The sequence below is a fragment of the Anguilla rostrata genome, chromosome 18 (genome assembly GCF_018555375.3).
Source record: "Anguilla rostrata isolate EN2019 chromosome 18, ASM1855537v3, whole genome shotgun sequence".
Taxonomy (NCBI): domain Eukaryota; kingdom Metazoa; phylum Chordata; class Actinopteri; order Anguilliformes; family Anguillidae; genus Anguilla; species Anguilla rostrata.
In genome coordinates, this window is record NC_057950.1 from 7,558,489 (window position 1) to 7,843,093 (window position 284,605).

The 284,605-nt window shown below is 43.1% G+C and overlaps 19 protein-coding genes and 1 long non-coding RNA gene across 35 annotated transcripts in view; 9 read left to right on the forward strand and 11 right to left on the reverse strand.

The window, feature by feature from the left end:
• The first annotated feature begins 30,428 nt into the window (after positions 1-30,428).
• On the forward strand, positions 30,429-42,458 carry cuedc2 (CUE domain containing 2). Of its 3 annotated transcripts, none has more exons than XM_064318365.1 (10): positions 30,429-30,715; positions 34,008-34,085; positions 34,204-34,292; positions 34,469-34,612; positions 34,842-34,903; positions 35,315-35,430; positions 35,930-36,100; positions 36,876-36,940; positions 37,261-37,321; positions 37,555-42,458. In XM_064318365.1, the coding sequence occupies exons 3-10, from the start codon at positions 34,219-34,221 to the stop codon at positions 37,699-37,701; spliced, it is 840 nt and encodes a 279-aa protein (XP_064174435.1). In that variant the 5' UTR covers positions 30,429-30,715; positions 34,008-34,085; positions 34,204-34,218; the 3' UTR covers positions 37,702-42,458. The 3 variants fall into 3 exon arrangements, 2 of the variants coding, with proteins under 2 accessions (XP_064174435.1, XP_064174436.1); XR_010327195.1 differs by lacking the exon at positions 30,429-30,715 and having other exon boundaries at positions 31,556-34,085; positions 37,555-40,389; positions 40,452-42,458; XM_064318366.1 differs by lacking the exon at positions 34,008-34,085.
• Positions 42,459-43,176: 718 nt separating this feature from the next.
• hif1an (hypoxia inducible factor 1 subunit alpha inhibitor) lies at positions 43,177-55,244 on the reverse strand. Its single transcript, XM_064318362.1, has 8 exons — positions 54,838-55,244; positions 51,483-51,733; positions 49,631-49,779; positions 49,012-49,157; positions 48,321-48,427; positions 47,447-47,510; positions 46,785-46,895; positions 43,177-46,343 (listed from the first exon to the last, which is right to left on the reverse strand). The coding sequence occupies exons 1-8, from the start codon at positions 55,015-55,017 to the stop codon at positions 46,287-46,289; spliced, it is 1,065 nt and encodes a 354-aa protein (XP_064174432.1). The 5' UTR covers positions 55,018-55,244; the 3' UTR covers positions 43,177-46,286.
• Positions 55,245-62,105: 6,861 nt separating this feature from the next.
• LOC135245342 (uncharacterized) lies at positions 62,106-67,128 on the forward strand. The gene is made up of 4 exons (XR_010327196.1): positions 62,106-62,561; positions 64,338-65,337; positions 66,496-66,884; positions 67,024-67,128. It is a non-coding gene; the product is annotated as an uncharacterized LOC135245342 (long non-coding RNA).
• wnt8b (wingless-type MMTV integration site family, member 8b) lies at positions 67,109-84,828 on the reverse strand. 8 transcript variants are annotated; one of them, XM_064318359.1, is made up of 8 exons: positions 84,570-84,827; positions 81,739-81,852; positions 81,558-81,627; positions 77,234-77,267; positions 75,077-75,215; positions 73,702-73,827; positions 71,620-71,762; positions 67,109-69,496 (listed from the first exon to the last, which is right to left on the reverse strand). In XM_064318359.1, the coding sequence occupies exons 4-8, from the start codon at positions 77,246-77,248 to the stop codon at positions 68,951-68,953; spliced, it is 969 nt and encodes a 322-aa protein (XP_064174429.1). In that variant the 5' UTR covers positions 77,249-77,267; positions 81,558-81,627; positions 81,739-81,852; positions 84,570-84,827; the 3' UTR covers positions 67,109-68,950. The 8 variants fall into 8 exon arrangements, with proteins under 8 accessions (XP_064174429.1, XP_064174431.1, XP_064174428.1 ...); XM_064318361.1 differs by lacking the exon at positions 81,558-81,627 and having other exon boundaries at positions 81,739-81,781; XM_064318358.1 differs by lacking the exon at positions 81,558-81,627 and having other exon boundaries at positions 84,570-84,824.
• Positions 84,829-86,832: 2,004 nt separating this feature from the next.
• scdb (stearoyl-CoA desaturase b) lies at positions 86,833-94,993 on the reverse strand. The gene is made up of 6 exons (XM_064318363.1): positions 94,835-94,993; positions 94,361-94,606; positions 91,603-91,733; positions 90,917-91,122; positions 89,821-90,053; positions 86,833-88,807 (listed from the first exon to the last, which is right to left on the reverse strand). The coding sequence occupies exons 2-6, from the start codon at positions 94,602-94,604 to the stop codon at positions 88,608-88,610; spliced, it is 1,014 nt and encodes a 337-aa protein (XP_064174433.1). The 5' UTR covers positions 94,605-94,606; positions 94,835-94,993; the 3' UTR covers positions 86,833-88,607.
• trmt2b (tRNA methyltransferase 2 homolog B) lies at positions 94,835-97,730 on the reverse strand. Its single transcript, XM_064318323.1, has one exon. The coding sequence runs from the start codon at positions 97,577-97,579 to the stop codon at positions 96,107-96,109; it is 1,473 nt and encodes a 490-aa protein (XP_064174393.1). The 5' UTR covers positions 97,580-97,730; the 3' UTR covers positions 94,835-96,106.
• A 58-nt stretch (positions 97,731-97,788) lies between these two features.
• Positions 97,789-103,642, forward strand: dnajb12a (DnaJ heat shock protein family (Hsp40) member B12a). Its single transcript, XM_064318344.1, has 9 exons — positions 97,789-97,974; positions 99,686-99,881; positions 100,321-100,466; positions 100,581-100,763; positions 101,168-101,247; positions 101,492-101,601; positions 101,770-101,942; positions 102,319-102,463; positions 102,943-103,642. Exons 1-8 carry the CDS (start codon positions 97,842-97,844, stop codon positions 102,438-102,440), a joined length of 1,143 nt encoding a protein of 380 aa, XP_064174414.1. The 5' UTR covers positions 97,789-97,841; the 3' UTR covers positions 102,441-102,463; positions 102,943-103,642.
• Positions 103,643-104,372: 730 nt separating this feature from the next.
• On the reverse strand, positions 104,373-107,558 carry tysnd1 (trypsin like peroxisomal matrix peptidase 1). Its single transcript, XM_064318320.1, has 4 exons — positions 106,047-107,558; positions 105,567-105,697; positions 104,950-105,135; positions 104,373-104,761 (listed from the first exon to the last, which is right to left on the reverse strand). Exons 1-4 carry the CDS (start codon positions 107,162-107,164, stop codon positions 104,544-104,546), a joined length of 1,653 nt encoding a protein of 550 aa, XP_064174390.1. The 5' UTR covers positions 107,165-107,558; the 3' UTR covers positions 104,373-104,543.
• Positions 107,559-108,435: 877 nt separating this feature from the next.
• On the reverse strand, positions 108,436-118,294 carry sar1ab (secretion associated, Ras related GTPase 1Ab). Of its 2 annotated transcripts, none has more exons than XM_064318369.1 (7): positions 117,180-118,294; positions 115,782-115,851; positions 115,044-115,163; positions 114,144-114,209; positions 111,815-111,918; positions 111,293-111,424; positions 108,436-110,679 (listed from the first exon to the last, which is right to left on the reverse strand). In XM_064318369.1, exons 2-7 carry the CDS (start codon positions 115,837-115,839, stop codon positions 110,563-110,565), a joined length of 597 nt encoding a protein of 198 aa, XP_064174439.1. In that variant the 5' UTR covers positions 115,840-115,851; positions 117,180-118,294; the 3' UTR covers positions 108,436-110,562. The 2 variants fall into 2 exon arrangements, with proteins under 2 accessions (XP_064174439.1, XP_064174440.1); XM_064318370.1 differs by lacking the exon at positions 117,180-118,294 and adding an exon at positions 116,296-117,164 and having other exon boundaries at positions 115,782-115,847.
• A 150-nt stretch (positions 118,295-118,444) lies between these two features.
• On the reverse strand, positions 118,445-125,838 carry ppa1b (inorganic pyrophosphatase 1b). The gene is made up of 11 exons (XM_064318364.1): positions 125,647-125,838; positions 124,501-124,565; positions 123,838-123,891; positions 123,216-123,335; positions 122,285-122,371; positions 121,516-121,642; positions 121,288-121,415; positions 120,063-120,148; positions 119,715-119,790; positions 119,409-119,448; positions 118,445-118,755 (listed from the first exon to the last, which is right to left on the reverse strand). Exons 1-11 carry the CDS (start codon positions 125,705-125,707, stop codon positions 118,724-118,726), a joined length of 876 nt encoding a protein of 291 aa, XP_064174434.1. The 5' UTR covers positions 125,708-125,838; the 3' UTR covers positions 118,445-118,723.
• A 1,022-nt stretch (positions 125,839-126,860) lies between these two features.
• On the forward strand, positions 126,861-135,119 carry eif4ebp2 (eukaryotic translation initiation factor 4E binding protein 2). The gene is made up of 3 exons (XM_064318375.1): positions 126,861-127,181; positions 128,757-128,933; positions 131,147-135,119. Exons 1-3 carry the CDS (start codon positions 127,049-127,051, stop codon positions 131,176-131,178), a joined length of 342 nt encoding a protein of 113 aa, XP_064174445.1. The 5' UTR covers positions 126,861-127,048; the 3' UTR covers positions 131,179-135,119.
• Positions 135,120-136,745: 1,626 nt separating this feature from the next.
• On the forward strand, positions 136,746-145,246 carry csgalnact2 (chondroitin sulfate N-acetylgalactosaminyltransferase 2). Its single transcript, XM_064318322.1, has 8 exons — positions 136,746-137,449; positions 138,785-139,888; positions 140,732-140,948; positions 141,246-141,347; positions 142,343-142,521; positions 143,075-143,169; positions 143,284-143,365; positions 143,584-145,246. Exons 2-8 carry the CDS (start codon positions 139,243-139,245, stop codon positions 143,874-143,876), a joined length of 1,614 nt encoding a protein of 537 aa, XP_064174392.1. The 5' UTR covers positions 136,746-137,449; positions 138,785-139,242; the 3' UTR covers positions 143,877-145,246.
• Positions 144,526-161,168, reverse strand: sec23ip (SEC23 interacting protein). Its single transcript, XM_064318317.1, has 18 exons — positions 160,948-161,168; positions 158,090-158,661; positions 156,908-157,085; positions 156,235-156,428; positions 155,275-155,364; positions 154,926-155,046; positions 154,317-154,406; positions 153,215-153,356; positions 152,406-152,614; positions 151,650-151,750; positions 150,833-151,003; positions 150,144-150,239; positions 149,744-149,926; positions 149,056-149,211; positions 148,806-148,908; positions 148,094-148,276; positions 147,372-147,537; positions 144,526-147,100 (listed from the first exon to the last, which is right to left on the reverse strand). Exons 1-18 carry the CDS (start codon positions 161,072-161,074, stop codon positions 147,022-147,024), a joined length of 2,961 nt encoding a protein of 986 aa, XP_064174387.1. The 5' UTR covers positions 161,075-161,168; the 3' UTR covers positions 144,526-147,021.
• A 2,896-nt stretch (positions 161,169-164,064) lies between these two features.
• On the forward strand, positions 164,065-175,115 carry LOC135245319 (hyaluronan-binding protein 2-like). The gene is made up of 13 exons (XM_064318318.1): positions 164,065-164,176; positions 165,971-166,106; positions 167,254-167,340; positions 167,694-167,801; positions 168,564-168,680; positions 169,522-169,632; positions 169,850-170,021; positions 170,604-170,701; positions 171,389-171,869; positions 172,621-172,763; positions 172,889-173,023; positions 174,149-174,294; positions 174,886-175,115. Exons 1-13 carry the CDS (start codon positions 164,120-164,122, stop codon positions 175,045-175,047), a joined length of 1,953 nt encoding a protein of 650 aa, XP_064174388.1. The 5' UTR covers positions 164,065-164,119; the 3' UTR covers positions 175,048-175,115.
• A 458-nt stretch (positions 175,116-175,573) lies between these two features.
• mcmbp (minichromosome maintenance complex binding protein) lies at positions 175,574-186,936 on the reverse strand. The gene is made up of 16 exons (XM_064318319.1): positions 186,718-186,936; positions 184,785-184,870; positions 184,253-184,393; positions 184,096-184,137; positions 183,345-183,428; positions 182,751-182,880; positions 182,146-182,291; positions 181,863-181,957; positions 181,410-181,579; positions 180,975-181,098; positions 179,883-180,000; positions 179,304-179,469; positions 178,747-178,880; positions 178,302-178,466; positions 177,682-177,770; positions 175,574-177,387 (listed from the first exon to the last, which is right to left on the reverse strand). The coding sequence occupies exons 1-16, from the start codon at positions 186,773-186,775 to the stop codon at positions 177,261-177,263; spliced, it is 1,875 nt and encodes a 624-aa protein (XP_064174389.1). The 5' UTR covers positions 186,776-186,936; the 3' UTR covers positions 175,574-177,260.
• Positions 186,937-188,919: 1,983 nt separating this feature from the next.
• Positions 188,920-202,431, forward strand: LOC135244651 (phosphatidylinositide phosphatase SAC2-like). Its single transcript, XM_064317115.1, has 6 exons — positions 188,920-189,317; positions 193,573-193,653; positions 198,158-198,294; positions 200,203-200,331; positions 200,676-200,843; positions 201,172-202,431. Exons 1-6 carry the CDS (start codon positions 189,221-189,223, stop codon positions 201,367-201,369), a joined length of 810 nt encoding a protein of 269 aa, XP_064173185.1. The 5' UTR covers positions 188,920-189,220; the 3' UTR covers positions 201,370-202,431.
• Positions 202,432-208,017: 5,586 nt separating this feature from the next.
• Positions 208,018-216,716, forward strand: LOC135244650 (phosphatidylinositide phosphatase SAC2-like). The gene is made up of 9 exons (XM_064317114.1): positions 208,018-208,203; positions 208,549-208,677; positions 210,035-210,152; positions 210,440-210,659; positions 211,051-211,122; positions 211,424-211,497; positions 211,590-211,718; positions 212,099-212,186; positions 212,301-216,716. Exons 1-9 carry the CDS (start codon positions 208,138-208,140, stop codon positions 213,670-213,672), a joined length of 2,268 nt encoding a protein of 755 aa, XP_064173184.1. The 5' UTR covers positions 208,018-208,137; the 3' UTR covers positions 213,673-216,716.
• A 1,411-nt stretch (positions 216,717-218,127) lies between these two features.
• LOC135245218 (low affinity immunoglobulin epsilon Fc receptor-like) lies at positions 218,128-222,822 on the reverse strand. The gene is made up of 6 exons (XM_064318136.1): positions 222,633-222,822; positions 222,140-222,241; positions 220,442-221,184; positions 220,121-220,297; positions 219,416-219,519; positions 218,128-218,897 (listed from the first exon to the last, which is right to left on the reverse strand). Exons 1-6 carry the CDS (start codon positions 222,751-222,753, stop codon positions 218,759-218,761), a joined length of 1,386 nt encoding a protein of 461 aa, XP_064174206.1. The 5' UTR covers positions 222,754-222,822; the 3' UTR covers positions 218,128-218,758.
• Positions 222,823-225,103: 2,281 nt separating this feature from the next.
• Positions 225,104-230,991, reverse strand: LOC135245028 (C-type lectin domain family 4 member G-like). Of its 2 annotated transcripts, none has more exons than XM_064317785.1 (6): positions 230,685-230,991; positions 230,118-230,219; positions 228,388-228,765; positions 227,702-227,853; positions 227,010-227,137; positions 225,104-226,461 (listed from the first exon to the last, which is right to left on the reverse strand). In XM_064317785.1, exons 1-6 carry the CDS (start codon positions 230,803-230,805, stop codon positions 226,323-226,325), a joined length of 1,020 nt encoding a protein of 339 aa, XP_064173855.1. In that variant the 5' UTR covers positions 230,806-230,991; the 3' UTR covers positions 225,104-226,322. The 2 variants fall into 2 exon arrangements, with proteins under 2 accessions (XP_064173855.1, XP_064173856.1); XM_064317786.1 differs by having other exon boundaries at positions 225,107-226,461; positions 227,010-227,113; positions 230,685-230,986.
• Positions 230,992-231,378: 387 nt separating this feature from the next.
• Positions 231,379-284,605, forward strand: part of LOC135245297 (girdin-like) — an 89,610-nt gene continuing 36,383 nt past the window's right edge. For 2 of the 5 annotated variants that reach the window (XM_064318270.1, XM_064318271.1), the window contains exons 1-7: positions 239,951-240,862; positions 240,967-241,067; positions 250,870-250,978; positions 271,181-271,250; positions 279,868-279,926; positions 281,240-281,323; positions 281,965-282,105. In XM_064318270.1, the coding sequence (XP_064174340.1) occupies positions 240,800-240,862; positions 240,967-241,067; positions 250,870-250,978; positions 271,181-271,250; positions 279,868-279,926; positions 281,240-281,323; positions 281,965-282,105 (627 nt within the window). In that variant the 5' untranslated portion in view covers positions 239,951-240,799. Of the gene's footprint in view, positions 232,014-239,950; positions 240,863-240,966; positions 241,068-250,869; positions 250,979-271,180; positions 271,251-279,867; positions 279,927-281,239; positions 281,324-281,964; positions 282,106-284,605 lie in introns of those variants that run through there. The other 3 variants (XM_064318274.1, XM_064318272.1, XM_064318273.1) reach the window with 2 other exon arrangements.

Here is a 284,605-nt window from a genome sequence, read left to right on the forward strand (position 1 = left end):
GCTGGTTCAGCTGAATCTAACTTATCTCAGCGGTGGAAATTCAGAAGAGTTCAATTCTATTAAACTTTTTGTATAGTGCTTGTTACAGAGACACTGTCACAAGGACCCTGCTTGGCAGTGGAAATACAAAAGAAAATGGGGCTAAAGAAACAGGTCTTACCCCTCAAAAAGTGAGCACTTGAGGTACAAAAAAAAAAACTCCAAAGTTGGAATAAAAACATTCAAACAGTGGCGGAAAAAACTCTCGGGAGGAACCCAGCTATGGGGGGGGGCATCCTCTGCCTCCTGAGGTGCACCTGTTTGAGCTTGCTGTCCTTGTGAGAGATGAGTCTAATTTCCCCCATGGAAACATAAGCACTGCTGCTCTGGACATCCTCAAAATGTGACATGTTTCATACCGTGAGTGTCCATGTCGAGGTAAACAGTTCCCTTAACTGTGATTAGGGTTTGCCAGTTTCCTGTCCTACATCTGTGATCACAACCAGATATTCCGCCTTCCAAATTGTGATTCTATGGTTGGTGCCACCCACTCCTTTCAGTTGTGATTCTATGGTTGGTGCCAGCTGCTCCGACTTCCAGTTCTGATTCTATGGTTGCTGCTAGCTGCTCCACCTTCCAGAACTCATTCTATGGTTGCTGCTCTAACACTTCAATCTGAATCGCCCTGCTTGGGTTCACCAATTTAGCCATTTATAATTGGAAGTCTGGATGTTGACATGGAAGGTATTTTGTAATGACCAAGCAGATTTTTTATTTTTTTTTAAAGTTCAGAGATTAAAAGATCTTCCACTGCTCTCTATAGACTGAATAATCTGCATATAACAAACTGAATTATTCATGATGGTATAATCCGTACAAAATTAAAATGACAAATTTTAAAACAATGGCACAATTAGACATTGGTGTGAAACGTTGAGCCTCCCTCCAGAGCTCTGAAAGCAGACACGGACAGCTCCGCTGGCAGAACTATTGAGTAGATCACTGTGCTTGGCAACATGACAGTTAGGAGGTTCTAACATGTCTCACACAAACACACACGCGCACACTTTTTGTTGTCTTTTTGGTAAGTATTGCAAAGGTCACAATGTGACCTGGAAACCTTTTCTTTCCTTTCTTATGAGATTAGTAACCTTTTTATTACATTACACGACTTATACAACTTTTCACATAGCATTTACATTACATCCATTTATACAGCTGGGTATACACTGAAGCAATGCAGGTTAAGTACTTTGCTCAAGGGTACAACAGCAGTGTCCTACCTGGTAATCAACCCTGCATCCTTTAGGTTACAACACCAACTCCTTACCCTTCATACTACACTGCCACCTCATATTTATACAGGGTATGCATGCTTTGCAGCAACCTGTGAATGCCCCTGCAAGTCTTCATATTTCTTTGGATTGTGGGAGGAAACCGGAATACCCAGAGGAAACCCGCACAAGCATGTGGAGAACATGCAAACTCCACACGGAAAGAACCCGTCCAGGATACGAATCCAGGACCTTCTTGCTGTGAGGTGACAGTGCTATCCACTGCACCACCGTGTCACTGATTTAGAAGGTGGAGGAAGAAGTTATGGTGAAGGTGCGAAGAACTCTGACTGAACACATTAAGGAATGACTTGGCCTAGTTTTGGATTCAAAATCCAGTTGGAGTGTGTGCTGCATGATGTTTTTTTTCTCAACAGTTTGACTTTCATGTACACAGTAAAATGGCCAGTGTTAATTAAATTCCACAGTGGGATCAAATGTTATCTGTAAAGAGTTGAATTAATGCTGGACATTTCAGAGTGTACTAAATGTGCATGGTGGGAAGTTTGTTACGGTGGTTTTGAAGAACAACAAAAGCGGGATGAATTTGTGTGGAAGTCATCTTCTTGGACATGTGCTGCATTGCTGAGATAAACACCTGTTAGTGTAGATACCACCGCCATTAAATATCCAGCTTTTAAGTGAGTCTGCTTTTCAGTGAAATACCGTCTTTCTGCTGGACGTTTATTTGGTTCAAGAGCTCCCTATCTGGTTTGGAAGTAGGTTTTCTGGCCCACTCTGCCTTTTGGTTTCTCATTGGAAAATGGAAGCAGTACCCTTTTAAACTGCCCAATGTTTATGTGTTTATCTTTTGTCCATTTAAACAAGTAAAAAATAAGATGGCACACTCTTGAAAAAGACATTTTTTTCCCCAAAAGGATCTTTTGTCATTGAGAATTCTGAAACAGTGCTTTCTCACAAAAACTTTTTTAAAACTTATTTTCATGCCTCTACTTCTCATGTGAGTAATTATAGCAATATATCACCACAACATCCAGAAGTATTCCACTGGTATTAGATTTCTTAGGCTATCACTGCACCACCCAAGCATCCACAAGCATAACTAGGGTGCTTCATCACAAACACCACACAGATTGCGTATGAAATATAAAAAATAAAGCCATATTCGCTAAATTCCCAGTACAATAATATCTACAAAAGCACGATACACAGCAGCTCATATTGTTCACGTGGTTTGCCCAGAAAGGCGGGAAGACGTGGCAGCAGCCGCCGCAACCAGCTAATTTAGATTCCTGCTGGAATGTAAATTAGCGGCTGATAGAATTGGAACAGATGATAAACGAGCTGGAACCCTTATACGAATGCACGGAAGAAAGAGAATAACAGGCATTCTGAAAGCAAGAAAGCACCCACACCTTATTTGGTGACACGAGATGCGCTCGTATTCCAGGAAAAGTTATCTCAGTGAAACACTGCAGGCGTGCTCCCCTTTTAAGCGCACAGTCATTTATTATGAGCATTACTGACAAAATCCCACAATGACACACAGTTTGCCTTATTCTCGCCCTGTCTGTCGCCCTCCAACTCATTCTCTCCTATTGGCATGGCAACCCCACCTGGGATGAATATACTGAAATGAAAAATAATGACCTGGCAACTGCATGCCCCCTCCATCAAAACATGGAAGATGAATGCACCGGAAAGAGAAAAATCACTACTCTTAAGCCTTTTGGAGTAAAATAAGAAATGTAATATGTATGGAATCACAGAGAGAGAGAGAGAGAAAGAGAGAGAGAGAGAGAGAGAAAGAGAGAGAGAGAGAGAGAGAGATGGTGTTTGCATTTATATTTAGCAGGTCTAGGCTACAGTATATAAGTACCTTCAGACAGTAAATGCCTTTCACGTTCTACATACATTTAATAGGATAATTTTAAAATACTTTTCTCTGTAAAACTCCTGTTGCAAGATCCTGCCATTATACAATGTTGACAATCATTTCAGTTAAATATTTTCACACAGTTCAGAAGATTGCATAATGCTAAATTGGTAAAAGTGCCCCCCACCCCCCCCATCAAAAAATTTAAATAATCCAGACATACTGTGTAAAAAAAGATTTGCACCTATTAGTTTAGCATCATTGACTTTCTGGAATCATTGCTGATCTTCATTAGGAATCACGCACTGATATTACAAAAGCAAATATATATAAATATTTCTTGCGTCGTTTTATATTTCTACTTTCTAGCAGTTTTATATAACACAAACTGACAAAAAATATAGATTCCTATGAAATTACACCACAGCTTGCAAAATGCTATGAATAGGAGTAAATTATAATTAAATACAAATTCATCTTATTCAAGTCTGAATTAATCTTATTCAAGTTGCATTCACTTGTGCATACTTACAGCATGAGTATTTTGTGCCAAGAGCCAATTACTCTCTCAGAAACTATTTTTGGGGGAAAGAATATCCTGCTGCAGATGGTAGAGAGTTTTATTATTTTGTCCTCGTGAGATCAAAAACAGCCCGTGGTTGTAGTTTCTCACAAAGAGCATTGCTATTGTGGAACAGCTTATCTCAGCTCGTGCAGGAATATCACACGATTAAATGGCAGGTTTAAAACACCTTTCAGAGTCGATCTTTACTGTTTCTGATTCCCCCATTTAATCTTAATGTTTTTTGTTCTGCTGCCCAACTTTTTGCTTTTGTATATTTTGACATAGTGTCTCTCAGTAGACTGACAGCTTCTATAAAGCAATTTTGCTACAAAGCATTTTTAAATAAGAGGTTGTTTCTTTGTTAACAAAGAGACACATCGAAGATCCCTCTGAGGGGGCAGTACGGTGGCTCATAAGTGCTGGTTTTCAACGCGTTAACAAGCCTCGCGGTGCGTTGTCAAATTATTCGCCGACTGGACTGTGGCCCTGTGGGGTGGCACATAATTGGCCACAGCCACATCCAGAGAGGCAAGGCTTTAATTGGGAGGGATGTTCCTGTCACCAGTGGTAGATGGGGAGGGGTGTCCGTGCCCGATACCTGGCCATCTGTGTATGAAAATCCTGAGGCTACGACCACACAGCTCAGCTGGTGGACAGCGATAAGAAACAGCTGCTGGTGGCGCACGTTTTGGAGGAGAATTTCTGCCAGTCTGCTATCTGCCAGATTAATAGAGGATGCCACAACAATGGGTAGAGTTTACAAGTGCAACTGGCCACTCCAAAGTATTTAGAAAAAGTGCACTGGACCAAAAAAACTACAAAAAAAAAAAAAAGAAAAACCCCAGAATGAATGTACAACAAAATTCTGTGTTAATTAATTTTCCCAGATAATTTTAAATCTCTCAGATGAAGTAACGATGCAGATCTCGCAATGAATGCAGCTGTGCTGTGCACAGATTGCACTTTGTAAAAGGCGAGTGACAATTAAGAATTCTGGAAATGTATCAGCATGTGATACAGTGGCAGCCAGAGCCAGTTGGAGTCCGATATCTCTTTCCATGTGACGCCATAAGACGAGCTTTTCAGCTCGAGACTTGAACAATGGAAACAAACAGAAGCTGCAGCTGTGTTCATCAAAAGGTCTTTTTTTGGAGGGGGTGGGGGTGGGGGGGGTGCTCTAGAATCTTCTCACAGATAGCTTTCAGGTGGCAGCCATACATTGCATTAAATCAGCATCCTTCTAGGGGGGGCGAATACAACACAGGAAAGAACACTTCACTGCGTCACTTCACTGCGTCACCCCCCCCCCCCTTAAACAGCCAACAGCTCCAATCAGAGCTCAGTGCTTCAATATGTTAAGGAGGAGCGCTGTAGTATTATGTATGGGACAAAGGCGTTCGGAGACGGTCCATAAATACATCAATGACATCCTGCTCTGGCAATTTTCTAGCGTGTGGATGGGCCCCGCCGTCTGCTATGAAATCTGGCAGCCCTGCAGGGTGATGAGGAACTGTCGCCATCATGCCCTGGGAAGGCGGAGATGACACTGTTTCGATGCACAGCAGTAACCCACCAATGATCCATCTGCAAGCCGCACATGTCTCTGAGAGCCTTATTCGCAGAGGTGGAAAGTACAGGGGTCAGAAAGTAAAAGTCCTGCCATGTGTCTCTTCCACCCATCAACTCGGCCAGCCGGTTTCACTAATTAGTTCTACCTCCTGGCTGAAGAATAATTAGTAAATCCAGGTGATTGGAGCAAAATACTGGGGAGGACTTTTATTTTCTGAACCTGGAACCTGGACCTCTGCTTATTCGCTAAACTGTGGTGTCATGAGACAGCGATTGGGACAACCGGCGTTGGGTCAGTGGAGGTATGCAATAGAATGGACAAAAAAGGATAAACTTTAAAAAAAAAAAAGGAATGATGAGAAGAGTTTTGGGTTGACTGCAACAGACGCTATTGTGAGGTCATGCTGCCTTTTTTTTAAAAGACATGCAGTGCAGCCTCCTGAACAAAGTAGCTATAGCTATAGGTTATTAATTCGAACAACCTTTGTCCTTGACTTTTGCTTGTAATTGCAAGGGTTCAATTTTTCAAAAGTTTTTGTTTTGTGAGTCCATTTTAGTGCTTGCTGAGTTCGCCGAACTGTGATTGTGAAGAAAACCAACACTTCCATTTAATTGCAAGAGGACAGTCCAGCACAAATGTTGATTGAGGCCGATAACTGTATCTGAGGGACTTTATCAGGACACTGTGATTTATGGGCTCCAAATTCCTCCCTCACTCCCATTGGAGTGTCACAGATCAGGAGAGAAGGGCAGGAATGTAATTTGATTCGCCTCTTCCAAAAAAATGTCACTTCAGTTTGTGGGGCCTTGGGGTTTAATGGAGGCTGCAGCGAATCGCAGGAAGCTGACAACAGGGGGGTCACTGGGTACAAATAGACGGGCGCGTCGCTACGACCCAGTTCATGTTCCTCTCTCCGCGGTCCAGATTGGATCTTTCAAGTTTGGGCCTCCGCGTGGCTGATACATGCTGACAGCGCAGGAAAAAAAGAGCAAAAGTATTTCTTTTTCTTTTTTCTTTTCTTTTCTTTCTTTGCAGATGGATGTGAAGGAACAGCTTGGGGTTTATTCGGTTTGGCTGTAGGAAATTAGAATGCAGTTCTAATTCACAATAATTCTCCCTTTTGACCTTTTGGCAAAGACATACAATAAATATATTTGTAGTAAGTATATGTAAATGTTAGTAGTGTTAGCAGGCTATTGGAGTTTCAAAATGAACTATGGGAGAGGAATTGAGACCATCTTCCCTCAGTTGAGACCATCTTCCCTCAGCCGAATAGGTTCCCCACAAGTATTACATTTCCCTGATGTCCCTCCTCCAATTTCTATCTCTCCTCCCCTCTCAATCCATCCTAGGCTTCTCATTTCTCATCCCATCTCACAGCATCTCTCCTGCCTGCATCCTTTCATCCCTCCTCTCTTCTCCATCTCTCCTTGTGCACTTCTGTTCATATTTCTCCAGAGGTTTAAACCAGAGCTCATGTGCTGGGGGATTAAATCTTTTGCCCCATACTGATTATACGCAGCATAGTATAGCTGCCCACGGCTAAGGCAAGATGGTCTCCGTTAAATGAGCCCTACAGTCAGATTAGAAAATCAGCATTTTAATTGACTGTTATAACACCTGAAGCATGTTGAGGTGCAAAATCCCTAATATTAACCAGGTGTCTTTGCCATTATGCTGTTAGTGGCAGGAAAAGTTTAACTCCAGAAAATGCACAGCCTGTGCAATGTGAATATGTCAAAAGGGCTATAAAGGACTTCTTTTTATTAATAATTATCAGGCCTATGCATGCATAACAGTTTTTAGTGGGATGTCATTAACTACTGGGTGGCAGTGTAGTATAATGGGTAAGGAGCTGGTCTTGTAACCTAAAGGTCACAGGTTTGACAGGTAGGACATTGCTGTTGTAACCTTGAGCAAGGTGCTTAACCTCAGTATATATCCAGCTGTATAAATGGATGCAGTGTGAATGTAAATGTAAAAAGTGTAAGTCGCTCTGGATAAGATAAGTGTCTGCTAAATGCCTGTATTGCAATGTACTGCAGTACACACAAAATGGCGTTTGGAGTTAGATGGTGCAAGCCTTTCCAATCAGGTGGTTCCTTCCAGTGAAAATCCCAGCCTATATTTCCATGCATTCATACATCCAGAGGTCGAGAATCCAGGTTCAAAAAGAAAGTCCTCCACAGTACTTTGTTCCAATCACCTTGGATTTGCTAATCAGTGCAATTCTTCAGCCAGGAGGTAAAACTAATTTGTGAAATCAGCTGGGTGAGTTCATGAGTGGAAGAAACGCATGGCAGGACTTCTACTTTCCGATCCCTGGACCTTCCCCACTTCTGCATACATCCTCACCTCCCTCCCTCCTTCTCTTTCTCTCTCCCTCCGCCCAGTCGTTCCCACTTTCCCCCCACTCCTCCGGTACTAAAGGGAATTTGACGTTTCCTGCCCTGTGTACCCCACCAAAAATGAGCACATTTGACACAAGCCCCATATTTACAGGAAATTCAATTTCATGTAGGCCTATTGAATTTCCTGTGCCACTTATGCTGTTTACACTGTCATAATTATCTAACATCAATCTGATTTGTCAGTTATGAAATAAAATGTTTTTTTTCTTTACCCAGAGGATTAAAAAAAAACAACTCATATTAAATCTGATATTTTCAAATGTCAGCTAACCGCATTTGTGTGTAATATTTGATTCAGATTCAGTGCCAATCCTCTGGAGGTGACCAGTAAGTGAAAGTGTAAATTGGATTTTATTATTTTATTTTTTTTCAATTCAATTCAAGTGCTTTGTTCTACATTATACAGTACATCATACTTTCTCTGTATGTCACAACAAGTGTTTAGTTTAGTTTGTCTGAACACAGAGGGCCACATACAAAGTCAGGTGCGAGAGTGTAGATAGTTGGACTTAAACAGATCATATTTGGTTAGATGGCGCAGTCTAAAGGACGGCCAACTCTTGAGCCAGAGTCTCCGCTCTGGTCCCCCTCTCTGCTGTATACATGTCTGAACGAACCCCCAAAATATCGAAAGAGGACAAACTGGCCCAGCTGTCCTTTAAAAAAACATGAGCCAGATATGCGACAGTCTAAACATGTCATACAGACAAGCATTCATCAGCGCAGAGATTGCTGTTCAAATACTATGATAAAATAGTTTTGTTAAATATTTGAAATGTTCAGATTTAGAGCCCCAGTCAGAGTGACTCAGGACATTATTCAGACCAATATTTTCCAGAAACAAAAACAAACCCTCCTCCTGCTAAAGCTCCCCAGATTATAGCTGTGATTGTAGTGAGCTCTTATTATTGGCCTAGTATTGTTTGCGTATGTTATTTCAAGCTCTTTATCACATTCTTTTCTATTTACACTGTTCTACGTTCTGTGGCAGTATACCCCACGAGACTCTGTGACAAAGCTGGCTAATGCTGCAGGCCTAGATACTCAAATTTGGCCCTTGAGTCCAGTAATACTGCTGGTTCTCTTTTCCCACCAAGTAGTTAAGTGATTGATGAATGTCCCTGATTGGCCAAGGATTCTGCACACCTGCTGCCCCAGGTCTAAATCAGACCCTCATTAAAAGGGAAGAATGAAAACCAGCATAACAACCGTCCTTCGGGCCAGATCTGAGTGTTCCTAGCCTCAAGGGTTTGCTTCCGAAAATGACTATAAATTCTGGCTACAATCTGTAGAAGAAATTAAATTCAACAGATCTTATACAGGGATTGGAAACAATACACTAAAATATAACTTGATACAGCCCTGCGATAGATTGCTGGCCTGTCCAGGGGTTTCTGCCTTCGCCATGCCACTGGGATAGATGTAAGGAATGGCTGCTTATTGCGTTTATCAAGCGCTTACAATGATGCTCTCATTGCAGAGCATTAGGTTAGGGTCTGCTCAGCCTTACCCAGGGTTGAACCAACTCGACTGCCAGACATCGGTCTTACTCTGAGCATGCCCCTCTATAGGCCAGCACCCATGACCCTGCCTAGGATAAGCGGGTATAGATAATGGATGGATGGTTGGATATCTTGATACAAAATAGTTATCAAATAAATGTAAATATGAACTGCAATCAAAATAGTGGGGAATTAGTTTTCTTTGCAGGTGGAATAAAGTGATAATGCTATACAGAAATGTACCACATGCAAAATACACTGTGTTACAATGTATTTATATACAAAATACATGCGTACAAATACATGATTCGAATACATCTTCGAAAAACTGTCCAGGTGACCATCCCTAGCAGGGTGACCTCAAAGGGAAAATTCACCATGCTTAGCTCAGCCTGTATGTTGTTACTTATGTCTGTAGTGGTAGTAAAGAAATAAAAGGTAGTTACATTCGTTTTTAACATGGTATAAACTGTTGTGCCCGACTAAAATTATTGGGTTCCTCTTTATGAAACTAATCATCTTCACTCCTTATTTTTGGCGTCTGAAGTCTTTATCATTCCTGTTCACAAATTGTGTTCTATGTAATGAGCTGTCAGTCTCCAGCTGAGATGTGAAGAGTCCCTTCCATGCTTTAATACTAAGCCCTTCACAACAGAAGCACTTCCACAAAAATATATTTATCTTGAAAGTGAATGCATGTAGCCCTCTCCATGTTTCTGTTCTTTTCAAAGCAATAATATCTATTGGAGGTGGTGAAATTATCAATGGGAATTCTAATACAGCGAAGAATCAAAGATCGGTTTTTCCAAGCACAATAGAATTTCAAGAAAGGTATGATTTACAGGTCTCAAAAATGAATTTTGTTAGGACAACGATCTGTTTCTGTGCAAGTGGGAGTTTGTATACACATATGTTGACAGGGGGGTGCTCACATAAAGCAATGGGGCAGGAAGACCAGGAACACCGGGGAAGGAGACCACTATCTAATTGCAATTTTACACGCAGACCTTCTATCCTGGGAGGTGAAATTAACTCCTGCCCAGGAATCTTGCCCATTATACAAACACGGTTGTATCCTATCCTTAATATTTACAGATCCAGGCACCGAAACTATCCATTATTGCAGAGCAATAGTACCATATAAAGCATAGATAGTCTCACTAACTAGATGGTGGTAATCCAAATATCCTGGAGCATGATCCTATTGTTTTTGTTATGGGATATCACTAGAATCCACGCGGTCTGGACATTGAAACTAACCAAGGTCCCGCATTCCGTTAGCGAATCTGACAATTATCCCTGCGCAGCCTAACTTAGGTCTGTACAACTGGTTAATGAAACTATCACTGTGACCAGAGAATAACTCGGTTATGAGACCAGTGCGTGGACTGGGCCACACAGAAGCACACATCCCAGTTGGTGTTTGCACCAGCCTCACACTCTTGGAAAAAACTGCCGCGGTTTATGTCACCTGGTATTTGAGGAACCAGAGATTTGTTGTCCGGGACTTGGAAGGGTTTCATTCACAGGTGTCAAACTCCAGTCCTGGAGGCCCACAGTATTCTGGTGTTTGAGGTGTTCCTGGTTTATTTGAAGTCATTCAGCCATTGGCTAAAGAATCCACGCACCTTTTTTTCCTCAAGGCATTAATTGGCAGGTGATTGAAAGGAAACCAGAAAAACACGCAGACACTGTGGCCCCCCTAGGGATTCAGTTCCGTGTCCCCCGTTTAATGGGCTCAGAAATGCGATCACTGTATTGCCATTGGGGAATTTCACCTTGCATAAGTAACACCATACGGATTGAACTAAACGCAATGAATCTTTCCTTTAACTCAGCATTACTACACACAGCAGACACTAAGTGGTTAAGGTCAGAATGCCTCAATCAACTTATTATTCAGTGCATTTTACAATTTTAATCAGTGTTAATTTAGCTAAAGTCCTCAGTATAAATTATAAATTTCCCATCCATCTTTTCACTGGCAAACATATGTCCCAGGTCGTTACATATTTTATTTATTACTTGCTAAGCATCGTTTGACAGTGCTTTAATGCTTCTGGCAGTTTCCATTCGTCCCACAGATCAGATTTAGTATGTTCGGTCATGGGTGAACCTCAGAGCTAAGCTTGTGAATTGAATATAAGAACACAACCCTACAAATCCAGACTGGGGACCTCATTTATAAAAAGATTTTATGATGAAATTGCATCTTAAATAGTGGTTGACACGGTGATTCATAAAATTGCAATTTGATGTGGATATGATTCTCTGTGTAAAATTCACACTAGACGTGAGTTAATTACTTGCTGGTTATGTGGAGGTACTGCACGTTTAAGGGCTGTGTGCAAATACCCAAAGTGAGCTTTGTTCATGCTTTAAGAATAACATTCAGTTGACAATTACTTTTAGGCATGACGAGTGCTAGAGATGTTGAAATTGCTGTCACTGATCATGTTCACAAGAACGGGGGTAATCGTAAAGCATGTTCATGGGAGTTCAAAATGAACTTCAACACCCACGAGAACACGTCTGGCCTATACGTCTCCCAAACTGCAGCCTATGCCAACTGCACCCTTCCCCGCCAACACCCCGCCCCCCGTGCCCCCCCCCCCCCCCCCATCTGCTCCATCTGTTTGAGTCTGGAAACTGCAGCAACGGAATATCAAAGCAGTTGGGCTCCGTGGGGAACGAGTGTGCAGGTGACGTGTAACTCGGGAAACCGGAGGGCAATTAGAATCGGTGCCAGAGGAGCCGCGAATTTCAAAGACGGCAAATAAGTTGTCATCCTACCCATATTCATTAGTCTGCATCTGACAATTCACATTCATATGATCGCCTATCATATATATATCTATATATATATACACACACACACACACACACACACACGCGCGCATGCACTACATTTCCAAAAGTATGTGGACATCTTAACATCACACCCATATGTACTCGTTGAACGTCTCCTTCCAGAACCATGGGCATTAATACGGAGCTGGGACTAAGAACTGGAACTAAGGGGCCTAGTCCAAAATGTGAAAAACAGCCCCAGACCATTATTACTCCTCCACCAAACTTTACAGTTGGCAATGTTCGGGCCAGTACACTACGCATTCCGCCAAACCTAGATTTGCCCGTCACACTGGCAGACAGTGAAGCGTGATTCATCACACATGTGCAGTAAATAGCATGAAAAAAATAACACTGTAACAATCAGCTTTGGTTTCATCTTTTTATCTCAGTTTGACTCCATCATTCCCATACATTTGGAGGAATAAATAAATAAATAAATACATACATACATACATACATACATACATGTACATATGCATATGCACACACACACACACTCTCTCTCACACACACACACACACACACACACACTATTTGGGTTAAGGGCCTTGCTGAAGGGCACAACAGTACAACAGCAATGCTTTACATCTAATTCACACCTACAACCTTTGAGTTACGAAAGCAGTCACAGAACCATTATGCTCCACTGCTGCAGCCGGCGCTGGCTGATTGCATTAAAGCACAGTGGGCCGAGCTCACGTTGCGTGAGAGCGAATCTGCTGCATTTTTTCTGTTTGGCTTAATTGCGTTCTCTGGCTTTTTCCTGGTAATGAGGTCCTTTGCTTTCATCTTCGGGAGGCGCAAATCTCCAGAAATACTTCCAACTGCAGCGCGCAGAGGTGTTACTAGACTAATTTTTATAAAGCCACGGGTCATGAATAATGCAAAATTGTGCTTTTCATCATTAAAATTGAAAACAAGCCTCAATCTAAGGCTGCCAAAACAGTCGCTGTTTAAATTTGTTTGAGCTATTGTTTCTTATTAAATTGGTTTGAACTGGTTTTTTTAAAGATCTGCTTTCAGTTTGCTCTTTTTAAAAGGACGCACAATTGAAGTCAACCTTCCCATTTGTTTCTGTGTGATCACTGAGGGATTAACTCTTTTTTTGGGGGGGTCCTCAATAATGACAGAGATGTGGTGAGCAATTCATTCTTTGCTAGTTATTTCCCTTGTTTGCCACACAGACACAAACCACACGGGAGAGGAATGTGACAGAAACACAGGGCTGAACAGGCCAAATGATGGAACTGTACCTTCTCCCAGAGAGCTAATTGGTGCCCCTGCTGGAAAAGACAGGTAATGCACTGGTTGAGGCCCATGGGGCATCGGTCAATTGATCTCCACACCAGCCTCCTTAAGCAGACACAGAAGCAATTACCATTCTGGCAATTTTACCTAGATTTAATGGCTGAATAGTGCCATCAAAAACATTGCAATCATAAAATGACCCCACTTATGCATCAGGGGTGGCTGTTTATATGAACAATGCAATATTCGTTTTCTTTTCAAAGGGGAAAAAAAGTGCTTCACCCCTCCGTTCATAACGGGGAAAAAAAAAACGTCCTGAAAAACCATTTCAGGCCGGAGGCAAAAATCTGCAGTTTTACTGTAATGAAAATTGCAGCAGAAAATAGCTGTATTTTTAAGGCCAGACCACATGCTGAAAGCAGCCAATCGAATCCATTGTGAAACTTGACTAGTGACATCACTCGGAGCAGGTGGTCGTGACAATGCAGAGACTCAGGAAGCAATTTCAGTTTTTTTTTTTAAATACAAAAAGAAATAAAATGTTGCCATAATTGGCTGTTGAATAAAACAATAAAAATTAGTCCAAGGAAGACATGACATAAGTATGGAAACGAGTCTGAATCATGGCAGACCTGTTTCTTGGTTGCTGTCGCATAAATATAGACCATATGAATGAGATGTGCAAATGAATTGAGAGATTTAAATTGAGTAGATTTTCTGTTATGTTTCATGAGCCATTGACCCATATAATAATAATGAAATTTGTGGGCTCTTGCGAGTTAATCTACTTGATATGCATACATTATACTAGAAATATAACAGGAGTGCAAATGTGTTATATAAAAAAACTGAACGTAACAGACCTACTTGTTCAGTGACTTTATAATTATTATGTACTTCATGATGTGACACTACACGTAAACATAAGAATTGTGGAATTAATGCAAACTAAAACATGGACTACTGTACGATGTGTAACACGAAAGGAGAAACAGCAGTTCTCTTCATCTGGAAAATTTTATAATGTATTTTTAATATTTAATATCTGCAATGCAATACAGTACATGTAAGTGCTTTCAAGTGTTAAAATGAACCTTCATTGTCTCAAGTGTCATTTTTATGCTCGGTTTCACGTGGTCATATTCTCAGTTTCAGTGCAAAAAAAAACGAGCTATTCAAAGTGCATGCATTTTTTGAGACACAAGGGATAATACTGTATTAAGATGAACAAACACTTGTTATTTTACTGATGGTTTAATATTTCATTACAGCTCCACACAGTAATGTGCAATTACTAAGCAGAATTTAGAGTCATAAACATGACAGATTAATGCCTTAAGTATTGGTCACGGTTATTATTATTGGCTGTCAAACATCGGTGTGTCTGCGTGTAAATCTTACAGCTGCTGTGATGAGCTTGGGTTCATTATGAGAGCTTTATGGGATTCTGGGATCAACAACAACAACAACAACAACAACTTAATTTGTAGAGCGCTTTTCTTACATGGTACATAGATATACCTTATAAGTATACCTTAAAAAAAAAGAAATAAAACAGGATAATAAAGTTTGAGTGGGAGACCCTGATGAATACACAAATGAATCAATTTCTTGCACAAGTTCTAGCATGACAATAATGCCTCAAGCTCTTCGGATCAACTAGCAATCAGTACCATGCACTGAATGATTGGTCTAGCCTGGGTGGCCAACAGACATGACACACTCCAAGCTGTGCCAGGTTAATTTCCTTGTCAAGGACTGGTGAGAAATAATGCATTTTTCCTTACGTATGACAGTCACTACAGTAGCTTAAGAGATTTACTTGTTGAGTAGTTAATACTAATACCTTCCAAGCATAAATGACCAATAAGGTACTCTCACCCAAAACTACCAAATAGATATTAGTTTACATAGTGGATTGAGAAGCAAAAGTACCACATCATAGAGTGTCAACCTGGATTTTGGAGGAATGGAAGTTTCTATGAGATCGACCTTTTAAGATATTCATTCTGTCGTATCATCTTAAATGCAACAACTTTCTCAAAAAAATAACTTGCTGAGCTATTTGAAAATAAATATCGGGCAAACAATTTCCAACCCCAATGTCAACAGATTCATAAGGATGATTGAAAACTTGTGTTAACCATTCACCAATATATTGCATATACTGTATTACTCGTCACAAGTGAAGTACCAATGATGTGCAGATTCACTGGATGTGTAGCCAGTGATGTAGAGCTATTCCCTGAGTGATGTGTTGGAGAGCATATCCATTATTAAATGTGACAGGATTGTCCATGGGTTGTTAATGTCAATTGGGATGAGGCACTGGCCTTTAATCATAATGGTCATATTGTGCATTTGTGTTTTCTCAAATTATTCATGACAGAAATTATTAAATGTGCTGGAATGTGACCTCTGACTGCATTTCCTTTGGGGGGGGGGGGTTCACTTGTGGGTTTTTCTGCACCACATTTTCAAAGACTGTTGCTATGGTTTCAAACATGGGCAGCTTAAAATTTCAAATTGTAACAGACGCACACAGGAATGGAACGCACATCAAAACTGTGTGCAGTAAGTGGCATAGCTAAAAATGGCAACTGAAATTTGCGGTATAAATAAATGATCAACAAACAAAATGTAACCACCTCTCTTGTATTAAAAAAATATTCTTTTGTCTCGTATCGATAAATTACATGTTTACATGTACCCTTTGTGAATTTAGAAGACAGTGAAAATGAGTACATAGTATAAATGAGTACATAGATGCACATACAGTAAATATCTCAGATGCACGTAAGCCCTATGAAGCTAGAAGGGTGTAAAAGGCACTAAAGTTGCTCAGTTGAGGACGTGGCCCTTGGCTAATTGCTTGATTGCTGATGCAGGTGAGCACACAGTAACAGGAAGTGAGTAATTATTGATTTAAAGGTTTTTCAGCCTCTCATTTCCGCCTCGCCTGTTGCCAGAGGACCTTGGGAGCACAGTACACCCCGGGGAGTCCAATCTTGGGTTACAGATTTTTGTTCTAGCCCAGCACTACAACACTGCATTTAACTATTTAACTAATCATGCTCTTCAATAAAGACCTTGATAAGTAAGAATCGGGTGTCGTACTGCGGGGCAAACACAAAAACCTGCACCCACACCGGCCCTTTTCGGAGAAGCTTGAACACCCCTGAAGTACACTCACAGAAGAAAGGGTTCAAAACAGCTCCTCTGTGTCTCCAAAAGAGCAATAATATTAATTCCTGGTCCCGGAGAGCCGTAGGGTCTACTGGTTTATGTTTTCAATCAGCAATTAATTGGTCATTTAAAGCAGTCGACTATACAGCTCACCTCACCTGGTTTCTTTGGTCTAAGTGGTTGTTGTACTAAAGGTGAAAACAAAAACAAACCAGCAGACCCCAGCGACTACGGGTGGCCACTCCTGCCATAGAGGAACCCTGTCTTGTTCAAGGGTTCTTTGTCAGGCAAAATAACTGAATCTCTGAGCTCTCACTTTTCATGCCTAACAAACGTGGTTCCATAGAGAACTAAAAAGGGTTCCCCTATGTATGGAGACAAGCCAAAGAACCCTTTTTTTTGGGGGAATCAGTGGAACTGTTTGCACGCTGAGGTACAGAAGAGGGCTGTGAGAGTTTCGACTTGCGCTCGCACAGACCCGACACAGAGAGCGGTAGTGTCATATTGTTTTGTTCTTCCCGGGGTGGTCTTTGCTTATCTTCCGGCCAAAGCCTGTGGTGTCATCACACGCCCACACTCATAGTCCCATAGCTGTGTCCAAACAGCACAGTGCTGGACATGCACCACAGTCAGGAAAACAATGGCCACAGGAAGGATAAACAAATCACATTACCCTGTCAGACAAAAATTATACTCTACATTTAATAGTGTTGCTTTCGCACGTGCGCACACATACACACACATAAACTTATATGTATTTTATTTGCTTTTTTCTGGGATTCTGGAATTAATGTGTTTTCAAGAAGTTTTTTTATTTAATTTCCTGTTAAAACCCCCTTTTTTGCCTTGATTATAGTCCATGTAAACTGAAATAGATTTGAATTTCAATTTAATTGTAGCCATTGTAGGCTGATTGGTTGCCTTAATTTTGGCACCTGTCAATAGAGCAAGGCCTGTACATCTCTCACTTTCTTTTGGTTTTTCGAACATTAATGCAAACTCGACCTCTCCACACCCTTCAATTTATGCAGTGTAAAATTACATTTCACAACATCAGCAACACATGGGATATTGTCTGGCTCACTCAAACATAGTGTTAGGCAGTCATTGCGGCAAAAGTAGCAACAATATCTTTACATTTGAATTTATGTTTCATTATAAAGTCCATTTAGTGGTTATTCATAATGATTTTCCTTTCATTGCTTATTTTAAAATAATTTTTAAAATACTTGAATTTTATTATTTAAGAATATTTAAATGCATTTGCCTGAACCAATTGCCAGCTTCCAATATCTATTAACCACAAATGAGATACCACAAAATTACCAATCACCATCCAGTTTCTATCAAACCCAAATGAGACACCTGCAAAATTACCAATCAGCATCCAGTACCTAACAAACCCAAATGAGAGATACCAGTAAATGACCAATCAGCATCCAGCTTCCAGGAAACTAGGTTCCTGTTAAAGCAGCTAGTTATTTGGCTTATTAGCTTGTTGCTGTTTCGTGTCATCTACTTCCCTAGCTTGCCATTTATCTTGCGTGCAAATGTATCTAGGCAACCAGTCAGCAATCAATTTTCACTTCACACTAGCAAGCTAGTAGGACTGCTAACTATCCAGCTATCAAATAAAGTGCACTTAACTTTTTCTTGTTTTTTTGGCTGGTCTGCAACAGCGGGGCCAGCCCTAAAAAGCAAATGTCTGTGACTGACTGAGTGAGTGACGAAGTTACACCATTGGTCGGCCGAGTTATGAAGTCACGTCATTGGTCGGCCGGATCACGTGTGCTAGGTCTAGCCATATACTAGGCTTTAACCTGGTCTTGTTACTGCAGGAACAACAATGTTCTTTCACTGGAATCATTTGCAAACGAATAAGCCAGTTTGCAGGTCAACAGAAAAGAAGTACAAAGCCAGTATAGGTTATAACCCTGGCACCTCATGAATGTTCGTAGACTAGTGAGCTTTAGGACAGCACTCCGTTGGCAAAATACTTTTGACAACAGTACTGTATTCACAAATTGCCGAAATGCCAAAATAAGCTAAGCAAGGAAGGTAGCATTCAAGAGATTTTAGACAAACTTAAAAAGTACAATGGTTTGAGGCATAACTGCTTGAATATTAAATTTGGAAATTGAGGTTATAAGGGCAGAGTGAACTGAAGCCCAATCTATGAGGCAGGAGTAATATGGTAGTGTTATGATGGTGATGATGTCACCTTAGCTTGTCATCATGGCATGAAGTCATCAAAGATGGCTCTTAAAGCTTAGGCCTGGGTAACAGCTCAATCCTTTATTTGGATTGAATGTTGAGATGGATCAACCTTTTATTTTGCAAGTATAATACACCTGGCATTAAGCAGCCTAAAAAATAGTTATTATGCTGTCAAATGATCATTTAAAGCTCAGTTATTAATCCTTAACCAAAGTTTAAATATGCAAACCACACTTGAAACCTGCTGGAAAATTACAGCTGATGACGGTGCTTGTAACTGCTTACTGTAGCCGAAATGCATGGTATGCGTGACTTAATTACTCAGATTGTGGTGGGATTCATGAATTTACCTACTGGCACTAGGCCTAAGCCCACACTTACCGTGTTCATGGACTGAAATCCTTTGCATCGATGCTTTGATTAATGAATAAAAATGAGAAAGACTTCGGGAGTTTATTACGTTGACAAGAGGAAATGGGGGAAGAGAAAATCTGAGTTCCACTGCAAAGCCAATGCTCAGTAAAGGTAATATATTACAAGTGACGAAAGGCGATAAATCAAGCCTATAAAGCCCTTGGTCATAACATTTTTCAAAATGAGTTTGCGTAGCTTAAATCTCATCCTTGCCGTGATTTATACACTTCACCTGCATTTCGAGAATTCAAAATATCTTGGAGGATGATGCAGATACAGTTTTAACCCTTTCAAGAGCAGGTGTTTTTTTATTTCAAAATTCAAAGTCAGTGTTTTAGAACTCTATTGCTTTCAGTTACCAGTAGTGTTTGTCACATCAGCACAAGAATTTTCACTTTAGAACATTCTAATCAATACTTATGATCTTACACCTTAAAGGGTTAATCCCTCAGTTGAACAGTAACCCACACTACCGTGCATTTGCAATCGCCATCAATAAAGTAGTTAAGACTTTCATATGCAAAGCTCTCTTTTTAATCCTTTTACATGTCCTCAAAATGCGGCTTCCCCTGTGGATTACATAAATTACTTGGCAGTCATAACTCAGAAATACATTTGTGGTGACTTAAGATTTTCCAAACATTTGGAGGAGTAAGGTTCATAGAAAGAAAAATACACAATTCTTATTTATTTTGATATTTCATATTTTTTGCAACAGTGCCTGTGACCAGTGGCAGCACTCCGTAGGACGGAGTGTGGCACAGTGGGTAAGGAACTGCGCTTGTAACCGAAAGGTCGCAGGTTCGATTCCCGGGTAAGGACACTGCCGTTGTACCCTTGAGCAAGGTACTTAACCTGCATTGCTTCAGTATATATCCAGCTGTATAAATGGATACAATGTAAAGTGCTATGTAAAAAAGTTGTGTAAGTCGCTCTGGATAAGAGCGTCTGCTAAATGCCTGTAATGTAATACGAGTGATCTGTGACATTACGCCAAGGTTTTTTCAAAGACTACAGAAATAAAATTCCTATGACATTCATATGTTGCGGTTCAAGTTTTGTTTCCTGTTATTTTCACAAATGGTGGAACAAACTTCGAACAGAATCATTGGCCGTTCCAGGCCCATCCACACCCACTAACACTCGTCCCATTTGTATTAGTTCACGTTATGGTGCAGTAAGTTTCCTTCTTCAGACTTCTTATGAATGTAATCTGCATGTATGCAGGATTAGCATTTTAGTTATTTCTTAGCATAGTTCATTTGCATTAGTGCTTTAGTGATGTTGCACACTGTACATGCTGTCAGGTCAGGCACAATAGCTCATAATTTAGGTGAATGCACCAATGTTCTGCTACACTGCATGTTGTTTTAGCTAAATTAATGTAATGTGTTCTGCAACAGTATTATAATATTGCCCCGGTCATCTGGTCCCTGTAAACATATATGGCCTGATGAAATATTTGACCAAAACACATGCCTAGGCACAAAATGCCTAGCACTCAACAAGAGGTGTCTTACTCTATTAAATTAAGGTTTCCTCTCCTTTTTCAATGGGAAAAGAGTCCTGAGGACTAAAACCCTTAATATTAAAGCCCTCCCTCCTCAGGCAACACTACGATCAATTATTTCCCTCCCCAGGCAGTGCCACAGCCAATTATCCCCCTCCATTGGCAATACCACAGCCAATCATCTCTCTCGACAGGCAACACCACATCCAATCTTCTCCCTCCCCAGGCAACACCACATCCAATCATCTCCCTGCCTGACGAGCACCACAGCCAATCATGCATCAGCTTCAGTTGCTACTGACGGGGGTTAAGATTCAAAACAAGACCTTGTGCCATCTCCCTGTGGCTAAACTCCATCAACTAGCTGCAGCCCTATTGTATGCTTCCTGAATCAACAGAATGAATGAAAAAGCAATGTGAAATGCAACAAATAATGAAGTGTTAATGACTGAATTATGTAATTGAGCAATTCAATTTTCAATGAGAACTCATTATTTTTTGCATTAAAAAAATTGTTCAGTGTTGCAAAAGCTCACAATATTTATTTTTTATAGCGGATAGAATACTGGTAACAATATCACACTCATGCTTGGACAGGTTGTTCTATCAAAGTGACAACACTTGATAGAACAACCCATGACAATTCACTGAAAAATCATCAATTTAAAACCTTTTCTTTCTTTCTTTTATATTACATTGCATAATTATCAGTAAAAGAAAATGCACTGCCTCTCACTTGAGCTTTCAAAACTAAGGGAAATTTCAGCAAGCTAGAACAAGTGATGAACAAAGAAAAATAGTGTACTGATTAGTATCCTGTATTATCATGGAACCCAGTGTTCTGACAAATACAGATTTACAGATCTACAGAATGTCATGGCACACCACTCTCAAACGGGAGCGACGTACTGATTTTGATATGACTCGTCAATCAGCTAAACTGTTCTTTAGGGGGTTTTAATTAAGCGATATGGATTTTATTGACATTTATTTTGGTTTTTGTGAATGGGATTTTTTTTGGTTTTTTTAATTAATCTGAAGGATTTTTCACAAGGCACACATGACCTTGCCTGACGGCACATTGGTTGGGAAACGCTGCTTGACTACTCAATTACTACACCATAAACTCCAACCAGAACCCTCTGTTCAGTGTCCTCTGGCCAGCTAACAATCTCATCAGCTCCTGCTCCCAGCAGCCTCTCCTCACAACCCTGGCTCTCCCTCCCCTCTCTTCTAATAATAATATCTTAATTTACATAGCACCATTCAGGCATTAAAATGCAGCTCAAGGTGTTTCCATTCGATGGTGGAATGGCCTCCCCCAAGCAGTCTGGAAGACAGATTTATGAATCAATACATAAAAACCCATCTTTTCAGACTAAACCGCAGTGTTCTTACTTTTTTCAAACTCCCCCCCTCTTTATCTCACTTGTGACATGCACCTTGATGGTCACACTTACAGAACATAACTGACTTTACCCGAGTCTAGCTCGAGTGGTGTTTTGCAATTATTCTGTATCGGGCTTTCCTTTATACCATCCTTCATAACGGTACGAGTTCCTGGGGTCAAATTCAAAAGGCCATGTGATGACACTCAGAGAAAGTGTTTACTTGTATTTACCAGGCATTTAAAAATCACAAAAATGAAGGCCATTTTCAGATGACCCTTTCCAAATGCATTTTGTTTTCCAAGCAGTTTTCCATTATCAACGTGATAATGGAAAACTACAGACAAACAATACCCGAACTAGCGAACTGCTGTTGTAATGCTGCACTTCAGTTTTGCAGAGTACATGGACTGACAGACTAACCTTTGCAGCTTATTTTGGCTGGGAGCCACTCACCCCCCCCCCTTTTTTTTGGAGGTGATTTCTGGTGTAGATGAAATGGCATGGGGCTTTTTCATTCCTGTCACTGGACATAATTATGGTTTCTGTGGGAAACAGGAGCCTGCTGCACTGGGGGAATCTGAGGGGGGGGTGGGGACATGCTGCGGGGGACTGTGGAATAGGCAGTGCAGGGAGTTGTGTGTCTCCAGGGAGCCAGCATTTAGGGACACTAAATTTAGATGCCTTTTAAGATGTTTTTTTTTTTTGTGAGGTCCTTCATCTTGGCCTGGCTCCAGTTGTACACAAGATGAGCTTCAGGGCAGAGAGATGATGGCTGGGGGGGGGGCAAGGGGGAGAGAGAGAGAGGTGGGAGAAAAAGAGGGAGCAGAGAGAGAGAGAGAGAGCAAGGGAGTGAGAGAACGAGGGAGCGAGAAGAGAGCGAGAGAGCAAGAGGCTGGGGCGGCCACGCCAGCAGATGATGCAGTAGTGCAGGACGCATAACTTTCTGTATCTCTGACTAATCAAATACAGATTTAATGGGAAAAATCTACTTATGCAAAAAAGTATAGCCTATCTGACTTTCACAATCATAATCCATCCTGTCTCTCAGCGTTGAGCGTGATGGGGTCATTAGCTTTCTGGCTCCATGGATTGGTTATGTGAACTGCATGAGAGCAAGCACAATACTCCTGCACATGCTCAGTTGGAAAAGTATGTTGAGTTGGGGGCACAAGCTATTGTGCACCATAAACAAAATAACTACTGTTATTCAGGAGATTTTTTCTAGCAACTGGCGATTAAATATATAATTAAAAGACCAGTCATTTTCTGGAAAAAAATATTGAACTCACAGCCTCAGAGCATAGTGAGCTAGGTAGCCAACGCAGTTATATTACAATAATTAATCGTGGATTATTTGTTGTCAGTGAGTTTTAGCACTTTGAAAAAACTTCATATTAAAAGTCTGGGAGCACACAGCCCCAATGATTACAATCTTAACCATTCAAGCATGAGTGGTTCCAGATGAAGCTATGGCTCTTCACACCCCAATTAGTGCACAACTGACAAAAAGTAACATGTTCTTTTCTTCTGTTTTATCATTTTATATAGTCTTCCTGCTCACTACTTGAATAGTAGACTATATGTAAATAAAACATAAAATTACACATATTCCCATATACAAAAACACACTCACACACACGCACACAGTCTCTGAATCCAGGCCATGCAGTCTCGTATTTGTTATTGAGGACAGTGGAAAGATGTGCAGCTTTCAATAGCATTCGAGGATGTCCTTAACACTTGAGCCTTTAGAAGTAAAATAATTGGCCCTGGAAACTCTTACTGTATAAGCCATTGGAAGAAAAATAATTGACCCTGGAAAGTAATAATGAGGTGTCCACCCCCATTACAGAAAATAAAGAAAAGAGACTTTAATTATACTCACTTTTATCATCCTTTTATACAAAAAGTGTTTATAAGTAGCAGAAAAACTTAGAAACATATTCAAGGTTTGACATTTAACACCTGCCAGGTGCATATAGAATTCAGCCTGTAACTCTTACCTGCCACTAATTAAGTCAATCTGAGGTGATACAACTTGATACTATAACTCCCATGAGCATCAGGTGCACACTGAGCTCTTCCCATTGGCCCATCCGGTATGCTCTCTTGTGTCTTGCCTCCTCAGTCGAGCTGGAAGTATCGTTGATAAGAGGGGGAACTCGGTCGAAGTCGAACCACTGCCCAACGTGGCGCTGTGTACAAACTGTGTATACTTATTGCGGCTTTAGTTATTTTCTCACCACAAATGGTATTTTGTAGTTGCAAATTAAAGTGAAAGTAAAAATAAATAAACATAAGTGCATCTGCAGAGCTTCAATGTTGACATTATTAAATGAATATAAGCACATTATATTCATACAACAGTCAGTACCAACCAAAATTCTCTCTCTATCTCTATCTCTATCTCTATCTCTATCTCTATCTATATTCCAAGATATGTTTAGATAACGGGTTTTGGGCTGAAATATCAAACACATTCTTTTCTCGTTTGAAATATATACAGGCGATTGTGGGCTACTGGAAGGGGTGGCAATATAGCATGAATGGACGTCAAAAGCATTTAGTTATATTAACCCCATTCAGAGAGGATAATTCACCCCAAATTGATATTATTATTGATATTATTTCACTAAAACTTTTCTAAGTTGGGGTGGTCTAGATATCATACTTGCCATTATCTAAAATACAGGACCGAACTGTCTCTCTCCCCTGTTAGCCCCAGCAGTAATCTCAGTCAGTATAGATCCTGTATTTCTGTGCAAAGGTTCATAAATCAATGAGACAATGCCACGATAGCAATCGAGGTTTAAGTCCCCCTGTTCTGAGTTTGCATTTGCCCGGCAATATCTGTGGATATAAAATGCTGAACGGTCATAAATCAATATGGAAATGCAGTCTCCGAACAGGAACTGAAATCTCCGGCTGAGTGACCGCCAATCTGTTGCAATTACCATCACAGTGATAGCCCCGCACTCAGAGAGATTGGCGTCTGAGATTATTTTAAGATAAATGGAGGAACTCGCTACGTCCAGAGCATTAGCTCCAAAATGTAGAAGCCAGAGATTCAAGTCTTGTATCTTGTCAAGCTTCTGTGATTAATCTTAATCACTGATTGGCTAAAGAGTCCGCACTCGTTGGAAGGAAATCACAAAAACCTACAGACACTGTGGCCCACCACAACTTGGCCTTGGACTCGGTCACTTTCATCAGCCGCAAGACAAATAACTTGGCACATGGGACCCAAATTCTGGTCAAGGGCATTGTTCATTGCATAGTGCAAACATTCATTTAATTTTTTCATTGATGCATTGGATATCCTTTTTCATTTGGTAATTTAGCTGCAGACCATGTCTTCTGAGTTCCCCTCAGAAATCAACACTGTGGAGCACTATCCATCAGTTTTATTTTTTTATTCTGTCTTTGAAGGCCTTTTTGTGTCAAATAGCTCTATGGGGCATCAAAGGCATATGTCAGCAAATAAAACCATGTGGCATAAAATCATCATGGTTCATGGTCTATGCTTCATTAATATGATGTATTATCTCTGAGAAATTCCTCCTTTCTGCTTTGCTGAAGCTTGTATTCTATGATGACATTTTTTTTGTCAAGTGGATTTTTGTAGAGGCTTAAATATAGTAATGTGGAGCATTTTAAGTTTATTTTGAAGATAAATAAAATGTGCGCACCCCTAATACATCCAGTCTTAACAGCCACATCAGATTGGTTCGCGATGGTGTTCATGCGTGTAGGAGCCTTTGGCTGACTGAGACGGAGATTAGGATAGTGCCTCAGATAACAATCACGACCGAGCGCGCGGCTCATCTGGCACAGTGCACACGGGACCGCGCTTAATCTCAACCAGGCATTTCAAAACTTGCCGAGGCTCAATGGAGACTTTTCGAGGCTGGCGATTTCAGAAGGGACTGTATTAATGAACAAAGACTTTACAAGTATGTCCAAAATAGCCACGTATTACACACCACGTTTACGTTTTCTGTGCAGGATTACTTGTATGTCTACCGTTGCAACGCTCCAGTAACTAACGTTACTTGTGTTTCACGGTTTAATGTTTTGTTGTGTACAGATAAATAAAGTGTACTTCTTTTCATTGACATTAATTAGGAACGTCAGGGTCATGCACTATTTTCATGACAAAAATTTCCATCACTTTTCCAGCGAATAACCTTATCAGCCGATTGTTCGCAGATGAGGGCAAATCAATGATGAGGCTAATTAGATTCGATGGCAATATTTAGTTGTCCTAATAGTTATGTTTGCAATGGGATCCTTTGGCATATCCATTACTGCAATTACCTCCAAGTGAATGAATTAGACTGGATGTATTTGATTAAATTATATTTTGTCCTTTCCTGACAGAGGATTTTAGGAATCAAATTGATTGTATTAAGGATTATAGTGCTTGTCACTAGCGATCATAATGTATATATGCATTCTATTTGTATTGCACTTGGAATGTAATTTTAAGTTCTATATCTTTCTGTAATTGCCTGAACAGTATGTGTTACAGTATGAGTAGCATATATCCTCCTGTGCATTTTTTTCCCCTTTTGTTTTGTAAATTAATTTGGTATAATTTTGTATGCAATTGCTGGCGTCATATAAAACAAAATGAAAAGGGTACAGTGAATTGAACTTGTTATTTGGAAAATGTTGACCTTCGCAAAATTTATTTTTGAGAAAGCTTATTTTATTGCATTTCTTTGCTTCAGCTGTTAAATTGTTCCAGGATTACATTAGCCTGATGCTTAGAATGCAGGTGTGGTCATACAGAAATATGAGTCACTCAAACAGGATATTGACATCACAGAAAGACCATGGTTACTATGCAGAATTACATACTGTACACTCTGTATAAATGGTCCTGCAAATGTCACCGTGTGTGTCTGCATGTGTGTGTGTGTATGGTGTGTACAATAACATCCAGTGAAACCTCCATACTGTACAAGGAGGATTTAATTCAGTTTTTTCCTTACCATTCTGGCATCCACAGATATGTTCACAGTTGTAATATTTTAAAATAGATCTATTCCACTCAAATACAAACCTCCTAGTTGGTTATTTATGAGGGCAGCTTAAAGGACTGGTTCATTGTCTGAGCATTGTCTTTATACTATTTCACTGCTGCTTTGGAGTTACATGGAGAGTATTAGAGTTTTGGTATTTTACTGGTTTAGCTTCATGGTAAAAAACTAATTTTAAAACTCCTGTACAAGTGAATCAAATGGAGCCTGGAAAAACAGGCCTGATCTGATCAATCAAGCAGAGGGTGCGATTAGGAAAACAAGGACCCCTGTGACAGGCTGGGGGAAATAGAGCCAGCTGCCACCTTAGCAGGGAGGCTGCCCGTGAATGTCACACTCTGAACTGGTCCATATTTGTCTGCCTTACCCCCTGCCCAAACCGGATATGGACTAAATTGTTAAAGGAGGCCAGAGCTCATACACCCACCGCTCACATATGGAACTGGAATCATTTTGAATTGCCAAAAAATTTGTTGTTTCGTTGTTTTTTTATTCAGAAATTAGTTTGGTTTTTTTTCAAACAGATTTCTGAAATTAAGCTGATCAGATACTCTTTGCTTCTGCTTCTATTGTTTAGTATGGAATTTGATTCACTGTTTAATGCAACTAATTTTAAAGGCAAATTATGGCCGTGTCCACTGAGACTGTCGCACTGTTCCATGACTTCAGCCAAGTTCAGTAGATCTAAAGGAAGCAAATTGGTCCACTGCTTTTATTGGGGTTTCCCACAGAGAAAAAGCTTCAGAAGAAGCTTCGGATTAGGGGCCTCTGGAACTGTTGATTTTGGTCTGAAATAACAATTTGTTATTTTCCCAGGTTCACGGTTTAAGACTGACAGATAAACTAAGCTAAGCTAAGATGTTAAGATAAGATAAGATGATAAGATAAGACTTAATTGTCTGTTTTCGTGAAAATTTGTCTCGCATCACAAGCTCCAGCAATCTTCATAAATATAGCTATAGAATAATGTATGCACCAATAGAAACCAGCTGAAGAAACATTGTCCAACTGATCTTGTCATAGAGATAGATCAAACATTGCATAGCTAAATGGTAAATGGAATGGTAAATGGTAAATGGACTGCATTTATATAGCGCTTTTATCCAAAGCGCTTTACAATTGATGCCTCTCACTCACCAGAGCAGTTCGGAGTTAGGTGTCTTGCTCAGGGACACTTCGACACACCCAGGCAGATCGAACATGAAAGCCCTCGACTGCTAGAAACATTTCTACGTCTGAGCTATGTCGCCCCAGCTACAGTATTCCTGCTAATGTAAAGCAACTGGGATTCTGAGAACAGCAAGTGCACATTAGCAAAGAAAACTATGTGTGAGTTTGCTTTAAGGATATGTTTCCTTTTATCTAACAATTTGGGAAAAGGTGACTACTTTGCATACATTTAAACAATCTGAGCAGAATTGTACTGATATAAAAAATAGCACCCAGTATGTTCTGTATAAATTCCTCAAGTTTAAGCACAGTAAAAACATCCCTGAATATTGTACTGGCTCACTTTCTTGTTCTAAAGTAAAAACAATACTTTCCTGGGTACGGTACTTTAGACAGGACATCCATACTGTATGTAATGTGTATCCTGTGATATATTTCCTGTTTAAGTATATAAAAAATGTTCTTAGATGTCTATAATCTTTTTAAAAATTTTATATATAACCTATTCGTATTTTCATGCTTTACGTAAGTTGATTGCACTTTAAGAAAGAAGTTATTTTTCTGCAAGTGAACAGTTTTTTGTGCTGAAGAAAACATTTATGAAATGTCATTATGTATTATATAAGTCAAATGGGTAAATATCCACCCGTGAACTTACGAAGCACAGTGATTTTCTTGAGAATGTTGCCACCTAGAGTCAATGTCGTATAACAGACTATTGTAGACACACACTATCTTTCTCTGAGGCTTACACAGGTGCACACATGCAGGGGTGCAGCATACATTAGAAGTCACTACTTTGCAAGTATCAAGTAAATGCACTCAGGACTGTACAATGGTCAATCCTGATGTAGTAGTGTTGGCTAACATGGAGGTTTTGGTTGTTGCTCTAGGAAAGGTTTCCAGGTTCTCCCAACTCTTCCTCAAAATGATCAAAAGCAACACAATATAATTGAGACCACAGTATGAAGGCTGTAAGGGAACACGAAGCGGACACAAATATTGAGGGAGCAACTTAAAATCTTAAAGGAATGATAAAATATCTTTGGTGAACAAAGCTGTAATCACAAATTAACGACTTGCCCTGAGGATAAGTCCCCCGTTAAATATTTCTGCCCTTTGCAGCTTCTTATCAGAAGCCCCTGAAGCTTGCCCAATTCTGACATCATCTTGCCAAGCCAAAATGTGCCATCTCTTGCAAATGCCTTTCCAAGATGACATTATAATTCTGTTTTATAGCTGTCTGGGAGAACTTTACCATTATAAATGTGTCATTATCCAGTTTGAGCTACAGGCGGCCTGATCACGCACTAATATACAGGGGCTTCAACAGCCTCGGGAAAAACCTCACAAAAGCAGTTTTTCATAAAGCCCGGAGCGCCAGTGTCATGCACAAGAGACCACTAATGGAAATGGAATATTCTGAAAATATTAAAATACACTATTCTAGACATTCCAACATTTCACAGTATTTAGGCAAAGATGCAAATTATTCGCTCTGCAATATTTTTTAATACACTGCTGCGAATATACAATCATGGTTAGATTTTCCAGAAGGCACACATATGTACGATTAATTCAGAACCAATTTTCTATGCACTCAAAACACAAGAGACACAGGTTTGAAAATGCAAATTACTCCAATTGTCACACTAGAGCTGTGGAATATTTCCGATGGGACATGGACAGTGGGAATTGGTACAGCTTTGTGAAAACAGCATTTTGAACACAGCAGATCTGTTAATTGACATGTTTTACACAGACTAAGAGGGTAACTCATTCTGTTGATGAGTGAACCAAGATTCCTTTATTGTAAAACGGAAAATAAACAGAGTGGACAGACCCCCTTCCTTTCATATTTTCGCTTAAATACGACGGGTAGAAAGCAGAGAGGATAACAGATAGAAAAGGAATCACAACTCAGATGGTGCCATGCTAACCCCAGGCGACAGACTGCATCACACATTTCACCAATCAAAATTGTATTCCCACGATTCATACAGAGAAAATTCATACTGAAGATCTTGCTCAAGAAAGTACCGTGAAATATTTTCAAGGACTCGACGTCAGAGGACGCCAACTCCCCTTATGGTTCATCTCCCCACAGTTCGTCATGACAACCCCATATCCTGGGTACTCCTTGCTATAATGTACATACGTCTACAGTACTACATACTACATACAAACCGTTCTCGTGAGCAGTGCTTAGAAATCTTCCGCTGCGAACAAAGCCAAATAAATTTGTCATGATGATGAACGTCTTTTAGGACAAACCAATGAAGTGCTCACTGAGTCAAACTGATAGACAGTAGAAATCACATTTTCGTTTGGGGAAGTGACGCCACACGTTTCAAACCTGGATGACGGCGGGCTGTTCTGTGCTTTGCTCGCCATGTTACCGATAGTTAGATTCGCTTAAAGTAAGCAGTTTATCATTAGCTGTTCAGATTGAACTCAAATTCTATTTTGCGGACGAACAACAGGTAAGGTAACGGCAAGCTATCACTTAGCTAGTTGAAGACTTTAGCAGTTAGCATGCTAGTTTGCTAGCACAGCTTAACTTCTGCAGAGTAACGTTTTGTACACGAGTAGAAAGGTTAGTCTAGGTAACTATAACTAGTTACCATCACAAGAGACTGCAAAGCATAACTGTGCTTACTTAGTACCGTTTTAACGCCAATGAACCAATCTAATGGTCTTGGTTGCTTTCTTGCATGACTTTATACATCTGCGTCTGTCTATCTGAACAACATTGTGTGATATTTTGGTGTTGCGCGACCACATTAGCTTGCTAGCTAGACAGTACATTCCATTGAAGTTAGTGTTATTTAAAATTTGAGAAATTAGAAATGTAAGTACTTCGGTCGCTTCCTTTGCATTCTTTACGTAGGTAATCAAGTTAGTCGGCTGCTTTTGGGTGTTGTTAGCTAGGCTAGCTCATTAAGCAGCAACTAAGCGGAGTGCTTTGATCCAGAGTCACTGAATAGAGTCTACCACGAGTTGTAGGATGTAGTGGTGTGTCGGTCGTGAATGATTCGTTCTTTTTGAACTCTTTTTTTTTTTTGGTGAACCAATCGTACTGACTCATCTCCATGTAAAGATTCGTTCATTTGGATCAGCTCTCAGTAAATTGCGAACTTACCATTCGCTGAAGCAGCAGATGTTCCTGTTGAATTATTTTCACCATTGGACTGTGTACTAGCAATTATCCAACGAGTATTGATCCGCTGGATCAGAAGCGATAGTCCCTAAACTGAAAGCAGCGGCAGTATTGAAGACGTGTAGGGACCGGATCCGCAATGAACTAGTTACGCTGTTGCTGGATCCCCACCGCTTTCCCTCACCTGAACGTCTTCGTAATTGCAACGACAAGCACTTACCTGAAAGCGATTTGCTTACAACTTAACCGAGCTCTTTGACTGCATGTTATAATGTAGTCTAAATAAAACGTGAATTAAAGAGTATATTTTCAGTTGGCATTACCCAACGCATTCTGTATCAATAAAGCTACATATTCATTAGAAATTGTCCCACACTGCTAAATAGTGTGTTTTAATAGTGCTTTTAATAAAATAGCATATGTTATATTCTTGTAATCAGTCCTTTGTTGGTTGCAAACGAAAAACAACAGTCAAGAAATAAGAATAAGGAATTAAGAATAATAAGATAAGGTGAAATAAGAACTTTAATAAAGAATGAGAATAATTAAAATAAAAATGTATGTAGAATTTCATAGCCAAGGTTGTGTGTATTAAAAAAAGATTAATCTATCTCTAGTTATATTTTCAGAATTAAGCCAAACACAAAAGCCATTAGTTATTTCCCTGCTCTCCGCTATGTTTGGCAAAAGTGATTATTTATTTTTTTAACACAGCAGCACCAAACCGAAGCATCACGTAGGAGGCACACTGCAGTCTGTGAAAATAAATTGAACGACTCAATGACTCCAAAGTACGATTCATTTAGATCAGCTGACTCAAACATACTGATTCATTTTAATGAATCAGACCTCCCAATACTACTGAATAGGGCCTGCCAAGAGTTGTAGGATGGTTTCCTCTAGTCCCTGCTGCCGATGCGAGAGGGAGTGCTTGGCCTACGCCTGGAATCCTGCGCTGTCATATTGAAGTGTGCTGAAAGTGGCTGAGAACAGCTGTGGCTTATGCAGCTGGCTGCCCACATAATCCGGGCTGCCAGGCTGATTTCTGGAACACCAATCCGGCCAAAGTGGCCCAAGTTTGACTCTGCCAGACAAACCAAAAGCCACTGTGCTGCACAGCCGATATAAAAGCCATTGTCCACAGCACCCTTTGTTCTGGGAAAAAAGGCCAAACTGCCAACTGGATTTTATTTACAAATCAATCGCAAATGAAATAAATCATGGCGATTTTAGCCCAAGGATGTCGATCTAACAAATACTGCTGTTGCAACACACTGTTTTTAAAACAGTGGAACCCTTTGCATTGGATGCAATATCCCAGATGTAGTGTTGCAAATTCATACTTTGCAGTCTTGTTGAATTTAGGTATTTGGGCAGACGCTGTCATCCAGAACGACTTGTGTCAGTGCATGCAAAAATGGTGACAGGAGGAAGAGATGATGCCCGTCTATTAGGGTCAAAGCCAGTAGTAGTCATTAATACATAACATAAGCAACATGAACAGCCATAATGGTTCCACAGTAGGTTTGGCACTTTGTTTCATAGAGGCCTATAAAATTCTCTGCGTGTAGTAACACAATTTCTAAGAATAATTTTCTGCACACAACAGATATTCCAGTCTATTAATACCAAATGCTTATTTTTCATTTGTGCCACAATAAATGGGCTAATAAAAGCATTTTTTAATTTGAAACCCATGCATTTTACTCAGCCAACCCAGCATCTCGCCAGCCTCAGCCTTAGGTAAATAACATCCCATTAAATAAGTGTCAGTTGTGCAACAAAGCAGGCAAGAAAATAAATTCTTAAACCATCCGCAGTTTGCATTGTATGATGGCCTGAAAATACCTGATACACATTCAAAACATCTCAAATTGATAATCGCAACAATAAAAAATAAAATGAAAATAAAAATACTTTTGTGTTCAGCACTTTCATATATCCACAATGTAGAATTAAAAAAGAATAAAGGCCATACAGTTTTGTTCAGGGCACGTTTGTAGTTGCTTATTGCATGATGGAAAAACTGATTCTCAACTGGTGCTTGGGGCACTTTCTCCATGTCATTAGTATTAATGGCACTTCCAAACTAGGTGGCGACAGCATTTACTGGGACATTTGTGTGGTTGCCAACCCCCGTCTATGTGAAGAGGTCTTTGTTTTCAGTCAGCGCTGGGAGCAGGCGAGGCGATGCTGGGATGGTACCACAGTTCTGTGGGTGGTACGCTGGTATGCAGCCGCCTTTAGGGTTTCTTGTTGCACATCAGCCGTTACGGAGTTCGACTGCAATTTCCATCGGATTCTGCGCAGGCGTACACGGCGCCTGCAAGATTGTGAATTGCGAGCTCTGATAATTTTAGTAAGGCAGTCTTAATGGCTACCGGTCCACTAGCTTGCTAAATAGACATTCAGCCTTGGCCAGCAAACACATTTCTCTCTTTTTAGCCAAAGGGAGAATATTACATCAATTTATTGAAAGGCTGACCAGCTATAAAAATAGAGACATTCTCAGTTTACATTGAACTGCACAGAAGACGCACGTTTGGCTAATTAGCTAGCAAGTTAGCGAAGCTAAATATTTATATTACTAAATGGTGTTTCATTCATCATGCAAGCCTCTGACTCCGGACAAAGGGGGAAAAGCGAGTGATCTACAATTTGGTGGCTAATTGCATCGTTCAGGGAAATTCTAGGTAAAATACCGCTTTTGTTTACTACTCGCATTTGTTCACTGAAGCCTGCAATCACACACTGCCGATAATACTTAAGAGAGATGCGGAATGTGTTCACTTTTATGTGGTCTCTCTCCAGTTGCACCAGGTCACAATGGATCTTCATAAAATAATTCAGGACGCATTGTACGAGTTCATCCAGTCATATATTCCCAACGCAGACCTCAGGTAAGCTTAATTTCCCTACTATCTTCGACATACTGTAGAGGTACGAACACGGTCCAGTGCGTAAACATGGTAAACACTGAATGACAAAATAGTCCTGCTTTTTTAACGCGTGTAATTTTTGTTAGTACCGGGGAAATTACACCTTTCTCAAGTCCGTGTGTTTTGCTCGTGAGCAGCACGCTTGATGACGTGATCCTTTCCTATATAACGGGTGTACTGGAGGACTTGGGCTCCCAGGACAGCGTGGAGGAGAACTTTGACGTGGAGGTGTTTGTGGAAATGCTGGAGGCCTACATCCCCGGATTCGCTGAAATAGACAGGTGGGATATGCCGTCACGGTGTAACCAGGCCCAAGTTTGGGCATAAAAGTTACTCGCTTCCATGTTAAGTTGAGTTTTCATTCGCTGGCTAGACTGAATATTTAGTTACACTGGTATTTGAAACAAGTAGTTAATTTATTCTCTAGCTGTGTACAACGTTCTTTCATGTGGCGTTTGGTGTAATTTAAAGGCAGTTAATTTAATTGCATTTTTTATTTATTTATTGCAGTGTCAAAGTATGTGAGATGATGTTTAACCTGTCTTCAAAACTGGCAATGGCTCGGAATACAGGTAATATGCAGTTATGACTAATAAATGTAGCTTATTCACAAAGCTGTGAGTTTGTGTTTGGCACCTGAAATATTGATTTTCCATAGCAAAAAAGTTGATGCTAATGCAATCAAGATTCCGCTTGAGATCAGGATACTTTTAAAAGGCACTATATATAAATGTATCTGTATATGTAAACACACACTGCTAAAATGCAGTAACCAACATTAAGCTTATATATTAATTTAATAAGCGTTTTATGAGGAGTTTTTCTTGCTAACGTATTTTGTCACTTGATGTTTTGAAACTTTGCCAAGGGTTTTGTATTGCAGAAACAAAACAATGGTGTTACACCTGAATTCATTTGGACAGAGAAATGATGTAATATTGGTAGTTCGACTTCTGTAATTGTGTGTGTGTGTATGATTAAAGAAAGCGGTCAGCCAAAGGTGGGGTCGGAGTCTTCACTGAAAGATGGTACTGCCTCAGCATCCTTCTCTGTGCAACAGCAGGACTTCACAGCACCACCAGAGGGCGCCACAGCCAAGGTACTGCCATCAGTCAGAATTAGCACTGACATTGAGCATGCTGGTTACTTGATAGTTTAAGATGGAGGGCATTTAGAGCTGTGGTGCAAAAAGTAAACAAGAAGGCAGTGACCATGCGAGTTCACTGCGCTGACAGGAGAGAGAGGTTTAATGATAGAATGATGAGAACAGGCCATTCAGCCCAACGATGCTCGCCATTTTCCTGACTAAATTGTACCTAGTGCCCTGATTACCTACAGACTAGATTGTGTCTAACACCGTATCAAGCCTAGTCTTGAAAATCCCCAGAGTTTCTGCCTGTACTCTGTGACTACAGCAGGTTATTCCACGCATTGTCCACTCTCTGTGTGTAAAGGTTATGTGAAGGTTCTTCTCCCCATACCAACCCACATGATGAACGTTTGGGGTCAGTGGTTCACTGATCAGTGTGTGGGAGCTCGCTCGGCCTGTGTTTGATTTCATGAAGCCTTGTGTGCCCCTGCTAACCCTTTGCTTTCAGGAGGGTGACGGAGAAGGTACCGGCCAGGTGCAGCACCTCCTGGAGATGTTCCCAAAATGCAGTGTGACCGAGGCCAGGAGCGCCCTGAGCATCGCCAAGGGCGACATGGAGGAGGCAGTCCGGCTCATCATCGAAGGAGACCTGCAGCTCAGCCAAGCCCCGCCCCTTAACGTGTGTAACCAGTCGCAGCCAATCAAATCCTGAGATCTCAGAACTAATAGCATGTTTGCTCTTGGTGCACCTGAAAATCTCCTGGTGATTTTTTTTTTCAAACAAAATAATTTTACACAGCTAACAGAATTTTACACCAGTGGTAGCCAGTCTTGATCCTGGAGATCTACCGTCCTGTTGGTTTTCAATCCAACCCTAACCAACCACAAGAGCTAGAAATCTCATTGAGCTGCTAATTAGTGTAATCAGATGTGCCAGATCAGCATTGTAAATGTAAACCTGCAGGATGGTAGATATCCGGGAACAGGGTTGGTTACCACTGTTTTACACTCTAATAATATTTACATTGAGTACATATTGAGTTGTTATATAGGAGATGCAGTAATGAGTCATAACTGTTTTCCAGATCTGTAGAGCTTGCACTGCTGGATGTGTGTGTTCAGCTGTTGGAAATGTTTACTGGACGAGGGATGAGAGACCTGTCACTCTGTGTACATCGTGCCTGATTAACACCGGGAGCGGTGCGGACGCTGTGCGTCGTCTGATTGGTTTCGCTGCCCGTGCCGGTGGATCAGGGCTTTAATACCAGCAGCTCCACGCCAGACCAGGACTGGTATAAAAGCTCTGATCCACATGCCTGGGTGCCGGAAGGAAGCGGACGACCCCGGAGCACTCTGTGCGGTCCTGACGGGAATCCGGCGCTGTACAGGCTCGTTATCGCTTCTTCCTTGCTTGCGTGCGGCTGAAGATTTGACGGATGTTTTGAATTTTCCAGGTGAACCACGGAAAGACCATTTCTTCGGTAGCTGACGAAAAGTTGAAAGCGAGCATTCTTGAGAAGTGAGTCACGGTTCAACGGCAGGCTTGGTCTGTAATCCTTGCGGTCAGTGGCGGTGTCAGGCCTGAAAAATCAACACCACACTCCTTTGAAATCCCATTTTTAAATTTTAGAAAATTAACGTTTTGACAGGTATCTGAAAGTTTTATTGAAGAAAATTTTTTTTTGCAGTTATCTTGAACTATCCACCATCTCACAAACAGATCCCTCATCAGAAACCCATATTCTATTCAAAGGGTGCAGTTTGGATTGAAAGCTGGTCCTTGGGCTGCATTCGTTTTCTGTGATATTGAAATACATTGCATTTTGACGATTCTTTCAGATACATGTTGGTGGACAGTGAGGAAGACAAGAAGATCCACAGACCGGTTACTCCTAAAGACGTGAGGGCTTTTTTTAACTTGAATAATCCGGTTTAGATGGAGCTGAAATGAAACAGTCTTTAATACCTCTGTTGTATGTTGGGGCATTTCTGTTGTCACAGTGTGATATTAGCTTTGTGCGCGAGGAAGCCATCATGATAACATAAGAGCTGCTGAGTATGATAGCGCAATTAGGCTGTGGAGGAGGAGGAGTGTTTCCAGATGTTTCCGACACTCTCGTTTGCATACAACAGGCGCCCAAGAAGCTTGTGCGTTACCACGGTAACCAGGTGGTGACCACGAAAGGGGAGAGGTACCACCAGGTGAAGAAGGAGGAGGCCGAGGACATGAAGAAGACTTACATCAGCCTGAAACCCGCCCGCAAGTACCGCTTCCACTGATGATGTCATCTGCTTCTGAGGGAGCAGAGCACTACGTTTTATGTACTTTTTTAAAACTTTTTTTTTTTTTTATTCCCCCACCGGTTGTTTTTTCATTTTTCATTTTTGTTTTAGCTTTTCCTGGACAAGACAAATCAGTTGTTTGGTTTGTACCACTTTTTTTAAATGTATGCTTTTCGCAGGTCCCTTTTCAGTGGATATTTTTTGAAGACGTTTAAATATGGCGGTGACTGATTGACTGGTCAGGTGAGTGGTATGGAGGTAGAAACGCCTGCGTCGTGTGGAGTTTCCCTGACTGATTAAGTTTCATATTCTCACCGAAGCAAAAAGGGAACATTTAGCAGAAATGAGTCACACTTTCCTCTGGCGAAGAACCAGGAACACAGGAGAACCTCCAAGATGGGAATGGCACAGGGAATGCTCACAACATGCAAGTGATGACAAATAGCACCCACATTAATCTTCTATTGATTGTGGATTACTCAAAGTACAGTGGACTTTTTTTTTTTAAAGGTTAATTTCATTTTGTAGGATGTACCCTAGTTTAAATGAACCAATAATCAAAGCAGTGGTAATCATAATTGGACTCTTTTAGAATGTTTTATTTTTATTTATTTTATTTTTTAATATGCCAAATGAAACCTCATTTTCAGGTACCTACTTTTGACCTCTTTTGTGAACGGTATAATTTTGTTCCCCTCTTTATTTCAAACACTGCGGACTTTCCCTCACACTGTTTTTTTTAGCAGTATTGCTTTCCCCTTAGTGCCCATGCTGTTTCTGAGGTATGCCGTACATTATATTATTACAGGCTTGCTGCTAGTAGTTGCAACACTACCAGGGTTATAATATCAAATAATCATGCAGGTAATGGTAACATGGTGTAAAAAGCACATTTAATTCAGTTTCATAATTGTTAAGGTTTTTAAAGTTTTATTTACAGTCTGATGACACTGCTTTATTCTACCCACAGGGATACAGTGGGTCAAGTGAAGCTTTAGCAGTACAGTATAATGCATAGCTTCAGCTCACACCCAATTATAAATACAAGTATTCAGTCATTTAAATCAACAGATGTTTAATATATTTATAAGAAATCGGATGTCATCGTATCCACTGAATCCATGGAACATTTTTCATTTTGAGGTGTGGCTAGGTTTCAGTCTACATTTTCAACTTTGACTAGCAATTAAAATCAAGATTTTTTTTTCCATGAACAAGTTGAAAATTCAGCAATCACTAAAATAAACTTGTAATAAACTAATGTTTGCATTTATACCATGCAAGTCAAAGTTAAGGAAAAATGTTGAGAGCATACAAGCCTGCAAGTCGTGCAGGTAAGCTCTGACAATATAAGTTCTTTACGTAGTACAATTTGTTGTGGAATCTGTAAAGATGTTAACCAGATAAAAATCTCCAGTCTGTTGGGGGCGATATTTGTGTTTTCTTGTATTCCAAATATTTTGTTTATTATACTTTGAAATCTTTGGTCTCAATTGTCTGTTGTTCTTATGTAATTTAACTAGGTTTGCCGTGCACAGTAAAATGCCCAGTGTCAAACTCTTTAACAGTGTACATTTGAGTCCAACAGGGGCATTATGTAAGAGCTGATTTATCACCGGACATTTGACCGTGTGTTGTAACATTAGATGTGTACTGAAGTGTAGAGGGTTGGTTAGAATGACAGTGTTGTGACATGATGTAGGCAAGTTTACATGTCTGTAATTTGTCTTGCGTTAATTTTGGCGATGAACCACACTGAACTAGCAAATTGCACTGCAGGGAGTGTTACATTTTTGGATAATACGTAAAACTGAGGTTCTAACAAGCCCAGATTTAGCAGACCCACATTGCTCTTTGCCATTAATGGAGTGACTGAGTACAACAGCGCAAAATCACGGGCCTGTCGCCGTAGGATTTTTCTGCCGTCCCGAAAATAGATTGGATTCGCAGTTCCTCTATAATTAACTCGTCACCTGTGGTGACCATTTATAGCTCAGTTTGGAAACACTTTCAGGAAAAATCTGTGCTTTCTCAGATGAAGGCAGTGTGTCCAGACTAAAAATACTTTTGACTAGCCTTTTAAAAATGTAAAATGTGCACATTGTATTAAGAATTAGTTCTCTCTCCAGGAGTTGTATTACATTCTGAGCTATGACTTGTCCCTGATGTTAATATAAGCTTAACGTTCGTTGAAAATGGTGGAATACTAATGAATGCTTTGTAGTTTGGCTGAGTTTGGGCCTCTCTGTTTTATTTCCAAGTTTTGATGGTAAAGTCCGAGTCTCAAGCTTCCTCAGTCTGGCCCTTTAAACTTCAGCAGATCCCTGCTTCTCCTGTGCTGGTGGATGATGTACGTGGGGGCAAAATGGCCTGGTCTGATGCTCAGCCTAAGAGTGGGCTGCTGCAGATCGCTGCTTCACTCCACCGTAGGTGGCTTGTGATCAAAAACGGTTGAAAGTGTCACACGAGGTGTGTCATTACTGCAATTGTGCATCTCTGTGGATGATCACTTGTACACTTGTCATTATCATATATTTTTTGCTTACAAACTTAGCAATCACATAAGGCTGAGATTTCCATCTAGGCTAATGCAGAGGTCAAAGGAAGCTTGTGATAAACTGAAGGTAGGCGTTATAATGAATGACACTGGGCTTCATAATGGCTGGTTATATAAACTGAACATAGGCGTTATAATGGGTCACACTGGGCTTCGTAAAGGCTGGTTATAGGCTATAAACTGAACATAGGCGTTATAATGGATGACACAGCTTCATAAGGTTCGGATCCATAAGGAGCCCAAATGTTTCTGCCATAGTGGATTGTGTCCAGTGATATATTTTGTTTATGTTCCCTTCCCCCAAATGTATGAGTGTCTTAGAAACTGCACTGATGTAGAAAAATGTCTATTTTGTGTACTAATGTGGTTTTTGTAGCTTTTCTTTAATCTTTTTTAAATTTGATTTATTGTTTGACTCATATTTTGGATGTTAGTTTGGGTACTGTTTTAATGTAAAACTTCAAACTGTTCAGGCTCAAAGATAGTTGTTGGTTTAGAGACTATTTCACTTCAAAAATACATGTTCTCTATTTTTATACACAGAGATATAGATTTGAAAGGCTTTGCTATTAAGTCTACCAGTGATATTCATCCATTTGTAAAGAAGCGTCTTTACATTACTGAAAATATATACCAAAAAATGTAATTTACTTGTTTACATGGTATGTCTCATCTCATTTGTATTTTCTATTTTTTGCCTTTTGTTTTGTCTTTCAATAAGCAGGACAATTTGTTTTGTATGAAAGCTAATGGTTTTCAATACACTGGATCTGTGTTGTGCATTTTTCTAATTTATTGCTCGATAGGTTTTTCTTCTTTACATGGTCTTTTTTACAGTTCAGGTGGATTTTAATTTTCACTGACAAATTCTTTAGATTTTACACAATCGATTTTGTGGTTTGATTACTGGATGGCTAATTTACTAAGTCACATCTTTTAAGATGTATGGTTTTCTGTCGCATGAAAGCACATAATGCAGATTTGTTTCCCTGTTTCTAAGTGGTGTTTGATCTTAATGACTGAAGTAATGCTGATTTACCCAACAAGTATACACATACATGTGAGTAACTGCCTGTACACAAATGATAAAACATCTGTAAATTCAGTCCTTGACAAACCTTATTTTAACATTTAAGCTTTTGTGTGCCACAGTTTGTGAAATTAGTGTCACTTGTTTTATTCCTTCTGTGTGTGTGTGCGCGTGCGTGCGTGTGACTATTACAAAGCAGTACTGTTGTGAATTCCAGATTTAACAGCTGCAATACACACACATTGCTTGCGTTCAGCAATGAGATTATGTAACGTATGCATTTTATCTTTGGTTAGAATCACCTAATATAGTCAAGAGTAGGGATGGAAAAATGGAGCTTTAGAATTTGGGCAGCAGTGTGTGCATGTGAGCTAGATGGTAGCTACATTTCTTACAGAAAATGTAGCTCAGACCTTTTTTTTTTTTTTTTTTTTTACTTCACTACAGTGGAGATTCAACTGGTGAGGAAGTGGTAGCATGTTAGCTTTTCTTGATTGCACTTCTATGAGGCTGCATGATGAAACCTGTAGCTAGCATGTGCTAATAGCATCTGCCCATAGAAATAGATTTAACATCATAACTTCTGTAATCGAACATTCACAGTGGAACCTGTATGATTATAGCCAGCGGAAAATCTCACACCCTTGATAAATGGCTAATAGAAAGTTTGATAAATTGATTTTCTTGAAGTTGCAATGAAAATAGGGTCACATTAGAATGGTTTGGTTTTATTTGGTGCTGCCTACACAAGGTATAATCATGGGTCAGGGTTTATATAATTGGAGCCTGAAGTGTAAATCTTCATAAATCCATTAAAACATTGACCATTCATTTGGGACCTTTAAATTTATAAGGCAGGATTTGACCTGCCTCTCAGTCAGAGTTCTAACTTGACTCGACTGCCAAAAATGAGCACATGAAGTCCTATGAGATAAGACTTGCAGAACAGACTCCAAGAAGTGTGAATAATAGCATGCTTATTAATGGCTGTCTGATTTTGGTGCACTCCAGGTCCTACTCTGTTAGTTTTACAGTCACAAAAATAGTCTAGTTTATATGTAAATTAGGACATTTTCTGTCCACAGGACATTTAAGGTTAACCTGATACTGTAATCACAATATTTATATTGTTTTGCAAAAATAAAAATTTTGGTTATCCAAAAAAAATGAAGTGGGTATTTTTTCATTTTACTAATTTCACAGGATGAAAGTGTTACTGATTGCCTTTGTGCTAAACCTCATTTTGAGGGGTACTGTTTTTTTCCCCAATAGCTTGTATTCTCTACATCACACAAGGAAGTTCTTCCAAATCCAATTAGATTGGTTATTGGTCAAGACTATGGTCATAGTCCCATTTCATTTTTTTTGTTGCAGTGTCAAAGCTTACAAAAATAATTTTTTTTAAAACATTTGGAGCATGGCTAGCTAATTTAAGCCATATGAGAGAAACGTCTGTGAATCTTAGCTTAAGTGGGCTGTTGTGTACATTACATGAGTTGAATATTCAGCTCTTGTACTATAACAGCTAACTTGTGACAGTGCAGAACTAGGTGCCTCTGATAAACTAAACTGCACTTATGAATGATGACTGTCTTAACTATTTGAAATATGATTGATGTCAACTCCCTTTGCTCAATTCACATCTGGGTGGAACAATCATGCAAGGACTGGAACTTCAAGAAAATGCGTTTATAGATTTAAAACATTTTATTTTCTCATCTATCTGCACACAATACTTTTTTTTCCCAGAGGACACTGAGAATTTCACGATCAGTGCTCAACACAGCAGGATAATTCATCAAAGCGCCCCACAGAGCTGACGTGGTTCTAACTTCTCAAAGGCCTGACACAGGGCCGTACAGATTAACACAAATTCTATTTGTAGAAAAAAAAAAAAAAAAAACACGGACACTGACATGTGCATTACAAAAAGTTTTTTTTTTTTTTTCCATACACACATAGGCTGCGGTAATGGGTCAAACTGCCATACGCAAAAAGAACAAGACTATGTTTTACAGTTTTTGATGATTTTATGGGTTGCCGCAGAACACACAAACGCTGGTATTAGCCCAAAATGGCGTGAAATGAAAGAACATTATGTCTTGAGCCTGAACAAGCCTTGGGTCAACTAAAACATTAACTGGCCAGACAGGACTTCAGCCCCATTCCTGCTTTAAACATTTTTTTTTTACAATTAAAATAACCGTTTAAATGTTTTACATTTCCCTCCTCATTCTCCCCAGGTGCAGCCGTAGATCCTTCCCATCACATCAACCTCCTCTGTAAACTGGGGACACCACAGACCAGCACAGGAGTGAGACAACACAGGAAATGGATGCTCCAACGTTAATTTAAAGGATTACATGAACTCCAGAATAACATTAAGCAACTTTGTTCAAAACAAATAAAATAGCCAAAATAACCGCCGAAAGATTTAACTCGTAACCCAATGAGCCAGGGAACACGGCGAAGGAGGAACATGTTTCACGAGGTCACGCCTACTCGGTGGGTGTACTATATTTGGCACTTATGGCACTAATGAACATGACATCTGCTGCAGTCAGAACCGGGCTCTCCAATACGGAGCTTCACAACCCGGCCACTAGGGGGGCGTAGACGCTCCCTTTCTGATTCTCTGGACTGAGCCAGACATGCCTGGTTTCCATTAGTGGCGATCAGAGCCGGTTCACCTAAACCTGGGTATTGTGCCCTGACTGTGGTCAACAGGAGCTAACTGAAGGACACTAAGACATGCACTTATTTCTTTACGTTACAACTGTTTTTTTTGTTTGTTTGTTTTTTTTTACAGAACTACACACCAACTATACACCACTTCATTGTATCATTTATTCATTTATCAGACATGCTGAGCATTATGCCAGAACCATTTTATATACGCAGAACATTATGACACGGTCCTTACACAACATGAATGTATCCTCAGTGTGGGAGAAAATGCATACACAGACCATTATGGTACTGCGGTTTAAACATTGCTTGGGGAAAAAAATTAAATCATAATGCCATGACAAACTTCATCAGTATTTGAAGGGAAATATACAAATTTCAGCATAAATTATATCCAGTAAAATGAAACGAGGCATGGACATGCCTGCAATTTCTTTAGCTCATCGCATCTCCACCACCGCATGTATGCATTTAAGCAGTCTTATGTGCAAAAATAACCTCAAACAAAAAAAGTGTTTTTCGTATGATGACCAACAGTGTGAGAACCTCTAAAAATCCTCTTGCTTATTTGCACGTTCTCCACACCTGGCTATACTATGACACCAAGCACACACACCTTCTGCATCAGAACACCGTCAATTAGCCACTAAGGTGTCACATAACGAGTCGAATCGCAGGTTTTACGAGGGAAATGAGTCGGTGTGTGAAAAACGAGCGTCACTTTCAATTTACCGCGTCAGTAACGGATTTGAATCCCCAAACGGCCTTCCGCGAGAGGCTGACTTAATCACTGGTCTTGAACCACCGCCAATAGTTTCAGCTTTCAGAGAAAAACCTTTACGGACATTTAACTGCATTCACCAACGTAAAGGCAAAGAATTACCTACACACAAAATGTTTATCTTCATTTTAATATTTTCTCTTAAATTAAAACTTAAAAAAGGGGGTGAAGCTAGTCAATTAATGTCATTTTTAAAAATTCACGCTGATTTGTACCATGCTTATAAAAATTACACTTCAATAAAAAAAGCCAACATAACATGATGAACATAAGCCTCATTAATGAATATAAAATTAGAAAAATACCAATAAACATACACATTTATATATAATCTAGAACTGTTCAGCAGTCATTTCATTGGATCCAAGAACTTCAGGCCTGTGAGAGTGTTTTGCAGATTGACCCTGCAAACCGTGAAGATACCAAACAGTAAATCTGATACTGTTAAACCTTTCGTTAGTCCCTCTGCCATAACACTCACATCTCTTCAGATACACTATGATAAAATGAAAGAAAATGCACGTGTTTGACTTATCTTATGACAGAAAGACTCACATGCACTTCCAAGGCAGAGGTTACCGGGGAACAATAGACAGGAGAGTGGTTATTATCTGGCGTGAAATTCTACCATGCGCCGACGCCACTGAAGCAAAACAAAACCTATGAACGGAAACGCCGATCTGCAGACCCTGAAACGCATCCAGACACACCTGCAGGTTTTACAGGCACATCAGAGAGGACTGTCCGGCAGTGAAACTGCGCTTCTGAAGACTACCAGAAGGGCATGCTACTGAAATGTCAAACGAAACAGCAAACAGGCTAATGCAATTTACCAGGGGAGCAATGTGGGGGGAGCCTGGTGTCCTCCGCAGTCTGGAGTCTGATTAAGAGGCTTTGGAGGGGTAACAGTGCTTCCTGTCCGGTCACTACGCTCCTCACAAACACACCTTCTCACTGGACATAACCTGCGCTGCTACTCGACTAACCCTCTGTCCAACTGGGCGATATCCCCTGAACACTTTTCCTCCAGGTGTACCGTACCTCCTGAACACAAGCCAGCAGGTGTAGTCTCCTGGACGCTTTTCCTCCAGGTGTATGGTACCTCCTGAACATTATTCCTCTAAATAGCAGTACCTCCTGAACGCTGTTCCTCCTGGTGCGCAGTCTGTCCGTAGAAGCACCATTACAGTTAAGTGGACGTGTCCTTCAACAGGTTGGATGGTCACCGTGACGACAGCTTGCAGAAAAGCAGAACCGGTTTGAAAACTGACAAAGGTCTCCGAGACATCCAAACTCTGTCATGCAACAGAAGTGCAACGGTCCATAAGCGCACATGCACACGGACACTCGCATACAGACACACACACACACACACACACACAATATATATGCTGGCTCTCTTGCTCAGTCAATCCCTGACTCACACACTCATGCAGGTGCGCACGCATGTTTTCACACACACACACACACACACACACACACCAGCCCCTCAGTGCCATAGGGATAGGGGGGTCCTCCACAGGGCACTAACTGAAATCTTGGTCATATCGGCCTTTGATCATCATGTTCAACAAAGGGCCGACCTAGGAAACAGGGCAGAGAAGCGCACGATCAGAGCACTGCCTACAGAACACAGACAGCACTGCGCACATAGGACTTTCCTCAGCCTTGAAGAACAGCAGAGAATTCTCACTCCAGCTGGAACACGACACGGAACAGCAGAGAATTCTCTGTCTAGCCGGAACATGACACACAACTGCAGAGAATTCTCTCCAGCCAGAACATGACACGGAACAGCAGAGAATTCTCTCCATTCATACTAACTGCAAATATCCTCATTTAAATTTGAGCATCATAGCTATTTTTACACTGCATCCGTTGTTAGCTGGCTAACTTGCATACGGTTGAAGGCAAGTTTGGGGGGGGGGGGGGAGGGTGTGTTTTAAGCAAGTTTTAAAAGACAGGCCAATGATAAAATCTTGCGGGTTGTTTTGTAAAAATTCCATAAAAGTGCTGGCCTTCACCTCGCGCGGCTCCCCCAGTGCCTCTCCCAGCATCTTCTCAATGTTCCTCATGATGGCCACCTTCTGGTGCGCCTTCAGGGGGTACTCAATCCTCCTTGGGGTAGGAGCTCCCTAAAAAAGCCAGGGCTGGAGAATGAACACCCTACCGTCCCCAGCCACAGACACATTCACAATTCACATCACTAATATTTAATACTAATATTACCTCAGGTGACAGTAACAATACAAAAACGAATACTTATGCAACAGTGATGAGGCTATAATTTGCTCTGTTCACCATAGAAACTATGCCATTTTAATGTAGCTTGAAATGTATGGGTACTACTTTTATGAAAAATTTGAACCCACTATTTTTAAGATGCTGGATGTTATGGTACCGCAAATGTATATTCTTGTGGCCAAATTGTGCTACTGTAGGCATCTAGCAGGCCAGTAGAACACAGTCCTACAGGGCATGGTCTTTAGACCTATGTTAATGACAAGTGCTTTTTGCTTGCAGTTGCTACCTTTCCAAGATTCCCATACATAGGCCATATAAGTGTTGTTTAATGAATATGTTAATATCAAATATATACATTTCATTGAAATTGAAACAGCACAAGAAAGGAATGTTGGATTAAAATGATCAAAAACAGAAATACTTGACAAAAACATGAACACACCTTGTACCAGAAATTAACTGTGATTGTCACTCCTCCATTTAACAAGGACTCAATGTGATGCCACCTGTTAAAAATTGGAAACAGGAGCTCGAGTTAGAATTGGGGAGGAACAATAATATCGGGGCTGTTTTAATATTGGTTGATAATAGTTTAATATTAATTATTTTGTAATGGACAGATGTAAAGATTATGGCAGACATGACAGGACAATATGAGCACAGCACCAGAGAGGTCCAATAAAATCATATTAAAAACTCCAGAAAGTAACCTATCCCCTTAAGTAGAGATACACTAATCTGTGTCATTTCTATACTGTATTTATATAACAACCAAGACTCCATGGATAGGAAAATGAAAGGAAAAACAACAACAACAAAAAAACATTCAGTATCCCTCTACTGAATATCAGACTGAAGTATGATATTTTTTTTTATTATATTTGTTCTTTTTTCTTGGTGATTTGGAATGACCAATCAATGCTCACCCTGCAATAAAACAACCTCCATTGTTGATTTAGGACAGCGCAAATAAGCATGTGGCCTCCTATGAAATGCATTTCATCACCACCACCATTTTTTTCACGTTGCAATCGACAAAACCATTTTAGCATACACAAAACCAATACCATGACCAATGATTGACAATGGTATTTGTTTTGCGCCAATTATTGGCTGTGTCATTAGTTTTGCATGCGCTAAAGATCAGTAGCCTGTTCAGGGTTTGAGACCGGACTGTGGAGACCCCAGGAGTACTCTCCCCTTCCTTACATTTTCATTAGGATGCATCACTCTGGATGGAATCTAAGCTAAAGGCATGTTGGCTCACAGACCGGGGTTCTCCACGTCCCCATAAAAGCATCCAAAGCATCTCTTACCAGTACATTGGGATGTACAACACGTCTCCTGGCCCCACCACAGTCTCATACCCAACAACATTTTTGAAATTAGGAAACTTTTCATAGTTGGGATTCTCAAAATCAACCTACAATGAAAAAAAAAGAAAAACCTAAAGTTAAATGAGTCCGACTCCACATTACTTTTACTATTTACATAACTACATTTATTAAATCATGTACATTGTGCATGATTTATTTTCATAGCAGACACAGTTCATTTTTATATCAACCAACTAGATTTAATGGAGCAATTCAATTATATCAAAACGCAGGCTGCCCATCACCTGTTGCCAGAAGAAACCAACACTGCCTGATTTTTATACACAAAGCTCAGCAGCAGAAATGGCCTCAATCTCTGGTGGAAAGTAACGGTTTTCATTATTCCATGCATAGTCAAATCTATTGCTCATGATGTACCTTTCCCTGGTATTTTTTGGTATTATGCATCCTTTATTTTGCACATTCTACCTGCTGATTTCAGCGTGTTACCTGGCTCTGTCTAGCAGCTGATTTCCATGTGTTACCCGGCTCTGTCTAGCAGCTTGTTTCAGGGTGAGCTACCTGGCTTTGTCTAGCTGCTGATTTCAGTGCGAGTCAGCCACCCCTGTCTAGCTGCTGATTTCAGTGTGAGTTACCCGACTCTGTCTAGCAGCTTGTTTCAGTGAGTTACCTGGCTCTGCCTGTCACAGGGGTGGTGAACAGGATAAGGATAGAGACACTCGAACTGATCCGGGGGGAAGAGGATGCATCTCTTATAGCCTTTAATCTGAGCGAAGAAGTTCTGCTGCTCATCGTAGTGCGCTGGGGTCACGTTTCCTGCACAGGGGAACACAACGTCAGCTAAAGTCACACTTCTGTCTCTACAAAGCCGCGCGTGAATGACAACTAAAGACATTTCAATTCTGCTTCTAATATGATGGAGTCCCTCGCCTTAGTTCCAATTGATGAGTACGTGGGGAGGGAGGGGTACAATGGAGGAAAAGATCAAATTTGTTTTTCCATTTAATTTCCTGTATCTTATCTACACCACGTCTTTCTCCTAGGTTATGTATGCCAAACGCTCACTAAAAACCTGTTATACACACACACACACACACACACAACAAAGCACCATTTCAGCTTGGGGGTGCTGAAATTTAGCCTCCTTGAGACAGAAGCCACTTGGGCACTTAAATTTAATTAAAACACTTGGAACACTGAACATAAACTTCTGACTTATTCGTACAGGTGTGCTGATCCAATCGGAGACAAACGTCTACGAGTGCTGTCTGATTTGAGATTTGCTGTACCTTCCATGCCTATGAGCAGCAGGTTGGACGTTAGCTGCCCCCAATTTCTCTTCGCTTGCTGTTTGTTGATCCAATTCCAGTTGAAACCCAGGAAATCCATCACAATTTTTCTGCCCACCGTGTCGTTCAGCGTTTGCTGCAAGTACACCCTGAAATAATTCAAACATACATACATGCACACCTGCCAAAAAGGTTCCGACTTCATTTCTGACTACTGAAATGCACCACAATCTAAAATTCAACACAGTATGCCATGGTCATGCAAATAGTCTTTTAAAAAATATATAAATAATTAAAATAAAAACTGTTGTCCACTGGTACTCATGTAATCCAGCCTGAACCCTCAAACGCATGAGAGGACTTGTTTATGGTTCAGGTGTCGGCCATCTTACCGACAGCGCGACACGTCTCACCCGCCACGGCGCATTCTGCGCTGTTATCCCTGCTCTATCCGTCACTCTCTGTGCTTTCACCCAGTCTGACAAAAGAGTTAAAGACGGGCTGTCCATCCACATTCGCCCCCACAATCAGTTCTGATCATTTTGACAAATTAAAACAATTTTAGTGGAAATCTGTCAGGGATCGGAAATGTGTGGAGGTATGCGTTTGGTATGAGTAGCGTGTGGGGGACGCGTTTGGTTGGTAGCGTACAGGCGATGCATCTAGTCTGCAGTTTGTGTAGGATGGATTTTGGTTGGTGCTGTGTGTAGGATGGATTTTGGCTGGTGCTGTGTGTAGGATGGATTTTGGTTGGTGCAGTGTGTAGGATGGATTTTGGCTGGTGCTGTGTGTAGGATGGATTTTGGTTGGTGCGGTGTGTAGGATGGATTTTGGTTGGTGCAGTGTGTAGGATGGATTTTGGTTGGTGCTGTATGTAGGATGGATTTTGGTTGGTGCTGTGTGTATGGTGATTTGGGCTGGTGTTGTGTGTAGGATAATTTCGGTAGGTGCTGTGTGTAGGATTTGTGTTGTTGGAAACTAGTCTGATTGCTTGTGGGTGTTTGTGCTGAGGCAGACCACATGAAGGTCAGAGTGGAAATTTTTTTCTGTGGCTAAAGCCGTTCCCGCCGCGTCTTCATGCCTGCTAACAATTTCACTTCCTGAATTAGGTTTCTTATACCAAAACCAGCGATAGGACATGCCTCCAAATCAACAACTAACAGTGTCACATTATCTGGGGCTTCTCAGCCACCCTGTCAAATCAGGAACACACACACACACAATCATGGCCACATTTACATTTAACCTGAAGCACAATCCCATTTCAAATACATGTTTTGACACACTGCTTCTGAGATTCAGTCCAAGCTACTTCCAACTCCTAGCTTTGTCATACAAAACAGTTTTTACTTTAACTGTATATTTGACTTCTCATCCATCAGAGTATTCAAAAGTATAGTCAACAGAGACTGCCCTCCTGGCTGTGACGGAGACACCTGACATTGCAAGAGCCTCATTCCTCTACTCTGTCCTGACCCGCTTAGGAGTCCCACAGGGATCTGTACTGGGGCCTCTGCTGTTCTCTATTTACAACAAATCTCTTGGTTCAGTCATTAATTCACACGGCTTCTCTTATAACTGTTATGCTGATGATACACAACTCTTCTTCTCTTTCCCTCCCTCTGCCATACAGGTTAATGAGAGAATATCTGTCTGCCTGGCTGAAATCTCAACATGGATGGCCAGGCATCACCTGAAGCTCAACTTCAACAAGACCGAGCTGCTGTTCATCCCTTATAAGACCTCCCTACTAAGAGAGCTCTCAATCACTGTCAATGGCACCACAGTTAATACGACAGTATTTTGTACAACACACTGTATTCATAACACCAGGTGAAAAAACATACATCACCTCTCTTCTCCCCCTGACTCTTCAGTATTCTTCATTTTGTCCACAAATTCTGAAAATTTCATTTCCAAACGGCGTGACTTGGGAACAAAGTGCTCGCAGTTCGCCATTTTCTTTTCATCATAGTAGAGGAACCTATGGTTTTGAGCGATGTAGACAGAGAAATCTCCACTGCCGATGTGCTCCTGCAGGTAGTTTATATCCCATTTGAGTGCCGGATACACCAGGTTGGTGTCAGTTAGAACAACTGGTTCCTGAAAGCAGAATTACAAAGAGCCATTCAGAAACTTCATCACTTGAGTCTGTTGGTATCATACATTACTAAACATGTAGCACAGAAAACACTTCACTGCGATTACTTTGACACTGATTGGCTCGTAAATGTTAAAGGTTTAATGCCCTTGTTACTCAAATCACAGTCCTCGAGGGCTGAGAACTGCTGGTTTTCCACCCTCCCTTTACCTGGGAGTCGGGTGTGAAGACAGTCTGGCCACTCAGTAGCACTAATTGTTCAGTTAATTGCCTGGGAGAAAAGAAAACCAGGGCCACGTTTTTATTTGAGGGCGAGATTTGACATCTTGTGTGCATGATCCATTATGTTAACTCATTCACCCTGGGTGCCCTACAATCAACATTACCGAAGCAAGCCAACATTGCTTCAGCCCTCAACAATGTAAGGTAAGGACACCAGTTTCAGGCAAAAACAATTCCTCTAACAGGATTTTACCTTGTATTTTGATGCCTATATGTTGCAGTGACACAGCCATGTAAAAGGCAGTGAACAGACGCCAAAAACCATTGGATTTGAAAGTGTTCTTGTTATATTTTTTAATTAATGAGTGATCCCCAGAATAAACTTAAATTCCCAAATTCATGTATGCTTATTTGGAGTATGTTTAATTTGATTTTAAACATTCAGCGACAGCGAAAAAATACTAAGTCACAACGGCACACACCTGTTTTCACAGTCTCAGTGCGCGAGCCATAAATAACGAAATATTCTGGCAAGCAGTTGCAGCGACAACGGTTTTTGGAAGCAAGTTCTGCGACTGCTACGTGACTGAGGGAACGTAGCCTCCTTGAACACGTGGTGTGCATAGCGCTGCACTGCGATATCGCTATAGCTGTGCTTTATACAAAGAGAGCCGCAAGCAAATGATTAACATTGCAAAACAGAAGCTAAGCCCGGAACGGGGGATTTTTTTCGCAGTGTATACACATGTATGATGGCTCGTCAGACGGGGATAAGGCGGTTCATAGGTTCTGTCTAACCTAGCTGTGACCTCTTCAGCTATGTAGCTAGCCATCCACTAATGTTCGTGTTGAACTGTGGTTATGCAGGTGCAGTCTTTGTTTTTGTGTGGTTGTAGCGAACACGCGACAATGTTATATTGCAAAGATCAATGTACGAGCTACATCAGGAAAATTTGTCCTCAGTAAAAAATACTGAAGCGACGCAGCGCACGCGATTTAAAAAACCGAATCACTATAGTGAATATCATTATTTAAGAATTGGAAGTGGAAAAACCTGCAAACACTAGCCCTATACACAAATTAAATAATTCAAACGCTTCCGATTATATCACGACTCTTGTTCTCCTTAACTTAAGCAGATTCATTTATTACATATTTGGGGAAGTACGTGCATATGTTTGGGATCCTTGGGCAATTAGGCTACTAATGGCGAGAAGCAGAACTGGTGGCCATTTACCATGACCACTCTTGCATTACCAAATGTATGTTGGATATCTGTAATCGCATCTCGTAGATGCAGACATCTCAAACCATGTTCTTAGGGACAGTGTGCATGTTGACATTGCTCATTTGAGTCTCACCTGACATCAAAGTCTAGCTTAATTAATTCCAAATATTGTTCAACAATTAAGGCCACGTTTAAGTTACAAATCTATACACCACTAATGATGCCGCTTTTACACTATTTCGTGCTGTATCTTAGGTTAACATCTTACGTTAGCTAGCCAGCAATACAGTTGCTGTTTTACTGCGCAAACAGCCATATTCAAGGAAAGTCGCTTTATTACAGTGTCAGTTTTAGAATGAAGCCGTCACCATTTATTTAAAAAGTTAAATTAATTCCAAGACAATGCGAAATTGAACATTAACGATGTGAATTCAACACTCTGAATCGTGCAAAATAGCTCAGTCAGATCTCTCGTAGGTCTTCGATTCAACCACTCCCGTAAAACAGTGGGTGTTTGCATTGCTCTTTTGTCCAATGTCATCAGTAAAACTACATTTTGCCGTGACCAAATTTAAGGTCGACCAAGACAAGTAAAAGCTATTTTATATTACTTTCCATGTATATCAATCAGTATTTTCCGCTGGTACAAGGCAGTCGTAGAAACAGTATAGTCGTACATATGCCTACAGCATACGTCTAAAGTGTTAAGATTGCATTAGGTAATATCTCAAATGTAAATCACAGATTTGCTGATAAGGTCCTGTTACTCGTATCAGCCATACATTACACATATACCAGTATGACCAGTATATAAACTGTTATAAGCATTGCGCAAGGATACACAAAATGCGACTCGCCTAGTTTCTTGGGAACCAAATACAGTTCAATTATTAACGCTGAGGTACCATCCAAAATGTATACACCACCGATCAATTGAGTGATTTTATGCTTTCCCTTTTATACCACCTTAGCTAACATAACGTTGACGTTATACAAGACTGCCTAATTATTTATAGCTCCTGTATTATAACCTCAGAAAAGGGGCACGAACCTTTCTACAAGTCAACTTGTTCTCCAAGTTAAATCTATTGCCGTTTGTTTCAGTAATATTCCATTCTAAACCAACATGGAAATGATTATGAACTGTAAATTCAACACCCATTAAACTGATCCCAGTAATAAAGTTAGTGCTACTAGCAAGCTCTGCTTTGACAAGCAATTTCTTCGAGAATCGCAAAGTTCTGACCTTGTAGGATGCATCTTTTCTTACAGTATATGGCGTTAACTAATTTTAGTTTCATGGTAGGCGAGTTAGCCGACTTAACTAGCTGTGAGTCCTAGTTGCTTTCCAAGTTAGATAGCCAAGTTAGACTAGACTAGCTAGACTATACTACCATTCTGTGACCTGCACCGGCAAATTAGTTACATCAATATAGATACCTGACGTTAACTGTCCAGATGCTAGATAAAGATATGGCAAAAAATAACTAACTAGCTCTCTTAGCCTATCCAAATATAAATCGGAACCGGCCTTCTGTTTTAACTAGGATAGACTACGAACCAAAGATCTTGAACCCAGTTAACCAACCATTCATTGATAGCCGTCAGTTAGCAGCAGATTTCGAATGTAAACAAAACTATTGGCAAGCGAATTACCTCATTGTCTATTAGGATCTCAGCTCTGGGGTCGGTGTGAGACATTCGCGGTATAGACCGGGTCTGGAAAGTATATTTTCTGAACTGGGAATCGTTCCATCCAGAGCTATGGACCTCGGCGAAGGTGCTACCACCCTCGGCACTCGCTGGATCGGCTTCCGCTACCGTCGCTGCTGCCATGCCTGTGTGCCGAGGCTCCCCCTCAGAAAAAAATCAAACGTGTCTTCGTTCACAATTGGACACCTCTAATGCAGATGCCCTATATATGCAACAGTGTCATTTAAAACAACGCTAAGGAGTGCTGCAAAAACGTGTATCCACCACTGCTTCACCAGCGAACCCAACAGTAAACAAATTAATGTCAGGCTCTCCAAGCCAAACGACGCAGTTACATATGTTGGTAAGAGGAAACGTTTTCGGTGTCCCGCTTGCAATAAGAAAGAACAGAGACACCCAGTGCCGGGAGGAATCAACTGCAATGTTAACGTGTCGTTGGTAGTTGTACAGGGTGTCCGTTCTCTCGGTTTCGCTCATAGAGCAGTTCAGTGGTTTCGCCTGTATTTTTTACAGTCTCTGGTTTCGCCTCTCCGTGACTAATGTCCTGAGTGCATGCAAGTCACTCCGTAAACATGGCAGTGGTCACAGGTTGCATGTGTCGTAGGAAACAGTTCCAACCGAAAGTAATATTAAACGTTTTTTCAAAAATCAGATAACATACACACGTATGGCAACTAAAAACTGCTGTACAAGCTGCTTTGGAGTTAAGTGAAGTGTATTTTATTGCTTTAGACCAATCTGGTGTGACTATACCAGGTTGTGAGAAACTTATGCAAGTATTTAAAATATTCTTCACACATACAAAACAGTTTGGGTCCCCTTAAACTGAAAGGATATTGGAAAACAAACCCCGGAGAGCAAACTCTCTCCTTTAAACTCCTGCTGTGTTGGTTGCAGTTCTCTCAAAATTCTAAGACAGTGTTTTATAACGCCATGCTTTCAATTACCAGCAGTGATTGTTACATTGACATTAGAACATATTGTTAAGAACATTCAAATCACATATTTGTGGTCTTACACTTTAAAGGGTTAATGGCCGGCTGTGTGTGTGTGCGCGTGTGTGTGCGTGCGTGCGAGAGAGAGACAGACAGAGAGAGAGAGAGAGAGAGAGAGCGCTCCCTCTACAGGTAATACTCAAATTACAGCAACTGTCAACCGGGTGAGCAAATGAGCAGAGTCATTCTGCTTCAGCACGAAGGTTTCCAGCAGTTCCAGCAGATACCACTCACAGGAGAGTCACCATTCGTTATGACTTCTGGCACACCATTCAGACTGTAGAGTTGTATACTGCCATTTGGGATCTAGAGCACCCAAGAAGTGTTTCACAAGTTTCACAGTGTTTTTTTAAGACACACTGAAAGGATCTTAACCTACTGCCAGGAAATGGTAAATGGACTGCGTTTATATAGCACATTTTCCAGCCACAACTGCACAAAGCGCTTTACAATGAATGCTTTTTCATTCAAACAGCTGGTGATCAAGACAGCCATGCAAGGTCGTTTGGTGAAGTTGGGGGTTAGGTGTCTTTCTCAAGGACACTTTGACACATCCCGAGGACCAAGGACCAAACAGACAACTCTCCAGTTGTCAGACAATCATCCTGCCTCCTGAGCTAGTGTTGCCCCCTAAATAATAAAATTAAGTGTTGCATAAACTACTATGTGCCACCAAGCGAGTCCTAAAGAAACTCTTCTGGAAGACAAGACACCATCACTCCACGCTGCCTGGGCTTCCCTGTTTGACCTGATAGTTCATGTGTACATAACCCTGCGTTGTTCATCATTTAATATTCACACCAGAAAGCAAGTTAGAAAACATGTTAACTGTGAGCAAGGAAGCATGTTTTTAATGTTAACACTAAACATTAAAAACTATGAGTTTAACCCAGAGAATGTTAATGATTGAGGGCTAAACTGCTTGTGGGAGATTTAAGTCATAGAATTTTTGAAAATTTAATCTTGGCAATTTATCTTATCCAGGGTGACTTCAACCACTTTGATTTTGTCATAGTATCCATTCATACAGCCAGATTTATACCAAAGCAGTATAGACTGAATGATAGGGCCCTACCCAGGAACTGAACCTGCAGCCCCAGAGACCAAGCCCAGTTTCTTGACCATTGCAATACACTTAAATTAACATTGTAATGATTGTATGTTGATGTTATGGGCATGTAGGGCTCACTTCCAACATCTCATTCCCCTAGCACTTCTGGATAAGTCATTTGTTCTAGGTTCCCTGTGAATACCTTCAAAAAAGCTGCTAACTGTTTGTTGTTATTAGTGTCATTTAAATTAGTATTCATGGGGGAAGATGTAGCGGTAATTTCACAAATGGCCACTGGGGGGCAGAACAGTAGCGCATATGAGAGGAATGAACACAATAAATACAAGCTTGCCTGCACATGAGAATTTTAGGAGTTTTTATTTGGATTGGGCCAGCCACTTGCATCCAGGGCATAGTAGATCTCACCATGATCCTGCGGCTAAACTTCATAAAAACCAAATGACCCCGTTCATTATTATCAGGAATTAAAGGTGTCATTTACTAAAAATTAATTACATGACATTTTAAGCACTACAATGAAACCATGAAATAAATATGCTACTTAAGTCTTGTTAGCATTCTCTATTCTATTTTAAACAAATCTGATCAATCACTCAGCACACTAAAATTTTGACAGATTCTCTTTCTGGAGCATGCAATTCCATATATATTTATACGGGAAATACTGTATATAATTACATTGCATTAATTTTTGTTAAAAAGAAATATTTAAATATTTCAGCATTACAAACAATCACTTTCATTGCAGTTGTAGTGTTAGGACATTTAAAACAGACCCAAGGAAGACTGCACCTCTAAGTACTGAGGGTGACACAGTTCTTGCCTGTATGGGAGGATTCCCAGATGGAGAATTGTGTGTGTTAGCCTGACATGCAATGTGTGCTTCACATTCCAGCAAGTTTGACCACAAAAGCTGTACCTCATGTGATAAATCTTGTAACATCTTTGAAAGGAGACAACAGTGTAAAGACCACATTATATACCGTAAAGACCACACTGTGTACAGTAAAGAACACATTATGTACCGTAAAGACCACCCACGCTGTGTACAGAAATGACTATCATGCACAGTAAAGGCCACACTGTGTAAGGAACTGACCATATTATGCACAGTAAAGGCCACTGTGTACAGTAAAGAACACATTATGTAAAGACCACACTGTGAACGGTAAAAACCACCCACATTGTGTACAGTAAAGGCCACACTGTGTGCAGAACTGAGCATATTATACACAGTAAAGGCCAAACTGTGGAACAGTGGCGACTCCTTGATTCTGAGTACCATTTGTGTGAGGCTTCTAGTCCAGCATGGCTGAAAGCCTATTTATCTCGCCTCTGTTGTCTTCCTGGTTTTCCTTGTTAAAAATAATGGTAACACTGATGAGTTGTAATGAAGGGAGGCATATGTATTAAATATGGTCTGCCTTGTTAGGCAAATACTATCTGGAGTTAGGTTTCTGAAGATCATTATCATCATTATTATTATTAATATACAAAACAAAGTAATAAAGAGTTCAAATGTGATCATTTTTTTCTCCAAACCAAATAGAAGACAGTGGAATGGTCAGTAAATTTGACTGAGATATAAATTTCCTGAGAAGCTGTGCATGCTGTCCAGGGATGTTCTCTGCTCTTTGCGGTCCACAGGTACAATCTGAGGGCCAGTGGCCCCTGCCAACAGTCCTATCTGTGGTTTGTGTCATGCCAGCTGTCTGATAAGCTGCTAGACAACACAGAATTTCCCAACCATGTTCCTGCGGGCTGGGGAGAGACCGGTCCAAAGTGTAATTCTACTGGAATCAGCTGTTCGATCAGCCTTATCAGACCCCCGTGTATCTGAGACTCATAATCCTAAAGTTCCCTAAGCACATGCATTTTCGCTTTACATTTCTTCAAACTGAAAAGTTAGTTAATGGATGACTGACAGGTGTTAACTGTTGCTCAGGTGCTTTGGATGGATTGTTCACGCATAAAAAGTGTGTCTAGTTCCTAGTTTTAGCCTTTGCTTTCAGGTGCAGAGATTAGGAGGAAAAAGGTGTACGTCATCATGAAGACAGCCAGATCATCATGGAGAGGGAGGATGAACTATGACCAAAAAAGAACTAATCTGTAAGTTGAGAGGACAGAAGAATTCATTAAGAATGGTTGCACAGACACTGGGTATATCAAGTACCGCAGTTTGGAAAGTCTTAAAAAAAAGAAAGAGACCACAGGTGGACTATAAACACTGTACAAGTCGGCAATAGGAAGACAACTGCAGTTAATGACAGATGAATCCTAAGATCTGTGGAAAAAAACCCATAAAATAACAGTCAGTGACATCACCAGTACTCGTCTTTATTGATGATGCAATGGTGGATGTCAGCAGTACGATGAATTTGTAAGTGCACAGATAAATTTGTCGGGCTTTGCACAAAGAAATTCCTCCAAACTCATTGTCTGGTGCTTTAAACTACGACAAGACAATAACCCCCCCCCCCCCCCCTCGCAAACACACTGCCTACGCAACCAAAGTATTTGTCTATCGGGAAAAAATTGAATGCCTCAATCAATCACTTGACGTAACTCCAATCGAGCATGCATTTCACTTGCTGAAGAGGAGACTGAAGACAGAAACCCCCTGGCCGCAGTGAAGACCTGGAAAGGCATTTCCAGAGAAGATGCCAAACGATTGGTTTGGCATTGGGTCGTAGACTTGATGAACTTGATTGAATTTAAGGGCTATACGACCAAACATTAGACTTCATTGCTTTGATTTACTACATTCATGTTCATCTGGTAACTTATTTGGGGTATTACTGAAATAGCAAATTGCACTCTACTGTTCCCATACGTCTAAAGGGCATAACATAAATCTGGACATTCACCTATCATGTGGCATCGAGGCGGGGGAATTCGGGCTCACGTACTGGAATTTTCCGGTTCCAGTTCTGTTTGTGTCCTTCAGCAGGGCAATAGAGTTGGTATGACTAAATAATGTGGCAACTGTAACCCATGTAATGTTGCCGCAACTGATGAAACTGATGAAATCTCTGGAGCGCGTTAGCTTGTGTGCTTAGCGTATGTTTTTGGCACAAGGTGGCTGAGGATGTGCCAATATGGGACAGGTTGACACTGATGCACCCTCCTGGTCTGTGATGTCACTCTTCACGCCCCCCTATTGGCTTTGTGCGGATGCCAGTGTTTCCCTGCCAGCTGGGCCAAACTCAGCGAGTGGGGTGAGAGATGAGGTTATTTTGAGTCACAGCGATCGAAGTGATTACGAGTGGGGGCTTTCAGATTCTGCCAGGCTAACGGGGTGACATTGAGAAACAGAAATGGAGTGATTTTCTGAAGAGTGGGGAAATGTGAGTCAAACGACTGCACATAGCAGAAAAATAAGTGACGTCAAAGAAGTACACATTTATAGCAAACGCACAAAGCTGTGTGTTTCACAGGACGCAAACAGGCACTTTTCCACAGCAATGCTATGCCATTTTTCTGGTAACTGGTAATGTCGTTATCGCAAGTGAATGCGGCTTGATCATATACGTTTTGACTGATGTATGAAATCTTTTAAACACCCAAGCTTTTTTTTATTTTCCAAGTGAGTGTCAACATTTTCTGAATTTAATGTGATTCTGTTTCTTAGTGGATTTGGATAAGGCATAGACTGCAACTAAGCTGATCAACAATTGGTGGGCATAAGAATGGAAACGCAGCTCTGTTCCAACAGTGAAGGGTTCGAGTAGTTCTGTAATGGTGTGATGCCCATTTTCCTGGCATGATTTTGGTGTACTCATACCATTAGAAGGCAAGTGTCAATGACAGCTGTTAATTAAAATAACTGAATGATATCATATGTCATATTAAAATATTTATTTCCAGCAGACGGGTGCTTTTCCAAATCATTAAACTGCTGAAACAGTTCTGTATTCCTTTTATTTATTTATTTTTTGTTCATGACCTGTGGCTAAGGTGACCATATATTGGATTTTTCTTTAAAAAGCACAGGACTTGTGAACATAAAACTAGGTCATTTGTTTGCTTATATGTGTCCAAATCCTATGTGGACATTTGTAGGAATTTGGAAATTCTCCTGAGATGGATATTTCCAGTCTCAAAAAAAAAATGCAGAAATGATCAGTCTACCTGTAGCTGACACCATATATAAATCATTTTGCAATGAAAAAGAAAAGAAAAGAAAAAAAAGTTGTAAGATTTTGGGTGGGGTTTAGAAAGAGTGGAGAGGGCTGCAGCTCTTTCCTGTGGCTGTCAGGTGTACCTCAGTTATGAACAGTATTTTACAGTAGGCCCAAAATAAGGCCCACAATGATCAAATCCCTGTACAACAGCACTTAACTACTGTGAGAAAACATATCTTAACCACAGCATTGCTCTCATATTTGTCCTTAGCTCATTTTTTCCCCCAGTTGATCGCAACAATTTCATTTTTCAAATGTGGTATGCAGTTTGACAAGGCACCATGGAGATCTGATCAGGATCAAGTACCAAGACGAATCTAAGGTCTCCATAACTGCAACCTCCGGTGACATTTTCAAATAATCAACAAATACTAGCCTAGCATGCTATGCCTTGCAATATATACTGTAACCAGTTGTCATCAGCAACTATTTAGCTGGCTAGTAGCAGCCAAGGGGTGGGTGGAAACCAGGCTAAGTGTCAAAAAAGATAGAGATCTTGTGTTGTGTCCTCTTTATTTGAAAGGACTTGTTTTATGTAACCAGTTCTGCCAGGTTCATTTGTGGTTGCCAATTATGTGACGGCAACTTTTGTCCCCAACTCAGCTGATCAGGAAGGACTCCAAGTTCCAACCACAGAAAAAATAAAAGGAAGAACACATTTTTAAATAGTAGTTAGTTGTAATAAATGCCTCTTCAATATATAAAAGAAATGCCGCTACCAAGAAGGAAACAAATCTTGCAGTGTCACCCTTTCCCTTTTACATATAGTATGTATAGTTAATGTCTTCTCTATTGAAAAAAAAAAAAAATAAGACAGTTTGGAGCTTAATTTACATAAACAAAGTAAAGCCTACAGGGCTAGGCAATTGTTTAGGCAAACAGCATGAACCAGATAGCTCTGCTAGCCACCCTACTGCGGACGACCCAGCAAAAAGGTATTTCATTAAATAGAACACCCTTAAATTAGTCAAATTTTTCCAGTGTTCTGACTGCTAATCTGCCATTGACCTGACAAACAAAGAATAAAGATTCTTGCAAATAAAACCCCTAAAGACTAGCAGAATATCACACAAACTTGTCTGCTAATGAGAGAACTGTGAGAGAACTGTGAGAGACAGCAGAATCAGAAATGGAAACAGTACAGGTGAATTCCCTCCCCTTTTACCTTTTATTGCCAACAGGAAGGGCGTGGCCAGAGCCTGACTGGACCAATGGATAATGCAGATCAGCTGCTCCCAGTGACTAATTAACAGCCAGTCTCCAAGACACTGATCAACAGCTGATCCACATCAGCAAGCCCTACAATCAACCAAGTCAAAGTCAAAGGAATCTCGAACTGAGTGACCACGAAATCGAGAAGAAATATCGAAACAAGCCAAAACTAAATAACATCCACTGAAGGAAACTAGGATACAGGTGATTACTACTACAACAATGTGTGCAGAATCTACCAGATATCTGTGCAAATACACACCATCTCCTGTGCTAGCGCTAAGCAACATCAGCCAGCCTGGCTTTTGTGCTGTGCTGCTCCTAAAGAGTGACTGTTATATTTGTCTACATTGTACCAAACTGACAAAATGAACTCTTATATTTCTGAAAACCTTAATAATGCACTCACAATAAGGGTGTAACCCTTGAATTCTCAATGCAATTATTAATCTTAATGTTTGACGCTAATATACTGTTTAACAGTTTAACATGTTTTTTGCTATTTAAAATACAGTTTTTGTATTAAATTAAATGTAAGCTGTTAGTTCATCAAAGGAACAGCTAAAGGTCTTTTGATAAAATCTTCATAATTTTATGAAAAGATTTTTTGTGCCGTGTCCATTTATTAAATATGCCAGAGGATTACACCCGAGCTAAACTGAATAACCCTGAAAAAGTGCAGATCTTTTCCAAATTTGCTGCTGTCTTCTGGTTTCTTTGCCAGAGCTCAGAAATATTTGGGAAGTAAACAAGACTGAATTTAACCTTTTAAAAAAACAACAAAAAAAAAACAAACAGATTTTTGGCTGCTTTCCGAGGTCAGTCTTCACCAGATGAATGCAAACCAAAGGTTAAAGTTAAACTGCATAGATTTTTAAAAAGATAACCACATACTCAATACTAATACTATTTTGGGATGATAATTTGAAGACTTCTATTCAAATTCAAATACTATTGAAAAACTCCTCTGTACAATAAATCAATTTCTGTTGAATATGTAATAGAATTGTAGAAACAATTGTAACTTGGGGGTTAGAAGTCCATTTATAGAACAATAATTAATAATACCCTTAATTTGTAGAGCACTATTAAAGTTACAAGTTAAGGTTTCTTTGCAATAGCAAAACAATCATATAAAATGTCATATCAAACAAAATATTTTAAAAGGAAGACAGAACAACAATTACAGACAAGTGAAGGAATTTGTGTAAAAATTGTTTGAAAAAAATAAGCGAACCTCAAATTTAATTCAAGTTATTGTAAGTTGTGTGAAAATGATTTGAGTCTGGAGGCAGTATATTTTACTTACGGTATATGCTCACCACACGTTTCTTCTGCGATAGTTGCATTCGCAGAAAAGGGTGGATATTTTGGGGTTGTGATAAAAGCGGTTTGCTCTGTCCTGGTGTTCTCTCTCAGGCCGTGACCCTAGGCCCTCTTTGTGTTGTGTGTTCTTAATTCCTAAGCCATAAATCCAATTAGTCGGGGATTCACAGGACAATTACATGTCATTTAAAGATTTCCCATGGCCTGCATCATCACTTCGGAGCAATTTTAATTAACCGGTGTCTTTATCCGACTAAAAAACGAATGTAGATTTATAGATGAAAGGTGTGAAGTACTGTTTTACAGTCATGGGCCTGGTTATTATTTGTGGAGTGGAGAGCTCACTTGATTTGTGTAAAACAATAGCGCATGCTACAAACAATAGAAATGTCTTTTACTGCTTCCTAATATTAAGTGTTAAAGCGTGTTGGCGACAGGTTCAAATTTGCATTAAGAGAGGAAGTTTGCCTAAACAGAGATGCTGATATGACAGAGGTCATAGGCAGAGATGGTGATTGGGCAGGAGTCATGAGCAGAGAGGCTGATTGGACAGGAGTCATGGGCAGAGATGCTGATTGGGCAGGAGTCCCATGCAGGGTGAAAGGGTGATCAGACTCTTTTCCGACTGCAGGCTAATCTCCTCCTCTTCCTCAGAGAGGTGGCAGTTATCTCCACAGCACCTCTGACCCAGTGCAAACTTCACATGGCAAATCCAGAGAGGAGGAGACAGAAGTCCAGACAAAAGGTCAGAGGTTGAGTTCGTTTCCCGAGAGAAGAATCCGGATCAGGGCTACACCTCCCACAATCAAAACCCCATGAGCTACGCAAGACCTGCCTCTTCAATGTTAAAATGTCCCTCAACAGTTTGCTATGTTTTGCAATGATTCACCTTTAATTCTGCATTCCAGTGGCATTTTATTTTGGTTCACCTGCAATGCTATGTTCTGTATAAACATCTTGCTACATCTCGGTACAGTTTGCACTTCATGCTGTGGACGTACTGTGGATGTGAGTTCAGTACAGACTGTGGGTGTAATACAGACTAGAGGCCACAGAGACCTTGCACATCTGCATTTACTTCAGGGTACTGCAAGTGTTAAGAATCATTTAGTCTTTTACAGTTTGACACGGTGAAATGTGTACTAATTCTCTGTAAACCAGTGCTAGTCATTGCATTGCACTTTATTCAAACATTTTTTGTTTGTTCGTTCGTCTTTTTTTTGTTTGCTTTTTTTTTGTTTTGCTATACAATGTTTGACAGGCCTCAAAGTGCCTGAACTATGTACCTGTGTGACAACAAGAGAACAAACACTGCACGTTAATCACAGCCTCTGGCAGAGTTGCTAGCACAGCTCTCGAATCAAAGAGCATTTGGAATGTTGTTAAGCCGATCTCCGTCTTTCTTTGGTGATGAGCAGCAAGGTGGTCCAGCGCAGGAGAAGACACGAAATCCAGCAGGCCCTGCTAGCGTACAGCTAATTTATCATCAGCATCCTGCTAATTCTGTTTGAGTATACAAGGACTCACGTACTGTTTTGTGTTGCAGGGGTATGGGTGAGGTACCTTCTCCTGAGTCACTATACCAAGTACGGTTACCCATGACAATCCTATTTAACAGAAGAGAAATGTATCATAAAATGCGGCCTTTGCTCGGGTAAGTGATGGTAGTCATATTCAACATAAAATAATAGAAATTCATCGATTGTCATGCATTCAGGTTATGCTTAAGGTTAAGGTTATGATCTGGCAAGAACACAAAAGATGGTTGGTTTAAGTACATAACGTTATTATTAGTACTGGTTTTTCCACCAAAGATTCTGCTGTCACTTATTTCCAAATGCAGTGCCCTGCCCAATTGTATTCCTGTAATGCAGCCAGTGATTAGGTCCCAGGGTTTGCCCCAATCCAATAGTTATTCTTTGGGGGGGACGGGGACGGGGGGTGTATCAGTTCTGGTAACTGTATTCGGGGGCTTTTTGATTTTGATGGCAGTTTTTCTAAATAAGATGTCAATAAGGTATTTACATGTCACTTTACCGGGTTGGGGGGATGGGGGGATGGGGGGGGGGAACTGGGGGGTAGGAGGTGGAATGTTCTGGCTCTTTCTTTCTCATGCCGTCACATTTGGAGGGCCTGGTCTCTTTTTTTTTTTTTGTTCCCCCAAGTGCTGCCCGTGGGGTTGGCACTTTTTGCAGGTGGGGTGGTTGCTGGAAAGCATTTGTTTATAAAACCCACTTGTTTGGGCACAATACTTGAACTAACTTCTATTCAGGGAACAGTGTGAATCCGTGCAAAGCTTTTTCCCAAAGTCCTTTTGAAGCGGGCGGCCCATTGAGGCGGGGGAGAGGGGATTAGCTCTCTCTGCTGCCCGCGTTTCCGAGGGGCCTGATTAGCTCGCCGCTCATTGTTAAATCGAGCAAAGAAGGCGCTGGAGGACTGAAAGGAGCCTAATAGGTGGGCCAGGAAGAAAGCAGCCACAGGAATCCCTGCACCGGCAACACCGAGTTTCCCAACAAACCCCTTTTTTTCTGTTCCTGCCTCTCCCAAGAAGGCGGTGTGAAAAAGGAGATTAGCATACACAATTAGAGGAGGGAGGGCTGGAGGTCCGCCTCTCGCTAACCCCCCCCGGCAAAGTTAATTAAACCAGTATTAAACAGTAAAGAGAGCTCCGATCGGCAAGGCGTCGAGATTGCTTTGAGGATTACTACGGGAGTGGAGAATGGAGGCATTTGTCGAGGCGAAATTGAGAAAGGCACAAGGACAGGAAGACTGTGATTAAAGCTTTTCTGCTCTTGTTGTTATTTTGCCCCAGGGTTATCTGATACTGAAGTGAACAATGCAGAGGAAAGCGGAGTTGAGTGAGCCACAGCGCAGCAACTGCCGATCAGCCTCAGCTCTGTCTCAGGTCCAGCCTGACTGAAGCAATCGCCAATCAACCTCAGCTCTGTCTCAGGTCCAGCCTGACTGAAACAATCGCCAATCAGCCTCAGCTCTGTCTCAGGTTCAGCCTGACTGACGCGGCTCCAGATCAGCCTCAGCTGTGTCAGGCAGGCCAATCGCCCTCAGCTGTTTCTCAGGTCCAGTCTGACCGAAGGGACCACCAATCAGCCTCAGCTCTGTCTCAGGTCCAGCCGTAAATTCAACCACGGGACTAGTCAAAGTCATAGCTTTTGTCTCGTCTTATGATTCATTTCAAATGAGGTATTTAGTTATTTACAAACATTTTATTTACCTCTAAACATGTAGTTTTCTGTAAATAACCAAAGCAGTTACAATTCAAAGGTAGCCTCCTATGCATTAATGAACATTTTCTGTCCCCTGGTTTTGTTTCCTTTCTCAGGATCAATCCTTCTCTATGCTGAAATAAGAAAAAAAAGATGAAGAAAGCAGACTGCTCAATTAAGATTTTGGAAGAATGGAAAGCGTGGCTTTTAAGTATAACTTTACTCATAAAAGCTTGATACCAAGAAACTCAAGAGACACACAAACCAAGAAAGAAAAAAAACACCATAAAAAGCAAATTAACCAGGAATAACTGCAATAAATTAACAATTTACAAAGTGCTCAATATATGTACAATTAAATAAACCAGTGGGGCATGGCCAAGAATGTGGTTTTTGTGCATAAATTTGTGGAAAAATCTGGTTTCAGCCTGTACTGTATATACTGTATATAGCAGTAAACCAGAAATGATCAGAGTAAAGAAAGTAAATACAAAAAAAGTCTACACCATAGCTCCTGAAAGGCATTTTACCAAATGAGAGCGCAAGCCATTTTATCGAAATAAGAGTGTGAACCATTTCTATGGGGGGAAACGAGGGGGGAAATATTTGAAATATGGGGGACATTTTGTGGGAAATGCATGTGTGTTTTGAGGGGTGCTACCAGGGTGTAATGTGCACCCACACACTTTAGAGGCTAATGTTCTTTTCGAGGCTGATGTATATTGTTGCATTTTACTGTTTAATTGTGTAGAAAATCAATAGGAATGTATGCCCAGTCCTTTCCTTCCAAATACAGCTCTATGTCGGACCCAGTGTACTCCAATTCCCACATTTGTATTAAGTTCTAATCCTCCCACACTTTTTTGACTTGTCCAATTAAAAAACGTAAAGGCACAAATCACAAATTCCAAATTCCATAGCCGATGGTAACTTTACTACAGTACTGATAGGAATAATGAAGTACAATAATGGGGGGTGCTGGGGGGGAGAGGGGGGTACTGTTATGACACTGTTTTTCTCCTTATAGAGTTTGTATTTTTGAATAGCCTGCACTGACTCGTTAAATCAAATATGCCTTCAACATTTTTGCGCCAAATTAGTTTTAAATGCATCTCAAAGCAAATTAAGTCACTTCACAAATACATCTGAAAAAACAAAACAATTTACAAAAATATATTTATGCATATAGTATGAATCCTATACAGTTCTAATGCGTGTATTATACTCTCCTTATGTTCTATTATGTAGGTTCAATAAAACCCCATTGTCCTTATTTACATTTGCCACCCCATCCAGTAGTGCGTGTGTCCTTGGCTCCCAGTAGCTGTACTTCCTCCATATGTGGAGTATGTGGGTAGGTAACCATTAGAGGTGATTGGGGGATGAGGGTGGGGTACCTTTGAGTGGATGCTTCGGAAATGGAATATACCGCAACATATTTGCACATATGTGGACTTTTTGGAAAATATAAAGATAAATAAATTTCCCAGCAATGTATTTTTTGTTAACATATTGCAATATCTGAAAGTAGCCATAATTTGTAAATTTGCCCATTTGTGAGTGAACTCATTGCAATATCTTAATATATTTAGTTTCAATATATGGCAGTGCATGCCATTTCCATAAATGGGGGGTGGAGAAGGGTGTATGATGGTTAGGGGTTATGGTGTGGATGAGGGTGGGGTGGAATGGCCATTAAGGGTGTGGTTGTTAGGGCCGAGGCTAATAGGGGTGTAGTTGTTACAAGAGTGGCTGTCAGGGGTGTGGCTCTTAGGGGTGTGGCTGTTATGGGAGGGGTTGTTATAGGTGTGGCTGTTAGGGATGTGGCTGTGGGGGGTGTGGCTGTTAGAGGTGTGGTTGTTATGAGTGTGATTGTTAGGGGTGTGGTTCTCAGGGGTGTGGCTGATAGGGGTGTGGTTGTTATTGGTGTGGCAGTTAGGTATGTGGCAGTTAGGGGTGTGGCTGTTAGGGGCGTGGCCAATAGGAATGAAGATGACAGCCTCTGCGCGCAGCAGCAGCAGTCGCCCCCCCCCCACCACCGCCTCAGTGTTTCCGCCGGAGACGGAGGCTCTTCCTGCGTCCGGCGCGGCCCTTCTTCACGCAGTAGTACTTGGTGACGGTCTTGCGGCACTGGTCGCACTTGACGGCGCAGCACCAGTGGAACTTGCAGTTGCAGCTGGACACCGTGTCGGCCCTGCGCTCCTCCACGGCCAGGCCGCAGTCCCCGCACAGCCGCTTGCAGCTGCGCTTCTCCCAGCGGCTCAGGCTCTTCCCGCGCCGCACGCACTCCCGGCCCTCCGTGCCCGCCAGCCCCAGCGTCTTGTTCTCCAGGCAGTAGTTGGGCGAGTCCTCCAGGTGCACCAGCTCCTTGCGGGAGATGGAGCTGAAGGTGTCGGCGATGGCGCCGCGGCTGGCCGCGCTGTTGCCCGCCCCCCGCAGCAGGTCCACCTTCAGCGCCCGGTGGTACTTCTCCTTCAGGTAGTTGCCCACCTCGCGGAACTCGGGCAGCTGCAGCCAGCACGTCTGCGTGGTGCAGCTGCCCGACACGCCATGGCACTTGCATGTCCGCTGCATTGTCCCCTTCACCGCCTGCGTGGGAGGAAGGGAGAGATCGCACTGCATCATCCAACTTTCACTGCAATAGAGATCACACTGCATCATCTGACTTTCACTGGAATAGAGAAATCACACTGCATCATCCAACTTTCACTGGAATAGAGAAATCACACTGCATCATCTGACTTTCACTGGAATAGAGAAATCACACTGGATCATCCGACTTTCACTGGAATAGAGAAATCACACTGCATCATCCAACTTTCACTGGAATAGAGAAATCACACTGCATCATCTGACTTTCATTGGAATAGAGAAATCATACTGCATCATCCGACTTTCACTGGAATAGAGAAATCACACTGCATCATCTGACTTTCACTGGAATAGAGAAATCACACTGGATCATCCGACTTTCACTGGAACAGAGATTGCACTGCATCACCCGCCTTTCACTGGAACAGAGATCGCACTGCATTGTCCCACTTTCACTGGAACAGAGATTGCACTGCATATTCCAACTTTCACTGGAACAGAGATTGCACTGCATATTCCAACTTTCACTGGAACAGAGATCGCACTGCATCATCCAACTTTCACTGGAACAGAGATCGCACTGCATATTCCAGCTTTCACTGGAACAGAGATTGCACTGCATATTCCAGCTTTCACTGGAACAGAGATTGCACTGCATATTCCAACTTTCACTGGAACAGAGATCGCACTGCATCATCCAACTTTCACTGGAACAGAGATCACACACTGCATCATCCAACTTTCACTGGAACAGAGGCTAGATGGCATTATCCTCTTTTCTGGCACACAGAGATCCCACTGCATTGCCTCCTTAATTGGGACAGAGAGAACTAGAGAGCATGCCCACAATGGAACTCTTTCATTTCCCCATTATTAAAAACTGTCCCAAGCCTAACCAAAAACACACACACACAAATCATGCATGGTTAAAGAAATCATGCAAGCTACTAGTTTCTTTATTTGTGCTGTTCTTAATCATCTGATAATAAGTTTTTCACTTGTGTGGATCACTCTTTTCAATGGTCCGTTCGTGAAAGAGCTGCATATATGTTCCATCGTTCCTCTCCATAAAAAGATTGAATGCGCTGAAAGGAGGAAGGACAGAATTGGGGTTCAGTCTTAGGTCTGTCTTGGCATTTACGCACACCCCCACCCCCACCCCCCATTTCCTGAGTTCATCCAAAACAAACAGCTGTCATTTGAAAGGGGACATTTCTTTTTTTTGTGGAAGCAGCTTTCTGTGAAGGTGAGGTAGCTTGACAGTTTCACGTGGAGATGAATTGTTCCACCGAGAGGAAAGGGAGTATTTGTTTAGCGTCGCCCATAGTCGACGTATTTTCTTCTGTAGGGCCAAACAGAAAGTCTTTTGAGGAGGAAGTTAAAAAGGGGGTTCTGCTGCAGTATTTTCCTTCTGTCACAATGGTACTCCAGGTGGGACGGGAAGCTTGGTAGCCCAAACAAAGAACACTTCAGCCATATGGTCACCAACCCCACCGGTTTCTCAAGTGCAACAAAGACCAACATAAATGTAAGATCCTTATTGCAAGAATAAAACTAAACACTTTTTAAAAACCCACATAATGCCAAACCTTTCCAATGTATGGCTCCCTAGGTCTACCAATTAAGCTTGCACCACTGGGCCCAAGAGTCTTGAGTTGAGATCGTGTCATAAAAGACATTCAGGAGCAGTAAATAGGCTCTTCTGGTACAGCGAACACACTGTTATGTGAACGAGTGGCACCTTCCTTATCAGGCTCTGAATGGGCCACTTGGGTGGTACCCTGCTTTACAGAGTCGGGGTGGGGGGGGGGGGGTGAACAATGATAAAAAAGGCACTTCGCTTTCACCGTGCTGTGCTGTTGGTGGCCCGCTCGCTGGAGATCGGTAATATCAGGGCCCACCTTGAACCAGTCTTTCCCCGGAGATGGGACCTTTTGTCCGTGAATGCTCAGAAAGACCTGAATGCCTGTTGACCACAGTGCAAAAATTCCAGGGAACACAGACCTGGACACCTGTAACACAGAGATCTGAACACCTGTAACACGCAGACCTGAACATCCATGGAGCACAGCCCCTGGTTGTGACCTATTACATCCCAAGAGACAGGTATCCCAGCATACCTTGCGTCCAGCTTCGTTGTTGTGCAGGTTCATGGCCGCCCGAGCATCCTGCCCCGTCTCTAAGGCATCGACGAACTGCTTGGAAATGGCCTCCCCGAAGCCAACGTTATCGCTGCACCCTCCCCAGAGCCAGCCCTGGCCCCCTGCAGGACAGGAGAGGCATTACACTCCTGCACCCCATCTCTCAGATCCACACAACACTGTAACACGTATAAAACTACATCACATAAATTAAACAGCACTGTAACACATATAAAACTGCATATATAATTGTGCTCTTAATCAAAAACACGATGCAGAAAATCTGCTGTGATGTCTGTTTATTTCATTCTTGGGGGGGTATCATACATACTGGAGAAAAAGATTTTACACAGTTCTGAGTGCCATAATTCTTTAAACAGGATTCTTTTTTTAGTGTCTCAGCTGGTCTTGGCGAAATTGAGGTCCTGTAATATTTTATTAAAATTCTCCTGGATCATGCTCCAGATCACATATCATTCTTCATAGTCTATATATAGAATATATTCTTTATTATTTCTTTATAGTTTTGATTAAATTCTAAAAAGAACTGTGGAATTGACTGATGATCATGAAATAATTTCATTAGCAAACTCCTCAGATGCAGATAATGCATATACTGTATTTTGTAATAGCATTTTATAAGACTCCCAACTGCAATGCACTTGGTTCAGAATTATATTTTAAAGAGTGGTTATTTTATTATTGAACCATCAGGGAACATGTTTTTAGATTCTTTAATTAGGAGAGTGCGGCCAACTTCTCACCTCTCTATCAAATCAAGCAAGAGGCCTCATTCTAACAGCTCTGCAATGCAGATAACACTACAATCTAAATATCTATCACCCAAACTCACGCTGTAACACCATCCGATAACCCCGAGATCCCATCCCGTGTCACACCCATAACACAAAGTAACATCGGCCCAGCCGTAACCCTGCCTGAGGAAATGGCACCATATTATTACATTTTTAACAGTGCAATAAAAGTGCCCTATTGGGAAACACTGTGCAATATCACACATCACAACAACAGCCAGATAACAGCGCAATAACACCCCATCAAAACAGAGCTATATAATATTGCAATATCGGCCCATCAAAACGCAGTCAGATAAGACTGTTCTATATCACAACATGCCAGCAGAACTGCAACATTGCATAATCTAGTTTTATTTCATATCTGTTTATCAAACTGTTGTTTGAGAAGTACCATAGGCTGATATCATACTGTTTTTGTCTTAAAGGGCACCTGTACTGAATTCCTAAAAAAATTCTTATGGGAAGAGCACGTTGGGCATACTGAACATTTATAAAAACAGATTTGATTAAATATTTTATCTGAGTTCTGCTCGCCACAGTCACTACCCTTCAACTAGACTAGACTTCAACTACGCTTGTTAAACAGTTACAGTGAGACTGACTAGTTTTTCAGAGAAATAGCCCTTTTTAACTTTTAATCCGTGACTCACAATTAAATGTAAATGTTTTCTTTTCCATCACAATCACAATCAGATCAGAGGTTTCCACATTAAACTCGACAAACTGTGCTTGTACAGAAAAAAGCAAACACATTTTAATTGTAAATCACAGAGAAAGGTTGTTTGAATCAAATGCCAGTGACCCTTTCAGTAAGAATAACTGCAAACAAAATGTATGCATAATGTATATCAATGTATAAATGCTGTAACCCTACTCACTACAATACTACTTACAGTGTTACAGGATATTTAAATTTCTAATACCGGGACCAAAATTAGAAATTTAGTACCTTTCTTGGGCCCATCAAATACTCATACTAGCATAGCCTAGTAGACTACAGACTCATTCCGGGACCCATCTCATACACTCCCACAACCCATTGTGGGTCCCAACCCATAGTCTAAGAAACAATACTGGATACTACAGAGTCTCACATAGACACCTATCTAATGGCAGAATTTCAGAATTCAACGTCTGATATATTGCACAGAAACAGGTTGGGGTTTTGCATTAGGGTTCAGGTTATGTTACGTGTGCGTGAGAGTTAAGGTTGGGGGTTACAGCCGTGACTGGCGCTTCTCACCCAGCTGTCCATTCCGCGTGTCGTCGCACCCGCAGTTGTCGAAGTCTCCCAGGCTGCAGTTCCGGGTCAGGGTGTACATGACTCCCGCCGAGCTGATGGCGTGCACGAACGCCGTCTCCCTATTGGCTGCGGAGAAGGTCGACCGTGTGAGGTAATAGCAGCCGCGTGTCTCCGTACTCAGCAGAGGGTGAGACGCCATGTTGGCTCATACGCACGCAAATGCAGCCAGTGCTCTTCATTTTTCTGATACATTTCAGGGGTTTTTACACTGTGGTGATGCATTAGTATGTGCATTAGTGAAGGCATTATAATGCAATATAATGAATATTCTGTATATGAATGCATTATGATGTATTACAAAACTTATCTTCTGTATGAAGTATTCAGATTGGTAGAAGGAAAATATCCACATCTACGGAGCCATTTCCTTTGATGGATATAAGGTGTACATCACTTATATATAAGGTTATATCCCAGTACGCATTGGGTAAGAGGCAGGAATACACTCTGGACAGGTCGCCAATCAATCACCACTCACACACACACCATTTGCTCACCATTTGCTCACACACTCAAACCTATGGGCAGTTTAGACTCTCCAGTTAGCCTAAACTCTATGAAGACTAGGCTTTTGGAATGTTTTTGGCTGGACCGCAACAGCAGGGCCAGCCCTACAAACGCCAATGTCTGTGACTGAAAGACGGAGTGACTGAGTGATGAAGTTACACCATTGGTCGGCCGAGTTATGAAGTTACACCACTGGTCGGCCAGACCACGTGTGTTAGGTCCAGCCATCCACTAGGTTTTAACCTGGTCTTGTTTTTTTCTAGAACTCCACTGCTTTCAATTACCTGGAGTTATTGTTACATCAGCATTAGAATGTCCAGTTAAGAACATTCTAATCACGCATTTGTGATCTCACACCTTAATGGGTTGTTAAAGGGTTAAACTATAACTGTGACAGAACAAGAATTAGAATTATGTGGCATAATGTGGCTGCATAAAGACATGGAGCAAGCAGGCACACTTACACATGTACAGTCCTCTTTATATACATAAGTACAGTAAAGTATGCTCTCCTTTTAGTCTACATTAGATTGCCGATTGTTAAATCAACTCACATTTTATGTGAGGATGGCTGTCTTAGTTTAAATTGATTGGCTCATTGATTGGTGCAGGTAGAAGCTGTGTAGCATTTGGGAGAGAGACCAGCTCACTGATTGGTGCAAGTAGGAGCTGTGTTTCATTTGGGGAGAGACCTGGCTCACTGATTGGTGAATGTAGAAGCTGTGTTGCATTTGGGGGAGAGACCTGGCTTATTGATTGGTGAATGTAGGCGCAGTGTAGCATTTTGGGGGGCGAGGCCGGCTCGTACCACTGCGGAGGCCACTGTGGGTGGAAAGCTGGAGCGCTCTTTCCGGACAGTTCCAGCGCTCCCAGGCAAACTGGTGCTTGCATTCCTCAATGCCGCTCTGAGCTCCCGCAGCGACGCTACTGGAGTAGATCAGATAGGCCTGCCAATCAAAGGGAAGAATACGCCCGTCCCTGTCAGCAAAGCGTGCAAAGAAAGCATCCATCTATCTATCTATCTATCTATTTGTCCATCCGTCGATCAATCAATCTATATATCTATCTATCGGTCTATCTATCTATCTATCTGTCCGTCCATCTGTCGATCGATCAATCTATATATATATCTATCTATCTATCGATCGGTCTATCTATCTGTCTATCTGTCCGTCCGTCCATCCGTCAGTCTATTTTGAAGGGGCACAAAGATTCCATGTCACAATGAGTAGAGAGTGATGTAGCAATGTTTGCACTATTAGATAATGCCAGAATGACCCTCAAACGGATCAACTGGAGATGTCTGAAATCGTGTGGACTTTCGTTTGGGGTGTTGTGTGTGTGTGTGTGTGTGTGTGTGTGTGTGTGTGTGCATATGTGTGCGTGTGTCTGGGGAGGAATTGCAAATGGTGAGGTGAAGACTCTGGACACTTAGAATGGAATATGAGAGATGAGTGAAATAGTTTTATGGGTTTTGTTCTTTTGTATCTTCTGAGTGAAATTTCCTGTATTTTAGTCTTTAGATTCTGTAGTATAAGTATGTTTTAAAGGACTACTCTATGAAGTATAGTAAAAAATAAATAATATATCTATCTATGCATATATCTACCTATATATCTATCCATCTATCATTACTGAACAGTTGGATAATCATACAAACACTGAAGACAGGGTTTTTCCCCTTCTATGTTCTCCAGTCTGTGTATACAAAATCATCAGGTTTTGCATTCATCCTTTATTTTTTATTTATATCTGTTGCTTTGATTGGCTGGTTCATGGCTAGCATACAACCTGCGTTATTTTTATTCCATAATGTGTGTCTTCTCATGTAATCTGTGTCCTCTGATCTAGTATCTTTCTTTCAAATGCAATTACTTAAAGCATTTTCCAAGCTTTCATTCATATAAGTGTCTCTGCTTTTAAATGCCATGCTCTGTGCAAATGAACCTGAATTAAAATGTAATACAGTCGCGATTACATCAATTATATATACACATGATCTTTTCATAGAACCTTCACTTACTTACGCACACCTGGCAAACAAAAGATCATTTTTGTAGCTTTACGATATTGTTTGTCTTTTCAAGCAGCACCATTAAATGAATTATTGCCATCTGAACTGTTCGATTGTTGTGCAATTCTCATTCATTATACAGCACTCCAATTATACAACGATTCCAATTAAACAGGAGCCGTAGTACATACTGAGATACATTCAGAACTGGCAATAGAATGCTTTCATTGATAAATGTTGGTACACATCATTTACCGACATGAACCACGAGCGTGCACTGAGAACAAAAAACCCAGCCCCAACAAAAGCTCACACAGGAAATCTTATTCAAGATCGCCAGTCAAAACTTTATTCTCAATCGGAACTTTTTTTTTTTTTTTGTCCTCTACCGTCTGTTATGTTTAGCGTCACCTATTGCACTCTGGTTTGGTTTTAACGCAGTTCCCCTTCGGGAGGTGAGACCCTCGGATCACCAGTGATACAAACTAATATGTCTCAAGTGCCTCGGAGAGGTTGAACCGCAGCCTCCCTCGCAGTCGTCTGGCTCGCTAATGATGACCACCCACGGGAGCGCAGCTTCTCACTCAGCGCTCCCACACGCACAATTATGGCCAGACATCCAGCTTTCAAAGTGTAAAATGTCGATGCCGTGTCCAACGGACGACAATCCCCCTTGCCTGAATGTCAAGTAAGGGTAAGTTACTTTACATTGTGCGGACCCGATGGAAATGCAGACGATAATTAGGCCACTTGTAACCGTCTCGTCCTCAGCTTTGAAAGGACCGGTCTGCGTAATCCTGACAGATTTGTGGGCAAAGCCAGCGGATGTCTCTCCGATGTGAAAGGAACAACACTGACCTCTGAAATGTGACGGAACATGTTCGCAACGTCGCCTTCCCGGCACAAGAAGATCAGGGCAGAAAAAAAAAGATCAAAAGGAAGTTGTCTTACCTTTGGGCCGGTCATCAGGAAATTATTCACTGACCTGGAAGACGGAGCAGACCATTAGCTCAGCGAAGCAATATGTGCTTCATTCCGTATCCAAAATGAAAGTTTTAAAAACACATTAATAGTGATAGTAAATGTTTTTTTTGTTCTTGAGTCAAAGACCACCCCACACCTTCATATGCTTTACCCCTTGAACCAGTACCTAAAGCTACCATGGAAAGGTTTATGGTAGCGCCATCAATGTGTGTGTGTGTGTGTGTAAAAAGTGCTCATAATTCCTTTCAAAATGTTATAACCATCACCAATAATAAACATCACTCCAACCAATTCATAATAAAGACTATGTTTTCCTTTGAAATACAAGAGATACCAAAATACTGCTTGCAAAATCTACCAGACCGCACTGGTAAGGTGGCGTGGTTGATGGAACTTATAATAATGTGATGAAAATTAAACTTATTAAGTTCGCATATTTCATCATTACAACTGGTTTTGAAATGCAAGTGCAAATACAAATATTTAACAATTTATAGAAAAACATTGATGAGCGTCGAGAGCGCACTATTATGCAACATTTAAGGCGATCTGTCAGATGAAGATGATTTATTTATTTATTATTTTGGGAATAGCTTATTTCAATATTTGAAAATTTAAAAAAACGAAGGTGCCTATTTGTGCACCATATAATTTCTGACGTTTCAACACTTTCCCTGCAAAATTTTAGTTTTTCAAGTTTTAAATCAAATTGTATTTCGTGCAAACATGATAAACAGTAAGAACATGTCAAAATTTATAATTGATGTATATTTAGATAAACATGACTATGAACATTACTGAACATGTATTTAGCTTCAAGACCAATTGCATTGACTGACTCAAAATACAAAGGCCTACATTTCCACTGATTCATTTTATAGTCAATCTAACCGATTTTTATCGTCATTTTTTGCCAATATATTTACACATTCATGATTTTCTATTTCTCCAGTCTCTGGTGTAGCTTGTAAATCCAATTCCTCCCTTTCAAAGATCCAAAAAGTTAAAGCTGTTGAACTTACCAACTGCAACAAGACTTCATGTGGGTCACCAATATTAGAATGTAATAGCAGACCTCCAAATGCATAAACATCCTGGATAAAGACGACCAGATCTGTTGGCTGAAAAGTTGAGGGTCTCTTGCACAAGGCTATATACCTACATGCAGATTTCGGGTGTGTGAAGGCTTCATGTGGGAGACGAGGGGGGGTTCTGAAATGGAGCCGCTCTCATCCCAACAAGAGATTATCTGCTTAATTAAAGATTTTCCCCCTTCTTGCACTTCCAGCCAATCAGGAGTATTGTACCAAGGGGAGATTGAAATGATCAAAAGGGCACCCCGTGTTCCGCGAGGACAAATAGCGGGGAAGAGCTCTCTGCGTGTCAACCCTAGAAGGAAATTCATATGAAACCGAAATAGGGGCGCAGATCTCCCCCAAGACCCGCTTTAAAAGTTCATTTACACAACGACTTGAAAGGGATTTATACAGTAGGAAAAGATAATGGTGTCAGATTATGGCGTTTTATCAGATGGAACTAGCCTCAGATGTTATAGCAACCAAGGGGATCAGTATCCTTAGTCTGTCTAAGTATATAACAAATTAGATTTAATCATCAATCTTCAATTGATAAGAAAAACAAGCAACACAATGTTGCGGAAACAGTCCACCTCAGTAGGCTATTTTTGTATTTGGCAACCTTGTCGACCAAATCATTTAAGTCTTAAAAATTGCAACTCACTGAACGTCTTTGGTTATTTAAACTCAGTAAAACATTGTCAGTCTGTGTTTCCAAAATAGGAAGAACAAAAACTACAAGTTAATTGATTCTAACCTTACTTTCTTGTTGCAGTATGGAGCAATTACTTCATCATTTGTTCCTTAATCTTACACTGAAGTCTATTTTGATGGTGGCCAAACTAATAAAAACAAAACCAAACACATAATTGAGAAGCGTTGAAATTTTACATCAGTCGGAAACCTAAAAAACGAATTAAACGATTTGTGTTTCCTTTCATTCACAAGGGAATGACAATAGGCCTATAGCGCAGCATATGGATATTACGCCAAACAGTGTTAATCATAATCTCAAGCTATTATTTACTGCATCTTAAATAAGGAAACATATACATTTAAATATTGTATCCAATAGATTTTGGCATAGACCAACAGCACAGTGATGTACTGATTTGTTCATAAATAAACCCGCATTTATTTTGTTTTTCTAATCAGTCAGTTCCGACAAGTGGCCAAATCCAATTAGTTAAACAGCAATATGACAATAGAAGAAGAAGAAATAAAAACAACAGCATTATTATTATTATTATTATTATTATTATTATGTGTTGAAATTTAAACCCCAGTACAGGCGTAAAAGCACAAACAATTGCTTTTTGATTCGATTGCCAGTAAAACGGTTAAATCTTCACAAGTAGCAACCAGAAACGCGGACGTCTCAACAGACAGCTGGAATGATGAGCGACCTGAAAGACATTTAATTCTATAAAGATTTAATATAATATTTATTTGATAAAAGCATTTATGACGGAGTCATGTAATAGGTTTAAACGTCGCTTTAAATAAAGGAAAACATAACAGTCGCGTCTGGGTGTTTGCATGTTTAATCCTGATAAGAGATAGCTAACGCAGCTTGAAGTGCTACTTTCTTTTCCCCCTAGACCCCTGTCTGACCTTTTAAGACGTTGCAGGCCCCCTTTTATTTGACGTCTTCGCATCTTCTTTTGTGCAAATTAGGATTAACACAAAGTTCTTTGGTAAGGTATCTTATTTTGAAGTTACTGAATCCAGAGAATTCACAAAAAGGAGTGCCTCTTAAATGCTGTTGCTACTAACTGGGATAACAAATTGATGACGATGATGCTTATTATTATTATTATTATTATTATTATTATTATTGCCGTTGTTGATGATAATTTAAAGTGTCGTTTTGATTGATCTGGACTAAGATGAGGTAACATTCATTATTCTATTTTTATATGTTTATAATGATATACTTATTAATTATATTTTTAACATTTAAATACACTACTGCTATTTAAGGGCAGTCAGAGCTTATTTTAAAAACTGGGTCGTTGAACAATTATAGCTATTTCAATTCTTTTTAGGTAGCCTATCACATACTGTGTAAGTTATCCCGCGTCTGAACGCCTCTAAATTATACCGCGTCTGCCCGGCGGCTCACACACACACACACACACACAATGCTGGAAAGAAACATTGTAACATACCAAACCAATTTCCATTTAAAATGCAAAACAGGTGCAAAATTATTATTTATTTATTTTTTGTTATTTTTGTTTATTTGCTTAGCAGGATTAGGCTACTTAAGTGGGACGTATATATCTTACGTAATGCTAAAAAAATAAATAAATAAAGTAATAGGGCAGAACTTTGAAAATTGCAGCTTTAAAAAAAATGTATAAGACTATGTGCATTTGTTGGCATGCTTTGTGAGTCATAAAACAAAAACTTAAAGGTTAAATACAAAAAATAGTGAAGATATGACCCAGTACACACAAAAATGTCCAGTGTTAATTCAGCTCTAACAGAGTTAATTCAGCTCTTAACAGGCACCATTGGGTTCCACATTCCAGAGTGGGACCAAAAGTTATCTGTTAAGAGTTGAATGAGATGTAAGTTGCTGTGATGTTCATAGTCTTCAAACTATTATAAAGAATTTGAATATGATACTGCCTACAATAGAACGTCATATAATTGGTGCTGTTTCTGTGTATACGTGTAGCTTGCCTCCGCAAGACAACCCCGCAACATCGTTAATTTGTACAGCGTTTTACGTAATGTGTATTGTAATTTAGACGACTTCCTTTTCTATTTCTAAATGACTGCAAACACACAGTATAAATAAATAAATAAATAAATGGGATTCACTAAGCATTTGTAATAAGCCCAAATCGTAATTTGCTGCCATTCTCCCCTAAAAGAGACACAATGCGTCTTGGCAGTTAATACATATGTAATTCTCAATTTGCATATGTATTTCCGGATTGTCCGTTCAAAAAACAGGGAGGTGATAGTGTAAATGAGGCTAGCAGACTATTCTGACCCCACTCAAAAAGGTTTGCTTTAATCAGTTGTGACTAACCAATAAGAACGTGCACACACACACACACACACACCAAAAAATAATCTTACACAAAGCCTCCTTTGGCTTTAGAGGAAATCAAATTATTGGAAGTCTGTCCAATTATTTTGCAAAGTGAGAGGTGAGAGGGAGGTGGAGGGGTAATTAAATTGAGTGAAATCTTATCTACTTTAAGTTTTTTAAAACCACAGGTAGCCTGATACAATGAGCCTGCAGTGCACAAAAAATAGGCACTAAAGCTGCAAGAAATACTGCAAAGAAGAAGCAGTTAGGCTTAGAAGGGCGGGGCCAAGTAAACATATTTTGGCGAAAAGGTTCGAAATTTAAATAGAAATAGCAAAAAAGCTTACGATTTCCAGGTGCAGTGTTCAGTACTCCCTTAGAAGGGTCCAGCTGATGGGCAGTAATGTTGACAGGTGAAGGCCAGGAAGATGAAGAGGCAGAAGACAAATATCATGAGTTGTCTAGGAAAAGAAACCACAGGACATGTGTAACTACAGGACACCTACAGAAAGAACTCAATGCAACTAGAGAGAAATCAGTTTCCCCGACTACACCGAAATGGCGACTACAATCTGCTGGTCTAAAAGAATGTGAATACAGCCTATTTACCATTATTTCAAGTATGCTGTTAATTTGGGGCAGCATGCAAATGTCAATTTTCATACTATGGGGTACATGGGCCTGGACGGGATGAGGGCGGGTCCAGTCCATGTTGACAGAACATTAAATTGACCCCTTCCTCATTTTTATCGACACCTTAAACTAAAGGGTTGTGGTCTGGCCTCCACATAATTTTGCTACTGTCCCACCTTCCATTACTGTCCTAAACCTGTGAAATCTCATTGGTTTGTAGAAAGAGGCAGAGAAAATAAATATTTGAAAATGCAAATGAGTGAAATAAGTAGTTATTGTATCACCAGCGGGACACCTGAACGAAAACCCACACAGACACAGAGGAGAACATGCACACAGGTAGGCCCCGGCAGGAAAATGAACCCAGGACCTTCTTGCTGTGAGGCGACAGTGCTTCCTCACTGCACCACTGTGCCACTGCGCATTTTCAATCCATACCATCTGGCAACTGAGACTGGATAACAAACCTTCAACTCAGACTCCGAACCCAAGGACTGCACACAGACTAACACTGCAGGTGGACCCAAGACCATACATAAGGTCTACCACCATCCAGTACGCCACTTACAACCAGGCCAGTGCCTATTGCTAAAGCAAAACTGTAATTCCAGTATTGAAACCAGATTGTGCAACATTGGTTGGCAGCCCTATAGGGCAACACCCACCTGAGGAAAGAAGGGAAATTCAATTCAATTTAATTTGCATAGCGCTTTTTACAGAGAACTTTCACAAGGACGCTTTACACAGTAGCAAGGCAAGAAACAGAGCAAAAAGAGCAAACGGAGAAAACACCAGGCCTGACTGCAATACTACGCAAAAGACACCACTTCCAGTAACACCTGTTAACCAATAACATGGCTGTTTCCCCTGCTTCAGAGTGCAGCATGTAATAATTTAGTTAAAACAAGCTCTTTTACACACCCAAGAACTGGCAAAAGACACCAAATTAAGAGCCATATCACGTGTAGTTCTAAGAACGTCATTATTTTCTCTTTCGCCCATGTTCAGTTGGATACGTAGGACAGACATCCAGACCATTAAAAACCAGACTGTCAGAACATAAGAGCTACTCTAGAAGAAAGAATCTCAATTCACCCGTGGCCAAACATTTTATAATATTAATCCCAATATTAAAACTCTTAAATATATAGGCACAGAATCAGTCCACCTTGGAAGAAGAAGAGGGGGCGGGGCATTAATAACAAGATCCTTAAATGGGAAGCTCTATTGTAATATAATTATCCTAATTATGTCTGCAATATATTGAAATCAGTATGTTTATAAACTTTTTTCCTGCCTCTGCATATTATAGTGCAGGGCAGATCATGAAATGTAATTAAGTGTTCATGCACAATTGAATGATTGATGTATCTGTCATGTGACATCATGTGTTTTGGGAGGTGAACACCTCAAACAGCACCTGTCTTTTGTTAATTGTCTTGAATGGCATTGAAGACGGCATCGAAAATAAGGATCAAATAATTTGTAATCTCTTGCTTGATTGATTGAAGGGTGGAGCTCAGTGAATTTTTACGTTTAAGATCTAGCCAAACAGTAGCAGTCTGCCAGGACCCACAAATCATTTTGTCAAATGTCTCACATGAATCTATCACTCATAGACAGAAAGACATTGCTTGGATATCTGCCCACAGGTGTCTACCCACTCAGGTCTTTCGGTTTACATAAAGACGCCACCTAGCTCTGACTGAGTGCTGTCCCCACGGATGCAGTGACTCAGAACATAACCGCCATGCTGCAGGCTCTGTAGGCTAGACGTCTGGCTTCTGTACCACTGACCCGAAAAGGTATCAAGTCCTCTGTGACGTGAGCATCCTATAGTCCCAGTATAGACCTCAGCTTCAGAACCAGTGGAGGATAATCAATACCCTCAAGCAGGTCCAGTAAGAGGCGAGGAACATCAAGGTCTACCAAAACTCATCAGTGGACCTGATCACTCTCAGGAGAAGGATTCAAAACCTCCTCCAGGATGGCGTTACGGTGGACCAACACAAAAACAAAAGACTGACAACCCCCCTGAGAAGGGCACTGTTTCATTCACACATCTTTTCCCTAGCACATGTTCAGCTTTCAATGCAAAACTTTTTTGCCTTTTTAAATATATTTGTTTTTGTTCCTTTCCTTGAGAGTGTTTTCGGTGTATATTATAATCAAATGTTATGGGCCCTTATCATATTTTTGCGTTTCCTGGCTTCTATGCTGTTGAGAAACTATGATACATAGGATGTGGGGGTTTTCAGTTTGACGCTATGGGACTTAGGTGGAGGAATGCTTTTTGTGTTTGGCGGTTTTATTAGTTAGTTTTGATGACTCTTAGATTTTAAAGAAATGCCTAATTACAGCATGTTGAAGGTTATTTGCAATTTGTTTTCCATATGTTTTGGTTTCTTTATAATCTTTGACTTTCAGAGGAATGTGTTTTACGGTTTGATACTTGCAAACAATAAAGACAATTTTCAGCTTTCATGACAGCGCATCAGATAAATCATTCAGAAAAAGTTTTCAGTTTCTATTGTAGTTTACTTACACTGCATTAACTTTCCGTATATCCAATACATGCATCTCGATAAAGTTGTCGTCCGTATAAGCGTGATTACGATCCAAAAAGGCTCCATTCATATGTAAAACGTAGTTGTTCTGTAGTTTCGAGTCAATCCGATTACAATTTCCTTTACAACGTCCCTTAGAAAATGATGGACATGTCAAGCCGCCAATCCGAGTTTTTATCGGTTTATATTTGTTATCCGAGCAGCGATTGGTTTTTGGTCACGTCAGTCAAATAGTAGAACGAATTAGACACGCCTTTAACCTTTCAAACAAGCCCTTGTTGGTATTTATTCCTTCAGGGGCTGTCCCGTATCAGTCCGCCCAGCAGCGTGCCCAAACAGGGTATTTAACATGGCATTAAAATGTGTAGGAACGGACTGTGAGCTCGGTTTGAAAACAGTTTAGCATGGTCTTATAAAATATATTGTATTTTATAAACTGAATATGTTGGATATGCAACTGAAAGAAAAATGTATTTATTTATTGAGAACTGGACAAAAGCGAATATTCCTTGGAAACCCATGTAGAATGTGAGGCTTTAGATATCTGCAGTTTTTTTAGCGGAATCATGTTGAAGATGACTGTGTCAGCCCTCAACTGATGTGAGTTTTTGAAATAAACAGGAGAGTTACTAGATTATAAGGAAATTTTTTTTATTTTATTTTTTTTACATTTTAATGTGTATTATGTGTGTACCATCTACCAGTTGTCTGCTCTGTGTTGTCACAAAATTATAAGACTTAGAGTAGTGCAAGACAGGCAAAAATAGCTTGGGTGCCTTGGGAGATAGGGTTAGCTCATAAAAAGAGTAAATATATCTGCTGAAGTAGCTAGTAAATCAAGGCAGTGTTAGCTAGTTGTACCATTTTACCCACTGTGATTTTTTACTTTAGGGATTATGTGTTGTATTTAATATTAACCTTTTATGTTTAAGTTAATGGTGTTTAGTAGAGTAGAGCCTCATCCAAGGGCATGGTCAGACACGTTTCCACCTTGATTGCACTTCTGTGGAAATCCTTTGAACGCGAGTAAAAATACCCATAAAAATAACCGTCCCTTTTTTTCCCTGACGCCCCATGAACTTGAGCATCTGCACATTTAAAGTAAAGTGCTTTGGATAAGAGTGCTATATAAATGCAGTCCATTTACCATTTACCATTAAAGCACAGAGTGTTCAGAGAGCTCATGCGCTGTCCTGGGATGACAGCAGCTTTGAGTTCAGAACGAAAACCATGTCCTTGCTTTCTGAGGGCGGGCGGTTTCGGAACTGGACCCTAAAATGTTGGGAATTATTCTCTTTCTCGTTTTTGGGACGGGAACCCATGATGGTTGTATTTATTCTCTTTCTCTTCTACCCACTGGCTTTTGTGGGAAAAGATACTGGCACAAATTTAATACCAACAAGCGAATCACGCCTGATAAAGAGGTCATAACAGTGACTTCCCAATCAGGCTCCTCTTTGGCAATAGGCACTGGCTTGGTTGTTATTGGTGTACTGGATGGTGGTAGACCTTATTTATGGTCTTGGGGTGCACCTGTAGTGTTAGTTCTAGGAGTGTGCAGTCCTTGGGGTTTCGGAGTCTGTGTTGCTATCCAGTGCTTTAGCATGTTAGAACAGACCAACACTTTATTATTGTGCTGTGTGACATGGTTGGTGGCGGTGCTGGGCTGATGAAGGGTCTAGCCTGTGCTGTACAAGTCTATCCCCATCTAAGCCCTGTTTTATCCAAATCCTTCTCAGAGTATTTACCATTATTTACCTTAAACTCTGCAGCTGAATTTAAAAGTCCAAGTTCACGAATGACTCGTAAAACAAAAGAAAAGTCTCCAGCGAGTATGTGAGGCCATTCCATTTAAAAAAAAATCTATTTTGTGCCTCCATCCCGTTTGGCACCTGCCCCAGGGTGTTATTCAAACTCTCATTCACATGACATTACAATCGTCCCGTGAACGCCCTTTCCCAGCACAACTTTCAGAAGTGGAGAACATCGGCGTTAGTCATATGACATGGATGAGATTCCCTAAGCAGTTTGCCTTCCGGGAATGGGAGAAGCCGTTATTTAAATGACGTTGTCTCACATTGCCACTCGTCTCGTGATGTTGCTGGAACACAAGTCCTGGCAAATCTGACTCCACCTCAAAAATTCATGCATTCCAAAAAAAAAAAAAAAACTACCAATTTGCAAGACTGCAGACTGCATATATAGTAATCCCCCCACCCCAACACAAAGGAAAACAGAAAATAAGGGTATAATTTCTTTTATTTGATTATGAAAAGAAATTGATTACCACAGTATAACACAACAGTATACTTTCGATCTTGTAGAAAATGTGTGTACATTTACAGTACATACAGGTCATAACATTCCTTGCCAAAGTGTTTCATTTTTAAGGCATTCTGAATTCAAGGTTAACACAGGGGGGGAAATTGCACTGCAAAACAATAGGGCAAGGCCTTTTTTATTTACTTTTATTTTTTTTAGTTCAGTTTAGTTCAAAACACTGTTTAAATGTTACTAAGAAACTACAGTACACACATGTTACAAAATACAAATAATTTGTCCCTGAAGAACACAGGCTAGCAACAGTTCTTTTTGGATTATTGATTATCGTGAGGGAAGCAAGTCTGTCACAAAGCCATTTTTGGAGTTTAGTAAGTGCTTTAGTTTGCTCATAATTGTAGCAAAGAACTCAGTCACCGATAGCAACACTCCCATCAGGTTTAAGACAAATGGCCAAGCCTTTCCCTCTGAACCCGACACATCTGAAAGACTCGCCAGTTATCCAAAATTAAAACACTGAAGACTGCAGTCTGAGAAAGGGACTGCTTGTTTCTCCCCTCGGAAAACCTGATAAACATGGATTTTTTTTGTCCAGTTAACAGAAGTCCATTCCCTTGGTAGAAGAACGATCAGGAAAAGGACTGAAGTCATAAGGCACGGGGAACATGTGGTTTCCTGACTCGGTTGGGCTCCGATTACCGAAATACAATAAGGCGAACCAGCCATTGGCCATTTTGCAACTTCTGAAAAGTTTGGCCAACAGAAGAAATGAAGAGGAAGCACTCTTTTGTCAGGTTCCATTTCAGCCATCTTCCCGACCAATGCACTTGCAACACAACCCCACTGAGCATCTAGCAAAGGTCTTCAGGGCAGAGGAGGCTTGTGAACCAAGAGTTACTGTAACTGTGCTGAGTGCCGCATTCTCCCAATCCACCTTTGTGGACAGGAGCTCGGCCACAAACAGACAGAGCCAAAACCGAACCGCTTGAAAATGAAAGACCACAGGACTTGCGTGTGCAAACAGCAGCACAAGCAACCCGAGCACCTCCAAAAAAGTAAGACCGTGAAATGATTATGCTGTCTGCATAATTACTATAAATACAACTTCATTTTGGCCAACAAGTCAGCACTGGCAGTTGGACAGCTTATCCTGGTGGGATGTGAGCACCCATCTGGAGGAAGATATCCTTCAATTTGAAGAAGAGCCTGCCCCCAGAAGCATTCAACAGCTTAGTCAAAGTACACAAACTGTTTAACATGTTCTAATACGTATGACCAAATAACTGACAATCCTAACCTGTGGCTTCTGCATGTAGAAACAGGTTTGCTAAAAAATTAAATTTGAAATTAGCTGTACCCAAGTTATGAAGTATGGATCATGAATTACTCCATAGATTACAATTTGTCTAGAGAAATGTGTGAAATATCATGGATTTTGACCAGTCCTCTGGCCAGGGTAGAGCCCAGACACGGTCCACAACCAGCCACTCTACATGGACCCAACCCCTGGGCTGACCATCCAAGGAACCGGTCGCCCGAGTACCTCTGGCTAACAGACGTCTTCCCCGTCAAAACACACGCAAGCGCTACCGATTCAGAAATTAATTGTGAGAACATCGTTTGAAGGGCCAGGTTCATTAAAGCCAATATTAATCTGAACTACCTGGGGAAATGGCTGAACTGGTGAGATGTCAAAGCCGTACTGTGGTTGCCGTGGCGGGCCGAGCGGCTTTCGGCTAGCCACTGCGGGGGCTGCCGTCGCCCGTGCGCTGGATGCGGGCGTGAACGACCTCGCGGGACGCCTTCTTGCGGTCCGAGGCCAGGCCCAGGAAGCACATGAGGTCGATGAAACAGGTGGTCAGGTTCACCTTGTAGCCAAACTCGCTGGTGGAGTAGTCAAAGGGGAATGTGTGGTGGTAGTTATGAAACCCTTCCCCTGAAACAAAAAAGCAAACAGCGTTATCAAAAGATACATACCGTTTCCCAGAACATACCATTTGCCAGAGAACATATACTAATATTCCCATCCATGCAGGTTACTCTTCTGAAACTAAAGACGCCTAGACACACTGGAATTAAAGAGTCATTGCACACTCCTTGATACCATCAAATGTTCTGATGATTGGCAGCTGCACCTGTCAATCGTCCATCTCCTTCAGTCTCCGAATTGACTCTAGTTTATCATTTACGTAAGACATCATGCACGTCCAGCTTATTTAGCAAACCATCATGCCACTAGCAAGTTCTTCTGAATCTACATAAATTGCTGCATAAATGAATGCATTATTATCAGTATGAAAATGTAACCAACACAACTGGATTTTCAGCCAAACTACTTTTGAGGTGCTGACCCCTGAATGCAATCAGTGTGATACCAAAAGGCTAACTAAATAAAAACCCAAATATGTATAGATTTAAATGCTTGTTTGCGGTCATCACAAATCCATTCAAAGTCCGAACATTAAAGGTTGAATTAATAATAACATTGAAATAATGAAAGCATATTGCAATCCTTTGGCACTGAAAAGGTTAACCCATAAGGTTAATCCAAATTTATGCAAACAATGCTGAGACGAGCAATGAGTCTGGTGCTTTACAATTTTTTTTTTTTTTAAAGTACAGGCAACAGGGGCGGAAACTAACTTTTTCATCCACTGGCCACTGTGGCTGATGTATCCCAAAATTCACCAGCTAATTTCACTGTTTTACCAGACTAGATATTTAGAATATAACAGGACTTCCAAGCGATGGGGGGGGTTACCTGCCAAAGTAGCTGGTAGAGCAGACAAACTCACCAGCCGCAGATAAAATTTACCACCATTTTGCTAATGGCTGGTGTTATTTTCCCACCCTGACGGGCAGTGGTGCATCTATTGCAGCCAAAGGCCAGTGGCAGGGGGACAGTGTCACACCTACAGCACTGAATGGAGTGCAGGGTCAGCGTCTTACCTATGGCACTGAACGAGACAAACTTGTTCTCTCGGGGGTTGATGGTCTTGTCGTAGGGCCTGTTCCCCCACATGTGGGCGGCGCTGTTGACCAGCCAGGTGGAGTTGAGGACGACGGTGTATCTAAGGAGTCCCGGCACGAAGTACGCCACCCACAGGGACTCCCCCCACATGTACCAGGGCACCAGCATGGGCACTCCGAAACAGATCAGCAGCACCGACATCTTGTAATGCCTGCCAAAAACAATAAAAAAACAGAAGTCAGTTACATTTAATAATAATAATAATAAGAATCAGTGGGAAAACAGGCCTAGAGTTGGTTTTGATGTTTTAATCTCCAGCCACTTTTGACAGCGAAGTGCTGGAAATGGGCATCTTCTGCGGCCCAAACACAAATGGCTTATGTCCAGCAGATGTAAGGGGAATTGGAAGCTGCTAAAAACTACAAAATAAAGCGTGTTTTGCTGTGGGAAGCTGTCTAACAAGAATTTGGTCAGTAGAGAGTATGAAAACAAATTGGTTTTTTGGCTGTTTAACCTCTATAGCTTGAATACAAAATTTCCAAATTTGACACTGTATATTAAATATAAGGGGAATCCTGCACACCGTCTTAAAAAATGATTTTATTAGTGATACAAGCTTTTGGTCATCTTGACCTTCATCAGGCATCTAACAAACAATGAGAGAGAATTTGTATAAACATGCATCAGCGGGTCACCCGGGCAAATTTGCCACAGTACCATCAGCAGTAAAATGCAACAAGTTTATCCAAGCCCATGGGGGGCCTGGGAGGAACACTTGTACAATATTTTAGAAATAATGCAAGTTTTGCAAGTCGATCTGAATAAGAAGTGTCTGCAAAGTGCCCAAAACAGGGCAGCCTAACCCTGTTCCTGGAGATCTACTGTCCTGAGGGTCTTCACGCCAACCCTGACAAAGTACACCTCATTCAACAGCTAGAGATCTCGTTCAGCCGTTAGTAGAAGCAGGTGTGCTGAATCAGGGCTGAAATGAAAACATGCAGGACAAGCAGATCTCCAGGACCAGGGTGGAGCGGCCCCTGCTCAAAAGAATAACGCGTACTGTGACACGCTTACTTTCTCTGGAACATGACCACTTTATCAGCCCTCAGATCGGCCAGCTCCAGTTTCTTCCCCTTCTCAATCACGTCCGGATGCTTCCGCACCAGCAGCCAGCCGATGTGGGCGAAGAAGAACCCCCGCACGGCATTATGGGGGTCAGCGTCAGTCTCTGAGTATTTGTGATGGACTCTGTGATCCCGAGCCCACTCGTACACATCGTTCTGCACAGATGCAAGCAGGTCATGTTAGGAAATTTTTGTTTAATATAAACAAAGAACTCTAACGCAGTAGGGGCAGACACAGTCAAACAGGGCTGCAGTGTCTGCTAGATTTGGGAGCAGTTATACTCATGATTAAGTCACAAACTTGTTGAAAACAAAGCCCAAAAACCTTATTTCTGTGGTCTAAATTGTTTAAAGGAAACCACCTTATTAAATTACACCAGGGACCACTCATGAATTATTACATATTCCTGTAGACATGATTTTCAAAACTTATATTTTGACATCTCCTTAGGGGTACAACAGTTACATCCTTTCATTCTGATCTCAGCTCCATAAGAAATTCTACTATGTCTACTATTCTATATGTAGCCAACTGTCTAGCTGTAGTGCATTCATTACCAGCTAGCTAACTACCAAAAAAATAAACAGCCACTGTTGATTGAGTAAGACCTGGTGAATACGGCCCGGTGTGTTTACCTGAAAAGCCATGGAATTGGCGAAGGCGAGGAAGACTCTCAGGGGCAGGGAGGCCTTGTACGAGCGGTGGCTCCACAGCCGATGGGCGCCTGCCGTCACTCCTAGCGCGCTAATCAAGAAGCACACCGCCGCTAGGGGGGAAAAAGAGGCGGGAAAACATTCAGTGACTGCACACCATGACGACCGCCGAGTTTAATGCACTTAAGAAGAAGCACAACACAGCTGGGGTCGAGGTGGAAAAACGTTCAGCGACTGCACACCACAGCGCTAACAACTGAGACTGGCCTGTTGGAATCAACAGCGGGAGTGGGTTTCCATTTCTTGAGCTATTCCCAAACGAATAAATAAATAAATAAATCACTGAATGCCTTTCTATGTGCCATCAGACAAGGCTCCAGAGAATGTGAGAATTCAAGGCCTTGGATTGTGCCCGAATGTTGAGTAAGAAGGACACTCTGTTGCGAACCCAACCAGCTCACAATAGAATGACTATGGAGACTGTGATTGTCCATTGTTCTCCAAATAGAATATTCTGCAGTTTCACAGTTATTAGTCCAGCCTTTCTTCGGTCTCTCTCCTGTAATCTCAATATAATTTGAGCAGTAATATGCTGTAAATAACCATAGAACCACAATTCAGGTTTATGCATTTAGCGGATGGCCTTCTCCAGGCTGACTTACATAAAAGGTTCAGGCAAGAAAGAGTCAGTGCCAACACATTAGGTTCACGACTGATAGTGGCTGTTAATATACAACTTAGAAGTGCAATATACATAAGCCTACATCATACAAGTCAAGCACCATAGAAGGTGTGGGAGGAAGTTGTAAATGAAGAGCTTCAAGTAGCAAATTGGTTTGAGGATAATAGCCTAGCTTGCAACACAGCATAGGTGGGGCTAGTAAAATCTACATCAGACAAGAGTATTACAAGGAGGCACATCAAAAACGCAACTGAAATTTCCTTTGGAGGCAGACACTTGCTATGGGGTCTTAATCTATAGATTTTAATTTGACGATGCAATTTCCTTGGACAGTTCCTGTCCATCACATTCCTGGTCTGTCATATTCCCACCCACTGTCAAGTGACTGACACCATGTGCACATCTACATGTAGGTATTCGATGAATATCTACATTTATGTTTAAAGGGAAGAATGCTAAACTCTGACCGGTACAATTTCTGATGCAAGTTCGTCACATCATGACTTAATTTTGCAGAGCTATTACATCATCAACTGTCTAGCACTAACATAAGTGACTATAGGCTGTAGCAGGAGTTTTTAAAACTTCATTCTGGGGGGACCCACTGTGTACGCTGGCTTACATTCCTCACATAATTAGGTAGTAATGAGTGGAGAATTGCTTTTAAAGTAGATGTCTCCTGAAAGATCACCCTGTTAAGGCCATTACAGAAATAGCTCAGTATGCCCTGAATAATAAATATTCCATATTCTCATGGGTTTTCTTTCAGATAAACTCATTTTTCCATTTTCTGCAATGTGCTGTATAACAGAAGATTGCCTCATATAGAGGATACGTTCTTCATTTGATTCAGCACTTATAGTTAACGGGTGAAGTCATGACTGCTGAAAATGGGTTCACCTAGTCATCCAAAAGTACACTCTTTGAAAAATGAATGGTTCAATGACAGGGCAAATGTCAATGAGCCAAATTTACATGGAACAGATGAATGTGTAAAGGTATGCCAGACAATGAACGTTTTCAACAACCTTACTGGATCGAGACATGGGTTGTGACTAAAGCCAGCTACACAGAGGTTCCCCGGGACCGAATTTGAAAACCACTGAACTACATAGCATGCCTCACTACTAGTCAACATGCTCACTGTCTCCAGGGTATCAAGCACCTCACAGCGCCTGCCTCATAGTCAGCTGCCTTCGTGAAGTAATCCAACAGCGCCACACATGCAAATGACAACCAGCATTCCTTTGTTCCTTGACACACGGGACACCAAAAGCGAATGCTAGTCAGTTAACAGTCAAACGTGTCAAGCTGTAGAACTAAGCGGAGCCGGTTCAGCTAACGGTATAGCGTAACAATGAATTTGGCTAACTGAGTCAAAATAAATAATATGAGGGCTGACACTGGATTGCACCTGGGTAGCATTATATAACCAGATAGGTAACGTTACTCTTCGACCTGTCAGTGCCCGGTCATTCAGATTTTCAGTCACCTATGCTAGGCAGACCTTTATTTTGCTCGGACAGACCATCGATTCTCAGACTCGAAAAAGAGGGGTTTTTTAACTTACATTTACCAAGGACATATTATTGGCTTACTATACAGTTAGTTAAATTTGTGCCGTGTTATTTTAAGTGTTTGAATAAAAGGTTTGCTTTCGTGAGAAGCATGCAGTAGGCTAAATGACATGCGGTTTTGCATTGGAGTCAAACTTAAGTTTCGTAAACAAATCGCCAAATTGAATAATCAAACTAATTGCACTTCAAATTAGACCGTGTAGGCCTACAAATAAATTATGCTTTCTTAAAACGTGTTAATTGTAGCTACCGAAAGAAGTTCGGAGGATAAGAATTGCCATGTAACCTACACGGCCTCCATTTGAAGCCAGATGTGGGCGGGAACCCAATTCACCGTCCATGAGACGTCGCCTGGTGACTTGCCTTGTGTGCTTAATTAAATGAAGGGACTGTCATAGCCATTCTGTTCAAATAATGTAATAAACCACACATACCGGCAATTGCCGTTTTAAAGAATGAACAATAAACGGGTTATACTCACACCACGCCAAGGTCAATACTGAGGCGGAGGGTAGAAGTGTGAATCCATACAGAGCTCCTATATGCAGAAAACCCATTAATATAACGTTTCTCCATACTATCTGCATTGGCGGTTTAGGACCTTCTCTTTCTTTGTAAGTATCATCAAAAACGTCTTCCACAGATGATCGTACTCCTGTCGCCTCTCCATTACTTCGTTCGGCAGGATTCGGGCACGTTGTCGCCGTCACCATGGTCTCGGTCATTTCTTAAATAAACACACGCAAGAAAATACCAGACATTTTATTAGCCACTTTCAATTAAAAAGTTCTGTCCTACCAGTAATTCTGGTCCATACATTCGTGTCTATTTTCTGCAGCTCTTAAAAGGGGTGTGTCCCCATTTCCTTTATTACAGTTAGAACAGAAAAGCGCCAAATAACACATACGCAGTTAGCATATTTGAGTATTTGCAGTCCAAATTGTTTTCCACTTACCAAACGAGATGCAAGAGTTCGGTGCCTTTATAATGAAAAACAAAAGTGGATATAGCGAAGGAACACGCGTCTTCACAATGAAAGCTGTGTTACTCCTGATGATAGCCTACCTTCTGATTTAGTTTGGGAGAGGACGTTATAAAGACTGCAATTGGTCGAAAAGAACTTGCTACCACCTTACTCTGAAAGCCTCATTGGTCGCCTGCTATCTGCTGTTCACGTTTTACAGTCATGTCTATTCCAACCAGCTGCATGAATTCACAGCCAACTGCACAGTGTAATCACAGTCACCACACAGACTGAGGATTACGTAACGCGTATGTCTGAAGAAGATGGAAGTTACATGACTCGTTTTCTTTTTTTCCAAATTTCCCAGTCACTCGGAGTCATTGTTCAACAGTAACCCATACAGATACAGAGCAGGATGTTTGTACATCCTAGCATAACGCCAGAGAAAACAAAATAGGCCGATTCTTAATTGCGTTGCCCCATCCAATAGCCCCATCGCTAATAAACGCAGTTTGTTGGTCCACCACTGACAAATTCTGCGTATGTATGCTAAATAAATTTCATGAAAGTTAGTCTCCATGTTGGTAGCAAATTAATTCAAACCATGGACAGAGGAACGTACCACCAGCACCAATGTCTCCAAATGGGACGGGTGCATGGGGATTCTGGAGACAAAATTCTGAAGTTCCATTGTTTTCAATATATTGACAGTTTACCTCTGATTGCGTGGTTGGTATGTTTTTTTCTTTCTTTATTTTATTACAGGCAGATATTCTGGTAGTGGTGCTGGGAGGTTCTAATAAAAAAAATGAAAACTAACGGACTGTATATGTGTAAAATAACATGTTATCGTGCTAATGGTCACAATAATCACATGCAGTAATTAGGAAGTTTAAATTGTTTGTTTTTGAAATTATTTTTTCATTTTTACTTATCTTTTGATTCGGTAACCTAGCCTGATTTTCATCAGATTTATTTTGACATCTCTTAAATGTAGGGTGAACATTTGTGGCTTTAATTTCAAACTAATAATAATTCTGTTATAAATTGACTTCTGGGGACAAAGACAAATTTACGAACAAGCCTTGCGTACTTGCGCCATCTAGTGAGTGTTTTGGGGGTTGCAATGTTTTATTTTTTCATATTTTTTCACGCATCAAAACTGAACGGTAGAACATTAATTCATGTCAAATCAAGTCTTCAGTCGTTTCTATTTATTTCACTCACAATTTCCTTAGATATTTGACTGTTCTACAGGCTCTGCTACCTCTGGAACAGCAGCAGGAGTTCACAGTGCAGGGTGTGGGGAAACATGTCCACCGGCAGTGCAGCCATCATGGTGAATGGCTCCCCTGTCAGCTTCTTCTGTGGGTCAGCGGGGCAGCAGAGCTCCAGAAAGTTCCTCGTGGCCTCTCCCTCTGGCTTGCAGGACACGTAAACCAGTCTGCGGATGGATGGAAGGTTCCGGAGTGCCCGAACCGTCCGGTAGTGCAGGCCAGCCCGGGAGGGGTTCGCCACGACGACCAGGCCCTGGTTGGAGCTGAGAGAGGGCAGTAACCGTGGGAGAACCTCTTCGGCCTTCCCCGAAAGGAAGTGGCAGTTCCACGCTTGGTTGAGTGCGGCATTGTACCTGGCATCCTCCACGGCCTGCTCCACGATCTCCACGCCGATCACCCTGTCCACTGCGCTCGCCATGGAGATACCAATAACCCCCGCCCCGCAGCACACGTCCAGCAGCGTGGCCCCACCCAGCCCCGCATCACGCACGTCACTCAGCTCTCCGATGGCCCTGCACACTTCCCCCAGAGCACTCAGCTCTCTGACGCTGTTGTACAGCACCTCTGCGCCCGCCGTGTTCACCTGGAAGAAAGCGTCGGGAGAAATGCGGAACCGGAGCCCCAGCAGGTCCTCGTAGATGTGCGAGGCCCCATACAGGAGCTGGAAAGGGGCCTGCTGGTGGCTGCAGCGGGTCATGGGGCACGCCTGGAAGTACAGAGAGTCCAGCTGGCAGACAGCTCCAGGGCCCTGGGTGAAATACTCCAGCAAAGCTGCCTTGTGGAGCTGAACCTTGTCTGGGGCCATCGTCTGAGGGTGGAAGAATACTACGGCCATGGTGTGGCCAGCGGAATTAGTCCTGACCATAATCTCTCGCCAGTGGCCTCCCGTGTGGAAGAGGAGGCAAGGGTCCAGAGGGGACAGACGGAGGAACTCCTCGTAGCGTCGCGCCACCAGCTTGTGTTTCTCCGGTATGTTCTTCAAGTGGTCTGCCCTGACACAGACGATGTTGCGTGCCTTCCCAGTACCCACGTAGAACCCCACCGTCTTGGGGTCGCCCCCCGGCCCGGCGTTAACAGAGAAGGTGGACTTGTTACGGTATCCGTCCGTGACTGGTGACGGTCGTATGGGCAACACAGGGGGGCAGCGATACGCCCCAGCCTCAGATAGATGGCGTACAATGTCCTCCTGTCGCTCCTGTTTGAGCTGCAGCTGCTGTTCGTAGCTTAATCGCCACAGAGGAGTCACTGCATCCGCCACCCGCTCTTCCCAGGACACAGACTCACCTATTTGAGGCAACACATGCTTCCTTCTCTTCTTTTTCTCAGCTAATGCTCCTATCGAGCGTTTGGGGTCCTTGGAAGTTATCACATCCTTTACTGAACTGCTCAAATGAGCTTGTCCTGGAGTGTAGGCTGCTCTAAAATGCTGTTTGCACCGAAATACCGTTCTTAACTGCATAATAAACGTTATGAAACAAACCGTGTTACAGAAGTCTTCAGTTTCTGCGGACAGGCATGAAAGACTGACAGTTCGTTACAATCTGTCTGTTGTCTGCACGCAACGTGCCAGAAGTAATCCTTTTCCTTGTTTCCTGTTGCACTACCTGCCTGAACCGCTGGCCACATGACGTGTGACGTGTATTAAACGTTCCTGTCTGACGCCTATTATTCTGACGCCATCGGAGTGCGCCCTCCAGTAATTTAGCAGTTCCGCTGTAGCAATGGAATCGAACAGAGACGAAGCGGAGCGTTGCTTTGAGATCGCGGTCACAGCACTAAGAAATAATCAGACAGACAAAGCTCAGAGGTTTCTAGAAAAGGCTTACAAACTATTTCCCACTGAGAAGACAAAAGGTAAGTTCAAACACATACAACACGCCGAAAACGTCGCCGTGGTTCAGACCCAGCTTGGTGGACTTAGGGCCGAGGGAGGCCCTTTGGAAACTGGGACAGGAAAATACGCAAGCGCGATTGGCAACTGGAGCGTCTTGGTAGTGGTAGTCTTTGTGTATGCATTTATTTCACTGCTCATGTGATTATTTGAGGTGGTCGGCAGTATATGAATGTAGTAATATTATTTTTTTACGTAGCTAAATCGCTAGTATCCCTTTAGAACACGAATGGCATTTTGGGTTGCTAGCGGTAACTGGCTCGCTAGCTAAAGTTACTAGGGGTAATTTTGATAGTTCCTTCCATACCTGTGCAATACATTCGTGTCAGTTGTCATTTAGAGTTGCGGTGAACGTCGGACCATTTCCGCGTACTGTTTGTTACATTTTGATATTCATTTACATACTTGGTAAATTATTAGCATTTTGTGAAATTCATTTAAACGGTCGTCTGACAAACTACAGTTCCCGTTAACACTCGATGTCACTGCAACATCCGAAGTCTGATTAACTTGGCTAACACTTCAGCAGACTCGTTAGCCAACTACAACACTAAATGTGGTATTTTACAAAATGCTGCATGACTGAGTTAACAATTGCTAACATTAAGTTATAGTGTCATGCACTAATTCGAATAAGGTTTTTGTTGTACTAAGTAGACACGGCAGTTCTTTTTCAGGAAGTGTCTTTCGCGATTCAGCGTGGGTATGTCTACGTTTTTTGAAGTCGCATATTTGAAAGGTTAGGACAATTCACACGGGAGCGATGTACATACTTATTCAAGGACAGTCAGTACTAGTTACTCGTACTTTTGTTGCCAGTATTAGTATTTAAAATATAAAGATCGTATACTAGGGGACTATAAATCTCCACACAATTGTATTTCTAAATGTTCAAGGATTTTCGATGGAGCAATCGAGAAATCATTCTATATATTCAACAGGTTGATAGACACCCAAGGTTGTAAATACAATTGGGATTGCAGACCAGTATAATCTTTGAAGTTTATGTTCTGAACATGCCTTCTACGATAGGACTAAAACACCCAATAACAAAGCTTGTAAGGGGAAAATATGATTTTATAATGACACACATGATGGTGACAAAAGTGCAATCATAATTCATACTACTCCATAGTAATGTTTTTATGACTACATAGCCACTAAGTTTAGCCAAGTCGGTCATAACAATAGACCTTCAGGACTTCAAAATGTGAAGACAAAGGGCAACATATCTAATTTGCCGCTGGTTCGTACTGCTGCTGTACCAGGTTGGGGAAATACTGTATTTATGCAGGAAGCCAACTGGAAAAAGGAAAAAAGTTTTACAGGAAAAAGTTGCATGAATTATGTGTCTGTGTGTCTTTTGCAAATAAACATGTTTTCCAAGAAATTAATTTGTTTTCAAAATACAGAATACTTTTTATTTGTCCATTTTCGGACCTAGTGTTTTATAGATTATTTTGATACATTTACATCTAGGGTATTCACCCAAACTAAGAACCTGACACTTACCCACCATGTTTCTGCCTAACCACCTAGTCCAGACTCGATGCAGTGCTGGATACTCTCTAGTCTGTAGGGTAGGAAAATTACAAGCCTAGATGGACAGACTGGGCTGTTCTCCTTATTGTATGAGCTCATGTTCTCATTACTTGCTGGTGGTCGTTTCTCCAGCGCTGCTCGAGTCCATTGCACAGAATGGGCAGGCCTTCGGCCAGAGTGACTCGTCAGGAGCCAGCGACCCGTCTGGAGCCAGCGAAGGCTCGGGTGTGCGACATCGTAAACCAGCAGAGGACGAAAACACGACACGGGAGAAGGCTGCCGACTCGGCAAAATCCTACACGTCAGATCAGCTGGATGCAGTCAAGAGGTGTTGCCATTTTAGTGTTCCATAAAGTCCCTTAAATGAACACAAAGAACTGTAAAATGATACTGCTTTTCTCCCCTACCTCCCTCCCTCCCCCCCGTCCCCCGTCCCCCAGGGGATGCTTTTGTTGACTGCCCAAGCCCCAACCCCCCACCCCACCCCACCCCACCCCGCCCCCCCCGGCTGTCAGCACCAATGCAGACAGGACTCCTTTCTAGATCGTGGGGTGCATGGCTTCACTAGCGCTTCTGCACAATGCACCACTCGGAAGGCAACAATATGACTATTTTCACACACAAATGATGTTCCCTAGCTCAGCACTGGGCTTCTGTCTCAGATACTGTCTCAGATTCAACTTGGAAATGCTTGGTACCGAACGTTTCCTTGGGCAGGCGTGACTCCTCTGTCGTTTGTTCCGTGTCTCCTCCTTTTCTCACCTCAGGATAAAACAGTGCAAAGACTACTATGAGATTCTGGGAGTGAGCAGGGACGCGTCTGAAGAGGACCTTAAGAAAGCGTACCGGAAACTGGCCCTGAAGTTCCATCCCGATAAAAACCAGGCTCCCGGTGCCACAGAGGCCTTTAAAGGTAAGCCGGCGTCCACTCCACGGACCCACTTCTGCCTTCCTTGGTGTATCTTTTCTTTGGGTGTTGTAATAAGCCACTACGGTTCTGCTCCGTGTGTCTGATGTCTTGCTGCAGCCATCGGAAACGCGTACGCGGTCCTCAGCAACGCCGACAAGCGGAGGCAGTACGACCAGTTCGGGGAGGAGAGGGCGCACCCGTCCCGGCACGGCCACTCGCACGACTACAACCGGGGCTTCGAGGCGGACATCTCCCCCGAAGACCTGTTCAACATGTTCTTCGGAGGCGGGTTCCCGTCCAGTGAGTTTGTCTCTCTATCTCTCCATCTCTGTCTCGCTCGCTCGTGTTACCGCCCGCATCCACGTGCCAAACTGCCTCTCCTCACGGAAATGCACATGTTTTCCTTTGTGCCCTGAATCTATTTTTCCAAGCAGGGCCATTTCCATTATAGGCGGGATCCATGCTAATTAGTGTGGGTATTGGCGCTGTATTCTTAGCCACCTTTTTATGTGTTTTGGTAATATGGGTTGTCTGCAGTTGTTTAATTTGCAGCTGAAGATGTGTCCCCTTAATGCCCCGTGCAGTGCATAAGCAGTAGTGATTTACTGGGACAGCATGAGGCTAGTCTTTTCCAGCTGGTACGCCGGTGCCAGAACTCAGTGCCGTTCCAGCGTGATGATAAACCCCCATTCTCACCCCTGCAGGTAACGTCCACGTGTACAGTAACGGCAGAATGCGCTACACTTACAACCAGAGACCAGAGCGAAGAGAACAGCAAGGGGACGTAAGTCACGCTCCATGCTGCTTTTTCAGCTTCGTGCAAAAAAACGTTTTCAGCGAGCTCTGTTGCAGTTGAGAGGCTGGGAAGTTGCAGAGTCTCCTGAAAAAAGTTAACCCAGCCACCTGAGACAACCGTGGTGCATCTGCATTTTCTCTGCATTGGTTTTTTTTTTCAGTGATGTATGTGTGTTTGCAGAGGTTGCGCAGTAGTTTGCGCTGTGGTGTAAGTTTCTGCGATGTCTGCGCAGGGCGGTCTGGCGCTCTTCGTACAGCTGATGCCCATCCTCATCCTCATCGTGGTGTCGGCGCTCAGTCAGATGATGGTGTCCAGCCCTCCCTACAGCCTCAGCGTCAGGCCGTGAGTACCCCCGCCCAATCCTCACCCTCCCTGCCCTGCCCAAACCAAGTCGTCCACAAATTTAGTGTCTTCCCCCGTTCCCCCCCCCTTTCTGAAATTCAGAACCGGACATAATCCATTAGTCAGTGCACTAATGGTGTGTGTGTGTGTGTCTGTGTGTGTGTGCAGATCTGCCGGTCACGTTCACAAGAGACTGACGGGTACTCTGAAGGTGGCGTACTACGTGGGCGAGCGCTTTGCAGAGGAGTACAGCGGAAACGAGCTGAAGAACGTGGAGCGGAGCGTGGAGGACGACTACATCTCCAACCTCAGAAACAACTGCTGGAAGGAGAAACAGCAGAGTAAGGCTCAGTTACACGAATACTCAAATACTGACCACTCCCAACTATAACCCAAATCAACCCCCAGACCTCTCAACTGAATCACCGTAAGACTGACTTGACCACAAACCTCGAGCCTGTGTGCTCTGCGATGGACTGGCAACCTGTCTAGGGTGTATTTTATGCCCTCTCGCCCAATGCATGCTGGGATAGGCTCCAGCTCTCCCGGACCCTGACCAGGAATAAGCGAGTTAGATAATGGATAACTGAAGCCACAAATGACTAGAGGAATTTGTCTGGCAGGTCCTTATTTTTATACAGTTTTGGCACGTTGGGTCTCTCTCCAATAGGCGAGAATGTTTTGCTTGTTTTAAAATGGTGCAACCCTGTCTTGCAGAGGAGGGCTTGCTGTATAGAGCTCGGTATTTCGGAGACAGCGAATTGTACCAGAGGGCACAGAAGATGGGAACACCCAGCTGCTCCAGGCTGTCCGAAGTCCAGGTTCTGCTGCACGGCTAAAGAGGACGTCACTACAGAGAGAGGTGAGCCAATCAGGAGTGAGATCACAGCCTCTCACTCCCAGGGCCTCTCGGGCTGAGGAGAAAAATCAGCGCTTGTCTTGTAATAGAGGCATATGTCGTTACCCATGTCCTCTGTTAACAGAGAATTTGACATGTGCGTACGATTCCCGCAGCATTTAAACTTTTTACTTGGAAGACAGCGTACGCAACCATTTCTCTGCCTACCAACTGTCTATCATGTCTGTGAAATGCTTGATGGGAAATGTATTCCAGTTAACAGAAGACAAGTTAAGCAGAGCAGGATAGAGTTGCAGAAGCATTCAATTTAAAGGCTTTTGAAAACGAATCCAGCTATATTCGGTCGCTTTTACTGCCGCAATGAACGCAATTAATGACACGTATTTAATGAAATGGGGTAAATTATTGCTTTAACAATATAATTCTGACTGTTGGGGTTTTTTTTTTTTTTTTTTTGGAGTAACTTCCTTTTCTTTCTACAGGTTGGTTGAAGGTTATGAAAATGCTGTATAATAATAGAGAATTCTACACGGGTCCTTGTCCCAGCCTTCGTTACCACTGGAGCGCGACGTGAAACGACGGATCGGGGACGCGTCCGAGCGACGCATGCCACGCCATGTCTTACGAGCGCGGCGGAGCGCCGGAGAGCCCGAACGCTCGCCCGAGGCCCGGGCGAAGAGCGAGCCCTTTCCGCGCGCTCCCGTTCCCGTTCCCGCTCCAAAACGACGGACAAGCCCGGCGCTCACCTGCCAGCGTCTTCAGACGCAAGAAACTAAACCCGAAACTTTAAGGATTCTGGGAAAAAAACGGAAAAAAACAAAAAAATTATTTGGATATAATTTATTTTTTCTTTTTGTTATTGAATGATCACTGATGCCGCAGAGGTGAAGATTTCCCTGTGCTCCTAACTTAATTCCCATCTGTCTAAAGCTATGAAATGTGGACGCCTTCCACCCACATACCTGAGCCAGTTAAAAGTGGGTGCTTTTTATAGTTTATATATGTATATATGTTGTACTTTTAATGCCACAGGGATTTAGATTAAATTATGAAGCTTCCTTTTATCAGTGAATAAATTATACCGGGTGGATTTGCTTGTTGTACTCTTGAACAATCAGTCTTCACAAGATATTTGATATGAGTGCTATAAATGAATATAAAATAAAATATTTGAAAACTAAATGTATCTGCCAGAATATTAAAATGTTATAGATCCCAATACATCTTTCAAAAATCTTAACTGTATAGAATATTCTGTTTTTACTGTAAATTTGTTTTTTTCAGGAAGAGTAAATATTGTTCATCTGTTCCATTCATTGTGTTGCCTGCAGCATTTTTTGCTGCACGTGATTTTGAAAAGAAAGGAGTGAACAGTCGTTTCATGCCAATGAATCCACGTGCCAACTTTACTGATAGAGCTAGCAGAGCCAGGTCAAGCCCACCGCACACACTTTACAAATGTCTTGTTCCAATCGACCACAATCATCTCCTGTCTGAAGGATGTTCCATTAATAACACACCTATAGGCCCGTAAGGCAGGGGCTCGTTGGTTTTGGAGGGGCAGGATAGGAACAGCAAGTACTTTGGATCAGGGGCTGCCAGACTCGGCCCTTGGGCCCCCCCCCTCCTTGTGTATGCTGGTTTTGGGTGACCTGGTCGAGTTTAAACGAGCGGTGTCGTTGTGAACGGCTAATTGGCTAATACAGCCAGGGTAACTGATGGAAACAAACACCTGCATACAAGCTGGACCTCCAGGAATGGAACTGCCCGCCCTGCTTTAGGCCAAGTTCATGACCAGCTTTGATGGGTCGAACGGCCTTTTCTCGTCGCCATGTTTGCTTGTGTTGCATGTATACATACATACCAGTCTTCTATACCTTCACAAAGCAAATACACATACTGTACAACTGTGAATAGACAGCAGTTTACAATTATATTTTATAATTTATAAAATTTTTATTTTTTAAACAGGAAAGGTTAATTAATGTAGATTTTTTTTTTCTCCATTGGCATTTTTGGCAAACAAAGTTTGAGCTCCCATACTGCCAGAGAAGGAGGTAGAAACACAGACATAGCCAGATGATCACAGTTTGCTCTTTAGGGGGTCCAGAGGCGGGGCCTGCAGTCGCCACGCCCTCCTCACCTGCTCGTCCGCGGAGTCGAGCTGCCGAAACACAGCGGGGTCCCCTGTGCGGCTGAACTGCTGAAGCAGGGGGTCCAGCAAACTGGCCGGGATGCTGAAATTCAGGTGTGGGTATGTTACCCCAGCAACCATGTCCCGCGTGTTACTGGCAACGAGTCCTGCACAACCGGAGAGCAAACAGCTTACACTCAGAGCCAGCTGATGAATTCCACAGCTTATATTCACAGGAACGTGCAAAAACTGGTCATATTACAAGAATCGAGGAAAAAAACATTAGAGGGAAACTATGTAGAGTAGGTGATCGTATATCGGCATGTTGAACAGCTGGTGCCAGAAGAAACGCTACCTAGCAGCTCTCCCGTTTGTGCTCGGATCACAGCGCCCCCACTGGATCCTGCTTGTACTGCACAAGTGGTCTGCAGCATAACAGGCTGTGAATGGAAGGCGACTGCTCTGGAGAGAATTCCGGAAGTTACCGTTGGCCCACAGCTCTGTCCAAATGCTCCATAGCCAATAACATATACATCTTCACCTGCACACATACAGAAATGAAATAACAGATACAGGAAGAGCCAAATAAAGCAAGCAGCCATTGAAAATCTGTTTTCTTTAAACTGAGTTCTTCCTTTTGTTCTTGTAAGGAGTTAGTTAATGTTGAACATGCCCCAAGTGAAAATATGACATACCACAATGTGACAAACTAGTCTATATTTGTTTTTAGAGGGGTGGAAGTTTGTTCTAGAATTCTGACATTTTGCTGGTATTCTGGTAAAGCAGGACTGAATAAATTGATCAGTAAGATGGCTATAGCTGTCTCATGCATAAATCAAACCGCATGTTTCACATTTTTTATGGCCTAGATGTTGTCATTAAGCCTTCTTTGATTCAGCCCACATTATATACATCAAAACCTATAGCAAATCTGAAAGTATGCCATTCTACAGTTTTATGTATCAAACCCACCTGGTGTGAACGTGGAGGCTAAAGTTGGGACTTCAACATCCGGGAGCTGTTCCTTCAGGAGCACCACTGCTACATCATATGGTGACGTCACCTTAGTGGAATACAGTACTTCACCCATCACTGCTAGAAACCTGAGGATATGTAATGAAATAACTATGAAGGACCATGAAATAAAAATGACATTAAATAAGGGTCATGGAATGAAAAGTGTTGCCACGAAATTAAAAAAAGAGATACTCGGAAAGGCCCTGTTCGGAAAAGCACTTTTGTGAAATAAAGGTAGTCATTTGAAAAAAGAATGAAACCTTTAAGCTGCCCAAGCCACTCAGAAGTACAAGTCAAAGAAATCCCTTGTCAAACAAAACATGACTGTACAGTATATTCATTCTGTTTAATGGCTACATTTATATTAACATGTGATACACAATTAATGTGAATAATGTTCCTTTTTAAAATAAACCATCAGATTTGCTCACTTACCGAGATTTGGTCTTGAACCTCACCGTCAGTCTGGACTGTCCATGCAAAACATGCCTACAAGTCAACATCAGCCGTGAGCTCATCAATATTCCTGAACCCCAGAACTGCCCGGTGTCCACTAAGGCCACTGATGGGTGCCGCTTCATGCTCTGGTCTGCATCTGCCACACTATCGATCGAGGCTCCTGGTAACCAAGCACAGACCTCCTTTGTTGGGTCTTGGAGAGTCACAGACTTGAGTATGTTCCTCAGAATCAATTGCAGGGAACACACTAAAGTCAATCCAATCCACTCGTTGGACTTCCAACATAAGGGAGACACGATCAAGCCAACAAGGTAGGCAAGGTCCCCGCTTTTAACAAAGAGACCTCCACCCTCAGTTCCAGGTAGACAGCGCGCGTCAGTGAGGATGAGCGCGTGGTCTTCTCCTGCCAGATTGCTGACTATACCTTTGCTTAGTGTACTCATGAAGAGGTCGGGACAGAACGTGCCGAAAGGAGAGCCGCAGGCAAAAACTACGCACCCCTTTTCCAGAGATTGACCGTGAACCCACGGCACAGTCCGTCCCTGCTCGGACTTAGCCAAACCTGGAACCCTAAGCACGGCGAACCAGCTTAAAAACTGTATATTTTGAGCAGGTTCGGCGTCCTCCTCGCCACTGTAAAAACTCCACTTATCGACATCCTTGAATACTTTCCGAAATGTTGATCGAAACTCCAGGCAGTTGACCATCATGATTAATTGTGACTCAAAATGCGTCACATTACGCATGGGCATGGCTTCAAAAGAAACAGGATCTACGCTACAGCCACTTGTTGTGAGCCGTTGTTGCCCTGAACATTGTACGTAAATGCTGAGCTGATCACTGATGCTGTGTGGTAGCAAGAACTGGTAGTCCGATGAAACCGATTCCTTGTCAATAAGAAAGTGAGAAAACAGAAGACCGCTGCAGAGAACAATCCCAGTATGATCGTTCACAATAACACCGCTGGAACTTAATCGCCTGTTTGCTGGACGCCCGGGAGTTTGCCCGGACCTGAAAGGTTGAGCTATATTCGCGCGTTCTTTGGAGTTCTCAAAAACTGTGACAACACAGCACGCTTCCTCAGCAGACTTCATTTCTGGCACGATTAGACAAAGTTAATATTGACGCGGAGTAGCTGGTTAGCGAACTTACTTTAAAATATATGTAACTCGTTCGAAAGCAAATGTCGGAAACGCAACAATCGCCGTTTGTTAGTTGCTAAATTGTTAACTTTACAGTACAGAGTCCAGAACTTAACTTAACTTTGCAGAAGCCTTCAGTCAAATGTTGTCAATGTTACATAAACACGTAAACTCAAGCCATTCATTAACAAAACAAAATCGCAACGGATAGGAACGGCATAACCAGTTCTGAAAGTACATCTGCTCTTAAATAAAATAAACGGAATAATGTACGAGGTTTCCTTCCACACCTGCACATCGTTTCTGATAGTAGCCTACTTCCTCTACGAATACATCACGCCGTCCCATTGGTTCAGCCATGGAGGGTCGAGGGTGACAAACATTACAGTTCATTGGACAAAGCAAGCTCCTATCTCAACGATTGGGTGCTGAAAATGTACTTGGTGGAAACTCATCAGTACAAGGTTATTTTTTTGGAGGTCTTGTAGGGTTAACGTTAGTGAGACACTCATTGGATCAGCAAGTAATCAAACAATGTATCACAGACCCATTCAGGACTGGACGCAAAATAACATTTTGAGGAAATCACATTAGGTTTGAGAGTTTCACAATATGAGATTGTCTTGATAGCTTTCATATTTCTCATTCACTCATTCCACTAACGGGGGACCAGAACAGACGGGACGTGATCTGGAAGAGCCAGATGCCCAGAGGAAGTAGAACGGAGAGGTATGGTAGGTGTGTAGGGTCTCGTGATCTTTTGAAGATATAATGGAGCTGTCCTTTTAGCTACCAATAAGATCTTAATTTAATCTTAAATGTATTAAATGTGGGAAATGAAAAGACCACAGACTTCAAACTTTAATAAAGGACAGTAGGGAAGAATGCGCAACAAGGATGCCAATAGTCTGTGCGGAAAAAAGAAGACTCATGAATCAAGATTCACATGAATACAAACGCAAGAACTGAATGCACAAATGTCTGTGTTTAAGATGAATGTAAACAAATTATGTCTGTGATTACAAAATGTTGGCAGAAATATCATATGATGATATTGATTATGATTGAAATTACTTTCGGCACTGGTTAATTAGTTTTGACATAAGATTCTTTCATAATATTCCACATTGATGAACATGCACTGATAAAATAAAACAAGATGTAGCGCTCATTCGTTTAATGCAGGCAGCTTCACTGTGATAACAAAGGAATAAAGACACTAATAAAGTTTGTACAGATTTATTTTTCCCACAACACTCTCATATGATACAAGCACACATTGTACACAGGTGACAGAAATGTGGTTTTATGAAGCTGACACGCAAGGGCTGTGCTCTTTAGAATTCCCACACTGAACATGACCATTGTAACACAATAACTGCATACAAAAACATTCAATATGAGCCATAGCAACAAAAGGGCAAAGCTATATATCTGTGTCAGAGTGGGATGTTCTGGAATATACACAGCAGTACCTTTAAAATGTAATATTTGTAATCATAAATATGAATTCCTTCAAGTTCCATACATAAGCTGCAATAAATATCTGGTCTGTCCATTTTACATTATCTACAGACATGCATGCAGTTTTACCGCTGCATGATAGTTGTTTTAAATAAAGATTTCTGAAATCCATGCCGCTACATGAGTATTCTCATACCCTAGCTGTTGCACACAGCGGATAGTCAAAAAATACTCCTTGCATTATTATAAGACTGGCACGGCTTAATAATTTAACTGAGAACTCAGGCTGTTTACAGTGTAGACTTCAGTATCTACAATTTCATGTACAGTACGTATACAATATTGCTCCACCCCATACCCACAAATCCTTACAAATATAAAATGTTTCGTTACTCCCTTTAGCATTCTATTATTTTTTGGAAATGCATTCCACAGCTAAAAGCAAACATGTTGTAAATACACAACTGTAGTTTAAATAAAATAAATAGCGAATAGTGACTAGTGTTGGCCACAAAGCATCAGTAGTGTAAAATTCACCTCATTCTCGCTGACAGAGGAAACAAATACTAGCTTAACAGTATTTCAAACAAAAACAAAATCTAATTGTAATAAAAAAGAAGGTGAAGACCTTTTCAAGTTGAGGGTCAGTGCTTTTCATACACTGCCCACAAGCACAGGGCAAGAGTGTTACGTTTGCCTACATTGGCCTACTGAGAAACCCAAACCATATTTTCAGCTGTTACTGTGGCGTTATCATAAATGAGTCAGCATACCCAGAGACCTTCTCTACTACTACTCTCCACTCTTCTCCTTACTTGCTCTTTATTGCTGTGATTTATTTTTTATTTTTTAATTATTTTTAATTATTTCACGTCAGTGCATGATTACTTGTCATTGGATAAGCAATATATCCATCATTTAACACTTTGGTGTAATGAAATGCACCACAAAATCAAAAATGACACATTATTGGAGAAGGTTTGGAAAAAATGTAGAAAAAAAGATCCAAATGTGCATCTTTGACCAGCTATGTAACAGGCAATTCTAGTGCAGGGAAAGAAAAGCTTCTGATTATATTTTGCTTTGATGTTTTATGCTGTCCTTTCAAAACAAATCTTAAAGGTTGCAATACTGTTAAATCTTCGACTGATATGACACGTCCCATTGTTATGCAAGTTTTTTTTGTAATTTAATAAAATATATGAACTTCAATGCAAAGTAAAATATCAATCCTCTACATTCCTTGCTATGGATATCATTAACCAAACGGCAGGCATTAGCAAAAAATGTTAATGACTGACATTAAAACACTTAGCTTACACTAGCCAAATGTGCTGCGATTGCTTTTTCAGCGACTTCAAACTGCAGATAACCTGGTGTTTATTGGCACATTTATATCCAAAAAGGCAAATTGGTCAGACATAAATCTTGGGGATTGCTATGTAAGGTTAACAGTGTGACCTATTATATGTGTTTTATATCTTAAAGACACCTGGGATTATTTTCAAAATAGCTGTGGCTACTTTATTGTTACACTTTTTTCCAGATGGCTCACTGATGTTGAAGTCTCTCAGTCTGCTTATTTATAAATTTTTTTCCCCCACAAGTTTTTTCGGTATAAAACAAGTTAAATCACACCAACGTTGGGGCACCTATGAAAACTGCAGGGAGTATTTTTCGGAACTCGAACCAAAACATTTATGGCCGCGACAATCAATCACTTCACTCGAAGCCAGATAAATACACTTCACAGCTTTTTCGATGAGGAGTTAGTCCTTTTCGCTTTCAAGTACAAGCTCTGTAGGAAAAAAGGAGCCGTCTGAGTTCTTGCCATACAGCGTCCAGTGATTATTGTTATTATTATTATTATTATTATTTTGCTTCTGTCAGTCGATGTACTGCGAGAGCCACCGGAAGCCCTCCCCGTAGCCCTGCCTCTTCAGAACACTGCACATGAACACCTCCATGGGCCGCAAATTCACATCCTTCAGCGACACGTTCCCCTGGGGGGGGGGCACACAGGGTCAATGTCTGGAGGAAATACACCTGTATACCGAGGTATCGTCGACAGGTATCGTCTGATTCATCCACAGGGAAACCACACCAGCCCACGTGAGTGTCAAAACTAACTCCAATCGACATGCACAGTTTGTAAAATATATAAAGCTTCCTTTCAAATATTTTGATGGCTTATTGCCAAATAAAATTTTAAAAAAAAGATGTAATCAGACAATGTTGGCACTGTAAGAACTGAAATTAATTAACATTTTAAATTTATCTGAAATGTATTTGTGCAACAGAAGAGCAGCCCCATTATGGCTGTGATACAACAGGGAACTAAACGTGTACGTACAGGTCTATATCACATTCTGTATTAGTCGTTCATATTTACATTTAGTCCCATTATGTGAAAACACTTGTCATGCACCATAGATATCCTTTGAAAGTGATAGTAACATATTTTTCTTGGTGTATTTTTTAAATTCAAGATTTAACTTATAAAATTTCTTTACTCTCTTACATCTAGTGGCAGGGTTCACATTTTTATGTTGGTTTTTGGCTGATATAAAGACTCGCAATTCTGGCAATAGACATTTTGACGTAATAAGAACTCACCTTTCCAGTGGTGTGTCCATGCAGGCCAAACATGACTCTCAGTCCGTCCTCGCTGACGGCTTCAGGTCGGTCGATTTTATTCCCCAGGATGAGGATGGGCACAGTGGAGATCGTCTCATCTGTCAGCAATGCCTTTTCAGAGGCCACAATTTACATTAATACCAACACACGAACGCCGTGCATCTACATTTACAAACAAATAAATAAATGCTGATGGCAGAATATGAACCCATTGTAAAAGTCTCTACAAACCTGGAAATATAAACAACTGGTTTAATTATTTGGTGTGATTAAAATTTTTGGTTTAAACAAAATCATATTCTGCCACTTCACTTATTGCATGAAACTTCAGTAAGTGAAACTGATTTCATTTGAACTTCAATTCAGCTTCTATGTGAACTTGTTAAAAAAGGAAACTCGCCTGTGTTTTTGTAGCTTGAGCTAAGCGGTTATTTGTAAAAAAAAAAAACAAAACAAAATTGTGGTAAGAAATGGTAATGTTGAAAGCCAAGCAGAGCTTACATCAAGTTCAACTTTAGATTCAGCAAGACGTTCATGATCTGCACAGTCCACCAGAAAAACGATTCCGTTTATAGCGGGAAGGTAATTCTTCCAAACCCTTCTTGCTGTAACAGAAAACAGCACAGTGTTGGTCCTTAATGGCGGTACTTAACGGTCAGCACCAGGTTGGGTTCTGTTCTTCCGGCCTGGTCACCGCGAGTAACCTACTGTCGGCACCGGTACCTTCTCCCCTCCACAGAAAAATCCCACATGAACTCAGCTCATAGCAACACGTACGCTGAAAAGTACAGACTACTTTAACAGCCTAAACAGAATGCTATATAGCCTTTGGGTTGAACAGCAGAAAACCGAAGTAAATCCAAATCAAATGCTCAGATTCTGAGTCATATACCACACATCATTTACAACACAAGTCTTCGTGGGTTTTATGGAAAACGATGCCTGCCATTTAAAATTAGGCTAAATGAATAAGAGGTTCATATCTATATATTTTAATTCATATCTATATCTATATGTATATGTATATTGAGTAAATATTCCCGCGGCTGGTTTGTGATTTTCCTTTATTTACCAGCGACACTGACTGGATCTCAAAGACATTCAATCAAGGCTTACGCAAACTTAAAAAGAAATGACATTGACTAAGATCATGCAGTCATTCTGAGTGATCAGTATACTACTTATCATTTTAACAGAAACGGATTCAATCAAATTTTGATATATCTATCAACCTGGTTTATGATGTAGCTACTGATAGAGGATTATAATATTCCTCGTACGCGCTGGTTTGTGATTTTCCTTTATTTACCAGCGACACTGACTGGATCTCAAAGACATTCAATCGAGGCTTACGCAAACTTGAAAAGAAATGACATTGACTAAGATCATGCAGTCATTCTGAGTAAATGAATCACTTATTTTAAACTATTTGGATTTCCTTGATTTATCGAACCATGATGTCAGCACGGAAGAGAGTCATCAGCCAGGTTCTGTGCACGGCTTTGCTTTCTCTCAGCAATGAGTCCTTCTCAAGTGAAATTCAACCCAAAGTACCGGAAAGGCTGTGTAAACTATATATAACACACGCAAACTAAATATAACTAACTGCCCTGTGCAAAAGACTGCAGCGATCAGCAAACACATACTGTGTGCATGGGGGATCAGATAATATACATCAACTGCACTTTAAGGGCAAAGAGCCACTTAAGGACTTTTAAGTTCATCCCAATTCAATCAAATGCATTATGCGCATAAGGACTTATTCCCCATAATGACTGAAAATCCAAGCCACAGGAAATGGTGTGGCTTTGAACCTGCATGTTCTCTCTGGAGAGTGAACTTGCCCTTTGCAATGAATCTGTTTGTCTGTCTCCATCTTTACAATCACCACCGTTTAATACAATTATTACACTATAACAGAACACATGTATAAAAGTAAATATTTTACTTGAGAAATGTCAGCAGGGTTGATTTATGTAATATTTAGTAGATAAAGCGATTAGCTATTGAAGGTTTTCCCACTTGTCTAAACTATGCAGCATATTTATAAATACATTTAAAAAGTAATGTAATAAACAGTATAGCAACAAGTCAAGTCAAAATAGGATTTTCAGGAGTAAAAGCTATTTGAAATGGTACCAAAATACTTTCACATATAATTAAGACGTTGGGTTTTGAGTATTCAACACAACAAACTGCATTATTTCGGGTATTTGGTGGCAAGATGTGTTCTGACGGGTTTCATGGTGATTAAGGAGATCAGCATAGCTGATGTCATACCATGCAACCATGCAAAGCAGCCATGGAACCTTCACTTCTGATATCATCTGAGTTCCTCATTTACTTTAACACTGTTTTCTTAACAATACTGCAATGTTAGGCCCATGAGTTTTTCCTGACTTCTTTTCTAACCTGAAGTTCCATTCTCCAACACCAAGAGGGCAATACAGTACTGTCTAAAGCCACTTTATCAGCATTAAATACACTTTGGTACCTTAATAACCAAAGTGAACATTTAATAACTAGAGAAATTTCTCTAAACGTTTTGTACATAAAATCCCTGGATGATATACCTATTTCCTGGGTTTGTAATGAAACTGATTCTTTAAAACGCTGGTCTCCTTTTACATCCATTTGTCATCCAGTTTTCTGGGAGTTTAACTCGAACACCTATTAAGGGCAAAGGAATCATTTTCCATTGTTATTTCCTTATTGACCCAAGAGGATTTTTTCTGTTTTTGTCCGGAAAATGTACACTGTGAAGTGATGTGTGACAAACTGACTGAAAATAACCCTAAAGAAAAATACTTTTTTGATGATTGATCTTTACCTTGCGCATGACCACCAAGGTCAAAAGTAGTGAATGTCATTCCAGCGATTGTCAACTCTTCAGACGCTGCAAAGTTAAAATACAGAGATGGTTTGGAAATGTTCACGCATATGTCAACGCAATCTTACATCCTACAGTCAATATGACGGACACTGTACGTGGCACTGTATTAAAACAGTCTGGTCCATATCTATGACACAGAGCACATATCAGATTCTTCACTAATAAAACAGTACAACAAAGGAAAAATAAATATGGTCAATAGAGCCCCAGCGTCTTAACTAAGTTTATTAGAAATGTCTAAAGTTTTATATCTCTTAAAAACGCACGTTGTTATATTTTCAGCACTGTATAATTTGCGTTCCTTTGGTCACTTTTACCTATATAAACGTCTTTTGTTTTTATAGGAGAACTGGACAGTCTGCCCTATTTGCAAATTTTTTGCTTTATTCATACAGATAGAAAGCACAGAGGGGAACAGACTGAAGGAAATAACAGGGCAGGGATCACGTGGCTTGTGAATATCAATGCTTATATTTGCCCATCCCTTTGGCTTTTTAATTCACTGCATTAAACGCCCTGTATAAATAAAGTTGTTCTTGTTGCACAACAGTCCCTTGTGTTCCAATACCTGTCACCAGACTACGTGTCAGTTGCTACATAGCAAAATATTTGTTTTATTAAAATGGCCTCAATTCTTTCCACATCTCCATCACAATGACATATATTTTACTATCCCATTTCCATTTTGTGACACTATATGCACCATGTTAAAGCTTTGCATAACCCGTATGAACCAGCAGCACAGCACACTGCACCCAATCTTTCCACTTCATACACCACAGAAAAACGGTTCTTAAACCATTGCTACTTTTTGCATGTGAATATAATATTTCTTACTTGGATGTAATGTTGGGACATGTTGTCCAAGTCTATCATCTTTAAGCATGTGCAGTAGTGTTGTTTTTCCAGCATTATCCAACCCCAGGAACACAAGCTTCCCTGATTTTCTGTATAAACCTGGAAAGAGAAGTGGGATCTTAAAAAAGGCAACACAACCTTGGGACAGATTTCTGTACAAAATCCACTGCACTTACTGGGCTGAGCACATATGACACTAGTTATTACACACTTCAGTGCTACATCAAATGGGGTAATAGGGCAATCATTCTTACACTTTTATAGTACAGGTATAACAGTTCACTACACAGCTCACAACTGAATAGTATAACGTTTAATAAAGATTTAATAGATAATAGATTTAACTCCAGCAGGTTAACAGCCAGGGTGACCAGCTGTATGTGGAGTTATGAATATCTTTTGATGCCGAATTCATTGTGCCAACTCAACAAACCTGGGCCCAGCCATCTCACATTTTGCCAGAAGTTTGCAAATGACATCCATTATAAATGTATAAGCTCAACATAAAGTAAGAAAGGGAGTTTGAATAGAAAAATCACCTTGCGCTTAGGCAAGATGCTGCAATCATGTGAGACTTTCAATATAAAAATCAGGGAAAACCCTCACCAATTTCTGCCAAAGCAAAACTATCCATTTTGATTGAGTTGGAACAGAATGACCCAGTAGCATTAAAATCAAACTACTATGCATGACATGCGTAATAACATCATACTTTACCTAAAAACTGAAGCACGCTGCTAAATCCTCTGTAGATCCAGTCAAATATAAATGACATTTCTGTTGCTACCTGAAACAAATGATATTTTCATAGACTTTTTAATAAAGCCGAGTAACAAATCCAAGGACACAAGCTAAATGCAAATAGCTTATAAAGAATAATCAAACAGTTCGTTTGCATTTCACATTCGTTGGTTGGTGCTTTCATATCAGCGAAATGGTGTGTGTAGAATGATGGACTGTTGCTACGTATTACCTATTCAGCGAAAGCACTTTACTTTTTCTGTCAGGACACGTGTATGTTCACCAAGTTAGAGCACGCAAATTATTGCAATACAACCAATACAAGAAAATAGCGGGGAAATACAAGACTTAATAAGCGTTCATGAAATTATCTGAGTCCTCCCAAGACACTTGTCAGACGAGCGGCAGACGCATAGCGCAATTTAGGCTTAATGCAACTACTTTTCTCCGCATTTTGCTCAAGCCAACAATAACTGCGCTCACAGCCGACCTACCGAAATGGATGCTCGGCTTAGAATCTGACCCAGGTTGACTTGTGCTTCTTCCAGACCGCATGTTTTAATGAAGTGATCCACATTCTTTGCGTAGCCAGAAGCGCAGGAAAAACTTAAAAGTAACCTCAAAATTAAGGTAACATTTTCACAAATGTTGGCTCTGTTCGCATAGATGATTTATCCGAATGATTTCTCTATCGTTACCTAACGTTAAGGCTAACCCGCGTAGAAATTTTGGCAATGTCTATTTTAAGTTGGAGCTGACAGCTAAGAGATGACACGCGATACTATGCAAGCCACACTTCTGCCTGTCGCTTACAGCGTGGAGTAGCATGACAGTGACCCGAAAGGCATGCGAGTATTCATTCTCAGGTTTACTATGTTAGCTGGCAAGCTATACTTAGCCATCGCGTCCTGTTAGCTTGGTTAGCACAGAGACCGCCCTGATCTAATGGAATGTCTTCTTTAAATTAATCTCGCTAGCTAGTAAATGGTAGGTTCCTAGTTCTGACTAACGTTACCAACTGAACAAGTACTGTGAGTTATCTAAGACTACCAAGTATGCTAGCTAACGTTAGTAAAGAAGGTAACGTTAGCGTTGCTGTCTCATTATTTTCGTTTGGGGAACAGATTAACGGCTGTATAAAGCAGCATACATAGCCAGCTAGCACATAAAGTAAATGCGGAGAAGACTAACGTTTGCTAGCTAACTAGCTGTGTAAATAAGACGAGCCGTATGCAACCATCTGACAGACTGTCTATCGTACTCGATTCGTTCCCTAACGCTATATTACGATTCAGGCCTGTCAGTAGAACTAATACCAGTCTTTGAAAAATGCCATGGCAATTTCTAACATGTAAACAGACTGCATGTTCTTACCTCGGCGTGTCAGTATTTCTCCCAATGGTCGAAAGTCAGATGTTTTGTTCAAGACCTGACGCGAGCGTGAAGCTAACCCACAGATAGAGTTCTGTGAGCTAACCACAACAAGCCACGAAAGGGAACGACTTCCGCCAAGAAGTTCCGCCAAGGGCGGGAACTTCAAAATAAAAGTACGAATTCATTTTCTTCAAGCCTGGTTTCTTTCTTTTTTGAATAATAGAACCATACCCACCCATATACATTATCATATAATCACAATATATCACAATATAATTGCACTAACAAACTTGGATCAATGACTCATCAGTTTTGCAATACATGTCATATACAGTGGTAAGCTCCATAAGTACACACATCTTGCTCCCCATTCAACTTTACCAAGTGTGTGGATTCACATGCACTGAATATACTTAAATTTATTGAGTTAGCAGCTCTTCACACACACACAAAAGAAGTGTTGCTGGTATTTAACTGAAGGAAAGATTCTCCAAAGGCCTTATAATGCACTGAAATAGAATCATACGCCCTGATTTGAATAAATATGGTTCAGTAATAAGACAAATCAGAATAAGAGTGCATAAATAGTTTTTTATTTGGAATTTTCCACCATGCTGGTCACTGAAAGCAGTTTTTCTTTGTGGCTTCTAAGGGTCAGCTTCACACTTGTGCGTACAGCAGCAGTACATGCCATAAGCATTACTGTAGTGATAAACACCGAGCACACATGTGAACCTTAAGATAAATATAATCATATTTATATATAAATATATTTGTAAATATATTTATTGAAAAATTAATATTCAATAAATATATTGAACACTGAACTAATAGCCATGAAAAATCACAAGTGTAAGGTGTTTTTGGAATGCAAGTTATTTTCAGAGGGGCTGACCATGAATCCCTCAGTCCACTCCAACAACTACTTTACCCTTGTTAAACTAGTACAATTTGCCTACAGAGTGCAGCAAAAGGTTTATTCTGTCAGGGTTTTTTTTCTCTAGTACACATGACCCTAAGTACCTTTTTACTTACAGAAGCACATTGGAACAGCTGGAGTCAAAAGTGCTCATGTGCGACTGTGCTTGTCTGTGTGTAACTGTGCTGGTGTGTGTGTGCGTCTCGACTGCGCTTTTGAAAGTCCCTGTGTTCTTGAATGTATATGACTGTGCTGCTGTGCTCAAGTGCACGTCTCCCACTGCTTTGTAATTCACTGTAAAAAGTTTGGGGAATCATGGACAAATCTGAATTGATGCGACTCAAACTCTCATAAACAGAAATTATTTTATTAAAGCAGCCATTTAAGACCACTGCCTACTTGTAGCTCAGCTGCCTATTACACAAGTTCAATGGCACATACATTTAAATTAATTTGCCAAGCAATGATTCCTACCTATCATTTTGTTCTAGTTTTTGTTCTGGTTTTTTTTCGCAGACACACCCCATAGTGATTTCTGAGTTCTATTGTTTTCCGGGGGTTTCAAGTACGTGTTCTAAACAGGTGCCTCAAATCCTGGTCCACCTTGGAGGTACTCTTCTCAAGATTAGTTCTTCCCACAATAGAACCATTTGTCAACTGCAAATAGAAATGACAAGAATAAAAAAAAAATCAGCCTTTTTGGAGCAGGTATTATCACTAAAAACACCATCCAAATCACAACAAACATAAAAATGTCAAATCTTTCTGCCATTTAAAGAAAATTTTCTTTCTTATTCATACAGGCAAATCCCACTGAGATAGAAATCTGTTTTTCTAAGGAGCCCTGACCAAACAACAATACCCTAAAATTTTCAATACCAAAAAAAAGGTTGAATGCCATTCAACTTCGCAATCATTCAAATACTTAAAAGCTCACAGTCAGGAGCTCACAGATTACAGCGATTTTATGTTTAAAGGGATAGTTTGCCATTTTTGACATCTAGCCCCATTCATGACTCACCCATGAGGATGCTGATCGAAAGGGAACATTTCCACATCAGTCCAGCCAGTTTGCTGGCCATAATTCTCGGTAGAAGCTGCTGAGTTTAGAGGAGTGATACTTGGCCGTACAATAATTTTATTTCAACATAATGAAACGGCTCAAAATTGCAATTATAGATTGCTGTGGGATTCTGTTCGCTGAAGGTACACAATAGAGTTGAAAATAGGGCTAGATGTTCAAACTATCCTTTTAAAACTCTGGGTTTGCCAGCTAAATGACTGTGTCAAGTAAAATGTTTGTTACACACCTGTGCAAGGAATGGGCTCTTCATTTCCACAAGGACATGTCTACAAATATGAGAAAAGGAATTTACGAATTGTACGTTATTAGTTATTCCTGCAAGAACAAGGCAAGAGAGGGGCACAAGATATCCACCCCAAGCACTAATCACAAATCAGGGGTTCAGTGCAAACAATAGCTTAGAAAAAAAAAGAAACCACGAGTCACGGCACTTTGTATTGAAGCAGGTAAGTACATGCCACAGATTAGCCATTCATTAAACCTGTTCTTCAACAACATGTAAACAAGTTCAAAATAAGAGCGGAGTACTCACTGCCTCAACAACTGCCTTGGCATCCCCTTCCGAGCAGAAGTGCGGACTGTCTCCCCCCGAGATGCAGGTGTTTTTGCTGAAAAAATAAAAATAAGCTGCCCTCAGTCGCGAAAGCCTCTCCCCCCATCAACGTTCAACTCCATCCCACTCTAATTTACAACACACACACACACACACACACACACACACACACACACACACCACCCACACCACACATCCACACACACCACACAATCACCACACCTCACCCACCCACACCACCATTTACCCACCACACAAACACTCCAGGCTAAATTTCTTAAACAGTTTGTAAATGTAAATTAAGTCGGTTGGTCCACACTCCCTCACCAGTTCAGCCCTCCAGCATTGGTCTGTTTGGATACGAGGGCTTTCCAAAAGCCATGGGTGGTCTTGATGGTTTCAATGGCAAAGTCCTGCAAGGGGGAGGGAAAGAAAACAAACATGCAGCTCCTCTGATGAACTAGGCCAGCAGATCCAGAGTCTGAGGAAACCAAAGACTCAATCCCAAATGAACAAAGATTAAACTATTAATGTGAGTCAATCCTTTCAATTAATTGAAGTTCCAGTTTACTTTCAATGGGCAGACTGAAAATAAACGGATTTCAGTTTATTGCTCAGTGCAACAGTGACCAAATATACCAGTACATTATTATTTCTAAGTTAGAAAACTCAAGTATTCTGGTCACGATATAGCCCATGTAAGCACTTTCTTCCAAAAAAACCAATGCATTTGTAGGGCTGTCAACGTTAATGTGTTAACTCAAGCATTTCATTTTAATTGCAATTTTAATTACAATGGTTAGAGATAGGATGGTAAATGGGAAATGTGGTCATAGGTCTGCATTTTCAATCTGCAGTTATGTGGACTGACATAGTCAAAATAAAAATGTGATTTATTGCATTTTTAAAAGTTTGGGTTAATCATTAAAGATTAATTGCACAAGTTAACTTCGACAACCCTAAGTTTAAGGCAAAGAAACAAAACAATTTGAGTGATTCACACCCAGTTATTTTTTTAAGACTTCATGCATATGGATGAATTACCAGGACATGGCCAATAGCACTGACCAAAGGAAATAAACTGAATATTCAGCTAACAACGTATACAGGAATAAGACAGAGTTATTGGGATGGCAGGTATGCCATCCCGCCAAGTTACGCCTTGGCGGGGGCATGTTCCTTTTACGACGCTTGTAAATGGCACAGTTGGAATATGGCTCTAACCAGAATAAGGATCGTTATGTAAACGTGGTGAGTGATAATGAGCTTGAGCTGATAAGGATAATGGACTGATTGATAATGCCTGTTCACAATTCCTTAGCTCTGAGGTTCATATCTCTGAGGTTCTGCAGTATTTCCAGCAACTCCGACACTTTTTGGGAAGTAAAACATTAACTGAATCTTTTTCAAAACTATTTAAAATTTCAAGTATTGCATTCCAATTATAGGTCTATGTTCCATTATTCTGACAATTTTGTTAAAAAAAGGTCTAACACTGCATGGCTTTGACTGGGAAAAAAAGCATAAACTAATATTTCGGTGAATTTAATACCTTGTCTTTGAACTCTCCGTTGAAGGCAAATTGGTTTTCAGGTTTTCCGTCCGGTACTTTGTACCTTCTAAACCAGTCAACTGTGGCTTCCAGGTAACCTGGCTTCAGCCTTCTGACGTCCCCAATATCTGAGATGGAAACGAAGAAGAATCGCACAAGAGGATGTTAGACTTCACCTCCATTCGACACCACCCGCGTCACATAATTTCAGCCAAAATGGAGTCGTACTGTTATACTCCTTCGCCTCAGGATCTTCGATGTTGATAGCGATGACTTTCCAGTCGGTTTCACCCTCGTCGATCATGGCCAGAACTCCCAGTACCTTTACCTTAATGACTTCTCCACGTGAACACACCTCCAGGTTACAAGCACAAAACAAAACAAAACCAAAAAAAAAAAAAAAAAACCCAAGTTGTTCAATTATACCTCTACTTCATATGACAAAAAGTCATTTTTCAGCGAACAATTACAAAAGCCCCATGTCATTACACCAGTTACTATGGAAACTATGGTAACAGCAGCCAGGTTGAGAAGGATTTGTTTCGCAAGGTTAGGCATCAATTACATTTCGGTTCAGTCACTTCAGGAAATGAAGTGAATGGTATTCAAAATGAACTGAGGAATAACCATAATATTCTGCAGAGATTTTTTTACAATTGATTAAATGAATTTAACTTCATTTCCTACATTGACTGAATTTGCAAAAAAAGGACTGACCAAAACCCGGTCATTTAATGGCATAAAAATGTAAGTGGGTCACCAAAAAAGATTTTTGGGATGAATGTGTAACAGAACAAACAGGAAAATCACAGCACTAACATGCATTTCAAATATTTAAATGAGGTCTACAGTAAGTGTCCACACTTATTTTTATTATTCCAGCTAACAGTGTTCTGAGCAGTTCTTAACAGGTAGATACAAAATGTTATAATCAGGAGTGCCACAGAGCACCTTGCGGTTTACCATTACATAGCAGGGTAAATGCGTGATGCGATACCTTTGTGCCGATCTCACACACGTCAATGGGATCGTTGTCGCCGCAGCAACCAGTGTCTCCATCTTTGTGCCCGGGGTCCTCCCAGGTCTGTGGGAGGAAAAACAGCCATTAAAACCACAGCCTTTCCTAAATCACAGAGTGAATGCTTCAAGGGCACTCTGTCAAAAAGGCCAGAACGTTACATCGCAGTTAGTCCCATAAGCAGGGACACCAGTTCACCTTGGGCATATGAGCCAAAATCATTTCCACTTGCATTACCATCTAAATCCCTGTGAGGGCACTGTAGGCCTTGGACTGTCACAATCACCTGACTATTTATACTATTAGTGATCAGTTGTGATCCTCATAAAAGGAATTATTCCACGTAAAACATCAGCTGAGGGGAAGACATGTGACATGGCTTTAATGTCAAAAAGAATAATAGGTTTCTGAGCAACCAGGTGCAACAGTAGCCCCCTGAAAGATGTTCACCTTCCTGTGGACATGGTTTACACTATGCACCCCTAAAGAATGACAGAGGACAGTTAAACAACTGACCATGCTCAAATTCAATCACAAAGTTTAAACGTGGGATTAGTGTTTCATTTGAGTCCACCCGTTTTAGCCCTATTTTTATAAGCGTACCACTTCTGCAAGATATTTAATTCGTCTTTAAAAAAACGATTACCGCCCAACACGATAAACATTTCTGCAGCCCACCTGCAATTCTATGCTGAAAACATCAGTTAATCTGATTGGTCAGTTAATGGTGCTTGCTGAAACCTTCAGTGTTCTCCAAATACTATTGGCTGCCACTTATCCACCAGATCTCAGCATTTCTTTGAAAATGACCAAAAAAATGACCCCATGGTTTACTGTTAAAGCACATACGACTGCAGTTTAACATTAAAACTGCTTCAAAAGAAATTCAACATAAAAACGGATGACTAACCTGAGGAATTGCTCCATAGTTCCAGATGTAACCTTTGTGTGGAAAAACATTGGCTACGTAGCGCAATTTGCCCTTTTTCACATCTTGCTTCAGTGGGTTTAGGGGGTCTTTTGTGGCAATCTGTAAAAATAAAGATCAAAAAATTCAAATAATATACACCTTTCTTCTCTGAAAGGACCAGGTCTAAGAGGAGAATTGACACAGAAAATGCATTGGCCAAACACCTGGCCGAAGAAAATTTACAAACAATAAAATCCTGTGCTCTACTAAAAAAACTTGGCAGTAGTATTTTAAAATATAAAATGGAGACATAAGATTGTATCAACAGAATTTAAAATGACAAATTACAAAATTAATATTCAGAATAAATAAAAGGTTCAGATTACTATTATTAGATCTAATTTTGCTTCTCTACTGCATGTATTGTTTTCTAATCATATCAGCTGAAATCTTATTGGCCAATATTGGTAAGGCAAACATAAGATATGGTTGCTGATACTAGTAAGTCCCAGATTTTATTGTGTGTCTATGGCTGGCATATTATTTATTATATAAATCTACATGAGCATTTCCCTGAGATTTTGGGATTTCATATGGATAACTTTACACAAATATATCATACCTCCATCTTTGCATTTGTCCATCTTGGTACTTCAACAACCATATGGAAGATATTCTGAGGGTAAAAAAATAATCATAAACCATATTTCATGCAAATGAATCAATGTACAGCATGCAGTAAAACATAACAAACTATTCAAATAGCTCTGTACAAATAAACTACTGCTTTTACATTGGAATTAGCTTTGTTAACTCTAAAATGAACGTATTCTTCAGAATGTAAAAAAAGGTTTTAAATCAGGAAATATGGACCCAATTTTCTGTCACATTTTGATATTATCTGCACAACTGGTTTTAACTTACACGTAGAAAGCTACTAAACTGATAAGTTAAATGTTCTCTCACAGATTTCTGCATCCATTGTCAAATGACAACTGGGCAAAGGGGCATCCAATTGCTATAAAGCCCACTTATTGGACTAATGAGATAAATGCATCCATTAACACAAATTAAAAACCATCAGACAGATGAATACATCATGGCTTTGCAGTAACACAATGAGGTGCTTGGGCCCAGGTAATGGCTGCTTGCTAGTGTATTTAAGATTACAGTTCAGCCATTTATACGTAAAAAGAAACGTACAAATAAATTAAGAAATGATTCCTACATACACCAATGATTCCTGTTCAAATGCTGCTTTGTGTCACACAGTTGGAAATTTTACCTGTGCTTCATCTGCATACATCGGTATATCATGGAATGGAGAAATGTATTTTCCTTCAGCATTTTCTGCATAATTAGAGAATAAAATTTATTTGCAGTACGTCAGTCAATCCAACCCGCAACACAAACAAAACCAAAAGTCATTCCACCCTGATTGAATCCGTGCCAGCCTTCTATTGTTTCCATTTGCAATCATGCATTCTCTCACGCACATTTCTCATATCTAGTGCACACTTTAATTATAGGTACTTTCCAACCGACCACACCTCTACTGAACCCAGGATTGATTTATTCCTGAGTTTAAATTAAAATAGATACGAGTTTCAACAACGATTCGTTAGTTGTAAGAAGCCAGTTGACAGTTCAGTACTTTTTGCCTGAATTATTCGTGTTGACGTGTACCCAGACCTGCTATGTAATGCCTTTGGCCTCATTGCTGCTGGCCAGATTGCGTCATTTAGTTTGTCTTGGGTTTCTATTATAAAACTAGTAGCGCGGATTATGGAGATTGGTCAGCCATAGTATCCTAAAACAAGGGAGGTTATTCGTAAATAGATTCAAGTTGCAAACTCAATTTTGTTGTTTACTTTAATGTAGTTTATGCTTGGCATAGCTACATTCTGAGATATGACTGGACAAGTCCGTAAATTCTGATAATCTTTTACACTGGCTATCTTGTTCTCCTTGGCATGTTGTAGCGTAATTACATTGAGATTAGTTAGCTAATAACCTATAGTTCAACCACCCCGAGTAAATTACTCTTTCAACCTAGCCAGCAAGCTATCTGGTTGGATTTGTCAATATTATTTTGCGAATGTAACTTGCTGATGTCTGGCTAGCTTACAGACGTGCTCGTTTATTAATTCAAAGCTAGCCATACGTTTAGCCTAATCGAGTAAACTGGCTGTCGCTGCAAACAAGCCTTAAAACTCTGCGTTTGATATGTGCGAGGATGTGTATCTAATCCAGCTACAAGATTAGGTCCGGAGCGAAGGTTAGCTAGTTAACAACACACGTGGAAGGAAGCGGCCCGAATGAATCGCCTTCGGAAAGAAATGTATCCAACGTCAGCCTGCTCAGTGATAACTATATCGTTAACTCACAACCGCGGTTGTGCAGAAAATAAATAAATAAATACTGGACTTACTGAAAAATACTCTGTAATTCGACGTGTTGGGGTTTCCTCTCTCTTCAGTTGTGAAACTCATTTTTATTGTGGTAATTTGTGCAATGCCTCAAAGAACAGTGCAACCGGATTTTAAGCGCTATGTGTCAATGAAGTACCGTAAAATTCGCACTAAGTACGCGCAATTCTCCACCACTTAAAGAAGGCGTGTCTTCTTTTCTTCTTTTACTTTTTGATTATGAGACTCCGCCAGGCTGGTGCGTTGCTGCCACCTACATGAGAATGGAAATAATGCTCTGAGTGTATAGCACAGGAACTATGGCGTGTATTGAAGAACTGGGGATGGTGAGAGATAAATCCACATAAGCTCTGTGGAAAAACCTCAGAAAATGTAAGAGACTGAATAAAACTGGCTCCAGTGTGTGTGTGTGTGTGTGTGTGTGTGTGTGTGTGTGTGTGTGGTGCTGTAGCATATGCTGTATTGTCTGCAGGAGGAAGTTAGAATATGGCCCGGTAAACCAATCAGCCCTTGACCCCCTTCAGAGATAGTTAGAAACTGCACTTCAGCCCTGGTCCAATGGTGCCCCAACCAGAGAGCGTCCACCAGCTTGTTCTGCACTTCTCGGACCAGCATACCAGGTGGTTCCAGAACAGCAAAATGATGCCACAACATAGAGGCAGTCAGGTTGTTTAGGACCAGAAGCCTTCTTCTGTAGGATAACTGGGGCAAGACCCAAGTCCACCAAGACAATCTGGCACTCATCTTCACAACTCCCTCACAGTTTTTTCTTTTGTAAATCTGTATTCCCAAGAAAAGCACCCAGACACTTTATACATGCCATATACCTCTTTAGTGCTCCTGGTATTTTTGGTAATCCTCTACCCTCCCACTGTCCTGATGCATATCCCTCACCCTTTAACCAATTCACTTTTGCTAAAGATGCTTGTTCAGAGAGGGTGGGGTGCATGTTAATTAGAACTGTATGTTGCAGTAGTTAGAGTACAGATCTAACAGTCATATTTATAACTGCTTTTATATGTATTTTAATTTCGGGGTCACTGGCTCTAATCAAAACTCACACTTCCCATAACAAACTTGAAACCCCCGCATTGCTAGGTGGCAGTAATGCGCAGTCGGACGTTAAACAGCAGTGGATATATGACAGAAGAAAGAGCTCTGAACGGGAACGACCATAGACATATATACGGGCACGACGTTTCACACGTGATGTCATTTCCTTTGTGGTTGTGTTGTGCGTCCTGTCTGGTGGAGGGAGGGGACCGTGCGGACGGCTGGGAGGACAAGCGGAGTGAGAAGAAAGCGTAGGGGGGCAGAAATAAGAAAGAGGGAAAAGGCTCGGGTTTCCATCTTTCCTCGGGATATACATTAGGTTGAATTTGATTGATAACTGCATCGAGAGAAATGTCGACCAGTCGTCAGTTCAGTGAAAGCCGGGCCATCCCGACCAGGACGGTGCTGATCAACGACACAACGCAGCTACCTCACGATTACTGTACCACACCTGGAGGCACTTTATTCTCAACTACTCCCGGAGGTAACAACGTCCTGAAGCAATTGGTCACATACGTTGTTTAATTTGTGTGTGGCAGCAACTTAGGTTGGGGCCTGTGCTAAACGCCACAAATAAAGTGTTCAAAACAAAAGCCATTCTTTGCACCGCCCCCGTGCATGTACGTAGTCGATTGTCATAGGTTCTGCTGCAGTGCAGTTTATTGAAATGACGTGATGGCTTCATCGCTACACTGTAACAATACAATTTCAAGTTCACAACGAATAACATTTAGTGATACCTCTAAATAGTCCTGCTTATGATCGTCATCGTATGAACGTGTGTAAAAAAGCATATTTTGATTGTGGCCCTCTTCTCGGTTGCAAGATGAACGTTGTTGGCTTGTTTTAAGCTATGGAAAACACTAAGGGTGTGCTTAACCGGAATTTAAACCCCAGGTTTATATCACACCACCACTGAGCTACAGACAACTGGAACAAATATTTATATTTGCAGAGCTGTGGAACAGCACTTCCAGTTTTATTGCAGTTCCATGGTGTGGTGATTAAACTCTCGATAACCACCACGCTCTGAAAATAATATTGGTATTTTGCAATGTTGGCAGCGTGGCATTGCATGGCCATCGTTGGAAGACTTTATACTGAAAATAAAATGGGTTTTGTTGATTTCCATATTGTTCAAGAGTGAATACTTAGCCACATCCTTTTAAACCAATCCGTTTCCTAGCTAGTTATTCTGATGCACCGAGCGTTTCAAAATTTCATACGAGAATAAAAACAATATCGCAGCCATAATAAACAAAGATATTTTATTGTATACCCGTGAAAATAATATAAATTGTGGATTTATAGTTTTGTAGTCGTAGTTGCAAGGTTTTTCGAGCTGCCATGACGAGTTAGAAAGTTCATTTGAACTAGGGAGTGAATTATGACCCAAAATTCTATGAAAAATAGAATCTACGGACATGTATATTTCCGGGTAGGATGTATGTTCCAAATAAGGTAATTTCATGACTCAGTATTCCATTTTTAAGTGTGCACTATCCACAAGTCTTTAGCCGGTCGCTGTTTTGATTCTTTGCCGTAAAATTAGGCCTGTTGACGTTGTGGCGTTAACTAGTGCGATTAATTTTTAATGATTAACGCGTTCAACTTAAAAAACAACCAAAAAAAGGCAATTAATAAATCTCAACTAATCGGCAGGGACGTTTCTGTCTAGTGTTTGCATGTTTTCCCCGTGTCCGCGTTCCTCTGGGTACTCTGGTTTCCTCCCACAGGCAAGGGGGACACGCCCCTCAATTTTAGGAAAACATCAGATGGTCCCTCCCCCAATGTTATCATGTTTTATTGAGTGGTACTCTCAGTGTCCCACGCAAGAAATATCCTAAAGAAAATGTCCTGTTTGCCCCCCCCCCCCTCCTCAAAAAAAGGGAGATCTGCATAAGATCTACATCCTTGTTCTTGTTGTTAAAAATCTGTCTGCGTCACACTCATGGGACCATTGCATTAAAGCTCACAGGAATACTGTTTCGCACACATGGGGGCCCATTGCATTAAAACTCGCAGGGATAAGTGCTGAAAAGGTGCGTTTCCCTCGCAGGCACCCGCATTATCTACGACCGCAAGTTCCTGCTGGACCGGCGCAACTCCCCCATCGCCCAGACTCCCCCCGCCCACCTGCCCGTCATCCCCGGGGTGACCAGCCAAAACATCATCATGGAAAACAGGAAGAACGAAGCCAACAAAATGAATAACCACGATGGCAAGCACGGTGGGGGTAAGTCCCTGAGCCCCTACCACGGCACGGACTCCCAACCGGGTTCCCGCTCTCTTTGGTAATGGGGGGAGAAACCCGTATTAATGGTTGTCATTACTTGATGTCAGCGTTTAGTGGTGAGTGCACCTTTCGGATTAGCACGTCTGTCTCCTTATTATTTCTGTCGCTGATGCCTCAGGTAGTCTCTCTGCTTATCCTGTCCAGTGCGTTTGGCCGTTGCAGGGCGAATGGGAGCGGTGACCTAGGAGTTGGGACAGATTTGCTTAAATTTCTTCTTCCAGGACGCGCTGTGGTATTTGGCACAAAGTACCAGGTTCAAGGTTAAGGTTAAGGTTTAACTTCATGGTCTCCCAAGGGAGAAAATAGTCTTGGATCAGAGAGGTCCTGCTGCATAAAAAGAAAAAGAATACATCTCAATGCTCATGCGCTTTTAAGTCCTGCACCTACTCCACAGAATGCAGGGGTTTAAAGGCTGCTCACTGCAGGTACTGCTCTGCTGTCAGTTACCTCCTGAACCTCCTCCTGTGCACCTGACCTCCTACCGAATTTCAGATTATGACTTCATAGGAATTTTAACAGCTTTAGATGGTCCCAAAGCATTCTTAAGGGTAGTTAATGCCTTAAGGGTAGTTAATGGGTAGAATGCTTTAATTGACTCATTATCATCAGTCATTGTAGATGGTAAATTGTGCAGGGCATGCCGAGTAGGATATCCAGAAAGGTCCAGCTTTGACTTAGGAAAAGGAGATCACACAAGTTGTTCTGAGAGTGCGACAGACTCTACCACATTCAGATTTTTGGAGTTCAGTGATGTTTCCCTTTTATTGGCGCTATAGCTGCCATATAGCTCGTAGCAGGACACTGTTGACCTGAATCAGTCTCATAACCTTTGGAACGTGCATGTCCAAACATTCTAATCTCTGTCAGCTGACAGCTTTCAGCTCTGTCAGTTTTTACTACCTGCATATTAACGGTATCAGGAAGTGAGGAACGGCCTGTTACGTATGTTAGATTAGATAATACTTTATAGAAAGCAGCTGGAAATACCGGTATACGACAGCAGGCAGTATGACAAACAAACAAGGAAATTTTATTTTCAGTAAGGCTGTTATTGCTTTACAGGCCTTTTTAAATGTCAGACTGTTTCGAACCACACCCAGCCTTATATATTGTGTTTTGAAAGGGGCAGTGTGTGGTTGTTGTGCGTTAAAGGGACAGTGTACAGTATTAAAGGGACAGTGTGCGGTGGTTGTATGTTGAAAGGACAGTGTGCGGTAGTTGTATATTAAAGGGACAGTGTGTGGCAGGTTGGGCGGTGCCAGGGTCATTTCCTGATGCCCTCTTTGTGACACTGGCTTTGCAGCCGAACCCTGTTCCTGTGTGAGAGTTGCGTAGGGGTGTGTGGTTCTTCTCTATCAGTGCCTTAGTGGCCCTTGGAGACATCCAGGGTCTGAAAATTCAGTATTTCCTAAATAATCTGGAAATATAACATGCCTGATTTAGCCAGTTTATTGCCCGTAGAGCTGAGAGAAAGGCACACTTCTTTCCGTTCATGCACTGTAACATGTAAACAGGCCCTGTTAGTGCTGTCAGAGTGTGGGCTGAATTTGTACTCTTGCACCCCCCCTGGTGGCCTGGCAGTGAAACTTTCTCTCTGTGGATGCCACGGTTAAAAACCCTCGGAAAGGAACACCGATTGAGCACAGAAACACAGTTTTCCCCACAGGGCTCACCAGAGCAGTCTGCAGCACAGGCAGCAAGCCAGCAGTGCAGCTAACTCTGCAGTATCTGTGTGGTGTAAGGGTTAGGGAACTGGGCCTGTGATGCAGATGCTGCAGGTTCAAATCTGAGCTGGGGCAGTACGTTTGTACCCTTGAGCAGGTTATTGTTTTCCAGCTGTATAAATGGATTGTGTGTAAAAAAAAAATGTGAGCTGTGTTAGTCATTCTGGAAAAAAGTGCTAAATGTTAGTGACTGGTTGATAATGACTGGTTAAAGCTTATTGAAAGTTAATAGAGTTTAGAGAACAGAAAGCACAGATTACATAGAAACCATAATGAAATTGGGAAGCCATTGTTGCTTATGGCTTTGACCATTCAGTAATTTAACAGTGCCTGTTCACACTGACAGTGGTGGCGTTCTGCGTTGGGCCAAAGAGCAGGAGTCAGCGAGTTGCTTTTAAAAACATATTATTTTTGCTTGTTTCTTTCAAGGTGAGGACGCACAGTTCGAGATGGACATCTAGTGCAGAAGACGGACGACGGAGGTGTCTGATTGGCCTGGTACCTGAGTGACAGCGGCTTGGCTTATAGAATTCAGTAGCTCCTGCAGGCTCCTCCTCCTCCTCTCGCTCTGTCTGTAGCAGCTGGGTTTATAGGTAACCACCCAATTAAAGGGACATGCTCAAGTAGGCCCACCACAGTGCTGAAAACCTCTGACTAAAACCTGGCCATAACATCTCATTTGATTTCCTCTGTCAGTTACTGTATCCCCCCCAATGACAAATTTTGCCTAATTGCGACAGAATCATTTGGGAAAATTATGGCAGTTGAAAGTAAAAAATTATTAGTAATTGGGATTGAAGCAAGAGTTAAAGAGATTATTAGAGTATTTCTGATTGTCAGGTAGTGCTTATTGTAAAATCTTGGCCCGAAAGCTGAACTGCTGTTGAACAAAACTGATATCCCCTCCTTGCAAGCCCAAGGAGTTTGTGATTTGGAAGCTAGTTCATTCTTCATTTTGTCGGTTGTGACTGAAACCTGTCGCTTGTTTGGCTGTTTTTGAATCTCAGTGTTGTGTTTAGCACACATGCTTTTACTTGAATTGTCTAGTTCGCTTGTCCAAGTTTAAGCTTTCTGGTAGCACAGATAATCCGATTGACTTTTGCGGTTTAAGAATAAGATTAACCATGAAACTCTTGGGAAATTTGTTTTTTTCTGCTTATTAGACCACAAGGTGTTAGGCTGTGTTAGTGGGGGTAAACCCTGTTTCATGAACCTACTTTTATTTTGGCAATGGAACAAGGAATGCCATTGTAATTCCAAGCCTATGAGTTCTCAGTCACAAACTAGATGCAGTGTTTTGTTTGTTTTTGAAAAGTAAAAGATCACACTTACTTTAGTGCACTTTGTTGTTCTGTTGGCCTGTTGTCTTGGTGGCATTACTGGTGGCAGTTTGCTATGGAGAGACCCAGTTTTTTTTTACAAGCACCAGTAATGGTTTCCAAGCACGACATGGGAATAGCCAGCTGCAAAAAGAAAATGCATCTGTGTAAAAAGCCCAAACTAAAGTTTAGAGTTATGGACCAATGTCACTGTTCATTACAGATTAAACATTTCATGTCCAGCAATCATTCTGACATTTAGGAAAGTGTAATTTACAGACATATTACATGGACTAATACTGAAATACTTTCCCTTAAATATTTTAAATATGAATAATAACCATTTTCCCCACTCCAATATTTGCCAGTTAAAGAGGTTTTACATGTTGTTGAGAGATGCGTGACAACACCTCACACAGGGAGAACTGATCGCTATGATGTGTTATTTGTGTTTTGAAGAACATGGTTGGGCGCTAAAGAATGTGATGAACTGTTTGACTTGACTTGCAAATGAAAGAAATAAGCCTAAGACCTGGTCTGAAAATGCACTTCCAGGGACACGTAGAGCAACTAACGGTTTTGTGAACCATTATTATTGTTGATTTACACGCTGAGTCGCTGCTGCTTTTCCACGATTTTTAAAAAATTAATTAGTGGGTAGGGAAGCACTGAAACGTCAGGTTGCTCATTCATATTGGGATTTGACTTGTTTTAGAAGAATACGACATACGACGACAAATAATGTCAATGTCGACCAATATTCATTTAAAATAAGGCCATTACAAATTGAAAAAAGAAAACAATTGGCTTAATATCCAGCCTGATTACCAGTTATTTTTGTTTAAAAGAAAAATTATTGAAAACTTGAATTTTTTTTCCATATCTCTTTCTATGCATTTTATTGTTTTTGTATTTTGACTTTCAGCATTTATTTTCTCAAGCATTGAGACCAAAAGACATTAACAAAAAGAACATTTAAAAATTCATGAAAATACTGGCAGCATGTATGAGCAGAAAATTTGTGAAACTCTGAACACTTGCATGAAAGCTTGTGTCTTATATTTGGCACCCAAGATCCCACTATGTAAAAATGTGTCTCTGACATATGTTGTCAATTTTCATATTTTGAATATATAATTTAATCATAATCTACTTTATTTCATGGACAAAAACCTAAATAAGTTTTATTTGCATTTATGTACCAAAGTTGTAAGTGAAAAGAAATTACCCCACATTTTAACAATTTAAGAAGTACTTCTGTTTAAATGCTTTTCTCGATAAATGCATAAGAAAAATCAACATAATCATTTAATGTAAGTCTTCCAATCATGAGCCAGTTTGAGCTTGTAATGTATGAGTTCAGAGCTTTTTATTGAGTAACCTTGTCTCCAGAGATGTATGGCCTTCATCAGAGACAATAACATGCTAAGAACTGCCCCAAATAACTTAGTTACACTTTTGATTTGATTAATGACTAATCTTCTTTTTGAAAAATACTTGGGTCCTAACCTTCTGCTCTTTTTCCTTTGAGGTAAATAAGTCCTACTTATAGCATTGATAGTGGCTAGCCACAATGGTCACATGGGTACAAGTAACAGTTGAAGTTTAAAACGCATTTTTACAAAACCACCATACTTCTGCAGAGAAGTTGTGGCAATAGTTCTGAACAACTTTTTTTTTTTTTTTTTACTTTATGCTTCTGCGTACCCAGTAATCTGTTGTGCTAAAAATAGACAATGTGAAAAAAACACTGAAGACCTTTAAAGTTCTCCTGGCTGTAAGTAGCATGTACAGATGGCATCTTCATAAAAATGTGTCTTACTCTTGAGGTAGTGCTGTGCTCCCCCGTCCCCCCCCCCCTCTTCATTAGTGACAGTTAGAAACACGTTAACGTACAATTTAGGGGCACATTCAACCATATTTAGGAGCAATATTGAAGCATGTTCTGGAATGACGACTGCGCATTCTAGATCTGGAACATCTCATTAAAAACACATTTTTTGGCAAGGATACCCCCTCAGATAGAGTCTAGAGCGTTTAAGTACAGATGCCCTACATCAGGGGAGTCCAGTCTTACCTGAAATGAGCCAGTGTGGGCGCAGGTTTTTGTTTTAACCCAGCACTAACACCCCCGATTCTACTCATCAAGGTCTTTATTGAAGACCACGATTAGTTGAATCAGGTGTCTTGGTGTTGGGCTAAAAGAAAAACCTGCACCCACACCGGCCCTTTTGGGATAAGACTGGACGCCCCTGTTGTACATGCTACCGAACATGAGCGTCAGAGAAAGATGGAAAAGAAAGGGTCTCAGAGCTTTTCCCCCTGAAATTCCCCCATGTGAAAGCTTCATTAGGCCTTACTTTAGTTCACCCTCTTCACAAGCCGGTCAGTGCCCATGCCTTCTTCTCAACGGCCACAACTGGCACACATGCAGTTTCTCACCACCGTTAACCACAATAGCAAGTCCTTCATCTTCTTCAGTTGTTTTTTCTTTTGTTGGGTCTGAGATTGACCTTGGACCTTAGAGTGTTAATCATAAGAGTGAATTGTTATATTGGAAAGAAAATTCATTGTAATTATTTTCTGCTACTGAAACCAGTTCTCAGTTTGAAAATGTATGGTTGTAATCATTTGTTAGTACTTGGGTGCAACTGCTCATTTGATTGGTAACTGCTATTATAAAGGTTGTCTGCCACAGTTACCCACTTCTTTTTTTTCCTGTTATCACTTGAGGTTAACGAGCACCTTATTGATAAAGCTACAGTATGTATTTGATGCCGAAATTTCCTCTCTGACATATTATCCCTTTCAAATGGAATCGTTTTAGGATTTTTATATTTTCCTAAGCACACTTCCACTGTTGCTATGGAAACCTGCCAGCCTGTTTGGCCAGACCTTTTCTTCACGCTGGGTTAATGAAATTATTGGAAACATAACTCCCATCTGATTTAATTTTTAATTTTTATTTTGTTCTGATAAAAGCCTTGTAACTGAACGGTGTATGCCAAGAGAATGCCGACGCCAGCGCACTGTTACAACAAGATCAGTGAAATTCCTTAATAAAAAAAAGGATGTTACAACTATTTGCTTGCAAGTGGTCTATCTGATTTCATTTCCCTCTTTTTTTAAAGCACAAAGTCTGTTCGGGTTATGAGCGTATCTTCATTGAGGTTGTGACCCACTCTGCCCTCCCCTCCTCCTTTTCCCCCTCGCCCAGGGAAATCACCAAGTGGGACCGCTAAGCAGATGAACAGTAAGGAGAGAGGAGAGGGCAGGAGATTCATAGTACTGCCTTCCACTCACTCACCCTGCCCAGTTTGCCTCTGGTGTTTCTTTCTGAGAAGAGGCATGGTGCATTATAGCTGCTTAATTTAAGTTCAAATAATTTCAGCATAATTTAGCATAAGATTTAAGTACAATTGGACGCATGTCAAAATTTTAATAAACTTAAATATAGAGGAACTGCATAATATTTAAATAGCATTAATTTTAATGGAACAAGTTTAATATTTATGCCACTATCCTCCTTTTTCCACTGTCACACGCCGGAGTGACGCTCCTGGGAGTGAGATGTGGAAGTTCCTGTAGCTTTTCACTCTAACCCTAACAAAGCAGACCTCATTCAACAGCTAGAGATCTTGTTGATCTGCTACTCAGTAGAGTCAGGTGTGCCAAATTAGGATTGGAATTAAAATCCACAAGGATGGGAGATCTCCAGGAACAGGGTTGATTACCAATGCGTTATGCAGTATATCAAGGATAGGAAACCCTGGGCCTGAAGTGCCAGAGAGATTTTGTTTTCAACTCCATCCAAACTTATAACTGCATAATTGCATTATCAGACTTAATGAACGCAAATGACTTCATGCTGGAGGTATTCCGCTGTTACCATTCAGGCTCTGCTGTTCTGATAGGGCTCTGCTGTAGGTAGTTTATCAAACTTGTGTGATGAAGCTTAGATGGAATGAATGCCAGAAACACCACTGGCACTCCAGGAACAGGGTTGACTACCCCTGCAAAATATGCATGGACAGGTAGGTATGTACCAGAACAGGACTGCCCAACCCTGTTCCTGGAGATCCACCATCCTGTAAGTTTTCATTTCAACCCTAATTTGGTACACCTGACTCTACTGAGTAGCAGCTCAAGATCTCTAGCTGTTGAATGAGGTGAGGTTTGTTTGGGTTGGAGTGAAAACCAACAGGACTGTAGTAGATCTCCAGGAGGAACAGGGTTGGACAGCCCTGTCCTACAATTAGATCCTTTTTTTGGCTGCATACCCCTGCTTAAGAGCAGCTGGAGCCGTCCTCTGGAGAAGACCACATCAGGCCTCTCATGGGTTCTCAGAATTGAAGGCGGAGGCAGGGTGTGGTTGGAGTGTGGTTGCATTGCATTGCATTCAATTTCATTCATTTTGCAGAAGCTAATCCAGAAACACTGAAAATGAAAGAATGTAAGTAAATCCACCAGAGTCATGTTAGCAACTGTGCCAGATCTGGCTAACAACATTCAAAGGTCAGTGAGTGCAAGTGTAAATCAATAAAGCACTAAATTAAGTTAACATGCTATTCTAGAATCATAATAAAAATCATAGATTTATACAGCTAACGTCCATATAAAACCATAAAGCAGGGTTCTCAATCTAAAATCCTGGCGGGCCGCTGTGTCTGCCGGTTTTTATGTGATCTTGCACTTAAACACTTTATTTGAGATAATGATTGGCTAAAGAGTCTGCACATCTTGTATCCACGGCCTAAATTGGCTGCCAAGTTAAAGGAAATGATAAAAAACTGCGGAGACTGTGGCCCCTCCAGGACTGGAGTTTGAGACCACTGCTTTAAAGCATGCTGTAATTACATGAGGATTGGGGATAGACAGCCAAGATGCAGACTGAAAACCTGGGTATTCAGTCTTGCATCAGAAAATGATAGTGATTCTGCTGTTCTGACCTTCTTAGGAAGTTCATTCCACCATACCGTGGGATCAGTAGTGATCACATGCTTATGGTTAGGGTGTATGCAGAGTGTGGACAGATTGATTAGAGGGCATAGTGTAGATTTAAAGTGAGTACAACGCATGCGGGTGCATATGAGCCAAATATTGACAAGAACATTTCTAATTGCATGTATTTGGAAATGTTAAGTATTAAGAATATCCCCCGAATGTGAAAATAGTGGCTGTTGAAATTTGAACCTGACAACGCTGCTCCACCAGATAAAAACCTCTGTGGCTCCATGCTGCATTAGAATCGCTAAGTGGCGCTATTCACCTTTTTCAAGTTTCGTTTACATCCGCAAGTGAATCCGCCGAAGAAGAACGGTCCGTTATAATTCGGCCCAAGCGTCCAGCGGTTTCCGTATGTGGTATTTACACAGAATGAGGAACTCGAAGAGATGTCATCATCTTCATTCTGGTAAGCGTTCGTAAGAATGTATTTAAAAAATGAATGCATATGCATTGTTTATTTTTAAAAGATCATATGCTATTGCATTCAGTGCGTAAAAGTTTTCATTTTGAGTCAAGCAATGTAACAATTTAACAAGGCTGATAGCGTTTTGTTGGAATTGCCCTATTGGTTTAGCTCCGTTGTTGGCTAGCTGGCTACCCACACTTTTGTTTGAAAAGTTACAGATGCTCTCCGGTACAAATATTTTAACAGGTTAATTTACTAGCTCGCTAACTAAATTGCTTTTAAGTTGGTTGGCTATCTACTTCAACTCAGCATGTGCAAGTGACGGAGGCTAGCTTGTTTCTGGCATTTGGCTGGAATAAACCGTTTTCTTATTGTGCTAGTGGTGGGCAGATTGCTAGGCTATCTGGTTTGCTCAATCAGTGGATAACCAATAGCGTAGAGCCAGCGACAACGTGGAACATTCCAGCCATTAAAGTCTTGATATAATAGCCAAGAGCTCCTGACTTTCCCTAAACACAAGGCATCATCGTGAGATGCTCAGACACCTAGGCTAACAGCTGGCGTATTTGCTTGTAGCATGAATATTGCACTGCGCAGTTCTTTTAGAACGAATATTTCCAGGGGGTCGTGAGATGAGATCGAGTAATCTGAGTTGGTTTAGTTGACCGGAATTATCCCGTACAACCCACTACCCAATTGATGACGGATCGGCTTCCAAAGATGAACTTCTATCAGTGAGAAGTGTCATTAAGGTCTGTGGCTGACCAAACGCTTGCAGTAACAAAACATCGAGAATGGATCAATGTTGGTAAATTTGAAAGCAACACCAGAACACATCCGGATTTCTTTTTTTTTAATTATTGTAATCTAACATTTTATTGTTACTTGCATTACTGCAGAGTCAACCCTGTTTTTTTGTAGTAGGAAACTCTGACTATCATGGATATCTTGCTGGCTAGCTGGTCCTTATTTATTGGTATATTTTACATACTTTATGATAATGAAGTAATGTCCCGTGTTTCACCCACATTTTTACTGTAGCTTTGTTTAATTTATGTTAAGTGGCCATTGACTGTCATTATTTTCAGTACATAGACTTCTGTGCTGCAACCAATTTGGAAGAAAATATCTGTCCCCTACATTCACGTCTTTTAGTTAGACAGCTATGTAGTGTGTCAGCACAGCACTATATAGGTTTGTTTGTTTTGAAAACCTAAAATACAATTCGAAAATCAATCATCTTCATGAGACACAGTAAGTTGATCACCAATACAAATGTGGCATCTGTTGGTTTAGATTACGATTCTCAGGATTTAAATGTGCTTATTTTTTCAGGTTGAATTATCACATAATGGACAGCAATGACGTCAGAGCATTAGTCTAAATGCTGCCGAGGGATAGCTACAGAACCAAGCAATTCAGCAAGGAATCTCCCAAGGAATTTAACATATTTGCCGTGAAGCAGTCACTTTTACTTCTTTAATTAAAGGGACATTTCAGAAAAGACTGATATTGATCAATGAATGAAATTCAAAGAGTGTGATTCCAAAAAAAACAGTCTTGTTTGAAATTTTGTGGACATGTTAATTTATAAAGTTGGTTTTTGCACGGATTTCACATGACCCAACTGACTGGATAACCTTGGCACAATCTCTCTTCCTACCTGCGTGTGATTTCATGTGGGTGATGCTTGGTGCGCGAGGTCTCTTTGCTTTGGACCTTCACTGAGCGATGCAGGGTGGCGCGTGCTGATTGGGCGCCAGGGCTGGGGTGGGCTCGGTCGCCTGGTCGCGATGGCCAGACGGGGGTGGCCGCTCCAGGGCCGGCTGCGCTGGCTCTTCCTGGGGACCTTCCTGCTGCTGGTCTTCCTGCTTTTCGCCTACCTGCTGGAGTGCACCCCTCCGGCTGACTCGGGCCTGGCCCTCACGGGGCTGGGGAGCGAGCCGTACGGCAAGGACTACTACCAGGCCGTCCTGCAGGAGCAGGAGGAGCGACACCTGAACCGAGCCGCCAGCCTGAAGCGGCAGATCGCCCAGCTCAAGCAGGAGCTCCAGGACATGAGCGAGAAGCTGAAGGCCCTGCAGGAGAAGCGGGACCTGGAGGCCCGCCCGGACGGCCGGGACCCCGACCCCGGCGACCTGCTGGAGTACCTGCACGCGCAGATCGACAAGGCCGAGGTGAACGCCGGGGCGCGGCTGCCCAGCGAGTATGCCCTGGTGCCCTTCGAGAGCTTCACCAGCACCAAGGTGTACCAGCTGGAGATGGGCCTGACCCGGCACCCGGAGGAGAAGCCCGTGCGGAAGGACCGCCGGGACGAGCTGACCGAGGCCGTCGAGGCCGGGCTGGACGTCATCAACAACCCCGCCGAGGGCGAGGGCCAGGACGAGGACGGCATGACCGTGCAGAAGCCCGTCTACACAGAGGGAGACTTCATCGAAGGTAGGAGCGGGACTAGCTTTCCGCGATGTGCACCACACTGCTACATTACTGGGTACTGTCATATTCTGCCATTTTGTTTTACTGCGATATTTTACTTATTTCTTTTTTTTCATGGAGCTAAATTCTTGGTGCCTGTGTGTGTGTATATTCAGTCTCAATCCTACCAGTGAGCTAATTGATTTGTGCATATATATTCAGCCTCAGTCTTAATATTGAGCTAATTGATTGGTGCATGTTCAGTCACAGCCTTAATATTGAGCTAATCGATTGGTGCATATTTAGTTTCTGCCCTAACGTTGTGCACATCGATTGGTTCCCAAGTGAATTTCTACTGCTGGAGGCAGCAGCTAGAATGGAAAGGGCTCTATTCTATAGCTGTTGTTAAAAGTTTTTGAGACAATTGGTTGTTTTTAATATTAAAATAAAAATGAGAGAAATATTGTAAGACGTAATGTTTTGACCTAATATTGATAACTAAGAGTGTAACTGTTTAAAGTATGCTGGACATTTCAATACAGTTATTGGAAAATACATGATGAACTAAAGGGTTAATTTTTGATGTAGTACAAAAGGCAAATGCTATTTCACGTTACTGTATTTGTATGCAAGTACGGCAGTATAAATATGGGCTATGAAAACTGGGCTGGACTCCCAGACTCCCAGACCCAGACATTGCTACATTACCAGCAACTCAAACCAGTGGCAGAACGGCTCAGTTTGAACCATTACACCAATCGAATTAGTGTGTGAGCACACGTACTCAAAAGAGTCTTTAAACTATTTGCAAGTCGACATTGTGCTTTTTGCCATACTTCTGGCTCACGTGAGGCGCGTCGTCCCCAGGACTTTACAGGACAGAGCGGGACAAAGGCACTCTGTACGAGCTGTTTTTCGGGAAGGAGGGCTCCACGGACTTCCAGCGCGTCACCCTTTTCCGGCCCTTCGGCCCGCTGATGAAAGTGGCCAGCACCTCGGTGGACACGGCCGCCACCATCATTAACATCATCGTGCCCCTCTCCGGAAGAACAGAGACCTTCCAGCAGTTTCTCGTCAACTTTAGGTGAGAGACTTCAGTTGGCCTTTCCTGCTGTATTTATCTCTGTAGTAGAATACTGCGTATACTGTTTAATAGGATAAGTAAAATGTAAAAACAATGGGCGGAATTGCTTCTATTTTATAAATCTAATTTTATTAGCATATTTCTGGTAGTGCTATTTACTTGAAAAGTTTACAGTGGTTGCCTTTATGTGGTATATACACTTTGCCATGGAGTGTGTGTACATGTGCAAGTGTGTGCCCAACTGTGAGTGCGTACTGTGTAAATGAACTGAATTCTAGTTTTTTTTTTGGCTTTCAGGGATGTGTGCATAGACCAGGACAGACTGGTGCATCTCACTGTGGTCTACTTTGGCAAGGAAGGCTTGGCAGAGGTTAAGTCTTCACTGGAGAAAATGTTCATGTCAGTATTTTACTCTGATGTTTCTCTGAACATTATTTAGAAAATCACTTGCTTAGTATACTTGTGGTCACATAGTACTGTATTGTACTATTGTTCTGATTTTGGATTTATTAGCAATCAGCAGTTCATCCAAAAAAGCTTTTATTTTATGTTTCTTTATTGTTGAGATGGCAACAGGAAGTGAAGTTTGTCTTTCTCTAAAAAATCTATAGTATTTGTTTATATCCACATTTGGTTTCAACAAAATGGACAGCAATTCTTATTAATTTATTTTTGTTAGCCCATTCATGCTTAACAACAATTGGCAAAGCTTGCTTAATGATAGCCTGGTCTGGCTCATTCATTCATTCATTTTTTAAATTTATTTTGCTTGCAAGTGGGCATGAGTGGCAACTGAAGATATTTGTGGCAGGATTACAAGACTGAACCTAGTCATCATTGCCCCCATGTCTATGCTGGTTTGTCTTGTGTCAACATGAAGGCTACACTGGCTATTTTTAAAAGTGTCAATGAGGGAAACTGGCCTGCATGTTAAGTGTCTGATTCACAACTGAGAGCAGTTGTATGGACCTCTAAACCATGTAAATCTTCCCATCATGCCTCTGTTCTGCTTTCAGCCATATCAGTCCCTAGTGATTTAAACATCCATTCTGATTCACATCGCTGATCATTTGGCACAGCTTTCTCTCCCTGTCTGTTTTGGTCTTTACAGGCTGTAGTACACATGAACATGACCCATGTATGACCACTTAAGAGGTTTATTATTTATGCATATTTAAGTTTTTGCTCTTGGTTAAAAGCTTTTTCTTTTTTTTTTTTTACCTTTCCAAACTTAATTTTTCCATGTACATATGTGTAACTAGTAAATATATGAATGTAAATATTTCATATTTGATGCCTTTTTCAGGATAAAAACTTCTACTCGGTCTATGTAACCAGCTGAACATACTTGTGCTTTTTAAGTGAGAACTTTTTTTGTGTGTAAAACTTCCCAGTAAGGAGAGTTTCTCCAACTACACCCTGATCCCGGTGAATGAGGAGTTTTCCCGGGGGAGGGGCCTGGATATCGGGGCGCATGCCTGGAAGAAGGGGGACGTGCTCATGTTCTTCTGCGACGTTGACATCTACTTCACACCCGAGTTCCTCAACACCTGCCGCCTGAACACGGCTCCCAGTAGGTATCCGGTGCTACGGATAAGCCCAGTGTGACTCTGTCACAGAACACCTGGGTGATCTTGAGCGATCCAAACGCTGCTTCACTTCACCCTGCAGTAAAGCAGTTAAGCTGCGCAGTCACTGCACAGTCTGAGCCATAATGTTTCATGCGCTGCTGACCCATGGGGGGGTTACCTGTCCTTGCCCAGGGTGGATCGGTTTTTACCTGGGGGTCCTTGTAACGAGTTTAACCAGAGGTCAGAGATAAGAGTCAGCAGGTGAATGTCCGCTACAGAATGTCAGTCACCCCCTGGAGATGCAATGATTCGTTCCCCTGGCCTGGGACCACTGGTCTTCAGCACAACAGGCCAATCGTATCTCAGTTTGAGCCAGCTGACCAATGAAAGTTGTTAATGTTTTGTGGTGGTTAGATTTCATCGGGGCAAAATAAAATGAGGTCATGGTAGTTTTGAATGTGAATTGTGAAATGTTAATCATAGTTCGGGTTTTTGCAGTTTGAAATGAACTTCAGCGGCCTTTGCAAGTAATGTTCCTTTTCTTTTTTAATACAGATAAGAGGGTGTTTTACCCTGTAGTGTTTAGTCTGTATAATCCGGCCATCGTTTATGGAAACTTGGAACTCGCTCCTCCCATTGAGCAACAACTGGTGAGTTCAAGTATAATTATTTAACATCATGTAATTTATAGTTGAGTATTAATACATATTATATTCTGCCTATAAACGACATTGGAAAATGAAATGGTTTGTTCTGATTTGTAGATTCACAAAAAAGATGCTGGTTTCTGGAGAGATTTTGGCTTTGGAATGACATGCCAATATCGCTCTGACTTTCTCAACATTGGTAAGTTTTGCCCAAATTTTTTTTGAGATATTGTGTTGAATAAATCTGTGAACCAGGTACAGAGAACGATGAAAAGAACAGACAGGTACACTACAGAGTAAATCTGTGGGGGATTTACTGAGCAAGGGATTGTGGGAAGCACCATGCGAGTCCCACAAGGATCAGTGTTGGGACCTCTGTTTTATCTTAATATGTATTCCCCCCTCCCCCCTTGGCAGGAGGCTTTGACCTGGAAGTGAAAGGCTGGGGTGTGGAGGACGTTCACCTGTACAGGAAGTACCTCCGGAGCGACCTGATCGTGACCCGCACGCCCGTGTCGGGCCTGTTCCACCTGTGGCACGAGAAGCAGTGCGCGGACGAGCTGACGCCGGAGCAGTACCGCATGTGCATCCAGTCCAAGGCCATGAACGAGGCCTCGCACTCGCACCTGGGCATGCTCGTGTTCCGCCACGAGATCGAGAGCCACCTCCGCAAGCAGGCCTACAAGACCAAGAGCAAGGCTGAGGACTGAAGACTGAAGGCTGAAGCCTGAAGCCTGGAAATGTACAGATTAAACCCCCGAGGACTCTAACCCTTCATAGAGCAGCATATAAAGCATGGATTCAGTCATACTCATGTAGACCTGGGCAGTTTTTAAATGCGACCTGCTCAAACATTGGGAAACGTGGAGTTCCAAAGGCGAGGACTTTCTTTGGGTCTATATGTGGTGCGAAGCTTGGAGCTTTGCGCTCGCAGTTAAAGGCACGTAAACATTGATGGCGCAAATAATAATCGGTGGCTTAAACCTGCAAGCTGGTGTCGACTGCAGCAGCCAGGAGTTTGAATGACGTGTGCAGGACTTCCCAGTGAAGAACAGTTGTTCCTTTGTACCGATGTATACTATTGGATTTGCACTATATTTCGTAAGACTGTGCTGTGTTTCTATCTGTTACCATGGACTAAGCCACGCCTACCTTCCTAATTATGTGTGCGCGCTCTGGCATTCCGCGTAGTTTTGAGCACCATAAATGCTGCCACCTACATGTTATAATGAGATCCCAGTGACTTGTGAAGATCAAAGTTCCTCCCTTAGCAATCATTGGTGCCTCTTGAGCTGAGACTAGATTGAGCCGTCAGTATTTTCTTTCTTTTTTTTAAATATAAAAAATGTATGTAAAAAAAAAAAAAAAAAATGCACACACTTTATCAATAACAGAACAAGGACTAGCGAATGTCTTTTAAAATCTGTCGAAAAGGTTTTATCCGGAAAAGACCAATCGCCAACAAATTGTTCTTTTGAGATATGAATTTACTTGACTAATACTGGCTAATATTTAGTTGTTCTATGTTCAGTGGAATTGTTTCTTGAATGTAGATTCCTAAAAGAGAGCTTTGTATTCGAGTCCATTCAGGGTTCTGCACGGTATCATTCATTGTGACAGTCTCAATGCTGTATGTTTTTTTTTTTTTAACGGACTAAGTATTATGTAAACGGTGTTCCCACAGCACAGGTTACAGTGATGTGGGTAGTTTGTTGCAGTGCTGTCTTACCGTGTCGGTCGCTTCGAAAAAATGCTCAAGAAAATGGACTCTGAAGAAGAAACATTTCAAATGGGCGTCTGTGCCGGAAGCCAAACCGACGTGACCGCTCTCTTCTGTGAACTGCCTCATTAGAGAAAGCCTCCTTCTGCCTTTTGAACCTTTTTGAGGGTGTTTGTCTCAGTTCTTTATTGCTCGTGAAGGGTATTTCTGTCCCAAGTGCTGCGTTTTGTTTCCTGTGCCAATTTCATGTTTATTTTTTGGATTAGATTAGCTTCAGACCATAAACTCCCAAGAAGGTAAGCTGGACTTGCTGTTACAGAAAAACCTTTTGCTGCCATTAAAGTACAGAGGGGGTTTCCATTTTTCTTCTCCAAGCAAGTCATTAATTTTGGTCCCAACTAGTCCCAACTTTGCCATGTCTAAATCTTACAGAAGTATTAGATAGGTAGCCACCTGTCTTTGTAGTTCACAACCAACATTAGCTTGATGTCATGTTCTCCTGGGTACTGTTGCAGTTGCACACAGTCTCCCTCTCATTATTATAGCTACAGCACTGCTTTCCCCCTGTTCAGAGCCACATTAATGCAGTTAGTTTACAGATGTGGTAGCAATAGCCTCAGGGAAAGCTTATTCAGGTGTTTCAGATGAGAGACGGAAGTACTGTCTGAGTTGCAGCATGACTCAGTTTTATGTCTGAGCACAAGCCATCGAGGGTAAACTCACATGCATTCGTTATTGCTTGAGCAAACTGAGCTGAAGGTTCCTGGTCAGGAGGTCCAAACTGACTGGCTTGATCGGCAGTTGTTTTGTGAACAAGTGCGTGTGCTTCCAGGGAGATCCTGTGTCAGCCAAAGACAGGGAGGCAGGACACTGCAGGGGAGGGAGGGGGGAGGAGGAGGGACAGTCCCAAAGACTGACGTCCGGCCGACTCCAGCTCTTGCAGAACCTGAATTTGGCCTGTGGCTCAGAGTTTGGGCACTGATGAGCTCCAGGGCAACCCGGTAGCCACACCCTCCACCCTGCATCAGGGGGACTCCTAGTGCACAAATACTCAAATACAGACCTTCTGATCAGAAACATAAAGGAGGTGTAGACACAGCCCCCCGATGTAAAAACAGCAGGAATTTGACCCCGAATTCAAGCTGAAATGGCCAGATTAAATGTAGAGGGCAAAGGTAGGAGTATGCTATAGGCCACCAACACTGGATGGCAAAATAATAAAATATGAACATAAGAATATGATGTGGTCCCCTGGAAACAGCAGATAATGATTAGCCTTTATTTTTAAAAAGTCACCAAAATGCTACATTGATCCAGGAGTAACAGGACAGGAGCACTTCACTGCATTTCTCTGTAAACAAAACAATGCACAGACACCAGCCAAGGCAGTCACTGCGTTTTAAAGAGTCCTGTAGCAGCTGTGAGGCTCACTTTCTTACCCATTTCATATCATGGTCCCTTTCTCAATCTCAACAGTCCCTTTGTGTGAACAAAGTGGCATTCCATGACCAAAAATGTTCATTCTGACCAGGAAATTACATTTTAAAATATGAAACCACATGTTACCAATCGCAATCCATACCTGCATGGATCAAACACAAATTTCATAGATCACTTCACTCCAAACTGGATAAGCAATCAGCCATAGAACACGTATGTTATTAAAGTCTTTATTGCATGACTCCATGGCCAGCCAAGCAAACTATATCCTACGAGTAGGATAACTCAATAACACATCCAAAGGCAATGATTGGTCACTAGTAATGCAGAAATAAAAGCAATAATAATGATTTTGATACAAATTGGTGGATTGACTACAAGCGATATTCCAAACCCTCAATCTGTTGTTTTATTTTACATGATCAAAATAACATTTCTACAGCAACTCACCTGAAATGTTAATTTTTTTTCTTTTTGGGGGGGGGGGGGAGGACAAAATACAGATGGATATATCTTAATACATTAGATTTAGGAAAACTGGAATACAAAATAAAAAATACAAAAAAGAAGGTATTGGGTTAATCAACCTACCTCCACAGTATACTAAATGTGAATGACTCTACAGAGCTCAAACTGGGTAGGCTGAGCTGAAGTCACAGCAACTGTAAATCGATAGTACAAGCATCGAGTGTGCGTCAATGGGTTTGTTCAGGATATATTTCCATGGTTTTGTAGATTTCCTTCAGAATCAAAAGTGCTGTGTCTTCAGACTCCCTAGGGGAGGAAAAGCAAACATGGCTACCGTCACTTAAACAATCCAGTGCACTGATTTTAATGTGGATTTTATGACATTATGAATTTGCTGGTTACTTGGTTGATGCATTTAGGTATTTTCCCTTCATCTTAGCCAATAAGGATTTCGGGAATTATGCTACTTTTCATGTCCACTATATTAGTTTTTTTTATATTCGCAGCGTATCCGGAGGTGATCAGTGCTGTCGGCTGCGGGACAGACACCGTGGCGGTTTTGGCGGTTTGCTCTCACCAGTAGCAGAGGTGGCTCTGGAGGGCGAACAGGTACTCGTTGAAGCTCTCGATGGGCTTCTCCTGCAGGACGTAGTCGATGCGCCTTCCGCCGTTCAGCATGCCGATCTTCACCAGCGGGTCCTCCTCCTTGGAGGAGTCCGGGCTTTCCACCAGCTTGTCTACGGCTGCAGAAAGAGAGAGAGAAAAAAAATCACCTTCCAGAACCTTCCACACCGGCATCGGAACCAAATCACCTTCCAGAACCTTCTATACTGGAAATAAATACGTAATCCTCTGGCTGCATTTTAAAAAACTCAATTTATATAAAATCAGTATTTTATAGTTTGCAATCCACAGTTATTTTGAGCAATGTGGACTGTAAAATTAACACTCCTTAAAAACTGTTTGAAATGAGTCTGACGTTGAGCTTACTACTCATCCCACCCCATACCAGCATCACCTATGACAACTTAAAAACTACACTGGTGACCAGTTCTCCGTTATTTTACTTTCCCGATGGTGGGATTAGAATGGTTAGACCTGATATTTTGGACAAACAGTATTTAGGCTCTACCTTCAAACATTTAGAAAGACACCTGGGACACTTAAACACAATTAAAAGTCACATCGGATGGCAGGATAAAATACAGGTGTTTTTGAAAATGTGTCAGAAAATATTGAAATGGAACTGACTTCCGTTTAAATTACACTTAAATGTCCACGGTGGTGCCAAGAACTCACCGACTTCCTGCTTCTCCTCCTCCTCCTTGATCTGATTGGCCACCTTCTCGAGCTCCGCCTGCAGCTGCGGGGAGGAGGTGTGGGCGCGGGCGAAGTCGTTGAGCGTCTGCCAGGCTGTTTTGAGAGAGCTGAGGAAGCCCTGCTTCAGGTCCGAGCCCATCCGGGTCAGGCTCTCCTTCAGCTCTGTCACAACAGGAAGCGTGGACAACCGGTTAGCCACAGCACGTCTGACAACGTGTGCACTAATTAATAAAGCTTCCACTGATCAGCAACATTCCAGTAATTACCAATGCTTACACTAATTAACAATGCTTCCACTAATTACCAACCTTCTAGTCATTACCAATGCTTACACAAATTATCAATGCTTCCACTAATTAATTACACTTTCACTCATTAACAATGTTTCCACTAATTAACAGAACTTCCATCAATTAACAACACTTTCACTCATTGAAAACACATCCACTCATTCACAACGCTTCCACTAATTAACAATCCTTACACTCATAAGCAAAGCTTCTATTAATCAAACTGCCAAACTGAGGCTCTGTTATATCAATGCACTGCATTCCTGCTAAAACGTTAATGATGTTCTTTAATGATGAACTGTAACATTCATGTCATTTTTTAACATTTAAACTGCCCCCATGCCCTGTAAAAAGGTCCTGGCAGAAGAGGTTAGTGTAAAAGGAGAGAGAGGCGGGATTACCCAGGTGCAACCTCTTCCTGCCTTTGTGATGGGGGATGAGCACAGGCTTCAGCTCCAGGTCAGGAACAATCAAGGGCTCGATTCTGTAGGCCACCGGGTCCAACTGAAAAAACCACACCAAAAATATTCACCTCACTGTCTCTCTCCCCAAGGATCTTTCAGTAACAGCAACTTATACTTAGTGATGGTTCACTTTCAGGGTTTTTTAGAATATAATTTCAGGGAATTATATGTGGAAGGAGAGACCGACCGGGTGGTAGATGTTGAAGAAACCCCTGCAGGTGGGCAGCTGGTAGGTCTCCTCGATTCTCTCCAATCCTCGAACGGTCAGGAACATGCCAATGGGGGAGCCCAGAGCAAAGAAGTTGACCGGATGGAAGTCCAGAGTGTGGTAGACCACAGAGACCTGGTAAAATCATTGAAAACATTTAAGCGTTAAAGGGACGTGCACCAATCAACGACCCGGTCCTATGCAAACTTCAAAAACATACCTGTCCTGTGGCAACATTAAAAACGTACCTGTCCTGTGCCAACATTAAAAACATACCTGTCCTGTGCCAACATTAAAAACATACCTGTCCTGTGCCAACATTAAAAACGTACCTGTCCTGTGCCAACATTAAAAACGTACCTGTCCTGTGCCAACATTAAAAACGTACCTGTCCTGTGCCAACATTAAAAACGTACCTGTCCTGTGCCAACATTAAAACGTACCTGTCCTGTGCCAACATTAAAAACGTACCTGTCCTGTGCCAACATTAAAAACGTACCTGTCCTGTGCCAACATTAAAAACGTACCTGTCCTGTGCCAACATTAAAAACATACCTGTCCTGTGCCAACATTAAAAACATACCTGTCCTGTGCCAACATTAAAAACGTACCTGTCCTGTGCCAACATTAAAAACGTACCTGTCCTGTGCCAACATTAAAAACATACCTGTCCTGTGCCAACTTCAAAGTAGTTGTAGTCGACATGCACGGAAGAGACCGCTCCACTGACTGAGAGGATCTTTGGAGTGGGCTCTGATTGGCTGGAAGAGGGTGGTGGGGTTGGCTCTGATTGGGGGAGAGGGGCCTGTGGAGCAGGAGGAGCAACAAGTGCTCTCTGTGCTGCCTTCTCCTGAGTGTTAAAAAAATGTCATTAAAAATGTGTTAACTGGACTCAACACATGAATACAGTGAGCAAACACACACACACAAATGCACGCACACACACGCAGACACACAGTGATACATACTATATGCACACATACCTTAGCATACACTACACACGCATGCACAGTGTAGACACACACATGCAGGCACAACCTCTCACATACAGCCACATTAGAACTAACCTGTTTGCTGGCCCGTTCCTTCACAAATTTGGCAATCTTTTTCCTTGGCCCGAGTGGGATGCCCATCTCTTTCAGATCATCCACTGTGCACATGAGCTTTAAAAACAAAGAGAGGAGCCGTGAAGAGATGAGACACAAGCAGAGAACACTGCAGGGATTGGTTGTTCGATGGAGAGAGCACTGCAGGGATTGGCTGTTTGATGGAGACAGAACTACAGGGATTGGATGGAGACACGTATCTAAGGGATTTGGAGGGTGACTTTCAAAGCATTTAGCTCAAATCTGAGATCCTGTCCAGTGAGAAATAGGGTTCCCTGGCCATAATATGATCTAGCACAATTAAAGAATCATTAAAAAATTATCTGAAATGGGGTGGTAGGTAATCAGAGCACTCAGTACAATTTAGTCAGGAAAATGGCAAGCATTGTTGGAAAGCTGTGCTCATCATTATGTTATTATGTTATATACAATTACAAATGCCACATTTGTAATCTCACTTGATATGCTGCTTCCATTTATCATAATAATAGCCAAAAAGATGCAAGTATTGGTTACTCTGGACAGGGTCTTTAATGTTCTACTATAACCCATCTAACCACATTTGTTTATAACCCATCCATAACCCATTAATAACCCACGTGCTCCCCACCTACACCCCATCAGCAGATAAAACGCTGCACAGCCCTTACCAGAGACTCCATGTCGATCTGCTCTTTCTCCAAAGTGCTGAGGTAGTCGGTGAGGCTGAGGTGCTCCAGAACGGCGTTCAGGTTTGGAAACTCCTCCTCTTCCTCCCCAGCAGCTTCCTCCACCACCGGCTGGCCCGCTGTGCCGTTTGTCTGCGAGACTGAGCTCGCAGCCTACAAACAGGAGGCAATATGTCACTAAAAGCGGTCATCACTAAAACACTGCCTCTAGAAACACAGCACAGGACAGCTGCAGTGGTTAAAATGGAGGTTAGAACTTTGGCTGTGTGTGTACGTGTGTGCGATGGGGAGATGCATTTTTCTGTGTATGTGAGAGTGTACTGTGTGTACCAAGTTTTATGATTTCATAAGCAAGATTACTAGAATTATCAAATAAATATCAAAAGTATCTTCACTAGAGCACTAAAAGTAAGTCACGATCTGCAAATGTACAAATATTTTTTTAAATAATTTAATACGTAATTAAATAGCTTCACACTGCGTGTAATATATCTCCACAGTAGCATGCAAATGAAAAACAGCTTGAACTATGGATAACATAACGTATAACATAACATATAACATAACGTGGTGACGAGCACAGGCCATTCAGCCCAACAGTACTCGCCATTTTCAAGGTGTTGATTGATGACCATGATTGGTTAATAAGTTCAATCAGCGGTCGTAGTGCTGGCCAAAACAAAAACCTGCACCGTTTTCAGATGAGACTGGACACCCCTGCTCTATGCATTATATATATCATGAGGACAGGCTAATTGTGGGTCCATCTGGAAAAGCAACAGCACACATTGCAGAATACCTGTTTCTCCTCCACAGGCTTCTTCTCATTAGAGGGTACAGGGACATGTGATGGGAAGGCAGTCTTCTGATTGGACAGCAGATCAAACAGGATGAGAGAGCCTACATGGCAAACAGGAGAACATTTCACACTCCGTGTCAATCAAACACTATCGTGTTCCTGAATGACAGGGTGAGTAGAGTTAATGACAGGGTGAGTACAGTGAGAGTAGATTTAATGACAGGGTGAGTACAGTGAGAGTAGAGTGAATGACAGGGTGAGTACAGTGAGAGTAGAGTGACTGACAGGTTGAGTAGAGTTAATGACAGGGTGAGATACAGTGAATAACAAGGTGAGTAGAATGAATGACAGGGTGAGCAGAGTGAATGGCAGGGTGAGTACATTGAATTACAGGGTGAGAGACAGTGAATGACAGGGTGAGTACAGTGAATGACAGGGTGAGATACAGTGAATGGCAGTGTGAGCAGAGTGAATGACAGGGTGAGTACAGTGTGAGTAGAGTGAATGACAGGGTGAGATACAGTAAATGACAGGGTGAGAAGAGTGAATTACAGGGTGAGATACCGTGTGAGTAGAGTGAATGACAGTGTGAGTACAGTAAATGACAGGGTGAGTAGAGTGAATGACAGTGTGAGTACAGTAAATGACAGGGTGAGTAGAGTGAATGACAGTGTGAGTAGAGTGAATGACAGGGAGAGTACAGTGAATGACAGAGTGAGTACAGTGCAGATACAGCAGAACAGCAGAGCAGCAGACCTAAGCTGTGGCCTGCCACAGAGATTCCCCCGGTGAAGTCCGGGTTCCTCTCCATGAACAGGGCGTGCAGGCGGTTGATCTCCAGGGCCACTTTGTCCATGATGGTCTGGCAGTAGGTGGGGCTGTTGTAGAAGAGCACGTCCAGGAGCGTCTCGTTGGTGAAGTGGCGCAGGCGGCCCGTACTGGGCAGGGTTATCTTCTTAATCCGCCTGAATTGGCCGGAAAAAATAACCCTCCGTCACACAAGTCAGGACTGTACTGTTCGCCCCTTAGTGAGTTATCCAGGTGAGCCCTGTCCAGTCCAGTGAATCCCCCCCCCACCCCCCATCCCCCACCCCCAAAATGGACCCACTGAGTGGATTTGTGCTCTGTTTGGCTTTGAGCATTAGACAGTAAGTTACTGATGGTTGCCCTACATGAACCATCAGGGACAGACCCAGGTCTGGGAGGGGCTGACTAGGGGAAATACAGTGTGGTAATAAATATGTGTTGAATTAAAATTTATTGTCAGTGAGGGCATGCTTGGAGGGGGGTTGCCCTATGGGACTCCATAGATAGGGGGAATTGGAATGGCTACTTCAGAGCTCCTGTTGGGTGCCTCTGAGGTGCTTTCCCTAGGTATACATTGGTGAATAAACACCACTGTTTGCACTTGCTCTCCCGTTCCACTTGTTGAATCTGCTGGAGTTTGACCTGGGGCCTCCATCAGCACTTTAGTCCAGGTTAAGCACAGTGAGAGTTTCTTACGGTACAAAACATTAAAAACTGCGCTGGAGGAGACGTGTGTTAGAGGAGGCAGGTGTGTTCACCTGTCCACTCCGGTGGCGTCGCCATGGAGAGCCGTGTGCCACTGAACAGGCAGAAACTCCACACGGCTGACCAGCTGCTCCTCCTGCGCTTTGTGGAAATGACTCTGCAGCAGCTTCAGAGAAACACTCCTGAAGTCATCCACTATAAACACACATCATCTGCTATAAATACACATGATCCACTATAAACACACATGATGCACTATAAACACACACATCATCCACTATAAACACACACATCATCCACTAAAAAACACACACATCATCCACTATAAATACACATGATCCACTATAAACACACATGATCCCCTATAAACACACACATGATCCACTATAAACACACATATGATCCATTATAAACACACACAATCCACTATAAACACACATGATCTACTATAAACACACACATCATCCACTATAAACACACACAATCCACGATAAACACACATTATCCACTGTAAACACACATAATCCACTATAAACACACACATCATCCACTATAAACACACACAATCCACGATAAACACACATTATCCACTGTAAACACACATAATCCACTATAAACACACACATCATCCACTATAAACACACACAATCCACGATAAACACACATTATCCACTGTAAACACACATAATCCACTATTAAACATACACATCACCCGCTATGAAACACACACACAATCAACTATAAACACACATCATTCGCTATAGACACACATAATCCAGCTAGTTAGTTTGCAATATGAATATAGTACAGATGTCTCTACATTGGTTTTCCAATAGCCCAATTTATCCTAATAAAATTAAACCAGTTGTCGACTTTTTTTTTTTTGCCAGGAAAACGTTTTAATGGAATGAAAAATTCTCTATGGCTCTGGAACCAAAACATATATTATTTAGGCTATATCCTAGCCTAAGCTACACATGCAACACCCAGGGACATTCTACATTAAAACTGCAATCAGAAAGCTAGCTACAGTATCTAACTAGCTAATTATAGCTAGTTATATCTAAAACTGTTATAACTATTATAGCCAGCTAATTATAACTGTGCGGTCATGGGGATGGGGGGATGGAAGATACTGAGCGCAGACACACTTACCGCACTCCACCATCGTCCTGAACCTGAGATCACAGACCGGGCCGATGCCGTGCACCATAAACACCAGGTGATCCGCCTGAGGGAGCTCACCTGGAGAAAAGCACAGCTTCAGGGGTTCAGTATCGCTATCAGCATCTGCCTCAGTCTCATACACACGAGGGACAGGTGAGTGATGCTTCTGACCAGTACATTAGAGTTTGAGCTTCACACGGATGCACTGCGTACACTGCAAGTAAACTGTGGCAAAGTACATTCTATGCTGATAGTGTACTCTTAAAACAGTGTGAGCTCACTTAAGACCTATTAGAGCTGAATAAACCGTGAAGATTACACTGTGCATAGATGAAATTTCAGAATTTTAGATTTCAGAAGCGAAACTGCCTGAAGTTTGTTGATGTCGTCCACCTGCTCATTATTTTAAAGAAGGTAGACTACTGGTTTAGACACCGTTTAGGCACCATACCGCTTCAAAAGTATTGTTTTAGCAAAATCTAAACAATAACCATCCCTACTTCCAAAGCATTTATCCCCCAGAAGCACCTTCACAAGTGTATAATCACGCCACCGATTTCCGTTGTAAAAATGAACCGGGTGAAGGTAAGACCGTACCGTCGGGAATTTCATCGTGGTCGTCGTCGATCCCCCTCTTGACGACGCGGGGCCTGGTCTGGCCGTCCTGCGTGGTGCCCCATTCGTCCGGCACAGCGGAGGGCTGGAACTGCACGATCACCTGCACAGGTAAAGGGACGGATCAGGGCTCGTCAGGGCGAATACGCTTCCCTAACATTCCATGATTGAATGCTCAATATCAGAACTCATCATTCCGAATACGTTCCCCACACGTCCCATGTTTAAATGTTAAATATCAGAGATCATCACGGTGAATATGTTCCCCTAACATTGCAACATTTAAATGGTGAACTCTACAGAAGAAGGGCCTCATCACAGTTCATTTTACCTTGGGATTGTGCATTACAATCGTTTCCCCCGTAGGAAACTCCAGTCGTCGGTGCCACTGATTTGTGAACACGGCTTTCTTATATTCACCCTGAGGAAGAGAGCCACAAAACACTCAGAGACCTGAAGTGCACAACTGCGAAACGAAAAGTTGCGTATTATAACAGGTGCGTTATGGCAGGTGCGTTTGTACACTATGACGTGTATTATAACAGGTGTGTTATGACAGGTGCGTTTGTGCGCTATGACGTGTATTATAACAGGTGCGTTATGACAGGTGCGTTTGTGCGCTATGACGTGTATTATAACAGGTGTGTTATGACAGGTGCGTTTGTGCACTATGACGTGTATTATAACGGGTGCGTTATGACAGGTGCGTTTGTGCGCTATGACGTGTATTATAACAGGTGCGTTATGACAGGTGCGTTTGTGCGCTATGACGTGTATTATAACAGGTGCGTTATGACAGGTGCGTTTGTGCGCTATGACGTGTATTATAACAGGTGCGTTATGACAGGTGCGTTTGTGCGCTATGACGTGTATTATAACAGGTGTGTTATGACAGGTGCGTTTGTGCGCTATGACGTGTATTATAACAGGTGTGTTATGACAGGTGCGTTTGTGCGCTATGACGTGTATTATAACGGGTGCGTTAGTGCGCTATGACGTGTATTATAACGGGTGTGTTATGACAGGTGCGTTTGTGTGTTATGCCAGGTGTATTATAACAGGTGCGTTAGTGTGTTATGCCAGGTGTATTATAACAGGTGCGTTAGTGTGTTATGCCAGGTGTATTATAACAGGTGCGTTAGTGTGTTATGCCAGGTGTATTATAACAGGGTGCGTTAGTGTGCTTTGACAGGTGTGTTATGCCAGGTGTATTGTAACAGGTGCGTTAGTGTGCTTTGACAGGTGTGTTATGCCAGGTGCATTACGACAGGCGCGCTGTGAGCACACAGACCTCCAGCTTGTCGCTGAACTCCTCCGAGTAGGGGATGAAGCGGCTGTCGGTGTCTCCCTTGTAGAACCAGGTGCAGCGGCGCACCTCGGAGGGCTCCTCCTCCCAGAAGACGGCGCTGCGCAGGCGGTCGTACAGCTGCACGTCGTAGCGCCCCCCGTCTGTGCGCACCACCACGCTCTCCGGATCCGGCTGGACTGGGGGGGGGGGGGCAAAACGGCACAGCATTCAACTACAAATACGCACACACGACCAATGCAACCACGCTCTCCGGATCCGGCTGCACTGGGGGAGCAGCACAGCACATCATTCAACTACAAATACGCATGCGCGCGCACACGCACACACACACGTACATATACGCGCCTGAGCACACACATACAACTACACGCACGCGCGTGCACACATATACACACACGCACACACACACGTACATATATGCGCCTGCGCACACACATACAACTACACGCACGCGCGTGCACACATATACACACGCGCACACACACACACATATGCACACACACACACACACACACACTATTGCCGCACTCTGACACTCCTCATAAAGCCCATTCCAGTTCACCCGTCTCAGTAACACAATACACATTACAGTCATTCATTGAGACAATCATTCACAGCACAGGAAACTAATGGACTAATTCTGCTTTGTGCTCACCCGAGTTAAACGTCTCCTCCAGCTGAACGGAGTCCAGGACGCTGAACGGCAGCCAGATGTTCTTGGACTCCACGTGTCTGCAGAAAAACCAGTGAGGCTGGACTGGCTCATACACGGCATAGGTATAAGGAATGGTGGGCGGGGCTGGGACCAGGGGACCTGCAATGCTGGGAGGACCCTGAACCCGAGTGGGCGGGGTCAAGAGACAAATGAGTTTTTTGGAACATGGTTATTACAATAAGATGAACAAAAAAATGTATTCCATCAATGAGGAATCACACTTGACTGAAACTTAATAAAACACAAGGACAGTACATTAGTATTAGCAATATTTTATATAACCCTGATGCAAGTTATTTAGAGATTGACAGGGTACAGGGATGATCTACAGACCTTTAAGGGGGAATGAGGAAATCCTGAGAACACTTTAGTCAGCCTGGACATTACCAGCACTGTGATTACACAGAAATCACAAATAATAACTATGTTATGGATAATTTCAATAGCCTCAATAGACTACTCCCCTCAGGCCAAAACCTCCCTCTGCAGCTCAAATTCATGCAGGGAAGTTATTTGATTGGCCCAGCTGATCCTGTCTGTTCACAGCGATTGGGCCCTGTGCCAATTATACCTCTTTTGCTACTACTATAAGACCAAATTAAACTGTGTTGTCTGTACTATGAGACAGAATTACACCACCTTGCCTGTATGATGACAAAATTAAACCACTCTACTTACACTACATGACAAAGTTAAGCCATTTTACCTGTATAACACAAAAATCAAAGGTATACAAACAGCTTCCACTAATAAAAAATAACATTAGCTTACATGTGGATGATATTATTTATAAAACCTGTACTTATTTTTGCCACTGACCTGTACTCTCTAGTAACTCTTCCAGTTTATAGGCTATATATCTGTTTATCACAATGGAACCAAATCCAGAATTCTACCCCTCATTACATTCAAGTGGGATCTCAGCTGTTTCTAGAAAAGTACAGAACAGGAAAATCCACCGTGGTGTGGCACCAGAGTAGGTCTACTGTCTGGCACTAGACCAGGTCTACTGTGTGGAACTAGAGCGGGCCCCTGTTCATTGGCTCTTGACTTGTGTGCTGTGATGTCACAGCTTTAATCTTCAGCAGTGCGGGTGCTGTGAGCAGGAAGGAGCTCCCGTACCTGTGTGAGAGGGGGCATCCCGGGCTGTGAGAAGGCGGGTGCAGCACTGGGGGGGGCCTGGGGGGGGAAAGCCGCATGCTGCTGCGGGACATGGTGCTGCTGCAGTTCGGGGGGGGCCAGGTAGGGGTTCGCCCGGCTGCTCACGGGGGTGTGGCGGTAAGGGTTGTACCCCTGCGGCGGGGCCTGAGCCGACGCGGCACTCAGGGGAGGAGTGCAGCCTGGTGGCGCGCTCTGAAAAACCGCAGTGCCAAACTGGGACACAGGGGGGCACTGTTGCGCATTCAGGAACTGAGAGGCCGGGGGGCTCTGCTGTGCGTTGAGAAACTGGGAGACCGGGGCGCTCTGGGGGACAGAGGCGAGGGGGGCGGCGTTTGGCACGGAAGGGGCGCACGCCGGCACCGTGACCGCAGGTCCGAACGGAGACACGGGAGGGGCGGGCCGAGTCCCGATGGAAGCAAATGGGTCGTTGCTATTGGTCGGGCTGGAGAAGTAGTTCAGGGTAGACGGCTGTGGCGCAACTCCGGAACTCTGGCCGAGAAAACTGTCTTCTTCTCCAACATCTGCGGAATCATCTAAGGAAGAAGGAAATATGACACATTAATATAAAAAAATTTATAAATCATGGCTTCAAGCAGCTGTCATGGGTGACCGATTTAAAACTGCAACCTTTTTAGCACTTTTATTTACATTTTAGGACTTTATGACCCCTATTTTTTGGAAGTTTGAATATTAAATGAGTCTCTGGAAATTTGACACGGTGGCAGCGTATGGGTACATGAGTCCAAATCAGGTCCAAATGCAGATGGACGATGGACAAAAAACGTTTAAAATGGTTTTTCTTTCAGTTTCAATTTCTAGTAAATGGCTATGAAATGCATTAAGTGCATGGAGACAGAATGAGGGTGAGCTCCCTTGTTTTTCTATAGATAAACCCCTAATGTCTATTGCAGGTTACTGGACATATTAAGTACCCCAGGAAATGGAGGATGGGTACTGACCAAGCTCTTTTTTTAAAGCCAGCATTTAGCAGAAGTTGTTACTCATGTTAATGGTGGTAATAATCTAAATCAGTGGGTCTCATACTAAGCCCTGGGGTGAACCATGTACATGTTGTTTTTTGTTCCAACCACAACCACAATCCCAGAACGTTAATGAGCATAAACAGGTGTCCCCCAGGACCAAGTTGGGGAACTATTGATCTAAACAACACATCGCTTGATTCGTTTTCACAAGTTATAAAACGTACAATTTTAAAACTCAATTGTGCTGGGAAAAACAAGTCTTCTAACTTGGCACTGTAAGATAGCTCCCACCCTAGTGTTTCACCAAAATCTTGCAGACATCAGAAACAATGACTTTGCAATGAACTAGGGAGAATGAGGCTAGGGAAACACACAAATGGCTTTTAAGGTAAACACCATATTATCCTGCAAATGCTCGATTGATAGAAGACAAATACCTGCACAAGCATTAACAATTTAAATCAAATCTGTGAAATAATAACAAGTCTCTGTCTGTCCTGTCAAGCAGATCATTAAACGCATCACATCTACAGTCAGTTTTTTTTTTTTTTTTTTTAAACCGTCTGATTTTTGGGTGAATTTCTCCCTGAAACGGTTAATTGGTATCACCCTTAGGGAGGACATCCTGAATAAACAGGACATGAGAAATGTTCCACACGATAAAAATGTGTTTGTTTTTGGGCTGTACGTCACATGCCCCGGACAAGAGCACACACTGGCCTAAACTCTCCCGAATCAATGGTGGAAATCACTGCAATGAGCACGGACACGTATAAGACTAGGGAGAACAATGGGGAAACAAGCAGTTAAAGTAAATAAGTTAATATGTCTATTCTACCAGCTACTGGGGCCCCTTAGGGTTCTGAGGTTCACTGTGTAGAGTGGGTAATACTACCCCAAACCCCAAACTGGGGGGATACCTGCCATTTAAATTAAGTGCATTTGTATTTGCTGCTGTAGTTTTCATGCAGTTTTAGCCTTTTAGTTTGTGAAGTAAACGTTGCACCTACACAGCTCATGATCAACATTACACACAAAAACAAACATAAAGTTACTTCAGTGACGTATGCAACACATAAACCCAAAAGACAGTTTATTGTTCGGCTGCATAACTCGAAATCGACTTCACTTATATCAACTCCATATTTTCTGAAACCATCTATCATACCATTTAGCCTATTAGAAGTTATAAATGTATACATTCCAAGGAAGGAGGTAAGCTAGTGTACTATCATACAAATACTGGAAAATTAAGTAAAAACGTTTCTGTACAAAGTTGCATATTACAATACACTATGAGTAGTAAATATTGTATAGTTAGCCAGATATTACTTTATACAGCTATGTCTACGTATTTCTTATGCATCCGTGTGCATAAACTAATATTTACATAACATGGTTAAAGCGTACATGTAATTATATATAAAAACACATACTATTATCAAATTATGCACCGTGTTGTATATTACTACATCATACATAGCTGACAATTGTCCATTAACTTTTTTGTATCTAAACTAGTCTACCACCTCATTCATAAAGGCCTCATAACCCAGTTCGGCCTTATCAGAAGTCTGCGTAAACAGTGGGAAATCCGCTAACGTCAGCTACGATAACGACAACGACACGACAGCGGATGGACGGTGGTTACTAGCTGCTTTCGGTTATGGGCTAGTTTTATTTACACACAGTAAAGCTGGTAAAATGTTACAAAATATGTCCTATTACGTAGAAGCGACGAGAATCGAGGGTGGAAATGATGAGGTGGCTCTACTACATAATCCAGCTACCATAAGCGAGTTCTACTTCCCATTCACTTCACGTTAACAAACTTACCTCCTGATAATACCGCAGGACCACAAGCTTGACTGACAGGAATGAAAGGTAAATTGAAATTTAACTGTGGTGCCGTAGAGAAAAGTAAATTTGTACTCGAACTCGAATTATTTTTTTTCTCTGCCATTTTCAAATAAAATACAACCGGTGTCGTGAGCTAGCTCAGCGGCTAAGCTCCACAGAGATCTGTAGAAAGCTCGATTAGCCCAAAGAAGAATCCCACTTCCGGCAGAGTTTCCCCAACCAAATTTCAGAATAAAAGTCCGATGCAAATCTATTCAAAACATGCTTTTCTGGATAATTCTACGTAACTGCTGTGAAAATGGAATAGAGTTATACGAGTGTGGAAATAGAGATGTCTAGAAAGATTCAGCCAGACCCACTGGGAAGCAGAGGGAGGCAGGCAGACCCATAATTGCTGACAGATTCAAAAACCATCCCATGGACAAACTAATTTTGTTTGGGAGACATTCAATAGTATCCACTTAATACAGCATTTTGTTTGAAACACAAAAAGAGTAGAATGTATGACGGTTAACGTTAGCTAGAGTCATATTTGTTGGTAGGCAGTTATCTTATGAGGTACTACAATTTACCCCTGAGCAAGGTACAAGTGTTGAGCATGCAGGGATCATTCCTGGGACAAAAGTAGGTATAAACACCATTCTCATTCCACTTTCCATAGTATTATTCTAATGCACAACACTGAACAAAGTTCTATTATATGTTTGAAATCACAATTATTTACATCTTAAACTCAGCAAAAATCAATTTGCAATATTTATGTGTTGTTACAGGGATGGATGTGCAGATATATTTCCTGACCCCAATAAATATTTTTGTCAAGTTCACCAATTAGCTTACAGCATGACATAGTACCCTGTGTATCTGATTAATAACGAGTTGCCTTTGTCTGTATGGAAGGACCAGAGAAACTCACTGAAGTGATGCTGGCTGAGGATCATCCTTCTCTCCAAACAGCTCCTGATCCATTTAGACCAGGATCATTGACTGAGATCAAGTCATTAGGCTTTCAGGCATTATATAGTGTGTAAATGCTGTTGTATCAGTGGTGCTGGTTTTCAGTCAGTTTTATCTATTTTTATTTGAAGCCTTCAGTACTTTTAAAAATAGCTCATCCATTTTTTCCAGGCCAATAATAATAATAATATTAATATTAATGATAATAATACTAATGTTGCAGACAAATACACAAATTAGTTATAAATGGCCTGGAAACCATTAAAAAACCTAACAATGTATGTCCACTAGGTGGTATGATACTACTTTGTCTCTCATTTACAGTATGTTCTTGCAGATGTTTCAGACCTGCAGGGTATTTCTCGAAGCAGGATCACTGAGTTAATCAGATAACTGCACTGAGTAAAACCCAGAACCCTCCTAAATCTGCACCGAAGTAAAAAGAGATGTTTCAGGTTTTACTCAGTGAAGTTATCCACATAACTCAGTAATCCTTCTTCATGAAATGCCCCCCTAGATACAGACTAAGAAAGAGTCTGTAAGTGTGTTCCTAACATTCTTAAAAGTGACCTTTGGTTGTGAACAGGAAACATACAAGTAACTGGGCTGGGCCAGTGTGAAGGAAGGGGCTATACTGATCAAGTTTCCCCTCCTTTGTGGCTACAAGCATGGGACGACTAGCTATTATTCTCCACAGCTCCAAGATCAGTGCCAAGACTGTGTCCACATGGCTGTCTGCCAAATGAACCCAAAAATTTTTCCACAAATCACCCTGCCACCTGAATTTAAAAACAAAATAGCATCTCTTCTCTACAAGTTTTCATCTTTATTATTATTATTATTATCATTATTATTGTTATTGTTATTGTTATTTTTTTTATTTTTTTTTTTTGGAGAGATTAGCATGTGGTACTGGCAGAATTCCAGCGAGGATTGCAGTGTGGGTTCTGCTCATAATATTTGTTGCTAAATCAAATATTTTTGTCCTACAGAACCTAAAACCTAACCCCCATGTCTTTGCTCCAACATGGACCATGACCATTGGATCCACCCCCTCTCTTGGCAGGACCTCATATGCTCTTGGAGATCTACTACCTGGAACCTAGAGCACATTTCACATGGTGCTACTCACTGGATATAAATCATAGCATATTTCACCTGGTGTTACTTTGAATATGAATTATTGCACATTTGTTTTATTTATTCATATTTATTTATTTCATAGCCCTTACTGTTCTTGCTGGTTTGTCAGTTATAGGTGGCCCATTTAACTGTGTATTATATCTGTCTTCAGCAGCTTTGTATGTATTTTTATTTATGAAATTAATCAAGTCAAATCACATCATTGTCAATCAGTTCTTTAGAGTTAACTATTAAATCATCACTATGTTTGTGTTCCCTGACTGAAAAAACCCACAGCAACACCAAGCTTAAATAGTGCAAATCTAAGGTAAAATATTCGGCCAAAGTCTGTTAAAAGCAAACGTTTCGTTTTGTGGTAAATATTTCACAGAATAAAAACCTGGCAAGAGAGGAATGGTGGGGTGGACCATTAGATAGAACTGATCATTTAGTTTATTCAACATCTTGGTTTTATCTTTTTCTTTAGTTTCTTTTTTTTTTTTTTTTCACACTAATTTGTACATAATTGATGTGGTTATTTTTGAGGTTAAAATAGCTTTCTATGCCTCTATCTTTGTATTCGAATTAAGTATTATTTGTCGCATTTAAAAGAACGGTGTTTTACTGGAAGAATTTGTAAACCAATAAAAGATACAGCTTGTGGTAGACATGGCCAATGGACTTAAAGCTTGGATACAGAGTCTTGCTGTTTTTTTTTTCTATCCTACATATAAGGCATATTTGCAAAATATATATTTAATAAATTAACTGTTAAAACAAACTGGTATTGGTATTTCTCCAATGGCTGAGTTGATATGAGAGTACCCTGTAAAGGTGTCTGTAAAGGTGGTCGCTCAGCTGACAGATATAAAGTTTGTGGAACTATGGTGAGGGACCCACAAATGACACATACAGCCCAGCAGCAGGTGGACCTGGTGCCTAGCCTCTGACCTCTGTTCTCACGGTCAATGACTCTGGCAGCTTCCCACGTACACAGTTCTCACTACCCCTGTAAGGAAGGTAGGAGTCAGATTCAGTTGCCCCAGGACTCTCGGACAGGACAGACAAAATGGACGCCAAACTGGTTTGCCTTTTGGTCCTCTCCGCTCTGCTTGTACCTGCTCAGGTATAGTATTACAGATGGTACCATATCAGCCTTAATTGAATGTGATTCTTCTCAAATAAAAGAAGCAAACCGCTGCCAAGCAGTAATAAGCGATGAGTGTTAACTTGATTGGAAATTGAGACTTCTACCGAAGGTCAATTATTGATCATTTTAATTTTGTAAAAATAAGTATTATCAATTAAATAATATTCATGGAGCTGTTCTGGTTATTGTAGTTTCATAATTCAGCATTTATCATTGGGACTAAATGTATTTCAGAGTACACAATATCATTTTATGGGTGCTTCTGGTTCTTTTGTAGGATTGAAAATATGATTTTTTTGGTGCATGCAATAACACAGGTACTCTACTATAAGACTACGTTCATGAACATTACATTTCCCCGTGAATTTTAAGCAGAACTGAACCGTTAAACTCATTTAGCTAGCACATTGTATATTCATTGGCGTACATGAACTTCTTTCTAGAGCTGCATGTGAAGTTTGTCATTTTAAATTTACACATGCCACAAATGTTTCTTCAAAGCAACATATTCTAAAGCAAATGGCCACAATTTTCAGTCTGTAGCTGTTAAATGTGAAAGTGAATTGTGAACTGGTGCAAGTTTGTATTTTTATACATAGAATCTATGCCTGTTGGATATACACATGTAGCATATTTTTAGGTGTTAGGTTTGCTAGTATTTATGTATTTATTTTCCAGAAGACTTACGAAAGGCAAAACGATTTTAAGTTCAAATTGCTGACCAGACCATGCCCTCTAGGTGCAATCATTAATACATAATGATCGCACTAGCATTTATCGTACGAAAGTGATATGTTATTATACTGGTTTTAATTGATTAGTGAATGATGACTATGATGTGATTTGAATGGGCATCACACAGAGAAACAGAACTGTGACAGGATTTGACCGGTTTTGACTGGTGATAGTGTTGTATGTAAAAGCATTATGTTCATACATGTGTGGTCCTTCAGACTTGCTATTCTGCAAAGGCTAATCCAGCGGACAAGGTCTGCTGTTAATCCCATTTAATCTACCCTCTTTTCGGCAGTAATAACTGTGGGGACCTGCCAGAAGGCATAATAAGCTTTGGTGCATGGAACCATCTTACAACAACGGGCAGAGGTGGAAAATCCAGCTTCAGAAAGTAAACGTCCTCCAGAGTATTTTGTTCCAATCTCCTGGATTTGCTAATTAGCACAATTATTCAGCCAGGAGGTAGAACTAATTAGTGAAATCAGCTGGGTGAGTTCTTGGGTGGAAGACACACAAGGCAGGACTTGTACTTTCTGACCCCTGGACTAGGTGGAAGAAGATTTTCACTAATTAGTTTTACCTCCTGGCTGAAGAATTGTGCAAATTAGTAAATTCAGGTGATTGTAACAAAATACTGGGGAGATTTTTTACTTTCTGAGCTTGGATTTTCCAACTCTGCTAATACTTCCGTGGGTCATGTGGACTTACAGGTGCTGGTAAAATGGAAAATGATTGCAACAAAGTGAATAAACGACCACACAGATTTGCAATAATGTTTGTATCTCCTTTCATTTAATTTAAATGATAAATGTGATCAATAATTAACTAGTTAGCCAGATAACTCAAAGTACTAACATATTTGAGGCACACTGGAAATAAGCTGTTTCAAATTCCAAATTCCTTGAGGTTAGAGCTACAGTTCAAAAAACAGTTTCATGACCAACTAGCTAGCAAAGAACACCCTAAAATTTCTAAGAGATTTTGAGAACTCAAAATTGTTTTGCTCTTGTGTTTCTGCATGATTACTTTCTTCAGCTTGACAAACATGGGCACGGCCAAGGGCACGGAAATGGGAAAAAACATGGGCACGAGCGTGAGCGTGGGCAGGGGCATGGGCATGGGCATGGGCATGGACCTGGAGAAAAGCATAAAGAGATTGAAAAACGAAAACGTGAGTACCCCATGTATAGTTAAATAAAAAAGTATTGGGATGGTGACACAATTTTTGTTGTTTCAGCTTTGTACTCCAGAACATTGGATTTAAAATGTTTTAAAATGAATATGAGGTGAAAGTGATTTAATTTGGGAGCATTTCCATCCATATCCATTGATCTGTGGAGGAATTACAGCCCTTTTTATGCAGTCCCCCCATTTGTAATGGAGCAAAAGTAATTAGACAATTGGTTGATCAGCTGATTCTTGGCCAGCTGTGTGTCTTTGCATCATTAGTTCATGCACAAGAAAACAAAAACAACAAAACCTGTCGCTGTCCCAATACTTTTTTTTTTTTTTTACCCAATACCAGAACTTTTATTCCATATTATTTGTCATATGGCAAAAACCAGAGGTAAAAATTGAGTTAATCCATCCATCCCTTTTTTATACCCACTTATTCCTGGTCTGGGTTGCAGGAGGAGCTTGAGCCTATCCCAGCATGCATTGGGCGAGAGGCAGGAATACACCCTAGACAGTTTGTCAGTTCATCACAGGGCACAATCACCATTCACTCACACACTCATACCCAGGGGCACTTTAGACTCTCTCATTAGCCTGCATGTATTTGGATTGTGAGAGGAACTTGGGGTACCCAGAAGACAGCATGTACATGCAGAACATGCAAACTCTACACAGAAAGCCCCGGGCCAGTATTCGAACCAAGCACCTTCTTGCTGTGAGGCAACAGTGTTACCTGCTGCACCACCCTAATCAAGTTAAACTGTCCTAAAAATCCTGTGCTGCTAACTGTCAGAACAAAACAAACTGCATGTGACCCATGGTCCATTTTCAAATCTGGACCAATGCCCCTGCCCACTGTATCTGATAGACAACCAGGGCGATCCACAGTTGGCTCTAGCATTGCTCAGGGGAGGGAGGGCCAGGATGACAGTGACTCATTGCACACCAGCGCCCCCCACTGGCAGGGACTGGTGGGGCCCTCTGAGTGACTTCCACTGTCATCATGTCACCCAAAACTCAGCCCTCCGGGGCCCCCCAATGCTCGGGACGCCAGACAGTTTCTTCTCTGTCTTCAGGCATGTGCAGAAAGTTTAATAATCTTCTCTCAACATCCGTTTTCTTTTATTTCATTTCTAAATCAGCTGTGGTGGATTATGATTATGAGGCAACAGATCCCCCAAGTGAGGAAGATACTATCGATTGGCTGATCGACCTACAGTATTTACCAGGTAAGATAAATTGTCTCATTATCTACCCAGATTAGCTTTTTACTAAAATACGTTATAATTAAAATGGCAATAAATATGTGTGTGTGTGTGTGTGTGTGGTGTGTATTTATGATAAACACACCACACCATAGAAGAAGACTCAATTTGCTCATTTCACAGAAAAGCACATTGTAGTGTCCTGATTGTGATTAATTAGTAGGATACACATGGTGGGACACTGTAGCGTAAACAGTTGTGCTGTGCGGTAAAATACATTGAAGTTCATCGTAAAGAACCCCCCCCACCCCCACCCACACCAGTCGACGTGCCTGACCTCTCTCCTCTTGCTCTCTCTGGTTCTAATTCTTCCCAAGACAAGTGCGACCCAAACCCCTGCCTCAACAACGGCGTGTGTGAGGCGAAGAACGGCAAGTTTAAATGTGACTGTCCCAAACCCTTCAAGGGAAAGAAGTGTCAGAGAGGTAAGCTTTGGATGGATGTGATGGAGTAAAAATTAAATTAAATTAAATTAAATATATATCTCCATAATGTTTGAGAAAAAGTTTTTTTTTTCTTTCTTTTCTTGATTTGGCTCTGTAATCCACTATTTTAGATCTGTAATTAAACAAGTAGCATGTGGTTAAAGTGCTCAGCCTTTTATTAAAGGATATTTTTATACATTTTGATTTCACCATGTATAAATTACTGCACTTTTTATACATAGTCCATTTCAGGTCACCATGACATTTGGGACAAATGGAGTCACAGGTGTTTCTGATTAATCAGGTGTGTTTGATTGCTTCCTTACTGCAGGTATAAGAGAGCTTTCGGTATCTAGCCTTGATTCTAGGCTTTCGATTGCTGTTATTGGCGTTTGTCAACATGAGGACCAGAGCTGTACCAATGACAGTCAAAGAAGCCATTACAAGGCTGAGAAATGCGGAAAAAAAAAAAAAAAAGTAGAGAGCCGAAGCCAAGAATAAAATATGGCTTTGTCCCAAATGTTATGGAACTCACTATATATATCAACAAAATAATGGGACAGGTAAAATCATTTTTAAAAAGGCATGACCCAGTGTTGTGCCCTGCGACAAATTGGCGGCCTGTCCAGGGTGCCTTTCGCCCAATGCACGCTGGGATAGGCTCCAGCACCCCCCCGCGACCCTGCTCAGGATAAGCGGGTATAGATAACGGATGGATGGACGGATGGATGGATGGATGGATGACCCGGTTTGTTTTTTCAGCGGAGAGGATTTGTAAGAAAAACAGATGTGGACACGGACTGTGCGTCCTGACTTCAAAGCCTCCGTACTACGAATGCAAGTGCAGGGATCCGTTCCAGCTGCCGAACTGCAGAACAGGTGAGGACAGGTGCATTAACTGTCTTAACTACTGCTTGTATTTTTTCCATAGATTGCGTTGTTGCCGTTCTCGTTGTGTTAGTGTTAATCAGTTTAACCTTCAGGGTCCAAGTTGAACTATGCGGTTGTTCCCTGCACTTGGACCGGTACTTCTCTCTAGGGGTTTCGTCATACTTGTTCCTGGTTATGGTTATACACTTTGTTGTACGTCGCTCTGGATAAGAGCGTCTGCCAAATGCCTGTAATGTGATGTAATGTAATGACTGCGTGCGTCCCCGCTTCAGTCAGCACAGAGGCCCATTCTACCTGCGCCACCCCCCCATGTCCCACTCCTCCTGCTAAACCCTCCAGCCAGGGGTGCACTGTCCACCACACTGCTCCTACCCCAGTGCCTTAGGGCGGGGACACCCAAACATGCCCCGCAAGGCCAGTAGTGCTGCCGGTTTTCTTTTCTACCCGATAGATATTTGATCCATTAAGGCCACAGATTGGCCAGAGATTGAACTCACCTGGTGACCCAAGATTAAATAAGTCCTTTTTTAATGGGGACTCTGAATTTCCCGTAGGTATGAGTGTGGGAGAGAATGGTGTGTGTGTGTGCCCTGCGATATATTGGCGACCTGTCCAGGATGTATTCCTGTCTCTTGCTCGATGCATGCTGGGATAGGTTCCAACCCCCCTGTTGATGTGTTACGTTTTAAACATCATTAAAATGTGTTTTCTTCCAAACTGCGCTGGAATATTATGTGTTTTTAACACTGCAAGCGCTATGTGCATTGTGTTTTTTACACTGTCTGTGTTGTGTGTTTTTTTTAACACGTTGTGTGTTTTGTTAATGTAGTGTCGGTGTGCAAGCCCAGCCCCTGTAAAAACGGGGGGTCATGCATCCCAGACGAGAATAAATTTAAGTGTGCCTGTCCAGACACCTTCAGCGGAAAGTTCTGTCATGTTGGTAAATATTTTATATTTTTTATTTTATTGTATAAAACCCTTTAACCTATGAAGGTGTAAGACCACAAATACTTTAATAGAATGTTCTTAACTGAATATTCTGGTGCAACAATCATACTGCTAATTGAATGCAATTGAGTTCTAGTACACCGACATAGTTCCATCAGAACCTGGGCTCTCACGAGACTCTGACGACGCCCACATATCTGTCTCCCCAGGGCCGGATGACTGTTACAAGGACAATGGGGAGTCCTATCGAGGCATGGTGAGTGAGACTGATGACGGAGATGACTGTCTGTTCTGGAACTCCCATTTCCTCCTGGACAAAGGCACTGACCCGTTCACCATGTACGAGAATGAGGACGGGCTCGGACCCCACAACTACTGCAGGTCTGGTTTACGCCGTCATGCCTGCACACATACGTACGTGCATACACACACGCACACACACACACACACACACACACACACACACACACACACACACACACAGACACACACACATACACACACGCACACACACACACACAGACACACACACACACACACACACACACACACACAGACACACACGCACGCACACACACACAGAGACACACACACACGCACACACACACACACACACACACACACACACACACACACACACGCACACACACACACACAGACACACACAGACACACACACACGCACACACACACACACGCACACGCACACACTTTTACACACAAATAACAGAATCACACTCACACACATCATGCACAAATATGTGCACATATTCAAATACACACACTGACACAGACACAGAAACACACACACATGCACAAACACAGAAACACACGCATGTGCACACACAAACACAGAAACACACACACAAACACACACATACCCACACAAACACACGCACAAACACACAAAGACACACACACACACACACACACACACACACCCTGTCCTCTGAATTCTCTGTAGAAATCCTGATGGGGACACAAAGCCCTGGTGCTTCATCAGACAAGGGAAAAGGCTGAAATGGGACTACTGCAACGTGACGAAGTGTCCCACAACCCCAGGTACAAATGGGAATCCCTTCCCACCAATACAGCTGAATAATACAGCACATCCAGCCCGACTCTCAGTTCTCCTGCACACAGCCGTTTGCAGTGGTTCCCCACCCTGCTCCTGGAGGTCTACTGTGCTCTGGGGTTTCGATCCAACCCCGAGCGAAATCTCGTCGAGCTGCTAATTAGTAGAATCAGACGTGGCAAATTAGGGTTGAAATGAAAGCCTACAGGAAGGTACATCTCCAGGATAAGGTTGGGAAGCACTGGCCTATTGGGTGACTGTAAGGAAACGGCACTCCTTCGGTCCTCACTAAGGAACAGCATACTCCCTATTCACACACAGTCTCCCCACTCACTAAGTAACAGCACACACTCCCCCTGATAAGGAGTAGAATTTCAACCAAAATCCATCTTAGGCGGGAGGCAGCATGTTGGTCCGTAGGGTGGCTGGCTCTCAACCCATACTGAAATTTTAACAACTGCAATCTCACTTTAAGATAACGACGTGAATCACGCAGTTTGTTCCAACTTGAGACGTTTGACATGACAATGCCAACCTTGCCACTTTCACTCTGAAGCCATGCCAATGCATGCTGGGATATACAAATATACATGTTTCATACATCATTTAGAGTTCAAAAATACTGTTTTGAAACAAGCACAGCTGATAAAATCCATCACCTGCCATGTTTACAGTTGGCCCAGACGGGTCCGGAGAGGGACCACCCCCTCCTGTACCTGGAGAGGTCGTGACCCCACCTGGACCTGTAGAGGTCGTGACCCCACCTGGACCTGTGGAGGTAGTGACCCCACCTGGACCTGTGGAGGTAATGACCCCTCCTGGGCCTGCAGAGAAAGTAACCGCTCCCGCAGTAGTTGAGGTGAAGCCACCAACCGAACCCGAAAAGCCTCCAGCTCCACCCACAAAGCCCGTCGAAGGCACTACAGGGACTAATCAGACCACCGGGGACCGTGGGAGAGAATTCGCCACCTGCGGGAAGCCCCAGCCCAGCCGGGTTCTGCAGCGGGTGTACGGGGGTATGAAGGCCATCCCTGGGGCCCACCCGTGGCAGGTGTCCGTTCAGGTCCGACCCATAGGTTCCCTATGGAGCCATCAGCACATCTGTGGGGGGGTGCTCATCAAACCTTGCTGGGTGCTAACTGCTGGTCACTGCATGTGAGTATACTACTGTACCTATCCACAGCATGTGAGTATACTACTGTACCTATCCACAGCATGTGAGTATACTACTGTACCTATCCACTGCATGAGTATACTACTGTACCTATCCACTGCATGTGAGTATACTACTGTACCTATCCACAGCATGTGAGTATACTACTGTACCTATCCACAGCATGTGAGTATACTACTGTACCTATCCACTGCATGTGAGTATACTACTGTACCTATCCACAGCATGTGAGTATACTACTGTACCTATCCACAGCATGTGAGTATACTACTGTACCTATCCACTGCATGTGAGTATACTACTGTACCTATCCACAGCATGTGAGTATACTACTGTACCTATCCACTGCATGAGTATAATGTACTACTGTACCCATCCACTGTATGAGTATACAGTACTACTGTGTATTCAAAGTCGTCTCTCCTCATCATGTTTTTTGGATTTTTCAGTGAACCAGGATTGCCCAATCCTGTTCCTGGAGATCTACTGTCCCATAGGTTTTCACTCCAAACCTAACAAAGTGCACCTCATTCAACAGCTATAGATCTTGTTGAGCTGAAAATTAGTAGAATCTGGTGTGCCAAGTTAGGGTTGAAATGAAAACCGACAAGACCGTAGATCTGCAGAAACAGGGCTGGCCAGGCCTGGAATAAGGCTTTTCCAATGACGCCTGTGGCAGCACGCTTACCTTGAAGCTTTGGTTCAGTGGGGAAATGTGTTCGTACCAAACAGAGACCAACAGAAATCCATGCAAGTAGTCCTGGGCGGGGTGAACTTAGCGAAGGTCGAGCCCTCAGATCAGACCGTGGAAGTGGAGAAGGTTATCGTTCATGAACATTACCGTGAAACTCCGGCCGCGGTTTACAATGACATTGGTAAGTCAGGCTTAAAAAAAAAAAAAAAAAAAAAAGAAATACTAATTTTGACTGAATATATCTATGGTACCACGGGGTTTTTTGGACTGTCGTTTTTCACGGCTGTGGTTTTCCCCTCCCTGAAGCTTTGCTGAAGCTGAAAGGGGCCGAAGGTCACTGTGCCAAAGAAACACAGTTTGTGAAGACGGTCTGCCTGCCCAATTCGACGTTTCCGGACGGGACCGAGTGCACCATATCTGGATGGGGAGCCACCGAAACATGTATGGTGAAACCCCTCCCTCTCGCACCACAGAAACATGCCAGGTCACAGTGGAAACATTCTCTTTTGCACATGTCCCTCTCCATATAAACTCATTTAAACCTTACTCTGTTTAAATAAAAGCATGTATATAAAATATTTTTTTTTTAAACTAAATACTTCAGCTTACGAACAGGTGAGCCGTCTCAGCTGTTCAATCACAAAAGTTTCTTTTGGCAACTGAAACTACAACTTAAGTAGTGAGAAAGCATTTTGAAATGCTAAGACCAATCCTCTGCCAGTGAAACATGCCAAGACCATGGTTTTGTCAGGATTACTTATCGTTGTGGCTGTTAAATTTGGGAACCATCTCCTACTCCGTAGCCTACTTTTGGCAAATTTAGATTATAAAATAGCTGATAGCCAACTATGCAGTTTAACAGCTGAAAGCACGCATTGCAAAGCTGGTGCTGCCTCATTTTTGATCCATATGAAACAATAAGGCCATAAAAGGATATGCAATTACATGGAAAAGTATTGGGACAGTGACACAATTTTATTTTCTTTTTTGCCCTGTACTCCTCTTTCCCCTAAAATGGGGTAATACATATTAAAAAGGGCTGTAATTCCAATACGGATCACCCAATATGGATTCAAATACCCTCTAATTAAAGCAGAGTCAGCACTTTAACCACATATTCATGGTTTTATTTCAAATCCTATGCACTGAAGTACACATCCAAAAAAATAAAAAAATAAATAAATCGTGTCATTATCCCAATACATTTAGCTGTATATTGTAATGCCAATGCAACAATTGGTATTTCAATTGTTGATGAGATCGGATAGACAGACTACACCCATTCTAACAGCAACTGTTCAGCACTGAATATTACAATTGCTAGCATGGCTTTGATAACTTGTCAGGTAACCGCACAGGTCAGACAGGAAAAATGGACTTGGCTAAAAAAACACAATATATTGAAGAACCGTAGCTACCCACTACTAAAAAAAGGGAATTTAGCAGAGATTGATTTTATATCCGTTCTTCTTGTCTAGCTTTCGAGTCGAGCCAGTAGGCAGGAATTCTGTGTGTAACCTCACATCCCTTAGCAGCGATCCTGTAACGCTTTGTCTCTTCGTGAAGCCAACTACGGCTCAAACCAGCTGCTGGACGCGAAGGTGCAGCTCATCCCCCAGCAGCGCTGCGTGTCTCCAGAGGTTTACGGCCCCGTGGTGGACAGCGCCATGTTCTGCGCGGGCTACCTGCAGGGCGGAGTCGACTCCTGCCAGGTAAGGCGGGGGCGGGGCGGGGGAGGCGTGGTGCCCCCATCGGGTGGGAAAGGGGAAAATTTGGTAATGCCGAGTGTTCTGCAGACCAGTCGTTTACTCGACACCAGGGACAGTCGTCCACTCAAGTCTAGTGCTCCAGAACACCAATGCATAATTTATTTAACCTGTACAGCTTTCTACGTGCATTAAAGATACCTCTGGGTCGCCCCATTACCCAAATTGCAGTCCCTGAGGTCAAAGAACTGCTAGTTTTCCGCCCTCTCTTTACCTGGAAGTCAGCTGTGAATACAGTCTGGCCAATCAACTGAACAGTAGTAACTGTTCAGTTAATCTCCTGGGGGAGAAAAAAAACCAGGGGCGGAATGTTCGATTTGAGTGTCCATGCCCTAGGTACTTTCAGAGTCAGAAACAGCAGATTTATACCCCTGGCCCAAGAGAACCACAGGGTCTTGCTGGCTTGCATAACCATTTAATTAGCCGATTTTATTAATCAATGACGTTGCTGAGAAACAACAATCCCGCTGGGCTCTCCAGGAGTCACAGACAGACAGACAGACAGCAGATATGTTAACCCGGGCTCTCCTCTGTAAGGGGGACTCCGGGGGCCCGCTGGTGTGCGTGAAAGACCAGGTCCACTACGTCTACGGCCTGGTGAGCTGGGGCGACAGCTGCGCCAGGCAGAACAAGCCCGGAGTCTACACCCGCCTCACCCACTTCAGCGGCTGGATCAACTCCCAAATCGACAAGGCGTAGCCAGCCGATCGGCCCTCCTCCGCGGGAGAGCGCCGCTCCCTGTGCCAGTAAATAAATGAGAAAGACCACTCGAGATTCCCCTTCTCTTATTTTTGCCAAAGGAGTCCTCACCACAAGAAGATCGAAAACTGATGCTAGTACAGCAGTCTACTGACCACAGGAAGCTAGACACTGATCCCGGTAAAGCAGTCTACTGCCCACAGTAAGCTAAACACTGATCCTGGTAAAGCAGTCTACTGACCACAGTAAGCTAAACACTGATCGATCCTGATACAGCAGTCTACTGCCCACAGTAAGCTAAACACTGATCGATCCTGATACAGCAGTCTACTGCCCACAATAAGCTAAATACTGATCCTGGTAAAGCAGTCCACTGACCACACTAAGCTAAACACGGATCCTAGTACAACAATATTTCTTTCAAAACAGACCTGTACAAAAATGTCATTTTCAATCGCTTTACTATAAAATGGAAATTTAGAGCACACCCGAGGGCAAGAAATGAATTTCCCACAGAAACATAAGCTTCTTTGAAAAGACATTTTAATGGCTTAAGAGACAAGGATGTGAAACAATTTTAGTAACGACAGCTCACAGCATCACATACAATCCCCCTTGAATCCCACACACTGACAGAATGACCAGTTATGCTTCAGATCCACCTCAGAATCCACACAACCATCCACACAGGGAGCTCTACAGCCACAGAACACTCATCCCCAGGCCTGATACTGTTCCCCAGAGTGAAGTCAAAATAGATACATTTTATACCTTTACCAGAACAGTTTCTTACTTTATTATTATTATTATTAACAGGTTACACACTTTGTATCTTTAAATATTAATTTCTGTTAATAACCAATAATACAGCAACCATAGGCTGCCATAGACCTTTTACCATAGATCCTTTTCAGTGTGTGTGAGATAATTAACATACACTATACAATGACCGGGCAGTACCTGACAGCTGTCAGAAAAAAACAATATAATAAACATGAGAAAATTAGCCCAATATCCCTCCTATGCTCAAAAAAAATTCACCATTAGAAGAATCAGCAAAAAGAATGAAAGTACAGAGAAGGAAGGAAGGACACATGAAAAAAAAAAAGATAACTTTTGGCAAGCCATTAATATGCTCCATCAGTGAGCGTACAGTGAAAGGTGAAGCTGCTCAACTCAATCTGCTTAAAGAATGAAAACATCTATCAGTGTGTCAGACAACGATATAAAATGTGTTTTATTGTAAAAGTACAATACTGTTTTTTTAGTTTTTTTTTTTTTTTTTTCATTTACACCGTTCTTTCAGACACTTGTTCCCTTGCAAACTGATTTTAGATGGACACAGATCTATAGAGAACGGGGAGCATTGAATTAATGGAAAGTGAGACTCATCTTAACGCTCCCCATTTTGCATCAGCAATAACAACAAAGAAAACTATAATAAGTGCTTGGTGAGGTGTAATCTTGAATTCTACTTCCAAGTTCATACTCTGTTTGGTTCACCGGCCAGTCGGTAATTTGGATCTCCAAGGTCCTATCGTAGTGAACATATCACTACTGGGGCATTCACTCACTTCTTCAGAATACTATACGACAGCATTCACCCACTGGCCCATTACTATTCCCCAGAAATCTACAGGAGTACTCCCCCACAGGCTTGTGACTATTCCCCAGAGTACATCAGTACACACCCACAGGTCGGTGTCTATTCCCCAGAGTACAAGAGGAGTATTCACCCACAGGTCTGTGACTATTCCCCAGAACAGAAGAGGAGGCAAATCTCACACTGACATCAGCAGGTTACCTGAGGGCAACAGGTGAGTAGCTGGGGGAAGATGAAGGAACCCAGGCCAACTGAAGCCCCCCCCCTTCCCCCCCGCGTGTGTTCCACCGCTGTGGCCTCCAGATCACAGTTCCCCTGAAGGCACAGTGCAGACCCAAACCCGCCATGCCGCCGCCATCAGCACCATCCCCAGGAGATTTCGGAGTCGGGTGTACAATGAGAGAAAACTAAACAGGGAACCACGTTCTGGGGAAGTTGTAAAAAGTACACGGACGAGAAAAACAAAAAACAAAAAAAAAAAAACTCCCACAGTCGCGCATTATAAAAAGTACAAATACGTTCGATATGCAAGTCCACAGCACCGCAGCCGGGCCTAAGGCTTGTTCCCGGGCCTAAGATCCGTTGCCGGGTCTAAGGTCTGTTGCCAAGCCTAAGGCTCGTTGCCGTTGAGGCACCTCTGCTGCTCCGTGCGGCTGGTCCGCAGCATCTCCAGGTGCTTGGCCTTCATCCACTGCTCCTGGGACAGCGTGGTCTGGCCCATACTGAGGCACAGCAACCTGCAACACAACATCCTGCTCAATCACACGGTAATACAGTCCTGCACTAACAACCAGTCATACAGAGTAACCATCATGAATGAATGAATGAATGTAGTTTAGTATAGAGTGCGGAAGTCGCAAAACAGTCAGAAAATGCTACACCTGTGTACAATTTTAAGCAGGCAATAGACAATGATATTGCACAGTAACTAAATAATTAATAGATCTAAGGAGATCAGATGAACAGGGCTGAATAGATTTACTGAACAGACACAGTAAACAAAAAGAGATAAAAAGATTTCTGAAACGCACCGAGCCACAACCAGCATCCTGTGGAGATCTTCAGCAGACATGCTCTGGGGGTCGTCCTTCCGCATTTCAACAAAATCCTGCTCTACTGCCTACAAGACATTTATTAACAGGATTACTCATCTTCAACCTATGAGACATTTAACAGGATCTCTAGTGATCTTCTGCTGCCTGAGACATTTAACAGGATCTCTAGTGATCTTCTGCTGCCTGAGACATTTATTAACAGGATCTCTAGTGAATTTCTGCTGTCTGAGACATTTATTAATAGGGTCACTTGTCTTCTACTGCCTCAGACATTTATTAACGGGATTTCTTGTGATCTTCTGCTGCTGATGAGACACAGATTAACAGGATTCTACTCTTCCTTTGGACTTGCCTATCTAGACATTTATTAACAGGATTCTTGTGACTTCTGCTGCACTGTAGACACTTCTTGACTGCCTATAAGACATTTATTAACAGGATCTCTAGTGAACTTCTACTGCCTGAGACATTTATTGACAGGATCTCTCGTGATCTTCTGCTGCCCACAGAACATTTACTACTACTACTCTACAGGTCTACTGTGAAGCTGTCACGTAGAACGGAGCTCAACAGTCAGTAAGTGGGAGGGGTCTGACCTTTGTGATTTCGTCGGAGATGCTGTAGTCCAAGGTGCGGAGCAGGCTGACGTAGGTGCGGAACTTGTTCAGCGTGGCGGGGCCGACCGCCGCGTGCAGCGCGTTCAGGTACTCCTCCAGGTTGGGCGGAGCCAGCTTGGGCTGCAGGTGCACCTGGCAGTCAGACTGCAAGGAGAAGGCCAGGTAAGAACAGAGAGGTCATAAACGCAGTTACCCGTGTCTAAATGATAAACCCAATTACACACCATTACCAATGTCTAAATTACACACACTGACCCACATCTTAATTGTTAACGCAATTTTCCGCATTCTGAAAATTAATGGAATGGGGCATGATGGGAAAGGTAAATCTCCCAGTATTTCAGTTTGGCAGATATACCCAGCCACAGCTGGTATTTCTCTCTGGCTCCCCCGTTAGCATGTTGCTAAAAAGTTTGGTCTTTACCGGCAGGAGCGACTTTCCCTCCGACGCGATCAGCACGTTGATGTTGCTGGGGAACTCCATGTGGTGGAAGCTGAAGTCGTAGTCCACCTTCTGCCAGGTGATCAGGTTCCCCAGCGCCGTGATGTTCCGCACACCTTCGGCGAGAGACAAAGGGAAAAGAATGGCTCCAGAGTCTACTTGTGCACAGCTAAACATAAGCTATGTTAAGTTATACACTTTATTGAACCCCATGGGGTAAATTAGTCCCCTGCTTTTAACCCATCCTAGTCACGTAGGAGCAGCAGGCAGCACCCGGAGACCAACTCTGAGGCCAGCAACTTGCTCAAGGGCAATGGCAGGAGTATACCTAACCTAGGGAGAACCTGCAAACGGCCGGACTCGAACCCAGAACATCCTTCTCACGAGGCAACAGTGCTAACCACTGCGCCACTGTGCTTCCCCATGCTCTTGCACTCCAGAATATCAAGCAGCATATGCAGGAAGCCGTTGCATAGTGCAGGCCTGCGCACTGTCGCAGCCTCAAGTACGGAACAGGAAGGGGCTGGCCCAAAACTCACCCGCCGAATCCAGCTGCCCCTGCTCCAGCGCGGTCTCGTCCAGGAACAGCGAGGTGTTCTGGGCCAGCTGGAGCATGCCGCTCACCAGCCGGTTGGCCGAGTAGTCCTTCCGCGGCACCAAGCGCATGCTGTTCATGTTCTGAAGGCTCATGCCGATGCGAAAAGACTGCCAGGAGAGGAGGAGCCGATCAACACAGAGCATCTCTTGTGCACAAGTCTGAAATTTGCATTTGGGCTGTGGCCATTGTACACCCTACAGGACACACAGTACTACAGGAGAGCCAGCGACTATTTTACACATTGCAGTCCAAACAGTACTACAGGAGAGCCAGTGACTATTTTACATACTGCAGTCCACACAGTACTACAGGGGAGCCAGTGACTATTTTACATACTGCAGTCCACACAGTACTACAGGAGAGTCAGTGACTAGAGTTTCACTGCTGCCAGTTGTTGACCTGTAGGCACATGGGTTAGCTACTCTACGGGTGCCTCTGCGTTCTCCTCAGGAGAAGAAGGGGAAGCTCTGACTGGCAGACGGACAGACGGACGGACGGACAGACAGACGGACGGACTCACGGCGGTGACCAGCTGCTGAAGCGCGCGGTAGAGGAGCGCGGTGAAGGCGCTGTTCTGCGGGCAGCCGCTCAGGTTCAGGGTGAATTTCCCCAGCGGCAGGACGTCTCGCCGCGCGTACCTGTAAGAGACACCAGGGGGCGTCGGTCACGTGCGCGCCACCGCTAAAACTGAGCTGCCCGTCATTACCGACCTACTGCTCAAGATACAGAGGGCTGCAAGAAGCCCTGCTCAAAGTGTTAGGGGGGACCTTTTGCAAATATCTGTCACTAAGTGTTAAATTACTGAGAGATTACTTGGGTCTAACTGCTGAAAAACTCTACAGGCCTTCTTTCTTAGAGTAGCAATTTGGAGATAATCCAGGTTTAACAGTGCATCCTTCCCTAAATACAGGGGGGTGATCTAGTGGGTGTTTGGTAAGCAGTTTCTCCTCTTTTCAATAGTCTGAATAAGCCACAATGTGTCTGAGAAACAACGAGACTGATTCAAATGACACCAGTATTTCTTATTCAAATTCAAAACTGGGGCGCAAGACTCTGCAAAGAATTTCATGCCCAAAAGAAGAAAAACAAAAAACGCATACATTTCCCTCTCATTAAATAAACAAGTCAGGCAGGTATCACATGGAACCTATTTTCCATAATTTTATGGAAAATAATCAAGTCACGCATTCCATTTGTTCAGGGTTATCTTGAATTAGAACATCTAGCATCAGGCTTCTGTGGAAGTGAGTATAGCAGGTGGAACAGCAGGCTCTGAGGAGGGATGGGCTGGCCAAAGCTTCTCTACCAGGGGTACGTGTGCTCACGAGTGCCACAGGACACTACATCCATGGAACATGCATTTGCTTATTCATTTAAAGCAGCTGAGACCTTTCTATTCAAAATTTGCACATGATTATGTAGCCGGGGTACAAACAGACCAAGGGAATTGAAAGTAGATTTCTGTAAGACGCAAGCTAATCTGTTAAATGTTCTTCATCATCACGTTACAGTGACTGCTATCACAGCAGGGAGACCGGGGGGGTGGGGGGGGGGGATAGGATAGGGGCACAGCGTGCGAGGGCGGACCCGCGGGGTTACGAGTGAAACTCACACGCTGGAGATGAGATGAAGAATGAGATACTCGGCTGCCAGCATGTCTCCTAGCAACACGTGCGTCAGGTACTCCAAAAGCTCCGCCCTCACGGCCGCTAGCTCTCCCAGGAAACCAGCTGTGACTGACAGCACATTACAGCCAGTAAAAATCACACTCCGCATTGCACTGCTAATGCGTCTGTAGCCGACATGCAAGTTTAGCTTAAAAAGGACTGACCCATTAAATTCAGTGGCTTTCAAGAGTGTTTGACAAAATGGTGGCATCTGATTACTAAAATTAGATCTCTTTAAAATCATTTAAGAAAAACTTTCCATCCATATATGTGGAATACATGGTTTTTTATTATTGGTGCTGATCTTTGGAAATTACTGTATTATTACCCTCGTCTAGAGAGCGTACTAGGACAGAAAAGAGACATCCTACAGGTCTTACATGTGCAGGTCTGACTGTGGACAGCAGGGGGCAGCAGAGGGTTGTTGTGCTGCAGTGGGTGGGCGTGGATCATATGGAGGCGGGGCACAAGTGATGCTGGAGGGTAGTGGACCCGCCTCTCCTCTGCAGTCTCCACACTCTCCATAGGGTCCATCACGAGCCCTGCGTCCCTACAAACCACCAAACCCAACACCGTGAGCACAGCGCATCCAAAAACATACCAGCACCACCAGCACAGCTTCCATGAACACACACCCAACACTGAGACAGAACGTGTCTGCACACACATGCACCATGAGCACAATGTCCGTCAACAAATATAAATATAGTAGCTAGTTGGAACAGTTGGAAACATTACATGTTCATAAGTTACAGTATGATCTTCCACAGGTCAGTGGGCCTCTAGTGGAAGCGAGTACTGCTTTATAAAAGGGTCTTAGGAAAAGAGCTTACTTCTCCTCGTTCACACTCAGCAGGGGGTCCACAGACAGAATGCCGTATATTTCCAGCATGTCGTTGACTTTAAACCGATCCCAATCTTCATAGACCTGACAAACACAGAGTACAGAGCATCACTTGCCAGGCACAGAGCACATTACTGTGGTCCATGCCCATAAGGCTTCATCAAAATCATGAAACCCAGTCTGTGAACCACGTCGTCATGACTTCGAGGCATTAACACACAGACTGTGAACCATGCGCATAATGCACTATTAATATCTGTGAGGAGGCGGACCTTGACTAAGCAGGCTGGACCCGCCTCCCCTGGGAGGGGGAAGTTGAGGTCTAAGTGGGGGGGGCAATGCTGGCTCCGCCCAGTGTGCGCGTTTGTGTCCGTCTCCAGCCGCTTGGAGTCTCCGCTGCTGGTCTCTCCCAGAGAGCCTGAGCAGGGAACAGCAGAGAGAGAAAGGTACAGATATACTGTAACCACAGATTATAGCCATATACTTTTACCAGATTATAGCCATATACTTTCACCTTTAACCACAGATTATAGCAAAATACTTTTACCTTTAACCACAGATTATAGCAATATACTTTTACCTTTAACCACACATTACACTTTTTTTATCTTTTAACAAGCTGGTGATATACCTTCACATACTAACTACAGATTAAAGTACTCCTACTGCCTAAACAACAGTTTAATATATAAACAGACAGACTGGGATAAACAAAGATTGTGAGAAATAGAAAAATTAGGATGGTACAGGGATTTTGGTTTAAGTACAGATAAATGCTGAGATTTGGATAAGTACATAAGAGTTTGGGGTGCGTACAGAGATGGGGATGAGCAGAGAGAAAAGCTATAGCTAGCTACGCTAGGTCCTCCCGCAGTACCTGCCGCCTGCTCTTTCTGCTTGTGGGGCTGGCTGTCCATGTCCTGGTCGTCCTCGTGGCTGCGCTTGTGGCGGTTCGGCGTGTAGGACGTGGACGGCAGCACGCTCGCGTGGCTGCAGCTGGCGTAGCCGTTTGCAAAGGTTAACGAAAACAACGATGCGCGTGCATAACGCACAAGGTAATTCTCACTGGCTGATGCCATGAAATGAAACGTGCAATCTTTTGTTGCCATGGCGCCTTATCTGCGATAGGCTAATGCATTCATCTTCCTGATTATAATGGACCAATTGCATGAAGGGACATGTTATTGCCTACAATTTCATTGGACCCCTCAATGACTAAGGGGGCACGGCTTCAGCTGCTTACCCTGTGCTTCACTCTGTGGAGAAAACTGCTGGTGAACACACGGGGGGGGGGGACAGGCGCAAGGAGGACACACCTCTTTCATCCTGTTATTCCTCTTAAACTTTCTTAAATGCCCCTGGTCATTAGTTTAATCTGTCTTGTCTTGTTTTCATTATACAGAACACTGTTGTTGTGCTACAGCCGTGTTAGTGGTGTGTGTGTGTTTAACGTTGTCCTTGAAAAGGATATCTCTTTCACCCATGGGGATTCTCCGGGGACAGGCACACAGTAAAAGGTCTGTCTTTCCAACATCGCCGTGTTTCCAACTTCAACCTGCCAAAGACAGGGAGGGAGAAGTAAATTAGCCTGGCACCTTCCCATGAGTCCTTAAAGTGTTATAAAATTGCATTTAGTCCATTTGATTAAATTTAGGCTGGATATAGTCTGAATTTAATAGTGCACTTCTGAGGAATTTAAATAATACTTTCTTGGAAACACCTCCATTAGCAAGTGAGAATGATCTAAATTCCTAGGAAGTACACAATCACACTTAAGTATTTCAGTTTTAGCTTCTTAGAATTACCATATTTTTTATTATCAGAGGCAATGGCCCAATTACAGATATCCATCAGGAAAATACCTAGTACTTACTCAACTGTAAAAGGATGCAGGTGAATGGCTAACTTGATGCAAGGAAGAAGTTTGCAAGCCAATTCACAGAAACAGATTATTTGTGTTTTTAAGGCTCAGGGAGATGGCAGCTGTAGGACAGCAGGGGGCGATAGAGACTAAATATAAACGTTTTTTTAATTGGAGGTTTTTGTAGACAACAGCTATTCGTGAGAGAGCAGCACTATAATAGGGAACTATAGCGCATGAGAGCATGGAAACTTCTAGAACCCAGTGATCCAAAGCAACGCACCAAACTGAGACGCTGTGCATAAGAAAAAAAGGGAGCTTGAAACAGAGGAGCTCAAACAGAGGTGAAATTCAAACTTACCCCACTTTCTACAATATCCTTGTACTTTCCAAATTTCAACATCTGCAACGACAGGACACAAAATGAACAGGCCAATTATTTCCTGATTTGAGGGTCAAAAAGACTTCTGAGCACTTGAATCGATAAATAAGGTAATAAATAAGGAAGAGGCACTGACTTTTGATTTGGAGGCGGGGTCAAGGCGTTCATATGTCCCCATGTAGAATTCTGGATCAAACATGTCCTGCACCAGACAGCGGAACTTCACCAGGCTGTTCGCCTTCAGGTAGTGCAGGGGGACCTCATTTAAAGAGGGAACCTGCAAGAGACGCCCGAAATCAGCGACAAAACGGTTGGGGTGGACAACGCGGTGATTTTTTACTCACCTTTTCGAGTCAAAATTATGGAAAATCAGCCACCAAACTTTTCTGAAATGCTACGATTAAATGATTATTCAAATTCCGTAACGCAATTTACAACCTAGTTATAGGAGAGATAATTGAGGACAAAATCAGAGCTCAAAGGGGATCTGGTAATAATCATAGGATCAGAGGTGACTGTGTAGCAGTCTGTACCAACACAAACAGCAATGGTGTAGTTGCAACGGAGTTATGTTCTTACATGTGCTTGTACCTGTGTGAATATTGAGCAACACTACAAGTACACACACACGCAGACACACACACACTCAGATCAGATAAACAGCTTACCCAGTTACCAGCATCACTTTCTTTCAGCTTCTCTTTGAAATACTCCAACACCTTTCCTTCCCAGTCCGGACTGCCACTGCTCTGGGCTGTGGGTCAAAGCAAATCGGCCACTAGAACAATCCTTCAATAATCCCACCCCTGATCAGCCTTCACATCCGAGCGCTGCATCCAGCTCGCACGCACAGAAGGGAATATACGAAAGGACACAGGCTATATATAAAACCCACGCATAATCAATTCTTTGAATTAACTGTCATGCTTTCCAGTTTGCCAAGCAAAAACACATTTTGTTCTGTCCACCACAAGGTTGCAAAGAACAGCTGCAAGCATAAACTGCTTCTTCAAGGCAACAACCAATGAGGTCTAGTTATTTGCATTAAAGACAAACATAATCCCCTCATGAGGATGAATGAACAGAGAAACAGAAATCTACCAAATCTGCAAGGCTGTCAAACATTTTCCACCTGGGAGCATTGTTCTTACCAAAAATCACTATTCAACCCCCCAAGATTACTCCAAAGGGGGATATTCGTAGTCCTGGAACTTAGATAATATTTAGGCTATACCAACAGGTTTTGCAGACACATTTGTTACATTATGTTGAGCCTACATTTCATTTAAAGATTAAGCAGACATTCTTATCCAGAGATTACATTTTCAAATGCAATCCATTTATACATTTCAGTTTAATTAACTTGCTCAAGGCCAAAATGAAAATGGCATCACCTGAACTGAGAACAAAAACCAGCCCAGCTCCCTAACCATACAACACTGCTACCCTTATTTATATGGGAAACTGTTCATACGCAACAAACAACGATTTTAAATGGCCTTCTGCATTAAACGCTTCATTGTTAAAGGTTTATGACCATTTGCACGGCAATTACTCGATGAGAGTTCCAAGCAACCTGTAATCTAAACCTGTAAGGTTCAGATTGTCCTGTTGCACTTCCATTTTACATCACAGAGTGGCGATATTGCATCAACAACAACTTTTTTGTTCGTTTTTGCTCGCACATTTCATTTCTGCAACTGCCATGACAACTTTGTTGCCCGTGAAATTGGCTGCAATTAATCTTCTGCTTTTCTGTGTCTCCCACCAAACATTTGCCTGCTGATTTCTTTTTTACTCAAGTAATGCAAATAGTTCTAGGAATGCAAGCCTGGGTGTACCGTGCTCTATGAGTAAATGAGCGGTGTGCTCTCTCTATCTGTCGCCTTCCCAAGTTAAAAATGGGATCCCCGTCCCCTCGATTCTCAAAATTGCTAGCATGCAAGAAAACACACGCAGTAATAATTTCGGTGGTTACCAGAAGCCGAGTTTCCACAGAACAGTTGGGCAAATTTATCGACAAGCTAGAGAATTAGCAAACTGGCAGGTTAACAAGCATGAAAAAGAACATAACAGAAAAGGCCAAATGTTAAGTACGATGACTGACAGCGTGGTTCAAGCCCACTAACGGTACCAAGTTGACATTCTAAGATCTCAGTTTTGGTGACCACCGGGGTAATCGACGTTGCATCTTCAACACGTGGTAGATCCGTGTGAATTGGCTAACATCGGCTCTTCAGTTACTTTTATGTTAACCCGTATATATTCGGGCTAACATAAGGTTCCGTTTACAGATTGTTATCTATATGTTGTAGAAAGAGATGTCGGACAAGTTGCAAGGCAATATATTATTTTGTATTGGATCCAATGCCATTTTAGCTTAAACAGAATAGTGAAACTAATTAATGCTATTTCAAGTGTTCAGTCTTTTGTCAAGCACAATTATACAACACCGAGCATGCTGATTGTTGCTAAATAATCTTGACAAGACTTTCAGATGGAACCCCACAATTATAAATTCTCGAATTATGTGGCTAACTCGCTCGCTATCATCTCGTCGCCTATTTAACTCTAGACTAAAACAAGAAGCTTTAAACTTACAAAATATATCTTCCACGATGCCCATCGGGTTAGTTATCCATTCCTGAAGAGAAGGCATTATTTGTTTCTTTACTTCAACAATACTTTATTGTTCAACTTATTCAATAAAGATGACTGAAATTTAAAAAAACAAACTTGGCTAACGTTTCGATAGGTTTGACTCGGGAAATCTAAACCATAGACCGAATACAATGGCGGGAAAATTGCGTCACATCTCTTTGACCTCTGAACGCTCCCTTTTCTTACTTTGGTATAATTGAGCTTGGATAAAAACCTCAAATAAGCGGACCGCCACCTACTGTGCTGGAGTGTTAAATATAACGCCGAAGTACTGTATGTGGATGGCAGGATAGACATTGGGGCTGATGTAAAGTCCCCACAAAACCGTTATTCGTTTCTAGTTAGATTATGGCAGCCAACAGGACAACCCCCACCTACTTACAGGACATGATTCAATCCTACACGCCAGCTCGACTTGCACCCCCTGCCATCCAGGTGAATGGTTCTCGCTCGTCCCTATCATGGAGCTTCTCCACCCTAGCTCTCCAGTGGTGGAACAAACTCCTTGTTCCTCTATGGACCACTTGGTCATTGCCTATCTTTCACCGTGGTCTGAAGACGCATCTGTTCAGGCTCTACCTGTACTAACTATGACCACTCTACAGGGCTCTCCCAATCTAGGATCACTCTTATCACTTACATACTTCCACTTTGTTCCTGTAGCACTTTCATATTACATGTACCTCCATCCAGCACTTATATTGCATTTGCATCATTATCTTGATGTTGTAGCTTGTTGTCATGCCTCCTAGTTTGACTTAACATTACTCTCTGACCTAGCCTGTGCTTACTGTCTGAACTGGACTTAATGTGTTCATGGCTATGAATAACTGTTATATAATTTGAGTATTGTACCTTATAGGACCTGTGTTTTGTGGTTGTTCCAATTACCTTCGGTATGCACTTACAGTATATCTATAGTGGCCTGCACAATCCCTATCTCTGTCTGCGAGAAAAAAGAACCTTTTCTGTAGGTGGAGTTTTGTGTCGTCTCATGCCGAAAATAAAGAGGATCAATGAAGTTAAGGTTTCATCTGGATGATTCTTTTGTTAGCAGTATGTCAGGGATTACCACACCACTTCACGTAATGCTAAGTTAAATATGACTATGCCATACCAACATCACTTTGCCCTCTTGACAGTTTGCTTACATTCCTGTGGTTTTTCTGACCACCAAGACCTACCAGCTCTTCATATAGAGTGGTTTTCAAACTCGGAAAGATCGAGTGGTTTGGGAACCACTCAGCTTTCACATAACTATATTTACAACAGAGGTGCAGAATCCAGGTTCAGAAAATAAATATCTCAATGTGTTGTTCCAGTCAACTGAATTTTCTAATTAGCATAATACATCAGCCAGGAGGAAGTATAATTTACCATTGCGTTTTCATTTTGACACAAACTATGCACAGTCGTCAAACCAAAAACTGAAAGTCAAATTTGAAGTATTTTAAGTTTTATCAATCATGCTTCTATTGGTTGACTCATTTAAATTAAATACCGTCCCTAGGTGTGAATCGAACACACCCATTGTTGCGCAACCCGGATAGATTTTGGAACTTGGACCGGTTTTGTCACCTCTGTTTAGGTGTTACTCTCTTTGGAAATTCAATAGCTGAAGTATGTATCTGGAAAAAAATATTAGATACCATATTCGGTTGATTCGATTTTAGATAATAAATAATCCATTCTCAGTCAAGATTTCTGACTACATTTAAGATGAAATCACAAGGCCTGTTGGACGTTCCATTACGCAAACATAATTGGTTCAGGGCATATTAGGTATTCAACAAGACTTATATTTAGGGTCGACAATTACTTTGACAATCTGGATTACAATGACTATTTTCTAATAGACTGTATAGGCAAGTGCATGTATTATATAAACGCTATTGCAATGAATAAAATCAGCGGTTGCCCTGGTATTATACAGAGGCCAGCTGCTGAGTAGCCAACGGTAATTTTCCCGCTCCGTATAATATCAGTAATTAAAATTGTTCCGAGTACACCTATAGGAGTGCCATTCGCAATGTGAAATGTTTCTGAGATCAAATCAGCTGCTTTTAAACATCCATCCATGTTTATACTCAAGATGGGTCACTTTAAGAGACACATGTTTAGGATGACGAGTGAAGTCACATGTTATTGGCTGTGCAGGAAATTGATTCAGTCGGTCTATTCGCACCACTGGTTCGCACGAACTGACAGGAAGTCAACAGAAGGGTATTTTCAAATGATCGTGTGAAAAATGCTGCTGAAAAAGGAGATTTTACCTTTGTAATGTAAATGGGCTTCAAAAGTAGCCTGCTAGATAACAACTAAATTTAAAAAATATCGACAAAAACCGAGAAAGACCAAACACGATGGAAAATTGAGCCGTCTGTCCGGTTCGGAATATATATTTGCATAGGCTACAGTAAGTTAACTATCATCAGTGGCCGAAATGGAGCTATTCCAAGCCAAAGATCATTATATCCTCCAGAGCGGAGAGAAAGCGCTGTGGTGTAGCCGAAATGATGGGACAATGGAATTCAGACCCGGTAAGATGTCCAGCCAAATAAATTATGCATATTCCGTTTTATTCCTTCTGTCATTAGCTAGCGATATATTATCGTTTTCCAACATCCATCTTAAGACAGTTATCTTTCGATAATAAGATGACTCGATAAACGAAGACGGGCCTAAGCAAGGTGTTTGTGTAAATGAATGGACTAACCAAAGTTGCTAGGAAGCTAGCCCTTGTTGTGGAGTGTTTCGCACGACAATACCGCGTTTTCAGTTTCACGGTAGCCAAAATGGTCTTAATCCTGCATTATATACCTATAATAAACTGTTCGGCTTAATTACATCGCCCGTGTAACATAGTTGAGATGACATTGAATTGCTGTTACTTGCTCGAACTTTACTGTTTTTTTTCCGAAGATGCTTGCTTACGCCATCTAACTGAGGCATGCCCCTCGCAGCCCGTGTCCTACTTTCTGGGGAAGGTTAGTTGTAGAGTTGTCATGAGAGGTGGAACATGTATACACACGCCGCATTGTTCGTTCTTGAAAAGGGAATTTGGGAAGTGAGATGAAGAGGAACGTTTGCTTGCGGATGAAAGTGAAACATTGTATCGGTTCTGCTTTAACCAGAAATGTAACCAATGTCATATTTATACTGACAAAATAACATTTAAGAATTGAGAAGTCTGACTGTATCCACAGTACCAACCCAACAAACAAACAACAACCGAAATTGGCAATATTTCTGTTTGGGCCTTTTTTTGTTTTTACAGTTTTGTAAATTATAGGAGAGTGGCTCGGTAGAGTAACGATGCAATGTCTGTTCGTCATGACATGACATGTTGATGTTGTCATAGTCAGTTGAGCGGCCGATGCCAAATTTTCCGTGTTTTGCATTCAGCTACGCATCCAATGCACAAGCCATATCATTACAAGTTAATTTAGCTTCTACAAAGTATTGATGTGACGTGTTTTCATTTAGAATAGAACTACATTTGACAGTGCACCAGCTGTAGGAGAGGTATTTTCTATGTTAAAGCCTGTTTTTAAATTGGCTGGAATTTTATATTCCCCAATGACGTTTTCATCTAGTCTTTATCGTTAAAGATGCCGCGGAACACAGACTCCATGGGCTCTGACTCGGTTCTCGGCTTGTGAGTCATATCTCTGTTCGTGCCTTGATTCTGTCAGCAAGAAATGAAACACACTGGGGTGCTGCGAACATGTCCTATTCAAATATACAATACATTGGCTAAGCATTATAAATAATTACTGGCTAAGAACATTTATTGCTGAGAGTATTCTTAAACCGTTGCAAATCTGCAGGACTACAAACAAGTCAGCAATCTTGTAATCCGGATCTGATTCAGCAAATGAAGCCTGTAAAAGTGTCACTGGTTCAAAATAATTTTGTCTCAAAGTTCTCCTGTGTGTTTGCCTATGTAGGTATGTCTGTGTACATATTTTCCCGTGTGTGTCTGCCAGTACAGTATGCAAACTGGGACTTGTGCGCATGTGCGCTCTGAAACTCAGTTCTATTTTCATTGCCAGAGGGAAAATCCTAAATATTGTCGTGCAGATGTTTAAAAAGTGGTTGGTGAGTTCAATAACACAATATTTCCTTTGCTAGCCACGTTTTTTTTTTTAACGTTTTTTTTTTTTACCTTGTCATTGTACGCTGTGTTTTCAAACTTTTTACACCTGGTCAATGATGAGATTGATACTGGAATTGGTATTGGTCGTAATTCAGTGGCTTAAGACCTGGGAGTCCTTTTTGATCACAAACTGCCTTATGTGTAACACTAAGGTCTGCTTTAAATATCCGCGAAACGTTTTGTAAACCCGGTCATACCTCATTTTTTTCTGACGTGGAAAAACAGGTTCATGTCCTCGTCTCATTGACGGTGAGTTACTCCAGTACCACCTCTCTGGCTGTTCATCACACTCTATCAAAAACATTACAGCCTGTCCACATACTGCTGTGTGTCCTGAATACAGCTGTTTTGGTCACCCTGTTGGCTCCCTGTCAGTTCCTGGAGGGACAGTCAAAACTGTTATTACCCACAATTCTCTCTGTAGCCTGGCTACTTCTCTCTGTGAACTCCTGGTAGACCGGCTCCTTCTGTGAGCACTTGGTGGCCCAGCTCTATCTGTGAGCTCCTGGTGATCTGGGTCCATCTGTGAGCTCCTGGTGATCTGGGTCCATCTGTGAGCTCCTGGTGATCTGGGTCCATCTGTGAGCTCCTGGTGTTCTGACTCCATCTGTGAGCTCCTGGTGATCTGACTCCATCTGTGAGCTGCTGGTGTTCTGACTCCATCTGTGAGCTCTTGGTGATCTGGGTCCATCTGTGAGCTCCTGGTGATCTGGGTCCATCTGTGAGCTCCTGGTGATCTGGGTCCATCTGTGAGCTCCTGGTGATCTAGTTTAATGGCTTAAGTTTATCAGTTGCCCTACTTAGCGTAACTCAGTTGTGCTTATGACAACAGTGCAGTGTTGCAAGACAGTGTAGTTTATCTACCCTTCGGTGTTCAGCACGCCGCACACATTTCCCTCCCAATGGCAACTCACGCAGCGTTCAGTCTACTGCATCTCCCAGTCAGCAGGGACATTTTATCACTTGATATTTCAGTCTGATTACAAGGGCAACGTCAGCATCAATCAACCAGTCCAGTTTTATTTATACAAAGAATTCATCACCGCAGTATACAGTATGCCCTGACATAAAACCCCCACAGAGAGGGGATCCAGGCTAGGATAAACTCCCTGGAAGGTGTGCAGGAATAGTTTTTGGGAGGAAGCAGACTCGGTAGGTGGAGCCCATCCTCCTCTGGCTGGCTCAGGGCGTGGGTTCACACTGGAACAACGGCAGGAAACGCAGTCAGATCAAATATCAGCCAATCTGATCAGTTCAGGGCGGATTGTATGAAGCGTCCGGAAGTGGCGGTCCTGGGGGTGGGGAGGAAAGCGTACAGCTGGCTCAGTAATGGCTATTGTGTGTCCAAATGTGTGTCTTAAGAATTTGCAATTTACATTCCTGTCATTTTAATGTATCTCTTAATTGTTATGAAATGTGCAACATCATTCTTGCGGAGGAATTACCCTTTGAGCTGTTAGCCTGCATTAGCAAGAATGCATTCCTGGCCAAATGATGTTGAATAATCCAGTATGTCGGGTCTACAGGGGTCCAATGTGCAGGCTTATGGCGCATAGCTTATTGCATGGTGCTGTGCGCAGTAAAGACCTTACCATGCTGCTAATGCTACTGAAAAAATGCTGTAGGGTCATTCCAAGCTACCTCAGCTTCAGCCATTTTCTAGCCCTGTCAGTTCTGCAATAAGTGCTCAGTCAGGAATGCAGAAACCTTGACCAGGAATCTTGTGCATTACAATCATATGGAGCTCCTCATCTGATTCAATGAATGAGTCTTTTCAGGATGTATATATATTTTCCATATCTGTCGATTGTATATTTTTGAAGCTGCATATCAGTATTCTGCACATTCTTGCATTCATTACTACGACACATAGAGATGTGGAAGCTGCACGTATTTCTGTGTGAACGGCTTCTCGATATCTGAGGATTTCGAAAATGAAAGTATTTGTGTCTAATGCCACTAGCTTGGAGCACAACGGTTACAAATCTTATGTAAAATGTCGATTGTCACAGTATTTAAAAAGTTTTCTGTGAGGTGCTGTTTTGCTGGGAGAACAGTTAAGCCATGATGAGTCAGAAGCACCAGTAGGCATAGGCTACAGTACTATTTGAAATACATAATGCCATGGAAACCACCAACTGCAATTAGCAGTATACACAGTGAAGTTCATATACAAATTGCATGCACAAAAGCAGAACTGTGCATTACAGGATACATTATTAATCAGTGAGAGACTGGGGAGACTGAGTTTAGGGAATTAATCAAAATTTTGTATGAACACTATCATACCAGTTTAGCAAGTTGGCAACCTCCTGGAGTGATGCTCAAATTTGTTAGTTAGCGGTCTGGCGTTCAACGCATGCAAAACATGCAAAAAACCGACCTTACACACACTCGTTTGAAGAACCCTGACAAGTAGGAACTACAGAAGAAAGACATTTCAGTAAATGACACCTCATTTAAACGCTAGAGTTTCCGTAATGCAACATTTGTGCTGCTTGAATGCACGCTTCCCACGAATCGCACTTGTGAAGATTTAATGCCTGTGATGGACAGGCCGTCTGGTTACCAAGGTGAATGGGGCAGGTGTTTGGCTCTCAGCAGGCTGTAGATCTCAATCTCTGTGTGTCTTGCAGCTACAGATCTCCTGTTGGCATGGAACCCAGTGTGCCTAGGGCTGGTGGAGGGAGTAATTGGGAAGATACAGCTTCATGCCGGTAAGTCAAATGATGATGAAGTCATTCTACTTCTCTGACGAGATGGACAGCTGTATATTTGCACAGTATTATTCAAAATATGTTTAAAAAAAAATTCTATTTGTAGTATCAGTAAATTACAAAATTATATATCTAGCAGAACATTAGTTCTCTCTCCTGTTATGTTAGATATTCATGTAATAATTTGCTGATTTATAAGAATAAAATCATTGTTGTAAACATTTGGTGTTATTTGCAGTTCTGTGTATGGTAACAAGCTGTACCTGTACGGATATTTTTCTTGAGGTATAGCGGGTGCCTAACAGTTCTGTGATGTGGGGGGCGGGGTGGTTTTGGGGGCCCTAGGCCGCTATAAATCATGGCCATTTGGCATACCTGTGCACCAGCTGGCATGGCAGCCCGTGTGTACCGAGCTGTTCTCCCCGCATTCCGTCCATTGCCAGCGGTAACCGCATTGCAATCAGGCTCGAAACAAAATGGCTGTGTCTCATGAGGATCAGCGTTTTCACAGTCTTCTGTGTCTTTTCTACTAAGTGATAAGCTGCCCTTTATTTGATCAGAATAAGCCAGAGTGCAGAGAGAATCCTATAGATCCAGGCAGCCCAGTGGAATCATAATTTTAACCCTTTGAAGAGTCTATTTTTTGGAATGTTTTTTTTTTCTTCTTAAAATTTGATCTGAGTGTTCTAGAACTCCATTACTTTCAGTTACCAGTAGAGACTTGTTACGTCAGTATTACAATGTTCAGTTATGAACATTCTAATCTGATATTTGTGATTGTACGCCTTTTAAGGTGTACGATTTTTGACCCCTTTAGGGTTAAAAACCTTTATTGTGACCGGAAGAGTAGGAAATGAAGCAGTTCAGGAGTAGCCTTTGTCAGGAGAGCCATAGCCAACCGAAGAGGCGTACTGGTCACTAGCAGAATTGCTACTTGTAAATGATAAACACTGTTCGTTTGTAGATTAAACTGTGCAGATTATTTTTATGTCAGGATTCTGCTGTGGTAATACAATAAACCGGTGTCCCTTTTCAGTGGATGTAGTTGTTGCTAGATTAAAAACCTCCAGTATTTGCATGCACAAATCCTTGGACAGCTGGCACTTCGTGAGTCCAGTGTGTATGACTGCTGTTGTCAGAAACGTTCCTGTTTTTCTTTTGGATCTTTCTGGAATGGCTTGATTTTTATAAGCTGCAGAAATAATATTATGTTAATTTTTAAGTCACTATACAGAGCCGAAGTGTGTGTTATTGTCATTTTGGTGACATCTGCGCTTTAAACTAACCTGACTAGTGTAATTCACAATCAGTTTTTTACATTTAACAACCTCAATGGATTTTGAGGTTAAATTTAAGTTTACCCTTGATGAAAGTTGCACCCTATTTCAGATAACCAAATTATTTTTCAGATTACCAGATTAACAAGCACTGTGGTATAATAATTAGAGAACTGGGCTTGTAACCAAAAGGTTACAGGTTTGATTCCCAGGTCGAACACTGCTGTTGTCCCCCTGAGCTGGGTGCTTCAGTAAAAATATCCAACTGTATAAATGGATGCTTTATTAACAAATAAGAGAAAGCTGTTTAAGTCTCTCTGGATAAGAGAGCTTGCTAAACGTCTGCTAAATGCCCGTAAAAAGGCATGTTTGGCTTTTTACATTGACTTCGTACTCATTGTTAAATGTTGAACTGTTTCTTGGTTTTAAAAAAAAGAAAGCATTCCATGAATTCTCACGGGCTCCGCCCACTCACAGAAGCACTCTGTCGCTAACAGCTCTGATAATGTGTGCTCCATATTTGGTCTTGCAGCTAGTAGGCCCTTGGATGTGGAGAACGGCACTTGTGAGGTCAGGCCAACGCTGCAGATTTCCATTCCAGTTTCGCGTACAGTTAACCTAGTGAGGTGTGGCGTGTGCTTCAATTTATTATGTAATTTATCTATTCATTTTTGCATTTGTTGATTTATGTATTAGGTTATTTATAGTCTAGGCAGGAAAATGCCTTCATGCTCACAGGCATGTTTGAAAATCGCCACGGAATGCATTCTGTGGGCCTGTTGGGCAGGGTGTGCTGTGTCTTGGTGGGCCATTGTTTTCTAAATAATGCCCCTCCTTCCCCGGTTTGCATTGCCAGTTTGTGTAGTGCTAACCATCAAGCTTTCAAATTCAAAAAGGTCCCTTTGGGACACTGGCCTTGTCCCCTGTTCTTTAAGTCGGCGGTGTCCTGGTAGGCCGTAGTGTCTGCTGGTTTTCTGTTTCCACACTTGCATGATTAATTCAAGTGACTGATTGGCTAAAGAGTCTGAACATCTTGTTTCCGAGACCTAAAATTAGTTGCTGATGAAAAGGAAACCACAAGAACCCTCAGACCGCTGTGGCCCTCCAGGACCTGGGTTTGTCACCCTGTTCTTAGTGCTTCTGCCTCAAGTCCACGGTTTGGTGATGCACTTCTGAGGGCGCACAGATGTGCCCATGCTCTCACCATGAGGGTGCATGGATATAAAAGTCAATTGGGACATTCTTATGTGACATCGTTTGGTTGCTAAGTTACATCGGGGATTCTAACACCGTCAGTGCTGTTCCATTTGTTGATCATAGAGAGGTCCGTGGAGTGTCAGCAGAAGTTCCAAATTCCTACCTTATTTTTCCAATTTTGTAGAGAGTGCTTCTTCTTATTCTGTCCTTATTTTTTCAAAAGTTCCAGATTAACGTCGCTGCACCTTTTAGTATCGTTAATCTAAATCAGGGGTGTCAAACTGAAACCCAAAGGCGCTACAGTGTCTGCATGTTTTTGTGGTTTCCTTTCAGTCAGCTGGAGTCTCGACACCTTTGATCTAGGTTCACGTGACTGCGTTATCTTCCTTGCTTTGGATGTCGGCTATTTTGACGGTTTATGAATATGGCTCTGTTCTTACGATTGTTAACCTGAGGGGTGCTGTCCTTCAGACTCAGATACTTGTGGATATTCTTGAGGTGGAAAGCGTCAAACACCTGGATCCGGCTGGGCGTGTCCGAGGAGACGTTTGGGAACCGCTGCTCGGAAGTGGCCAGCGACAGGTCCTGCAGCCTTTCCCAGCGTCAGAGCGCTGAGGTCTTCTGCACGCTCCATGGTGACGGGTGCCACGAATGAGAGGAGAGGACTGAGAGAGAGCTGTCATCCTCAGCTGCTTAGAGAGCTGTCACCACCAGGCAGCCAAAATTTATCCCAGCCCCCCCGCTGTCCCTCTTTTTAAGGGGGGGGGGGGGGGTACACAGCGTGCCCGCCCTGTGAGGTGGGGGGTGGGGGCTCACAGTGTGGAAGGGGGAGGGCTACAGCCGGCCCCAGCTAGCTGTGTCTGTTTTCCTGTCAGCCGTAGCTGATGTTTTTCACTCACTCACTCCTTTCGTTTGTCTAGGCCTTCCGTATTGCTTACATTTGTCTGTTAATAGCATTTTGTTTAAGTCAGTCTGAACACCAGCCGGCACCATCTCATGGGCAATGGGAATGTAATGTGCAGTGGATGTATATGCATATTAGCGCAACAGCAAAATTGATGTCCCTCAAATACATGAATGAACGTATGACATCATCTAGCGGCTTCTAGCTACAAATGTGAAGCAGGGAAGCCATTTCTTTCTGAGAAGGAGCTGGCAGCTCTGTTGTACTTGCATCTGTTTCCAGATTTCAGCTTCTGCTCTTAATTGTTTAATTAACCCAATAATGTATATCTGTGGTTTGCGAAACCTGTTCTACCATCCTGTGGGTTTTCCTTTCCAACTGTAACAAAGCACACCTCATTCAACAACTAGAGAGCTTGTTGGGCTGTTAAATAGTAGAATCAGGTGTGCCAAGTTAGGGCTGAAATGACAACCTATGGGATGGTAGATCTGCAGGAACAGGGTTGGGCAGCCCTGCTTTAAGGGGCAAGAATGGAGTCGATTAATCCAGAATAGCAATTCGGCATAGTACTGTGTGGTCTGTCGTGTTTAGTATAGTCACTGTCTCTCCTGTAGTACTGTGTGGCCCGTAGGGCGTAAAATAGTTCACAAGAGCATGTGGAGTAGCGTGAACGTGCCTTTTGCTACACAGTGGATTTTGCTGCAGAAACGTGACCTCTGGGGCATCATCAAATGCAGCTCACCCCGCCTATTCAACCATGACACATTTAGTGAGTTTTTGAGGTATGTCACCAATACCTTTGCTAAGTGGTGTAAAAACTCTGAAGAATACCAATCGTGTGCCCCATGGTATATATTCACCATCCCTTCTTAACAAGTCTCCTGGCACACCCTTTCCTCTGCTAATTATGTTAACAGTAATCCCAAAGTTCTGAAACGGAAGCAAATATTAAGGGTGTGCCAGCCTTGAGTATTGGAGTGTTTTCCACAAGGCTAACGGTTCTGAATTGCAGGAAGTGGGGGGGAAAAAAACAAAAAAAAAAACATAAAAACAGCTGGATAAAACTGATTTGGCTCTGGAATTGTGCTTCCACGAACGATTGAAGCCTTGTTTGTTCCGTCTGCAGATCTCCCTCTGGGCCTGATAATGATTAGACAGAAAGCCCTGGTGGGCAAACTGCCCGGTGACCACAGTGTGTACAAGATAACCAAGATCACAGTCATCCCGCTGTCAGAGGACGAGCCCCAGGACCTGGAGCTGGAGGTGAGTCATGCAAAATCCGGGGCCGGGCGATGGACCATATCCACGATTATCGACTTTTTTTATTTTTAAAAGCATAATAACAATCATCGCTGTCGTGGGGCATATTGGCTTTCTTTCATCTTTACCTGATGCGCTAGTAAACATCCAGACTTCAGAGGCCGCGCGAAGAAAGCTTCCAGGAAAAAGAGAAAAAACATCACCTGCGATATCTGCAGGGTGTTGATAAGACAGCCAATCAGCAGCCAAAGTCATGCAGCTTCTGTTTCTGAAAATCACATGGAAGTTGTGAGGCCTTGCTGCTGAGTGGAGGGTATATGAGGAATCCTGCAGTACTAGACAGTGCTAAAATGCAGTGCGTTGGGCCTGGAGTGAGATTAGGTGAACCCAGTATTATTCCACACTACACAAACTTCCCTAAGAAATGCCACAGACAAGCTTTCAATTCCAGACACCAAAAGAGATTACACCAGCCCTTCAGCCAAATGTTGGTAAATACTGCTGTTGACTACTAACTGGCATTTTACTTGGTCATGGTTAAAAGCTATAGTATAATTTTACATTGTCTGGTCTCTGTATTTTACCAAAAACCAAAACGTTTACAAAACCAACCAAATGCTTCAGTCCTCAGCTTGCACCAAGGTGATGCATTTGAGGAGCTTAGATTGGCCGAGTGGGGTTTTCTCTGCATGAAATATTTTCATGTTCTCATGAGAAGGTAATGGCAGGAATGCTGCGTGTGTGTACACATTCCAGAATCACTAGCTTCCAACAGAATTCCACCATGGGGAAACATTTGCATTCGGCTACAGCACTTAGCTTTCCTTAGGGGTTGGGGTTGGAAGTGTGTGTGTGTGTGTGTGTGTGTGTGGGGTGCACTTGCGCACGTGCTTGCACTTTGCTGATTTATGCAAAAGGTAAACAATCAAAACCCACTTTCATCCACCTTCACTTGCCATATTCAGTACGGCCACTGTGCTATGAATTTTAAACTTCAAACTCAAAGCATGCCCAAATGAGAACCTGTGTGCAAGATTTAAAGCCAGTTCCCTGTAAGATCACCAAGCCATTTATCAAAATCAATTAAAATTAAGTGCAAACATTAATATGATATCATATTGTAAACCTCTTGATAATTTATTATATAGTGATTGGGAAATATAATTTAAGAAGGTGATGTGAATGTTATCTGTGTAATTGCTCTAGGTTATGCAAGTTGCAGAACAATAGAATTGGGCTTAACTTCCCTACTATGACTCATAATGGTTAAGGGTGTGGCAATATGGGTGGTTTGGAGATTCATAAGGGAGAAAACGCTCTGCAGGGGTCCTCTGTCTTTTCCAGAAAGGGCCGTTGTGATTGCAGGGTTTACTAATTAACAGCTCAACTAAATGGGTCTCCGGCTGTTGAACGAGGGTGTGTTCTGTTAGGGCTGGAGTGAGAACCTACAGGATTGTAGATCTCCAGGAGCAGGGTTGGGCTTGGCTGCAAACATCAACATCATTCTGGATTTTAGCTGTTTTTCTCAGTAGCGCCTTTCTTCTCACAACGGTCATACTTGCCAGCTTAGTGGAAAAAACTGGTAACTGTAACCACTGGTAACGGTAACCGCTGTGAGGCCAAGGGGTGCTTTGTGGGAGCTACAAGAGGCTGATGTGGAGGAAAAACATCCATGAGTCAAAATGATCCTGGCCCCTCCTCTTTTATGAGGGAATGTTAACTGTTCTTTGTATCCAGGGGTGTGCTTTTAACCGTTTGTTTTGCATGCCTTTGCATTCAGCTGAATGCCTTGCCTCCGTGTCAGGCAAAGGCTGTTTCTAATCTAGGTTCTGTACCGTTGCACGCAGTACCATTCGGTGCTATGGTACTTTGAAGTTACTTTGAATTCTCATTTAAGTTTTCTTTCCTCAGCTATGTAAGAAGCACCACTTCGGTATCAACAAACCGGAGAAGATCTCACAGTCCCCCGATGAGTCCAAGTTCCTGCTGAAAACTTTCAGTCAGATCAAGTCAAACGTTGCCGTGCCCATCAAGAAAAAGGTAGCTGGTTTCATCTGTTTTCTTAATACGCCTCACAGAGATAATAGCAAGCACCCTTGTAGGTCTCCACACCCAGTATTATGCCAAAGATAATAGAACATGAATGGAAATATTTCCAGTACTTAGAATTTTTTTTCATTGTTATCATTTTTTTATTTTTTTTTTATCATATCATTTCATTGTAATATTTAAGTCCTGGAAATTCCGGTTTTAATGTACTGGATTATCGATGCAACAGGTTGTTTTATAAACACCAAACCATTCGATTTACCGCCCACAGTTTGGTTCGGGTCTCCTGCTGGAGCAAAACAACAAATACTACTTCCTTACTTCCTGTCCTCTAGGTAAAGGAGAACAAGGAGAAGGAACGGCTTGAGAAGCGGTTGCTCGACGAGCTGTTGAAGATATTCATGGACTCTGATTCGTTCTACTACAGTGTGACCTATGACCTGACTAATACTGTCCAGAGACAGGGAGACGCACAGAACACCAGCCTGCCTCTCTGGCAACGGGTGAGGAATCATCTCGCTAACGCCCTGCGCTGAAAATATAACTACAGCACTGTCTGATATGAACCGTTTGAGCAGTATTGAACAGCGTACTTGTTGTGTTTACAGTGAATCACTGTTCTGTTAAATACCGTGCTAGTCATTTACAGGGAACCATAGGTCAGTTAAAACAGCATGCTGTATGTTTACAGTGATTTACAGTTCAGTAAAACACCGTGATAATTGTATCTACAGTGAATTATATTCCAGGATGTGACATCATTTTAGTCATTATTGCATTCTGAACTTGTAAAGTATAAATGGGAATAAACCCTTTCTGTCCCTCTTCAAGGTTGATGACCGGTTTTTCTGGAACAAGTACATGATACAGGACCTCATTAACCTGCAGGTAAGCTGTTGGGAACCCTATGAGATGGTCTCTTCTCCGATACCCTTTTGGAAAAGTCCCATTAAATTCCGAATGGGACAATTTCAGCAGGATTCCTGTGTGATAATGTCTTCTGAGCATCCCTTCAGAATCCCTCTGTGAACTGGCCCCCACAACAGTCCTTGAAAACGCACAGAAACCGCAAGAGTTTGTTGCAGTGTTCTTGGTGGAAATAAATGGGTTTCCTGTATGTTATTATTGGATTTTTTATGCAGGGTGAGGGGATCTCCCATTTGTGACCACAGAGATTCTACCGTCTCTGCAGTATTTGTAGTTTCACCAGTGAGGCTGATATAATCACTGCCAAAAATGACATGACCATTCTCGAAGGTCATTGCACCTGCATATAAATGGACTGCATTTATATAGCGCTTTTATCCAAAGCGCTTTACAATTGATGCCTCGCATTCACCAGAGCAATTAGGGGTTAGGTGTCTTGCTCAGGGACACTTCGACATGCCCAGGGCGGGGGATCAAACCGGCAACCCTCCGACTGCTAGACAACCACTCTTACCTCCTGAGCTATGTCGCCCACAAAGGCTTTCATATAAGAGTCACAACATATAATTGGACCCACAAAATGATAAGTGCGAACGTCATTGGCTGATATTGGCTGACATTTTTCTAACGGGTGCTCAGTATTTGCTCATTTCATCCTGATTAATGTTCTGTAATATCTACAATATCGCAGCAGTACGGAGACTCCATATGACAGTTCCCCACATATACTCAGGAATTAATGCTAATCTGCAAGAAACAGCTGCCCGAGTGTTCTGTCTAAGTCAGTTTAGGAGATACAGTGCACAGCTGCTTTTTTAGTGTTTGGGGAATGGTTTTTAGTTGGGTATGTCTGCCACATGGTGTCAAAAAAAAACAGGATGTGGCTGGGAGGGACTCTTGCTGCCGGAACGGCTTCTCTGCACTGACTCACGCTTTCCCACAAAGGCTTTCTGTTTCATTAGTCACGCTGCAGAGGGTGCTGAGATAAAGGGGAATTCTTACTTCTCGCTCGTTACCTCTTCTGTAACTTATTTAGGAAACTCAGTTATATGATGTGTTTTTTTTTTTTTTTAATCACAAAAGACATATAGGAGCACTGGTACCAAGTGAGTCGGGCGACCTTTAAATAATTTCATTTGAGGCCCCCCCCCCCCCCGCCAATATTCAGGGCAAGTTTTAGTGAAATGTATGTGTAGGTCCATGTACTGTCGCATTGAGCTAAATCATTTTAAAGTGAGAATAGAACAGTTGGCTTAAACTCTTCCCCCCTAGATTGAACACACACACATACACACACAACAGTAATACAGCAAAGTGTGTTAAAGCAATCAGTTATTGCTTGCCACCTGCATGTGCCTGTCAACACGACTCTGATCAGATATGGTTTCCTAAAGGTAACTTTGTAAGGATTAACAAATTCTTCAGTTTTGTTGAATTCAAAAAGCAGGAAGGCATGTACTTTTGATGGACTTACAGAGTTTTAGCTGCGAACTAGCCAATTACTTTTAATGTATGGTCAGTGTAAAATGAGAATGTTGTGCATTCTTTGATGGCCAAACTGGTGAAGGCTCTGATCTCTCCAATGCATGGGTGAGCGTCCTGAGGTGGTATGTGTGTAGAATTGTTGTGCAGGTTTTGCAATACCCTGGCTCAGAAGGTTAATTAACTTGTACACAAGCAGGCTACTAAGATAACATAAAACATTCATAAAAGACAGAAAAACGATTATCGCTGGGGATCATGGGCTAGTCAATACCTTTCAGCCAAAATATCAGTCCATGTGGATGATTGGGCTAATTAAATAATTAAGAGCAGAAGTTGGCCTGGAATCCAGGAACAGATATAGCCCTCCTTGACGACCCTCTGGCTGGTTACCGTGGGGATGGAGGGATGCTGTCTGGCTCTTCTGAAGTCCCTCTGTTCTGCAGGTGGTCTGTTCTGGGACCTTGGTCTCAGCAGTTTGACTGGAAAGGACACAGTTTTATCTGGCTTATTACCGTGCAGATGGAGTGATGCTGTCTGGCCTGTCTGTATTAGGGCCTTGGTCTCGGTCGTTTGACTGGAAAGGGACACTATTTTGTCTGGCTTTTCCCCAATGGAGGTGGCCTTCTGGTAGTTGGTCTCCACAAGGGCTTCTGCAGATCGGAGTGGTGTGAACTTCTGGGTGACAAGGCATCAGGGCACCGTGCAGGAGTCACTGGTGGGAAACGAGGCTCACCAGGGTCAGCCCGGGCCCCATCTCCGGAGCCGCACTGCGCGGAGCGGCATCCACACACGCTTACAACGTGGACCTCTCATTACGCGGAGCACACCGCAGGTATACAGCAGGGGCCAATCCCACGCATCGTATTATAACAGGGACCAATCACATGCAGTGTATTACAGCAGGGACCAATCACACGCAAGGTATTACAGCAGGGGCCAATCCCACGCATCGTATTACAACAGGGACCAATCACATGCAGCGTATTACAGCAGGGACCAATAGCACGCAAGGTATTACAGCAGGGGCCAATCCACGCATCGATAAGCGGACAATCACGCAGGTATTACAGCAGGGACCAATCACACGTAAGGTATTACAGCAGAGGCCAATCTCACGCATCGTATTATAACAGGGACCAGTCGCACGCATCATATTACTGCAGGGGCCAATCACACGCATGATTACAGCTGGGGCCAATCACACGCATTGTCCTGTAAAAAGCGGTCTAGTTGCACACATCCTTTTATAGCAAGGGCCAATCAGATGCATAATATTTCTGCAGGGGCCAATCAGATTAATTTCATTAGAGGTTTCAAAGGCTGCACTAAATTATGGATGTTAACCGTGTCATTTAAATGTGCACTTAATAGCAAACCTCTAATTTTTTAAAAAGCATGCATGCTTATGTCTTCAAATTCATTTGATGGCAACTATTTTTTAGTGACAGCCTTCAAAAATCAGTGAATACCTGTAAATGTCGGTCAATTTCTTCTGTTTATATGAAAGAGAGAGAGACATATTGAAAACAAAAGGTAATACTCATGCGGCCAGCCTATAAGGTTTGTTTCTCTGAGTGAGACAAGGCCAAAAGTGTTTGCACAAGGTGCAGCTTTTCTAATTAGCTGCAAGTCGAGAATTTCAGGTTTTTCTAACACTAAAGCAGATATAATGCTCCACTAGTGGACGACATCATTTTTTGCTAGTGACTTAAGTGTGAGCCAGTTTTTAGCAAGCTGTTAATGTTGAATACACACCATGTGGACTCCTAACAGAATAATGAAACTAGCTCACCACAAGCTTCATCCTTTTCACCTTAGCCTAAAAGAAATGTATTTAACGTAGTAGGTAAATTGCCACCCACCGTCATCACATAAAGGTCAGTTAGCCAGTCTGCTAGTTGCATGAGTGCCTACCGCCTCTCCTTCTGACAGATCAAAACCCACAGAAAGCTTTGCATGGCCTTTCAAAATGTCAGGCTCTGCACAAGACACAGCTTTCAAAATGGAGCGTGAATATACACTGCTGAGTGGGCGGTTTACAGAAGTGTGCCACTTGTCAGACCGCCAAAGGAGAAGAGGCCATGTTTATCCTGCTGACAGGACGTCTGCAGTGTTTGATAGACCAGTAGTGCTATTGTCCCAATACTGCAGAGATGCAATCATACTGCTGCTACTGAGCTGAAATAGCATTATGTAAACTTTAGGTTTTCCATATGCAGTGTAGTCATGTTTGGTGTTGTTGGAAAGCCAGTGCCATGGGGAACAAGTTGGTCTCATCGATGGAAAACTCCTTGCAAATTTTTTTTTTACAAAGTGCGCGCGTGTGTGTGTGTGCGTGTGTGTGATGAAGGGATGCGGTACAAGCGCAGGGGCGTGGACCAGGACGGCCGCGTGGCCAACTTCGTGGAGACGGAGCAGCAGATCCACGTGCACAGCCACACGCTGTCCTTCGTCCAGACCCGCGGCTCGGTCCCCGTCTTCTGGAGCCAGGCCGGCTACCGCTACAACCCCCGCCCGCGGCTTGAGAAGGGTGAGCGGGCGGGGCCTGGGAGACGCCGCGGCCATTACCGCGGCAACCCGTAAAAAACATTACCGTCAGTCGCTCTTTCTGTACTGGGATCCCTCCTTTCTCTGTCTGAGTAAAATGGAAAAAACACAGAACTGCTGACGTTTGCAATACATTCTTAACTGCAGTAGCTGTGTAATGATTACCAAATGTTACCAGTGCGTACAGTTCAAGCTCTCCGGTACCCGTGGTTCAACATGTATAGCCCCATAAAATATGGCCCATAACAAACATGGCCCAGTTAAGTCAGGTCATAGACTACACTGTGTAGAGCAGGCCTGCCCAACCCTGCTCCTGGAGATTTATCGTCCTGTGGGTTTTCACGCCAATCCTAACAAAGCACGCCTTATTCAAGGGTTGAAGTGAAAGCCTAACCGGACAGTAGATCTCCAGGAACAGGGTTGGGCAGCCCTGGTATACAACAGTGCAGCTCATGTGGGCTCTTTGCTACATAAACACAGGTAATGTAGCTGCACAAGCTCTATCAGGAAGGTTCCTCTTCTTCATCTCTATTTCCTCAGTATGAAGGATGCAAATCACAAACTGCCACCAGGGGGAGCTGTAGTATTAGTGGGCCTCTTTATTACAGATACAGCTTGTGCACCAGGTGGCATTGGAACCCAACTAAATGACAATTCCCATTAATGGCAATGCTGTTGTTTTGCCTTTCTCACTTTCTCCAGGGGAGAAGGAGACTGCTACTTACTTTGCCGCGCACTTTGAAGAACAGTTAAAGATTTACAAGAAGCAGGTGAGTTACCCTCATAAATAAACATATGCAGGTGGATGTACTTGGGTGAAGAAAATCTAAAACTATATCTTCCGGATACCTTTGGATTGTACCCTGGATTAGCAGTGAACTCTGTCCTCAACTCACACACTCGTTGATCTAACGGAGTGCTTTCGTTTTGTTTTTGGAGCATAGATGTTCAGAATCAGTAAGCTGATAAATCAAATATAAAAGCATGAGAATAATTCTGTTCGATATCAATTCTGTTCAGTCTTGATGGATGGCTATCCCCATCCGTCCCAAGTTTGGGATCCACCCAGTAATGGCATCCGGATTAATATGCATGTATGCACGTGTGTTTCTCCAGGCTCACGTCTGTCTTTAAGTACAGAAGTATTTTCACCCAGCCTGACAAATGCTTGCATCTGGAATGCATGTTTACACTTAGTCAAATAAGAGGACCTGTAGGATTTATAATAATCATAGTAATCTGTACGATATCTTTACCCCTTTTCACAATTGTGCATGTATCATTTTTCAAACAAGTTAACATGGATTACATTAAATAATTTTATAGCATTTTGATGAGATGGAATTTTATTTATTTTATTTTTTTTAGTTTTGTGTTTCATCAGCAATCATGGAGCTGTTGACATGCAGTAAATTCAGAAACCCACAGAAAGTGAGAAAGTGGGTAGGGGACTACTTCATGGACATGTTTGTCATTTAATTAGCCATTTCTGACATTCTGTTTTTGATTTTTGACAGGTTATCATTAACCTGATAGATCAAACTGGGAGAGAAAAGATTATCGGAGATGCGTTTCTCAAACAAGTGCTGCTTTACAACAATCCTAACCTCACCTATGTGACCTTCGACTTCCATGAGCACTGGTAAGAGCCTTCTAACGTCCATGCCACCATATAAACACCGTGATAGATGTGTACCAACCAAGCTGAGTTTTTTTTATTTTTTTTAGAATCCATCTGCATTTTATTTACTAACTTTTCAAATTTGAAGAAAATTATGCAAGTATAAGTACCTGACATTTCATTGGTTTGTGGTGACCATATTTTAATAACTTGCATGCCCATATACAAGAGGTTTAGGAGTACAACGTATAACATTGTCAAAATATTATATTGGTACTTTCATTGGTTCATGGTAGCTGTGTTTTAACATTACATTTTGTTTTAAGTGTAATGCCTTGCCAGTTTTGTGGTAAAATTTCAAAATATAAAATTGATAACCGCTGGAGGTCAGTATAGCTTCACAACCTGTATGATGTCATCATGCCAGTTAACCTGAGTTTATGAATATGGGTGCACTTCGGAGTAAATTTACACTGACGAATACTCTGCATAGGTCAAACAGTTTATCATGTTATAGTGTATTTTAAAATAAACCATTGATTATTTGGGAGCCACTAATATGATGTGCGGACTCTATTGTCTGTACCTTTATTAATAAATTATACATTTGTTGAAAGCTTCTTTACTGATTAATGAGAATATCAAACCTGAGTCATTGCTGAAGCAAAATCGTGGTCTCTCCTGAAAGCAAGTTTAGCTCATTGGTTATTATCACCGTTTCATGCCACTAAGCCGTTCTCTCGTCTCTCCCCCAGTAAGAGCATGAGTTTGAGAATGTAAACCTGACGACCCATCCACTCATCCAGCATCGATGGTGTGGTGGTGGCCGCTCACACCGCCTCCACCCGTATCACATGAGTAATCCTACACCTCCACCCTGATCACATGAGAGGGTTTCTATACCTCCACCCTGATCACATGAGAGGGTTCCTACACCTCCACCCGAATCACATGGGAGGGTTCCTACACCTCCACCCTGATCACATGAGAGGGTTCCTACACCTCCACCCTGATCACATGAGAGGGTTCCTACACCTCCACCCTGATCACATGAGTAATCATAATTTTCTTTAGTGTTTAAGAATGTGCCAGCGAGTACTGGTTTACTCCAGTAGATGGCGCCGCCCCTAGTGTGTATGTGACTGTGTGTTTGGCCCTGCAGGGTAGACCAGGCAGGAGTTATCTGCAGGCAGGAAGGCATTTTCCGGGTGAACTGCATGGACTGCCTGGACAGGACCAACGTGGTCCAGGCGGCCATCGCCCGGACTGTGATGGAGCAGCAGGTAAGAACTGCTGGAGGTGTGCAGGCCTGGGCAGGCGGGAATTTTGGGCCCCATGAAAAGATCTGATGTTGGGCCCCACCACCCCAGGCCCACCCCATACCTACACAATTACAGCACTATTTTTTGAGGACCCCTGTCAGTCAGGGTCCTGGGAACGGTGACTGAAGAGCCTGTCGTGGGTGAGATCTCACACAACCAATAAACCACAGAGAAGCCACGGAAAAAAGCCTCGCTCTTTCTGGGGTTCTGCGTCAGTCTCAAGTGGTCCAGTTGTGGTTCCGCACTCATCTGAGTGGTCCAGGTGTGGTCTGAGCGTTGTGGTTCTGTTGCTTGTTCTCGTTTCAGCTGAAGAAGTTGGGCGTGATGCCGCCAGAACAGCCCCTCCCCCTGCGCTGCTACCGGATATATCAGGTCATGTGGGCCAACAACGGAGACACCATCAGCCGACAGTACGCTGGCACTGCTGCTCTGAAGGTAACCTCACTGCCTCACCCCTAAACCCTAACCCTTAACCCCTTAACCCCTAACACCTATACCCTAATCTTTATCACTTAAACCTTAAGCCTTAACCCCTAACCCTTAAGCCTTTATCCTTGATCCCCTAACCCTATACCTTAACGCTTATCCCCTAACCCCTAAACCCTTAACCCTTAACCCCTAATCCTTAACCCTTAACCTCAACCTCTTATCCCTTAACTCTTGACCCCTAACCGCTTGGATCTTTTCTCGGATCCAAATAAGGAGATAATTGGTTATTTCATAATAAAACTTTATTAGAATAACCCAAGTGCTTTTGTGGAGCGTGTCCCATTGCATTTACGCGGCGCAAATACTGGCAACATCAGATGTGACTGTTTCCCGTCAACGGCAGCATCGTTCCTCCTGGTTTTCCAGTTCCCATCCACTTCCATTCATTTTCACGACCTCGCCAAAATGAATCGCTCTAAATCACAAACTAACTACGGAGGATGATAGGCCGATAAAAGACAGTATGCTACTTTAGAGGTAGTCGGTTTAAAAATCCACATTTTCATAAATTCGTTTAAAATTGCCTGTACACCATAGTGCATCTGAAACGCAGCAGGGCTACACAGGGTTTTTCTGTGTAGGATCTGTTTTTGGATGAAAGCGTCTGCCAGATAAATGTAATGTAATGTCAATAGATACATTTTGAACTTAAAGTTTTCCCTCATTTTGGTGATTCACTGTAAGTATCTTTAAAATATTTCCTTTGGTCCTATTAAAATATTTTTAAAACACTTTCAAATCCTTCCTATTAATGGCGTTCCGAGTTGCAAACAACTTGTTCCATGCCCGGTCATACTTTATCTAATTTGTGAAGGTAAATTTTCCTTACTGAAATGCTAGCCAGTCAACAGACACAACATTTGCACCATTATGTTAACGAGACTAAATTTCCCATGTTTCCCCTATTTGCGTGAAATATAGTAGACTAACAGTCCTACTCCATGATTTCTGCGATGTTACAAAACTTGGGCTCTCCTTGCTTCAGCAGTAATGTGCATTGAGTGATCCGGTCTGATCAGCACTGAGTCCAGGGGCATTTGGTGAGTTTCTGTGAGTTCGTGGCTAGCTAAAACATAAGTATAGCTGGCTAGCTTATAAGTAGTATTCAGATGTAAGTACTGTGTAAGTGTTATGTGAGTACGAATGTGCATATAAAAGATATGAAGCATTCAGTGTTTCTAAACCGTAAATCTCTGCGACGAGATGTACTTACATAATGCTTACCTAGTACAAAACTATGGGAACATAGCGTTACGACATGTCGTACGAGTCTGTTTACATTTTCGATGTAATCTTTTTAAAGGGAGACTTCACCAGAACAGGAGAGAGGAGACTGGCTGGGGTGATGAAGGATGGCGTGAACTCCGCCAACCGTTACTATCTCAACCGCTTCCGGGATGCGTACAGGCAAGCCGTCATAGGTAAGGAGGCCTGCCACTCATCCTGAGCCACGCCCTCTTTCAAACCTTCTGTTCTGAGGCCAGTGGTTTGATTTGTTTTCAACATCACTTGTCGCAGTGGGTGAGTAAATATGTAGCAGACATAAAACTTAAAATGATAACACAGGCTCTACTTCTCATCCATGCCTGTAAATTGATTTCCGTTGATGAGTCTCATGTTCGGGTGGCTTCTTTGGTGTCTCTCTGGAGGCCTGTGATGTCTGTGCTGTGTGGATATCGGCACTCACTGGCTTTTTTCCCGGGAGCAGATCTAATGATGGGCCTCCCTGTGACGGAGGACCTGTACTCCATCTTCAGCAAGGAGAAGGAGCAGGAGGAGAAGGAGAAAGAGCAGGAGGAGAAGGAGCAGGCTGGGCAGCGGGCTCAGCAGGAGCAGGTCAGCCTCCTGCTGCAGACCTACATGCAGATGCTGCTCCCGGAGGAGGAGAAGTTCCACGGAGGATGGGCCCTTATCGACTGCGACCCCAGGTCTGCCCCTGAGCACGACACACCTGAGCACAATACACCTGTACATCCACACAAGAGCATAACACACCTGTATATAACCACACCTGTGCATTGCACACCTGTACATAACACACCTGCGCATAACCACACTGTACATCCACACATGAGCATAACACAACTGTACCTAACCTCACCTGTACATAACACACCTGCACATAATCACACCTGTACATCCACACCTGAGAATAACACACTTGTACATAATCGCACCTGTACATAACACACCTATACATGACATACTTGTGCATAACCCCACCTGTCAAGTATAGTCATTGTACACAAGTTAAAATGTAAACATTAATCATTGCAGTTTTTGGAGTCTTAAAACGGTCTTTGTTTTGTGTTTTGTTAGCCTTATTGATGCTACGCACAAGGATGTGGACGTGCTGCTCCTGCTGTCTAACAGTGCGTACTACGTGGCCTAGTAAGTGTCTCCATTGGGCTTGTTTTTAATATCGCCAGTGCGTACTGATGAAGCCCCTCAGTAGCTACATCCACACACCATCAGGTTCCACATTTCATCATTGGAATTATTATTATTATTATTATTATTATTATTATTATTATTGCGTCATCAAATGACTAGGATCCCTTGGGGGAAAAAAGTTAAAAGATAGTAATCATATTAGTGGGTTAAATGTATTTTTACATGTTTGAAGTCTGGAATGTTCTGTTTTTTTTTTTTGCGATGACTGGACCAAATGATTCTCTGTTCCTTCTCTCAGCTACGATGACGAAGCCGATAAGGTCAGCCAGTATCAGCGGATTGGACTCGAGGACTTGGAAAAGATTGAAATAGGTGAGGAGCTCTCCCGCTAAACATCAAATGTGGCGAGCGTGACGTTCGTAATGGCAGGCCGTGTATATGGAGTGGTGGTTTGTCATTGGCAGGACCCGAACCCACCCTGTTTGGGAAGCCCAAATTCTGCTGCATGCGTGTGCACCACAAGAAGGAGGAGATGAGCGGGTATTTCCACACCCTGAGGGCAGTCACGCGGCACCCAGAGGATGATGGGAAAGGTACCGCATCAGCGTTCCTTTTTGTAGGAGCTTAGAGGAAACGTTTTTCTTTTTTGGCCTGCTAACATTTTATTACGAGAGAGTCCACTTCAGGAGATTAGAATAAAATTGATAACAAGCTTCTGTTTAATTTGGTGGAGATTTAAAATGATGTATGCACTGATTTTTTAGTTTTCATTGCATTTATTTTTGCCATAAAGTGGTTCCAATGCTGCAGTGTAATTGCTGTTGTCATGTTTATTGAGCTATTATAAATATTGCAGTTTATTTCGGAGTAGAAATTAAAGTACGGGATATATTGTGACTGAAGAAGTCTTGCAGTTAATGTTTTTCAGTTATTACTGGATTTACATGCCTTTATGATCGCATCTTTCTTTCAGATACTTTGCAGTGTATTGCTGAGATTCTTCGGATTTCTAAGCAAGCCTTGGGCCTCGAGCTAGTGGTGACAGAGAAGAAACTAGAGAGGTCAGTCTGTCGCTAAATTTCCTTCATCTCGTGTACATTTGCAGGTGTATTTTCACATTTTGTGTGAATGGCGGTGCCTGACAGATGTGTTTATCCTGACATTCCTTCTTTCAGGAAACACAGTAGGCCTCACGACGACATCATGGGCATACGAGAAAAAAACCAGGACCAGGTCCTTGGCAGCACCGGCCTGGCTCAAGGCAAAAACTTCCTGATGAACAAGTTTTCGTCCCTGAACCAGAAGGTGAAGCAGACCAAATCGAACGTCAACATCGGCAACTTCAAACCCCTGGGGAAGCTGGGGAACATCTCCAAGACGGACGTGACGGCCAACTTCCTCAAGCCGAACATGAAGGTGGCCCTGTGGAAGTCCGACAGCAGCCTGGAGACGCTGGAGAACAACCCCGGCGGCGGGGCGCACAAGGGCCACTCGGACGCGTCGGACCTGGAGATCTCCTCCGACTCCGACTCCTGCCACTCCGACGACCGGCCCCACTCCGCGTCCCTGGAGAACGTGGACTACGTGCTGCCCAGCTGCGGCATCGTGGCGTCGGCCCCGCGCCTGGGCGCCCGCTCCCAGTCCATCGGCGGCGTGGAGATCGTCGTGCCCTCCATCATCCGCATCACCAACTGCGAGGGCAAGACGGAGGGGCGGGATGAGGCGGAGGAGGAGGAGGAGGAGGGGCGGAACAGAGGTCCAAAGGGGCATGGTGACGCATCAAAGGGGCAGGGTGAAGTGCCGAAGGGGCAGAGCAAAGCACCAGAGGGGCGGGGCAAATCACCAGATGGGCGGGGCAAATCACCAGATAGGCGGGGCAAATCACCAGAGGGGCGGGGTGAAGCACCAGAGGGGCGGAACAAAGGACCAAAGGGGCAGGGTGAAGCACCAGAGGGGCGGGACAAAGGGTCAAAGGGGCAGGCCGCTGAAGCCGCGATGGAGGAGGATGCGAAGCTGAGCTTCGGGACCCCCATCGACGCCTACTGCCTCCAGTTCGCCCAGGACGCAAAGAGCAAGTGCGCGGGGGCCCCGGAGGCCCCGGCCCCCGCCGCCCCCCCTCAGCAGGACGCTCGCGCGCCGGGCAGCGCGGTGGCGCCCGCCAGCGCGGAAAGCCAGCCGCCACCGCCGCCACCGGGGGAGCAGCAGCTCCCGAGGCCCGCCCAGCTGGACGTGAGCGCGGACCTGCTGAGCGTCCAGCCGCCGGGCTCCGCCGCCTCCGCCTCCTCGCAGAGGAGCCTGGGCGCCCCCCCGGAGGGCAGCGCCGAGCCCTCCCCGGCCGACGGCAGCCGCACCGTCTCGCCGTTCGCCAAGATCCGGAGCTCCATGGTGCAGGTGGCCAGCCTGACGCAGGCCGGGCTCAGCCAGGGCATCAGCTTCGCCGTGGCCAAGGTCCAGAAGAGCCCAGAGCCGGAGGCTGTCAACGAGACCCAGCAGAACCAGCTGAAAGCCATGTTCACCCAGTGCCAGACCAGGATCATTCAGATATAGCGCCCTCCTCAGGCGCCTCGCTGTCGTTGGCGTACTGCACCTGAAGAAAATGAGCTTGCACACACGACCCGTCGTTGCCGATCCAAGTAAACCTGGAAAGTTCTGTGCTGACCCATGTTTTTTTGGGGCGGCGTTTTCTCCAGTCGACCCAGTTAGAAGTGGCTGTATTCAGTGTCCCGATGGTCTTTTCACAGAAATATTTCATCCATGTTGCATGTCCAGCTCTTGTTAGAGTAAGGTAGACGAAAGCAGGCCGAGTTTTACAGAATGTCAGAAAGACGACTTAAAATTAGCCTGTGATAGTGGCACTGTCTGAATCTAAACCGTTTCAAAATGGCCGAGATGGCAGATCCAGTTGACTGGTTCAATTTCCTTACTGAAAATAAATTTTAAATAATTTTATATGTCCATCTGTGTAATTTAACAAAACGGTGTAAATTAAACACTAAAACTGTCATGAACGGGTATCTCCAAGTGAAATCAAATGTAGCTTTTAATTTTAAATTAAATTAATGGAAATATTTCCCCTTGGAACAATTGTTAGTTGGAGTGCTAATGTATGTATATATATATATATATATTTTAGTCACAAGGCTGCCATAGCTAGTGTGACTTTGCACCAAACGTAAAACATAACAGAATGTAATGCAATCTGGAGTTTGGAGATGTGGACGGGGATCGGAGCGGATGTGTAGGCTATAACTCCAGTGCCAAAATCATCTAGTCTGGTGAAATGAAAAGTTTATTTTCCCGTCATAAGCATGATTGTGCACTGCAAGGGAAATCATGTGTGATCTCGGTTAGAGTGTGTTTCCTGCGGAGTTGAGCGTTCCCTGTACGGAAGAGTGTGTTTCCCGTAGGGGAAATTGTGCGCTTCCTGTGGGGGCAAAAGTGTTTCCTGTAGGGAATCGGAGTGTGCGTTTCCTGCTGTGTACAGTGCATTTCTTCTGGGGAAGAGTGTGTTTCCTGCGGTGTGGAATGTTTCCTGTATGGAAGTGTGTTTCCTGCTGAGTAGAATTGACGCGTGTTTCCTGTAGGCTATAGTGTGTTTCCTGTAGGGTATATTGTGTTTCCTGTAGGGTATAGTGCATTTCCTGTAGGGTATATTGTGTTTCCTGTAGGGTATAGTGAGTTTCCTGTAGAGTATAGTGTGTTTCCTCTTGGGTGTGGAAGCATGTGTTTTGGTTACTGAACCTCTGTAAACACAGGATTGCCTCGGTGGGATATCCAGGACTGTTCTTTATTTACTTCATAAGCATAAGCTGAGTAACAAGACACCATAAAAATGTCCAAAGTGAGTTCCGAATTGGTGAGTCTCCAACAGGGTTGGAGAAGAATTTCATTTAAGTTGGGTAATTAATTTCGGAATTTAATCGAACCCGGAATCATCACAGGACATCGTGGCCATTTCTCAATTTATGAATTGAATTTAATTTCAGTTACTGAACTCAGCCCCAGGCTCTCCTCTCCAGTCTCTCAGGCTTCCAGTCTTGGTCGCTGTTTAATGCGCGAACAGAAGTGATTGTTTCAGCACTCCAAGGTAAGTTTACACAAGCAGCGCAACGGAAACTGAACTAATGACCGTGTTGTAAATTATATGTAAAATATGTATAAAGTTGGAATTGTTCTACATTTCATTGTTCTATAAAGATAGCGTGTTGGACTTTTGCAATGATTAATAATCCTTGCAAGTTTTTTTTTTTTTTTTTTTCTTTCTCGTGAGGTACTGGTAGATCAGCTCCTGTAACTGTGCACCTCCGAGAACTCTGTCTCCTGAAAGGGTCACATGAGTCCAAAGGGACTAATTTATTTCGGAACGACCAAACTGACGTGGCACTATATGAATGCATTTCCGTGCAATTAGAAGATGGCTTTCAAGCTCATTTTCCTGTCATTGAAACAAGTTGAGCTTTAGATTGAATTCTGAAGAATGTTTTAGGTCTGTTTAGCTGAAATTTTAACTGGATCTTAATGTTACGTGTATCGTACGTTTGATTAACAGTAGGAAATAGGCCATGGGTAACAGAACTGGCTTAGAGAACTAGAGAACTTGTATTATACTGTAATCGTACTCTGAAATGCAACTGTAAGCCTCATTAGATTATTATTTTATGATACCGAATATATTCAATTCTTAACGTGTGATTCATTACGTATGTCATCCATTTGATGGGAAAATACTCCTTTTTTGTGTACTGGTACCATATCAACTGACATTCTTTTATAAGCTTCACAGAGTTTACAGAGCTATTACAGGCGAGGTATGGATGTAGTCGTCTTGCACAAACTTGCAAAGAGGTGTTACTGTTTTAGCAGCCCTGTAGCTATTTTTCGCACTCAAATTGAGGCGCTAACTGCCAGTAGCTGGTAGGACACGGTTGTAGCAGGCTAATAATATCAGATGCTACCGCTGTTGAGGTCAGGCTTGCAATAGGAAGTGTTTTAGCTGTGGGATTCTGCACTGTATCTGTCTGCTACTGTTATCTGTTCCAAAACAAAGAGTTCTCAGCCATTCTCAGTAAAAACAAAGGGTACATAATAATGGTGGATTATTTACAACAACAAAAAAACAAACAAATGTGGAATTTTTTGGTTTTTGAAATGTTTGGTTTTTGCATTTTTGTTTTCTTTTTTTTTGCTGTGAAACTATTTCCTGGCTGGCGGATGGAGTTGAGTGTTAAGATACAACTATTAGAAGAACTTTGAGCAGGCGTTTCCACCGAAGAACAGCTGTTATGATCATGTTTGCCTTTCCCCCCTTTGATAAAGTGCTCTGAATTAAGATCAATTATGTTAGAGAGTGACAGTCGTATTATCACCATTGTTGTCAGAGGTCATGAGCATATTCTTCTGTCGGTCATATTTGTGTGGTTGTTGGTCATTACTTTCATGGCAAAACTTGAAAAATATTTTTGCCCCTTGTATTCTAAACTGTTGCATATTAAAATATTTATTCTCATCGCTGTATTGCATTCTGTTGGATTGTCCTATCATTGTGGCAATAAACATATACTGATGATAACAGTCAAGTACTGCTCTTGGAAGGGTGTGTGTGGGATATTTATTTTACTGAGCTTACCTTTGCCTGAATTAAGTGTTTTTCTTTTAAGGATTGGGACATAACCAGAAAACTGAAGGTACTGCATCACAGTTACAGGGACAGGCTAGGGCTTTGTTCTGGGTTCGAACATGGTCCCACATAATCTTGGAAGCCACAAACAATTGAAAATTCTAAAATTCCACTATGTTTTGTTTGGGGGGAAAAATACTTTTAAATGGCCTGAAATTACCTCACTTCACATTGACTGGTGAGGTTATGTTAGGATAGGTTCTCGGTAAGCCAGGAAACATTTATAGACTTCTGCTATATAGCCGGCCGTTGGTTTATCATAATGCATCTGATCTCACGAACATGATCATTCAGTCAAATCTTTACCAGCATTTCAGAACAAAGGAAATCATGTGGGATCAAAGAACTTTATTCAGCAAATTGTTATATTTAAATGTACAGTTTACTAGCTTACAGAACAGGTAACATATCAGATTATGTAGACATATAAAAATACAATAGTGCAATAGTTAGTTTAGAATTACTTGGAGCCCTACATTTACAACTTGGATGTTTTTGCCCTTGTACTGATTTTGGGGGGTGAGCTATTTGGTCACTCTGTGAGTCGTGAGCGTGGACCTCGCAGGTTATTGGTCTGATTTCTGGTGGGGCACTGCCCTTTCTACTCTTGTGCATGATAATTTGACCTCAGTTGTTCAGTATGCATCCAGCACTATTCACTGATTGTGTGTGGAGAATCTAAGCTGTGCTTTTCTGGGTAAGAGTAGATGCTGAATGCATCAGTTTGTGAAATGAGCACTTTGTGTGCATATTACAATCTACAGTGATTTAAGAAAAATAAAAAATAAGCCACCGCATTGGCCATATGTCATTTTGGCTCAAGACAATCAGTTCATTAACATATAAAGATTGTAACGGCAACAGCAGTAACAGCATTTTAAGAGAAGTTGATTCTCGGCTCAAAATAATTTTACACAAAGAATGACATGAGGGGAAGGATTTGTAGATTCCATCAATCACATGAGACAGGTAGGCATGGGCTCTCAATCGATCACGAGACAGGTAGGCATGGGCTCTCAATCGATCACGAGACAGGTAGGCATGGGCTCTCAATCGATCACGAGACAGGTAGGCATGGGCTCTCAATCGATCACGAGACAGGTAGGCATGGCCTCTCGATTGATCACATGAGACAGGTAGGCATGGGCTCTCAATCGATCACGAGACAGGTAGGCATGGGCTCTCAATCGATCACATGAGACAGGTAGGCATGGGCTCTCAATCGATCACAGAGACAGGTAGGCATGGGCTCTCAATCGATCACAGACGTAGATGCTCTCATGATCACGAGACAGGTAGGCATGGGCTCTCAATCGATCACATGAGACAGGTAGGCATGGGCTCTCAATCGATCACGAGACAGGTAGGCATGGGCTCTCAATCGATCACGAGACAGGTAGGCATGGGCTCTCAATCGATCACGAGACAGGTAGGCATGGGCTCTCAATCGATCACGAGACAGGTAGGCATGGCCTCTCGATTGATCACATGAGACAGGTAGGCATGGCCTCTCGATTGATCACATGAGACAGGTAGGCATGGGCTCTCAATCGATCACATGAGACAGGTAGGCATGGGCTATCAATGTGACAACATAATGGTATGCAATGAAACAAACAAAAAAAAAGTAAGAAAATGAAGTGCAACATGGATAATGCGTGACTACTAAATGTAAGAAATGTGTAAGTAATACATGTTAAGTAAAGAATATACAAAAATGATGCTATTTTTCATTTCGCTCATTTTGTTACATGGAGCATTTTTTAGATCTTACTTTTACTCGACATTTATTATGTGCAGTGTGTTTACAAGTACATCAGATTTTTTTGTATCTTGTTTTGGCACCCTGCCTTCAAGAGCACCTCGGTTCGCGTCGCCTGGGGTCCACCGGAAAAAAAAACGTTTTCGGCAGCACTCTGCCTCTCCTGAGTCGTCATTCTGACGCGGTTTCTTGTTTCAGACGCAGGAGGCGTCGGTCTCGCAGATCCACATCCAGGTGAAATCGCACGGCGCGTCAGCCCATCGCTCCTCGCCAGGGCCGGTGAGCACACAGCGCGCTCTCCTGTTCTCATCTGGAGATCCAGCCTTCCAGAATCTGGTGAAGAAGCAGAGGGACAGAAGCTCAGCGCTTCAATGGCTGTCTACAGGAACAAAGGGACTGCTCCATTTTATTCTGTCCATAGCCGTCTCTGTTACTGCAGTGTAGGACACTCCAGGCTGTAAATAAGCATTCAGTGGAAGACCCCTCTCTATGGGAGATTATATTGCACTATCCAATGCATAATTCAGGGTCCCATCAGACATACTGCTATGCAAAAACATAACAATGTATGTGCTTTTAATACAGTTTTATTGGCTACTTAAGAAGTAATGTATGTTCAGAAGCGTATTCATAGGTACAGTAAATGCTCATGAATTTTGGTGTTATTGTATAAAATTGGCATGTGTAAAATAAAACGTGAAGTTTTTTTTACTTGAAATGTATATCAGGTGTGTGTGAGTTGAAAATTAATGTGGTTTCAGATAGAAAGTTTCTCCTCTCTTTGTAAGTGCATCCCCTGTAGTATGTGTGTGTGTGTGTGTGTGTGTGTGTTTGCGCGTAAGATGTCTCACGCTTGCTGCAGCAAGGTTCCATCCACCCATTCAAAGGTTCTGTTTGCAGAGTCTTTTAGACCAATCCAGTGATGGCCTCCTTTTGCATGTTGGTTGATAAACTCCTGAACACAGACACAGAATGTTATCTATTTTATACGTGAGGCTGAATGTTGAATCGTCAGACTTGTTCCATGTTTTCATGTCTTATTTTTTTTATGTTTAAGCCTATTTTTATACGGTCGATGGTTTAAGCTCAGTTTTCTGGGGACAGTAAGGGTTTCATTCAGAGTTTCCCTGCTCACTCTGCCAGAGACACTGAAAGACACGTAGCTCACACTGATGCATTCTGGGTCTTTCAGATCCTGATCCTCCTAAATTGCTTGACCACTCAAGTTGAAACTTTGCAGGCTATGTCTTTGTGTCAGTCTCCCATTGGATGTACAATCATAAAAGTCATATATGGCGGCCATCAGCCAATCAGATTTCAGTGGGCATGTGAAATGCTTATCAGTGGCTGATCCTCATGAAACTTGTACGTTTGTTAACAAAAGCTAGACACAACCAATTTTGGGACAAACATTCATCCAGTATGGGTCCTTACAGCTCATTCATAATTACTGCATTCTGTTTGGACCCCGTTAATTACTGCTCACGATTATTATTATTATTATTATCCTCCATCCACTTGCTATCTTATTCATTCATACATTCACAGTAACTCACCTGCTCTTCTTGACTCCTTATAATCACCAGGTCAGCTCCCTGAAGTTTGCAGTCTTGGAGACTGTCCTCCCAGCTCTTCCTCACTGTAGAGAAGAAGTAACACTTGGAGGACAACTGCTTCCAGCCCTCTGGACAGGTGATGCACTGTCCCTCTGTACAGAAAGAAAGAGAAAACAGCTAATAAAACAACAACCTTTTAAAAGAGATAGCACAGATGTAAAAAAAAAAAAAAGGCCATTAAAAACTGATGTATCTCATTTTTTGCTGCCCCCCCCCCCCCCCCCCTTCTTTCTGCAATTTGAAATACCCAATGATTCTCACTCTGTAACACTCATCAAAGGCATCGTTGTAGACACAGGTGGGCACAGGTAAGTGTTTGCTCTTACTCCGGCTGTTGAGGTCTCTCCGTAGCTGGCATCGTCGAGATAGTCTGTTGTAGTCTCTCTGTAGCTGGTTTCTCTCATTGGATAGTCTGTTGTAGTCTCCCTGTAGCTTTGCTTTCTCATTACGTAGGATGTTGAGGTCTCTCTGTTTCTGGTCTCGCTGATTATATACTCTGTTGTAGTCTATCTGTAGCTGGTTTTTCGCATTAGATAGGCTAATGTAGTTTCTCTGTAGCTGGTCTTTCGCATTAGATAGGCTAATGTAGTCTCTCTGTAGCTGGTCTTTCTCATTAGATAGGCTGTTGTAGTCTCTCTGTAGCTGGTCTTTCTCATTAGATAGGCTGTTGTAGTCTCTCTGTAGCTGGTCTTTCTCATTAGATAGGCTGTTGTAGTCTCTCTGTAGCTGGTCTTTCTCATTAGATAGGCTGTTGTAGTCTCTCTGTAGCTGGTCTTTCTCATTAGATAGGCTGTTGTAGTCTCTCTGTAGCTGGTCTTTCTCATTAGATAGGCTGTTGTAGTCTCTCTGTAGCTGGTCTTTCTCATTAGATAGGCTGTTGTAGTCTCTCTGTAGCTGGTCTTTCTCATTAGATAGGCTGTTGTAGTCTCTCTGTAGGTGTTCTTTGTAATCCCTCCAAGTGCAGTTCTGGTCGTTGAGCACCTCCAGGCCTCTCTCTCTCGTATCTAAGACAAAGACATGAGGGAAAAATAAATTGGGGTGGCACCTGCTAAGTTACATAATGCCCCGTATCTATACAGCACTGAGAGTTCAGCGTGTCTCAGGGTTTCACACAGAAATAACTACAAAGGCCACAGACTCAGCACACATCTTCATAGTGCTCTCTGACCTCACATAAGCAACACACAGCTTGGTCCATGCAAACTGCACACAGAAAGGTCCAGTCTGGATTCAAACCGTCTTGCTCTGAGATGACAGTGCTACCCACTGCACCCCGCCCAAACAGAGTCATCCTTATAGGTTCCTATTCTATTAATTCTGATTGAGCGGCAGTGTAGTATAATGGGATTCCGTTTAAAGTCACAGATTCGATTCCCAGGTTGGACACTGCCATTGTACCCTTGAGTATGATACTTAACCTGCATTGCTTCAGTGTATATCCAGCTGTATAAATGGATGATGCTATGTAAAATGTTGTTTAAGTCACTCTGGATAAGAGCGTCTGCTAAATGCCAGTATGTTCATGACTACAAAGCAGAAGGTGTGAGTTTCAGGCTGAGTAATGTTTTGGAAAAAAGATGAGTTTTCTTCATTGTTTTGTGGTGGTTTTTTATTTTGTTTGTTCCTTCTTAGATCCTTAGTTCCTTCTCACCACCTTTTGTTCCTTTTCCACTGAAACTGGAAGTTGGCTTACTATCTTCAGTCTATCCTCTACTGTATTCAATTTAATGTATTGGCTAATATCACACTGTATCATACTCACAGAGGATACACACACATTGTATCACACTCACAGAGGGCGAACACACACACACCCACACACACACCCTGTATCACACTCATAGAGGACACACACACACACACACACTGTATCACACTCACAGAGGACACACACACACTGTACCACACTCACAGAGGACACACACACACACACACACACACACACTTTATCATACTCACAGAGGACACACAGGGCTATGGTGGCCATCAGTAAGATGGCACATAGCAGCCCCAGACCCACTGCAGCCAGTCTGAGGAGATGTGAGCTTTTCCCGCTTTTCACTGCAATCACAAACATCACTCGGGGTGAAACAACGAAACCGCCATCACTACAGCTGAGAGCAGAACTGGGCAAAGAGGGTGGTATCTCTTTCTGTATTTCACACTAACATCAGCTCATAATTATTTCACCAAATCACGTTTAAGCTACATTTACTGGTAAGCTTGTGCCTGGCAACTGATAATTCCTTTAGCATCTCACGTATTAATCCTTTCACTCGGTGGAAACAAAAACCTACATGCACACTGACCCTATAGGAATGTCGATATGCATTACAGGTACACCTCACTGATTCAATATGTCCAACCGCCAAAAGCGGTTGATTTTCACGTTCATAAACATCATCAGCGGCTGCTTCACGATGCGCTATATAGGCGTATCGCCTTAGCCTACCTGCGCTCTTTGCTCCTGAGCTGCTGTGTGAGGTCGCCCCCACTGTGCTGTACAGGTTACGGTCTGGGGAGGTCAGACGTGCGTAAGTGCCCTCGGAAATGCACGTTGTGAATACAGCCATTTCTTATTTCTTGGTCGTTATGAAGAGTGCGCAACGAATGGTCTGCATGGTCTTTTTATAGGGCTTGGGTCATGTCACTGTCATCTGCTGTATTTTATCTGAAAGAGGAACAAATCACAGTTTACCCTGTTTTTCTAAATAAATTTTGTGTGGGCGGCAGTGTTACTGTAATGTTGTAAGCTGCTCTGGGTCAGAGCATCTGCTAAAAGCCTAAAATGTAATTTAACCCTTTTCAAGTGTAAGTTTTTTTAAATGTTTTTTTCCACAAAATTCAGCATTCAAGAACACTTTTCAGCATTAGAATGTTCGGTTCAGAACATTCTAATCACATATTTGTGATCTCAAAGGGTTAATGTAAAGTGTGGACACTGAGAGGAAGGACGGTTTCAGGCCGGGGGGAGGAGGGGGGGAGTGTGGGTGGGGGGAGATCAGAGGCAAGAACAGCATGACTGACCTGGGGAAGAATTCAAACCCGAAGAGTTTCATGAACGATGTATGTTTCCACCTGTTTGTGTCTGTTATTTCTATCTTTAATGTCTCATTACAATGATGTATACGTTTCACCATTTGACAGAAACAGCTGTTTTTGTGTTGTGTGCCCCAATTCTCAGGGAAATGAATACAATTGGCTCTTTTACACTACCTTTTAAAACAAACAATGAAGTACAATTTTTGGCAGCATGCTATACAGTGGTCCACAAGGGAGGGCCTTGGTAAAGCTTAATGTTTTAACTGAAATGTTTAAGGTCTCATTGATGACCGTGAGAACAGAGGAGGCAGCCCTGAGAGAGGGGAGACGTGGTACAAAGGAAAAATGATGAGAATTACTCCAGGTAGTGCATTTCTTCTTGTCGGTGTCTCCAGGTTGAGCACTTCCTATTGTCGTGTGTCTCCAGGTAATGCACTTCCTGTTGTCATGTGTCTCCAGGTAGTGCACTTCCTGTTGTCATGTGTCTCCAGGTAGTGCACTTCCTATTGTCATGTGTCTCCAGGGGTGCATCCCATTTTCCCTCCTCACCTCCTTTCCTCCACTCCCCCTCTACCACTTCTCTCCAATCCGGAAGTATGAGAAGGAAAGGAAGGGAGTAGATGAGTTTGAAGCCACTTTGCCAATACAGTAGTGTGCCCAAACAAATGCCTGCAGTTACATTGTCCAATTACCTATATTTGTTTAATCAACAATGATTAATCAGCTATGAGGTTTTTAATAAAACTAATTTATGTTTAATATTAATCTTTAATGTCTTTATAGTCTTCACAATAGATGTGTTCACACATTGCTGTATGCACACTATAGCAAAGTATAGTCATGTGAAACTGTGTTGTGGAAATACTGATGTGTTCCCACAAACACTGAGTAAGTTACTAAGTATTTTATAGTCACAGCATTTACTGTAGGTGGGGCATTAAATGCAGCAAAAATTAAGTTATACTATAATGTGACTAAAATACTGTGTTCTTTTCATTGACTAAAATATATATGATTTTTGTCATTTGTGTCTAGACTAAAATTAATTAAGAAAGCATTGTTAAAATATGACTAAAACTAAAATGCATTTAAAAAAAAAAAGATTAAAACCATGACTACATCAAAAAACTCCTGGAAAAAACAACACTGGGTTCATTTATGAAATGGGAAACACCAGCTTGAAGTGTATTGCTTCATCATGTGTGTTGAGAAATGTATTGACTAATTTCTAGGAATATTGCAAAATATCCCCTAAGATCCTCTCCTCTTTTTCTTTGCAGAAAAAGGTTTATGTCGGCTAATTAAATGTAAAAAAATAAAAGTAATACAAGTGTTTTGATGACAAAAACACATTGCAGTGAAATTATTTTCAAAAGTATTATTTTATTTTCATTGAAAGTCCCTTGTAATGTGGGTTTCAACATAGCACAGTACCAGTATATGATTCTTGAGATTAAGACCAGGGGCTGATGTCCCCTACAGAGGACAGAAAATGAATGGCTGGTCATTAAGAGAATATACCAATTATTGCTACTTTACTCTCAATGGGGTATATCCGAATATAACCAACAGAATATCTTATTAGGTAAAAATGGCAAAATATTTTCTGAAAATATGCTGCAACTGTAAAATGGTAAAAATAAATAAATATATATATATGTGTGTGTGTGTGTGTGTGTGTGTGTAACTACCATGCAATAAAAGCTTACTGTCTGTACTTTTTTCATATTTACCTTTTGATCTCAAATGCCTTAAGTATATAGAAGTATATAGGAAAAGTTTTAAAAAATTTACCCTACCGTTGGCACACTTTTGGAGGGAACTGTACATGTTAATGAGATTGTGTGTTGGTTCATTCAGTACAGTATGCGTATGACATTGTGTGTATATTTTTTATTTATTATTAATTCATTAATTACATTTTTTTTTTATATCAGAACTGTTCTTGTGCATTTCTATTTTCAGTTACAGAGTTTACTGACATTATTCTCTTGCATCTCCAAAACAAGATAAAAATAAAATTCATGGTAGGCTACTATATATAAAATGTGTAGTGAGTATATTATATCATATATTGTTTTATAACCATTTTTTATGTTTTATTGTATATTATTATTATTATTATTATTATAAAACTGACAGCAATTTATTGTTGAACATTGTTCAAATTTATCAATTCCTTTTGATAAATAGTTAGAGAAATCACTGTGGTTTGAAAAAAAGAGGACAATGATTTTCATTTGTGACACCACACAGCATCTCAGTGAGGCACACATTGGATACATTATGTTTTGGAATTTTTGTATTTTCAAAGCGTAAATTATGCCTGAGATAATCTCTGGACATTGGTAAAGAGAATCATTAATCTACCAAAGGGCCTGGCCTTAGTTTGAGTGGGGTGGAAATGAGAAAAATTGTTATTATTTGGTTTAATTTTTATTCAAAATTTTATGAATCTTTTGATATAAGGTGCAGATTTGGTGTCAGTTCTAATACCTTAAATAGCACCTCACACAAGACCTTCAAAATACCTTCATGTAGGTTGTAGAAACATGTATGTCAAATAAAGAGTTTGTTTTTTTATGTAAAAGAGATGTTAAATAAAGGCTCTGTGTAAGCTTCAGTGGAAGTTGTGATTCACTGTTGATGCAAGAAATAGACAATTGGAAAGTATAAATACAGGCACAATTAGATTAGATGCCAGCGTATAAGACTGTGCTGTGGGAGTGACCCAGTACTTCCTGTTTCCCTTCCCTCTTCCACTTCCTGAAAAGTCATCTGGCATTCTGTCATTACCACGGTGATCAGAGAGCTTGAATGCCCACTGGAAAAAGAGACTCCTTTTTAATGACTGTGAGACGGACCAGTAGCACACACTTTCAATGATGGAATTTAAACAAGACTAACCGCTTTTATAAATAATTTTAAAAAACTGAGCAATGGGTAGATTCATTATCCTTCCACTGTATTCACTATTTGTCATTTTAGCTCAGACAATCAGCTCGGTAAAATATATAGAGATTGTAACGGCAATAGCAGTGACAGCATCGTGATAGCAGTTGATTCTCTGTTCAAAATCATTTTGACACGGTTTCTCGTTTCAGACGCAGGAGGCGTCGGCCTCGCAGATCCACATCCAGGTGAAATCGCACGGCGCGTCGGCCCATAACTCCTCGCCAGGGCCGGTGAGCACACAGCGCGCTCTCCTGTTCTCATCTGGAGATCCAGCCTTCCAGAATCTGGTGAAGAAGCAGAGGGACAGAAGCTCAGCGCTTCAATGGCTGTCTACAGGAACAGAGGGACTGCTTCATTTCATTCTGTCCATAGCCGTCTCTGTTACTGCAGTGTAGGACACTCCAGGCTGTAAATAAGCATTCAGTGGAAGACCCCTCTCTATGAGAGATTACATTACACTATCCAATGCATAATTCAGGGTCCCATCAGACATACTGCTATGTGGCAGAATGTGTAAAAAGACATATATTGAATGTAATAAATGCAAAATTATTACAATGTATGTGCTTTTAATATAGGGTTATAATATACTAAATAGAGTTTTAATATATGTTCATAAGAACTTGAGCTTGACAGTAACATTAAGATATGACGATACAGCTATAGAAGGATATTTAAATGTATGCTTTTTTGACTTGAAATGTAGATCATGTGTACGTGGGTTGGAAATGAATGTTTCATTGAGGAAGTTTCTGCTCTCTGTAAGTGCATCCCCTGTACTGTTTGTGTGTGTGTGTGTGTGTGTGTGTGCGCGTGTGTGCGTGTGTCTCACGCTTGCTGCAGCAAGGTTCCGTCCACCCATTCAAAGGTTCTGTCTTTAGAGTCTTTTAGACCAATCCAGTGATGGCCTCCTTTTGCATGTTGGTTGATAAACTCCTGAACACAGACACAGAATGTTATCTATTTTATACGTGAGGCTGAATGTTGAATCGTCAGACTTGTTCTGTGTTTTCATGTCTTACTTTTTATGTTTAAGCTCAGTTTTTTGTGCAAAACAAAGTCCCTTTGGGGAAATCAGAGACACTGAGAGACACAGACCACACTGATGCATTCTGGGTCTGTCAGATCCTGAACAGCAACATGAAGCACACCACACCACACTCTTAAATGAGAGATCAAACACACATATCAAAATAAGACCCAACAAGATATGAGAAACAACTTTACAGCAGCTACTCACCAATCTATACCTGCAAATTTAGATCTTTTTCCTTTCTATTTATTTCAAATCTTGTTTGAACGCATTTATTATTTAAATTCCTTTCAACCTTAACTGTTTTATCTACATAATTGTTCAAAGTTAAGTTTTTAATGGCTTTATCCTATTTCAGTTATTTTGTGTGTACTTTATTGTTAATAATAATAATAATCCTCCCATCCACTTGCTATCTTATTCATTCATTCATTCATTCATTCATTCAGTCATTAATTCATTCATTCGTTCATTCATTCACAGTAACTCACCTGTTCTTCTTGACTCTTTATAATCACCAGGTCAGCTCCCTGAAGTTTGCAGTCTTGGAGACTGTCCTCCCAGCTCTTCCTGAGTGTAGAGAAGAAGTAACACTTGGAGGAAAACTGCTTCCAGTCCCCTGGACAGGTGATGCATTGTCCCTCTTTAAAGAAAGATACAAAAAAACAATTTTTGTCTAATGCAGATGCAGGACTGCTAATAAAACTACAAATACTACATTTAGGAAAATAAAGAGATCATGCTGATGTTAAAAAGGCAATTCATATCTGCCTTGTTTAATTTTAATGCTACCCCCCCCTGCTTTCTGCAATTTGAAATGCCCACTGATGCTTGCTCTGCAACACTCATCAAACACTCATCATTGTAGACACAGGTGGGCACAGACAAGCATGCATGCGCGCTCTCCCGCGAAACACCGGAGGTTTCCGTCACTTCGTTTCACACTGCGGTCAACAGGTAGGGCTCGCACAGACGCGAGCTGGAGGAAGGCATGTCACCTGCAGCTCAACAGGCAAACTGCAAACCCCTGGTTGACCAGTGGGGGGGGGGGGTGCTGATGTGATGTAGACCAGGTGCCACCACTCACTCTGTGAACTAGGGGGATAAAAAATAAGGGGGGGGGGGGGGTTTTCTAGCTCTGCAGTGTAGTTTCTGTGTGGTTGGTGCTGGTTCTTACTCAGGCTGGTGCAGTCTTTCTGTAGCTGGTATAGTCTCGATAGTCTGTCATAGTCTCTCTGTAGCTGGTCTTTCTTATTAGATAGGCTGTTGTAGTCTGTCTGCAGCTGATTTTTCCTTCTATATAGGCTGTAGTAGTCTCTCCGTAGCTGGTATTCCTTATCAGATAGCCTGGTGCAGTCTTCCTGTAGTTCGTATTTCTCATTAGATAGCCTGGTGCAGTCTTCCTGTAGCTCGTATTTCTCATTAGATAGCCTGGTGCAGTCTTCCTGTAGCCGGTCCTTCTCATTAGATAGGCTGTTGTAGTCTCTCTGTAATTGCTCTTTGTAATCCATCCAAGTGCATTTCCGGGCGTTGAGCCTCTCCAGGCCTCTCGCATCTAAGACAAAGACAGGAGGGGAAGTTACATCATGCCCTGCATCTATACGGCACTGAGAGTTTGGCATGTCTCAGGGTTTCACACAGAAATAACTACAAAGGCCACAGACTCAGCACGCATGTTTAAATGGGAGGGATGAGGGTTTCCGGGGATTGGGATGTCTCATTGCGTACCAGCGACCCCTGCTGGTCAATCGTGTGCCTAGAAGTTCTGATGAGCCTGATGAGACCTGGAGTGTAATCATATTTGGCCATTAGGGAGGAAGGAATGTTTTTTTTTTTTAAAGACATACTAGGGTGGCCATTTTATACAATTGAATGAAGGCTTCTCTGTTTTCCATTGTCTTTGGAAGGTTTTATTATTTCTGTGAAGAAACATCAGAACACAAAACCATCCAGATAATAGATGTAATAATGACCGCTCAACATAGCCAAAGACAACTACAACATAGAGCCACTGCTGCCATTTGGAGGTGGAGTTTCAGCTCCACGACACAAAAGCTATCTATATGTCATGACTGGCCTTATCACACAGTAGCAACGCATGCAGCATAATGTCGATCATACTCACAGAGGATACACTCACCCACTGTATCATTAAAAAAAATGTTTTAACTTTTATTTAACCTGGAAAAACCCCATTGAGATTGAAATCTCTTACACAATGGGGACCTGACATCACACACAAAATAACAAAGTTACACAAGACAGCAGACAAACAAGTTACAGACATCAAATGGAGAAAGAGACGGTAGTGTACCAGTAATTAAAAAGCACAGCAGAGGTTAAAAACACGAGCATATTTCAGTCACAGAGTCATGAATTACATATTTATAATGCACACACTGTATCACACTCACAAAGGACAAACACACTTTATCATACTCACAGAGGACACACACACACACTGTATCACACTCACAGAGGACACACACACACACACTGTATCATACAGAGGACACATACACACTGTATCACACTCACAGAAGACACGCACACATACTGTATCATACTCACAGAGGACACGTACACACTGTATCACACTCACAGAGGACACACACACACTGTATCATACAGAGGACACACACTGTATCACACTTACAGAGGACACATACACACACTCTGTATCATACAGAGGACACACACTGTATTATACTCACAGAAGACACGCACACACTGTATCATGCTCACAGAGGACACACACACTGTACCACACTCACAGAGGACACACACACACACACACACAGACACACTTTATCATACTCACAGAGGACACACACACACACACACTGTACCACACTCACAAAGGACACACACACACACACACACACAGACACACTTTATCATACTCACAGAGGACACACAGGGCTATGGTGGCCGTCAGTAAGATGGCACATAGCAGCCCCAGACCCACTGCAGCCAGTCTGAGGAGATGTGAGCTTTTCCCGCTTTTCACTGCAATCACAAGCATCACTCGGGGTGAAACAACGAAACCACCATCACTACAGCTGAGAGCAGAACTGGGCAAAGAGGGTGGTATCTCTTTCTGTATTTCACACTAATTTCAGCTCATAATTATTTCACCAAATCATATGTTTGATCTGAAGTTTAAGCTACACTTACTGGTAAGCTTCTGCCTGGCAGCTTACAATAATTGTTTTAGCACCAAACATTCAAAAAAAAGAAAAAACCTGTATGCACACTGACCCTAGAGGAATGTAATCCCTCACACCTGGTACCCAGAAATGAAGGTCATGTCAACATTACTCTCAATATGCACCACAGATACACCTCTCGCTGATTCAACATATCCAACCACTGAAAACCAAAATGCTTTCATTCTTTGGCTCAAATTATTAGGTAAATTTTTCCACGCATAGACATCATCAGCAGCTGCATAGGTGTATCATCTTAGCCTACCTGTGCTCTTTGCTCCTGAGCTGCTGTGTGAGGTCGCCCCCACTGTGCTGTACACGTTAAGGTCTGGGGAGTTCAGACTTGCGTATGTGCCCTCGGAAATGGACGTTGTAGACGCAGCCATTTCTGTACCGTTATGAAGAGTGCGCTACTAACGGTCCGCCTGGATCTTTTTAAACGTCTATTGCGTCGTGTCAATGTGATTTGCCGTATTTTAGCTGAAGAGGAACTGGCATTGACAAATCAGGCTTCCGTTTATCCATCTGTTTCTGCGTGAAATTCACACACACCGAGAAATGTATCAATAGTGTTCGGGCAGCAGTGTGGTGTAAGGTTTTGGGAAGTGAGCTTGTGACCTAAAGGTTTCAGGTTCAATTGGCAGGCAGGACACTGCTGTACACTTGAAGTAGTTGTCAAAGTCACTCTGGGTCAGAGCTTCTGCTAAATGCCTGTAATGCAGTTTAACCCTTTGAAGAAGAAGTTTTTTATTTCTGCCAGGAGGAGCCTGGTTATTGTTATTATTATTATTATTATCTCCGCCAGGCAGAGCGGAGACCTGAATTCTCGAATATTTTGCAAATCGCTCAACGACAATTAATTTCCATCATTGTTGTCCATTGAAATAGATTGTGTGCTAACTTCTAACCGGCCGCTAGGGGCCGCAAGTGATCAACAACTGCTTCCGTTTGGAATGCCTGGCGGAGATCTGCACTCTGCTGAGTGCACTCTTCTAGTTTGGAATGTTTTTTTTTTTTTGTTGCTGTTGTTGCAAAATTCTAGATAGAACAATGTAGGCTTATTCCGCTTCCTTTAATTGTCATTGAAAACATAACAGAATTAAGATGATTGTTGCAAATGAACAGCCAGCAAGAAACAAGTGAACTATTAGTTTGTCAAATGGCTTTTTAAACAAAACGTATTTAGCCAGGCAGCTAGCAATCTTTTCAATGCCATAATCTCATTTTCGTACCCGGTTTGCTAATAGCCTCACCGTAAGCTTTGAAACAACAGCAAACAATAGTTAATATCGTATGCAACTAGCAATGTTAGTCAGCAATCATTGCTACATTGTTGTAAATACCAACCAAGCCAGTTTAATTATAAGCCAAAAAAGTACTGGCTAGGCTACTGCCGGCCCTGTGGCAGGAACAGCAACCCCTGGACATCCTGCAGACTTTATTTAACGTTATTTTGCTGCCTGATCACTCCCCGGCTTTGCGTCCCTGTGGCACCCCGGCCCGTTTTGGCCGCATTGGCTGCAATTCCTAGTCGACCCTTCGCGAGTGGGTTCCTGCTCGCTAGTCGGCGCTGTGCTACAGGCGTTTTTAATCCGTGAGTAAGCGCTCAAACTTTCTCCGTGTTGGTTTTCTGGTTGGGGTTGTTGCTTTGTGTTCATTAAATTCTTAATTCGACTCCGTATCCAGCCTCTTGCATATGAGTTATACCTGCGGTGTGATCTTATTGCTGTGGGTAGGGTACCATTTTTTGTGTTCAGTTTCGGCAGGACGCAGGTCATTTGGTAGTCTGCTAAATCATGACGATGCAATGCAGTTTGACGATTGGATTTGTACTTCTACTGCCTCACCTCCTCTCCGGCGGCTCATGCTACCTGTGTTTAGAATATGGTAGCTATCATCTACATGTAAATAAAACACGCTTAAACAGAATATTTTCCCATCTGCATTTATCTAATACTATCCCATGTCTTTCTGAAGTTAAAAGAATTACGAGGCTTGATCTTTTTTTCTCTACCTCCAAAATTTTGTGATTGTACAAGCTTTTATTGTACAGACTGAGTCCATCCCCGGTCCTAATAATGGTACGCCTGGGGATGGGGTTAAAAGGACTAGGACTAGACTCCTCAGCTTCCAGAGATGCGATTTCGTCCTTGCGTGATTTACTGGCTGCTTGTATTTTTGCATAGACTGCGTTGTTGCTGTTCTCGTTTGTGTTAGTGTTAATCAGTTTAACCTTCAGGGTCCAAGTTGAACTATGCGGTTGTTCCCTGCACTTGGACCGGTACTTCTCTCGGGTTTTTGTCATACTTGTTCCTGGTTATGGTTCTACACTTTGTTGTACGTCGCTCTGGATAAGAGCGTCTGCCAAATGCCTGTAATGTAATGTAATGTTCAATGACAAGGAGTTTGTTTTAATGGGCGATTTAAATTGGCATTGGTTAACTCCTAGTCCTGATCCCTTCAAAGGCATTTTCAACTCTCCCAAACTCACACAACTTGTCAATTTCCCCACAAGACCCAATACGAAATCGCTTGATAAATCTACTCGTGTTGATCTGATTCTTACCAACACACCTCAATAATACTGTGCGAAAAGCACAAACTGACATGGAAATGGCACCAAGACTGTATGATGTATGATATAGACTCTGGACAGAATCCAGAGTCTATATAATGCAAGTAGATGCACACTCAACAATATGACATTTTAAAATAACTAATACTGTTTTACAAATGTCTTTATTTAAATTTTAATTGCACATTCTATATTCTAGGCAATCGTGGTTTATGTTTTTGAGCATATCTTTACAAATTATGAATATGAGTGTTGTGTGTTTTATATGTGATTCAACTTAATCTTAAGTCTTCTTTGTTATACTGAGTTTAGTTGTGCTTCTTTACCGAGTCTAAAACCAAACAGATAGTCTTTTTTTCATATTTCATATTAATATTAAAATACGAACACAAGAGGGCACTGTAACCCACAATATCACTGTAGCTTTGCATCCATATTAGGACTTGACAGTCTAGAACAAGGGTGGCCAACCCAGGTTTTGGAGAGCCACAGAATCTGCTGGTTTTTTAAAATTTATTCTGCACTTAATTGATCGATTATAGCAGTTGATTAACTCTCCTCACCTGGTTGCTTCAGTCTAAGTGGTTGCTGTATTTAAGGTGAAAACAAAAACCAGCAGACCCTGCGGCTCCCCAGGACCAGGATTGGCCACCCCTGGTCTAGAACAATGATAAGAAAGTCGAAATGTGATATAGGAGAGCATTTACTTTAGGGTCTGTGCTTAAAGTGGGCCATCAGAGGCTTTGAGTCCCAAGCACAATCGGGATATTGAATTTCCAGATGCATTTTTTATAATTTGCCAATGAATTTCCTTATAGGATGTCATTGTTTGTTTATGGCATCATATGAAAATGACAATGCCACTAAGGAATCTTTCACAGTGCAAAATTGACATCAGCAGATGCAAATGATGCCGGTGGAGATTATCTACAGCAAATAATTGTGTCTTGGAATTTGTTTGATCTTGAGGAAAGCTAATAGGATGAAGACTGGGAAGGGAAGGCTGTATATTTTTAAATTCTACAGATATATAAAAAAAGAGATTCTTGCCTTTGTAGCTGTGAATAGAGGTCACAGGAAAGTGTCTTTCAGTAACCTTGCTGGGGCTTGCATTTGTGTGAACGGTGGAAAATTCTGATGAGAGCGCATTGGGCGCTCGCTGCTCAGTGGATCAAACAAACGAAAAAAGGGGAGTAACAAGGTGCTCTTTCAACCGCAGTGGAAAATTCAATCCCTGGCAAATGGGTCGACACGACAGCACCATTACATTCATTTTCTAATCAGGCAAAAGTAGAATTGTCCATTTGGGAAATTTACGCCTCGACTTTGAGCTGCTAATAGTGGCCTACTGCACTTGGTTTTTAAAATGGAACTTTTCACAGCCTCGGTACTGATTCGTCGCGGGCTTCGTGTAATGATAGTAGGCGTGATTAGCCCGTGCTAACTGCTGCCCTGTTGTCTAGGTTACAAGCGTGACCACCTGCATGTCTTCTACCTGGAGTCGAGTGCATTCGAAAGCCTCCGTTGGTGGATAAATGTCAGAGCGGCAGAAAACCTCTACGTCTTCCTCGTGCTCAGGCAACTCCTCGCTGAAGCATCTGTGAGCTTGCGGAGTGCGGCTAAATAAAAGATTTCGGTTGGTCGGAGGCCACATGAGTTAGCAGATATTTAAATTCAATTGCGCCTATTCAGTTTTATTTGTACACTGTTCTTTAGAGAGACAGTGCCGGAGGAAATGAGGAAAATAGGAAAAGTGATAAAAATGAAGCCTGAACAGTTATTTTCACAACCTGAATTGCTAATGACTATGTGTCAGAAATGAACTTCTTTCCACACTGGCGACCTCACTGCAAATTAAATTAAATTGTGCTGTTCTGTGAATTTAAGAGGCACATTCAGAATGATGGTGCAGTGTGTGTGTGTGTGTGTGTGGGGGGGGGGGTGCTGTTGTTATAGTAACAGATTAAGGTCAGCAGTTTTGTTTTCTATTGTTGCCATGGATTTGCATAGGTGCGATTTTTAGAAGGCATTCTGCAGCATCAGTAGACTACTGTACCATATCTGACACTTTTAGCTCCAGTCATCCTTGTGCATCATCATTTTCATTCATTTATAGAGCTCCTAATGTGTGTCCAGAGGGCAAAAGCATTTTGTTTATTGTTTTATTCATTCATTTATTTTCGCTTGGAAGTATTGGCACTTCACATAATCACAGAAGACAACTACCACAGAATAACTTCATAAACATCATGAAATAATGTTTCATTGCGGCATTATTTTTGCACCTATGTTAAGCCTGCAAACTTTTATAGTAAATGTTGTGCATAAGTGAGTATTGGCATTGAGAGGACATATTTTGCGTTACTGTTTAGTGGTTATTACAGCGCCATACTTTTAAACGCATCCGATCATTGGCAAGGATATCCTCACGTGTACATCGGCTTCCCAGTTCGGTCTCGTCCTGTTTAATGGCATTTACTGTTCCGTCGTCGAACCCGCGCCGAAGAGAAAGGGGGCTGGGGCATTCCGATGGAGTGAGATCATCACGGGGTCTCTGTGAAAAGCCTCTCCAGGTGTTGCGCTGCATTCCAGTGTACATTACGTCACCGCCTGTGGTCAAGGTAAAATGTTCAGAGTTCATTCAACTCTCAGAGAGTTTATAATGCATTGAAAGTACTCTGTGACAGTATTCAGAGTTGACCGATGCTGAATATTTTACTGCGGTAAAAGTAGCGTTCCATTCGATTTCCAGTCAAAAGTACATTGACCAGGCTTTTTTTTCGAACACACCTTTTTTTTGTCGTTCGCCTTCCCTCCCTGCGTGCGTTAGCATGTTCAGACGGCTCTGTGGCCAGAAGCACGCCGTCTTTCCCACAGTTCAACCACCCTGGAGGATCACCATGGTGATTAAGGCTGGGCTCGCTGTGTCTCCAGCATGACGGTTCACGCTGTGCTCTGGCAGGCTTGCAGGAGGGTCACACCTGTGCAGCCGCAGTGGGCAGGGAAGGCTGTTGCCAGGTTACGGGAACGACCCCCGAGGCAGAGGTCTTGGACTCCAGTCCCGGAGGGCCGTGGTCTCGGCCGGGTTTTGGGATCTCCTGTCAATCGGGGGCCAGTTTGGGCCTCGGAGACCAGGTGTGCGGACTCCGTTGCTCAAATGAAGCCCTTAAGAGCAGGGACACGTCAAAAAGCAGCAGACACCGAGGCCTTCCTGGATTTGAGCTTGAGATCCCTGCTCAGAGGCCTCTGTGGTACAACCTGTAGTTCAACCTACTTGGAATCTCCCTCATCCCCTGGGATGGGAATGGATTAATAATTTCAGCCTGTCTTCCATTGGCTAGAAAGCCTTCCCTTACCCAATGACGATATATTGTAATATATTTAATAATACTTTTAAATATATGGAGCTATTCATGTCTATATTGTTGCATGCCAGTACATTCCGTGGGCTGCGGACGTGACACGGAGAGCAGTCGTGTGTTATGGTATGTAGGTCAGGTCAGGCCTTTTCCACATGACTGTGCCGTGCACGAGCTTGCGTGTGGATGGGGGCAGCCAGGCAACCCCATAATCAGAAACCTTGTGCACTTCCTGCAACAGGGCACCCTCAAAACAGATGTGTTAGAAGAACACATAAAATATGTAATTTTTTAAAGACACACCTCCATGTCTAGTCAAGCAAAATGCACTTTGTGCTACTTTCAACATGGTCTGTGTTTAAAAAGTCTCCATTTGTAACACAAAAGCAGTGACTTCGACACAAAATGTGTTGAAAGCAGCACAAAAGCGGTAACACAAAAAGAGTGTTGGATATTGACAGATCCTTTCTGAAAGTGCACGCATGAAATGGTCAGACAACGATGCTGATGCCGAGCTGCGAAAACAGTACGACGAGGCCCCGGAGCGAACGCGATCTCCGCATTTCACTCTGTCAAACGCGTTAGCCTTTCAGCGCGCCCAGAAAGGACGGGGGCCGACGAACCTCCTCGTTTCATAGCACAACGAATCAGAGCGGAGGATTTAAAAGCAGCCGCATCTTCCGCGCGGGTCATACGCGTTCAAGCCTGCGGGATAAACTGCTTTCAGATGTCGCTGCGGATTTAGTGGAATCGGCCCACAGAAAGCGAGTCTGTCTCTAATGAACCTAATCAGGAGTTCGACTGAGACGGACACAGACGAGCAGCGCCGCTGCACTCTGAGATAATCACGGGAAATTATCGCGGAGGTTTACGCAGAGGCTAAAATCAGGTCTGGTCACGCTGTCCAGGCCCATCCAGGTTTTAGGAATTTTTATGAAGCATCTAAGCTTCTGCTCCTGAGTTCCAGCTGAGATAGGAATGTTTCTGCTGGTAGCTGGTGATGAATGTAGCTGTAAAATGATAAGCAGACCCAGACTCAATGAGTGATTAAGTGGTCTGGCCAAGAGAGACCAGAGTAAACCAATCGTCTCACTCTGTGGTACAATGACTGTACAATGAATCCTACATACCGGGAGACTTTGGCAAAAGAACACGCTGTTCTTAGTTGAAAACCACAGATAATTGCACAGTGGTTGATTATTATGATGATAACAATAAAAGCAACAACATAAATTATAATAATTACAATAATCATCACCATAATAATTATCACAGCTCAGAGATGTTCATTACATGTTGATTGTGCGGTTATGGGCCTTAAGTGCTTCTACCATGATTTAATATGATATCTGACAGAGCGTAGAGTCCTTCCATAGTCTGAGGAAGCAGACATTGGTCTGTTTGACAAGACTCTAACCAGCCAGGTTGCAGGCTTCTGATAGGTCAGAGGAGGCGGGACATGCCCTGCCAACTGTGCCACCCCGCCAGGCTCCTGGGCACAGGCTGGCGGTGCCATGGACGGGTTTCCTTTCCGGGCCAAAGAGCACACCACTGTGCCAAAAATCAGTGGCACTGGGGAACCCCCAGATAGTAGCACTTCATGAAAATGTAATCAAACTTTCACGCATGGCAGACAGAGCAAGGCTAATTTAATTAGTTAATATAATGCACTTACTATGTACTGGGAAATTGCTTGTGAGAATATGATATATTTTGAGTGCTTATTAAATATACACCTGTGGAAGGATTGCAGCATGGGAAGATAAACATGACAGTAATACAGAAACTGTTGTTTTCTGTCACGCAGGAACCAGTTGAAAGATAAATAAATTATTCTGAAGTTAGCTCTGTGGTGTGATTATAAAGCTGAATGCTCTCAGTAGATGTACATACAGTATGCTCCTTATCCAGATGGTGCCATATTATAGGGGTTCAGTGCTCTAAATCAAATGCCCATCTGCCACACTCTATTGATCCTGTTGTCCGAACTGCAGTCAGCCGTAAAGACCCCTAGGACTGTGTTCCACATCCCCAATCCACACTGTAAAAAAAAAAACCCCTTAGAAAAATGGTGAAAAGACTGGTAGCAACAATGTTGCCAGTGGAAAAACCATGTAAAGAAGGCAAACACACTGTATAAATCCTGCTATTTTATGGGATGGCCATTAAACAGTGAGCCATTGCCATTGTTCTACATGACTTTGACAGTGTTTTGAAAATGAAAACATTTACAAACTGTCAATCACAAACATTTTACAGTAAAAATGCAGTTTTTCTTTTTTCTATTTTTTTTTTTTAATTATTTTTTTTTAATACAGTGTAGTGGACCACTGAACAAAAACACTGGGTGATACATGTGCCAAATGAACAGTTTCCACTGATTCACTCATTTGAATCTGACTGTAGCAGTTCTCTGCATCTATTGTGATGAAGGAATAAATAAATGCAACTTTTGGTACATAAGACATTATATGAATGAACCACCCTCCCACTGGCTCATTACAGCCCACACTCAAATACATTTGTTGGGTAGGTCTCCAGTAGAAAAATTAATTCCAGGAAATTTGAAAATAATTAAATTATTCCAAAGTTTACTTTTTATTGTAGAGCACACAGAGACATTTGGAAGATTTTGTACTGTGGACAATACAAGCCACTGGTCTAAAAATACATTGTACATTCATAATAAACTCCAGATTTCTCAATTGCTCTGAATCTGTCCAAGAATTCCCAAATAAATTAATCTCAGGTTTCAATTTAAGCCTAAAATGTTGTGTTGCGTATATAGGCTGTCATATATTGAGACCATCATACTTCAGTGAATAACAAAAAATAATGCAGAAACATGGGGCTAGACTGCCTCCCCTTAGGATTGGTTCCTTTTACACATTCATGTGATAAAAATAGTTTTTGAAAAGAGGTTCAACATAAAGGTCCGAGTCCACTGAACAAATACTGTATAAAAATGGACGCAGAAACCAAACTTTTTTTTTTTTTTTTTTTACAAAATATTTTTTTCATTAAGGGGCGTTTTCCCCAGTAGGCGTCTTGCCGCTTGTTACCTTGGTAATCCAGCAACATACTACTGAGCTGCTATACACTACCATAGCTTTTTTCTGATACGTAAAAAATATGTAGCCTAATATGTAAAAAACAGAGGGTGGCACTGTTGTGCCTCGTGCGTAATAACCGCGTCAATCCGTCACATCCAAGATGAGCGCAGCGGTAGAATTTACATATAAAATATTGGCTATAACAATATAACTGCTCAATTCTCATTATCACATTATATAATAATAATAATAATAATAATAATAATAATAAATTAATAAACACAGTAAGCATTACATTTTGTTTTTAGATCCCGTAAAAAATACAACAACAAAAAAGAGCTAGCAAGTAAGCAGCAGCTGTCAACACGTTTTATGAGATGGTCCGAGTTATTGCGTCGTGAAAAAATTTGGGGAATCGGGGCGAAGATGACATTAAAGGGAACTATTTTCTTGCTTTGGTTTTAAGCGCAATATAGTTATACTTGGCGGATGCAGAAACGGGTAAAATCAGTGCCTTGAGGGGTTGAGGCAGTGCCGGGTGGAGAAGAGGCGGTGCTTCGGCTCCACAGCCTTTCTCGGTCTATGCAGCCGTTAGTTACTTGGCAAGCCGGGCTGAGAAGCGAAGGATAAGAGCATTCCTGTGGAATCATTAATGATATAGACAGCTAGCAAAGCAGTCGGGGCCGGGGTGACTGTACGCACAATTTCATATGAACAAAACGTTTGCCTGGCTAGCTAATATTGTGGATGAGTCGACCTGCTCGTCATTTTGAGGGATTTTTCAATTGAATGAAGTAGCCATCTATTTTTTATGTTTTTGGATATGAAAAAGGATTCTTCCATTTTTTCTGAGGAAAAAGTCAATGCATCGATCCGGTCTTTTGTATTTTCAATATTAGGAAGCATTGCGTTCCAGTCCAGGGAAGGCGTGTGAATTAATTGCGGTGTTCTGTTGAATTAATGTCATTTCTCTCTCTGCAGCTGGCAAGCCTACTGTCTGTGTGTGGTTTCTTCTTAACGTTCGCTCGGTAGTAGACGGAAAAAAAGGGATTTTTGAACAATGCGAAATCCAGCGACTGCATTCCTGGTTCATGTCAAGAAATGTAGCTAGATAGGAGATAGCTATCTTGTTGGATAGCTAACGTTAACTAATTAGCTAGCGCTCCTTATTGCAGTGCTTTCCCTCAAACGTTGTAATACTGGATTTCAAGTAAATATTTGGATGTAATGGGATATGAGTGTCTATAAAAATAATTCATTCAACTGCACGAGCAGCGCCACTTAAAGGTCAGCATATTTACTGGGCAGAAAAGAAAATCATCTAAAACCAAAGGATATACCTTTTTTCTTTTTACATTGCTGGGATAATTGGCTAGCTGACAATCTACCCAAAATGGAATGCGAAGTATTTACGCCTTTGCTGGAGCAATTTATGGTAACCCCGTTGGTTACTTGGGTAAGAACAAGACGTTACCATTATTTGACACTGGTAATTTAAAGACCGCTAGCTTGTGCATAATACATTGGTACAATTGATGTTGCTGTCTTTTTTTTCCATAGGTGAAGACTTTCGGACAATCTTTTGGAAAAGGTGGCAACAAACTTTCGGAATACATTGACCTAGTGGACGGCATCTGTTTAAATGAGATCATGCTCCAGATGTAAGTAACAGGCGAATGCTTTCTAAACATTAATGGTTCACACCGGCAAGTAGTCCATCTTTAATTATGCCGCCGCGCGCTGTAGGTCATATGAAAGCTTCACGTTAGCTATAAGGCTACACTGACTTGTAAACGTTAGCCTACCTAAACTGTACTGCAGCGCACATAGACACGAGGTATCATTGGCAGCTATCTAGCTACTGTCCTAGTTAGCCTATATTCCTCATAGCAGGACTGGTTTGCACGAATAGCCTAGCCTAGAAAAGCGTTGTCTGCTTCCTAATTGCGCCTAGACAACTATCCATGCTAGCTTAGACAAGAGAATAATTTGACTTGCTCCAATAAAGCCGGCTTGTATAGGCTCTGGCACCTTATATTCAGATGAGTTACGCAGTCACTTTTTTTTTTACTTCGATCTGGCATCACGGCAGCCAAAACTGGACCAAGTCGGTTGTGAATGCGAAGTGTCATCCGCAGCCTACTAGACTCTCCGTCGCCGTTGCTTAATATACATGGGTTCGCACACATGGGCGGCAGCAATTTTCCTGCTTCTGTCCCCGTCACATAACGAGCGACCAAGCGGCCAAAACGCTTTTGGGTTCCTGTTTGGTCCTTCTCTTCTGGAAGTTAATTAACTGCCCAAACCCGTTCAATGATTTCACGGAGGGTGAGGTGTAGCTAGCCTGGTCGACAAACATTCTTAACTATCTAATCCAGTTCATTTATTTTGTTTAACTTCCCTAGTAGGCTACAAATAAGTGCAAATAACAACTTTATAAATGGGACATTTATTGTTTTTTAATTAGTCTGGAATTAGCGGCTTGTCTTGGAGTTGTTTGGACTTTAGCTAAAGCAAAAAAAGTGCTTTGAACTGTAAAGCTGAACAAATCCGTTTATGAACAGAATGTAGTGCCAAGGTCAATGGATTTAACTAGCTAAATACTGAATTGAATGCTGTTATTGTTTCCGTTATTGCTATACTGCTCGTTGGGGCGCAACAGAGCCTGTAACTGTGTTTGCGCACCAGAGTCAATATCCCAGTGTGAAAAGCGGCTGTCAGGATGACAGCTGCGGTGGACTGCATTGACTCCTTCTCACAATGTGAGCTCCTGTGGCGGTCTATCAGTCTCTTAGCGCCGTGGTTTACGTTGCATTACCAGAGAAGACCGTTCTTAAAGAGATAGTTCGCTTTCTGGAGTTAAAATTTTTAAAATCCTGGTTTAGTGTAAGGTGTGCTTTCGATTGGCCCAGTTTTAGTGTGCAGTGAAGAATGTTTCAAGTCTCTGATGACCTGCCTACTTTAATGTGGCAGGTCTGTGTGCATTCAGGTTTACTGTTTCAGACACAACAAGAGGACAGTTTGTCAGGTGTTGGCAGGACTGCTGCTTATTGCTCAATGATGGAAGCGACGGGCGGTTTCTCTGAGCACAAACTCAAATGCAAGGTAGAATACCGCTAGCAATGCAGCGGCGGGTTTTGCGTGTCAGCGTCCGGGCCCGGCAGTTGTTTTTTGCGGCGGGACGGGGGCAGCTGTTCAGGTTTCGAGCACCCCGCGCTCCCGCGGTGGCTTACGGCAGGGGCAGCGCTCCTGAACAGAGCCCGCATTGACAGACCCGGGCGGCTGTGAACCACGTCTTTGTGCCGCCCGACCTGAATCCAAACTCCCGTAGGACCGTTTTTATAATCCTGGGACCCCCACCCTGGCTCAAAGGCATCCAAGGGGACGCCCATCGTAAGTTAAAAAGTGTTTTATCTAAACAAATATTTAGTATTTTGAAATGTTTTCTCAAATCTATGTGTAGTCTTTGTATATCAGGTCTGGCCACTGGCCCCCCTACAGTACCTTCAATGACTCCCTGGGGTCTGTGGACCTACCTTGTTAGAGACCCAGACTGTAGGGGGGGGGGGGGTCACATTTTTACCGGGCCTGAGTTAGACTGTGACTTCCCCACAGCATGACTCAGTCTTCGCTATGACACATTCCCGGTTTTGGAAGATGAACTCCACAGAGTCTCAGGTTGTCTCACAGTGTTCCTCAGGGCTAACGAACTCTGCATGCGCAACGCTGGAGTGGGGAATGTTCTCAGAGGCGACGAATTAAGTCGTTAATGGAAGCGATGTACTGCCCGATGATTTGTAAAGGGAATTAGTCGTGCCCAACGAGCCCCCCACCCCCACCCCTCCCCCCTGCGCCTTTGTGGTCTCCTCTCAGCGCCCGCTACGGGCTGTCATCGCGGGACGCTAACGCACGCTCTGGGTATCGACTGCGAGTGATCAATGGCCTCGGCAGCCTCGTCTCCCCGAGGGTCTGGCGGGCAGGTCCGGACAGGCCGGGGTGATCATGAAGAGAAATGGCAGCGAGCTCCAGTGAGGCCTGGCTTCTGGCACCTGCTTCTGGGTAATTTCCTCGACGTGGGGGAAACGGGCTTTACCCCGACCCTGAGAGCACAGGGGGGTGCTCTGGGATGCTTCCCCTGCAGCCTGAGGTGCGAAGCGTCAGGCGGCTGCACTTTCAGAAGAAAGGGTTCCAGAGGACTCCTCCGTGTCTGCGAAGAGGAACCCTGTCTGGTTCAAGGGTTCTGTGTCAGGCAAAATGGCTCAGTCACTTTCTCACCTTTCACACCTACCATAGAGGGTTCCTTTAAATAACTAAAAAGGGTTCTCCCCTATGAAGACAAGCTAAAGAACCCTTTCAGAATCCTTCTTTCTGAGAGTGTAGCAGTCAAAGGAAGAACGGGGTGACGTATCCCAAAACAGGGCCACCCTTATACAGGAATGGAGCACGCTGCTGTATGTTGGGTAAATTATGTGGACTATTTGGAAAATACAATAATAAATGTAGTATGGGGTCAAAAGTGTTTTTGGTGAGCAGTGGTGAACTAGTGCTTGCTTGCAGTGGCCATTCATTCCCAAAGGCCATGGAAAGAACAGTGAGGTTGGCCGTGTTCCCCCCTGTGTGATTGGGAAAAGCCCCCCAGGGCTTAATTAATGCCCCAGGCAGAGGATATGCATGGCGAAGGGGTCGGCCCTGAGGGACTGTACAGCTCAGAGCTGCCTCCCTTAAGCCTGCTATCAGCTTTCAGGCTGCAGTTATGTTGGTCAGTGTGTCAGAACTCGGACTCGTTGGGGGGGGGGGCTGTTGGGGGGTGGAGGTGGGGGTGCAGCTTATGTGGGGGGAGAAAGAGCCTCTATTGGAGCGTGGCTGGGCCTCCGTTCGTTAACAAATAAGAGTTTTATTGCGGGCTGCTCTGTACGGCTCGCTCTGTGGTGCGGAGAGAGAGAGAGGGAGATGGGGGAGGAGAGAGAGAGAGGGGGAAGGGGGGAGAAGAGGAGAGGGAGAGAGTGTGTGGGGGAAAGAGAGAGAGAGAATGGGGGAAGAGAGAGGGAGAGAGAGTGAGAGAGACAGAGAGAGAAAGAAAGAGAGAGCGGGGGAGAGAGAGAGAGACAGAGAGAGGGAAGAAGAGAGAGAGAGGGAGTGAGAGAGAGGGAGTGAGGGGGAGAGAGAGAGAGAGACAGAGAGGGGGAAGGAGAGAGAGAGAGGGAGTGAGGGGGAGAGAGAGAGAGAGAGGAGGTCAATGGGGAAACGGAATGAGAAGGCAGCTCATGCCTGTTTTTACTGCAGCACCGCGGCCCTAAAGAGCACAGTGCTGAATTATGACCCGGCGCTGAGCCCGCCCGCCCGCCAGCCCGCTACTTCCCGCGAACTGGCCGGAGCTTCTGGAAACTTTCACATTTCCGCTCTGCCGCGTTTAAATCACACGGGGGAACTTGGACCTGCCGCGTTCCTCCCTCCCCCCCCCCCATAATTCCCACATTTACAGCGATTCCTCAATTCCCAGCTTCCCGCCGATGGCCGCCGTTCTGCCGAGTGGCGGGTTGTATCTTCCCGATCCCGGAGTGCCGACGGGATTGTCGCAACGATCCGGAATTTTGAGATTGATTGATTTTCAAATAATGCACAGCTGAGCTCTCCAGCCAACTGGGAGACACAGTCATTCTTTACCCAACGTCCTAGGTGTCACAGGGGGCTTCCTCCAACGCATTCTCTCTCTCTCTCTTAACCCCCCAACCCCCCCCACCCCCCACTTTCTCCTGGAGAATGGTGCAACCTCCCTGGACCTAATCCCACAGCTGTTCCCTGTTAAGATGCTCGCGGTGCTGCTGAGGTAGAGGAGACGGTTAACCGAGTTCCTCTCCTGCCTACAATGGGCTCTTCTGTCCAGCGGGCCCCATTCGTATCACACAGGGCCTTTTGTGCGGCGTAAATAAACTCAAACCAAGCAGCATTAAGCCACCTCAGCTCGCCTGTAAATCCAGGCACGGAACCCCCCCCCCCCCCCACACACACTCCCGGCCCCCCCTCGTGTTTTGACAGAGCGGCACGTCCCCTCGTTTTGTCCTCTTGTCCTCGCCCCTGCCGAGGTGGGAGTGGCCATGCTTCGCATTCTTAGCGGAATCCTTGTGCGTACACGTCGGATTCCCCGCCGCCGGTGCCCCGTCCAGGGAGATGAAAGGGCTTTAATCGGTGACCGCAGATGGGAGTGGGGAGGGGTCGCTGCTCCCCCCCCCCCAGTCATTTTCCGGACCCTTCAGCAGCAGTGGGACCATCCTCACCACCACACCCCGATGTGACGGGGAGAAAACCCGTCGTGATTGATAAACGATCGCGTTACCACGGCTGCCTGCCTGACTCGCGCGCTCCCAGCCCCTCTGCGGATGGATGCGTGCTGACCATGCAGGGGACTGATGTAACGGTATATCTGTCCCCATGGAAACGCCAGTCCGCCCCTGATGCGTTTGCTTTGTGCAGCGCGCACGGAACCCACTCGAGCCAGGGACCCGGCTGGCTTCCGCCGGGGCCGCAACTGATGCAGCCTGTCATATGTAGGTTACACACACACACGCACGCACGCGCATGTACGCACATGCACATACACACGCACACACACGCGCACGCACATGCACATACACACGCATGCACATACACACGCACATGCATATACACACACGCACACGTGCATATACGCACACGCGCATGCACGCACATGCACATACACATGCATGCACATGCATATACACACATGCATGCACGCACGCACACGCATCTGCACGCACACACACACACATACCAGACCCCCTCTTCGAGCTGCACTGTGGACGTTTTATTATTTGCTGAAAGCGTGGCATTTTGCTTTCTCCACGCTGCAGTTCCACAGTTCCGCTTGTGAGCGACCACCGTGAGCGCGTCAGATAAAACATCAGCAGATTTTTGCTGAGCTTAAATCTGCACGAGCCGTCGCCCTGTCCTCCAGAGCTGGTGCGCTGCCACGTTGTCTTAATTAGCGCCCGAGAAGAGCCGCCCTTTTTATTGCTTTATAACCAGCGCTCTGCATTACAGGATTACATCTCCCTCCTCGGTATTTAATTAAAGGGGTTAAGTCGATCCCCCACCATGCTCTTACAGGGCGCCCCTGATTTGGGAAGGGGGTAGGGGGGATGGAGGGGGGTGTTAGGCGGAGGGGGGTCACGTGAGTGTCTCCCATTCACTCTGCCGTTAAAAGGGGACCTTGTCCCGCATTTGCAAGACTAAAGGCCGGCTGTGTGCGTGGGAGCAGCCGCGGCCTCTGTGGGCCGGGGCGATTGGCCGTGTCTCTGTTAATTAATTCATCTCTGTCATTAACTCCTGCGGCCCCTCTGGCTAGGCGAGAAAGGCCAAAGCCGAAAGCCAACCTTCTGTTTAGATTTGTATCGATTCAGATTTTCATTAGCTAGTTTCGACGGGATAAACAAAAACGCGATTCAGCCCGCGTGCTTTTGGAGGGAAAGCCTGCGTCGTTACTGTGTGTTAAACCTGCAGCGCGTCTCCAGTGGTGCATTATGGTCTACCCCGGGTACTATTTGTCATGCCCTCGGTTGTTTAGTCTGTTTCATCAGCAGCCTGGCAGTGGGCCTACTTTTTAAATTGCGTAAGGGTTTATAGGATGAGCTCTAATGGAGGACGGATAACAGTTTCATCCTCCGCTGAGGGGCTGTGCCGACTTCTGTTCGGTTTTCCAGGACGGAGTTAACGATGAGAGCAGTAACGGTGGCAAGGTTCATTTGAAACGGGCCGTCTCCATACGGGGTTTTTTTGTGACATCAGTGGTTTTGTTGTGCAAAATCGGTTTAGATGCAGGTATGTGCTTGCTCACACGCGCACAGGCACACAGAAATTCAGACCGCCATTTCTTGAATTGTTTTTTGCTATTTTTAATTTTAAGTTTTTGAGTGCCTGAGAAAACATTGCTGGAACTGGGAGTCATGTGGTCCAGGGGAAGCAGTTTTACGAATCCTGGTAAAACGCTTCCCTCATCCAGGGCTTGGCGTCTCTCTCTCTCGTCTTTGCTGGGCCCTGCTGACTGTACAGTCCTGCACGGATGTACTGTCAGATGTGCTCCAGTGCAGAATTAGGTCAGAGACTAGCCGAACACAAGCCATCTGTGCTTTGAAAGGAGTGTGTGTGTGTGCGTGTGCATTTGTGCATGCGTGTGCGTGCATGTGTGTGTGTGCATGCATGTGTGTGCATGTGTGTTTGTACATGTGTGTACGTGGGTAAGTCTGTGTGTGCACATATGTGTGCCTGTGTGTGTGTGTGTGTGTGTGTGTGTGTTTGTGCTTCAATGTAAGTCTGTGTGTGTCTGTGTGTGTGGAAGTCTGTGTGAGTGTGTGTGTGCTTGTGTGTAAGTCTGTGTGTATGTGTGTCTGTGTGTGTGTGAGAGTCTGTGTGCATGTGTGTAAGTCTGTGTGTGTGTGTGTGTAAGTTGTGTGTGTGTGTGTGCTGTGCCTGTGCTGTTGTGCGTGTGGGAGCCATGTGTGTTTTCGCCGCTACATGTTCTAGCACCAGATTTATCATAGAGCATCATGAGGGAAAATGACAGAACTGATCGTGAGGCAGATTTTCTCCAAAGATCCCATTTACTCCTAATCCCAGAGTCCTGATCTTTGCCAGATGAGACCCCCCCCAGGTTGCAATGTCCTCAGTCCACAAAAATGCAGCGAGTTCATGCCAGTTCCGTTTTTTAAATTGCCAAAATGAAACCGTTTTTCTTTCTGTGGTTTGCAGGAATTAAATTTGGAAGCCGCAAATTTGTTTAATTGAAAGACTAAGCTTGGAAGAAGTAGAATCATAATCCATATATTTCCTTGTTGTTTTTATGGCAGTTTTTATATTTAGGTCCCATTAATTCACGTGCATAATTTTAACCTGGAGCTGAATGAAAAGCGATATGAATAATTTAAGATTGTTCCAACATAGCTTGACACAATACTGACACATTCTTCCAATTGTAATTCAATACTACTGCATATAATATAGCTACTTATAACGCTAATCTAATAGTGATTTTAGCATCTCGGAGGATCAGCAGTACAGTACTTGCACATGTAGAGATGGCACTACGTTTGCGAATATGTTTTCAGATTTAAACATAGTATCTAAATATTAGTGCAGTGCTGTAGTGTGTGTAGGCCAACATTTCAGACTGGCTCTTTCACAACAAGAGCACAAACACTCCACTGTCCTGATCTGTGAATCTTCTCACTGTGGGGATTTATGATGCAGCAAACAGGAGAAACAGTGCTGGAGCACCACAGCGGTGATCGATGTTCACACGTGAGAAAAGAGGTGTTGGCCTCCCCCTCAAACGTGTCTCAATGAAGATCAATGCTCTCTACGTGGAGCGAGACGTCTGATGGTCTAATCAGAGACTGAGGCTTGTCTTTGCATTATAATGTGTGTTATCTGTCTGTCTGAGAGCCCTCTCTCTCACACGGATAGAGGCAGTCCTGGTGATAACATCAGCAGTCATGTGTCTTGGCTGATGGTTCCTCTAACCCTGAGGAGGAAAAGACTCTTTCTTCTTTGATTGTTTCAGCAAAAAAAAACAAAACCTTGTTTTCCCCCTCAGGCTGGTACTGTGCCAAGCCGGTGGATCCTGACAAAACCGTTGCCAGGATCTGACCGGTCGATTTAAAAGGGTTAAAAAAAAAACAAAACCATAAGGAAGATGTGAAAGGTCAAGAGAAGTAAAAACAGAAGCAGAAGAAGCCAGTTTTGTAGCCTTGGATATACCGTAGATCTAAGTGTTATCTTGTGCTAGGAAAATTGCATTGGGTATAGTTAGACTTGTTTAGCATATTGTCTTGTTTCTATATTTTAGTCAGCAAAACCGTCAGTGTCAGAGTCAAAGTCATTTAATCAGCAGAGTGGGCTGCATGTTGTGCAGCTAGCTTTTTCTAAGGCAGGATCTGCAAACTTGGGCTTTGGAAGGTCAGAAATACAATCTAAATGACCATTGGTACAACGTAGCTAGCTTCCAACACTAAATCAACTTTATTTTCACTTCAGCACACTAATGCTCAATTGCCAGTTAGTAAAATTTTGCCAAGTTGGCACAGACTAAGAACTGGTTATTAGCCATTTATATCTTGATCTCAAAACTAGATATTCAGTGGGACCAACAGACTGAGTGTACTGTGATAGTGTTATCTTACAAGCTGTCTTGCTACCAATATTCAAGCTTAATCTGAATGCAATACCTGGTCAATGTTTGCAAGCTAATGTTACTTTGGGTTTTGCATCTCTTCTTCAGTAGTCAAAGTAGCCAGTAGCTTTTAAAATGTGTTTATGACAGATAGCCTAGGTGTTCATGAAAATGAGCTGAGTTGGCTTTTCAGGTAGTAGCGGTCAGTCAGTGTTGCACAACACAGACATTTTACTATGTATGTGCAGTTATGCATTTGCTTCATCAAGTTCTTCATTTGGCTCATTTATTTTTGTGGAAAAAGGCCAAGATCTCAGCCCTGTAGTTCACAGAACTGTACTGGAGGATTGTTAGGCTGCCCGTATATTGTGTCAGGAGAAATTTAGTGGTTTTAGTACCACTCAAGACCGATGCAGTACATCTCCCCGCGTTGGCCCTGTGGGTCCTCATGAATCTGTGTAAGAAGAACCAAAATAAAACTCCTGAGCAGATGGACTGATTTTTAAAAATAGTTCAAGGTTATCTTTTCATTTCTGAATAGTGGGCGAAGACAAATTACATTTACACTAATTAGGCTTGTCTCTTGTCAAGCCCCAGCAAATACGTCAATGGTGCTTGTGTGTTTTCTGCACTTCTGATTGGCTGGTGGACTCCCGCCAAGTCTTTGGGACTCTAACTTGCGGAATCTTGGCAAGGCCTTATTCTTTGATCTCCCATTCACTTGCAATTACACCACATTACATTACATTATATTGGATTAGTCAGGCCCTGATACTCTTGACCAATCAATCTAATGTAGCCGGGGTAGTTGGCTTGAAGTAATGGAGCTCTGAAACAGGGCTGTGTGTATGTTTGTGTGTGTGTGAGAGAGGAGATTTGCATTGACTCGACCGAGGGGCACGCAAACACCCTGGCCCTCCAGCCTCAGGGTGGAGGTTGAAAACCTCCATTTACACAACACATTAGCACGTCACCGCTAACGTGCTACAGGCTGACACGAACAACATTCCAACTGAAACCTGAGCCACTTCGTTTGTCCCCTTAGTTTAACATATTACCCTCAGAGGGTTTTGGTTGGGCTATTGCTTGTTCAACGAGTACGTGTAGTAGTTCTGTTTTTTAATGTTGGCTTTGTACACATAATAATGGCGCATTTCACACGTTTTTTTTTTTGCCAAGCTTTAAGAATTCTGCAATGCAAGTTAGAACTTGTGCACAATAATAATTCCGTTTTGGCGGCCGTGACCATATTTACACCCCTGTTCTGTTCCCCGTCTCAGAAATCCGAAGGCTTCGGTTCAGAGAACCAACAAGAACGTGAACAACGACTCGACGCTGCGGATACAGAACCTGAAGATTCTGATTGGCCAGATCAAGTCGTACTACCAGGTGAGTGTGCCGGCCAACCTGTGAACGATTTAAACGATAGTTTGCCTTTCAGCGCGGTTCAGTCCCTCTTCCCCAAAACCTTTGCTTTTCACAGACGTTTAGACGTTAAGCATTTCGAACACTGTGCTTTCAGACTGCAAGTTTGTTTTATTGAAAAAAGCCCTGACAGAGCTCTGGGAACCATTGTGATGTCATAGAAGGGTGACCAATAGCGAGGCGCTTTGGCTGTGGCGTGTGCCACTGTGCTTCCAGGCAGCGGAGGCAGGCCTGTGAGATGCATGTGCAGTCCTGCCTCCTCTGACAGAGCTGTCACTCATCCACAGCCTGGAATAGTGACTGAAATATGCATCACGGTGTTCTTTCTTTTCTCATTCATTTTCATTATTCTTGCAATTTGTTTTTGAAACGGCATGTGCAATAAAAGAAGGAAAGCAGAATTGGAGAACTGTCCCCAGTAGATAAGCATGAGTTGATTTTGCACGCTAGGCAATGCCTTGTCTCCCGCTGCACCACAAAACAGACTTGAGATGCCTGCTTGATTGAACCAATCCACGACTAATATATTCCACATTGTAGGTGACGTGATAGCTTGATTAAACGCAGTGGTGGTGTGGGTGCTCTTTTTTTTTCTTTCTTCTCCTTGTTAGAATCTTTGCAGTGCATCGCTGGTGGTCTTTGCTTTTATTTTATACCGGTATCTTTTGTGAGTAAACGCAGTCCCCATGTTATAAACTGAAGGGGTTCAGACAGCATGTTTATACTTGTGGATATGGGGACACACTGAGGGTTTTCAGATGGCTGGTGTGTGCTTATGGGGGGGGCGGGCATGATTACGTCAGTGCTTCTGCTACAGAATCATAGTCTAAGCAGTAGGCCTATATGGTGTTTTAAATGAAATATTATACTAATTGTTTCAAAGCTATGTGATGGATGTTCATATTTTATATGATGATTTCGTTTTTAGTGTTTGCACAGTAATGGCAACTATAAAAGGCAGATTCAGTCAGCAAGGCAAAACTCTGCTGTATTATTGATCATTATTGACGATTGATTGTTTTATCTGTTTATCGGATGTCGTTAAAAGCAGCGTAGCGACTTTCGCGCGCGTCCGCTCGATGCGATGCACTTCCTGCAGGGACGCGGCTGAAGCGCGTTGTGAAAGAGCGCAGCTTCGCTGCTGAAGCGGCCTGGTTACGATCCCCGCTCCTAAACGCGCTCCTTCTCCCGCGCTGCGTAAACACACAGGGCAGAAAGAGGGCCATCCCTAAGGCGGCTGAACGCTGTGTGTGACGTTACTGCCGATTGGAGGACATTCTGTTCCGCTGGAGTACCTTTTGTCCATTGTTGACTCATACAAACTGCGTTAAGAGGTAAATAGAGACTGAGTATTTCCGTTGTGTGCTGTGCAGCACCTGTGGATTCTGATGGATTTCCTGCATAGGAATGGGAGCCCTCGCATGTGTTCAGTCACGTGCCGGTGCAGATTGTGATTAATGTTCCTTCAGCCCGTTCACCCTCCCTCTTTTGCTGCTGATATCTCGAGCTGAGTTAAAAACGAGGGCAGCGGGTCTAAAGCTGTAGCATGGTGAGCGCATGGCATCGCATTCGCAGCACATCTGGGCAGATGGACGGCGCTGAGGCCTGAGTCACGTGACCTAGTTCCGTAATCCCCTTCTTCGGATTGGCGTTTTAAAATGTGGGACAGCGCGGACAGGAACATCTGCGCTCGAAAACGCACGGGAGGAAGGTCACGGCGGCCCGACAGGAAGCCGGGATCGCGGCCCGGTGGAGTGACACATCGGGAATCAATGGGGGTCTCAGTCATGATCGTTTGGCGTTGGTGTTGAAAGCACTTCCCCGCCCCCTCCCTCCTTCCCCCCACGCGGTAGCAGGAAAGATAATCAAGCCTTTCAGGGTGATGTACTGCTCTGAATAATAACCACAGAATGTCCGTGATTCAGCTCGCAGGAAGGGAACTGCCGGGATCTGAGAGAGACAGAGAGAGAGAGAGAGAGAGTTGTCATCTGTGATGCATCCTCAGCAAGGAAGGCTCTGCAAACTGCATTTGGCTTTTTACCCTGTGAACTCTGTCACTTTACTGCAGCAAACCCGCCCGTTTAAGTCGGGTGTGTGCGCTTCCACGTGTTTGGCAACCGTTTGTCAGTTAAAAAGAAGGCCGTTCACAATGGCTGAGTAACCTGGGTGCATCTCAGCTTCATGCTCCTTGAAGCAATTGAGTTTGCCTTGATGACACCTTTCACTCTTAGCCTTAGCGAATAAGGCTGAGGGTGGTGGCACTTTGAGTTTCGTCATCAGGTTGTAAGATGCTGCCATTTCTTGCTGGATTATGTCAGTTACAGAGGATACCCTGTTCAACATCACCAGGATGTTTTGGGTTGAGGACTGTCTATAACTGCACCAAACTGACTTTAATATTGCAAGGGCGGTTGATTTTTGGTCTGCTCATTAAGACCCCACTGGGAGATATTGTCTGTAAATATCCCCTCGTTCCCCTGTGGACCTCTCTCCAAATCTGGCTCCCTCAGCCCCTCACACCATTGTAGGCCAATCGGGCTGAAGATCAGACGTTCCTCAGCTCAAAGCTCCGAGGAGCGGCTATCAGTGGCCATCAGATCGGGAGTCAGCGTCCATTGATCTGCGCTGATCAAGCAGCGGCCCGTTCTGAGGCCTTTCCATTGTCAGGGCAGGGCCGCTTTTGCGCCGTTCCTCTGTCTGCGGGACATCAAAGAGCCCCGGGGGGGGGGGGGGCGCGTCAGCGAGGAGCCGATCTGTCACCGGGACCAAAGACGGCGAGCGCCCCAGCGCCCGGGCCGGACGCGGCGGAACAATGGGGGCTGGCCGGGCCGTGCCACCGGGGGCCCTGACCTCACTCCCGGACCCGCCACCCCGGCGGTCATCGGAGGGGACCGGTCCGGGATCGACCGTGTTCCCACCGTCACCGGCTGTCACCCCTCGTTTTCTGGGTCAGCAGTAGACAGCAGCAGGCCCACCGAGGCACAGGATGGGCTGACAAAACGCCTTTGAGCTCTTTCCCTCTCTTTCCCTCTCTGCAGGCCATTATCCCCTCCCTAAGACCTTGAAGGAAACCTTATTGTTCAGGTCTTTGCTGGGAGAAAGGATAAAGATATCTATTCCATCCGCTTTTTGGATACTGTGACTCAGCCGTTTTTAAAGTAGTATTGCTTTTAAAAGTCGAATTCCGATGTTGGAGAAACTGTTGCCGAGCTACTGTTCCATATCTTCACTTAATATGGCTCAGCAAATGCTTGTTTTCTGGAGCCATTTTGGCTCGAGTTACAACATGAGTGATTTAACATTTAAGAGACCTGGACACTGGCCTGATGGAGGTTTGGTGGTGTCATCTTGGGACATGGGACACCCCTGCTTTACCAAGTTTGGAAAGTGAGATTATCGGCTTTGCACCCTTCCATTTTGACCTTCATCTACTTTTTTCTGTTTAATTTTATGGGGCAAAACAAACTCAGAGAGGAGTCTACTGACTATAGCATTTTCACTGTAATTGTGTGCCATTAGTCCGTGGGACCACACACAGACATCAGTGACCATATATAATGTGCAGGGGCACTGGGGGGTGGGGTGGTTAGGCAGTGGAGAGGCAGACCTCTCACTCCCAGCTTAATGGCCCGTTGACATGCCCTCTATTGTCTGACTGTGGGGTCAGGATCGAGAGTCCTTTTATTATGGTTATTGGTACCAGTCCCCCGCACAGTGGGGTCGAGCAGGATTGCGTGCAATTCAACCCTTCTGCTGGGTCTGCACCTGCATCTGCTGCAGCTGAGGTATGAGGCATGCTGTCTGACTCAAAGTCCTTGGAGGGCCAAGGCGTGCAGGTGTTCATGAGCTTCGACTCCGACCAACAGCCAGTGCAGACCTTGGAAAACAAAGGGTGTGAACTCTTTAGCCAATGGGGAACTTTAGTTAATCACTGAAATGCTCCAAAAATGAGGCCATTACCGTGGCCCTCCAGGACTGGAGACTCCCAGGGAGTTCCGGAAACAAGGGTGCCTTTGTGCTGACGGTGATAGAAGATCAGCGTTTTGTTCCAGGTGTCAGTGCGCGCTAGCAGATAACAGCTGGCAGCGGTTTGGCCCAGACAGCACGAGCCCCCCCACCTCTGATCTCGGCTCTGATCCAGGAGTTCCACACGGAAGCCTGGGACACTGTCCAGTGTTCCACAGGGCCTGACCCCGTGATGGCCCGGCACAGCCTTCTTCAACCGCTTCTGCCCGGGGAAGCCAGATTCCTTTTAAAAATATGGGTGCCGAGAGGCGCCAGATGTGTCCCACATTTCTGTTTATGAAGCAGCATGTGAAGTACGTTAATCCTGCACACGTGTTAACAAAGCGTGTCTTCCTTAAAATGGCCTGGGCTGTTGCTTGTTATTCTTTCACTTGTGGGAGGAGGTATGCAGATGCTGTGCAGATATGGAGCTGAGAGATACAGTAGGGACAGGTTTGGCTCCTGGGCCCCCCGGTTGAATATCCCCTGGCGTGTTGGCCTCCCCTTTGGGCCGTGGACCTGGGTGTACACTCTCCTTTCCTTCTAACTGGGGCTCCTTCTGGTTTCAAGGTAAACCACCTTTCAGATCCTCTTTCACTGCACTCCCTCTGCTGCTCTGGTTCTGTGCTCCTCAGCACAAAGACGCGGCGTCAGTCAGTGTCTGACCTTGACTTTGACCCGTGGCCAAATTTAAATTTCATCGAATGTAACTCGCCGACTTGTGTGAATACTAAACCCTACGGCGACATTTAATTGAGAGTAAAGTTCAGGACAAATGTTGATTGAGGCTCTGCGAGGGATAGGTGACCTGTCCAGGTGAGTGGTTTAGAAAATGATGGATGGATGGGTGGATGGATGGATAAATGTTGATTGAAACACAGGGCCATAGTTCATAGCAGTGCCTTATACTTCACAGCCCAGGGAAATGTACGGGCGTGACAGAGAGCTCTTTCGTGCTCGTGAGTGTGTTCATACGGACGCCGGAGCGGCAGGGGCAGGGCCGACAGCTGGCATGAAGAGCACGTCCGTTTGAGTAAAAACTCAACAGAGCAGCACATGGGGCAGCTGTGTGTACCCTGTACCTGGTGAATGTTCATACCACCGCTGTCAATCATTTACCCTTTAAGGCTAAACTGTATAAAGAATAGAGATTGGAATTTCAAAAAAGCTGTCCAAGTTGTGTATGTTTATTTGAGGTCAGAGGTGACAGAAATGAATGTTTGTTATCAGCGAGGGTCCGGTCATTGTATTTATTTCTATGATTAAACCCTGTAAAGTATCAATCTCTCCGTACCATATAGGCCTGGGTATTGGGTTACACCCCGCTAAGGTGTAATTTGGTCGGTGGCATACCTTCCATCCTAAAACCAGAAAGGAGGGAGGGCAGATGCGTTTCTGTCTGTGATGCGCCCTGCGTGTTCTGCAGCCTGTCCTGAGAACTCAGAGCCCCTGTGATAAGAGCGTCATCATAAAGGGCTCATGGAATGCTCGGGGTCAAGGGTGCTCTCTGTTGTGCAAGATACTGTATTGCTCATACAGTACTGTACGTGAGTTGCCTGGACCGCCATGGTGGAGTTTGGGCTGTGCGGTTTGGAGGGGGGTTGCATTGTGCCCTCCACCCTGACAGCTCAAACAAGCCAGTGGTCCTGTGACCTGCTGGGTACAAAGCCCAGGACGGTGCCTGCTTACGTCCTGGTTAGTCATGAGAGGAGGGCTTGTGTGGCACTAAATTAATCTCCGCCTGGGCTGGTTAGGGCCTACCCATGAAATGTTAATTATTGGCTCTCTAGGACAAAGGGCAACTATGCTCCACTGTCAAACAGTATATCAGTGGAATGCTTCTGTTTCCACACTTGAGAAAATCAGTCAGGTACTTGAAAACATGCTGTCTTTAGTTGAGGGCAAATTTTTGGGTCTATGTAGAAATGTTTAAGCACTTAAGTTGGTAAAATATTAGCCACTAGCTAGAAGTTTGCTGACCTTTTTAACTGTATCTGACTACACCTACAGCTTTCCAGCTAGCAGGCCTCTCCTGATTTACGATCTGTGTAAATGGATGGCAGGGGACCATTCTGAGGGTGAGAGTTTGAACACAGATGCAGTTTGGCGTGTTATAAACCAAACACTTTTCCTTGTAAGCCATTCAAGTGGGGACATAGTGACTCCGTTGAAAGCCACACGGAGAATGCACTCAAAATCGGGGGTGCAACGTCCCGCAAAGTGGGACAGGGGGCTGAGTGCGCCGGGATTTCGCCCAGTGCCCCCCTCACGGTGCCTGAAATAGAGGCCAACCACGAGCGGCTATCCTTCACCGGGAGCTGCGGGGTCGCTGAAGGTCGCTGGAGGTCATTTATCTGGTCGGCCTTCGGGGCGAACAGCAGTCGTTTCTCAGAGACAAACGAGACTCGGTCCCTGGGGGCTGAGTGAGCGGTAATTCCCCACAGCGAGGGGGGGCGACTGTAGGCCTCTGGCTGTCTGCGACGGCAATCTGAGCTTTAAAGAAACATGTCGACCCACACCCAGCCGACCGCTGCAGTAGTCCGCAATTTGAAACTTTGCCCGAAGGTTATGCAGACAAACGCCATGTTTGACCTTGAGGGTGAAACGCAAGAAGGCCGAATTATCTCTAAAAGACCACTTTGTCTCTCATTTTCTCCCTCGCTCGTTACTCATCAATGCCAAAAACGTATATTTTTTTGGTCCAACAGGATCATATTCCCAAACTTAGTATGTACTTTGTTTTTGTTTGAATGTTTCTGAGTTGGCAGATTTAGAGGTTTTGGCAAGACTCAGTGACTCCAGTGTCACTGTGGGAAAGCGCAGACATCCGGAAGCTTCTCCACAGTCCACGCAGTTGTGTGCACTGTAAGCCCTGGCTTCCGATACTTTCAGCAATCCTTGGCTTTGCAATAAAACGTGGAATGAAATAGCGTTACATGTTTGTATGTTTTTCTGTATTTCAGGGCTAAATGTGTCTTTACATGCAGTAAATATCCAGACACAAATTGGTTGGTTCCATCAAATGACATTAATGGTCACCAGCAGTTTTTTTTGTGTTTTTTTTTAAACACCTCCGCACTATTTGTGGCCTTGCAGGATACACTTGTACTGTGTGCTGAAGAGGAGACCATTCGTTTCAGATTTACGGTTGACAGCATGGCAAGGCCAAAGCAATTGAGAGACGTTTCTGTTTATGCAGTTGGCTGTGATTTATAGGGGAAGTCGGGGCATCTGGGGAACCCTGCTCAGAGCCCCATAGCAACAGAGATCCAGAGGGAAAAGCACAGAATTCCGTCATTGGCATAAATGGGGAAATTTATATGATGAAGAGTTGTTGTGTTGGTAGTTGTAATATAGGCTAAATGATATGTCGGTGAAATTAGGCTACGTACCTTGGAAGCAGAAGGAAGAGACTGGAGGCAATCAAAAGCACATAATGCATGCATATCAGTGCCACGGTCAAAGCAATTCAAGTTAGCCGGGCTATTTGACCTTTACTGGTTGATGTCCTCTTAATTATACAGTACCCATGGCTTAATTAACATTAATCATTAGCTTGAAATCATAATAATAGATACTGACTCTGATGACACTGCTAGCTAATTACTGTTGCTGGAGAGCTAGCTGGCTAACGTCATTAACTGAGGTGCTAGCTTACTGAGATGACTGGTGTTACAATTTATAACAAAACATTTCTATACAGTAAGAATGTTATAATTAACTACAGGATTTGAAAGCTTCATTGGATTCATGCAAGGTGTTGTCTATCCCTTGTTGCAGTGTTATGGCTGGACTGAACTAAATGCTGTGTATCGTTGCCTTTTATCTTCACTCTGACTCAGTAAAATGCACTGGTGGAGTGTTAAAATCTATGACATTATAAAATTTGAGCTGAAGTAAGTATTTAAGTAGATGTCCTATTTGTTTTATTTAGTTGTCTTTCCTGTAGACTGTACCTAAGTTTGTCATTTTGTCAAGTCATTTTGCTGTAATTGTAGCCTGCTTTAACAAAAGCAAATATATTGCTGTTTTTAGCGAATATTTATGATAGGAGATCATTGAGGGCGAAGGAGCCTGGTATTCAGAGTCTGCTCATTTGGGAATCAGCCAGGCTTCTCTGGGTTCAGATTCGATCTAACGTCACCAAGAGGCCTTCACATCCAAGCAGTTTTTTGCTAGACTGAGGTGGAAAAGTTGGTGTGTCCATAAAGAGAACTTTAGAACCATAAACAGATTTTTAGAATCAATGATGACGTGACGGGGACCTAAGTCATATACTTCAACTCCAGAAAGCCAAAAAAATGGGCCTCAGAATATCCACATAACTGTAGTTCATGGAAAAACACACAAATTCACATTTTCATTTGCCAACTTTTCAGAAAACTCACTGAACATTTGTGAACCATTTGGATAGAACCTTAGTGAGGGACTAGAAGCTCAATGGACATTCCTCTCCTACAGCTGCCCCAGTCACTATATGCCACCAACACTGCAGTCTTTCTGGAAGAACACAGTTACCAGGAGTTCAGGAGGTCTCCACAAACAGTGTGGGCCACATTATGCTGCATGTTATCTGGACAATTGCAGTTACTGTTTCTCATTACAAACATGCAACAGATTAGATACCCTTCATTAGGAAACGTTTAGGGAACCGAACGCAGAGCTGCAAACATTGACTTTAACCCTCTTGCGTGCGGCAATTACCATACAATGCCTTGCTCAGCCCACGAGGAACATATGGCTTCAGGTTTTTATGCTTACGGCGTACTGCAGCTAATTAATACATCTAAGCCTGGTGGTGGCTTTTTAGATGGAGATCACAGCTGCTGTATGCTCCGCTGATGGTCTGGTGAGGAAATACAGATGGGCTGAGATTACTCTGGGGCTCCATGAGGAAACGACTGGTCGGAAATAACTAAACCCAATCAAGCAACATGGGAACTCGCAGAATCAAAACGGAACTATACCATACACCGCAAATAGCACGGCTAATTTTAGCAGACCTTCCTTGGGCACAGGGATATTTTTCATTGCGACAGTTTTTGAAGTGGGATATTTCAAGATATGGTGTGAGATTAGAATCTGGATCTTGACTACCAACAGCCAGCAGTTCTTAAGATAAAATATGATTGTATATTTGATTATGAATTGTCGAAGACAAAAATGCCTAAAATGAGGTAATAGTGAATAGTTAAAACAGCCTTGCACTCTGGGATTGTAGTGTGGTTGAGATTGTTTACCGTGTGAGCAAGGTTAGCTCGGAACAGCAGATGTGACATGCTGGATTTACAGTGTGTTGATTCCCCCAGCCCATATCTCCCTCCTTGTGTTTCCGGGGAACCCCCCTCACCACCCTTCAGATGATCCGGGCTAGTAGGGCAAATATAGGCAAGGTGCCTGCTAGACTGGTCTGAGCCCACCCTAGTCACTCATATAGCAGGGAAATGCCTACCACACTGGCAGAATGTGGCTGACATGCTGACTACCTCACTCACTTACCGAGTGGGGAATGTGGCTGATACTCTGGCAACATCACTCACAGAGTGGATGATTTGGCTGCCACACTGGCAACCTCACCGACTCTGAAAGAGGGCGACGTGCTCAATGTACTGGCAACCCCAGTCGCAGAGCAGGGCTATGTGGTTAACACTCTGGCAACCCCACTCACTTCACACACACACACATAAGCCTTTGCTTAACACACGCAAGCATCTCCCACCCCAGCGCTCCCCAGCCTAGCTCTGTGGGGGCGAGTGCAGCGGGGAAGATTGATAGCGCTCGGGAACAAAGAGCGGGAGAGCTAATAACCCCCTCGACTCCCCGTCTGAGCAATTAGCCCGGGCACTTAGCAGAGTGGGGCTCAGTCCTGCCTCTGCCACGGGTGCACTGTCTGCAGCCATATGGGTGATTTCATGCTCTGTGTGCTGCCCCCGCTTCTCATTCAGTACCCCAGGCTTTTGTGTGCCGTACTGGGGGGGGGGGTGTACGGGCACTGTGTATTAATGAAATAATTACCGGTTTCAGTTTCTGTTATGGGTGTAATTGCGTACATATTTATAATGAACCGTTCAAATAATTGCAGTCTTGCTTTAACACACATTAATTCTTTTTCTGCTGTACCAAAAATGTACCAATATGTATGTACAGTATGTACCAAACTGAGCTTTTTTGTGTACCGTTACACCACATAGTTTCTGTATATTCATGAATCGTACTAATAATTATGACAAATTAATTGGTTTTGACTATTTGCCCAGGAAGCCTTTTGGGGAGTGCACATGAAGTTCAGCCTCCAAACCGAATTAATATTTGATAAGCCGGATGAGTACATAAGCATCTTTGTTTTTGTAATTGAGAGGGAAAACCCACACGGCTGTTTGAGGGGGTGTGCTGAAGGGAGGATGAATTTTTAAATAAGGCTCCCGTATTAATGTTTTTAACTGAACGCCGATGAGTCCACTGGCCTTCTACTTCACTCAGAGTCCTGTGGAGTAAGAGCTGAATCTGTGGAAGCAGCTTTCCTCACTGTGCTCCCCGTAGACCAGGGCTGCCCAGCCCTGCTCCTGGAGATCTGCCGTCCTGTTGGGTTTTCAGTTCAACCCTAATTTGACACCTGATTCTGCTGATTAGCAGCTCATTGAGATCTGTTAGCTGTTGAATGCGGTGTGCTCTGTTAGGGCTGGAGTGAAAAGGTACAGGACAGTAGATCTCCAGGGACAGGGTTGGGCAGCCCTGCTGCAGACAGTAGAATTGCGTGGGGAGGTGTGTGGTGCAGTTTGTTGGGCAGTGGAGACTCAAACCGTGTGATCGCCCCGTGAAGGCGGGGATTTGATTACCTGCCACGGCACTTTCATCACCGCCATCCCGTCTCTGTCTGTGACCCTGACTGGTTTCCTGCGTCTGAATAAAGCAACAAAAAAAAGAGAGAAGGGCCAACTGTCTGCTTTCCTTTTTAAAAAGGTAACAGTAGATTGTATTTATACTGTGCTTTTCATACTGTAATCGCAAAGCATTTTGCTGTGGAGGAGTTCACTTCAGCCCCCCACCCCAACCCAAACACAAGGCCCTAGAAATGGAGTTGGACACAGCGCCTGCGTTTCTCTCCCCCAGTTTTTAAAAATCAGTGCTCGCCCAGCTAAGCAGCTCAGGAGCGTGCTTTATACAGTGCGTCGGTGACTATAGTGTGACATCAGCAGGCAGGTCTCTTTTACCCGTCCGCTATTGCTGCCGCACGCGCAGTCACTCCAACTTCACTGCAACGTTAGCGTTAGCGTCGCGTGCCCCCACAGTTGGGCTGGGGTTTAATTAGGAGGCAGCCCGGCGGAGGCTGCAGGACAGATCCGCAGGGCTGCGGGTAATAGCGGGGAGTCTCTGCGTGTGCGCGCGCCGGCGTGCCGGTGATCACTGCAGGCAGATCAAAGACGGGTGTGACACGGGCACAGCTGGTGGCTCCGTCGTTGCCGTGCTAACGGACCGTACCATTCCGTCTGCATGGATCGTACCACATGTGGCTCGCTCATGCTCAGTGGCATCTATATATGCAGTCTGTGGGTGGTAGTGATGCTGCTTACTACAGTGTGCTTTGGTTAGGCCTTCAGCTACACTGTTAATTAACCCTGATATAATGCCATGCCACATTATATCTGGGGATTTTCAAGACCAGGCTTGATACGCTGTTAGATACTAAATACTATCTAGTCTTTAGGTAATCAGAGCACTAGGTACAATTTTGTTGGGAAAATGGCAAGCATTTTTGGGCTGAATGGCCTGTTCCCATCATTATGTATGTTACAGTGTTTTTTTTTTCCTTCTGTTTTTTTTTTTTCCCTTGAAGGTTTAAAGTGTGAAGAGGAGTGGGTGGCTGTATTAATTTTTTTTTTCTCCACATGCATTTTTAAACATTTTTTAATAACAAAAAAAAAAATCAATTTTTCATCCGGAAACAATCTTAATCAGGATCTCTCTGAAGAATAAAAATAATTAAGTTCTTGATCTGCGCTCTGTAACGGTACCATTGTGGTCCTGTGAAATAAGAGTGCTGTCTGTCTGACTGTGCCCAGCCCCCCAGCCGTGTCTGGGGGCGATAAGATTCAGGGGAGAGGTAATTACATTTGAGCTACAGGCAGCGTTTTGCACACAGACTCATTAGCAGGAGCTATTCTTCACTGCCATTCTTCACTGCGTCTGTCAAAACAAGAGCCGGTCGTCCATCGTGGTGGACGTCCGCCTGCTCTAACCAGGATTCACCAGCGGCAGTATCACAGGGGAATAAGAGCACATGCCCAGTTTTAGTACCCTTTTTGCTATAACCAGGAAACAGTTTTGGCCAAAGCCATCTGTTAAATGCATGAACTGTAAATTATGAATTGTAGTCATGAAGGGTGGAACTGCAGCAGCAGCACGTATTTCAGACCCTGTTCTAAAAACGCTGGCGCAGGTCTAATCTGCTGAGTGCTCGAACCGTAAATGATAATAAACGGCTGGGCGGCTGAGACGTTATGGAGCGGTTTTAATAACCGCGGTTGGGAGGTGAGCCGGCGCTGCAGCGTCCTGTTCCTTCAGTGGGCCGGGGAAGCCCTCCCTGCGCGGCTTCATCCATAGTTAAACAGACAGCGAGCCTCGCCTGCGTGCGCCTGTGGGGCTCCAGTATCACAGGAGCTAACCCTCGCGCAGCCGTGCTACGGTTCCCTCCTGCTGTATTGGTACACGTTGCATGGGGTTAGTCCCTCCTGCTATCTGGTACATGCTGCATGGGGTTAGTCCTTCCCGCTCTCTGGTACATGCTGCATGGGGTTAGTCCTTCCCGCTCTCTGGTACATGCTGCATGGGGTTAGTCCTTCCCGCTCTCTGGTACATGCTGCATGGGGTTAGTCCTTCCCGCTCTCTGGTACACGCTGCACTGGGGTGAGTCTCTCTCGCTCTGGTACACGCTGCACTGGGGTTAGTCCCATCTGCTCTCTGGTACATGTTGTGCGGGATTAGTCCCTCCCACTCCCTGGTACACGCTGTACGGGGTTAGTCTCTCTCGCTCTCTAGTACACGCTACGCTGGGGTTAGTCCCTCTCGCTCTGTGCTACACGCTACGCTGGGGTTAGTCCCATCCGCTCTCTGGTATACGCTGCACTGGGGTTAGTTCCTCTCGCTCTGCGCTGTACACTGCGTGGGGTTAGTCCCTCTCGCTCTGTGCTACACACTGCGTGGGGTTAGTCCCATCCGCTCTCTGATGCATGCTGCACTAGGGTTAGTCTCTCTCGCTCTCTGGTACACACTGCGTGGGCTGAGGGAACGTGTCAGTCAGCAGGAGAGGTGTAATTACAGCGCTCCCCCGCTCCCACCGTCGCCTGCAGAGGCTGTGACTGAAGAACCAGAAACCAGATGGAGCCTGGAGTTTTTTTCTTTCTTTGTTTTCCGCTGAAGAGAAGGAACGGGGATTTTCTGCTGTGTCTCACACGCCCCCTTCCGCGGCTGTTTCATGTTTCATGCCAGGGGTCCCCAGCCTTTCCCAAAAAGGGCTGGTGTAGGTGTAGACTTTTGCTTAAGATCAGTGCTCTAACCCCTGATTCAGCTAGTCATCCAGTTGTGGTTTTTTGGGGACTGTGGGGTTTTGGGGGGTGAAGTGTGGGGTTTGGGAGGTGAGGTGTGGGGTTAGGGGAGCGAGGTGTGGGGTTATGGGGGTGGGTTGTGGGGTTTTGGGGTGTGGGGTTTGGGGTGAGAGGTGTGGAGTACAGGCAAACATGATGTACGTTCCCATAACAGAAAGAAGATGCAGTGAAGGGGCTTGTGCAGCTGTGATAAAAGCTAAGTGCTGTATGCAGTTCAGACAGGACCTTCTTCCAGTCTGAGGGGAGGTTTAGAACTGGCTCTGCTGCCCTAACACCCATGGGGTGACCTAAAGGAGCAGACATTCTCCTGGCTTTCTGTGTGCAGCGTTCAGAGCCCTGCTGGGAGACAGGTGTGTGTGGGGTTGGGGTGGGGGGGTGTGGGGGGGGGGGCGCAGTGGGCAGGTGGGGCCGTCCAGCCCCTGACCTAGGCTTGCTCCAGGCCTGCTTGACCATATGGGATTTTCCATTTGACAACAGCAGGCCTCAGAGACGCTGACGATGCTGCAGTTCCTGCTTCACACCAGTGCTCAGATACTGCGGTGTGGGCCTGTTCAGTTTTAGCTTGGTGCTGCTGACCCTGCCTCTCTCTAGTTCTCAAGCCTGAGGATATAGTCTGTAATTTGCCTTATGTAGGTCAGTGGCATTCATAGGCTGCATATCTTTTGTGTAGAGCTCGCTTTTGTTTGGATATGGTGAATAAATTAGGGTTTTTTTTTTTACTTCATATTCTCCTTGAAGAATATCCTCCTCAGTTGAGAGAGCCTCAAAGCTTCAGAAAGTAAGTCTTAATTTTGGCTACTTTCTGTTTTAGCAGCTGTTGAGAAGCACCCTCTCCCTTCTTAGAGCACCTGGCCGCCCAAATTTAGGGTTGTTAGGCTGCAGCACTGCTGTTGCTATGCATCTTATACGTCTGTTTTTAAACCGCTTTTATTTTGTCCTATTTTAGACAGTCTTTTCTTCTGCAATCCGTAATTCATTTTGTAAATCACATAACTTACTGTGCTGAAAAATGTATTCCTGGCTGAGAAAAATGCTTTGATTTGCTCGTAACCTTGAACCAGCTTTGTGGAATGTAACCAGTGCAAGTGTAGCAATGAGAGACTTGCTTCTTGTGAAAAATAAAAGGGATTAGCACTACTGAGCGATAGATTGAGTGATTGAGTGAATGATTGGTTGAGTGATTGAGTGGTTGAGTGGTTGATTGATTGTGTGATTGATTGGTTGAATGGTTGAGTGGTTGAGTGATTGATTGATTGATTGTCTGTCTGTCATAGCCCGAGCTGCAGTGTGGGGGAATGCAGTGACTCTGGGGCTCTGCTCTGTTCTGCTGAATTGTGGGTCTGAGACTCCCAGGGAGGCGGGGCCGTGTGGGTGACAGTACAGGTCAGCTGGGTAGAGGCTGCCAATCAGGAGAGCCTGCATCTTCCAATGTCCCGCCCACTGGACACTGAGGCTGTCACCCTGGGGGCGCCAGGGTCACCTGTCACCCACTGTCTCCCTGGTTACAAGCTGTCTGCCTCAAAGGCACCACCAAACCTGTGCTCTTTTGAAATGTCCATATTTGGGTATTAGCGCTAGCCTGGATTTGCTTATGTCAATGTGGAGCTGTGGCTTGTGAGTGTTTTTTTTATTTTTTGGGAGTACTTCCCCCCCTGTTTAGCTAGTGTCAGGTGAACACATTTCACTTGTGTGGTAATAGATGCTGATTCTGTATAAAATAGAGATGTTTATGTTCACTTCTCTTACAGTGTAATTCCACAGGCAAATGGCCATGATAATGGTCGTTTCCCAACGTGGATAGCAAGGCTTGGCAGACTAGCACAGCAAATCCAACTCCCATGTTGCTGAACCTGTCCAACCGGGAGGCTTCCAGGCGGGATGATCCGATTAGTTACCCGGTACTGCATCCTGGGCCCCCCCCCCTTAAATTTGCGCTTCCCCCGCCTGCGGCGCCCTGCTGGTCAGGACACGTCTCGGGGAACGCCCCCGCCTGCCCCGCCCCCCCCCCCTTTCAGGCACACCTGGGGGGCCGTAAACCGCTCTTGCCTAACCTTGAGAATTTCTAACTGAATTTTCAATATAATTAAATATTTAAAAGAGGACCTGCGTTCCTCGTCGTGGTGAAGGCAGATGTTTGGTGAATAGATGTTTCTTTTCAAGTTGCCATTACTCCGCAGGAACTGTAACTGACTTCTGACTTTTTTTTAAGAACAGCAGACAGGGCTGCCCTTTTTTTTTTTTGTTGCTTTATTCAAACAGGGTAAGAGGTACAGTAGGGACGCGCGCACAGAAGATGGGGTCCCGTGTGCAAAAAATAGCATGCTGAAGGGTACAGTATCTATTTTATGCTTACGAATGCTTGAAGTATAACATGAGGTGACAGGAATCAAACCTGTCCTGTGTGGACAGATTTAACCAGGGTTAAAGTGAGACGGGTTCGTTTTAAATTTTTAAAGCGTGATCCGGGTCTGCTTCTCTGCATCTTTCTGTGCTCTGACAGGGGCTGCTCCTGCACCTCCAGGTGAAGAGGAAGTCCGAGCAAACGTGCGAAACACATTCATATGCAGACACGTCACGTTAGACTTCCCCTTCTACAAGAGCTGGGAAAATGAACGCTGAGTCACAATGAGCAGCGTGTCACACGCTAACAAAATAAGGATAAGGATAAGGGTGTTGGTGTCCTACCTTTCGCATAGAAACCAGGGACGAGCGCCACCAATCAAGCGGTATGTTGGTAATAAGAGAGCGAATAACGGCGATCGTGATTGGTGGATACCTTCTGGCTTCCTGGATACCATCAGGGACCCCTGAAGTATCCACCAATCACCACTACCGTGCTGCTAACCAGAAAGTGGGCACGGATAAATAAGTAAATAAGTCAGCATAATTAAGTGTGTGCAGTTAGACATTGAAGGAAAAACATTCCTATTTGATGCAGCTTATATTAATGAAGGGACTTGGCCTAGTACTGGCACTGAATGTTTTGAACTGTAAGGCAGAAGCATGAACTCCTGTTACCAACTGGAACCTCCTGTGGTTTTAAAGCTTTACACTACATTATAATCATTTAGCAGGCAGCTCAGAGATTGTAATGTAAGAGAACTAGAACCATGCTGAAAGACAGAAGAGTGCAGTAGCTAAATATCTGGTGAGTCTATAGAATCTGTGGTGGTGCCTCAAGCGTCCCAAATTGTCCAAGAATTTGGGCAATCCCAGGCCGCGCCTCGCATGTGACCCCTGGGAAACCACTGTGACCTTGACCCGCCCAAGACGCCTGCCCCCTCGCACCCGAGAGCCGATTTATCCGTGACCGCGTCTGCACAGAAAGGCCCAGAAATTCTGTCAGCAACCAGCCGTCCTCCTCGGTCTTCAATCTGCCCCCCTACCCCCCCGGCAATCTGTTCCGGGCGCCCCCCCTCCCCTCCCCTCCCCTCTGTCAGCGGTAATCTAATCCTCCGCGGCAGATGCGCCAATCTCCCCACGCCGGGGGCCCAGATGTGCGGACACCTGCAGCACCCGCGCGAGCCTCCGTCTCCCCCCTCCTCCCCCCGAGCTTCCTTACCTGCTCCCTCCCCTCCCTCCGAGCTTCCTTACCTGCTCCCTCCCCGAGCTTCCTTACCTGCTCCCTCCCCGAGCTTCCTTACCTGCTTCCTCCCGCCAAGCTTCCTTACCTGCTCCCCCCCCAAGCTTCCTTACCTGCTCCTCCCGCCGAGCTTCCTTACCTGCCCTCCCGCCAGCTTCCTTACCTGCTCCACCCCGACTTCCTTACTGCCCCGAGCTTCTTACCTGCCCCCGAGCTTCCTTACCTGTCCCTCCTCCAAGCTTCCTTACCTGCTCCCTCTCGCCGAGCTTCCTTACCTGTTCCCTCCCGCCGAGCTTCCTTACCTGCTCCCTCCCCACGAGCTTCCTTACCTGCTCCCCCCTCGAGCTTCCTTACCTGCTCCCTCCCGCCGAGCTTCCTTACCTGCTCCCTCCCCCCGAGCTTCCTTACCTGCTCCCTCCCTGCCGAGCTTCCTTACCTGCTTCTCACCACAAATGGCCCGTATTTCTGCCGCTTGCTGAAGGTGTAGGAGAGCTGCGGTCTCCCCGTGCCCCCCGTACAGACACACTGTATGTAAATCCATCAGTCAGCAGCAAGCAAGCAGGCAGATGGCCCGGAGCTCTCCCAAATCTCCTGCATTAAATAATCTTCTTTTTGATAACGTCAGCCTTGGGTTAAAGCGGCTAAATGAAGTATGCCGCACGGACACAAATGGCGTGTGGGGTCACGGGGGGGCCCTCGTTTCGATCCCGCTCTGGCGCACGTTATTAAACCTCCTTGCGGTCGCGTCGATGTCGTCTGCGCATCAGGTATTCAGATCCATACAGGCTAATAACGACGAGGGGGAATCCGAAGACACGATCCATACCTGTTTTGACAGATACGCTGTGTTTCAGAAATCGTCCGCTTAATGGGAGAGAGAGTGGCTGAGGCTGGTATTGACGTTTCGGGCCCCCGGCCGTCTGTAATTCTCCTGAAATGTTTGTGTCGGTGGGGGAGCTCGGGGCCCGCGGGGAGCTCGGGGCCCGAGGGTCTCGGCTCCTATTGGCTGCGTGGAGAATTTTCCGCTGATTTGATTTGAGGCCTGTGACACTTGACCGGGTCAGCAGAAACGCGCGCGAGGGGCAGACGGCGGAATGGACACAGAACCCGGTGTTACGCACGCGCGCGTTGGCTCGGGATTCTGCGGTGTTCCTGGCGGTGCAGTCTCGTCTGCATCGTACAGACAGACACCCGGCTCGGTATCACACAGACGCTTAGCGGGTTTCTGATAGAAGAGGTTGGCGGTATTCCAGACTGCGTTCGCGGTGGGCTGTGCGGGAGCCCTGACGCAGGTTTGCATCGACATCGGTGCTCTTTGTGCAACGGCCTCATGGGCAGTATTTTACCTGACTTAAAAATCAAACACTTTTCGAATCATTTTGCTGATTTGCGTCAGAGGACACATTCGATTTGGCTGTATTTTCCTTGCGCTGCGCAGAGACCGTGTTCAGCAGGTTCCCATGTTTATTTTGTTGGTTCCTGGCAGTGTGAAACCAGTCACCTAACGTTGTGGCAGCAAAATCACAATGTGAGGAAGTTAGCGGCGGTGACGGGCTAGCGCCTCGCGCCTCGTGCGGAGCCTGCCGCTGGCGTCCCGCCATCTCTGAGTCATCGGGTTACCGCGCGGAGAGACCGTGACTCAGGCGCGGAGCGCATCTCGGTGTTAGATCAGCTGTGCCAGGGTTTACAGGAGCTCGCACTTCATTAGAGTTTACAACACTCGTATCGGAGTTAATTTTAAACCGTAGCAGAGGGGGAAGTCCCGGGACAGTCCCGCAAAGGGCCCGTCGCCGACAAACGGCTGGGCTGCCGTCCACGGGGCGGTCTGACGGGACAGAGCCGCCACTCTGGGGGGGGCTGATCCGTGCCGTCCGATTGGCTGAAACTGTCCGGCCTCCTGTCAGTCTCCTGTCCGCCCAACGGACCGCCAGCGCCATCGCTGTCTGACACCGGGGTGAATATTCAGAGCCGCGTGGCGGTAATTATGGAATTTACACGCCTGTTTACAGCAAACCTGTTCAGCGAAGCCTGAATGCCGGGCTTTTATTCTGCACTCGGTACACCAACTTAGGCTACGTTAAACGCCAAGCGCTCAAAGCCACTACATCCACAGTCTGCCTCTTCCGTGTTGCGTTCATAAGTTTCTTCGCTCCTGTGCGGTCAAACACGGATGTTTTACTTAACGGCGCGCTACAAAAACTGGAAGCTTTGCATCATTGTGGTCCATCGTTGTTAACAGCTGGCAGAAGTGTTGCTACCTACGCTGTTTGAACTTTTAATTTGGAAGGTCCAGATGCCCAGCAGTCTTTTCAAAGGGACATTGTAGCTGTTTTTCTCTTCAGCGCACCCAAACAAAGGCCTCGGCCATATAAGGTCACAAGCTGGACGGACCACACTGCCAGGCCACAGTTTTCGGTGGAGGCGGTCACATGACAGTCACAAGCGCTCTCTGCGCTGCCCTCGGGCTGGTGACATCAGAGGTCACATGAGGCCTTCTGCCTGTGATCATTTAGGTCAGGCCCACATTTTTCCGGCTCGTTCCGCTAATTGCAGAGGCTGCCTTTTTATTTCTGTCTCAGTGAGACTGTCCTGGTCTGGCTGGCCTTACTTTGCCCATCGCAACAACTGTATTAAAACCTTTGTGAGTTGTCCAGGCTGTGTAAGAAGAAGGTTAGCGGGTTTCAGTGAATTCGGCAGTGTGCGTGTGCATGTCTGTGCATGTGTGTGTGGTTGTGTGTGTGTATGTGTTTTACTCATGCCAAAATCACGGGTTGTCCTGGTAACACCAAATTCTGCACATCCACCCAATCAGCAGTGCCTGCAGGAAGTGGGATGATGAGTCACTCCGAGGCTTTGAATTAGCCTGCAGAGAAACGGGCAACCTGTGTGTGTGTCTGACCGTGGGCCTGCCTGGCTGACTCTCTCTCTCTCTCTCTCTGTCTCTCTGTCTCTCTCTCTCTCTCTCTCTGTGTACAGGAGACGCTGCAGCAGCTGATCATGATGCCTCTTCCCAACATCCTGGTGCTGGGCAAAACCCCTCTGTGCGGTAGGTCTGCTGTTCATTTCCACTCGCACCCCACAAACAGAGCCCTCTTTACAGCCCCGTACCCCTCTTTCACCTTACTGCTGAGCCGCTGCGGGGTGTGAGCCACCGTTTCTATGGGAAAGGAAAGGCCTGGCGTTTTGGGCGGCCTTTCTCTGTTTGGTGTGTGAGCTGGCACAGCCTGCCTCTCCGTTGAACACACACGTTATTCCCCCCCCCACTCCTCGCTCGTCTTTGGGCTCAGCTACCACGGAATACGAGAACGTCGCTCCTCTGCTTCCCCTTTTTCCTGTCGCCAGAGAGATCCCTCTGTCTGTGGAGCGGCGACACGCGCTGCCCTGCGTGAAGGAACATGCCAGAGATGAGTCAGCGCAGTGTGGCTCCTCATCGCAGGCCTGCCTGGCCGTTTCATAATGCTGTGTGCACACCGATCCTGTTTTTCCAGATTTGCAAAACACACACGCTCTTTATAGTCTTTTGTTTGGGGCGTTAAGTTTGTGGGTGCATGAAACGGTGGTAAAGATGGTTTTCGTCTTGCCTAATTTGTGGAACGACGGGAATAGGCGTGCTGCAGCAGCCAGGTCATGCTTCGGCTCGGGTTTAAAGAAAACGGTCTGCCTGCTCCATTGGCCACAGGGACTTTGAAGTCATTCATCCGTATCGTAAAGGTTCATATCTAAGCTTGATAATGAAATCAGAAGTGTTGGCGCTCTTTGGTGTTTCTCCACGGTTAAAATGCTTGACGGTTAATAAAAGGTGAGCCCTCGATTCTTAGGTTTTGCCATAAAAGAGAACCCAATACTGTTGCTTTCATGTGGGAATCCATGTCTTTCTTTTTCTGGCTGCTGGTGACCTTTGAACCCTGAGCCTGTGGAGCAGTGCTCTGACATCTGAAAGTGATTGGCTGAGATCCATGTGCCCTTAATTACGCTGCAATTAGTGCTGCCTGGGGGATGGTAAAGCCATGGTGCAGAAATGCATGCAGACACAGAGTACTGCACATGGTATAGCTACACAGAGTACTGTGTGGTTTAAACACAGAGTACTGTGCCCTGTATAAACACAGACACAGAATACTGCACATGGTATACACAGAGTACTGTGCCTGGTACACTGACAGAATGCTGCGCCTGGTATACACAAAGTACTGTGCCTGGTACACTGACAGAGTACTGTGCCTGGTATACTCGGAGTACTCTGCCTGTTATACACACTGAGTACTGCGTCAGGTATAAACACTGACACAGAGTACTGTGCCCCATATACACAGAGTACTCTGCCTGGTATACACACAGAGGACTGCACATACAGAATGAACCCGGTCTCTCAGTGTACTCTGTATCAGAGCCCTGCAGTGCTGCAGACTCTTGTCTCGCCCTGGTTTATCTAAATCGCTGTTTCCAGCTTCATGGAAAGATTCATTCCAAGGCCTGTGCTTTCAGAACAGCCTCTGTTCTTCTGATAGCCTCCTCCAATCAGAGGGCCATATGAAAGCCTCCTCCAATCAGGGGGCCATCTGAAAGCCTCCTCCAATCAGAGGGCCTTATTTTAATGATCTGAGCCTGACGCCAAGCCACTAGGAGGAGCCATGTTTGGCATGACCTTTTCTGGACATCAGAAGGAGCCACACTGGGTCATAAACAGCAGTAATCAGAATGTGCAAATCAAATTCCTATATAAGGCATTTGAGTTGCAGGCTCAGGCTCCAATAACGTGGTGAACACGTGAATCTAAACTATAGAGGGTGTGGCAGCCGGTTTGGAGCTGGTGGGTCTCTTGCCGTGCCTCTCGCCTTCTTTTCGTGTCTGTGCCACAGGGCCACGGGGCCCCAGGGCCCCAGGACTCACCCCTAGGACTGGAAGAGCACGTTTATTTGGGCTCTGAAAAGACAGTCTCACTTTCAGCCCTCCAGCGTCCCACCACACCTCCGGGAATCTGAAACGGATGAACGAGGCTGAACCTTTTGCATCTACCGGCCCGTGTATGATAGACAATTGCGTTTTGATGGCAAGGCGTGTTTGTATCTGTTACATTGTGGAAGCGGTGATTGCTTTTTGAGTCTCGTTACGCCCCCGTCACTCAAGGAACACTAACGTTCGTTGTCACGTCTCTGTCACGGTTGGGCTCAATTGCATTTCACCAAAGTCGGTTCAAATTCAGTTCATGGATTGACGGGTGGCTACAGCGTTCTGTGGAGATACTTCATTCCATTCAGGAAATGGTTGGAAATGTAATTTTCTTAACCGATTTGAACTGAAACTGACCCCAATCGTGATCCCTGCATTCACCTTTCGATTGAAACCATGTTAATATTGTGGGACTTATGGTTGCGATGGGTTTTTCTGTCAGCATAGTGGAAAGATGACCAGCAGACTTCACAGTGAGTCAGCACTTTTTTCCCCTGATGGGAGGGGCATCTGTAGACATGCAGAGCTGTGGGGCCCCTCTCGGAGCTATGATGACCTATGATGACCCATACTGCAGGCTGAGAGACAGAGAGCAGACCTCAAACCATCAGCGTACAGCAGACATTCACTTTACTCAATATGAAATATTAAAAATGAAAATATTGCCTGTCGTTATGAAGTGTTTTCTGGCGGTATGGTGCTTTGCAGATTTATGCAGTTTCTGAGAGGGGTCACTCACACCATAAAGCGTGATACATTTTTTTTCTTGCGGGAAATGTATTGAGAAGAAATGAACATCCAGCTGAAAGTGTTCAGAGATAGAAGAAAGGAAATGCGTATGAAAGGGAAAATAAATGCAAAAGATATCATGAATGGCAGTATATTTGGTACACATGTTGTCTTGACCAGTGTCAGGTGTCCTAGCTGGTGTGGGGGGTGTGAGAGCTGCTGGCTGTTAACCTTTGGAGAGGTTTCAGGCGAGCAGTTACGACTGCGAAACAAATGGCCAATGACAGCTGGGCAGTCTGAGAACCCCTCGGACTGTGGGAACCAGCAGTGATGGGTCAAAAGACTACACACTGAAAAACTCAAATCTGATAGGTCAAAAGACTACACACTGGAAAAACTCAAATCTTATGGGTCAAAAGACTACACACTGGAAAAACTCAAATCTTATGGGTCAAAAGACTACACACTGGAAAAACTCAAATCTTATGGGTCAAAAGACTACACACTGAAAAACTCAAATCTGATGGGTCATAAAAACCACACACTGAAAAACTCAAATCTGATAGGTTAAAAAAACTACACACTGAAAAACTCAAATCTGATAGGTTAAAAAAACTACACACTGAAAAACTCATATCTGATGGTCAAAAACTACACACTGAAAAACTCAAATCTGATAGGTCATAAAAACCACACACTGAAAAACTCAAATCTGATGGGTCAAAAGGCTACACACTGAAAAACTCAAATCTGATGGGTCAAAACCACACACGAAAACTCAAATCTGATGGTCAAAAGACTACACACTGAAAAACTCAAATCTGATAGTAAAACACACACTGAAAACTCAATCTGATAGGTTAAAACTCACACTGAAAACTCATCTCCCTCGAGGTAGTCTGCTGGTGTTCATTCCCCCCCTCTAATCAAGTCTGATTTAAACCTGTGACATTAGGTGAGTAAATCTCTGGCCACTCAGTGGCATTAACAATCAATTAACTATCAGGTAGAAATGAAAACCAGCAGTACTACCGGCCTCGAGGGCCAGATTTGAGTATCCCTGAAATGTGGCCTACATGCCTAGTCATTAATTAAATCAAATGGCTAGTATCGGTTTCCTCAACTCAGTTGAAATTTAGCCGGATTGGTGCCGAAATGAAAAAAGCTGCATGTTGCTCGATCATGCTTTGTACAGCGTAGTCGGAATTCATTAATATTCTATTTCATGCTGTGGGATTAAATTGTACACCCAGCCCCCGTACTGCAGTTTTTGGCCCCAGTTATTAACCATAGCTGTGCTGCATGAGTGATTTCGTTTGAGGGCTGTGCCCGGGCATACAGCACACGTGTGAGGCTCAGCGGTGACAGAGTCTCCCCAAACGGAACCCCTTCCTGTCCAGGACAATGCTGAACAGGATGGGGCGCGCCTGTGAGGTGTTTAGTGAGTGTCTGTGTGAGGCTCTCTGCTTCCTGGCAGAGATGAGCGTGGTGACATTACTAACGTTCTGTTTCCTCTGCACGCTAAGGAAACTTCCGTCTATTTAAAACATTGACTCCCCCCCCTCTCTCTCTTTCTCTCTGTTCCTCTCATCTCTCTGTCTCTCTTTCCCAAATCTCTGTCTGTATCTCTGTACCCCCTCTCTCTCTGTCTCTCTCTCTCTCCCTCCCTCTTTCCCAAATCTCTCTAGCCCCCTCTCTCTACTTATGTCTCTCTATCCCCTATCTCTGTCTCTCTCTTTCTCTCTCTCTGTCTCTCTCTCTTTTTTCTTCTCTCAGTCTCTCTCTCTCTCTCTCTCTCTCAGCGTATGCGCTTGGTTAACATCCAGTCACATTCTTTAAATTATTTATCCATCGCCTTCTTCTTCTTCTTCTTTCTCCCTCCCGGTCATTTTCTTTCAAATGTCGCTTAGCAGGGCCTCCCACACAGGAACTGCGTGTGGCTCGTGTATAAATAACCCCCCCCCCACCCCCCACCCCCCGCCGTGCGGATGTGCGGTGAATAAACCTGTCCGTGGCAGAGGTGTTGAAGGGGCCGTAGTGATTTGGCGCTGGGAGCGGCAGGGTCTCGGGGGCAGCTGTCTCGTGTCCTCTGGTGTTTACGCGGCGGGGTCCTCTGCTCCTGCCCGCGTTTCCGCCGTCGCGTTTGCCAGCCTCAGCTTTCTGACGAGATGATTGCAGTTCGTAGTGGAGCTTAATGAACGTGCACAGAGACGGAACAGTGTCAGCGTTTGAACGTTTGCCTGAATAATGAAACAGCACGCGGAGTGATCTGGAGAGCTGTGTCGAAAGCTAGCTGGTTGGCAAGTCAGTCTGATTGTTGGTTGGGTTGAGGAAAGTGCAATGGAGTGAACAGATTTAATACATTATTCAGTCTGACAAGGCAATTTCCCTAGTAAATGTTAAAGCTACTCAGTAAGTATGGACGTGGGAGCACCATCTGAAAATGTCATCTGTTTTCATCAGAATATTACTTCTTAGGCATTACTTTTTTGTTAGTTTACTATTTTGTTTTCAGTATTGTGTTGGCTGGCACTGTCCTACTCCTGTTGCTGCCATAGCCCTGTACTCTGTAGATGTGATTATTATCTTTATTTGGGCCAAACTAAGCTTTGAGCTTATTCATTGAACCAAGTGAAAAGAGATATTACAAAAAAAATACATTTGACTCTTGTCCAGAGGAGAATACAACTTCCTCTGCATAGTTTTGTAGGCGCTGGGCAGAAAATTCACCTAGTTGGTGCTCTCTGAGCTCTTTCAGATTGAGATGGTGTTTGATTGAGCTCCCAGCATGCTCTCTGATTCAGAGGAGCCCAGAGTGGAGGAGCTGGGCCCTCAGAACCACAGAGATATCAGTGGGGGGTTTGTACTTACGAAGGCAGTGTTCAATCTTATTTTCCGTATAGCATGCACGGCTACAGCAGTGCAACCAGCTGTGTGTTTTCCCCCTTCTTTCCTTTCAAATCTGTAATCAGAAGATAATCTTTGCTGACCTACTCGTTTTCTTATTCCCTTCTCTGATTGTGCTGAAATTAGGTCACTTCTGAGCTGCATTCCTTCTAAATACTGCAAACCTGAATGGGCCTAACGGCCTGGTGAAACCTTACTCATCTTTAGTATTTATGTGCTGGAATGCTGGGACAGGGCTGGAATTTCCTGCTGTAATTGATTGCTGTGTAAATCCTTTTAATTCCAGTGCATCATAAAGCATTAAAGTGAATGTGTCCTTAAAACCTGACCCACAGGCTAAGTTCCTGCTGAATTTATAGCCATGACATACTTGCTGAAAACAGAACAGATGCGGAGCTCATAGTCACATAATTTAGGTTGTGTTCTCATTCGCCATAGACCCCTGGCTATGGAGGAAATACTCACTTTGTTTGCCTGGATATGAGTAAACATGGGGTTTTTTAAAAGTCTTTTCTGAACTGATTTTGGTGGGTATGATTATTCATCCCAGACTTCTAGGGGGATGTTTATATTTTTATCTATCCTAGTAGCATACAAATTGAGTTGACCTGTGGTAGTTTGTGTGTTTTATTTGAAGTGAAACGGTTGTTGTATGCTGATTGGATCAATGGCTTTCAGAAAGGTGTCTGTGTGCTAATGAGCTCCTAGATTAATTATAAACCCTGGAAGAGACATTGTCTGTTTTTTCAATTTTAACCAGCTTGTAAAATGTAAATTGATAAAGTAATTTGCCAGCATGCAAGATTACTTACTGCAATTTAGACCAAGTATTTTATGATGAATAACAGAAGGTTTGAATTATTGCTGTATTGATCTCTTCCCAAGCACTCACCACAGGGCTTTTGGTCAGACCTCTCAACTCTCCTTCTTTTTCATCCATCCATTAATGCATCTCTTTTTTTAAAAACTGAGGACTAAATGAAATGGGCTAAATGAACGGTTAATTGCAGCAGGGCCAGGTGGTCTGTTCCTGTTTGTGCTGGGTGGTCTTCTCCTGGTACTTCCATATGTACTTTAAAATCTCTGGTTTGGTCAAGGATTCCAGAGAAATGTTTCGAATTCCATGCATTGAATCACGATGAGTCTCGACCACTCACATTTACTTCTAACTGCCCAATCACACTGACCGGTCATTCCCAGACGGCCCCGTTGCCTGGATACAACACAGGAACGGCGTGTGCCTGCTGAACCAGGAATCACAGGAACGCGGACTCAACCGGAAGTCTGGGCCTCGCGGTTCAGATGAAACTATTTCTGAATAGAGCCAAAGAGACTGTATATGTAGGCCAGCATCTATTTTTATTTGTAATTGGGGGGGGGGGGGGTTGTTTAGAGTCGACGGCAGAAACACATTCCCAAAAACATCCTGTTCATTTATCTGAGAGCCGTATTTGGCGGCCTCCCGTGGATGTCCTGTCGGTGTGTTAGCGTGGAGCCTGAGCGTGTGGCTGGTGGAAGCTCAGAGGGGAGACCCCTGTGGCGGGATCTTCAGGGCACCCACCTTCCATGTGTCCCCCCCACTTTTGCTTGCACGAGCCTGGCTGACAGTTGGACATTCCGCAGACATGCTGAAATGTATGCATTGGCTTTATGGAGGCCGGTCACATTTCTGTCACAGACGCGGTCCCTGGCACTGGGGGATTTACTGAATGTGTTTTTCCTGCTCTGCTATGCTCTTTTGTGTGAGTAAACATATTTAAGCCTCTGCCTGCAATCTGTGCCTTATTCAGCCTTTCTGCCTGCCCCTCCAGCCAATGAGCTGCCTCATTTGAGTAGAGCTCCTGCCAGTGAGCTGCCTTATGCGAGCAGAGCTCCGGCCAATGAGCTGCCTTATTAGATCAGAGCTCCAGCCAGTGAGATGCCTTATTGGAGCACAGGTCCAGTCAATGAGGTGCCTCATTGGAGCACAGCTCCAGCCAATAAGCTGTCATATTGGAACCCAGGAGGGACGGCAGACAGTTACCAAGGATTTAAGACGATAATTAATCTCATCAATCTGAGGGCCAATCCTGCAGATTAGCTGCACTTTAGCTACTCAACAGCTGCTTCATAATTTCATCATTCGTAGCCCTTGTCGTGACTGTTTTGAACAGTGGAACTGCTGGCTGTCTTTGCAGTGCAGAACTTAATCGATCTATTAAAGCAGACTGTTTGAATCAGTTGGGCTTGGATTGGTGGCTGATCTTCGCAGAGCAGTTTGTGCAGAAACAGTTGGCTCACGGATGGGTCTGAAAATTGGAGATATGGTATTTATTAAGGACATAAGCCAATCCTTGAGATGTTCCATCAGGACACATTGGCTGTGATCACTGTAGCTTGTACCTGTTGCTATGTCAAGGCTTTTATCTAAGACACTAGTTTTGAAGTCTGAATGAAATGTGCTAATGGGTGGCTCAGGACATAAATCCAGGGCCTTCGCCCTATCGGATGCGGCGTACATAACAGTGAATGTGGTGTTTCTGTACTGTGATGGCCAGGAATTCTCCTCATTTAATCTCATATTACTTTTCTGCTTTTTGAGTCACACAGTTCAGAAATAACTGGCTATGGCCTAATGCTCCTAATGCACTCAAATCACACCCTTCTAACGGACCACATTCATCATGCAGATACACACCAATGCCCATTATTGCCACTTGGTCTAATGTTTTTCCCTAGTAATAATAATATTTAATAATAGTTTGAATGGATTGCATTTACTGCACACAGGTCCTTAATAACCACGGTGATCCAGTACCTCCTTTTAATATCTGATCTGAAATACTGCATCTCTTTTAGCACCATGTCCCCATTGTCTGCAGGGTTCAACACTTTTGTAAACAACAAACAACTCTTTCCAGTGTGGCTGCAATACCAAATTCTGTCCCAATCCAGCACCTCTTGGAGTCAGAATCAGGAGCAGGGTACAGGTTTACACATTTGGTGATGAAATACTCTGGATGAATTTGCTGTGAATGTTGGTCAGTAATATTGGTCAGTAGTTTTGGTCAGTAATGGCGTCGAACGTGTCTTTGCAGAACAAAGTCTGGAGGAAATGAAGAAGCTGTTGCTGCTGCTGCTGGGATGTGCGGTCCAGGTGAGTGTTGTTAGCAAATCATGCAATATTAATGCACAGATCAATGTCTGTTAGGGAGTCCGTGTTGCTTGTGAAATGAGTATGCAAATTCTGATTGATTCCCTGTTAACAAACTGAATAATGGGGCTGGCAATGACAAATGTCACGTTTTTGAAGGTCCTCATCGACTTTGTAGGACTTCTCTTCAGAAACGTGTGTTCCTGGGGCATTTAATGTACCTCCTGTAGCTACAGGGCTTGTTGAGTTATAGCACTGGGCTACAGTCTGGTGTTGAACTGAATCCCTGCTGTGTCAGTGTGGACTGCGGCTAGGACCCGCACTGGGCTGTGTGATCAGGTGGAACATCATGCAGGGATGACGGATTCGCTGGCGAACACGGTCAGAACTGCAGCCAGATTTTGGTGCGCTCTGTGGTCTGGCCCGGTCATGCCTACGGACCACAGACCCCACCCCCCAGGTCCCCTGAGCCTCACTCAGACAGTGATTACCCTTGGTACCGGCTGGCGTTGGTCATATCTAACCCAGGGGTCGTGGTGGGGTCAAGGTTCACGGTGGGGCGGTGCGTCTGGCCGTCGGGGGTCCTGCTGGGGGCGGGGTGGGGGCACCGCTTGATCGACCCGCTGAGACTCTTCCGCCCCGTGTCTGTGAGCCACAGACGCCTCCCAAAGCCAGATTTGCTAAATCTCTGCGGAGCTTCTTAAACCCACGAGCAAAAAAGATCAGCAAACAACCTGGGTCTGTCTTTGGAAGACTGGACTGGACCCTGCTCTGCCTGTCTTTGAGGACTCTGCAGGTTTGATGGCTCTTGAGGAAATTTTTTTTTTGTGGTTTCTTTTGTGTTGCTCCACTTTCAGTGATACGTAATGTCTGCATTTGGCTTTTTCTTTCTTCTTTTATTTTTATTTAACAAAAATAAAACGAAGTCAGATGATTGTGTACAGTAAAGGGGCTTTTCCCCAGACACTGGCTGCAGTGTGTTCAAGCCGCCCGCTGGCGGTTTAGCAACCGCGCAGCTAAACTGAAAACAGAAACGCTCTCGCTCCCGAGAAGAAGGAAAGAAAGAAAGGATGTTGTGTGCGTTCTGTGTGGCCGGCCGAATGACAGTGTGTGAGAAGCCTGCAGCGCGCACAGTCTCACACACTCTCACATGGTCTCACACGGCTCAGCATCGTGCTGCTCGAGTCCGCTGCTGCGTTTGAATAGCTGGGGCCGGGGTCCTCTCAGGGACCCCCGGAAGAATGTACACTTACATCCCAGATGTACACTTCCCAGATTCCTTCCTAACCCCCCGTCCTCTTCCCTTTGTCTTCCAGTGTGAGCAGAAGGAAGAGTACATAGAGAAGATCCAGGGCCTGGACTTCGACACAAAGGCGGCCATCGCGTCTCACATACAGGAGGTATTTACCAAGCCGGCCTGACGTAGCGTCCAGCTAACAGGGCTTCTGGGGTCTCGCAAATGCGTATTTTGTGTCTGCAACGTGTGCTCTCATCATTTTTTTTAAATTACGCACCAAAAAAAGGCTGTTGCTTCTATACACAATGCAACCTGTTGCCATTACAAGCTTTGTACATTTGTTGGGTATGTCTTATCTGCCAGTCCAGATCAGGAGAAGCTGACAGGCGCATCAGCAGTGTGGCTAACACTGGGCTGACATTTCATCTGTTTGTTTCAGTGGAGCAACGTCTTAGCCCTGATGGAAAGATAGATACGCTAGCAAGTCAGCCTCCAGCTGTAACGTGAAGCACAATTAACTATTTACTATTCACAATTCAAGCATTCAGCAGTTGCTTTTAGCCAAAGGGACTTGTAGAAGGTGCATTTAACATGGCTAGAAAAACATTGAAGCTAGAGATAAGGAAAGCTTTGATCAGTGCGATCGTAGAGATGCAGTGATTTCAGTAATGTAATATCGGATAGGCATTACCTCCATCTGTAATCACTTAATTGGAATTAGCTCAGCCTACTCACTCTGAGTGTGTGGGAGGCGGGGCTCCATGCAGGAGGGGGCGTGGCTTTGAGCCTTGTTGTGGTTGCCAGGTGACCCATAACCAGGAGAAGGTGTTGGACCTGCAGTGGCTGGAGGCAGGCTCGCTCGCCCCGGAGGACCTGGACTCTCTCTCCAGGAGCATGGCCTTCCACCTCAAACGGCTGGTGGACGAGAGGGACGAGCAGCTGGAGGTACGGACCTGTCACTCAAAACACGGCTACAGCCTTCTGATATCTCGAAGCTAGGTGCATCTCTGCTCTGTGACTGCAAAAATCCTCTGTAAAATCTAGATTCAATTAAAGGCAAATCCCACTACTTATTTTTTACTATTGAGAATGCACATGCTCATACCAGCACGCATGCACACACACACACACACACACACACTCAGACATATTAAAGTCTGGTTTGAGGATTAAGGAAGTGGTAATCCAGGAGGGGCCTGAGCTCACAGTAATCTGTACTTGTTAGGTGCTCACAGAACATTATATCATGATAAGGGACCATAATCAGAAATGTTTGGGAACCTCTGCTTTCCTGGGTTTTCCCACTCTTTCAACAAACCTGCCTTTGTTGTATAGATAATGAGGACTGCATCTTTCTGGATTTCATGCCAATTTTGCTTCTGATTATTTACTTAGCCCAGTCACTTATGATCTAATCTGACATGTTGGCTAAATGTATTGATAAGACCTGTTTCCGTGACCCTGTATCAAAGATTTTCCTGTGGTCTTATCTCTGTGTGAGCCAGCATTTAGCGTTTAGCGTTAGCGTTTGGCGTTTAGAGAGTTAATTGAGCCAGGGGAACTGCTGGAGCAGATGCCTGCATGTACTCCTGCCTTCTACCTCTACAGCACGGTCAAATGCAGCACATCACAGTCAACTTCTTGGCAATTAGATAATTTAGAATAAATAAATTGTCTTATTCAGGTTAATCAAAAACCCTGTTCCAGTGTCTGAATCTGCATTTATAAGGATCTTACTCATATACTGTGAATAAATAGGATGTGTGATATGTTTGGCTCCTGTGTCCCATTTTTAAGAGAATCCAGCCCCTTCGCTGCTCTACATTAAGCTGTGGCCTACAATTCACCACCGAAGAGAATGAGACACTAAATAAAGGAAAATTCAAATCAGACGTGTCCTGGATTGGAACTCAGACTAGAAAAAAAAAATGGCAGAAAATGTTTTTTTCCCCCCCACGTTGAAGTCAACATTTGCAACATCTGCAATTTGCAAACACAAAAAAAATGTGTTGTTTTACGTTCTGCAGACTCTAATGCAAACACCCAGAGAGTGGCATGTGTAGACAGGAGAGCTGAAGGATTTTGGCATGAAGAATGTTGGCACAGGGCTCAGAAACTTTACATCAGTGTTCGTGCTCTCGCCTGCTTGTAATTATCTTTATTACTTCAAAAGGGATCGTCTGTACACGTGTGGGTACTTGTCCTGTGTCTGTAGGCTGATTTGTTGATTCGGAACAATATTCATATATTTTAATCATTATCTTTATAGAGCGTGTGCATACATTTCCATGTGTCCCTGGCCTCAAGCTCCCATAGTTCATGGGGAAATCAGGGCTTATGACATCTGTGTGATGCCGGTGAAATGCTTGATGGGAATTGTGAGAAAGTTTGCCTTCGCCTAAGTTTGGTGAATGTTTCTTTAAAAGGAAAAAGTTTGATAACTTTTATGGATTTGAACTGAAATCAGTATCACATTACCGGAATGGAATACATTAAAAAATATTCCAATATATTATCAAGCCGTTGAACCTTTTTACAATAAATTATGTACAGATTATTGCCACTATCAGATATTGCTAATATATTTTTTCAGTAAGGAGCTGTGAAACGTACTTGTGAATATATTTTCAAAAATGTTGATATGTTAAGATATATTTCAATATAGGCCTTTTCTGGAACGGTTGGACTGAGTGTAAAACAGCTGTTAGCAGCCCGAGGTGTACTGTGTGGACGAAGGTGTGATTTAAAGAGACCCCAGCCGCTAACGTACTGCCGTCCCGTTAGCCTAGCGCTCGGAGCCTCTGGTGTCTCATAACAAACCTCAGCTAGGCTCTCTCTGGGCCATCCTGCCTTCATTAAAACGCTGTTTACTCGGGAGAGCTGTGAGTTATGAGCAGCCTGACAGCAAATTCAAATACACCCTCCCCCAACCCCCCCTCCCGGCTCGAGTTCCTGTGCTCTGCGGTTCATTTGAGCCCAATTCAGACCACTTCCGACCACTTCAGCCCACTTCACCGATTGGTCCGTTTTCCCGTGGGGCTCAGCCAACCGCGGCCCAGGTCAATGGCCCCGGTGCAAGTTAGGTAAATCCGTTAGACCAATTAGACGAGTGCTCCTAATTACGTTTGGAGTTTCCATTTAATGGAGTGTTCCCCCGAGGGTGCGGTTGGGGCCCCAGGGGGCGTGGCCTAATGTGTGTCATCCCTCTAGTCACACTCCTCTTAGAGAGCAGAGAGGAGAGGGAGGGAGCACAGAGAGGAGAGGAAAGGTGAAGGGAGAGATGGAAAGAGACACACTGCCTCTTTACATAGGCAACTACATTAGTGGCCCGTTCACACTTGAGAATATGAATCAGTTTATTGGCTGTAGGTGAAGTGAGTTGGTGGATTTTCTGTGATGTGCTACTGGGCAAATTATTAATTTAGAAAGACGTTACACTTTTTAA

Excerpts from the sequence above, each read along its gene's own strand:
- LOC135244651 (XM_064317115.1), top strand. The coding sequence starts at position 189,221 with ATGGAGCTATTCCAAGCCAAAGATCATTATATCCTCCAGAGCGGAGAG. Across the intron at positions 189,318-193,572 it reads GACAATGGAATTCAGACCCG|CTACAGATCTCCTGTTGGCA; the intron begins GTAAGATGTCCA and ends TGTGTCTTGCAG. Across the intron at positions 200,332-200,675 it reads CCGTGCCCATCAAGAAAAAG|GTAAAGGAGAACAAGGAGAA; the intron begins GTAGCTGGTTTC and ends CCTGTCCTCTAG.
- hif1an (XM_064318362.1), bottom strand. The coding sequence starts at position 55,017 with ATGGCAGCAGCGACGGTAGCGGAAGCCGATCCAGCGAGTGCCGAGGGT. Across the intron at positions 51,734-54,837 it reads AGATCCTAATAGACAATGAG|GAACCAGTTGTTCTAACTGA; the intron begins GTAATTCGCTTG and ends TTCTGCTTTCAG. Across the intron at positions 49,158-49,630 it reads GCTGCTCATAGGCATGGAAG|GAAACGTGACCCCAGCGCAC; the intron begins GTACAGCAAATC and ends TCCCCTGTGCAG.
- tysnd1 (XM_064318320.1), bottom strand. The coding sequence starts at position 107,164 with ATGAAGTCTGCTGAGGAAGCGTGCTGTGTTGTCACAGTTTTTGAGAAC. Across the intron at positions 105,698-106,046 it reads AGGTTCAAGACCAAATCTCG|GTTTCTAGCAGTGATGGGTG; the intron begins GTAAGTGAGCAA and ends ACATATCCTCAG. Across the intron at positions 104,762-104,949 it reads ACAAACGGGAGAGCTGCTAG|GACTCGTTGCCAGTAACACG; the intron begins GTAGCGTTTCTT and ends CCGGTTGTGCAG.
- ppa1b (XM_064318364.1), bottom strand. The coding sequence starts at position 125,707 with ATGAGTTTCACAACTGAAGAGAGAGGAAACCCCAACACGTCGAATTAC. Across the intron at positions 122,372-123,215 it reads ACTATGGAGCAATTCCTCAG|ACCTGGGAGGACCCCGGGCA; the intron begins GTTAGTCATCCG and ends TTCCTCCCACAG. Across the intron at positions 119,449-119,714 it reads CCAAGGCAGTTGTTGAGGCA|ACATGTCCTTGTGGAAATGA; the intron begins GTGAGTACTCCG and ends TCATATTTGTAG.
- dnajb12a (XM_064318344.1), top strand. The coding sequence starts at position 97,842 with ATGGAATCGAACAGAGACGAAGCGGAGCGTTGCTTTGAGATCGCGGTC. Across the intron at positions 100,764-101,167 it reads CGGAGGCGGGTTCCCGTCCA|GTAACGTCCACGTGTACAGT; the intron begins GTGAGTTTGTCT and ends TCACCCCTGCAG. Across the intron at positions 101,602-101,769 it reads TACAGCCTCAGCGTCAGGCC|ATCTGCCGGTCACGTTCACA; the intron begins GTGAGTACCCCC and ends GTGTGTGTGCAG.
- csgalnact2 (XM_064318322.1), top strand. The coding sequence starts at position 139,243 with ATGGCCAGACGGGGGTGGCCGCTCCAGGGCCGGCTGCGCTGGCTCTTC. Across the intron at positions 139,889-140,731 it reads AGAGGGAGACTTCATCGAAG|GACTTTACAGGACAGAGCGG; the intron begins GTAGGAGCGGGA and ends CGTCGTCCCCAG. Across the intron at positions 143,366-143,583 it reads CTCTGACTTTCTCAACATTG|GAGGCTTTGACCTGGAAGTG; the intron begins GTAAGTTTTGCC and ends CCCCCTTGGCAG.
- eif4ebp2 (XM_064318375.1), top strand. The coding sequence starts at position 127,049 with ATGTCGACCAGTCGTCAGTTCAGTGAAAGCCGGGCCATCCCGACCAGG. Across the intron at positions 127,182-128,756 it reads ATTCTCAACTACTCCCGGAG|GCACCCGCATTATCTACGAC; the intron begins GTAACAACGTCC and ends TTTCCCTCGCAG. Across the intron at positions 128,934-131,146 it reads CGATGGCAAGCACGGTGGGG|GTGAGGACGCACAGTTCGAG; the intron begins GTAAGTCCCTGA and ends GTTTCTTTCAAG.
- scdb (XM_064318363.1), bottom strand. The coding sequence starts at position 94,604 with ATGACCGAGACCATGGTGACGGCGACAACGTGCCCGAATCCTGCCGAA. Across the intron at positions 90,054-90,916 it reads GTGGTCATGTTCCAGAGAAA|GCATTACAAGATGTCGGTGC; the intron begins GTAAGCGTGTCA and ends TGTTTTTGGCAG. Across the intron at positions 88,808-89,820 it reads TGTCTCGTTCAGTGCCATAG|GGGAAGGGTTTCATAACTAC; the intron begins GTAAGACGCTGA and ends TTTTTGTTTCAG.
- wnt8b (XM_064318352.1), bottom strand. The coding sequence starts at position 84,661 with ATGAATGGAGCCTTTTTGGATCGTAATCACGCTTATACGGACGACAAC. Across the intron at positions 73,828-75,076 it reads CCACAGTGGCCTCCGCAGTG|CCAATAGGGAGACGGCGTTC; the intron begins GTACGAGCCGGC and ends CCTTCTCCGCAG. Across the intron at positions 69,497-71,619 it reads ACAACGAAGCTGGACGCAAG|GCGGTGAAGGGGACAATGCA; the intron begins GTATGCTGGGAT and ends CCTCCCACGCAG.
- LOC135245218 (XM_064318136.1), bottom strand. The coding sequence starts at position 222,753 with ATGGCTGTATTCACAACGTGCATTTCCGAGGGCACTTACGCACGTCTG. Across the intron at positions 219,520-220,120 it reads TAAGGAGTCAAGAAGAGCAG|GAGTTTATCAACCAACATGC; the intron begins GTGAGTTACTGT and ends GTCTGTGTTCAG. Across the intron at positions 218,898-219,415 it reads GGAACCTTGCTGCAGCAAGC|ATTCTGGAAGGCTGGATCTC; the intron begins GTGAGACATCTT and ends CTTCTTCACCAG.
- sec23ip (XM_064318317.1), bottom strand. The coding sequence starts at position 161,074 with ATGGCAGAGAAAAAAAATAATTCGAGTTCGAGTACAAATTTACTTTTC. Across the intron at positions 155,365-156,234 it reads AGTTCAGCGACAAGCTGGAG|GGTGAATATAAGAAAGCCGT; the intron begins GTCTGTGTGCTC and ends TCTCTTCCTCAG. Across the intron at positions 152,615-153,214 it reads GACGCCACCGGAGTGGACAG|GCGGATTAAGAAGATAACCC; the intron begins GTGAACACACCT and ends CGGCCAATTCAG.
- LOC135244650 (XM_064317114.1), top strand. The coding sequence starts at position 208,138 with ATGGACTGCCTGGACAGGACCAACGTGGTCCAGGCGGCCATCGCCCGG. Across the intron at positions 208,678-210,034 it reads CTGGCACTGCTGCTCTGAAG|GGAGACTTCACCAGAACAGG; the intron begins GTAACCTCACTG and ends ATCTTTTTAAAG. Across the intron at positions 210,660-211,050 it reads CTTATCGACTGCGACCCCAG|CCTTATTGATGCTACGCACA; the intron begins GTCTGCCCCTGA and ends GTGTTTTGTTAG.
- LOC135245319 (XM_064318318.1), top strand. The coding sequence starts at position 164,120 with ATGGACGCCAAACTGGTTTGCCTTTTGGTCCTCTCCGCTCTGCTTGTA. Across the intron at positions 166,107-167,253 it reads AGAGATTGAAAAACGAAAAC|CTGTGGTGGATTATGATTAT; the intron begins GTGAGTACCCCA and ends TTTCTAAATCAG. Across the intron at positions 170,022-170,603 it reads GGACCCCACAACTACTGCAG|AAATCCTGATGGGGACACAA; the intron begins GTCTGGTTTACG and ends AATTCTCTGTAG.
- mcmbp (XM_064318319.1), bottom strand. The coding sequence starts at position 186,775 with ATGCCTTCTCTTCAGGAATGGATAACTAACCCGATGGGCATCGTGGAA. Across the intron at positions 184,138-184,252 it reads ACCCCGCCTCCAAATCAAAA|ATGTTGAAATTTGGAAAGTA; the intron begins GTCAGTGCCTCT and ends CTGTCGTTGCAG. Across the intron at positions 177,388-177,681 it reads AGGATGCTGGTTGTGGCTCG|GTTGCTGTGCCTCAGTATGG; the intron begins GTGCGTTTCAGA and ends GTTGTGTTGCAG.
- trmt2b (XM_064318323.1), bottom strand. The coding sequence starts at position 97,579 with ATGCAGTTAAGAACGGTATTTCGGTGCAAACAGCATTTTAGAGCAGCC.
- cuedc2 (XM_064318365.1), top strand. The coding sequence starts at position 34,219 with ATGGATCTTCATAAAATAATTCAGGACGCATTGTACGAGTTCATCCAG. Across the intron at positions 34,904-35,314 it reads GGCAATGGCTCGGAATACAG|AAAGCGGTCAGCCAAAGGTG; the intron begins GTAATATGCAGT and ends GTATGATTAAAG. Across the intron at positions 36,941-37,260 it reads AAAGCGAGCATTCTTGAGAA|ATACATGTTGGTGGACAGTG; the intron begins GTGAGTCACGGT and ends CGATTCTTTCAG.
- LOC135245028 (XM_064317785.1), bottom strand. The coding sequence starts at position 230,805 with ATGGCTGCGTCTACAACGTCCATTTCCGAGGGCACATACGCAAGTCTG. Across the intron at positions 228,766-230,117 it reads CATAGCCCTGTGTGTCCTCT|ATGCGAGAGGCCTGGAGAGG; the intron begins GTGAGTATGATA and ends TCTTTGTCTTAG. Across the intron at positions 227,138-227,701 it reads TAAAGAGTCAAGAAGAACAG|ATAACATTCTGTGTCTGTGT; the intron begins GTGAGTTACTGT and ends CGTATAAAATAG.
- sar1ab (XM_064318369.1), bottom strand. The coding sequence starts at position 115,839 with ATGTCATTTATATTTGACTGGATCTACAGAGGATTTAGCAGCGTGCTT. Across the intron at positions 111,919-114,143 it reads CCTTGGTGGTCATGCGCAAG|CAAGAAGGGTTTGGAAGAAT; the intron begins GTAAAGATCAAT and ends TTTCTGTTACAG. Across the intron at positions 110,680-111,292 it reads ATGGACACACCACTGGAAAG|GGGAACGTGTCGCTGAAGGA; the intron begins GTGAGTTCTTAT and ends CCCCCCCCCCAG.